Genomic DNA, 288,358 nt, shown 5'->3' on the forward strand with positions numbered 1-288,358 from the left:
TTAGTGATCAAGACTCTAACCTGGAAGACCAGTTCATTACATTATGATTTCTATTGACTATTTTGTCCTATTTAGACTGTTAGATTATGGACATTTAGCAGATATTTTTTAGTGGGTAATTCAGGGCTCACTGGTTGGCTTTTTGCTGGAAGTTGACAGCTAACCCTAAAGCTTGCTTTCAGCCATTTGCAGTGTGCAGTAATCGCCTTATTTGTGTTTGTACCAACCATGGAATAAATGGGTTGACAGCAAAGAGTGGCGAACAGGAAACCAGAGGAGTAACAGGAGCAAGTGTATTTTGGCTAAGGGATGTTGAGCAGCCTCCTGGATCTTACTGATCCAGTTAAACTTCTAACTCTCTGTTGCTTTTTCTGATACTTTTAATATCCAGATTTTAATGTATTTAGCCTGAGGGCTATGGTTGATATAATTAAGAGTATTTCTGTTAATTAACTCTAAAAGGAAAAAGAAGTTATTTTACAGGTGTATGACAGCAGGTTTCATTATATAGGAGTCTTGATAGTTAATGTTTTCAGCCTGTTGACTGATGATGAATTGTTCTAAAGTTCAAAAGTTTCACATATTTCTTTTATCTAATTGTTATATATGAAATTTAAGGAAAATAAATTGAGTTTATCCCCTGAAAATAAATTCATTTAAATATTTAAAGAAAATACCAATGATAAATTATTTACTTAGAAAGCTGATAAGATTAGTGAATATAGTGGTCTAAAAACATAAAAAAACAAATATATAAAATAGTTGAAATAGCTGAATCTATAAACAAAATTAAAATTTAATGGAGCTTATTAGCAAATATAAGTTAATTGAATCATTAACAAAACCAATGTGTATGAAGTTCCAAAACTTTTATCTTAAAGTAATAATTAAACCAAATAAAAGTTTTATTTAAATATTAAAAATTGAGCTACACACATTGTTAGTTATGCTAATAAATGATTTATCTAGTCATTAAATTTTAATGATTAATCTTACTTAGTCTTTATATTTGAATTATTACATTTTTGGAAAGTAGATAAAATCAACATAAGTTAAATTTTATAGATGACAGCTTATCTTTAGCTTGTTTTTTTAATTTTTAAAAATTTTAGTCACTGGTATATAATACTATTAATGACAGTCTTGCACTAATAAATATTCTTTTCTTTTACTTAGGCGCTGAGATTTTCTTAATTATCTTTATTTAAACACCTTGGTTACAAATATGATTGTAGTTGGGTTTCAGTCATGTAAAGAACACTCCCCCTTCACTGGTGCAACATTCCCACCACCAATGTCCCAACTTTCTCTCCTCCTCACCTCACCCTCACCTGTACTCTAGACAAGCTTTCCACTTCCCTCATTCATTCACATTGTTATGATAGTTATCAGTGTAGTTATTTATCTAACTGCACTCACCACTCTTTGTGGTGAGCTTTGTTGTGAGCTGGACGCTGTCCATTTTAGGTCAGTGGCGTGCAAGGCAAATTCCCGACTGCTGCGCCACCACTCTCTGCCCCAAAGTTTTAGATTTTAAAGCAAGTTTAGGCTCGCATAAAGTAGAGTATTTATGTATGTACCTATCCTTTTATATCCACAGTATCAATGTCTAAACCAGAGAAGTACATAGGTCACAACCAATGAATCTATGCCACACCATTATCACCCAAAATCCCCAAATTAATAATTTATGTCTATTTTGAATTTGCTGTGGGTTTTAGAAAATACTTAAACTGTGGACCTACTATTGAAGTATTATGTAGAATGCCTACACTAATTAAAAATATCTTTTGATCTGGACCAGAAAAATAGCACAGGAGGTAAGGCACTTGTATTTGATCACTTCTGTCAATCCTATTTTGATGCCCAGCACCACATATAATCACATAATCAGATTGGAATTAACTCCTGAACTCAGATCCAGGAATATTCCTTGAGCACTGTAAACTAAATCAGATATTTGAATCAAAGTTTATATTTAATTGTGTCAAATCTTTTTCAATTGCTGAGTTGATTTTAATATTGTCTAGATATATCAGAATATCCAGGTAAAGCCCCAATGTCAGTATCTTTTCTTTAGTTCTGACTTACCCTACCAAGAGAAATTTAGTTCTCTTCTCTTTTAAGGAATTCAGAAATTGTTTCTGCTGTTATTATTCTGAGTGGGCATAAAATGGTAAGTGTGCTAAGTGTTTCTCATTTTTTCAAAAATATTGTCAATCTTATAACTATAAAAATAAATGCAAATGGTAATTGATTGAGCCACAAACACTCTTAAAAGCTAATTAGAACTGACCTAAGCATCCTCACAGCTCATCCTAGTTTTTCAGCTTTGCATGTATATGTGAATATGACCAAAAAATGATTGCTAAAACAATTTTAAATATTGCTGAAACAGAAAACTTGGACTATCTAAACCTGGACAATGTTTTGTGTTTGTTTCCACAGAGCATATATCATCACAGATTATATGGGCATCCGAAATGAAAGTTTCATGAAATTAGCCGCAGTAGGGACATGGATGGGGGATTTTGTCACTGCATGGATGGTAAGAGCCTTTGATTTTTCTCTTTAAAACATTGCTATAGAGGGCATGTTTATATTTTTAGATATGTTTATAGTAGACATGGTTCTACTTTTCTGGTTTTTTAGGGAAGTGTCGACAACTCCAGATTTTATTCTGTGATTGTTCTAAAAGTCTGATTATGTTTGTAATTTTTTCAAAATCAACTATTGCCTCCTACATAATTTGATCAAATTTAACATTTAATGTGCTATTCCAATAAATAATTTTAGTTCTACATAAATAGGACTGATTGAAAATATACTATCACCAAATGAGGTGACATCACAATCTATTTATGCTTTCAGTTTTTCAGTATACTAATGGAGTACCCAGAGTTCCTTTCTACTTACTTATGTGATAGGAAATATTGACCTTTATCACAATAGATAGAAATTCAAAGAAAACACATTACTATCTTGAAATGCTACAAAAGGAGGATTTTCAGAACAGATTATTTAATTGTCATTTCTATTCACTGATTAGGAAGTAAGTTTTTGTATATTTAAATGTCAATATTGTGTGCAACAATAATATTGAAAATAATAGTTTCGTTATAATGTGAGTCTAAAGTAGCTTTGTCTATAGAACTATCGTTATAAAATTAATATCAATAATGCAGTCACTATCATGGAAAGAGGTGACTATTTAATTGCCAATAAAAATGTGCTTTATTATGTGTTTTTGAAATGGTGGACTTTACTTTTAGGAAACAATTCACAACATTTCCTTGGTTTTAGGCACTATAGGCAAGTGTGAATATGATTCATAAGCAAGACTGATAGTAAGCAGTTTGACAAATACTTTGATTTTTTCACTATTGAGCTTCAAACTTTGTAAAGTTAAATTTTTTAGATATCTTGACTTTTGCTGGTTCAGTTGTCCATTGTGCAGTAGGCAAATAAATTGGGTAACAGTTGCTACATTTGGGTCAAATATTTTTACATGATATCAAGATCATACACAATGACCAAGTAGGATTCATATCAGAGATACAAATGTTTTAATATATGCAAGTCAATAAATATAATATACCATATCAATAAGAGGGAATATAAAATCATATGATGATAGCAATAGATGCTGAAAAAGCATTTGACAAGAACCTGGATCTAGTCATGATATAAATTTTCAACAAGAGGGTAATGGAAGGAATATACCTCAATATAGTCAAAGCCATTAATCACAAGCCCATGGCAAACATTATACTCAATGGGAAACATCGAAAGCCCTTCCTTCTAAGATCTGGCACAAAGCAAAATTTCCTACTATCAGCACTTTAATATATATACTGGAACTACTTGCCATAGGAAATAGGCAAGGACAAGATAATCAAGAGCATTCAGATAAAAAAAGAAAGGAGCCAAGTTCTTACTGTTTGCAGATGACACGATAACATGTGTAGAACATTCCAAAGGCTTGATAAAAAGCTTCTAGAAGAAATACATTTGTGTAGTAAAGTGGCAGGCTAAAAATTTCTGTGTAAAAATCTATGGCTTTTCTATATACAAATAAAGAAAGAGAAGGAAAGGAATAGACTGATTTTTTGGGGTGGGCCACACCCGGTGATGCTCAGGAGTTACTCCTGACTATGCACTCAGAAATCACTTGTGGCTTGGGAGAATATATGGGATGGCAGGGGATCAAAACGCAGTCTGTCCCAGGTTAGCATATGCAAAGCAAATGCCCTACTGCTTGCACCACCGCTCTGGCCCCATAGACTTAAATTTAATCAAGAACAACTTTGTAACCATGGTGTTTAAACCATAGGGGGAAAATTTTTTTTTCAAATGTGCCTCAGAAATTCAAGTACCTTGAGAATCTACATAACTAACGAGTTGAAAGACTTATACCAGGAAAATTAGGAAACACCGCTTTAAGAGGAAAGAAAGAAATGCAAACACATAACTTGCTCATGGATTAGGAGGATTAACATATTAAAATGGCAATAATTTCTGAGCACTGGGGAGGTTTATTTCAATCCCTATAAGGATACCTATATTTTTTCATGCATATCCAAAAATGAAACATCACTGACTAATCAAATGCAAACAAAGATAAACAAATGGAATGGCATTAAACTAAGAAGCTTCTATACCTGAAGGAAAGGCTGACTAGGATCCAAAGATTCCCCTCAAAATGGAAGAAACTATTTACCAAATATTCATCTGGAAGAATTTAATATCCAAAGTATACAAGGTGGGCCCGGAGAGATAGCACAGCGGCATTTGCCTTGCAAGCAGCCGATCCAGGACCTCAGGTGGTTGGTTCGAATCCTGATGTCCCATGTGGCCCCCCGTGCCTGTCAGGAGCTATTTCTGAGCAGACAGCCAGGAGTAACCCCTGAGCACCGCTGAGTGTGGCCCAAAAAACCAAAGTATACAAGGCACTTGTAGAATTTTTTTGATTAGAAAGATATAGTGCATCTTTATTAAGTTGGTAATAAACTATTACACATATTTTTATGTAATTTTATCTTTTAAAATATATTAAGGCCATTCACAGGAATTTGCTTAAATATCATAAAGTATATAGATTATGCTATTTTTATCTGTCATTACTTTCCTTTTTTAATTTTTTTTTTTTTTTGTGGTTTTGGGTCACACCCAGCAGTGCTCAGGGGTTATTCCTGGCTCCATGCTCAGAAATTGCTCCTGGCAGGCACCGGGGACCATATGGGACTCCGGGAATCGAACTGATGACCTTTTGCATGAAAGGCAAGCGCTTTACCTCCATGCTATCTCTCTGGCCCCTTTTTTTAATTTTTTTATTGTAAGAATTTATTCAAGAGACAAAATTGATTAACATAATGAGGTAAACTAATATAACATAACATAATATAGTAACATAACATAACATAACATATAATATAATTAACATAATATAATAATACATGTAAGTCCAAGAAATATATGATTAAAACACAATTATTTTTCATACTAGCTTACATATCTTTCACAGTACTATTTTAGGTACAAATTAACATTGAATCAGGGGAATACCCATCACCAAATATGTCCTCCCTCCATCCCAGTTCCCTTTCTACAACCCATATAACCCACCATCACCCCCCGGGCTGCTAGAGTAGGTGGACTCCTCTTTCTCTGACTTACTATTAGTGATCATATATCTGCTTGGTCCTGGAACCCTTCCTTGTTTCCCCCTCTAACAGGCAGAGCTAGATAAATCAAGGTATGTGGTTTTGTTTGAAGGAAAGAAAAGCAATAGATTGGGGTACAAAATAAGAGAAAAAAAATAAGTCAAATATGCTGAAAATGGGCGGAGTCCCTCTAGAGGCTTCCAACCTCAGTTTGAGAGAGGATGTGAAAAAGGTAATTGAAACACCACAACAATACAGAAAGAAATAACAAATTAAATAACCAGTGAGCACTACAGCAATAAAGACAAGCACCACACAATAGTCTCGCTTCTGAAATCAAATCATGCTCGAGTGCAAAAAGAAAAAGATAAGATAAAATAAAATAAAATAATATTGGAGACATCAACTTCAATCTCTACATCAAAATAAAGACGTCAAAAAATCGATCTATCAATAAATATGTGGAAAAATGATTGTTTTGTGCTTTTATTTTTCTTTTCTTTTTCCCCCTGCATAGGCACAGTAACTATTGGGGATATTATAGAGGGAATTCCCTTGGCTGAGGAGATACAGGGTTTCTCCATCCCTGAAGTATACTGTCATGGGATTAACTATACACTCCTTGCATGATCATTTACTCTCCCCTTGTTGCTTTCGTGGTGTATGGAAGAGTTCTGCTTTGTCTTGGATGGTAAAATCAGACCTCTGTATCTAAAGATATTGGTGGCTGTGCAGCTCAAGGAATGGAGCTTATGAAGTCTTTCTTTGTGGTTCTAGTAGTTATGCTTCTTCAGTGTCGTTTTAATCCATCTTCTGTAGTTGGTGGTCTTGGTCATTATGTTGCTCCTAGGATGGAGACTGGGATAAAGTCTTTTGTTATGTTTCTGGAAGACCCGTTCAGTTGCGGTTGTCTCAGTCAGACCTCTGGAATTGGATATCTTGTTTGTTGAACAGATCGTAGACCAAAAGCTAGGCTAGGGCACTTGTAGAATTTAACAATAAAAGGTATATAATCAAAAAATGAGGAGAATACATGAGCTGATATTTCAAAAGAAATCCAGCTGGTCAAAGGACACATGAAAAAAATGCTTGAGGTAATTAATTAGCAAGGAAAACAAATAAAATCAACAATGAGATATCATCTCACATCACAGGGACTGGCACACATCAAAAAGACAACAAATTATTCCTCCAATGTTGGGAGAAAGGGATTCTCATTTACTACTAGTGGGAATGTTGACTTGTCTAGTCCTTTTAGAAAACAATGTGGATAATCCTCAAAAAAAGCTAGAAATTGAGCATTCTGTGTTCCTATGTTCATTGTAGCACTATTCACAATAGCCAGAATCTGATAACAACCCAAGTGCCTGAGAATGGATGAGTGTATAAAAATCCTCACAAAGGATATCTAAGAAGCTGATAGTAAAATGAAGTCATGAAATTTGCTTATCAGTGGATGGATTAGGAGAGCATTATGCTGCACCAAAATGAGTCAGAGTGAGCAGGATAGTCATCAAACAATATTCACAGAATAATCACATTCATTTGTCGGATATTAAAATAAAAGATAGTATGGAATAAATATGCAGAGACGAGGGTCAGAAGGACCAGTCCTTGGCAGGAAGCTTGCGGCAAATAGTGAGGTGTGCAGTTAGGGCAGAGAAAGGACCATTATATTAATGACAGTTGGAAATGACATACTGAACAAGACCTGAGTGCTGAAAGGAGATAAAGTGATAGATATTACGTATACCCCTTTGGTAACAATATTGTATATTTCTGTGTCAGAAGAGGGGAAGGAAGACAGAGAGGAGAAAGAGAGAAGAGAGAGAGAGGGGGAGGGAGAGAGGAGAGAGAGAGAGACAGAGAGAGAGACAGAGAGAGACAGAGACAGAGAGAGAGAGAGACAGAGACAGAGAGAAGAAATTTATCTGCCCAGAGTCAGGCATGGGACAGTGCAGAAAGAAAACTGGGGACATTTGTGGCAGGGAATTTGCACTGGTGAAGGGTGTTGTTGAGTATATTGACTAAAACTCAATCATGAACAACTTTTTAATTTTGTGAGATTTTTTTTGTTTGTTTGGTGGGAGGCTGGACTCTAATCTTGGAAATATTTTTCCTTTTTGTATATACCTCCTTCTCTAATTATCATTCTTAACAGAAGTAAATGGAATATGGTTCATAAGTAATGCGGGATTTAGGTAGATTATTTGTAAGTTGTCAGTGAAGTAAAGAAGACAGTTCTGATGATGAACTTTTATTATAATAAAGCATCCTCGGGCCCGGAGAGATAGCACAGCGGCGTTTGCCTTGCAAGCAGCCGATCCAGGACCAAAGGTGGTTGGTTCGAATCCCGGTGTCCCATATGGTCCCCCGTGCCTGCCAGGAGCTATTTCTGAGCAGAGAGCCAGGAGTAACCCCTGAGCACAGCTGGGTGTGGCCCAAAAACCAAAAATAAAATAAAATAAAATAAAAAAATAAAGCATCCTCTACCATAACTTTGTATACTGTCTTTATGTCCTCTTCACTGTTTTCTTTGAGGTGTAGAAGCTTCTCAGTTTAATGTAGTCCCATTTATTTATCGTTGTTTTCACTTGCTTGGAAGTGGTATTTCATCTCTGAAACTTCAGTGTCATGGAGTGTTTTGCCTGTATTTTACTCTGTGTAACTTATGGCTTCAGACCTGATAACAAGGTTATAAATATATTTTGATTTGACCTGAATTTGATTTTAAAGAGAGCTTGGAATTGATCTTTTTGCATTTATTTGACCATTTTCCCCAAAACCACTTGTTGAAAACGTTCTTCACTCCACTTTGTATTTCTTGCCTCTAGATCAAAGACTAATTGATTTTATATGTGAGAGTCAGTCTCAGAATCTGCAAGTTTATTCATTCCATTGGCCTGAAGGGTTTGTCTTTATTTCAGTACAATGCTGTTTTAATGAATACTGCTTTTATAGTACAATTTAAAGTTGTGGAAAGTGATGGCTTCCATCTTTCCCCCAAGGATTGCTTTAGCTACTCATGAATGTTTATTATTCTAAATGCATTCAAGAGTATTTGGTCCACATCTTTGAAAAATGTCTTGAGTATTCTTATAAGAATCTAATTCCCTTTGAGAAGCATGATTTGACAATTTTTTGGATGCTACCTGTCATTATTTACTCAAAGAAAAGCATAATGCAATGTCCAATGTCATGATTTTTTTTAAATTAATTTAAACAAAACACTGAGAATGGTCTAATTTTTGACAGCAAATTTGTAGTGTGAGTGGTTAATCAGGCTTAAACAATTGTCAAGCTATGCTAAAGTCATTTGTTGAAAACAAAGCAAATATCAGTCTCACTTTTGATAGCAATATTTCCACCCTGCAAACAGTAAGGCCATAATTTTAATTAGGTTTTTCCTTTTTTATGCACAAGAGTTGGTTTCAGCTATGAAGCTGATAGCTTCTCCATGCCTATGAATTGATTCTTTAAATATACTTACTATTCTCCCTACCCATAGCTTTGAAAGTTAAAATGCTGGCAAATATATTATTAATTACTTTTAACTTATTAAAATTGTTAACAGGATGAAATAAATGGGATATATCTTGAAGTAATAAAAATAACTTAAAGGGGGCCGGAGAGATAGCATAGCGGTAGGGCATTTTCCTTACATGTGGCTGACCCGGGAGGGACCAGGTTGCTTCCCAGCATCCCATATGATCCCCTAGCCTGCCAGGGACGATTTATGAGTGCAGAAGCCAGGAGTGACTTCTTTGTCCACTGGATGTGGCCCAGAAACCAATCAATTAATCAATAAATCTATAAATAAATAAATACATAAATAAATAAAGTTAAAAAATAACTTAAAAATAATCCAAGCTTTCAGATGCCTAGTAGGAAGGAAATGAAAGAAAGCACAATAAAAATATAAAGTCATTTAGGATAATGTTCATCTCTTCCCAGATTTTCAGTTTCAAATCAGAGAGTTGATAAAGATACAAAAACCTTGGCCAGAGGAAAACTGAAAGATAAGGGGCAGATTCTAAATTAGGATTCTGTGAAAAAAACAAGACATTTCCTGAAGGTGTTCTAGAATGAAAGCAAATAGAAAGTATATGCATTCAGACATTACTTATATTCATATATTCTTACATTTATTTATTTATTTATAAAAAAACGTGGTAGTTCATGGGTTAAGGCAATTGCCTTGCATGTGGCTTACAATATGTTAATCCTTAGTATTATATAGAATCACCCCCAAAAAACATCAGGAAAAAATCCCTACGCCCCTTTGAGTATGGCCCTCGATTAAAAATAAATAATGCAAATTTAAATATATACATTTTATTTTATTCGATACATTTGATCTTTGTAATATATTTATTGAGCTAACTTGGTTTACAGTATGTAATCCTTATATATTATAGGTTAAATATGTAAAAACAAAAAATACAGATTAAGATATATAGTTTTGTAAAATTCTTTATGCATATATTTTTTCTTTTTAAGTTATATTTCGTGTTGTTCTTTTGGGTTTTTTGGGGGGGGGGGGTTTGGGAGGGGTTGGATCACACCCGGCTGTGCTCAGGGGTTATTCTGCTCTATACTCAGAAATCGCTCCTGGCAGGCTCAGGGGACCATATGGGATGCCAGGATTCTAACCACCATCCTTCTGCATGCAAGGCAAACATTTAACCTCCATGCTATGTCTCCGGCCCAATATTTTTTTTTCTTTTAAATATATATAAATCTTTAACAGGCATTCTACTTCTCTCATTCTTTTTTTTTTCCCTCTCATTCTTTAACATTGTCATGCTAGTTGTTAGTGTAGTTATTTCCCTAATGGCATTCACCACTCTTTGTGGTGAGCTTCAAATTGTGAGCAAGCCCTTCCAGCCCTTAACTCTATTGTCTCTGGGCCTTTTTACAGTAATGTCCTTAATTGTACATAGAACCCATAAATAAGTGAGACTATTTTGTGTCTACCTCTCTCCCTCTGATTTATTTGACTCAACATATAGATTCCAGACACATCCACATATAGGAAAATTACATGACTTAATTTCTCTTGATGGCTGCATAATATTTCATTGTGCATATTTCAGTAAGGTAACTGTTTACAAGCATTTAATTTTTTATACTTTAGATCTACAATGTTATTATCCATGCTTACCTCTAAAAATTATATATGTGTATATATATTCCTCCAACTTAGTTCAATGAGCAAGTCTTTTAGTTCACTCTTCTCTCCTATTTATTATCTCAGATTCTAAGATTTTCCTTTCCATCAGTCATCATACCTTTCCTTGCTTAATATAGTTATATATTTTTCAGACAGGAATGAGATTATTCCATGGTTGTCTCTCTGACTTTTCGTTTAATATATTCTGATTCCAGTTCTATCCATATTGTAGTAAAACAAAAATACATATTTTCTAAAGCTGAATTGTAATCCTTTGTGTAGATATGACACATCTTAATTTGTCTATGCATCTAACACTGATTAGGCATTTAGGTTATTTTCAGGACTTATTTTCTTAAGTTGAGAATATATGTGTTGAGAATATACAGCTTTTTGAGTTAATCATTTACACTCTTTGGATAGATACCTATCTATCCAGTGAAAATACTGTCTCATGTAGTGATTTGTTCGTAATATTTTTGAGAAGGGTACATTGTATTTTCTATTGAGTCTTGACCAATTTCATGAACAAGTATTAGTATTAATATACTTGACCAATTCATAAACAAGATTATTCATTAACTATAAAATGATAAAATGGTTGGCAAGTGTACAAAATAATCCATCTATAAAGCTAGTTTAAGTGAGAATTTATTTATTATTTTAAAACTATATTATGTTTTATTTTCTAAAAACATGGCTATTAAATGATTCTGGCCCTTATACTATCATAGAAATTACTTTAAATATCCTGATTTATTTTATTGATTCTAATCAAATTATGATAGTTGTCATAGTAACAAAAATAAAGCAGTAAATTTATAAAGCACTTATGCCAAAGCTTCTTCCAAATGTCTTAAATAAACTGTTTTAGACACAATTATAATGGGAATTTAAATATTTTACTTTCTGTCCATCAAAATGCTTCATATATTATTTTCTATTTGTTTGCAGTCTGTCACTTTACTGGATTATTTTTTCAAAAGCTTTTTTGGTCAAAATTTTTGATGTTGCTTTGTATATCTAGTTATCTGTACCAAAGTGATTATTTAGCATCTTGTCTACAATTTGTATTCATTGAATTTTTTGCCTAATTGCTAAAGATAATACTGTGTTGAGAAATATTGGTGAGAATGACACCTTTGTTTTATTCCTGATTAGAGAAAAGTCTTCTACATTTTTTTGCCATAGATTATGATATATGCAATGGGTTTGTGATCTTAACAATTATTAAATGTAGAGGTAAATTATTTCTTGCATTTTTTAGAGTTTTTTTTTATATTATACATGGATGATGAATATTACAAATGCTTTGTCTTTTGGAGGGATACATCCAGTGACGCTCAGGGGTTACTCCTGGCTATGTGCTCAGAAATTGCTCCTGACTTGAGGGACCATAAGAAACACCTGGGGATCGAACCTTGGTCTGTCCTAGGCCAGCCACATGCAAGGCATATGCCCTGTCATTGCACCACTGCTCTGGCAACTTGTCTTTATATTTACATATGGACATATGGTTTAGATATTTCCTTTTATTTATCTGGTATACTACATTAATTGATTTTCCTCTATTAAACCAAATTTGCATCTCTTCCATTAATTGGTGATGACATAGAACCCTTTATTGTCTTGTTGAATTTGATTAACTGGAGTTTTGTTAATATTTGTGTCTATGTTCATCAGGGATGTTAGACTGCAATTATCTTTTTTTAATTAAACTGAATTAAATTACAATTTAGTTTTTTGATTTTTTGGGCACACCTGGAAGCACTTAGGGGTTACTCCTGGCTCTGTGTTCAGAAATCTCTCCTGGCAGGCACAGGGGCCCATGTGGGATGTTGAGAATCAAATCAGATCTGTCTTGGGTAGACTGTGTACAAAGCAAATGCTCTACCACTGTGCTATTGCTCTGGCTCCTTCAATTATCTTTTTTTTTTAATTTTTATTTTGATCATAGTGGTTTACATAGTGTTGACAATAATATTTTAGGTACATATTTACATAAAATCAGGGGGGATTCCCATCACCAAATTGTCCTCCCTACACCTCCGTTTCTGTCCTACCTCCCATTTCCTCTTCCCTCACCCCAGGGCGGCTAGAATATGTGGTCCCCTCTGTATCTAACCCACAACTTAGTAGTCTTTCACCTGTTTGGTCTTGATGCCTCCCTTAGTTCCCCCTCTAACTGGAGGCAGGACTAACTAGTTCAAGTTGCGTGGTTTTGTTTGAAAAAGAGAAAAATATCTTTTTATATTTAAATTTTTAACTAAGATTCCATTATTTACAAAATAATTTTAATAGAGTTTCAGGCATACCATATTCTAACAAAAATTCCATCACCAGTGTAAATTTAGCTCTACCAGTGTCCCAAGTTCTCTCCCAATTCCCATTCTGCCTCTTTGACAAACACAAATGTGTTTATTAATATTATTATTGTTATTATATTATTATAACTTGAGTCTCCTCTGTACAATAATGTTAGCTCTGTAAACCTGCAGTTATCTTTTATTTTGTTTTGGTTTGGTTTGGGGGCTACACTCAGTGACACTCAGGGGTTACTCCTGGCTATGTACTCAGTAATTGTTCGTGGCTTGGGGGTCCATATGGGACACCAGGGGATGAAACTCTGGTCTGTCCTGGGTCAGTTGCGTGCAAGGCAAACACCCTACAGCTGCGCCAAGCTCCGGCCCCTGCAGTTGCCTTTTGAAGGATTTCTCCATTTGCTTTCGGTGTCAATATGAGATGGCCATTGTAGAAATTATTTAGAAGAATCTATTTTCTTCAACTCTTTGGAAAAACTTGAGAAGGATTGGAATTAATTCTGCTATGAAGGTTTTTAATAGCTTGCCAATGAGTCTATCTGAGTCTGGCTTTTCATTTTAGGTAGGAATTTGTTTGTTCATTTTGAGCCATACTTGGCAGTGTGCAGGAATTTCTCCTGGCACTACACTTTGGATAAATCTTGGTAGATCATAGAGATCAACCATATGGATCCTATGATTGTACTTGAATTGACCATGTGCAAGGCAAGTGCCTTATTAGGAGTACAAAAGGCCCCACGCTTTTATCACTATTTTAATGTTCATGTCAGTAATTGGTCTTTTCAGAATTTCCACTTTCTCTGAAAGTGTTGGGAAAATTCTAAAAACCATTTATTTCTTCTAAATTCTCCAATTTAGTTGAATAAAGTGTTTATATATTATATATATATAATATATATTATAAATATATATATATATATAAATATATAATATATATTATAAAGTTCTCTTGTGTTATATTTATTTATAGCAGCAATTATTAGAAAGCTTTTCCTTTCCTTTATGATGTGATTTATTAGTTTCATATTCTATTGATGTTAATTTACCTGAGATTTTGTTAACATTATTTATTATTTTAAGAAAATCTCTTTGGAGGTAAGAGATATAGTATAGTGGGTAAGGCCTTTTGTGTGGCCAGCCCCAGTTCAATCTATGGCACCTTATTTGATTTCCTGAGATCTTCAATATCAATAGTTAGTGAGTGAGGTGGCATCCTAAAACCCTAACAAGTCTTTTGCAGAAGTTATATAAAATCTTTGATATGGACTTCAGAGAGAAAATGTTGATAATGTTCCAGGAATTCAGAGAAACATTGGAATGACAGCTAATAAAACACAAGTGAATATAAGTAAAGAAATGAGAAAACTTCAAGCAATGAAAAGAAATAAAAAACTAGTTAGGTGAAATGAAAAACTCATTGTAAGGTTTTACCATCAGAATAAGTTACTGAGGACAGAATAAGTGAGCTCAAAGATGAGAAGCATAACAACTTCAGACAACTGCTGATGCATATAATCTTTTTTTAACTAAATTATTTAAACACCGTGATTACAAACACAATTGTAGTTGGCTTTCAGTCATAACAAGAACACCCCCACCCTTCACCCGAACAACCTTCCCATCACCAAGCCCCCATCTCTTTCCTCCCCGTTCCCTGCCTGTATTAGAGACAGGCTTTCTACATCTTTCACTCGCTGACATTGTTATGATAGTTCTCACGAGATGTATAAAATCTTAAAATAAATGAAAGACTGACAAGATAAATTTGGGATGAATTCAAGAGGAACAACATAAGAGTCATTGGGATCTCAAAGAGCTAGGAAAATAACCCCTGTGAAAAAGCGACCATCAAAGTTATCACTATAGAGAAGTTATCAGAATTGAAGACCATCTGCAGCCATGTCCTAGAAATCTAAAGTGTATCATAGAAAGAAGTGTATCATAGAAAGAAGTGTATCATATAAAGAAGAAAACCATAGAGATAGAAAGTTGAAAGCATCAAGAGCAAAGAACAAAATTAAATACAATAGAGTATCCTTAAAGAATTTAGCAGATTTACCAAGGAAACCCTCTAAGACTGAAGATATAGATAAGTATTTATATATATAGATATGTAAGACAGGGATATGGTAAACTAGCTCAAAAAATAAATGTCTCACAAAGAATACCTGTCCAGAATATCATTCTGATTTGAAGAAATGATAAACAACTTTATGAAAAAATAATACGTCAAGAAGTTCTTAGCCTTAAAACCAACTTTAAAAGAAGAACTGAAGGGACTGGAGCGATGCACAAGTAAGCAGGGATTTTGCCTTGGATATGGCCAACCTGGGTTTGATTTCCAGCATCACATTATGGTCTCTCAAATCTGTCAAGAGTAGTTTCTGAGCACAGAGCAAGAGTAAACAATGAGTTCTCCTGCATGTGGCCAAACAAGAAAAAAAAGAGAAAAAATTATGAGGAACTAAAACAGTTACATTTAAACAAGAGAAAAAAGGCCAAATATAACAAAGTTCTACAGAATGATAGCACAAAACTTCATGATAATAATCTTTCTCAAATGGTCTAAATCCATCAATTAAGAGACACAGAATTGCAAAATAGATTAAAAACTGGAAGTCAACATTCTTCTGCCTGCATGAAATACATTTGAGTAGTCAAAGCAAACACAGACTAAAAGTTAAAGGTTGAAAGATGGTCCTTCAAGCAAACAACTCTCTGAAAGTCTATAAAAGATAACAAAGACTTCAGTCTCACAAAGGTCATAAAAATCAGAGAGGGTCATTTGTTATTTATCAAAGAATTCATACATCAAAAAAATTACACCTCTAAGTATAGGTACACCCAATGAGGAAGCTGTAAAATACTTAAAACAACTGCCTACAGACTTCAAAGAGTCCATCAAAAGCTAAACAATAATAGTAGAATAATAATAAATAATAAAAAAAATAATAAAAATTCTATCAACTGTTCTTTTGGGACATGATTTACTAAAAATAAAAATAATGAAAAACAGAGAAATATCTTTAACACTGAAAATGTGTTACTGAAGTGGGTCAGAGAGGAAAGCAAAAGATTTCTATAAACAGGCTGAAGTGATAGCACAGCGAGTAGGAATTTTGCCTTTTACGCTGTCGACTGGAGTTTGATTCCCTGGTATCCCATATGGTCCCCCGAGCCTGACAAGAGTGAGAGTGATTTCTGAGCATAACACCAGAAATAAACCCATATCACCACTAGGTGTGACCCAGAAATGAGAGAGAGAGAGAGAGAGAGAGAGAGAGAGAGAGAGAGAGAGAGAGAGAGAGAAAGAAAGAAAGAAAGAAAGAAAGAAAGAAAGAAAGAAAGAAAGAAAGAAAGAAAGAAAGAAAGAAAGAAAGAAAGAAAGAAAGAAAGAAAGAAAGAAAGAAAGAGAGAGATACCTATAAACAATTGAGAATGAGAACACAAGCTTCCAGTATTTGTGGAACACAGCCAAATTAGCATTAAGAGGGTAGTTGATAGTTCTGTAAGCATTCATCAGGAAGGAAATGAGGATCCACATAAATAACCTGATTGCACAGATTGAGAAATTGGAAAATGATAGCAAAAGAATCCCAACATAGGCATAAGGAAGAAAATATAAAATGTAGAACAGAAATCAATGAAATGGAATCCCAATAAACAATGCAAAAGTTCAATGATCTTGTTCTTTGGAAAAAATAATTAATATTGATTAACCACTAGCAAGATTCAATAAGAAGAACCCTATTAATCGTGGTTGAGTTTCAGGCATACAATTATTTTTTGCATCAAGTTTCCACTTCCAGCATCCTTCTGCCACTGGCACATTTTTTAGCTGGTTTCAGTCTGGGTCTTGTTTTTTTTAGTATTGTTGGCTATGTGGTTTTAGTTATATACATACTATACCTCTATTCTGCTGATGTGTTCAAGGCCACTGATTTTTATTCCTGTTATCTTCCAGTACACCTCTTCCTACATTTCTAAAATGTTTTCCTGTATGCCAGGTCCATGATGATTTAGGTATCTTCCCTTTTATACCTTGCATTCTCTAAGAATGTTATTCTGTGACAGATAAATGAAATTATCTTGTGTTTTTCCTCTAACTTACTTAGCATGATGTCTTTCATTTCTACATAGTTGTAGCAATTTGAAAATGATCTATGTGCATCAAAGGAGAATGTGTATTAATAAATTTGAGAGTTGCAGATTCTATATTTGTCAATTTTTCATGTTTCTCCAACTATTCGCTTAAGTCTCTGCTTCCTTACACATTTTCTGTCTGGGTTATCTATTCAGTGATGAAAGGGGAGGAGGTATTACAGTATCTGACTTCATTCTATTGCCATAAATATATATTTTCAGATCTGTTAGCAGTTGAATTATAAATATTGCTAACTCTTCATTTGAAGCTATTTTTGGCTTTCATGGGAGTCAGTCCTTTTGATAAATTTATCCCTTGAGCAGTACAAAATGACTTTCTATATTTTCTATTACTTTGTTTAGATTGGTTGATATTTATCTTGATAAAAATATGACTGTTTGGATATGGAGAGCATTATGTTGTGTTAAATGATTTGCAGGGAGAAGGGTAGACAAAGATTGATATTACTTATTTGTGGGATATAAAAAACAGATAGTATGGTAATAATATCAAAGACAATAGAGATCATGGCAGTGAAGGGTATACTCTTAAACAGTAGTTGAAAATGCTCACTTTGTTTAAGAATTGGATGCTGAAATATGAGAAAGTGATAGGCATAATATCCTTCAGTAACAAATATGCACACCCAGTGTATAAAAGGAGGGGAAGGGAGTGAGGGTAAGAGAGAAGAGCAGAAGAATGAAGAGGAGGAAGATTAGAAGGAGGAGGAGGAAGAAGAAAAAGAAGGAAGAAAAAGAAGAAGAAAAGAAAAGAAGAAGAAAAGAAGGAAGAAGAAGAAAAGAAGAAGAAGAAAGAAGAAGAAAGAAGAAGAGGAAGAAGAAGGAAGAAGAGGAAGAAGAAGAAGGAAGAAGAAGAGGAAGAAGAAGAAGAAGAAGAAGAAGAAGAAGAAGAAGAAGAAGAAGAAGAAGAAGAAGAAGAAGAAGAAGAAAAGAAGAAGAAGAAGAAATCACAATTGTTATATAGGTAGCCATGGTGGGGGTTTAAAGGGATACTGGGATCATTGGTTGTGGAGATTGTGCAGTGTGTAAGTCATTCACTTTGCATGTAGCTGACTAGAATTCAATCCCTGGAGTCAGGTTCCCTGAGACCAACAGGAGTGATTCCAGAATGCATAACTAGAACACCACCGGATGTGGCCCCGAAATAAACAAATTCCTTTCCCTTCTTGCTTATAGAATTTCATTGGATAAATTTTTTTGTGATATTTTGTTTCTTGTTTTCTGATCTTGATATCTTGTGATTTATCTGCAGGTCACTGATCAACTTTTTGATTTACCTTTTTCTACTATGGATTTTCCATTTTATTTTAATTTTATTTCAGTGAATTAGTTCATTTTTAAATCAGTAGTTTTTGAAGCTCAGTGCTTGATGATTTATCTTGACTTCTCTATGTTTTTTTTTCTTTTTTCTTGTTTGGTTTTTGGGTCACATCCGGCACTGCTCAGGGGTTCCTCCTGGCTCCATGCTCAGAAATCACACCTGGCAGGTACGGGAGACCATATGGGATGCCAGGATTTGAACCAATGACCTTCTGCATAAAAGACAAACTCCTTACCTTCATGCAATCTCTCCGGTCCTGACTTTCTATGTTGAGGCGATTGATTTATACAAATATATATATTGAAACTATAGTACAGAGACTAGGGCATTTGCCTTGCAGGTGGCTGATCCAGATTTGAACTCAGGAACCCCATAGGTCTCTCTGAAGCCTCTGTCAATGATCCCTGAGTGCAGTACCAAGAACAAGCCTGAGCACTGCCAGGTGTGGCTCCAAACTTAAAAGTTAGTAAAATCTCATATTTTATGCTTGTAGGGGACTAAGAGTGGGTTTTTATATCTAGAGGATCAGATCAGTGATTTTATTTGCCATTTACAATATCAAACTCTTAATTGTATTTCTATTAATATTTGTGTACAGCATTGCCTTGTAAGAGTTTCCTTTTAGGATTAATCCAACCTAAGATTCCAGCTCTAATTGCTGTGAATAGGTGTTAGCTAGAGCAAACACCATGGACTCAGAGAGGAAAGTGAGATTATGTGAAGTGTAAGAGACTATGATTGGGTAAGCAACAAAATATGCAGACTAGGGGTTATCATTTTCCAAGCAGTAAGGGGGATAAGAAAACAGCTGCCTGTTTAGGAATATGGGCTTGGGGTAGGCTAACGGCTAATGGATATCTGCTTTTTCTAAACTCCAAGAGCTTCTGGGAATGTTATTATAACCATATTACAAAAATATACTTTATTTTCCTCCACTAGTAGTCACAAAGCTATATTATTGTATATTCTGTATAATCCACTTATATAGTAATAATCATTTGTTCCAAATAGAGTGATTATGTATATTAAATTATTTATTTTAAGCAAAAAAACAAATACAAGTAAATTTCATCCATGAAGCATTGTGCACCTCCATTTTATATTTTAGCCACTCCTAAGGAAAAGCATTCCAGAGATGGTGTAAATATTTTTCTGCTGGTTTCTTGCTCAGGAAAACCAGTAGTAGTTCTCATTTTTTTTTCATTTGTTCTAAATTGTCACTCAATGTGATGCAAATCAAACCACATCGTGTTTATTTTCGATCTTTTAAGCATACTATTTGAAACATTGCAAATGTTGGCTAGGAAGTTACTTTCTGATTGCATATATTTCTGGATTTTGATGAGATTCATGTGTCTTTTTTTTTAAGTGCTCCCATATTCAGGAACTTGTCCAATTTTTCTAGTTAATAATAAAATATCCTGTAACTCATTTTAAGTCAGTAGCAATCCAGCAATAAGGAGCGATATATCATAAAATCAGTATAGGCTATCATTGGAGATAATAAGCAGGTGCATTAATATTCATGTTTTATTAAATCCTGGTTGTGCTTCTGAAAAGCTGAGATGCATTTCCAGCTTAATGCTTACTGGTGGATGCGTGCCAGTAATTTCAAATACTTTGTAGCAATCATTTAAGGTATCACTAGGTAATTGTGAATATTTCTCCAAGGTTTCAATTTAACTTAATTGTAAACTCAGATAATGGTCCTCAGTGCTGTGATGCAAAATTTTTTCTTGTTCCTTAGATGTTTTTCCACCAGAGCTGCAACTTCTATTGTGTAAGCTCATGTTGACACCATCCACCTTCACTATACGTGATGAGGAATGACATGTCGAGTGAATAGGGGACAAGTTAAAAGAGAATTTCTTTTACATTTGAAAATACACAACAGGGATTTAGGTACTTGGTTTCTATGTAGCTGACACTGATCACATGATCAGTGTCTATGTAGCTGACACATGATCCCTCCAAGCACTCCTGGGAGCAACACTTGAACATCCATGTAGAAGTAGTCTCTGAGCAATGCTGGATGTGACCCAAACACACATAAAACAAAAGAAAGAAAAATTACATTCATTTTATTAAATAGTCTTACTGAAGTGTATTTCAAACCTTTTTGATGTAGAGTGACTGAATACTAAAGATTAAAAACTACTACTATGCCATTGTAGATGCAAAGTAACAACAAAACAGACCTATAGATAAGACTGGACACTCTCCAAATCCAGACACATTCCAAAATCCAGAAGCATTCTGTGCTCACTTTACAAGTTGTATAATTTGTGATGAAAGTTGCATGTATAATGAATGATTAATTTGTTGATACACATTTTACTTAAGAAGTTTTATGATTTTAAATTTTACATTTTTAGCCATCTTTTAAAAATAAATTGAAGCATACAATGTTTCAGCACCAAACATACCTCCCATGTTAATTTTTCTCCACAGATATTCTGAGTCTATCCACGTCACCATTCCTCCTGACTTGCCTTAGCTTGTCATTAGAATAGGCACTTTTTTTTGTTTTGTTTTTGGGCCACACCCAGCGGCACTCAAGGATTACTCCTGGCCCTGTGCTCAGAAATTTCTCTTGGCAAATTCAGAGGACCATATGGGATGCTGTAAATCGAGCACAGGTTCATCTTGGGTTGGATGCAAAGCATCCAAAGCATGCAAAGCAAACACCCTACCACTGTGCTCTCTCTCCAGCAACTGAAGTTTTCAATTCTATTGAGTCTATACTTTGGTTTGATAGCTATCCCAATTTCTCACATCACCAGTATAACAGAATTCCTGGCTTCTGTTCTTCAACTACTTTCCTTTTTATCTTCTTTCCTGCCTTGATTTATTTCATTCTATACCTTCAGCTCTAAGGTTAAGGATAATCTAGGCATCCCATTTTTGCTACATTACATTTCCTCATTTATTTACTCAGTATACCACAGATAAATATTCTTGCCATTTGTCTTCCTTCTGTTGGCTTAATTCATTCAAAGTGACACCTTCTAGATTAAAACAGGTTGTAGGAAATGAGTATGTGGTATTTTACATAAGTTACCCAATATTCATTTAACAAAAGATTGATACTTGGTATGGCATCCTTGTTTCAGGCCCTTACACCTGGAGTTGATCTCTTACATTGTTGTATTTCATAGATGTTTTATTTTGCTTTCTTCAATATGTTTTGATCAATATTTTTATTTCTCTTTGTCTTCCTTTTTGATCTTTTGTTTATTTAACAGCATATTGCTCAGTTTCTAAATGTTGGGGCTTATTAAAATTTATTTTTATAACCATATCTTTTTGAAATGTGATGAGAAGATACTTGATATGATTTGTATTTTCATGAGTATATACATACTCAAATGTTTCTCAGTACTTGCTTTATACTGAAAAAATCTCCATGTATAATGAAGAAAAAAGCACATTCAACTATTTAGTGGAGGATACATAAATGTATATTACTTTCAGTTTTTTAATATTTCATCTAGAATTTTTGTTTAAATATTATTTAGCTACTGATCCCTTATGTTTAGAGGACAGTGCAGAAAAGAAGCATCCTTGATATATATAGCAGATTTACTGCAAGACACCTTCTAAGTCTAAAGGCAGTGGTAGGGTATAGTGAATAAAATCATGAATTAAATACCTCACCAAGAAAATCTTCACACAACCAGATGTTTATTCAGGTTTGAAGAAAATATATACCGCTTCATAAATAAACAAAAGCTCAAGAAAATTTAAAGACACAATGCAAAGCTTAAAAAAAACTAAAGTGTCTATTTTAAGGTAAGACATCCCACAAATACACTAAACTTCTATAAAAAGATGGCATAAAAACCCATGACAATAATCTCAATGTTTTTAGACTAAATACTCAAGTTAAGAGTAGCAGAGTGAAAAATAGATCAGATAACTGAATTAATATTTTCTGCCTGCAAGAAACAAATATGAATATCCAAAGCAAACACAGATCAAAGTTTAAGGTTGTAGGACAATTCTTCAAGAAATCAGCCCTCTTAAAAAGGCTGGGGTGGTCATATAAATTAGCATATCACATAGATTTCAGGATTAAAAAGGTTATGCGTCAGGATTAAAAAGGTTAAAGATCTCTGATTATCTGGATTCACAGTAAGACAGTAACGGTAGTTAAAATTACAAGTTGGTTGTATTAAATGCAAAATGTCTGAGCTGTCATTGGGCATATATACATGTACACATAAAGTTAAATGTACTTGATAAATGTGTATACAGGGTCATTCCAAGGCTTTGACTAAGTACCTTATAAAGTGAGCTTTGAGGTGTGCACGTTGCTAGCATTTAGACAAAGTTGTAAACTGTACCTAAACCTGTTGTTTAATTGTTTCATTCACAACAGTTACAATAACTCTAGGGAGAAGGGGAGAATGCTAACTTTTAGCTTCAGGGAACTATTTTACTGCTTTTCTACATCATTGCCTTTACATCTAAATTTTTAATCTGCGAGTTTTATGGAAAATCAGAAAGAATCTGTATGAAGAAAAATGAGATAAGATCCAAAATGAAGAGGTGACTGGAAAACACCAGCCTTATCTTAGGACTTTGTTAATGGAGTGACCTGGTGCTCTCGCCTGCTATAAATTGAGCTCATACTTGAGTTTCTTCCAACTGTTACTGAGCTACTCATGGTTCCTAGAAGGCTGCTGAGGCTCATTTGCTCACCAGATTTCCCCTGCTCAGTCGTCCCAAGGGGTTTCCTGGACAAGGAGTGGAAGACTTGACCCCCAAGGGCAGCCCAAGCTCCCCAGCCCAGACTTCGGCCCTCCAGCTGTCACTCCCTGACCTGCTCTTCCAGGGGCACTGGGCTATTGTGGGAGCGGAAGTCACGTGACCAAGGACGTGCAGGCCCCGCCCTCAACATGGCGGCACCCAGTGTGTGGTTCCAGGACCCACCTGGACCCACTGCAGGACTGTTGCCTCATGGCATCTTCGGGCTTGGGGTTGCGTGGGCAACCTCGCTTGTACTGGTTGAGGATCGGTCAGCTGGGGCTCTCGACTGCTGGACTTCTCGACTGCCGCCTTCGCTTCTCACATCCATTCTCTCCTGACATCTTCAACTTCCGGCAGCATCAGCATTCCTACTAGAAGTGCACAGGACCCTGCCTGGGCCTAGTCTGGGTGCCCGGGGACGGAGCTTTCTACCTGGTGGTTTCCAGTGGGGAAAGGCAACGGAAAAAGCAAAAGAAGAGCAACTTCAGTTAGATCCTTTGGTGCCAGGGTCACATGAGGATCCTGGAATTAACAAACCATGCAACGTAAAGCATTGAAGAATAACGTATGAGTTAAAAGATAATGGAAAGTTATTTAAGAATAATGTAGAAGCACTTACTCAGGTCCTCACATCCGCCCCTGGCCAAGACTGAGGTTGCAGTTTTGCTGTAGTTTTTTTACTCTGGAAAATGACAATAATTTATTGATTCAGTCAATATGTAATTCTGACTTTTTACTTTCAAGTGGTCTAGCCTGTATATATTGAAGAGATCAGATAACTGTGTTAGGAAGACCCTGATGGTGCTATTTAATTTCTTTGGAAACTATACAAGAATCAGTACTTAGAATCATCAAAGTCAAGAAAGTCTCAAGTACAAAAGAATTCTTTAATTAAAAAATATGTTTTGAAACAAACAAAAAAAAAAAGGTTATGCAAGACAGAGTGGGTCATTTCTTAATAATCAAAGGGATTATGTACATGAAAAAGAAATCACATTCCTAAACATATATGCACCCAATGAGGAGCCAGCAAAAATACTTGAAATAACTGGTAGTAAATATATAGAAAGTTTGTAGTACACAGCAACACAACAATAGTGGAAGACTTCAACAGTAACTCTGGTCATCTCTTGACGGAACAACTGGGCTAAATCTTAAAATTGTATACTGGCTCTGAGGATGAAATGGAAGAGAGTGGCTGAGTTTATATATATATTAAATATATATATATTTGTGTGTATGTATATATATATTTGTGTGTATGTATATATACATACATATATATGGCTTTTATGCTCACAAAACTAGATACACATTCTTCTCCAATGCACATAAAACATTCTTCAAGATAGACCACATGCTGGACAATAAAACTTATTCAGTAAAATTAAGATGATAGAAATTGTATCTACTACCTTCTCTGACCATATGCATTAAATATAGAAATGAATCATTATTAGAAATGGAGAAATAGGGGCCGGGCGGTGGCGCTAAAGGTAATGTGCCTGCCTTGACTGCGCTAGCCTCGGACGGACCGCGGTTCGATCCCCCGGCATCCCATATGGTCCCCCAAGCCAGGAGCGACTTCTGAGCGCATAGCCAGGAGTAACCCCTGAGCGTCACCGGGTGTGGCCCAAAAACCAAAAAAAAAAAAAAAAAGAAATGGAGAAATAACTTTAACACATGAAAATTAAAATGTCTCACTACTGAATAACCAGTGAGTGGTTCACAAATGAAAACAAAGAGGATATCAAAATATTCTTAGAAATAAATGAGAATGAAGATAGCAATTATCAGAAGTTGTGGACTGCAACAAAAAGTGATATTAAAAAGAATATTATTTCACAGCATTTATTAAAAAAGAAGAGGCCTACATAAGTAACTTAATGGCACAGCTTAAGAAACTGGAAAATGATCAACTAAACATGCTGAATATAGTCAGGTGAGGAATATAATAAAACTCAGAGCATAAAGTAATGAGCTGGACACCCAGAAAGCAATCCAATGTATCAATAAAATCAAATGCTGACTCTTTGAAAAAATAAACAAGATTGAAAACCTTTAGCAAGACTCACAATAAAAGGGGCAGAATCAGAATAATAAAAAGAATCATAAATAAATAGAATCATAAATGAAAAGGGGGATATTATACAGATACTATGGAAATACAAAGCTGTCAAAAAAAAATACAAAGCTGTAATCTTTATACCATAAAATAAGAGAACTTGGAAGAAATGGATAGATACTTGGATTCCTATAACATCCCAAGGTTGAATCAAGATGATTTGGAATACTTATACAGACCTAATGCAATTGGGGAAATTAAAATGGTAATTAAATGGCTTCCCCAAAACTAAAGCCAAGGCTCAGAGAGACTCACTAGTGGATTGTTTAAAACCTTTCAAGATGTCAGACTGATAATCCCTTTCAGGCTATTCCAGGAAATTAAAAAATCAGAAGCATTACCAAACAGTTACTATGAAACCAATATCACCCTGATATCAAAAGCAGATAGAAATAACATGTACAAAAAGAACTGACCATTTTTACATACAAATAATTAAATATAAAAAGTGATATTAAAAATATCACAATGTAATCAAATTCGCAATGCAATAAAAAATAAAGTACTTTGGAGCAAACTTAACTAACGAAGTGATAGATGTACAAAGAAAACTACAAACACTACTTTAAAAAATAAGAGGACACAGGAAAATGGAAACATACCCTGCTCATTGATTTGTATGATTAACAAAATTAAAATGGTAACACTTTGCAAATCATTCCACTGATTTAATGCAATGGCCATAAAAATACCCATGCCATTTTTCAAAGAATTGGATTAAACATTTCTGAAATTTGTATGGAACAATAATGTTCATGAGTAGCTAAAGCAATTATTGGGGAAAAGAAGGTGGGAGGAATAGGTAATGTACTATAAAGCAGTATTCATTAAAACAGCATTATATTGGAATAAGGAAAGACCCTCAGATCAATGGAGTACTTGAATATTCTGAGACAGATTGCAAGGTATATGGTAATTATTGCACTTTTACCAAAGGTGCAAGAAATACAAAGTGTAAAAAGGAAAGCCTCTTCAACAACTGCTTTTGGGAAAACTAGTGAACTACATACAATAAAAGCAAACTCAGACCTCTATTTAATGCCTTGCACAAATGTCAAAGCAAAATGTATTAAAGAGGGCAGGAGTGGTGGCACAAACTTTAGGCGTTTGCCTGGCCTGTGGTTAACCTAGGACGGTCCATGGTTCGATACCCCAATATCCCATATGGTCCCCCAAGCTAGGAGTGATTTCTGAATGCATAGCCAAGAGTAACCCCTGAGCATCACTGGGTGTGGTCCTCCCCCAAAATGTATTAAAGACCTGAAGCTATAAGACACATATAACTAAAACAATAAGGTGCATAGTGTAAAATGTATGCAGAACACTTCATGACATTGAAGTAAAGGCATCTCAAAGAGGAAACACCACTGGCCAAGCAAGTAGAAACAAAAATAAATTAGACAGGATTAAACTGAGAAGCTTCTGTACCTTAGAGGAAATGGTGACTAGAATACAAAGTCTATCCACAGAGTGGGAGAAACTACTCAAGCAATTACAGTCTGATAAGGAATGATTATCTAACATATAGAAGGTACTGCTAGAACTCTAGGAGAAAAAAGACATCTAACACCATCAAAAAATGGGAGTGAAGAGTATGAACAGACATTTTTCTGAGGAAAACTAAAGATGGGCCAGATAAAAGGAAAAAAAATGCTCCAATCACTAATTATCAGAGAGATGCAAACCAAAACAATGAGCTATTACCTCATACCACAGGGAAAGAGAGAGAGAGAAAAAAAAGAGAGAGAGAGAACAAATAATGTTTTCATGAATGTGAGAAGAAAGGTACTCTCATTTACTGCTCAAAAAACTAGAAATTGAACAACAATATGAATCAGAAATATCACTTGTGATTTTAAAAACACAATATAGAAAAAAATCTCTTTACTCCTATGTTCATCACACCACTCTCTATAATAGCAGAAGCTGGTAACAACCTGAGTGCCTGATGAGACATTAGAATGCTAAAGAAACTGTGGCACAATCTACACAATAGAATACTATTGAACTGTTAGAAAAAGAAGTCATGAAATTTACTTATACATGAATGGATATGGAGATTATTATGCTGAGCGAAGTGGAGTCAGAGGGGTAGACATAAAATAATCTCATTTTTTTTCTGGGAATATAAAACAGATTATATGGTCATAATATCTAGAAACAATAGAGATAAGGGCCAGGGAGGGTCCTTTCATGGTAGAAAACTTGCCACATATATAGGATTTTGTACAGAGGGTAGAGAAGGGACCATTATGACAATGAGTTGATATCGGACAATATTTATCCAATTATCTCTAGACAATAATTAAGTGTTGTATGAAGATAAAGTGATATTCATGGTATTCCTTCATTAACAATAGTGAAAACCACAGTGTCTAAGAGGAAAAAGGAAGAGATGACAGATAGATAGATAGATAGACAGACAGACAGACAGACAGACAGACAGACAGACAGACAGATAGATAGATAGATAGATAGATAGATATGTAGGTTGTAAAATAGGTATGTGTGTAGGTAAATAAAGAGATAAAGTGAAAGAGATAGAGTAAAATGCCTGTAACAGAAGCAGATAGGAGAGTTGGAGAGAAATGCAGGACATCAGTGGTGAGAAATGTTGGGTGAAGGGTGGTGTATATTGTAAGACTGACATTCAATGATGAGTAGCTGTGTAATCGCAGTGTTTAAATAAATGGAAACAAAAACAAAAAATACACCCACAAGGATTGTCACTCAAGACTTTAAACCAATTGAGAAACTTAAAACAAAATGAAGTAACTAAAAATGGGATGAAGAGATGAACAGACACTTTCTTTAAAGAAGAGATACAGATAGTCATGAAAAGAAATACATGAAAATGTTCTTTAGGGCCCGGCGAGGTGGCGCTTAGAGGTAAGGTGTCATCCTTGCAAGCGCTAGCCAAGGAAGGACCACGGTTCGATCCCCCAGCGTCCCATATGGTCCCCCCAAGCCAGGGGCAATTTCTGAGCGCTTAGCCAGGAGTAACCCCCTGAGCATCAACGGGTGTGGCCCGAAAAACCAAAAAAAAAAAAAAAAGAAAAAGAAAGAAAAGAAAAAAAATGTTCTTTTATCATTGTAATTAGAAAAATTAGATTAAAAATACCAATTATGTGTCACCACTTCAGTGAGTTAGTGTCACACATAATACAGAAATAAGGAGCTCTTTTCCAATTAAAGCAGAAATGTTGCCTGTTCAGTCTCTTACGGAAACAAACATAGAACTTTAAAAAATTACAACTAAGAATTGAATTTCTGGGCGGGCGGTGGCGCTAAAGGTAAGGTGCCTGCCTTGCCTGCGCTAGCCTTGGACGGACCGCGGTTCGATCCCCCGGTGTCCATATGGTCCCCCGAGCAGGAGCAACTTTCTGAGCACATAGCAGGAGTAACCCCTGAGCATTACTGGGTTGTGGCCCAAAAACCAAAAAAAAAAAAAAAAAAAAAAGAATTGAATTTCTTCTATTCTATGTAAAAATTTCCAGTTTTCAATTATATCTCAACAACCCCCAAATCACTATTTTGAAAATATATTTGTTCTCCTATGTTTATTGTAGCATTGTTCAAAGTATCCCAAATATATATGCAAACAACCCAAGTTGATTCCTAACAGTAGACCACACTCGCAGTGGTCCTCAAACTATGGCCCCGCGGGCCACATATTGTATTTGTATCTGTTTTGTTTCTTCATTGCAAAATAAGATATATGCAGTGTTCATAAGAATTCGTTCATAAGTTTTGTTTTTACTATAGTCAGACCCTCCAATGGTCTGAGGGACAGTGAACTGGCCCCCTGTTTAAAAAGTTTGAGGACCCCTGAGTCTTGGAAAACACAAAACAGAAAACAATACCAATCAGACATGAAGCTATTAGTGCACTTTAATTGTCCCAGAACCTTGAGGGCACAGGTAGTATACAACCTACATTTGGAAACACTGTGGGTTGGAGGTGGGTTTAGGTTTTCTGTTCACAATTTGAGCTTCCTGCTTGTGCCAAGGGAAGGAGTAAAGATTTTCTCTAAGATTTTCCAGATAGGGACCCAAGGAAAAGAGAGTTGTATGAACTAATAGCTGTCAGTGTTCAAATATCAAGAAATGGAGTATACCTTAATACAATTAAGAGAATCTTGGGGCCGGGCAGTGGCGCTAAAGGTAAGGTGCCTGCCTTGCCTGCGCTGGCTTTGGACGGACCGCAGTTCAATCCCCCGGTGTCCCATATGGTCCCCCGAGCCAGGAGCAACTTCTGAGCACATAGCCAGGAGTAACCCCTGAGCATTACTGGGTGTGGCCCAAAAATCAAAAAAAAAATAAAACAAAAACAAGAGAATCTTGACCAGACTTTTGTATGTATGGTCAATAAGTTTTTATGAATTTTACTTGAAGAAAACAAAAAGATTTAATAACTAAAAGAAATATTGGATTCTTGCTCACCATTCTTTTCCAGTTTCAGGGCTAAGACTTCTTGGTTTGTGACTAAAAACTCAGAAGTTATATATTATTCGTTCATATTATTTGTGATGATAAATAGTTTTCCTGCTTTGCCTTCTATATGTGTACTTATTTTGATGTAGGTTTTAAAATTTAATGTATCCTGAGCCATAATTCTTTGAGCAAAAAACTCCTCAGATGAAAAATCTATTTATACAAAATACTTAAACTTTCTAACATCCTATTATTTCTGCGAGTAAACTGCCTTAGGGGATTTTTAGTAACTTAATATAAATACCATAGTTTACAAAGTTATTCATGATACAGCTGTTTCTGGCATGCGATTTTACAATATTCCCACCTCCAGTGTAACATTCATTACACCATTTCATCACACCATTTTCCAATTTCTTACTCACCCAAAAGCCTGCTCTCTTGGCCCAAACAAAGTAATTTATTTTATATTGCTTGTATCGCTTCTTGGTCTTTTGGCTAAGATCAAGTGTAGTATTTTATATTGCTTGTTGTAACTAAATGGTAATGGAATTATCAAAATAACTTCACTAAAAGAAAATTTGTGAAAATTGTACCTCACTATGGAGTCAGTAAGTCTCTTAAGGTTTATTAAGCTTTTTACTGCTGGCTAAGCAATATTTCTTGGTTGTTTTGGTTTGTTAAGCCTAGGTGAAATGTATGCTACTGTCCCATTTACTTTGGTGTACTCCAACATGAGTTTCAATATTGAGTAATTTGGAGTTAGCTTTATACTCCAGGAACTTTAGGATCTGCGGAGAAGAGACAATAAGTTGACATGGTATTGTCTGTGGTAGATGGATGTGGTTGCTGAAATTTCCAAAAGTACAGGGCAGGAGATACTGCCAACAATACTCCAAGAAGACAATAGAGTTTTTAGCCCCAAATGGGTAAGCCTGGATTTTTTCTCAGTTTGTGTCTCTGCAGAATGAATGAAGCAGTGAAGCTGGGTTGTTGGCTTATCAGCAGCTATGGAGAGTAGTTATGGGTGTGTGTGCTGGATTTTAGCAATGCAGGAGATGTCCCACCCACTCCTGCCTGCTCCCCAAAGTCTTCAGAATGTCACAATATAGTTCTTAGTATGAAAATGACAGACAATAAATGCCCACCAGGAATTCTACTGATTAAAATATTTCAAGAATATTTAATATGTGCTCATCTACACTAAATCTATGGGAGAGAAAATTTGAGAAGTAAAGATCAATTAGAAACTACATAAGCATTATTTGACACAATCAACAATATCAAGTGAGAAAAATAAAATATGAAAAGCTATAGGCATACATTTATGCATATCCAATGAAATAAGCATTTTAATAATTGTTTAACTTATAGAAATTAAAAATATTAAGGCTTTTTAAAAGAGTTATATACAATGAAATTACTTAAATCTTTTTGAATTTTGAAAATATGAAGATATACTTGAGTATATATATATACACACATATAGATGTATGTATGTATATATATATATGTATATTGGTTTTGGGGCCACATCCGGTATTTCTCAAGGATTACTCCTGGCTACATGCTCAGTAATCGCTCCTGGCTTGGGGGACCATATGGGACACCAGGAATCTAACAGAGGTCAGTCCTGGGTCAGTGGCATGCAAGGCAAGTGCCCTATTGCTGAACTACCGCTCCAGCCTTAAAAAAAAACTTTTTTCTGGAACTCACCAGTTGTGATCAGAACTAGTTCCTGGCTCTGTGTTCAAGGATCACAAGTAGGAAAAATTGGAAGACCATATGAGATTCTGGGGATTAAAGTTTAGTGGCAGGCTCCACAGCAGTGGTGCGCATGTCAAGGTGGATTTAATCACAACAAACCAGCAGTGCTCAGAGCCACATCATCCTGAATAGCAAGACCTGTGAATACACATCAACAGGGGCAAGATGACCTTCTCCTAAAGGACAGAGCCAGAGTAGCACTATACTATGCTCCACTCTGCAGCCCCAAATTTCTCCTAGTCAATTAACCACATCACAACATGTGGAAAATAGCACACTGTAAGCGTGACAATGGGATACACTGCAGGTTTAGAGAATGAAGATGGCAAACTTGATGGCACGAAAAGTGGGAACCACCTATTTAGCCTCTCATATGAGGATTTTAGAGAAGAAATGTGGAGAATTTTTATAGAACTCAAAGAAAATATGGAACGAACTGAACAATCGATAAGTAAGAATCAAGAGCATATGAAAGTAGAAATGGAAAACTGCAAATTAAAATAACAGGACTTAAAAAAATTGGTAGGTGAAATGAAAACCTCATTAGAAAGCCTCTCCAAAAGATTGATAGTGGCTTAAAACAGATTCAGTAAGGTGGAAGAGGAGATGCATCCTCAAGACTTGCCAGGAGTGATCCTTGAGTGCAGAGCCATTAGTAAGCTCTGAGCACTGATAACTCTGTAGTGCCAAAACCAAGAAAAATCATATGGAGATATAAGGTACTAAAGAGTAAATATGTTAATAGAAATTATGATATAAGGAGTGCCATGAGGTGACAAATTAGAAGATAGAGGGAAGATCAGTTAGAGTGTCCTGGTGAGACAATTGGGAGTTTGAAGGGGGAAAGGGAGATCTTTTTTTAAATTAAAAAAAAAGAAAATAGAGGGAAAAAAGTACAAATAAACTTTGAAAATGTTCATTGTAGGTGGCAAATAAAATTTGAAAAATAGTAGACATTAACTAGTTTGGTTCTAAAAGTATTAATTTGAATGAAATAAAAACCTGTTGTAATTGAGATTTGCTATGGAAAATGTGTCAGAAAAATAAAAATCAATTATTTAAACAGTATTGCATGTACATATATATATGGTTTCCAGAACATTATAAATATAATAAATTCATAATTATTGCACCCTTGAATCCAGAAGTCATTATATTTAATTAAAAGCATATTAAAATAAAATTTTATCAAATACACCGTACTATACTATAGTCTATACATAAATATCAATAGTTTATAATTAGAAAAATAAAATTGATATTGCATGCCATTAGCTAATTAACATCATACAAAGCAAAATAGCATTAATAGTAATACAGCAAAGTTGTCTAATATGTTACTAACTCCAAATCCTACTAATATGTTTGTTACTGAGGGAGAGATACCCTGTCTAATAATAAAGAAGGAAGGAGAGAAAAGAAAGAAAGAGAGAGAGAAAGAAAAGAAAGAAATATAAATAAAAGAAAGAGAAAGAAAAAATAAAGAAGAAAGTAAAAGAAAGAAGAAAGAGGAAGAAAGCAAGAACAAAAAAAGAAAGAGAAAGAAAGAAAAGAGAAGAAAGAAAGAAAGAAAAAGAAGAAGAAAGAAAGAAAGAAAGAAAGAAAGAAAGAAAGAAAGAAAGAAGAAAAGAAAGAAAGAAAGAAGAAAGAAAAGAAAGAGAAATAAAGATAAGAAAGAAAGAAAGAAAGAAGAAAGAAAGAGAAGAAAGAAAGAAAAAGAAAAAGAAACAATGTTTAATTAGAACTCAGCCTAGGCAGGTGGACTCAAGTACTGGTGCTCAACATTTTATTAAGTGTGTGATCCTGTTATTTAACCCATTTTCTCATATTTTATTGGTTTACTGTGAGAAAAATAATGACTTAACTTATAAAGCATTTTTGATTTGGTTTGGGGGGTTCACTTTACTACACTTAGGATTTGCTCCTGGATTTTTCCCCTGGGATCACGTCTGGCAAGGCTCAGGGAACTAGTAAAGGCTGTCCAGGATCAAGCCTAGTCAGCTGCATGCATGGCAAACTCCCTGCCCTGTCTACCATCACTCAGCCCCATCAACTTTTACATGTTCATGACAGCTAAAAATTACATTAGAGCTTACATTAATCCATAAAACAATAAATCCATGAAATAAATCCATAAAGATAAATGTTTTAATACTGTTGTCACTGTATTTCATATAGTGATTGTTATCACAACATATAAAATTATGATTTCAGTATATATATGTGTTTTTAATAATTTACTGATTTTTAACCTTCAATACAAAAGTACTACTTGAGATAGTAAAATAACTGCCTTAAAATGGCTTTTTTTATTGATAAGAGAACCAGAAAATGTATAATAACAATTGGAGTGTGTCCATATATCTAGCACAGTGGAAAGATGAAAAATAATGACGGTCAAAGAGTTAAATATGTCTCAGTGTACAAAGACTTGTAATTTTAAGTTCTAAATCTTCCTGTGGAGGACACATCCACAAATTTGTACTGAACTTATTGCAAAACAAACTTTTACTCACTTTCATTTCTCTATTTACTTTATGGATATTTTTTTTTTTTTTACCAAAGCCTGTCCTTGACCAACATCACAAATAAATTTTATTTCTCTAATGCAAAAACATAATTGGGATTTTCTTTATTGAAGGCATTCCTTTAATTACTATCTTTGCTCTTTTCAAATTAGCTGCAAGTAACCTGAACATGAAACTATATATATATATATATTGCTGAGAAAAATTAATTAAATCTTTTAAAATACTATGAAGAATAAAATGTTTCGTTGAGTATTTAAATGAGGCTCTTTAACATTTTATTAGATATGGAGATTTTATAATATTGCTAAGCCTTCCTTAATTTTCCAAGGACCATTTCCATCTCCTATCATTTATTTTTAAGCAAATATCCTTATTCTGATTATTTTGACTACTTGACATTTCTTACTATGTTCCTTTATTATTATATTTCATACTTAGGACTGTTTTTGTCTTTCTCAATTTTTCAAAAATTGCTAAGGTGGTTTAAAATATACATATGGGCAATCGAGGGAATCTCATAGAATTTCTCCCTATATAAATCAAGAGAAATGTATAAATTATTCTTTTCAAAAATGTTACTTTTTAAAGGTGTATGAATTTCAAAAATAATGTGTGAATAATTCTATATTAAAGCTTATACAAAGTAAGATTTACATTAAAGAGGAACTCTTACATATATAAATTTAGTAAGAATAAAAAGAGAGTTAAGAAAACTCTATGGAAGGAGTATGGAAAGGCCTATGGAATTTAAAAAAACTATATATTATTGTGAGAAAGGAAACGTTAACTTTTATGTTAGGATGCATTATACTCTATATTTTATTTAAGGTTCTACATTAATAACTGAGAATCTAAAATAAAACCTTATCATGTAAAAATGTATCTGATCAAATATGTAACATTTAATGTGAAATATTAATTCAAATTATAAATGGATCCATCTAATAGTAGGTTGAGAGTAAACAATCCTTTATGCAGTAGAGGAAAAATCACATGCACCATGAGTGAGTGCTTTATTCAATGCCAAATATTTTGCCTTTTGGAGGAGTTCCTTTAATGTTTCTTGCAAAACTGGTTTCAATACTGTGAATTCCCTAAACAATTGTCTGTCACTGAAGCTCTGTTTTGTTGTTTCATATCTGCTGGATAATCTAGCTGAATAAAGCATTTTGAATTTTTGTACTATATGACTCCATTTTCCTCTCCTGGCTTGTGGAGTCTCATGCGATAGATTTGTTCTGAATCATGTAGGATTTTGTTTGTATATAAGTTTATGTTTTGATCTTGCTGCTTTCAATATTCTATATCTTTTGATTTTTGTAATTTTGAGCAGAGTGTGTCTTAGAGTTTTCCTACTTTTTTCCATTTTTACTGGGACCCTTTGGTCCTCTTGGATCTCAGCACTCTATGTACATATATGAGTCAATCCTAGAAAATTATTATCTGAGTTTTAACTGTTTTTCATAAAATGATCCTTTTTATATAATTCTTATATTGTTCCTTTGAACTCATCTCAGAATTATTTGGTGATTGGCCTTTAATTTACAGACTTTGTCCCACCTTCTGATATTTTATATTGTTTACTCCATATCATATTAGAACAAGTCTATTTTTCCCCCACTTCTGTTATTCTGCTACCTTGAGCTTCTATTGATATTTTTAAATATTTTATTAAAACACCTTGATTACAAATATGATTGTGGTTGGGTTTCAGTCATATAAAGAACACCCTCCATCACCAGTGCAACATTCCCAACACCAGTGTCTTGAACCTCCCTCCTCCCCACCCCACCCCTGCCTGTACTCTAGACAGGCTTTCTATTTCCCTCATACATTCTCATTGTTAGGGTAGTTCACAATGTAATGTCATTTATGATTCTCTATATTTCTGCTTGTAGTCTTCTCACTTCAGCTCTCACATTTTGTTCTTTTCTAACTAATTGGGACTATTTGAGTTCATTCAACGTCCTCATCACAATGGTATAACTAAAGTCATTACCAGGATTTACTAAGCAGATTGGTGCTTGGTGAGCCTTCTACATTATTGCTTTTGTGATACTTTATTTGTCTACACAGGATTTCCTATGTTCCTCCTAAAATCAACATGAATCTTTCTTTGTAGTTAGCAACCTGGGATTCTCTGAGTAACTAGAATGGAAATTTTCGTTTTCTTTTGCTGCCTGTCTTTGCTTAGTTATAGGAAGTACAATTGGGAGCAGAGTGAAATATCAGGAGTTGAAATAGCAGAGGTTGATAGAGAGGCTGGAACTTAATCTCACCCAGTAGAATGTGGTAACAATCAGAATTTCCTTAAACTTTAAGTTTCAAAAAAAAATGTGACACCAAAATTGTTATGCATGAAGCTTATGAAGGAATAGTAAATAAAATTACAGTATTTAGAGTAACAGTAACTATTGCTTTAAGGGAAGTTATGATATGCACAAGGGTATACTCTTTATGTTCAAGAGTGTATTTGATTAACATTTCTAAAAATGCTATAAATAATTGGGGGCAGAGAAATTGTTTAAGGAAATTATTTATGTAGATGACCTAGGTTCTATCCTTGGGAAAGTCTCTTAAGCATTATCAGGTGCAATTTTGGAGACCCCTGGGCATTTGGAGGTCCCTGAAATCCCTGGTGTTCTATAGAGCACCCTTCAAGAAATATTTTTCAATAACTTGCATTGAATTTCTGGTCTGGGTTTATCACTGGGATGGGACCCTAAGCATTATGAAATAAATTTCAATAATAAATAATTGTGATATATCAATGTCAGTTTGACTTGCCTTTTCCTAATTATAACTAATGATAAACAATTATCTATATGTTTATTAGCCATAACTATGCATCTTATAGAAAAATGTCTGTTCATCGCTCCATCCCATTTATAATGAAGTTGTTCGTTTTGTTATTGCTGAAGCTTGAGAGTGCTTTATATATTTTAAATATTCGTTCTCGATGTATTAAGTGCAAAAGTTTTCTCTCATTCTTTATGCTGGCTTTTAATTTTAGCTCTTGTTTCTTTTGCCATGTAAAAATTTAAAACGTATGTATTTATAAGTAAATATAATTAAGTATTCATTTTTAATATTTAGCAGTAGAATGAAATCATTTAAAATATCCTTAAAATTTATTATCTCGGAAAGGTCTACAAGCAATTATGTTTTATTTTCTATCCCCAAAATACTAAATAACTGATTCAAAAGAATAAATACCAATGTTCATTTTGGTTTTTGTTACAATAGTCAGAATATGGAATCAATTCAATATCTAATCAGATTAACAAATATGTAGTATACATAAACAAAAGCATATTATATTAATTTAAAGTTTTAATAAAAATTAAAGTATACAATTCATTGCAATTTAGATGAAAATAGCAGATATGATCTTAAGTCAAGTAAGTTAGAGAGAGAAAGACAATACCAAATTACCACCTTCTGGTATATGAATGCTTATATAGAGATATAATGTAAGAGAGTGATTTCAAATGATGACAAACACTTGGTTCTAGACTATGGGATGGAAATATTAAATAAGGAGGAATATGGATACTGGGAATGAGGAGTTCAATTGGAAATATTATAAGACTGGGGCTTAAGCAATAGCACAGAAGGTAGAGCATTCTCATGTGGTTGACCTGGGTTTCATCCTTGGCATCCCATATGGTCCCCTGAGCTTGCCAGGAGTGATTTCTGAGTAAAGAGTCAGGAGTAATGCATGTACGCTGCCAGGTGTAGTCCAAAAATTAAAAGAAAAAACCCTAAAATAAATAAATAACATAAAGTTGGCTTGTTTTGGACAATTTCAGGGAGTAAAGTGAAGTTATTTTATACATCAAAACCATAAAGTATAACATTATTATAAATTTGTGATCCAAAACTATAATAATTAAAAAGGAAACAGGGTGCTGCATGGGACCTTGGTGGGCAGATATTGACACAATAGAGGTTATGGCATTTGGATATTTTTAAATATATAATGTTGTTCATTGTAATCATGATATCTAAATAAAAAACAATTTAAAAAGTAAAATATATACCTGCTTTAAAATAATTTTGTAAGTGGTTAATTGTAGAACAATGACTTTACATGGTCTTTGAAGAATTGCCAATTCTTTACATGTGAAGAAATATGTAAAACACTTTTTGAAGAAAGGGTAAAATGATTAATGCTTTGGAAGAGGTAAAACTAATAAGAATGAATATTATATAGAACCATTCTTGTACTATATCTCTCATTGAAGGAAACATGGGAGAAAGGAAGGTGATATTATTGTAAAATATCTTGTATCTCCAAGTCCAGGTGAACGAGCTTGAATCAGGGTCGTACAAGAATAATCCACCAACTCTGAGGGTGAAATACTAATAGTTTGGCAGTCTTCAAATATGAAATTATACTAGTCTTATAGTTAGAGAACCTGCTGCCTGTAGGAACTACTATTTTTATTGAGTACAGAGACCACCCTTGGGTGGGGCAGTAAACCCACCCAGGTTTACAAGTAATATAATCTTTGCTTTGGGCTAAATCCAAGTTGTAAACAAGCATACAAAGAAACCAAGGATGATCTTTGTCTTGGGTAAAATAAGGTGTAACCCAACAATTGCCCCTTTTTGCTCCAAAAATTGTGCGGTACTGGGGTCAGATCAATAGCACAGCAATAGCACAACTGCCTTGCACGCAGCTGACTCAGGATGGACCTGGATTTGATCCCCGGTGTCCCATATGATTCCCCAAGCCAGGAGCGATTTCTGAACACGTAGCCAGAAGTAACCCCTGAGCATCACCAGGGGTGGCCCAAAAACCAAAAATTAATTGTGGGGTACATAAGCTATGTTCTCTGCTATAGACAGGAGCCCCTGATTAGAATTTACAAAAATGGTTGTTTTACATAGGCACAATAAAATTTGGCTGTAATAACATCAAAGTTTAAACTGTATATGTAATTCTCAAAACAGTTAACCCTTATCATATCTTTGTCTTATACATGTCACAACTCTTTATCATAGACTTCTCTGAACATAAATGTTAGAAACTTTCTGCAGATACACTTAATTTGAAAATTCTTAAAAATTCTTACATCAAGCACTGTAATATAAGTCTAGAACATCCGAATTCCTTTCCATAAACTTCCCTAAACAAAAATCACCAGAGCATTTCCACAGATATATACACAGTTTGAAAATCAGTTTGCTAAAACATTCTTATAATGAGCCCAGTTAATAAGAGTCTATAGTATTCAAGTTCCTTTTCCATCTACTTCTGTAATAAAGAGATAAAAATAATATTTTGTAGACATAATTTGAGAATAAATTGCTACAAGCTATGCACAATCAAACATCATAGCAATTGGGACATATTTACTAGGGTAGTTGAGAACTTTGAAAATTCTAACAACATTATTCATTTCTCCGGAATTGTACAAATATTAAAGCACTAAAGTTGGAAGCACAATTTTCTGTTTGCAATGGGGCATAAAACAAAACAATAAGATCCATACAGATAAAAAACATTTTTAGCCAGAAATACAGTGTATGATGCTAATAGGGTCAAGAGATTTGTTTCGGAGAAAGTTGCAAGAGATTCTGAAAGTAGCTTCTTCGTTAGATTTTACTGGTCTCGGTTCCTCCATCTTCATCTTCACTTTCTTTGTTGGCTTCTGGGGTCATCTCAATAAACTGCTGCAGGTTGGAGGGCTGTGGTCCTGGAAAAGTACCTCCAGTAGAGGAAAGATGGTAGGTATCAGAATCTGGAAAACTTCCTAGAGTCTTCAACTCTTTCCCCTTCACTGCCAGCTTCTATTTCACCAGAAGGAGTCTCTACCACCATAGGTGGTGGGCCAGCTGAGTGAGGTCGGGGGGATGTATCAACAAAACCTATGTAGATTGGGGACATATCTGCTACCTTTCACTGGCATTATGCCAGTGTTACATTAGCAGCTTTTGGTTTCATTTCTCCTTTCATAACATCAAACTCCACAATCTCCCATCACCAATGCTTCACAGAAACTTCCTGAGATTGTTTCTCTTAATAGCTGTCTAGAGAACAAAAGCATCTTCTTTGGTGTCATTTCTGTTGATAAATCCATAACCTTTCTAGACATTGAACCATTTGACAGTGCCCAGGACTTGGAATGCTAGTACTGGCCCTGTGTACCTGACTCAGTGCACAGGATGTGGGAGTATCTCTGGTTGAGCCGTTTTCAGACTCTGAGTCTTCAGAGATTTTAGCTGGCTCATCTTTCTTGGGAGATAAAGGTCTTTCTGGTGTAGTGCCAGTAGTCAATAATAAATTATCAGCCCTGGGAAGGTCTTTACAATGAGAACTCATCACCACTGAGAAGGCATTCTTCCCCTCTTCTGGTATGTGTGCAGGAAAATTTCTAGGGAGCCTGGCACGTACAGTCCATATTGAATTGCAAGTAGGTGGATCAGAGCAACATGAGCCATTCAGAACAGGAGCCAGGTTCACCAATGTTCCAGTAAAAGGCAAGGCACATTCAGTCCAGCTAGAGGGGTCCATCAGAGTGATAATACACCAAAGGGTCAAATCACTCACCATTGTTGCAGTCTTCTTGGGTCCATGGGTCCTAGGTCACTGTTCAGGTGCCAATTGCAAAATCACTTCACAAGCTGTATCTTTAAGCCCAGGTGAACGAATTTGAATCAGGGTGAAGCATGAAATAATCCAGACCAGGCTCAGCATAAACATGAATATTCTGGCACTCTTCTACCTAGTACAGAGAGTCTGCTGCTTTCTAGAACTACCATTTTTATTGGGTACGGAGAACACCCCTTGGTGGGGCAGTAAATCCACCCAGGTTTGCAAATAAGACAGTTTTTGTTTTGGGGTAAATCCAAGTTATAAACAAACATACAAAGAAACCAGGGATGATCTTTGTCTTGGGTAAAATAAGATGTATTATGACTAATCACATAAGTAAAAGTTATGAATATTTTAGAAAACTTTTAGATTTAAGTTTCTAATTTGGATGAACGTATAAAATGATTTTTTATTTATTAATTAATTTTCCAATGGAGGGACTGTTTGCATACTGAATATGCATATATGTATAAAACATTTGACTTATACAATAAAATACTAATCAGTTGTAGGGAAAGCAATTCAATGTGCTACATAGGTATATCTGGATTATATCATTATGAGTTAAGTAAGAATGAGAGCCACATATATAAAAATATCTTTCATATGAAGAAATCTTATATATATGTATATATATATATAACTCATGGAAATAACTTATTCTCAAACAGATTTCCCAAACTTATTTTCTAACAGAAACTGAAAATTGGTCTTCAGTGGAAAGTATTCCATTCTTCTGGATGGAGATAGAATTGTATGTGTGGGGGGAGGATATGGGGAACACTGAGAAGATGTGGAAATGAAACAGACACTCAGGTGGAGGGTATGGTGCTACATACAATGTTATAAATATGAAATTACAATTAGCAGTACTGTAAATCATGGTGCCTAGGATAAAATAAAACTTCAAATAAAAATAAAACCTCAAATAATGTTTAAAAATGTCATCACTTTTGACTATGTTACTGTATTATTTGTTTTGTCGATAATGATGTGTTAATTTATGATTTTATTGCTCATAAATACATGAAAAATCACCCTCAAGATTTGATTTAAGAATTATTTTAGGTATGCACATTCACTACAAACAATTAAATGCATTACAGAAATTTTAACTATAAGAAATTGAATAATATTTTTATCTTTGCATGTTCTAAGTATAAAATATATAATTTTTATTCACAATAAAATGTAACATATACATATTAAAACATAGGGGTAAGCTTTTTGAAGGAGATATAAATAACTTTTTTTACTTCAGGTAACTGATATGATGCTTCAGGACAAACCCTATCCTGATTGGGGGAAATCTGCAAGAGCTTTCTGGAAGAAAGGAAACGTTAGGATCATTTTATTCTGGTAAGAGATTGTTTCATATACTGATTTATGCCTTGCCCTTTTCACTAAAGTAGTTAAGCTAGATTTAATTATACATCTATCTATCTATCTATCTATCTATCTATCTATCTATCTATCTATCTATCTATCTACCTATCATCATCATCATCTTCATTAGAAATAAAATTATTAAAATAGTATTCTGGCTATTTTTTAGTTAATTTCTGCATGAATAATGTTGCCACTACAGATTTAAGAAAATGTTTTGCTAGTATAGTGTGACATATAATACTCTACCAGAGATAATTTGATTTTGACTCAGTAAAAAAAAAAAGCTATAAATTTCATCAGTCAATCTGATATAAAAATGTTACAAATTGGGGCCGGAGCAGTGGCACAAACGGTAGGGCATTTGCCTTGCTACGCACTAACCTAGGACTGACTGCGGTTTGATACCCCTGTGTCCCATATGGTACCCAAGCCAGGAGTGATTTTTTGAGTGCATAGCCAGGAGTAACTCCTCAGTATCACTGGGTGTGACCCCCCATACAAAAAATGTTATAAATGAATAGTACATTTCAAATATATTTGACAAGATATGATTTTCCTCTGAAGAAGTTACACAGAAAGAATACCTCTTTACATATCACATCTGGCTCACTGGTATTTCTTCTTTGTTTTGCTTCATTTTCACTTCCAGCACGAATATTGCAATTAAAAAGTAGCCCATGTCTTATAAAATTATAGAATTTTATATTCATTTTGTATTTTAAGTTTAACCTTAATTTAACCAAGTTAAATATCAAGTTACATAATCAAGTTACAACAGAAAAAAATTGTTTGAACCTAGAGTTAGACAGAAATTTTGGAACCTAGATACACACCTAACATACATACATAAACACGCACACATATTTGTTTCTTTGTTTGGGGGGCCACACCCAGTAACACTCAGGGGTTAGTTCTGGATTGGATAACCATATGGGATACAGGGGATTAAACCCACATCTGTCCTGGGTCAGCCATTTGCAAGGCGAACACCCTACCACTGTGCTATTGCTCCAGCCCCCAATACATATAATTTTAATGAGTATGCAAAATTTATATATAGTAATAGTAAAAATAATATATACTTGGTGATAATCTACTGATAAATTATGTCCTGTTAACTCTTTTGAAATATCAAAATTAATCTGTTTAATTTTATTTAAATTTAGGGGACTTATTTTTGTATCACAATAATAGTAACACAAATCATAGTAATAGTACCTTAGGGAACATATATGTTATTTAAGCTATCTTTATACTTTAACACTTTCATTAAATGCTAGAGTTATATGGCATTTTTAACTTAATTCATAGCAGGTAAATTAAAATATATTTTTCAATAATCTATAAAAGAATATGATTTTCTAGAAGTTTATTCATTTCTTGTATCTGAGTAAAGTCCCGTTTATATGAAGATTTTTTTAACCAACAAATTTTTTAGTTTGTAAGGTGCCTAAATATCTTATCCAGGTAATAAATTTTGAAAATAATTATCAACAATGGTTAATGAAGGTCTATTTTGCTCTAGGCACTGTGCTAACTAATTAAAATATTTAATACTCATACATATATGAATTAAAATACTGAAAGGTCTGTAAGACAGATGTTATTATAAGTTGATGCTCAAGTACTTATATATATATTATTTAAACACCTTGATTACATATATGATTGTGTTTGAGTTTCTGTCATGTAAAGAATACCACCCATCACCAGTGCAACATTCCCATCACCAATATTCCAAATTACTACCTCCTCCCCACACAACCCCCGCCTGTACTCTAGACAGGCTTTCTATAACCCTCATACATTCTTATTATTAGGATAGATCTAAATGTAGTTATTTCTCTAACTAAACTCATCACTCTTTGTGGTGAGCTTCCTGAGGTGAGCTGTAACTTCCAGCTTTTCTTTCTTTTGTGTCTGAAAATTATTATTGCAAGAATATATTTCATTTTTCTTAAAACCCATAGGTGAGTGAGACCATTCTGCATTTCTCTCTCTCTCTCTCTAACTTATTTCACTCAGCATAATAGATTCCATGTACATCCATGTATAGGAAAATTTCATGACTTCATCTCTCCTGATAGCTGCATAATATTCCATTGTGTATATGTACCACAATTTCTTTAGCCATTCATCTGTTGAAGGGCATCTTGGTTGTTTCCAGAGTCTTGCTATGGTAAATAGTGTTGCAATGAATATAGGTGTAAGGAAGGGATTTTTGTATTGTATTTTTGTGTTCCTAGGGTATATTCCTAGGAGTGGTATAGCTGGATCGTATGGGAGCTTGATTTCCAGTTTTTAGAGGAATCTCCATATCGCTTTCCATAAAGGTTGAAGTAGATGGCATTCCCACCAGCAGTGGATAAGAGTTCCTTTCTCTCCATATTCCTGCCAGAACTGTTTGTTCTCATTCTTTGTGATGTGTGCCAATCTCTGTGGCATGAGGTGGTACCTGATAGTTGTTTTTATTTGCATCTCCCTGATGATTAGTGATGTGGAACATTTTTTCATGTGTCTTTTGGTCATTTGTATTTCTTCTTTGTCAAAGTGTCTGTTTATTTCTTCTCCCCATTTTTTGATGGATTAGATGTTTTTTTCTTGTAAAGTTCTGTCGGTGCCTTGTATATTTTGAAGATTAGCCCCTTATCTGATGGGTATTGGGTGAATAGTTTCTCCCACTCAGTGGGTGGCTCTTGTATCCTGCTCAAGTACTTTTAGCATTTATTCTATGCTATTTATTTGTTCTAATAATTTTGACATTTATAATTTAAAAGGAAATATTTTCTAATTTTAAAAGCAGAATACATCTCATTTTAAAATGTATTGTTTATGATGTTAAATTTACTTTAATGAGTATAAATGTTTTAAGACTACTATGTTACTATGCCTATATACTCCTCGCAAAAGTACTACTGCCCTTCATCATGATCTTTGGGCCGTTTTACTTATCTTTTGCCCTTTTAGATGACCTCAGTTCAGTAGACACAATCAAATATTTGTTTTATTAAGCTTTTGTTTTGCTTTTTTAAATATCATATATTTATTAGGTTGACTGATATTTCTCTTTTTTACTTGGCTTATTTTATTAGCTTAGTCTGGCACCCCTTAGTTCTAACCAGAGTGTAGCAAAAATAAAAATCATATATTGTTTTGTTTATATACCACATTTTTTATAAGTTCATTTTTTAGATACTTTATTTGATTTCAGATCTTGCCAGTATAATCTTTTGAATTGTTTATTTTGTTTGTTTGCTTTTGGTTTTTGTCTATTACTCCTGGCAGTGATCAAGAGACCATAGGGAATTGTGTTGTTTGAACTCAGATCTATCATATGCAAGTGAAATAGTCTAAACATGGTATTATTGGTTCAGTCCCAGATATTATACAAAAGGTTTTAAATGAAATCAAAATTAGTTAAGTAATTTGTAAAAGCCACTGAAAAATATGTATTTATTTTGATTGTGAGGAAAAAGAATGAGAAATTAGTGTGAAAAAATTAGTGATAGAAAAATATTTTGAAAAGAAAACTTTTCATAAATTCCTTGTGGAATTTATTTATAGTTAAGATATACAGCATTTTAATTATACAATTATAATCTTGTACTAGTGTAGAAATTTATCTTCTGCTTAAGCCTATTCTACTCATATATGACTATAAATTATTTATTTTATATTTTGACAAATTATTAAAATGATCTGTGATATATATTTCTAGATTGTATAAATGGGTTCTATTTCTTTCTGTAATTGTCCAAACAAAAGTCTTCTATCGCACTTAGGCTTTATGTCTGTGACAAGACTAAATTGTTGCTATCTTTTTTTTTTTTAAATATGGAACGCTTCATGAATTTTCATGTCATCCTTGCGCAGGGGCCATGCTAATCTTCTCTGTATCGTTCCAATTTTAGTATATGTGCTGCAAAAGTGAGCACAAATTGTTTCTATCTTTAAAAATTCTATAGTAAATACAAAAGAGTATTCCTGGAACTTTCTGGAAACTATACCTATAGAATCAGTACCTTAAAGTTAAATACGACCTTAAGGATAGGCTATAATATAATCATGAATACTTCTAATTAAAAATATTCAAATATATTATTTATTTTTTTGCTAGATATAAATGTTATAGTATGGAATAAAAATGATTGATATTGCTCTATTGTGTTTTCAGATCATGTATAATATTTTTATTTTATTTATTTAATTATATAGTGACCAAAAGATCTTTACTAACATGAGTAATCAAAAGTTATTGAGGAAAAAAAAGAAGTTCTTTCAGTTTAATCAAGCTTGATTAATTAGAACAAAAATAACTTTCTTTATATTTGCATCCATTATACCTAACTTGTTTAAAGTTCTGTTTTATGCATAAAACATGGTTCAGCATAATGCCTTTCACATGGTACATTCTCAGTAAATGTCCTTGAAAGAATGAATTCATTCCCTAAAATTACCATGCCAAGATAAGAAAGAAATATGTGAGCAAGAATTTAAAATATTTATAGGTAATTTATAACTCACTTAAATGTAAACCGTTTAAATTTTTCATTTTATCTACTTTATTTTCTTTTAATTTTCTTTATTTAAATTTTTATTGATCGAAATTATCTGACTTGTAATATGGTTAATAGGGGTTTTTCATGTGCCATATAGAATTCCAATAGGTATTTTAATTAAATATTGTATTTATGCCTGAGATATATATTTCTTCACCATATATTTATGCCTGACTGATAATCAGATCATAGTGCTTTCTAGATTTAATTTTGCTGATTTAAAAGTAACCTGATTTTATATCAAGACATTTTTTCTTTAATTGAATCACTATAATCAGAGTTAAGAAAGTTGTTGATAATACAGTTTTAGTCATGTATGTTCCAGTATATATAATTTCACCAATATACTGTCCCACCAACAATGAACACAGTTTTTTTCATATCCCAATCCTAACCTTCTTCTATAGCAGAAACCTCTCTTTTTTTGCCTTTCTTTCTATATTGAGCAAAAACCTAACTAACATCGCTGAAACATTTGGTCTGTGTATGTATGTTCATTAAGATTACTATGTATTGATCTGTTGTTCCCTTGATCAAGTGTCTATCCTTGTTGAAACAGACATTTCTGGGGCTGGAGAGATAGCACAGTGACGTTTGCCTTACAAGCAACCTGACCCAGGACCCAAGGTGGTTGGTTCGAATCCCGGCATCCCATATGGTCCCCCCCCCACCCGTGCCTGCCAGGAGCTATTTCTGAACAGATAGCCAGGAATAACCCCTGAGCACCGCCAGGTGCGACCCCAAAACAAAACAAAACAAAAAAAGAAACAGACATTTCTCCAAGTAAGACCAACAGATGGCCAAGAGGACATGAAATAATGCTCATCATCATCACCATTATGAAAATCAAAATCAAAATGACATAAGATATCATCTTACACCAGAGAGAATAGCACATATTAAAAATTCTGGGAACAATCTGTGTTGCAGTAATGTGTTGAAAAGAGAACTCTCTTTCACTGCTAATGTGAATGTTTTTGGTCAAATTTTATGGAAAATTTCCAAAATCATTCTATCATTCTTTACTATGTGAGGACACAGTAAGAAACTCCATGTTCTCTGGTTAATTTACCAGAAAAAGTGAGCTTTACAACACATTAAATCTGCACAAGCCTTAATCATGAATTTTCCAGTCTCTACAATCTGCTCTGTGTAATTTCATCAGTGATATTTTGTTATGGAAACACAAGCAGATCAAGAAAATATGTTCAGCACAAATAATAATTTAAAGCATTTAGAGTTTGAGTTACAAATCTAATGTATTATTTTGAAATATTTTCAGCTCATAAATGATGCAACGGTAATACAAAAAGTTGATCTCTTTTTTCCATTTTCCTCATTAATATTTTATGAAAAGTTTTTGACATTCTTTCTTATTCTATAACTAACTAATGCAGCACAAAAAATTTCCTTATTTTGATAAATTAAACTACTGCGAGATTATGTGCAAGAATGTCCTTTCTACAAAGAAATACATGTTTTATGGCATTTAATAAAGTTTTGTTTAGAAATGAGTAAATGTATCAATGATCTTCCTAAATCAATAATATTATATGTAACTACATTCCAGCTATCAAAATCAATTAGTCAACAAAACACTTTAACTTACACCTCTTATTTAATGCTCAGAGTTTCATCAATAGTATTCTTTCTTGCTAAGGGGAAAAAAAAGAAAAGACAAATTTTTATAACACAGAAAGTTTATATGTTTACATGAATTCCAATTTTTAGTAATCTGTTTTATATTTAGCAGTCATGATTCAACATTTTAATGAAAAGTATTTTAGATATATTTTAGGAGTCGTGAATAATTTCTACATTTGTTGATTTTTTACACAAAATATTTATGATTTTCTTGGATTTTGGGTATTGAGACATCTGAACAATGAGTACTGAAGCATTTTTTTTTCCTTTTTTTCTTGATTACTACAGACACTTGTTAATAATTATTAAGGCATTTCTCTCTTTGCTTTATTGGAAGGTACTGTGGAAAGAGAGAGAGAGAGAATAAGAAAGGGAGATAGTATGCATTCAGGAGAGAAATCAGGTTTTCCAAAGGTGGAAAGAGCCAGCAACCCAGCAGTAAGTGAAAAAGTCTGGATATTTGACACTTCTTTTGGTACTGGTGGAGTGTTTCACCTTCTTTTTCTCATTCATTTCCCAAATCGATGATGAGAACCTCTAGAAGGATTCTGCCCATTTTCGGGGTATTAGACTCTTACCCCCAGTTTATTTATTTTCTCTTTTTCAGGCAAAACCACGCAACTTGAACTAGCTAGCCCTGCCCCCACTTAGAGGGGGAAATAAGGGAGGCATCAAGACCAAACTGATGCAAGACTACTAAGTAGTAGGTTAGATACAGAGGGGACCACATATTCTAGACTCCCTGGGGGTGAGGGAAGAGGAAATCGGAGGTAGGACAAAAACGGAGGAGTAGGGAGGACAATTTAGGGATGGGAATCCCCCCTGATTTTATGTAAATATATACCTAAAATATTATTGTCAACAATATGTAAGCCAATATGACCAAAATAAAAATTATATTATTAAAAAAAAAAAAGTCCACATCTCAGGAGAGGAAATGTCGGTATATGTATGTAGGCACCATGTGCACGGTCCCAAGAAGCACATGTAAAACGTTTTGCATTCCTTTTTTTTTTGGGGGGGGGGACACAACTGGTGACACTCAGGGGTTACTCCTGGCTATAAGCAGAAGTTGCTCCTGGCTTGGGGGACCATATGGGACGCTGGGGGATTGAACTCCAGACCGTCCTAGGTTAGCTGTGCAAGGCAAACACCTTTCTGCTTTCGCCACTGCTTCAGCCCCTTGCATTTCTTTCTTTCTTTTTTAAATATCCTTATTTAAGCACCATAATGACAAACATGTTTGAAGATGGATTTCAGTAATAAAAAGGACACCCCCCTTCACCCTTGCAACATTCCCATTACCAATGTCCCCATTTCCCTCCTTCCCACCCCCTGATGTATTCCAGACAGGCATTCCACTTCTCTCACTCATTAACATTGTCATGATAGTATCAGTGTAGTTATTTCTCTAACTGCACTCATCACTATTTGTGGTGAGATTCATATCATGAGCTTGTTCTTCCAGCCCTCATCTTTATTGTCTGTGGTTATTATTAAAATAATGTCTTTTATATTTCTTTAATCCCATAGATAAGTGAGACTATTCTGTATGTATCTCTCTCCCTCTGAATTATTTCACTCAGCATAATAATTTCCATGTATAGGAAAATTTATGGCTTCATCTCTCCTGACGGTTGCATAATATTCCATTGTGTATATGTACAAAGTTTCTTTAGCTATTCATCTGTTGAAGGGCATCTGGTTGTTTTCAGATTCTGGCTATTGTAAATAGCGCTGCAATGAATATAGATTTGCAGAAGGCATTTATGTATTTTTTTGTGTTCCTAGGGTATATCCTTAGGAATGATATACCTGGATCATATGGGAGATCAATTTCCAGTTTAATGAGGAATCTCCATATTGTTTTTCATAAAGGCTAGACAGCATTCCCACCAGCAGTGAATGAGGGTTCCTTTCTCTCCAAATCTGATTGTTCTTGTTCTTTGTGATGTGTGCTCATCTCTGTGGTGTGAGATGGTACTCATTGTTGTTGTTGTTGTTGTTGTTGTTGTTTGCATCTCCCTGATGATTAGTGAAGTGGAGCATTTTCTTATGTGTCTTTGGACCATTTGTATTTCTCCTTTGAGAAAATATCTTTTCACTTCTCATTTTTTGATGGAGTTAGAGGTTTTTTTTCTTGTTAAGTTCTGTCAGTATTTATATGTCTTAGATATTAGCCCCTTGTCTGATGGGCATTGGGTGAATAGTTTCTTTCATTCTGTGAGTGGCCTTTGTATTCTAGTCACTATTTCCTTGAGGTACAGAAACTTACAACAATAAGAACTAACTAAGTTACAGGGTATAGGTGTCAGGAAATATCTACAGTTCTTAAAATCATTGAGTTACAGAACAAGTGAATTACATAAGGGATTTACCAGAGTAAACACCAAGAACTTATTTTTCTCAAAATACCAAGAATTTATTGACCATAAAACTGAACTCAAATCCAGAAATAGAAAAGCCACAGTATTGAACCAATATTTAATAAGCTAAGACAGAGCTAATGATTTTTAAATTATTCTAAGACCCATGAGAGATAAAACCTTGCAGTTTAAATTTTTGTTTAAGATTATATTAGCAATACTTGACTTTTCCTCATTTTATTATCAGGTTTTAAATACTATGAGTTGAGACAAGAACATAGTGTTCTTTTGTTTTAGTATTCTTAGGGTTCACTAATTATTTAATAAATATTTGCTCAGTTGGTGAAGTTAGAATGAGTAAAATCTTTTATGGGAATCAAAATTAGAACCTTATAATAATTTAGTAGAGCATTTCTTTGGAAAGAAATACTCTGCGGAGGGTTAGTTTGATTATGTAGCCAAAACTTTGTCCTTAAATTTCGCTTTTCTTTTTGAGGGTCTTATTTGCATACTAATAGCCTGGGCCAAGAATGGTAATAAATGTCTTTCTTTATTTCTCTTTTTCAATAATAGTTAATAAAGTTTAAAAAACTCAGTGCATTACAACAAACAATGAAAAGAAAGATTTTTTTTTCAAAATGTTTTTTAACATCATTTATACAGTCTTTGCATAGGTCTGTGATTCTCTTTAGTTTTTTTTCAACACAGACTTCTGAACAATTTTAGGTTTTAAGTTGCACATCTTTTATTTTAACTTATCTATCTAACCTTATTTATCTCATATCTTATTGCTATGTTTGTTTTTATGTGGTTTGAGCCATCACGTTTTCTCTTTAATTGATTCCTTTTCAACAACTCTTATATAAGGTTCCCATGATTTATCATGTTTCAATTCTATATTGACTACTGTGATTGATTTAGGAATTATCCAGAACCTCTAAGTTTTGCTCTATATAAAAATATTATATATTAATCACAACGGAACCCCAAACTACATAGAAATGACTTCTGATCTCTTTATATATAATTTTCAACCATATTTGTTACCATTTTAAATCTTACTTTGCCATTGAAGACTCTTATAATACCAATCCAGAATTACTATTATTTCTTGAATGCATTCTATGTGAAAAGAATTGGAAACTTCACAGCTATATCTCCACACGCACTGCATTTAATCCACACCATCCATCTACAAAGGCAATGTTTTAAAGTTTAAAACAATTCATTCTCTATGTTTTAAAGATAAAAATCAATGACTTTGAGAGACTGCTTATCTTGTTCACAGCAAATTTGGAAGTCAAGTCTGCAAAATTGATTTCAGACCCTCCATAATACTTTCCTTTATTTTATATAGCTTCTCTCATTTAAATAATTTATTTATATTTCTTGTGAAACCATATATGTTAGTAAAAGGCATAAACTTCAGAATCACTTTTAGAGCCAGTGAAGAACTTGTCTTTAATATTTTATTGATTAGGTTCTGTGATTTACAATACTATTAAATATTTTTTCTCATGTACATAATTCCAACACCACACACATCATCTGTGTACCTCCTGCCCACCATCAAAAACCCCAAATACTTTTTTCTAACCTTATCCACAACTCAGTCGTGTGTATTCATTCTCAAATTGTGCTACTTTTGGTAGCTGTTGCTATCTTGCTGTGTGTCTTTCTGCTGCACATATGGGAGAGATCATTAGAATTTAGAAGACTTAACACTTTTAGAAATTAGTCTTATTTTTGGCATATGTATATATACCTGTGCATACAGACAGTGAATGCCAGAAACACTCAGTGGTTCTCAGAGCTTACTCCTGACTCTCCGCTCATGAATAATTCTTGGTGCTTAGGGTTTTGGAAATCAAACCCAGATCAGCTGCATTAGAGGGTAAAGCACTACCAGCTGTTCTATCTCTCTGGCCCCAATGTTTTAACATATTGTCATAAATAACTTATCTAAAACTATGATTTATGTGTTTTTTCATTACTATATATAGGAAGAACATTATGTTAATGTCATGAAACAGTTTTAATTACATATACTCATTTTTGCATCACTCTACAATTCTGGTTTTGTAACATATTTACACTAAGCTCTGAATGTTTAAAAAAGATAGGAAGAGCTACAGATAGTACAGTGTGTAGGGCATTTGCCTAGCATGCGGCCTACCAGGATCAGATCCCTGACATCCCATATGATCTTCTGAGCCTGACAGGAGTGGTTTCTGAGTGCCGAGCCAGGAGTAATTCCTGAGTTCCCTGGTATGGCTCCAAAACAAAAATAAACAAACCAAAACACAAAACAAAAACAAAAACTTGAAAGAAAATAATATGTACTCACTATGAGAAACAGTTTTGTAATATGGTAGAACTGCCACAATATTTATGGCTCTGGAAATATAGAACAATAAGTAGGTGTTTATCTTATATCAATGCAACCTGGCAATGATGCCTGAAGTCCTGCTAGAAGTGATTCCTGAAAAGGAGGGGTTTGGCTATCAAATAAAAACAAATAGTAAATATTTAGGCATAATTTCTACTAGTGTTTATTAAGAAGTTTTTCTTATTGAACCCATTTCAAAATCTGTTTAGCTTTCTGGATAAAATTTAGAGGAAAACAGTAGAAAAAAAGGTCTTTGGAGGAATCCTTAAAATGCATAGCCAGAATGAATTATTTTATTCTAAATAAGAAATAAGAACATTCTCATTGATTTTATTTTATCCTGAAATAGAGATTTTTTTTACTCAATTTGGCAAAATCAATGAACAGATATGCATATTATAGAACTTAATAGATACAACATTATATGTATTGTCACTAATATGTCTATATTTATATAATTATATATATTATATACAATGTCATTTGCTATATTATATAATGCATGTATACTAAAGCATGCATTATATATGTATATATATATATATATGCATTGTCTTAGACTGAATATATTTTCCTGGTAATTCGTATGTTTAATTCATAACCTCCAAGTAGCTAAAAATACCTTCGAATTTAAAGACAGGGTAATTTAAATAATAAATTTAAAATGAGTCTAAAATTATACTTAGAATGGGTCTTAATGTAATATGACTGATGTTCTTACTAAAAGAGGAAATTAAGACACAGCTGTATATAGAAGGAAGGCTATATGAAGATGTAGCGAGAAGGAAAACAAAAGAGAATAGCCTGAAGAAACCCATTCTTCAGATACCCTAATCTATAGTTCTACCTTCTGTATTGAGATTTAAATAATTTATTGTCTATTGTTCCAGCTATGTACGAATTGTTTGAAAGTTTAGCATACTTGTGCAAATATAATATAAATATAATACAAATCAGACAGTTTATTACAAACCCCAAGCAATTGATTTTTTAAAAATAAACTCCACAAACAAGTGAGTATTGTAAAATTTACACAGGCAATTTTTAGAACTTGGGTGGCTTCGGCTAATTACATGTTATGCCTAATCTCCCACATATTCAATATTTGCATTAGAGAGTCAGCAGGAGTTGATTTGCAGAAACATGACCCTGGGGCCCTTTATTATGTGCAGTCTTGAAAGAAGATTCAATCATGTACAAAAGCAAGAAATGGATTATTAGATTTGAGAAGTTCTTGCAAGTTAGAATAAAATGGGTTTTGAAGTTAGCTAGAAATTCAATTTACTGAGACAGCTTTTCCTGCCTAATCATGTGTAAAAGCAGTGTTGACATTACTGAAAACAAACCTCACACTTATTTCTATATTTGAACAGTAATATTATTTTATGCACATTGCATTTCCAGTATGCTTGACAATAAACACGAGACTTTTTTCAAGTATTATCCTTTTTTTTTTTTTTTTTTTGGTCTTCCAGTAGCATCATTTGATCTGGTCACTCAGCTTTCGCTCTGATATGACTTTCCCTGAATCACAATGTAGTTTGTTTACTTACATGTTGATCTCTTCAAAGACAGCCACTAAGCCATTCAAACTTCTGTTCTCAGAGCTAAGAAGTGTTCTTGATACACAGCAGGTGTCGAGTGTTTGTGGAACTTTCTTTGCTTTCCTGAAGATAATGTTTTACAGATGAAATACCTTACATTTAAAGTTGAGTTGACATATACAATAAGGAAGATAAAATAAAACTTGGAAGAGGGCATAGAATGGAGAATGACAGTTTTTCGTTTCTGGAAAGTCAGAAGCTGGATCTTCTTAAATGTCACATTTTTAATGGAGATAAAATGTCATGAGCCTTCTAACAAGATATAAATATGCATGATATAAACTTATTTTCATCTTAAAAGTCCACTATTGCTGAAAAGAAACTGCCTATTGCTGCAAAGAGACCAATTAATTAGACATTATAATATTTAGACATTATAATCTTCCTTAATTGAGGCCATAGTAGCTTTGATACTAGAAGAATCAATGAAATAGACAGATACCAATTGATCCTAGATTCAATTGGGAAGGAAAAAAATAGAATTTTCTGGTGCTATGGATATTTATATTTTTGAAAAATATTTGTTATTGTATGTTGACAACAATTTTGATATTAAATGTATATCAAAAAAAGATAAGGGACCAAATAATAGTGCAGATGTTAGGGCATTTGCCTAGCATATAGATAATCCAGATTTGATCCCCAGAATGCCATATAGTCCTTTATCTATACTTGCCAGAAACGTTTTCTGAGTGGAGAGCTCAGAAACAAATAAAAACAAAGCAAACAAAAAGTAAACAAAAAAAAAAAAGCAGACAAGTTTCTGACAAGGACTGTAGTTTGTATTTTTGTTTGATTATATAGATAAAGAAAACAAATACATTGAATGCTCATGATGATATTTTTGGTAAATCAAATAAAAAGGTTGTGACTCAAAGATTTTGCTTTGAAATGTGTGATCATTGAAATTCTTGTGAATAGTTAGAGAATTAAATGGCAATAATTATACTAGGAAGGCACATCAGGAGAAGAGTTGGTTAATACAAGCATCTTGAGATGGAAACATTCCGGGTATATTCCAAGAATAGAAAGGAAGCAGTTTAATTTGGAGGAAATGTAAAGATGTGGTTTAATTGTGATTTACTACATAAAATTGGTAAATGACAAGACATAGGATGGAGCTTTTAGGATTGTGTTGTGGTTGTGCTGTAGATAAAATACTGTAAAATATCAGCCAGTTAAAAGAATTACTCTATTACTACATAAAATAATTTTAAAAGTTATTATTAAAATATTAAAAAGAGTGATTTGGTTAAGACATGAAAAAAGTGGTCTCAGTACACAGATGGGAATACATTCACAGATTTAGAATAAACTTTAGGAATAATATTCATGTCTCAAATGCATCTTTTATTTTTTAGCTAGAGGATGGGATTCTAATGAAATATTTAGAGATATAAAAGAGGGCTATACAGGATTTTTCATTGTATAAGGGTATATTAAATACTTAGATATGATGTCAAATAGGAAGATTGCATTAGAAAAATAGGACATAATTTTTAGATTTTCATTGGTTTTAGTAATAAACTGGAATGTTAAATTCAGATCATTATTTAACTCTTTACATATACTATTAAATCATTTGTTCAAGTTAATTTACCTTAGTCAAATCAATACTAAATCACACTCCAAATTTATACTTTGTATTTATGAGGTAATAGAGTCTCTTAGGCTGAGATATGGTCACAGTTTCTAGAATGTGGTTCAGAAAATATGTGGTTATGGAAATCCCTGAGAGGAAAGAACACACACACAGTAGAGGAGTCTTGAACAACTGACTCTCAACACTTCCACTCTCATTACAACAGCTACACTGGTGCAATAGTAAAGGTATTGGAATATATGTGAGGAAATCATCACTAATAGTATTATAAATCATTGAAACTCAATCAAAACAATAAAAATAATTAAAGGAGGAGCAAAAGAGATTGAACAGCAGTAGGGTGTTTGCTTTGCAAGCTGCCAACCCAGTACGAATGGTGGTTCGAATCCCAGCATCCCATATAGTCCCCTATGCCTGTCAGGAGCAATTTCTGAGCACAGAACCAGGAATGACCCTTGAGCACCGCTGGTTGTGGCCCCCAAACCAAAAAAATTTTTTAAAAAATTAAAGAAAAAATATATTAATACTCAGGCCAACAGGGATCTAAAGTTCCAATGTCTGTACCATCAAACTCTAAGAACAATGGGGGAAACAAAGGAACTCAGCTGCCTTGACAGATGAATACTGGAAAGCCCCCAAATTCATCAAATTTCTCAAGCCTTGTTAAGGACAACCTCAAATTAACATTTTAATAAATGGTAATTGAAAGTTAACAACCACTAAGAGAGAAATTTAGTTAACTCAAAGAAGTATTGATTTATAATATGAAATAATCTATACAAATTGAACTGAAGGTGCTAAAAAAACAACAGTAACAATTTTTTGAATCAAATAACCACAAGATCAATAAACTTAAAGACAAAATAAAAGTCATCTTCAATCATCAAGTGGCAAAAGCAAAGAAAACTAAAAGAGATAGAAAAGAATTGATGTACTTTATAGAATTTAAGATATTTTTAAAAAAATGGGCCCGGAGAGATAGCACAGCAGCATTTGCCTTGCAAGCAGCCGATCCAGGACCTAAGGTGGTTGGTTCAAATCCCGGTGTCCCATATGGTCCCCCATGCCTGCCAGGAGCTATTTCTGAGCAGACAGCCAGGAATAACCCCTGAGCACCGCTGGGTGTGGCCCAAAAACCAAAAAAAAAAAAAAGATATTTTAAAAATGAATAATAATTTTGTTATAATATTGATAAAAATGATAGAACAACCTCAGAATCATAGCTATTCCTTTAGAAAGGAAAAGTAGAGAGGAAACAAAACTAGTTACAGAAATATGTTAAAAATGGCTGAATCTTAAAACAGAGGAGGGAGCAGTACTAATTCCCAGTAAAAAGGTAAAAGTAGGGGCAGGAACAAGGGTGCAAGCAGTAGGGTGTCTGCCTTGCAAGCAGATGGATGGACCTAGGATGGACCACAGTTCTATCCCTCTGCATCCATATGGTTCCCCAAGCCAGGAGTGATCTTTGAACGCATAGCCAAGAGTAACCCCTGAGCGTCACCGGGTGTAGCCCAAAAAACCAACCCCCTTAAAAAAAAGAGTAAAAGAGTGCTAAATTTATGCAATGGGGGCGGGGTGGAGAAGGGTCAAATAAGCAACACAAGGTGAAGGAATGTCCAAACTAGTACAGGAAGGAAATAATAAAATTGGAGCAGAATAAATAATACAGAAATCTAAAAAGCAATACTAAAAGCAAATGAAAGAACCAATAAGTTACACATATCTTTGGCTCATCTTACAAATTAGTCACTCAGTTTTGCTGAGTTTATCCTGCCAGTGGATTTTAGAAGTTATAGAACAACTTTACACATTTAAATTGCAATAACTAGAAAATATGGGCTGACTGTTAGAATAATGGCATCTCCACAAGGAGGAGGAAACAGAAGACCCAAACAGGCTAATAGTAAGCAAGGAAACTGAGACAATAAATAAGAATCTTTCCAAATACATCTTTAATCCAATTACATACATTGGTGTTCTATGAAAACTTCCGAAAAATGTTACTAGCACTACTCCTGACACTCTTCAAAAATCCTGAAGAAATATGGTGGCGAGGTGGCGCTAGAGGTAAGGTGTCTGCCTTGCAAGCGCTAGCCAAGGATCAGAACCACGGTTTGATCCCCTGGCGTCCCATATGGTCCCCCCAAACCAGGGGCTATTTCTGAGCGCTTAGCCAGGAGTAACCCCTGAGCATCAAACAGGCATGGCCAGAAAAACCAAAAAAAAAAAAAAATTGAAGAAATATTTATTGTTTCTGTTTCCATGAAACCAAGATTATACTAATTCCCAAAGCAAATAGAGACACCCCTAGAAAAGAAAATTTTAGATGTTTCCCTAATAAATAGCAATATAAACATATTCTAAAAACTCTTAGCAAAACAAAACTCAGCAATGTACCAATCAATAAACTTCACCACATTGTCTGCCCAAGTGACATAGACTTATCTACCCCTAGAAAGAGAAGCAAAACTAAGAGCAAAACTAACAGCTCTACCTGCCTCACAGCTAATCACATTGGGGCCGGCATGGCAAGTTTCCTGCCCTACAGCAACCCTGGAGGTTGAACACACAGACCCAGCTACAACTGCTGCCACACTAATGGCCCAGCTTCAGTGCCTATTTACTAATCTGTACAGAGATTCCTCACCACCCAAAACTTCAGGTATACTGACTTTGTGGCTAAAACATCTCCAGGAAGTCTGTTTTATCTTTTTTTGTTTTTGTTTAGTTCTGTTTTGTTTGTGTTTTGGGCCACAGCCAGTGACACGCTCAAGGGGTACTCCTGGCTCTACGCTCAGAAGCCACTCTTGGCAGACTCGGAGGATCATATGGGAATGAACCAGGATCCGTCCCAGTCATCCATGTGCAAAGCAAATACCCTACTGCTGTGCTATCACTCCGGTCCTTCCAGGAACTCTTTGGAACCTGGGAGTGTCTTTTCCTCTCCTTCCACTTTCATACTCCTCTCTCTATACTTCTCAAAGTCCCTGAACCACCACTGTCAACATATGAGCTTTCTGGCACAGTTCCACAGATTTTCAAAGTCTCACAATTTTAATACTTATTTCCCAGTAGGAATGCACGAAATTAGATGTAAAAATATCAGAGAAGCCATATGCACTCAACGAATGGAATCCACAACAGAATACTCAACTAGCAATAAAGAGCTTAGCAAACCTGCAGACAATGACATAATGACCCCATTGTGAGAAATGACAATTTTCAAAAAAATTTTAATGAATTTTTTTAATGATGTCATTTCCATTTAGTTGTTCCAATCAATAATAAGTAAATTATTCATGTATGTCAAGAAGTAGGCTTCAGGGAGTTTGGGAAACTAGTGACAGTGGTAAAAGGAATGTTACACTGGTAGTGAGGTTGGTGTTGGAATATTTAATATCAAAAATAACTGTGCTATGTATAATTTTGAAAACTAAAGTGCTTATAATAAAGTAATTTAATTTGAATATCAAAACAAAAATAAATTTATATTTATATATATTAAAATATAAAATATATAAGTAGTTAAGGAATGCTGATATGGTTCAGTGTATGCAAATCAAATAGTAATATACCACATATATAAAAGGAAATAAAAATAATATGACCATATCAATGCAGATAAAGTTTCTATAATATCCAACATTTATTCATGATAGAAAACTCTCAACAAAATAGGAGTTGAAGGAACTCTAAAAATAAACTCACAGTCAACAACCTTCTTAAAGTTGAAAACATGAAAGCATTTCCTCTGAGATTTTGCAGAAGGCAAAGATTTTTGTTGTCTTCACTTTTATTTCATATGATACTAGAAGTCCTAAAATATCTTGTCAAAAAAGAAAGTGAAAGAGAAAAAGTCAAACTATCACTCTCTGCATATGACATGATAGTATACATAGAAGTCTCAAAAGAGGACACTAAATGACTCTAGAAACAAAAAAGCAAAACATTAGAGCAGCCAGCTCCAAACTCAACAGCAACATCCATCATATTCCTATGTTGAATAATTAAATAGAAGAGACAAAGATCAGGGTCTACTTTATTCAAAGTAGTGAATATTCAAAGGCAACAAATACCTATAAATTAATGTAAAAGAAGAATTATTCAATTCACGTAATTAGCTGCAACATGGGTAAAATGAAGGATATCATGTTAAAGAAATAAGTCAGGAGAGGGATAAAGCATAGTCGGATCTCACTTTTCTGTGATATACAGAGAAAAACAGGATGACATAATGTAAGATATGACTGGGGATATGTATCCTTAACCCTAGAATATGAAATAGAAATGGACATGGAAGGAAAGATATTTAGGGGAAAATAGTAAGAGGCTTACAGGGAAGGGGCCAGGGCAATATCATGGTATATAGATATGGTATATGAATATACTTCAATATAAATCCAACTAAGGTACAAGATTCAAACTATAACAACTTAGAATGTGACAATAAAAAGTCAGTCTGGTGCATGTAAGAGAACCTGGGTATATTTTCATTATCAACTAACCCTGGTGGTAGAATTAGTATTGGAACACTGTAAGCCTGAAACTCAACTCTGAATATCTTTGTAGCCTCGGGTGCTTTAATAGAAAATAATTAATTTTTAAAATAATTTTCCTCATTTCTATGACTATGATAAAAGTTTAGTTTTGTTTTTCAGTTCCTTTTTATTTATTTCTTTATTTCTAAATATCTTTTTTAAGGCACCATGGTTACAAATATGTTTTGTAATTGGGTTTCAGTCATAAAACGTACACCTCCTTCACCACTGCAACCTTCCCATTCACAAATGTCTCTCCTCCCCAATCTTGCCTGTCCTTAAGACAGGCATTCAATTTCCCTCACTCACTCCCATTGTCATGATAGTTGTTAGTGTAGTTATTTCTCTAACTGCACTCACTACTCTTTGTGGTAAGCTTCATGTCGTGGGCTGGTCCTTACAGCCCTCATCTCTATTGTCTCTGGGTATTATTAAAATACTGTCTTTTATTTTTCTTAAATCCCACAGATGAGTGATACTATTCTGTGTCTATCTATCTCCCTCTGACTTATTTCACACGGTAGAATAGTTTCCATGTCCATCACGTATAGGAAAATTCCATGACTTTATTTTTCCTGACAGCTGCATAGTGTCCTTTGCATTGTGTCAAAGTACCAGTTTCTTTGGTTATTCATTTGTTCTCAGACATATGGGTAATTTCCAGATTCTGATCATTGCGTATTTTGCAACGCAGGATCTTCTTAATTTGATATAGTCGTGCTTGTGTATTTTTAATTATTACTTTCTGGTGTCACTGTCAGTTGTGATCAGAGCCACAGTAATATCTTTGCAAAAATATGTAGAAAAGGACTATTAGGTTGGGACCAGAGTGATAGCACAGCGGTAGGTCGTTTGTCTCGCACACAGCTGACTCAGGACAGACCTGTGTTGGAACCTCGCATCCCATATGGTTCCCCAAGCCAGGAGCCATTCCTGAGTGTATAGCCAGAAGGAATCCCTGAGCATCACCGGGTGTGGCCCAAAACAAAACAAAACAAAACAAAAAATGAACTATTAGGAAATGAGATATTTGTATCATTTAAGGGTCAACAATTCAGAAAGTTATATCTGAGTAATACTGAAAGATATTTTCATCATTAAAATCTAAGAGGTTTTATACTTTCTTTTTGAAAAAAAATTTTAATTCCTTAAATAAATGAACTTTAACACTTTAATTTAAATATTTATTAATTAAAGAAACTATTGTGTTGGAACCTCAGAAAGTACTGCTGAGATTATATGGTATAGTAAAAGATTATTACCACATGAGTCCACCCCCACCCCCACTGTACCCCAGCCCTACTGAGCATATTCACCATTGAGTTGCCTGGCAGTGTACTGAACCATCTGGTCCACTTGGCAAAGTATCTCCAGGAGTGTCCTTATGCATTGTTAAGAGATTTATGTCTCACTGAGCTTCCAAGTAAGAGCATTTTATTTAGGAAATTAGATAGTAGAATGGAGAAACATAGCTTATATTTTTAAATTAACTTATGTTTATAAATTACCCTATATTTTTAGATTTGAAAGGTCCACTTAAACTAATGTATTACATATCTACTGAAACATAAGCAATGCTTTATATAAATCCATATGTGTATTTTAAAGGATTTATGAATATGCATGTAGAGCAATTGCTTTTAATTATTCTATATTAGACTAGACATTGAAATATTTTTATTTGGTCAGGAACTACAGTATCAAATAAGTTACTATATCAAGATTCATAAACTCTCTGAGCTGAATCACATCAAATTAAGATTAATTAGCTATAGTTTATCTCATTAGACTTATATGCAAAGAAGAAGTTTTTATTTAACTCCACCATCTTTTGGTCTTTCTGATCTTCAATAATATTTATATTTTCTTTTGAGTAGTATAAATAAGATTTTCCCCTTCAGCTCTCCATTGAAGAACTGAAACATTTACATATTTTTATTTGATAACTACATTTACCATACAAGGCAAATCAGGAAGTTACCAGATATTGACATATCTACAAAATATATTCTTTTAAAAGATAGCCAGCTTTTACATTGAAAAGTATATTTTTGTTGCTTTTCCCCTAGTTTTTATAACTTAGTTTGCTGCACACAATCTTTTAGAAATTGAGTGTCATCATTTAGATGTGCCATTTTCTCCCACTAGAGAAAATTTAATCGAGAGCAATATATTTTGAAGCAGTTCTAAAAACACACTTTTCCCCCCCTTTAATCTATACACAAACTAAATTAGCATTCGGGTCAGTGAATGGAAGGCATTTAAGGAATCAATCATTTTGGGTTAAGGGGTAGGCACCCAGCAAGCTTACTAATGGAATGGAAATAATGCCTGGAACCTCTCCAGGTAGTAACAGTCTCAATGGAGCAATTAATTATGTATGAAGAATGTTTTCTGAGAAGTTCAAACACATCAACTGGAGGTTTATATATTTTCCTTGTTTAAGTTTTTCAACACATTCTAGTGAGTTGATGATGGTCTAAAAACATCTCGGAGCTCTGCATGTACTGTACAAAGTTTTGACTGACAGTCGCTGAGAAACTGTGGTTATTTATAATCATACCAAGAAGTACAGGCAGAGAAGGGAGAATGAGAGTGTGATATTAGTATTCAGTACCAAACACCGCCTCATTAATAAATTTAGCACTATTTGGAGTATGTCAGGCAATTTTCAGCCCACTTAATGAAAAGTGTCAGCATTAGCAAATCTCTTATTTTGACTCAAAAAGAGGCATTTAGCATTTCAAGTTACAAATCACTTTTGTTATTGCTGTAATATGCATCTTCAGATCTTTACTTCTTTTCAGTGACAAAGAGAAGCCTACACTGTAGTCACTAGCTGCACTTTATGCCAGTAGTGAATAATGGTGTTAATATAGAATTACTGATTAAATCAACTATAAAATGTTTTCAGGCAAAAATATCAACAGGAGTAGGAGGCAACATTTTATCTATATGTACTTTATTTATTTTAATTAGAAAGAGTGTAAAGTTATTTAATAGAGAAATGCAGTGTATTTCATTCTTCAAATGTATGTTCCTTCACAGAGAAAATTTGCTCATTTATTCTCAACCGAAGTCTGCTTGAAAATGAATTTACAAGCAAATAGAATCCATACAATGGCAAAACATCTAGGGGTCGATATATTGGGAGGTTTCTTAGTATCACGGTTGTTGAGGTAAATGTCTTAATATTATCCTCTTACATATAATCTCTTCCTGTGAAGCAGTGTGTTACTGGAACAAAAGCTAATATTCCAGAGTGAATGGCAGCTCTGATGAAGGCACTGAAAAGAACAAGCATTCATTTTTGAAATAGACTTATAACATCATTAAAGAAAGAGATTGGAACATCATTTAATTTAACTGAATATAAAATTAAAACAGTTTTTCAAAAATAGAAACCTGAAATCCGAAAGAAGAGTTCAAATGGTGGCTACTGACAAATCTGTCATGACCAATTTATGACCAGTGGGAGCTCTGTGTTCTGAAACCTTTCAGAATACTGGTGTTTAAGGTCTAGGAGGCCATAAATTGAATTCTTTTATTAGACTGAAAGAAATCTGAAGTGTAGCTATATATAAGATGATGGATTCAGCACCCCCAAGCCTGGGTATTAAATCTGGTCTTAAATCCTCTGTGTTAGCAATATGAGAACAAATGTAGATTGACCACTCTCTTATGTCACAGAGGAAATATTTCACAGCTCATTCATTTTTATTTTAAGTATATTTGTATTTTTGGTTTTGGGGCCACACAAAAAGTTACTCCTGACTCTGCTCAGAAATCTCTCCTGGCAGGCTTAGTGGGCAATATGGGATGCTAGGGATAAAATCCAGGTCCATTCCAGGTTGGCTGCCTGCAAGACAAATGTCCTACCGCTATGCTATCACTCCAGCTTCATTTTTTGTAACATATTAATATTTAATTTTCAAGACAGACTAATTTGGTTCTATTCTTGAAGAAAAAAATTAAGACCAACATAATTAAAACATATTTTGCTTCAAATAAGAAACACTTTAAAAGATACTTCTAGGGTGTTGAAAATTTCTCACCCAAAAAAGAACAGATTACATTTGAAGATGTTAGCATAAATAGTGAAAATCATTCTTATAGTGACTCTTGGCAATTTTAATTAGAAAGTTGAATTTTTTTTAATTTTTTATTTTTAATTATGAGAACAATGATGCAAAGAAAGAGGATAAGGTAAAGTTACAGGGGAAAGACAATCACCCATATTCAGAATTCTCAGAAGAAATCCCCTTGCTGATGCCTAAATTTTGAACTTACAGTCAAAGAATATTAAGAAAAATAAAACAGAACCCATGTACAATTACTTTGTCCACAAGTTCCCAGATTGTAGTACATTATAACATTTCTTAGCAGTACACAAACCAATCTAAAGCCATGAAATTTATGTGACTCCTTAAACATTGAAGGCATAGTATTTTTTATATTTTCATGCACATGCATATTAGTTTGAGTTAACATCAAAAGTTTAAGTGGTTTTATTTTTAAGGTTTAGAGTCAAAGGAGCACAGTAAAAATGGTGTTAGAGTGGCAAATGTTGTTTGCATAGGCCCACCAAAATATGGGGGACATGAAAAAAAAAAGCCTTGGCCAAAATACAAGGAGACCTTACCCCTGAAGTTTCCTGGCATAAGACCAACTCTAGGTTCCAGGCAAGCTAGTTGTTCAATCCAAGTTATTGTCTGTAGTGTCAATACAGTTTTATTTTTCACATAGTCTTTATTGTTGGCATCAGGTTTCTGTATTAAAGATCCTGGAATCTGCATATCTTATATTAAAGCCAGGCTGGTGTGGAGCATCCTCTAGTTTCACCTCACAATTAAAGGGCAATGTAGAAAGCCCTGTCCAGTAAGTAGGTCATTGTTGCTGTTGTTAAGTTTTCTCAGTGTTAAGGGAAGTCTATTTTGAGGAGGTCCATGTCAGAGCAGCAGTAGGGTCTTCCCTGGTAGAGGATTGCTTTCAGGTGATGTTATAGACAACCTTGGATGTTTCATAGATGGCTTCCCAAATCAGGGGTGAATGGAGAATGCCCATTCTTATGAGGCCTGTGCCAGGTCATTATGTCAATGTTCAGGGTGTAAGGTCCCATTGCACTACAAGATTTGTGTGTTCCCATCTCTATTAGATAAGAACTTATTTGGATGTATAGTATTTTCCCATTTAAATGTGCCTATGCAAACAAGAAATAGAGCCAATTGGCGTTATTGGTGCATATGGGGGCATAAGAATATGTCCAACAATACCCGTGACTTGGTTCAAACATAAGCATTAAACTGAGGAACTCTTTTACCAAATTCCCTATTGAACAGTTCACAAAGAGAAGATTAAAAAAATGGGGAAAATCGTCACTGTATAAGAAAATATTTAGAAAGAGCTATAGCTGTCAAAGAAAACACACATAAAATGTTAAAAAGACATACATGTCCATTTTATGCCTTTTGAAATAGTTGGGGGTGTTGATTCCAGTGCACCATTTTGGACTGTGATTTTGACTCTGCAGAACTGAAGTTAAAAAGGTTAAATGTGGAGTAATGATGGTAGGGGCTGAAAGAGTTAAAGTGAAAAATGAGCTTTTGTAGGGGTGTGAGAAAGGGCAGAGTACAAAATGGACGTTCTGCATACACAAAAACATAATTCAAAGATTATTATTATATACTATTAATGTACATTGTGCATTTTGAACATATAGACTGATAAGAAATTTACCAGTGACTGCTTTAGTGCAACCAAGCAACACTGAGCACCCACAAGTTAAGCCTAGGATAACTTTCAAGCTCCTCCAAGGGACCCACCTTGCTGGCTTGCCCAGGCACGTCGCCCAGGGGAAGCCCTGAAGATCTGGAGCAAGGCGGTAGATGGGTACTGGGGTCACCCAAGTCTCGCACACCCCCAGGCTTGGTTAAGAAGGCCTTTGGCATGGCGGAGGCCTGCCGAACCCCATGTTGGAAGAGACTCCCAGCTCCCAGGAAGGAAAGAGGTGCTTCAAGAGCTGGGAGGCCAGAGGATCAAAGCCCCCACCCAAACCCTCCATAAGGAGCCAGGTGGGGAATGGGGGAAAGCCTAGGGTAACCTTCGAGCTCCAAGGGACCCACCTCGCTGGCTTGCCCAGGCATGTGGCCCAGGGGAAGCCCTGGAGATCTGGAGCAAGATGGTAGAGGGGTGCTGGAGTCACCCAAGTCCCGCAACCACCCTAGGTCTGGTTAAGAAGGCCTTTGGCATGGCGGAGGCCTGACAAACCCCATGCTAGAAGAGACTCCCAGCTTCCAGGAAGGAAAGAGGTGCTTCAAGAGCTGGGAGGCCGGAAGAGACTCCCAGCTCCCAGGAAGGAAAGAGATGCTTCAAGAGCTGGGAGGCCGGAAGTTCAAAGCCCCCACCCAAACCCTCCCTAAGGAGCCAGGTGGGAAAGCCTAGGGTAACCTTCAAGCTCCAAGGGATCCACCTCGCTGGCTTTCCCAGGCATGTGGCCCAAGGGAGGCCTTGGAGATCCTGAGAAAACTCCATTTTAAGTAGAATTTTTAAACTATTTTTTACAAAGTTAGACCACAGAATATTTGGAAATACGAAATAATCATACTGTTAGGTGACAATGAATCTACCAAATCCTGAAATGTTAGTAGTGCCTTGTATCCTACGTGGTGGAAGAAATGACATTCATTCTTAGTAAGCCAAGCACAAATTTCTAGGTAACACATATAATAGAACATCTAGCATTAGCTTCTCAAATTCTACAGGCTCATATAACTCTCAGAAATGTTTACTCTTCATGTGATTATCCTCAGTTTTCTGTCTAATTTTTATTTACTCATAACAGCCTACCACCTCTCTAAGGTCACAGTCACTAGAGAGAATGTACTTACAGCTCTACTTTGGCCTAAAGACTTTTCTCACTTTTTTTACACTATTAAAAATGCTGCATTTTTAATATACAAACTATTCCCCACCCTTTGTTTGTTTGGGGCCACACCTGGTTGTGTTCAGGCCACGTTCCTGACTGCACTCAAGGATCACTCCAGGCGATTTTCAAGGGACCGTATGTAGTACCAGGAACTGAACTAAAGTTAACTGTGAACCAGGCAAGCACCCTACCCAATGTAACATCTCTAGCTCTAAAAGCCCAGTTTTAACGAAGTGCTCCTGATCTCCATTAAATAATCAGGATTTCTATTTTTTACTTTTGCATTCTTTTTTATTTGCTTTGTTTTGGCCACTCCTGGCAGTGCTCAGGGATTACTCCTAGCTCAGGGACTATATGGGATGCTGGGGGAACAAAGTATTGAGTTATATGCAGTGCTAAATATTCATCTTCATTTTGATGAATTTCCAGGCTTACCAGCTTAAAATTTGTCCTCCTGTGATCTTTGCAGTACTCACTCAACACCACTAATTTAAGGTGAAAAGCAGCTGTCCAATCAAAACACAGAGACTAGAAACTAAAACTTAAGTGTGTCAAGAGCTAGAATATGGATGCAAATGAGGACCAGGCCAGATGTGTCTTAAACATTTTGTTACCGAGCTTGCATATTTTATTTTTGAAAATAATAGAGAAGATGGATTAAGATTGGAGAAAGTTAGAGTTATACGAAGTTCCTCAAATTGAAAAGCACAGAGGCAGATATGCTGCACTTCGGATGTAGGTTGTAATGAACTACTTTTTCCACAAATAAATCATAGTAGACCCTAGAGACTGGAAAATGTGGTTACTTGATTGGGTTTATTGTGTTGGCTAGATGCATTTATTAGGTACTTTATGTTATCTTCCTAGTACCAATAAAATAACATACAAATGAATATGACAATGTTAGCCACAATTTATACTTATAAAATTTGGTCATAGAGAGATTGGCTATTTTTGATGCTCTGTTCTAGTAAATGGATGAGCCAAAGTTGTGTCCTATATTTATGCATAGAAACCACTGTGTCAACCTGAGCCCCTACAAAGTTCTTGATTAGTTACACAAATTTTCTGATAGATTCTTCATAATATATCATTAAAAGTTTGTTATAATAGAAACTTGAAAACAATACAGCTGATTTCCAGATGACTGGGAAATTTGTCTAATATTTTAAAATAACTAAATGTCCAAGTCAAGATTTAAAGAATGAGTAACCATATTATTTGTTTTTTGTTCAATGTGAAAACTCCCTCTTTTCATATCTCAAAAGTTTTCAAAAATTAAATAAGAATTGGCTTCTATAAAGGATTAATGTTAAATAGTATTAATATTTGGTAATGGTGATTAGAGTGATTCTATGTAACTGTTATATAATATTTATTCAACAATAGAGTTTTACAATCAGTTTTTTTTAAGTATTTACCTCAAGAATTATAAATCTTGATATTCACTGCAATGGGCAATTTATTTCTGTGCAAAATAATTCAATGATTATATTCTGGCATAAGTTTGGAAAAATAGTTCCATGGTAAGAAACATTCCATTGTATATGGCAGAACCAAGATCCATTCGTGACACCACATTGGTTTCCTGAGCCATGCCACAAGTGTAGTGTAATCAGGAATAAGCACTGTACACTGCCAGGTGTACACCCCAGGTAGATTATAAAACTATGAAGATAAATGATTTATGTGTTTTATAGAATTTCTGTATAGCAGAATTCAGATTCAAATATGTATTTGCCCAAAATTCCAACCTGTTGGGGACTGTGACTTGTTTGAGGCCATTTTGCTGTTCTTTCTGCCATGATCCAGCCTTTCACCTAAAGGCTACATGCAGTCTTGCTGTAAGTTCTTGGGCCAAAGAGAAAGGAATGTGCAGCTGCAGGATATAATTAACTCTAGCCCGGAGGAGAGCAACACTGTCCGGTACCGTTATCAGAAACTAGGCCTCACTCCTTAAGACCACATTTCGGAGTGAACTAGGCTATTATCAATAAATGTATGCTACATTGTCTGTTCAAGATCACTGAGGCAAGCACATCTTGCACCAGCTCCTGATGGTCAAGCAATTAGGAATGCAGCTAGAAGGACACTAGAAATTTCCATGGAAACAGCACGTTCATCATAGCTTGAAGGTCATCCAGCCCCCCTAGCCCACTGCCCACTTCCTTATTTAGAGAATGCTTCACTTTCTTTGTTCCTTAAAGCCTGAAATATATCCTTGCCTTGTATGGGCCTTCGCGCCAAAAGTATGACTGACATCACTTTTGTACTGCCCCCTTCTCCTTCATTATATAAGAAGGAGCTGTAGCCCAATAAAGGTACCTTTGAGCAGTGAGACGCTGCCTTGGGTCTTTATTATTAACCTCTTTCAGATTTTTTACAGGTGTGGTTGCTCTTCTACTCAGCAAAATAGGAGTGCGGTTGTCTGAGAAGCCTTTCCAGCTAATTCCTGCTGGCCGGGTCCCCCCTGGGGGGGCTTCAGGACCCCGCACCAACCAATCTCTTTCAATCTAAAATATCAAAATACAATTTGAAAGTACAAACTAATTTAAAATGTCTGATCTTTATTACACCTAAGTTCTGGAAGTCAGGTATAATAAGTAGAAATTTTTTTTTCTAGATTTTTTTGGAGGTCACACCCGTCACTGCTCAGGGGTTACTCCTGGCTCTGTGCTCAGAAATTGGTCCTGACAGGTATGGGTGAACATATGGGATGCTGGGATTCGAACCAACATCTGTCCTGGATCGGCTGCATGTAAGGCAAATGCCTTACCACTGTGTTATCTCTCTGGCCACTCTTATGCTATTTTTAATTTTTTTAAAGCACCACGATTTGCAAAGATTTCCATAGTTGGATTTTAGACATACTATGATTCAGTACCTATCCTACTACCAGTGTTGTCCTCCCTCCCCAAGGGTCCTAGCCTCTCTCATCTCTCTCCCATATCCCCAGATCAATACCTCGACAGGTACATTTTAAGTTCCATTGTTGAAGTTTGGATTTCTTGTTCTCAGTATTCTTTACTTTCTTTTTGTTATTTAACTCTAATATTCGTTTATACCACCAATGTGCTCCATCTACTTTACCTCTGCTTTCCATGGCATTGTGTATATTTCTTCTTTCATCCTTGATTTCTTTCTTTCTCTTTCTTTTTCCTCTTTATGGCCAAAGGTAATTAGGCATTACCCCTTTAAACATTGCATTCCATAATCTTTTTATTCTATATATCTGAGATCTACATTATATATATAATTTTATTTAAGGGAGATCATCCTGTGTTGGTCCTTCTGGTTTACTTCATTCAACATGTTATCTTCAAGATGACTCTATATTGTGAACTGCATGATTCCTTCATTACACCTGCATAGTATTTTATTTTGTAGATACATCACATCTTCACGATCCAGTTATTTATTGTGAACACACAGATTAAAAATAATTTTATATTAAATATCTGATCTATTTTTACACATGTACTTGATGATTTACAATTTTAAAACCTAATCTTGCTAATGCTTACAAGTAGTGTTAATATATAAATATGCCATATTAAAAAGTTCAATTAAATTTATAAATGTATATGGGAGTGTGGTATTAAGTATATTCTATCACTGATAATATGACTCCTAAAGAAATTCAGTGTCCTTTTTCTGATTGAGCTATAATTTGAAAAGTTAAAGCCAAACAAATCTTTAATTTGTCTACCAACACCTCCAAACGGAGTGGTCAGGATTTCTTTTGCAAGAGACAATCCTGCCCAACGTCATGAATCATATTATATAGTGAAGATTCCAGCTTTTTGATGATCTTAAAAATGATTAGCTTTTTTCTAGGGTACCTTCCTACTGCTCCCTTTCCTTTCCAGATAGGCTACCTGGCATGGCCAAGTAGCTTAGTGCTGTGTTCATAAAAATAGGGTTGAGAAAGCCTAACATGTGGTCCTTACAAAATGGCCTCCTTGCTCAGAATCTAAGAGAAGCCCGGCATGTGACCTTTACAAAATGGTTTCCCTCCTTTTTTCAGAACCCAGGACCCCACAATCCCTCCTCTTCTTATGGACCTGAGTTTATCCTTGACTTGCCTTGAGGTTCCTCTTCTCTGTCTCTGATTATGGGCACATACTGGGACTAGCAACTGCACCTATGAGTGCCTGAATAAAGTGGAAGATGAAATTAATTATGCAAGGACCTATTGAGAGCATCACAAAAAGAATAAACAGTGGAAGCCAGGGAAGTTATTCAGGGTGACTGAATAAAACAGTGTTCATGCTGGGAGGCAGAATTTTTCCACCCCTGCTGCAAACTGGCCTTCACCTGCTGCAGCATTCCTCATGTGAAACCTTTGAGACATACATAGTCCATCCTGTTTTTAAGAACCTTAAATCCAAACTCTTTATGTTCAGCAGGTTCATTTCTGTTAAGGAGTCCAGAGAGTGCTCTAGACAGGACTCTTTACGTTTTTACATGTGCCAGCACTTGAATGGATCTAGGAGCAAATTCTTGGAGAAAAACAATTAAAAACAAGTCAAGAACTCCATATAAATGTGTTATATCAGCTTTTCTTTAAACTTTCCAATCTATACATTTTACTTGACTTATATTTTTCTCCTGATTTAGATTCAAATTAAAAGAGAAAGACTGGTTCAAAGTTGAAAGATTATTTTGTTTAATTAAGTGGAATGTAAATATTTTAGACTTTGGGGTATTAAAATTAAATCCAGACGATTTTTTTTTTTTTTTTTTTTTGGTTTTTGGGTCACACCCGGCAGTGCTCAGGGGTTACTCCTGGCTTTCTGCTCAGAAATAGCTCCTGGCAGGCACGGGGGACCATATGGGACACCGGGATTCGAACCAACCACCTTTGGTCCTGGATAGGCTGCTTGCAAGGCAAACGCCGCTGTGCTATCTCTCCGGGCCCATAAATCCAGACGATTTTTATGTAAAGAAAAAAGCAGCAAAGTTTAATATAGCTATGAACTTTTACTCCACATTTTTTTTCAGATCATTTATTTTGTTTGTTTTGGGGCCACATCTACAGAGGTCAGGATTTACTCTTAGCCTTTGGCAATTAAGAGTCACTTCTGAATGTGTTATGAAGACCATATGTGGTGTCTGGTATTGAGTAGTATAATGAATATTATACTCCACTCTCTAAAATTTGAATGAAATCATTTTAATACACACAACGTAATACATAGATTTTCATGTTTTTATAAATTTGCAGATATAATTGGTAAATATTCAAGAAATTGTGATATAAAGATATATAAAAAGCTCACTTTTCCCTTGTCAGGTAGTAAACAGAAGTAGATATTATTAAGTATCCCCTGTATACTTCATTGTAGGACTGAAATCTGTACATTATTGTTTCTGCAGGCACACATACTTAGTCATGAAGGAGGTAGCCTGTGCGAGATGAGAAATAGTTGTGAGATATTACTACCTTCCTACCAAGAGATTAAAAGTATAATATTGGTTATAATTGTATAGTCATTATCAATTTAAATTAATATCAGATAATACTTTTTAAGAATATTTTTAAAAAAGAAGTGTTTTCATGTAAGCTAGGCAAAAGGACTACATTTTTTTACTTATTGCCTGTGTTATATAACAATTCTTTATTTACTATATGTTTTCTATGACACTATAACTTTTCTTAAGTGTTTAACAAAAAATAGTTTTATTTACGATCTAATACTTTAAGTAGGCTGGTTTTAGAAATTATCATGTTTATTTGGAAAGATCAATATGTGGCACAAAAACGTTCATTTCTTTTCCATATATAAAATTAATTATGTTAAGTACTTTCTAGAAGATCTTAAAAAATTTCTGACATTACTCAAGAAAACATGAAACTTATTCTTTATTAATTTAACTATTTCTAAAATAAATGGCACCTTTACTGTAAGTTATTAAAATAAAGAGAAGGTTTTCTAGAAACAATATTCTATTGATGGACCTGTGATTTATAATGATGTATCACTTTGAAAGTATTTGTCTTGTTATAGTTCAATAGAAAATGTAATATAAAACATGCAATATAGGAATCAGGCTGATATTATCATGAGAAGAGCATTTGCTTGCATGGAGCTGGCCGATGTTTGATCCTTGGCACTCCGTTTTCTCCCAAGGACCATCAGGAAAATTTTCTGATTGCACAACACTGAGCATTTCTGGGTAGGCCCTTTTTGCAAAATCAGAAATCTGATGGTATATAAGTTATTAATATAAAATATACATATTTATCTACAACATAAAAATAGTGTGATGAACTAGATTTTAGTTTACAATATAACTAGTTCATAATTTAATTCAGTGAACTAATAAATTAATTGGTCCTTTGAGATCCTGGAATATAATATAAACTATTTTTGCATTACATTCTTTGAAAATTTAATTCAGGCACAAGAGTTTACAATATTGATATTTTTGAGTCATGTTTATTTGATTTGGGGCTGTAGCTGGTAATACTTGGAAGCTACTCTTAGTTCATTTTTCAAGGGTCATTTTCAGTAGTGCTCCAAGGAACAATGATATTCTGGGTATAGAACACTTGCCTTCCAGGTATAAATCCTGTGCTCTAAAGTCTCTAAAATGTTGCTTTTTATTTTTGCATGTATTTAAAGAGTTTTCAGTAAAGCTATGTTATCATTGATTATATATTATATTAGAAAACATACCTATAATAAATTTAATTATTATAAAATTTACACTTAATAGTGATTAGAAAATATTTTTTTTGGATAGATACATGTATTCATTTTAAAGTTTCTATCATATACATGAAACATCTTATGAGGCCCAACTTGGTATTTGGGGCACCGTCATGGGGAGCTGCTAAACAGCAAACCTGAGCCTCCAAAAGGCCAATCACATGTTTCATTCCTTTAAGTCATCTCCACAACCTCACCGTCTTGATTTTATTGTAACTATTAGCTGAAATTTAGACTATGGTATTTGCGTTCTTCAGTGAGTCAAATGGGAATATTTTTGTTATTACCTTAAAAACAACCACCAGCAGCGTTATTGCCCTGATCTAAACTCTGATTTCTGAGAGGGTGAGCATATATCTGGGGTGAGTGGTGAAGTATAAGAAAATTAGACTATTCAGAGATCTCTTAAACAGTAATATTGTGATAAAGAAATATAAGGGAAAACATGCAAGGAGAAGCAATGAAAGGAGAGACAAATATTTCACCTAGTCTTTACCAGGAAGTGAATAAATTCACAGATAAATCTTATTATTTAAATAATTATTATATATTTGTGACAGAAAACCAGACACAAAAATTAATAAAGATATTTTATAGATAACATATAACCACAGGAATGAGAAAAATAGAGGTAGTTTTATGCATAGAAACGATATGTTCTAAATGCCATATGAATAGTAATGTTCATGGAAATAAATAATACTACTAATAAAAATATGCCAAATTTTATTACAATTTTAATCTTTATATAAACATATTCACACTTGCACACATGAGGTATCTATAGACAGATTAGATTGTCCCCAAATTGAGACAGACAGAAAAATAAAAATCTTAATATATGATCCCCAAATTTGTGTTGTGGAACTAGTATATGACAAAAAATGCGAAACAATACAAGCAGAAGAAAATTATCAGCAGCTATACAAGATTCCTTGTTGAGAAATAAAATTAGATATGATGACATAGTATTTTAAGTAGTTCTTGACTGAGAATTAAAGAAGTGTTTTTCTGGGTATTAAACCAAACACTGTGTGACAAAAATATAGCAAGAGAAAGCTGAGAACAGTAATGCAAAAATGATATGCAGTAAAGAATTTGGCAGCAGGAAATGCAACATAAAAATGGAACCAAATGAGGGCCAGAGTGATAGCACAGCAGTAGGGCATTTGCCTTGAAAGCTGCCAACCCCGGATAAACCTGGGTTTGATCCTGGCATCCCATATGGTCCCCTGAGCCTGCCAGAAGTGGTTTCTGAGCACAGAGCCAGGAGTTACATACATACTCTTGAACACTTGTGGGAGTGGCTCAAAAACAAACCAAAGCAAAAAAAAAAAAAAGAGGCCAAATGACACAAAATGGACTGAAATATAGAATATTTAGGAATAGATATTTCTGTTTGTATTTCTCTCTACAACACCATCTGATGAAGTGATATGGACCATTTAAGCGTAAACCAGGCTATCCTGGTTTATGTTTTATTTGCCCTGCACAGCATATATGAAAATTAAAAGCCCACATTATCTTTAGTGGACAAACAAAAAAGGACAGTGGCTATATAACAGTGTGAGTAATGGTTTGAAAATAAGTGAATGCATTCTAAATTAAATGAACTCTTCAATAAAATTTTTGCACTCATCTAGTTGTACTGTTATCAAATTTTTTTAATTTCAAAACATCTCATCATCCAAAGAAAGCTCTGAACCCATTAAATAATTGTTCTTCATTTCTTCTTACTTGAAGCGCTTGGTAGCTACCAATGTCTGGTCATTTTAATATTTATCTCTTATATTTTAATACTTACATTAATAATATAATATTAATATTATGTAATATTTCTCTTTTCTGGATATTTTATATAAGTGAAATTTTACTATGTGTAGTTTGGCTTATTGAATTTAACTTTATTTGGTTTTGGAACCATATATGATGCTGTTAGGATCACCCAGAGATAATCAAAGAACTTTTGCAGTCCCATAGATCAAACCTGACTCCTATGACTGTAACTCAATCATGAACAACTTTATCTATGAAAAAAAAAAAGCCTGTAGTATTAACAACCTTGTAACCATGGTTCTTAAATAAAATATTTTAAATAAAGAAAAAGTACAGTAGCAAGCACATTTATGAAAATTACTGTATTTCCAATGAAGTCAGTAATACAGTAGCAGAAAGTTAGTTAGCTGTTAGTTAGCTGTCCATTCTGTAAAATTGGTATATTCCTATAGAAGTGACAACATCCAATAAAAGTAGTTGTCCAGAAATTCAAAGCTGATCATATGACTTTTAGGGGCATATACTCAGATGCCAGATTACTGGAAGAAGAAGAAGAAGATATGGATAGGGATGAGGTGATCACATTTGCTTCCAGAAGCCCTGGTAATATAAGCCCCTAACTGGTTTGATCAGAATAGTGTCCCTGATGGGTCAGCGATGAGGTAGGTACAGGCGGGAAAACGATGACTGTGGGTGATGGAAGCAGCAAGCGAGGCTTCAGCAGGGTGGAGGTTTGTCAACTTTCTGCTTCCTGAGTCAGTTTACCCCTGGTCTTTCACGGCTCATTTTAAATCTCATTCAAGTAAAGCGTGAGTCTGTAGAGTTAGCCCCAGCTGTTATGTGATAACAGATTTCCAAAAAGATTGTAACAATTATATGTTTGCATGTAGGCATGTTTTTATATTTTTAAGCTACTCCATAGTGGTGCTCAGGAATAGCAGAAACATCAGACAATAATACATGGCCCAGCAGTACAGACATGAAGTTCAATGCTAGCTCTGGTAATAAGATGTTAGCTGCTACCAGTATCAAACACACCAATGCTTAGGGAACTGTAGAGCACAAGTAATCAAACTCAAATTCTAGCCTATATAAAGCATCCATTTCAGTTTGGTTGCTGCAATTTAAAGTCTCAGACTTCTGTTTACACTATGCTTTATTCTTATTAACATTGGGCATTTAAATAATTTTTAATTTTGTAAAACCAGTAAGTGTGTAAATTTATTTATTGGGATTTAAAATTTATTCCCCTTAATACCAATGACAATGAGAACATTTTCATGCTAAGATGAATATTTTGCTATTTTTCAGATTTGTTAAGTTAACTAACAATGATCATTATCCTGGGATATAAAATGATATTTGAGGGGAGGATTGTAAGCAGTTCTCAAAAGGATTGATATCACTTCTTATGTGATGATTTCATTAGTTTCATGTAAGGGCCTGAGGTTTCCTGGTGCTTAAACCTAGCAGTGTTTATGATACCAGAAGTGTTGATACCAGGACTTTTAGGACTGTACCCAGAAATGCTGGGAGGACCATGTGAACCTATAAATAGAAACCAGGTAGGCACATTATAGGCATTGCCCTAATTGCAAAATGAATAATTTATAGTCAATTAATAAAATTATTTAAAATTAATTAATATTACTGAAAAAAGAATTTTATGGACATCAAATAGCTAAGTTTTGCTCTTATTTATCATTTCACTTCCAAGATATCATGTTCTTTTTATTTTAACACCATTATGACCATTTAAAACTTTTTTCTATATTCTAAAATCTATAATCATAAATACATTTAACTCTGTTTTTACCTATAAAAATTGAATAGGGTCTTTTATTCCATAACAATTAATGATAGAAAAGTTACTCTCATATCTTTTAATTCCCCCTCGTAGGCACCTTTGGCAATCATTTTGTACTTGCTATCTTAATTTTGATTATTCAGTTTCTTATTTTATGTTATGGGTGCATATTTCTCTCTGCTCTTCTTTCTTCGCCTTTCAAACATCTACTAATTGTATTGTTTTTACATTGTTGAGGGTAATTGTACATTCTGTCGCTGGAAACATAATTGCCTCCCTGGTTTTGTTTATTGATTCAATTCAACATTGTAAACCCATTAATGATTTTTTAATATATGTTATATTGTTCAATTCAATTCACTGAATAAACAACTCAGATGAATTAATGAAGTTCATACAATTAAGGTGGAAACATTACATCTGTTCAAGTAGAAGTACATGTATCCACTATCAAGGTCAGATAGATAATCTTTTCATACGCAATTGGATACCTTTCTTCTTTTCATATGAGTTATAGCACTACTTTGAGCCTATTTGGAATATCATTGCACTGGAGAGTTCTCTACTAAGACTAATCTGCTTGCTTCTTTCTGTGCACTTAAGTCCAAACTGAATACCTCCCTCTAAAATTCATCAAAAATTATTTTCCTCAGGTTTTCATTGTTATTATGTGTTTGTTTTCTTTCATATATCATTAAAGCATAGGATGGATTAGAGGGGTTATAAAAATACTAGTTTGTAAAAAATTTTATTGAGACTATTGTGAATTCCAAGTCCCTCATAGTTGAATTTCAGTCATATAGTGAATTAGGGCCATTCCCACCACCAGTGTTGACCTCCCTCCACCAGAGTTCCGGCATGCATCCTATACCTGTACCCTTAGTCCCATGGTCTACCATACAAGTGCATTTTTAGTCATTAAAACAGCAAGGTATTGGAGTAAAGTCAGACGCTCAGATCATGGGATAGACATAAAGATTCTGAATAGGCCTATAAAAGTAAAAATTGCTTTTCCCTAAAGAGAGGGAATTTTCAAAAACCTAAAAAGACATAGCACTATATTCTATGTAAAAAAGACATTAATTCATTTTATTCACAAATTATACTCAATGTCATATGCTGGGAAGTCTGTCCTAATCTTAGAGAAGATCCTTTAATGATTATTGTAAATCTGGTTTCAAGATTGTGTTTCCAACAAAATTTTTAAGGCTAATGTGTTTTTCTGACTAAATGAAAAATTTTAAATTAATTGTAATGGAAGCACCGTGAGATACACAGAATGTTTTTTCATTATGACTTATAATTCAATGATTAATTTCATTAAACTTTTTACTGTTTTCCACCACTGCCTTTAGGCACAGATAGTTTTCTTGGTAAATCTGTTATAAATTTTAAGGAGACTCCTTTGTATGTGATTTATTATTTCCATTATTTATTTATTATTTATTATTTCATTTTGCTGCTTTCAGTATTCTATATGTATGTTTTTCAAAATTGTGATTACAATAAATCTTGGAGAAATTTTTTAATCTCTTCTTACTAGTAGCTTTTTTCATCCAGGTTATAGGTATGTGTATTTTCTAGTCAGAGAACATCTCAGCCATGATATCTTGGCTGATGCTTCTTCTTAGGGGGAGTATTCCAGGCCTACTAGGATGCTAATTTTTCTTACTGCTGTTCTTGAATTCATCCCAAAATTCTCCTGTCAAGTGTTCATTTATCTTAAGAATGTTTTTCATCTTCTTTTGTTTTCTAGAGATTTTATGTAGCTTATCTTTGAGTTCACTGACTTTTATTCTTAGTAGCCATTATTGCTGTGAGTTTTTTCATTTTTAGTGAATTTTTCATTTTTGCATATCAAATTTCCAGTTAGGTCATTTCTGTCCAAAATTTTCTCATTTTTTTTTCTTATTCCCTCTTTAGTTTTATTGGCTGTCTCTCCCATGATCTCTTTGAATTCTTTGAACATCATCAACATTTCCTCTCTGAAGTCCTTATCAGAAATGCTAAATAGCTGGTTGATACTAGCTGGGTCTTCAGAATTACTACATTTGCTCTCTCAATGTGATGGGTTTCTGTGTTGCTTTTCCATTATGACCTTTGTAATCTTGAGGTATTTATTATGTATTGCATTGTGGCTAATTGACTGGAAGAAATGCAGAGCCAAGGAAGGAAATAGAACGCACTGATCTGAATGCTAAACTGTTGCTTCTGAATCACGGAAGACCCCACTGCAGTTCTTTCTGATTTTCAGTTCCTTGGAACTGTGTGCCTGGGCAGAGCTTATCTGTTATGCTGGAAGACCTTTTTTCCTTGTCTTGAGGCTTCCATTTCCCTCAGTACACACTGACTTGGATGAAAAAAAGATCACAAAGAGGAACCCCTTGTTTTTCTGTCTGCCTCAGTTTATTGAGACTGGGTAGAGATTATGGAGCCTATTCCACAATGCATATTTCCCTATCAATAGAAACATAGATTTATTTTCAATTATAGATAATTTGTGATTTTGAATAATTAATTATATCAGATGTCATGAGTTAAGCATTTATTTTCTGTCTCTGGCTTGAACTATTTTCAATAAGCAATCATTTTGGAATCCAAAGAAACCTGTTTCTACTGCCATATTAATTGCATATTAATTAATGGTATCATCGTAAATGATCACAAACTTGTTATCTTTTATTATCATACATTATCATTTATTATCACACATTTCTGTGCTTATTGTTTTGCCTCGTCTTAGAGCTTTACTCTTAGTAAAACTCTGTGATAACTCTAGCTGCGCTCATAGGGGACCATATGGATTATTATTATTATTATTATTATTATTATTATTATTATATTACTAGTCAGTTATGTGCAAGCCAAGTAGCCTAACTGTTTTACAATCTCCCCAGCCCTAGGTGTTGTAGTTTGGCAAGATGTTGCTAGTATCTATTCAAATATAAGTAGTCAGCTAGCTACATTTTAATTTGAAACGACTTCTTTTTCCAAGCTCCTTTCTATTGCAAGCATAATTTATTCTTTGTAATTAAAGGCTACAGTTTCCATTTTCTTGCTATCTACCAGGGTTTATTCCAGCTCTTTACATTCTTGTCCTAAAAGCTCTTTAATCTAATCGTTAGAGAATCTCTCATACTTTAAAGGTTTCTAAGTATCCTTATTGCTATCAGTTATTCTTAACTGCTTGGTTCATTATATTAAGCATACCCAGATAGTTTTCCATGACCTATATGATGGCCACGAAAGACTGTACTTTGGCCAACTGATTGGTAATATTCATTAAATATGAAAAATACACTTTGACATCAAGATGATTTAATCACAAGAGTAATGTCATATAATATTCATATAAAATGCCCAGACTCAATAGAGAAAGTTTATACAAGGGCATAAATCTTTGGGCATAATATTAGACTTTTATCTACTTCAAGGATCATCATGGAAGATCTGAAATAGGCATCTGTAAGTTTCTGAAGCTCTTTTAATTATCCCATAATCTATTTTTAAACCTATTTTGATCCAACTTCATTTTATTTCAAATTAAATATCTATATTTACTTTCAAATATATGTATATATATAATATATATATAATTACTCTATGTATGACCATATCAGTCACACACTAATTAAATACTGTATTTTCTACTTATTCTGCATCTGATCTTAATTTCCTCCAGGACTATTTGCTGCAAAACAATAATTTTGAAAGACATTGGACTAATGAAGGCAAACTCAACTTTAAAATAGCTAATTATTTCTATATGAAATCAAATATTCTTTGGTGATATTTAAGGTCATCAGCAATATAGTTTTCCTTACAAATACCCAATCTAATTTCTATCCTACAATATACCACTATTCTTTATTGTAATTCATTGTCTTTATCAAATTTTTCTAGTTGCCTTGCAATGGGGTATCATAATCCTTGTTATGATGATTTGTATCAGATGATCCTGTGTCTGAATATTATTTTCTATCTCTCAAGGTGCTGAATTATACAAGCTTACTTTAAGATTTTTCTTTCTCATATATGACAGCATTATCTCTCTAGTTCTATTATGATTATTTACTCTGATAATATTATAAATACTCAAGAACTGATATATTTCTCTTTTAATTTTATATTGACATATAGTTGGTCATTAAATAATGCATATCAACGTATTTTTCTCTTCCTCTTCTTTTGGAAATACATTTTATAATAAGCTGAAGTAGCTGCTTTTTGTACACAAAATATATCAAAAGAATTCAGTATTAAGTAGCTTTGCCTGGGAAGGGAAAGGTTTATAGCAGCTAAAGTACTTGCTTCACACTTATCCAGAGAGTTTACAATCGTGGCAACACATATGGTCCACATAACAATGCCATAATAAGTAAGCCCTGGGCACCATCACTGTGAACTCTCCCAAGAAATATAAAAAATACCTTTTTCTAAGATATTTAATAAAATATGTCATATATAGATATAAAACATTAATATATCAACTAAATACATTTTAAATAAATAATATTAACTAAATAGCAACTAAAGATTACAACTTATTTTATGTTGAATCAATCTTATAATCATTTAGATTGATAATGTAGATACTTGTGGAAGAGCACTAAATATTATGTTGATGTGAAAATATCTAAAACAATATACATATGAAATTTCTCATAGTTTTCACTATATTTTCATATATTGAACAAAAAGTATTTTACAGTGCTCTATTTCAATATTCTGTAACATCTCTTAGCATTTGGAGGTTTTGCTGACAATGTGCTCTGGAAATTAATCTTTCTTTAATAATATTGGCTTTAACAACATTCTTCTGCACCATAGTGTTTCATATAATTCATACATTATAAATCTCCATCATTCTCTTAATACTTAATAAATACAGGTGATCATTAAGATTCTGAAATTGATTTTCCATGTTTTTTTCATTTTTGTTTTTTACATAAATTACACTCTTTTGTGATTTTCTGTCTTAATCAAATGCCGGACCTCACTTTTCCTTAACTCTGATGCATATGTCCAGATTGCTATTCATTTCTCTATACATCTACATTATATATATCCATGTATACATATATATATATGCACACATTGCATGTACACATATACATATATGTATCCTTACATTTTTTTAAATTAATTCATGTATTTAGAAAATACTTCATATTTTACTTATACTTTCTTCCTTATTTTTTATTTTATTAAATGACGTGTGATTCTTATAAACACACCATCAGTAAGTAACCTTTGAAAATAGGTTCCCAGTTCCATTCTAATAACTTCATTCTAAGCGACTATTATTACACCTTCATTTCAACATGTATCTCACATAATTAACATCTTGAAACTGAAATTTTCAATAATTACTTTATTTAAGCAACGAATTAATCACGAAATTGTTCATGATTGCTTTTCTGTTCTCGAATGTGTTTTGTACCATTGCTAATGAAAAGGTACCATATACATTTGTACCTTTTACCGTGTACCACTTTATCCCCATTCAACATCCAGTTCTTGTCCAGAGTGATCATTTCCAATCAATTTCTTTCCTTTTCATTATACTCTACAGTGTTCTCCACAACTTTCATTTAAACCATTGCATTTCATCATGCAATTAATTATTCTAAATACAACACATGTGATATCATTCTATAGTTATCCTTCTTCTGGCTTACTTCATTGAACATAATATCTTTCCATTTCATGTTGCAGCAAAGTACATAAATATATCATTCCTTTACAGCTATTTAATATGCAATTGAATAGATACCAGAACTTTATGATCCACTTGACTGTTGTTGGACATCTAGTTTTATGTATTGCACTGAGGACTTGAGGACAGCAATGACTTGACTAGCAGTATGCATACATCCTTTTGGACGAATATTTTTCTCCTGGGAATAGGTACCCAAAAGCTAGATTTCAGGGTCATATGGCAGATCTATTCTTAGTTTACTGAGAACCCTCCATACTGTGTTCCATAAGGATTGGGCCAGCTAAGCATCCTCACCAGCAGTAAATGAGAGTTACTTTCTCACCACATCCACACTAACACAGATTGTTCCTTATATTTTTGATATGTACCATCCTCACTGGTTTAAGAAAATATCTCATTGATATCTTCTTTTGGATTTTCCTAATGATAAGTGATAATAACCATTTTTCATGTGCCCTTTGACTATATGTTGGTCTTCCTCAGAGAATTGTTTGTTCATTTCTTCTCCCCAGTTTTTTATTTGGTTTTGAGGTTTTGTGGGATTAACCTTTGTGAATACTTTTTATATCCTAGATATATTTTCTCCCACTCAGCTATTTAATAATATTAGCCCATATTTCATTTGCTATTCAGAACATTTTAGTTTAGTGTAGTATTATTTATTTAGATTTTATTCTATAGTCCTGGCTATAGGTATTCTGTTATTAAAGATTCCTTGAGTTATAAGTCTGAAAATGTTCCTCCTATAATGTTTCCTCAATAAATTTTATGGATTCAAGTTTAATCGCAAATTCTTTGAACAATTATTGATTGACTTTGTGGAAGGAGTGAAATAAGTATCGATCTTTAATTCCTTACACTTGATTATTCAATTGCTCCACCACCACTTGTTGATGAGACTGTTTTTTATTCCATTTTAAATTTTTGGCTCTTTTGTCAAAGATTAATTGACCATATGTTTGGGAGTTTGTTACTGGACATTCTATTCTGAATCATTGGTCTGAAAGTCTGTCTTTGTTGCAATAACATGCTGTTTTGATCACTATGAGTTTGTATTAGACCTTCAAATTAGGTAATAAGATATCTCAGAGTTATTTTTTAAATGTATATTCAGCTATCCTAGGTCTTTTAGGGTTCCATGCAAACTTTATCATTTGCTTGTTCTAATTCCTTGAAAAATGCCCGAATTTGAATAAGATTGCATTTAATCTATACAATAGTTATGCTACAAGGTCATTTTGATAATATTTCCTCCAATCCATGAGCATGGAATGTTTCTCCATTTCCTTGGTTCTTCTTCCATTCATTTTATAAGTGTTTTGAATATTTTGTATTTAGATAGATCACCTATCTTATTAGTTCTATTCCTAGGTACTTGGTAGTTTGGAACACTGTTTTAAATGGGATAGAATCTTTGATCTCTTTCTCCTCTGAGTCACTGTTTATTATCAAGAAATGCAACTGTTTTTTTGTGTATTCTTTGGCCTCTTTGCTCTGTTAGTTTGTTATTTTTTAAATTTTTGTGAACTCTTTAGGAAATCCAATATATTTCATCATGTCTTTTGAAAATCATCATGTTTTTTTTTTTCAATTTGAATTTCTTTGATTTTCTTTTTTGCCTGATTGCTATTGTTAGGACTTCTAATACTGTATAGAATAAAAGTGGAGACAATAGACATTCTTGCCTAGTGCCTGACCTCAATACCAATGCTTTCAGTTTTTCACTATTAAGAATAATGTTAGCAATGGGCTTTATGTAGATATATGTTTCTATTAGTTGAACAAAACACTTAATTGAAAATTATTGCAATTGAAATAATTGTTCTTTTATTTCCATTTGCACAGAATCACACAATATCTTATAATGCTGCAAAACATATGGGGAAAACTCTGTTTCTTATATCTTATAGCAAGGAAGGAACCGCAGATACGGCATTATCAAGGCAATATATAGATTGCAAAGTGTTTGTAATAGGAGTCAGATGAGGAGAAAGAATATATGGTTGGTATTCAGAACTATTATTATGTGAAATTCATTAGGCTATGGTTATATTTGTAAGTCTAATGATGATCTAACTCTATAGAAAAAAATGGAATACTTTTGCATATATAATGTCTACTACCTTTAGTGAAATAATATGCATGTAATGACAACTAAACCTTAGCAGTCTATCAGACCTCATCAATGGGTAAAACATTTGATACCGCACAGATAGCATATATTCCCCAATGATATTTCTTAATGAGTGTCTTGTTTCTTTTAGGACGGTTCTTTTTACTCTGACATCTGTGGTTGTACTTGTCATTACAACTGATTGGATCAGCTGGGACAAGCTGAATAGGGGGTTTTTGCCTAGCGATGAAGTTTCCAGAGCATTCCTAGCTTCTTTCATCTTGGTGTTTGACCTCCTTATTGTAATGCAGGTAAGTGCCTGTTTCTCATTTCACAGAAGCTTTACATTGCTTTGTTCTTACTAAAACGCTATAAAGTTAAAGGCTTTTTTAAACTACAAAAGTGCAGTTTACAGTTGCCATTAATAATGATTTATCTGATTATACTTTCAGCAAGTTCACTGGGAGTAAAAGCCAAGTGGGTTTTCTTAAAAGGAGCAGAAAAAATTAATTATATGAACATTGTAAGTGACTTCTTAGAAACCACATAACATGGTGTTATCTGCCCAAGGATGAGGGAAATAAGCGAAACAAAAGGGAATGGAAAGTTGCAGAGATGAATAGGATGGAAAGTCACCATTAAGTTATAAGAAATTACCAAAGCAACTCAATGTTTTATTGAAGTTAAAATAAAACAATCTAAACTGCCATTTTTGTGATTATGGAAATTATCATTACCAGCATTCACAAGAGATCATTCCATTTTCATGTAAACAACATTTCCATACTGTTTAGCGATAGATTGTATAATAGCATCATACTAATCACTGCTACTCATGTAATCTTCTGCTGTGAATGCTTTGTTATCTTAGGACTGTTCTTAGGACTGAATGTGGAAAAAAGAGACATTAACTATTTCTTGGCACTTTCTCTTGTTCATATTTTAGTGTCCACGCATTTTGTGGGCATTTTATTTTTGCTTTCACGGGGTAAAAATTGTAAGCTACCAAAGCTGTGGAAATGTAAACTCTTTATGTATCAAATTTCAGAGATAGTAAATTATTTTTCTTATTTCCAATGGAAAGTAAAAATTTAAAAAAAATTAATTTTTAGCGCCTAACAGAGTAATATTCTTGGTTGTTAGCTCTTATGTTATTTAATTTTTAGAATAATTATCATTTTACTGAAAGATAATTAAAACACATTATTACCTTTAAAAATTGTTTGAGGATTAGGGAGATAATTAAAAATGCTAGTGTGCCTGTGATTTTTACAGATGCTTCTTTGCAGAAGTTCAGTCATATGGTTCCTTGACTACCTCTGATGTAGAACCTCAAAGATTATTTGAAGATTTAAAATTAGATGTTTGTCTCAAATTCATGTTATTTCAGTTTTATTTACTATGGAATAGTCTAACCTCCCAGATAAATCCCTGGAGTTTGATTATCAAAGCATTGCAAGGATACAAATCTGTCCCTCACTTCTCTTAGGAAGGCAGTTTTTCAATTCTCTAGATCATATGGACAAAAATGACCCACAAGCACAACCTCAGTGGGAGATTTTAGCTGTGAAGAATAATTTTAGATTCCTGGGGAGAATTGCAGAAACTCTGTGTCCGACCAAACTTTATAGAGGTGACAGTCATCCACACACAAAAAAAATGTAATATTGGTCATCAAGAGCCAAAAATAAAGACAAATAAGAGAAGTTACTTCTGTTCTCTTAGCCTAATTCTGAATCATTTAGATAGATCTGTTGGTTTATCTATTCAAAATTCCATGTAATCCCATTTTTCCTGTTTCACTACCACCACTTTAAACTTGACTTTGTATTAATATAAAGTAATATGCTATGAAACCTGAGCTTCTAGACGTCCTCTTGTACTCACGCTTGAAATAGTTCACCCTTAAAACATTGCAAACTGAAATGCCCTGTTATACATTCTAACTAAAATATTGCCAATGACTCTTGAATAAGACAGCAAGAATCTCTAAATTCCAAGAACTCTGCTTATTGCCTTTGATGACTTAACAAGTGTGTGACAAGGCCCTCCTCCATGGAACGCTTATTCACTGATATTTAGGAGCCTCTTTTTCCTCCTCATATGTATCTCTCTTGTTCTCTACTTGTCTAGATCAAACCATTGAAAAGCATTTCAAGTTCCCTTCATTAAATACATAATTACTTTCTCCTTGATCCACCTACATCACTATTTTTTTTTTTACATAACAGCAAATTAATACCTTACATTTACCTTCTGACAATCAGGAACCATGGCTTTAAATTATGTATTGCTGAAGCTTCCTTAGTTTAGTGGATTATATGGACAACAGTCAACTCAATACAATGTCCTATGAGGAAATCTTATCTCAATCTGCTTAACTCTTATAAACATGTCATTTGATTTTTTTAAACTTCTTTAATTGATGCCTACATCAATTTCATTTCATCAGTTTCATTTCTTCTGGAAAGAAAAGAGATTGAAGATAGAATAGTCCATAATAGTTTGTACTTGTAACCTTGGTTTAAATTAAATTATAAATTTAAATTTAAAACAAGTTGAGACCTTGGTCTCAACAATACCAGGACTCTCTCTTTAGCACAGACGTAACAAACCCTGACACACCCATGCTGGACCTGGTTTCCAACTTTTTCCCTCCAAGATGATTTTGTAGTTACACAATCATTTTTTAATTTACTAGGATAAATTTGAGCAGGAGAGACAATTTAGGAACAATTTTTTTTAGAAGAAATGTTTATGCTAAGTCAACTTGTTTGATAATTTTTCTGCTAGGAACACTTGTCTAAGGAGAAATGTTCTTATAGAGTATATAATCTTTGTAACTTTTTAAATTTACTCTAAATGTAATTGTGATATAAAAAATTAGAAGATAGGACATGTAACTTTATTTGCAACAAAACAACTTCTGTGCCTTTATCAGATAGAGGGAAAAAATAGAGAACAAAGAGAATAAGAGGAGAAGGAAAAGAGGAAAAAGAGAACCAAAATTATTTTCAGCATTTATATATGGGTGGGGATGGAAACAGTGAGCTTGAGGATAGGAAACCTTTTCTCTGTTTTTAATATTATATCTTGTGTTTGTTTCTCCTGAATACTTTACATAGTAGAAATTAGTTATGGGCAGAGGTATAATTCAACAACTCTTTAGTTTCCAAAGTGCATCAAAGAAGTAGGCATTATTTTCTCATGTATTGGAAGCTTGAGTATAAAAATACCATATTTTAATATAGCAAAGTAAATATTATGCATATAAAACATGTTAGTTAGTACTTCAAGTTTATGAAAGAAGTCTAGAGGAGAAGCTGTTAAAAGTAAGAGAATCGGGCCGGGAAGGTGGCGCTAGAGGTAAGGTGTCTGCCTTGCAAGCGCTAGCGTAGGACGGACTACGGTTCGATCCCCCGGCATCCCATATGGTCCCCCCAAGCCAGGAGCGACTTCTGAGCACATAGCCAGGAGTAGCCCCTGAGCATCAAACAGGTGTGACCCAAAAACCAAAAAAAAAAAAAAATGTAAGAGAATCTCAAGGATCATAATTTGGTAAATTTCACATTATTTTAGCACTTCATTTTCTTAAAATATATATGCTGTTGTTTTTTATTTTGGGGCTCCACAGAGTTGTGCTCAGGGGTAGTTCCTGGCTTTTCATTCAGAAATTACTCCTGGCAGGCTTGGGTAAAATTGAGAATGCCAGGGATCAAACCAAGTTTGGCTCCATACAAGACAGATGCCCTACCCACTGTACTATCATTTTGGCTCTGAATTTATTCACTTTTCTACCAATGTGTGTATAAGTTTTCTGAATCATTTGAGTTTCTTGAAGATAAAAATTATTTTTTACTCCTATAACTCGATAATATTATGTACATTTTAGTTTTACCAAAAGTATTCTACTGCACAAAAGTAAATAGATGAACATAACATTATTTCAGAAAAGTTGAAGAATATATTTTCACAGAAATGAAAAATTTACCAACAGCATGAGAATAAACTACCAATAATATTAGGTTAGATCATTTCTACTGACGTGTGATGTTATAATAACTCAATAGCAAAATTAAATTTAGAATAAAATCTCAGTTAATGATAAAACTATTCATGGTCTTATTATATATAATATATAAATAATATGCATTATTCTCAAAAGTAAGTAGACTGATTTAAAAAGTGAACAGAAATCTGGTAAAACTGTTATTAGAGTCTTCTGATATTGATTAAATTAAACTTTTGGAGGAAATTATTTTTTAACTAGAATCAATCATGTTAAAACATAGGGCAGAACAACAAGTATGAACTTTATAGACATGATTTTTGGACAAGTTGTCATATAATTTAAGAATAGATTATTCTTACTGGTTTTATTTACATGCTACTTGAAACCAAAGATTATTTAAATATATGACAAAGTTTTTACATATTCAATTGTTTTGCAAATATTTAATGAGACTTCCTTCAAAGTATTTTAAAAGCCTCTTATTTTTTTAAACTTTTTTTAAATTAGGCATCATAATTTACAAATTGTTGACAAGGTATAAAAAGTTTCAACTCCATTGCCTTCTTCATCATGGACCCTTTCTGTCCACCAATGATCTAGGTTCCTCCTGTTAACTTAATAGACACATTTTTCAATTTAATTGTTGTAGTCTGGGTCTCATGCTGGCTTTAGTGGTTTAGATTTATCCAGAAATCTCAGCTCTACACTATAGACATGTCCATGGCCCCCAATCCTTGCTGTTTTGTTACCTCCAAACTGAGATGGCCTCTTTATTTTTTTATAAATCATCTTTATTTAAACACGGTGATTACAAATATAGTTGTAGTTATATGATTATAGTCATGTAAAGAACACCCCCTTCACCAGTGCAGGATTCCCACCACCAATTTCCCGGATCTACCTACTCCCCACCCCACCCACACCTGTACTTGAGACAGGCTTTCTTTTTCCCTCATTCATTCACATTGTTATGATAGTTTTCAGTGTAGTTATTTCTCTAACTGCACTTATCATTCTATGTGGTGAGCTTCATGTCATGAGCCGCACCTACATGGGAAGATGGGGGAAAATAAGGGTTGGGACTGAGGCAGTACAATATTAGAAATGAGATTTGTAGGGCAGTATCAAAGTCACAATACAAGATGGATGTTATGGATATATAAAATATATGCATACAATACTATCAATAGGAAAACAAGGAGAAAAAATTCCAGTGACTGTCCCAACATAAACCAGTGCTAGAACGGCCCGCCTCCTCCCAAAGCGCATTCCTATTAGTGTAGGGAGAGGTAGGGGGGAAGCCTGAGGACCACTAAGAGTCCACCTGAACCCACTACTGGCCATCTGAGCTGGCAGCCAGGGAAGGCTGGAGTCATGGTAAAAAGACAAGGACGACTGAGGGCCTGCCAAGCCTCCCAGCACTCTCCAGGCCAGGGAGAAGGGCTCTGGTATGGGGCCTACCCAAACCCCATACCTGGCAAAAGCTGGTCTCCAGAATCAAGGAGGAAACTGGAAGCCAGACGTCTGCCCGCCCTCCTCCCCATGCACCTCCCCCCTGGAGTACTGAGGGAGGGGGAAAGCCTGAAGACCACTAAGAGTCTAACTGAACCCACTTCTGGCCATCTGAGCTGGCACTCAGGGAAGGCCTGGAGTCAGGGGAAAAAGACAAGAATGGCTGGGGGCCTGCCAAGCTTCCCAGCACTCCCCAGGCCAGGGATAAAGGCTCCTGTATGGGGCCTCCCCAAACCCCATACCTGGCAAGAGCTGGTCATCCAACCGGAAGCCAGATGTCTGACCGCCCTCCTCCCCATGCACCTCCCCCCTGGAGTACAGTAAAATAAGGGTTGATTTAGATTTCAAGTGATAGAACAAGGGCTTATTATTTAGTAATGCCCAGAATCATCCACAAATGTATATTGTCTTTGTAGTGTGCCGTAAGGTTGAATTGAACAATTTTCTTTGCTGTTTCCAGTTTCTTTCTTTATTCAAGAGAATAAGGGAAGAGAGCCCCAATAAATTTAATAATTTTTAGACTGGTCTTTTCAAATAGAAGACAAATTCACCACATTAAGCTATATCAATGCACTATGAAGGCTTTAAACACTATGGGGGACTCTCTGTATGCCAGAGACTATTTCTGGGCATGTATGTATGGTATCAGAAATATTTGGCAGAAAGTAATAGGTAAACTAGAAACATTGGGGATTATACAAAAACAGAACAAAAAATATCCAAGCCAACAGAAAGTATTGCACTGAGATTCAATCACAGGACCTGGAGTGGCAAATCCATTCACGTGCAAAAACTAGTAGTAGTCTGGTTAGCATCTGCTGTAGAGCACAATTTTGAAACAGGAGGCAACTTCTAGGAGGGATTAATGTGAGCAGGAGAAATAATTTGTTTGTGAATCATGTGGGAAGACTATAGCTTGGAAAAAAATTTAGATTTAGTTAGGCATGTAGAAAATAGAATCATTCGATTTTATCCCAATTTAAATACGTTAGTCCCTGAAGGACTTTTATAAAGAAAGCTAAAAAATGATTTTAAAAACTGAGTATATATTGATCATACACTGTTGCACATAAGCAGAACTATTTTTCAAAGCCACATAGAAGTAAATATATCTCTCCTCAGAGGTCCCTCCTCAGAAGCAGCAGAACAAAATCCAAACTTGGCAAAGAGCCACAGTAGACAAAAGAATGATAAGAGGCAAAGAGCCGCATTCATTTTCATTTTGGCTGGGAGTTGCATGTGGCTCAAGAGCCGCGTGTTTGCCACCCCTGATATAGAGGTAAAAGGATTTTTGTATTAATACTGTATCTTTCAGCTTTGCTTAACAGTATTTCTCAGAGCTTTTTTCCATTTTGTATTTTTTAAAATCTAAAGCATTGTTATATACAAAGTTAATCAGAGTTAAGTTTTAAACATACAATATTTCAGTCCCAGTTCCACCACTAGTGTTCATCTCATACCTCCCGAGAACTGCCCAGACTGCCATCATAACAGGCTTGGGGATCATACGGGATGTCAGGACTTGAACCTACGTTCTTCTGCATTAAAAGCAAATGCCTTACCTCCATGCTATCTCTCCGGTCCTGAAGCAAGTCGGCAGTGCTCAAGAGTTACTCCTAGCTCTACACTCAGAAATTGCTCCTGGACCCTTCTCTGTCTTTCCTGAACTCTGGAAGCTCTCCTCAGAGCCCTGGGAAGTGAACCCCAAAGAAACTACATTCGGGAGCTACCCAGCGAGCCAGTGAGTGAGTGAGAAATGGCTGCAGGTGGGGGTTTCCAGGCAGAGTGCTGACTGCTCTACCTGCAGAATCTCCACCGGGCTGTGCTTCTTCTGAGGAACTGAGCACCGGAAGGGAGCCCTGTCCTACCCTTCTCTGTCTTTCCTGAACTCTGGAAGCTCTCCTCAGAGCCCTGGGAAGTGAACCCCAAAGAAACTACATTCGGGAGCTACCCAGCGAGCCAGTGAGTGAGTGAGAAAAGGCTGCAGGTGGGGGTTTCCAGGCAGAGTGCTGACTGCTCTACCTGCAGAATCTCCACCGGGCTGTGCTTCTTCTGAGGAACTGAGCACCGGAAGGGAGCCCTGTCCTACCCTTCTCTGTCTTTCCTGAACTCTGGAAGCTCTCCTCAGAGCCCTGGGAAGCTAACTCCAAAGAAACTACATTCGGGAAGAGATAACAATGCTATCTGGGCAAAAGCCGGCTCCCTGTGTGTGACACCAGGCGGGGAAAATCCGCGAAAGTACACCAGCCCAGTGGGGCTCAACTGTGAAAGACTGTGAGTGTGACCTGTCTATGTCTGTCTACTGTCCTCTTGCGTGAAACTCTTGCGAGTGGGGCAAAAAGAGGCTCAGAGGAGCACGACCGCTCCGCTTCGCTACGCGGCCGTGCACTCTTTCTAAAGGAAAGAACTCCATTGCAACAAGAAGGAAAAATCACACTAAGAACGGCGCTATATCACAGAAGCAAACATTTCTCTCTGGACTGTCTTCTCTGTTGCATGCTCGGGCCTAAGATTTGACCCAGTGTGAGGCTTCATCCACGGAGGACTCCCCTCCCTTAGAGGCAAGTCAGCCCATCCAGAAAGGGAGGAGCCAGAGGAGTGTGCTGCCTACATCATATAGACAATGAATACCACCACAACACGTAGAAAAACCCACAATACAAGTGTGACAATGGGGAAACAACGCAGGCCAGCATCAGACATAGAGAATGAAGATGACAATTCTGAGGACCAGATAATGACTGAACAACTAATCAACCTCTCAGATAAGGACTTTAGACTAGCAATATGGAAGGTGCTCAACAGACTCCAAGAAACGATGGATCGAGTTGAACAGAACACTAATAAGAACCAAGAAAATATGAAGGCAGAAATGACAAAACTCCAAACTGAAATAACATGTCAACTAACAGGACTGAAAAAGTCAGTAAACGAAGTGAATGACAAAATGGATAAGCTCTGGGACAGGGTATCAGAAGCTGAGAATAGACTTGGTGCTGTGGAAGATGAGATACATAACAATTCCATACAGCAGGAGAGATTGGACAAAAAACTTAAAGCAAATGAGCAGACAATGGAAAAATTAGTCAAAGAATGGGAACAGACGAAAATAGAAGTCTATGATAAGATCAACAGAAACAACTTAAGAATCATTGGAGTCCCAGAGACCCAGGAAGAAAATTTCCAGGAAGAATCAATGGTCAAGAACATCATTAAAGAGAAACTTCCAGAGCTAAAGAATATATGTGATCAAATCCTGCATGCCCGAAGAGTACCAACCAAAAGAGACCCCAGAAAAACCACCCCAAGACACATCCTAGTCACAATGACAAATCCCACAGATAGAGACAGAATTCTGAAAACAGCAAGATCAAAAGGGGAAATCATGTTCAAGCAAGCTTCCCTGAGATTTACAGCAGACCTGTCACCAGAAACACTCAATGCCAGAAAGCAGTGGTGGGATATTGTGACAAGACTGAATGAAATGAATGCTTCACCCAGAATACTATACCCAGCAAAACTCACTTTCCGGTTTGATGGAAGAATACATGGTTTCACAGACAAAAAACAGCTCAGAAACTTCACAGACACAAAACCAGTCTTAAGAGAAAAACTGAAAGACCTAATCTAAGACAAGACTACCCAAAAGACACACCAAATTTTGAAATAAAGATGGCGTTAAATCCCAGGACAATTCTTTCTCTCAACGTCAATGGACTAAATGCACCAGTTAAGAGACACAGAGTGGCTAAATGGATCAAAAAACTCAATCCAACCTTCTGCTGCCTACAAGAAACGCACCTGAATAGTCAGAACAAACATAGACTCAAAATAAAAGGCTGGAGAAAAATTATCCAAGCAAACAACACCCATAAAAAAGCTGGAGTGGCCATACTAATATCAGATAATGCAAACTTTATACTCAGGAAGGTTGTAAGGGACAAAGATGGACATTTTATATTAATCAAGGGGTACGTAGAGCAGGAAGAATTCACTCTCCTAAACATATATGCACCGAATGAGGGGCCAGCAAAATATTTAATACAACTGTTGACAAATCTGAAAAATAATATCAACAACAACACAATAATTGTGGGGGACCTTAACACGGCTTTGTCAACACTGGACAGGTCAACCAGACTGAAACCCAACAAGAATATACTAGACCTGAGGAGAGAAATGGAAGAAAGAGGCCTAGTGGATATATATAGGACACTCCATCCCCAGAAACCTGGATACACATTCTTCTCCAATGTACATGGGACATTCTCCAGGATAGACTACATGCTGGCACATAAAACATACCTCCATAAGATCAAGAGGATAGAAATTTTGCAGACTACCTTCGCTGACCACAAGGCTCTGAAATTATTTGTGAATTCCAAAGGGACTCAGAAGAAACACTTTAACACCTGGAAGTTAAACAGCCTCATGCTCAATAACCAGTGGGTCCGAGATGAAATCAAGGAGGAAATAAAAAGGTTCCTGGAAACAAATGACAATAAAGACACAAACTCTCAGAACTTATGGGACACAGCAAAAGCAGTACTGAGAGGAAAATTTATAGCTTTGCAAGCACACATCAGGAAGGAAGAAGGAGCTTACCTGAGTAGCTTAATGACACAGCTAATAGAACTAGAAAATGCTCAACAAAAGGACCCAAGAATAGGAAGACAGAAGGAAATAACAAAGCTGAGAGCAGAAATCAACGAAGTGGAAACTCAAAAAACAATCCGAAAGATCAACGAAAGCAAAAGTTGGTTCTTTGAAAAAATAAACAAGATTGATAGACCACTGGCAAACCTAACAAAGAAAGAGAGAGAGAAACTTGATAACTCGTATCAGGAATGAAAAAGGAGAGATCACTACTGATATGACAGAGATTCAAAGGGTAATCAGAAACTACTTTGAAAAACTCTACGCCACTAAAAATGAGAACCTGGAAGAAATGGATAAATTCTTGGACTCTTATAATCTTCCACGGTTGAAGGAAGAGGATGTAGCATATCTAAACACCCCCATCACCATTGATGAAATTAAAACAGTAATCAAATGTCTGCCGAAAAACAAAAGCCCAGGTCCAGATGGATTCACTAATGAATTCTATCAAACTTTCCAAGAGGAACTACTGCCAATCTTGGCAAGACTCTTTCATGAAATTGAACAAACAGAAACACTCCCAAATAGCTTTTATGAAGCCAACATCACCTTGATACCTAAACCAGACAGAGACGCTACCAAAAAAGAAAATTACAGACCAATATCACTGATGAATGCAGATGCAAAGATCCTCAACAAAATCCTGGCAAATAGGATTCAATGCCTCGTTAAGAAGATCATCCACTACGATCAAGTAGGTTTCATCCCAGGAATGCAAGGCTGGTTTAACATCCGTAAATCTATCAACATAATACACAACATCAATAACAAGAAAAATAAAAACCACATGATCATATCAATAGATGCAGAGAAAGCATTTGATAAGGTCCAACACCCATTCTTGATCAAAACTCTCAGCAAGATGGGAATGGAGGGAACCTTTCTCAATATAGTGAAGGCCATCTACCACAAGCCAGTGGCAAATATTATCCTCAATGGAGAAAAACTGAAAGCCTTCCCTCTAAATTCTGGCACAAGACAAGGCTGTCCTCTCTCACCACTCCTATTCAACATAGCACTGGAAGTACTTGCTATAGCGATTAGGCAAGAAAAGGATATCAAGGGAATCCAGATAGGAAAGGAAGAAGTCAAGCTCTCACTGTTTGCAGATGACATGATACTCTACTTAGAAAACCCTAAAGACTCTATCAAAAAGCTTCTAGAAACAATAGACTCATATAGCAAGGTGGCAGGCTACAAAATTAACACACAAAAATCAATGGCCTTTCTATATACCAATAGTAATAAGGATGAAATGGACATTAAGAAAACAACCCCATTCACAATAGTGCCACACAAACTCAAATATCTTGGAATCAACTTGACTAAATATGTGAAGGACCTATACAAAGAAAACTATAAAACTCTGCTCCAAGAAATAAGAGAGGACACACGGAAATGGAAACGCATACCCTGCTCATGGATTGGCAGGATTAACATCATCAAAATGTCAATACTCCCCAAGGCATTATACAGATTTAATGCCATCCCTCTAAAGATACCCATGACATTCTTCAAAGAAGTGGATCAGACACTTTTGAAATTCATTTGGAACAATAAACACCCTCGAATAGCTAAAGCAATCATTGGGAAAAAGAATATGGGAGGAATTACTTTTCCCAACTTTAAACTGTACTACAAAGCAACAGTTATCAAAACAGCATGGTATTGGAATAAGGATAGGTCCTCAGATCAGTGGAATAGGCTTGAATACTCAGAAAATGTTCCCCAGAGATACAACCATCTAATTTTTGATAAAGGAGCAGGAAATCCTAAATGGAGCAGGGAAAGCCTCTTCAACAAGTGGTGTTGGCACAATTGGATAGCCACTTGCAAAAAATTAAACTTAGACCCCCAGCTAACATCATGTACAAAGGTAAAATCCAAATGGATTAAAGACCTCGATATCAGCCCCAAAACCATAAGATATATAGAACAGCACATAGGCAAAACACTCCAGGACATTACAGGCATCTTCAAGGAGGAAACTGCACTCTCCAAGCAAGTGAAAGCAGAGATTAACAGATGGGAATATATTAAGCTGAGAAGCTTCTGCACCTCAAAGGAAATAGTGCCCAGGATACAAGAGCCACCCACTGAATGGGAGAAACTATTCACCCAATACCCATCAGATAAGGGGCTAATCTCCAAAATATACAAGGCACTGACAGAACTCTACAAGAAAAAAACATCTAACCCCATCAAAAAATGGGGAGAAGAAATGAACAGACACTTTGACAAAGAAGAAATACACATGGCCAAAAGACACATGAAAAAATGTTCCACATCACTAATCATCAGGGAGATGCAAATCAAAACAACGATGAGATACCACCTCACACCCCAGAGAATGGCACATATCACAAAGAATGAGAATAAACAGTGTTGGCGGGGATGTGGAGAGAAAGGAACTCTTATCCACTGCTGGTGGGAATGCTGTCTAGTTCAACCTTTATGGAAAGCGATATGGAGATTCCTCCAAAAACTGGAAATCGAGCTCCCATACGATCCAGCTATACCACTCCTAGGAATATACCCTAGGAACACAAAAATACAATACAAAAACCCCCTTCCTTACACCTATATTCATTGCAGCTCTATTTACCATAGCAAGACTCTGGAAACAACCAAGATGCCCTTCAACAGACGAATGGCTAAAGAAACTGTGGTACATATACACAATGGAATATTATGCAGCTGTCAGGAGAGATGAAGTCATGAATTTTTCCTATACATGGATGTACATGGAATCTATTATGCTGAGTGAAATAAGTCAGAGAGAGAGAGAAAAACGCAGAATGGTCTCACTCATCTATGGGTTTTAAGAAAAATGAAAGACACCCTTGTAATAATAATTTTCAGACACAAAAGAGAAAAGAGTTGGAAGTTCCAGCTCACCTCAGGAAGCTCACCACAAATAGTGATGAGTTTAGTTAGAGAAATAACTACATTTTGAACTGTCCTAATATTGAGAATGTACGAGGGAAATGTAGAGCCTGTTTAGGGTACAGACAGGGGTTGGGTGGGGAGGAGGGAGATTTGGGACTTGGGTGATGGGAATGTTGCACTGGTGATGGGTGGTGTTCCTTTTATGACTGAAACCCAAACACAATCATGTATGTAATCAAGGTGTTTAAATAAAAAAAAATATGCAATAAAAAATAAAAAAATAAAAAAAATAAAAAAAAGAAGTAAATATATGTATATATATATTTATATGTGTATATATATATATTTATCATCTTCAATGTGAAGTTTCCAGTGGGTGTTTTTTGTTTACAGGTGCTATTTAATTTACTACTATCTCATCATCACCCTAAAAGAATGTCAAGAATGTCCTAACACTGAATATTTATGTATGAGTCATGGCTAACTGTCCTGTTTTTTAGTTTTCACTTTTCATTAAATAATCAATGTATGCTTTTTAAGGAGTGAAATAGTAATATATGAAAAGCTTTTTATTTTTATCAAACCTTTAATTTTTCTGAAGCACATTTAAAATTAAGAGCATAACTATAGTTTAACATTTTATGAAAATTTAAAATCTTCCTAATCAGGTGGGCCAATAATTTAAATTTGAATGTCTGGGATTATGAAACCTTTGTTAGTTTCTCTATTAAGTTTTTAAGCATTTCGCATGGTTGGTAGGTCCATGTTTCAAAGAAATAGTTTTTTTGAAGCATTAAATATTCAATCACTGTATCTAACTATTCAATAGACAGAAAGAACTTGGGCGTAAATGTATTGTCAAATTTAATTTACAGAAAAACCTTTGAAAAGCCAACAATAAAATAAAAGTTTTTAAGATTCAGTGACAAAGTTAGGAAACTAGTAAGAAAAGAAATTTTTTTGTTTTGTTTTTGTTTGTTTTGGGGTCACACCCAGCAGTGCTCAGGGATTACTCCTGGCTTTGCACTCAGAAATTACTCCTGGCAGGCACAGAGGACCATATGTGATGCCAGGATTCGAACCACCGTCCATCCTGGATCGGCTGAATGCAAGGCAAACACCCTACCACTGTGCTATCTCTTCGGCACCTAGAAAAAAATTTTTCTAAGCAAAAAGAAATTGTGGAAACCAGTACAATAATTTCAAATCATGTAAAATATTAATTTAAAACTAGCTCTTAAAATAAGTAGCAAAGAATTACTATTTTATTGAAAAAATACTCTCTCAGACTAAGAATTTTAGAATAGGAATAATCACTGGAATCATTTGATTTCTTTGAAAATTTTTTTTACAACTGATGTCCCTTTGGAAGATATTTTTAAAGTTGCTTGAGGCCATAGAATTAGTCAGTGGCTCGGCCCAGCCTGTAGTGTGTATCATCCAAATCCTAACCCATTACTATGACAAGTATTTACAGAATCACCTGTGGCCTCCCTTGAATGTAATGGAATTACACATGGGGTCATAGATCCCACTAGAGATATATTGCTAAAAACAACATGTGCATTAAATTTGGTTAGGATTCAAAAATATCTTAATCTAATTTAACTAATATATTTTATAAAGTAGACTCATAAGGACCCAGACTTAATTTTCATCTTTGGGCTCTGTCTTAAATATCTCTATTTAATATCTTACGCTTACTTTAAACAAAATTACACACTACAGAATAAGTGTAGATATTTAAACACAATATATCAAAAACTTGTTAGTATCCAAAATATTTCAAGAATTCATAAAATTGAATAGCTGAAATGAATAAATAAAGGATACAACTGAAAAACTAAGATATGATAAGAATAAATTATTCTGCAAAAAAGACATACAGATGCCCCGGAGAAATGAGATGTTTATTTTCTGTTGATAGGGAATTATAAAAAACAATAAGATGCCATCCCATGCATGTAAACATATATTATTATTGAGAAGACAAAATCCAACAAATATTGGTGGAGATGTGAAGAAAGATATTTTTGTACACTATTCATAGGAATATAAGTTGGTGGGGTTATTATAAATATTTCTCAAAATACTAAGAATGGAAATCCACATGGGATCGAACTACATCAAATCAAAAAATTTACACAGCAAAATAAACAGCTGAAGAAAAAAAATGTTAAGCTAGAAATTGGAAAAGATACAAAGGGACAGTGTTGGAGGCAATTTGGTTGTGGATGTGGTTACACTAAAATTGTATATTTAAAACAAATATGAATAATACTGTAAGCCATATTATCAGAATAAAAATATTTATACACATCAAACATCTGATAAAGTTTAATATGTAGCTATAAAATGAACAAACAAGCAATCCAGTTCAACATCTAGTATTAAAGAAATTCCATTCAAAATCACAATGAGCTATCACACTATTCTAGTGATACTGGGCTATACCAAAGTTTAGGAAAAAAGATATGGAAAAAAAAAGAATTACTGTGAAGTACCCTCCTAATTAGCCAGGAGGGAACATGGTAAGTAGATTCCTTAGAAAAATTTAGAAAATAAAGAATAAACAATATGATCTAACAATAGCACCCTAAGTATTTCTCTAAACAATATAAAAATATAAACTAATTCAAAAAGATAGTTGTGTCCATATATTTATAACATCACGTTTCACAATAGTCAAAACATGGAGTCAATCTAAATCCCCACTTATGAAGAGGTTGTAATCAATAGATTAGAGGGGACAAGTGAATTTATAGCTTTCTGGACAAAATTGGTAAAATTATAGGCTTTTTACTATTTACTTATTTAGTAAGAAAGTGGGAGGCAATTGATAAATTATTTTATTTACTTGTGGACTATAAAGCAAATAAGACAAAAAATTGTAACTCCTAAACTAGTGAAAACTATGGTGGTGCTGGAAGGAATGATAAAGTGGTGAGAGATTTTTCAGGAGTAGAAAAGACTAAAATTGTGGTAGTCGTAAGATTTTTATATATATAAAGGCATGAAGCTATTTCTAGTATTGTTAACCAATAATAGAATAATAAAAGAAACTCCATATTATTCAGATAGCCCATTTCTGAAATCTTATCTAAATCTTATATGACTGCCCTGATGTGTGTGCATTCTATTATATGTCACAGAATTGTTTATGTAGCCAAGAATTGTCAAAAATGTAATTTTTTCATGCACAGATAAATGAAAATAAAACATACAAATAAAATATTAATTACCAATAAAATAATATATATAGTAGTTGTATATTTTTAAACTATATTATAAAGAGCAAGATGAACAGTGCAGTACTTTCATTGTGCAGAGCCAGCCTGGATTCAGTCCTGGCAGCATATATGGTCCCCCAAAATACGAGAAATGATTTTTTTTAATGATTCTTGAGAACAGGGCCAGAAGTAAGCCCTGACCGCTACAGGATGTAACCCAAACCAAAAATCAGTCAATAAAAAAACATGAAAAAATGTCTAACACTGTCACATTATAAATTAATATTTCACTTAAAAAGATAATAAGGGAGGTTAGAGTGATCACACATTGATTAGTATGTTTGCCTTACAGTCCTGTGACCTAGGTTAGAGCTCCAGCATCTCAAATGGTCCCTTAGCCTGACAAGAGTTTTTTTTTTTTTTCATTTATTTTGTTATATGTTTTGGGGCCACAACCGACGACGCTCAGGGATTACTCCTGGCTCTGTGCTCAGAAACCGATCCTGGCTCAGGGGACCAGATAGAATGGAAAGCCGGGGATCGAACCCAGGTCTATCCTAGGCAGCCGCCTGCAAGGCAAACACCCTACTGCTGTGCTATTGCTCTGGCCCCTCAAGAGCGATTTCTGAGCCCAGAGTCAGAAGTGACCCCTGAGCCCCACCGGATGCCCCCCCATAAAAAAAACAGAGAGAGAGAGAGAGAGAGAGAGAGAGAGAGAGAGAGAGAGAGAGAGAGAGAGAGAGAGAGAGAGAGAGAGAGAGAGAGAGAGAGAGAGAGAGAGAGAGAGAGAGAGAGAGAGAGAGAGAGAGAGAGAGAGAGAGAGAGAGAGAGAGAGAGAAAGAGAATAAGGGATACAGGATAGTGCAATTAGGAAGCTTGCTTTATTTTGGCACTACCTGATCCCCACAAGCACCATCACTCATGGCCCTCTGAGTTCACAACACAATGTTCCTAGCTCAGGTTTTACCAAATCAACAATGGAGGGACAGAACTACAATCTCTAGAACAAAGGAATGACTAGGTTGGCAAAGAATTATCGAGGAGTAGTTGGTAAACACACACACACACAAACACACACGCATGCACGCACGCATGCACGCACATATCATACATCAAAGGGACAACAAACTCCGCAAGATGTGTTTTTTATGTTTTTTATTTATTTTAGGGTTCTGCTCATATTCAATATTGTTCAAGAACTACCCCAGGCACATTCCACGCACGGGGCTTGTTAACAACAGTGTTCAGAGGACTATATGGTGCTGGGGATCAAACATGAGCTACTTTCTGCATAGCTTGCATCTCCATCTGAGTCATGTCTCTAGGCCATAATTTAGGGGACCCTCTCAAGTAGTGCTCAGGGAACTTTGGACCCATTCCTGGAGATACTTGGTCGACCAAATTTGAGGATTAACATAAAATGTGAGTTGATGTGCTCCTCCCTGTACTCTGATATAAGCTAAGAAAATTCTGATAACAGTCATCATAAAGAGGTTTTGAGAATGGCAGATCCCTTTAAATTGAATTTTGCCTGGGGTCAGAGAGATAGCTCAGCTATAGGGCATTTGCCTTGCATGCAGCTAATCCAGGACTAACAATGGTGGTTCAAATCCTGGTATCCCATATGGTCCCCCAAGCCTGCCAGGAGCGACTTCTGAGCACAGAGCCAGGAATTATCCCTCAGCGCCAATGGGTGTGACCCAATAAATAAATAAATAAATAAATACATAAATTGAATATTGCCTTAACTCAGAATATCATGGTTACTAGAACAGATATGTGCCACCCCTTAAGAATAGAGTAAAGGAGGATTGAAATTACTGTTTCTCATCAAGAGAAATATCAGATAATCACTAATGAAAGAAAATAAATATGAACAATAGAACTCTAGTTAGAATATTTTGGTGGCAATTTTAGTATAATGGTAGAGGAATCTTGGCACTTTGGTACAATACAAACAAAATAAAATCTGGCCATTATGTAGCAGCATTGCAAGTCGAATATGATATCATCAGTATAATTATAAACTACAATTGAGGAAATTACATTTGTAAAAACTTGATGAATCAATTGTAAAAAGAATACTTTCTATTTATAATTAGTAAGGAAGCAATACCAAGTAAAATAAAAATTTTAAATATTGTAAATTTAAATTAATTAATAACCTGTGATTCACTCTTAATTTATAAAAATAAAACCCAGTTTTTAATTTTTCAATGGCTCTATACTAATAAATTAATTATTATTAAGTATCTTGACATAGAATAGTGAAAAGGTTCAGCATATGTTATATATGAAATATATACATACATATAATAAAATATTTAAAGTTGTAGTGCATTTTGATGTAGATATAAAAATGATAGAATTTAATACTAATGGGAGAACTTAAAAAGGCAACTTCATGAAATGAGACTTTGTAAATAGAAAAATCTCTAGCCATGTTACCTAACAAGATTTTTTGATTAGAATAAAATGAGTTGAAACTCTCTATATGACAAACCTTATTATGGAAAAGAGTAACTTTATTTACCTGCTTTCAGTGTGATCACCATGGGTTAGTTCTATCTGCATTTCCATGGTTAGTTTTGAACATTCTCTGCTTCCCTCTAGTATTCTCTAGAGAACCAGAGATAGCAGAGCTGATAAGATTCTTACCTGGAATAAGGCCCTATCTGGTCCCTAGCATGCTTACTGGTCCTCTGAGCACTATCCAGTGTAATTCTTGAGTCCAGAACCAGGAATAATCCATGAGCAGAGACAAGTATGGCTTCTAATCCCCCGCAAAATTTTTTTAAAAAATGTCTAGAAAGTGACAGTGTCTTTTCTAATATTGACACGAGATAAATATCACAATGAATAATGTAATACAGGTTTATCATTATTGATTCCCATAGATCTAGAGTGTTTATACACCCTATTTATGACAAAATTCCAGAAAACTTCATTTTACAATTCATGTGCCATTTATCATCTTAAATTATCAATGTCTGTTTGTTTTTGAAACTTTAAAAATTATTCTCATCTCTGGATAGTAACTTCACTGTGAGACCTGAAAGAATAGTTTGTTACCATTGAATTTGAGAGAAAGGAGTGATTATAAACATAGTTACACTTGTTTTATTTATTTTCTGATGTATACCATTAAAAAGACCTTGCAAATTTAATTAGTATAAAACTTCAGCTCCATGATGCACAATAATCTATAGAGACAGTTTATTGCCAACTATCCAGGAAGGTCATAAAAATACATCTGACACCAACAGTGACTGAAAACGGCCAGTGTTGTAGGTTGAATAATGACTCCCCAAAGACATCTATATCTTCAACCCTTGAATTTGCAATTTTATTAAACTAGATTGCAATTGCAAATTAAAGTTACACTGGAAATAACAGTGCTAACCAGCTGACATTAAAAGAGGATCCATAACTTACACCTTGCATCAAAATCAATTTAAAGTGTATTAAAGAACTTGAGATTAGATCTGAATCTAGGGAGTTCATTGAGGAAAGCATAGGAAGAACATCCCAAGATTTAGACCTTACAGAAATCTTCATGGCAGGATGCCAATGCCAAGGGGTATATAGCATCAAATCTGAATAAATGGGACTACATTAAACTGAAAAGTTTCTGTATGACAAAAGAAACACAGGCTAAATTAGAAGACAGTTAACTGAATGGGAGAAAATTTCTTGCACTCAACACATCAGATAAAGGTCTGACCTTTAGGATATTCACAAAATACACAAAAATAAAAAACTAAAAAATTGAGAAGAGGAAATGAATCGACACTTCTGTAAGGAATACCAACAACTGGCCAACAGGCACAATAAAAAATTCTCATCACTTATCATTAAAGGAATCCAAATCCTTTAATAATAACAAAACAATAACAATAAGAAAACATCATATACCAGTGAGGATAGCATTTATCAAAAATACTGGGGGAAAATCTGTGTTGGCAGAGAGATGTGGTGAGAAAGGGACTCTAATCCACTACTGGTAGAAACGCTGCCTATGAAAAACAGTATGAGTGTTCTCAGTAAACTCAAAATTGAGGTGCCATTTGACCCAGTAATCTGGGTCATCTATCCCTAGGACAGTAAAACACTGATCAAAAAGAATGTATGCAAACTGCTATTCATTGCAGCCCTCAGTACAATAGCTAAGATTTGGAATTAACCTGACAATCCCACAACAGACAAGTGAATCATGTAGAGGTGTGTGTGTGTGTGTGTGTGTGTGTGTGTGTAATGTACTACTACATAAGAAAGCCAGAAGAAGGATAAATACAAATGATATCACTTATATATGATATTTAGAAATATACCTGCATGAAGAAATGTAATGTTTTGAATGGGAATTGTCTCATAAATGTTTGACCCCATAGAGAAAGAAAGAAATTGAGTGGAGGAGAAACACTAATATGAAAGAATGAGGGATGGGAGCCAGGGGCGAATCATCTCAGGTACTTTGGTGGAGATTAAAAAATGACCAAAAAAATGACAGAACTGGGGCCGGAACGATGGCATCTGCATTGCACACTAGCCTTGTACGGACCATTGTTCAATCCCCAGGTGTCCCATATGGCCCCCCAAGCCAGGTGCGATGCCTGAGCACATAGCCAGGAGTAACCCTTGAGTGTCACAGGGTGTGGCCCAAAAACAAACAAACAAACAAAAAATGACAGAACTAAATATCCAAATATCCAAGTCAAAGTAAACAACAATGTACTCAAGAGACCCAAGCTCTAACAATATAAACTTTAAATGGTCCTGATATACTGACAGGATGGAGGGCAAAAGAAGGTGGTGTGTGATACATTCTAGGAACATTGATGGAAGGGGGTTGACATTGTTGGTGGGACTGGCACTGATTCTTTGACACCAAACTATGAAGGACTTTGATATCACAATGGTTTCAATAAGCTAAAATAAAATAAAATAAAAATAAAATAAAATAGGTTACTATACTGGATTACATTCAAGGGTCCAATGTAATCTCAAGTATTTTTTTTTAAAAATATGGAAGTCTGGGGGCCGGAGAGATAGCATGGAGGTAAGGCGTTTGCCTTTCATGCAGGAGGTCATCGGTTCGAATCCCGGCGCCCCATATGGTCCCCTGTGCCTGCCAGGAGCAATTTCTGAGCCTGGAGCCAGGAATAACCCCTGAGCACTGCCAGGTGTGACCCAAAAACCAAAAAAAAAAAAAAATATGGAAGTCTGGACCAGAGTGGTGGCACAAGCGGTAAGGCATCTCTCTGCCTTGCATGCACTAACATAGGATGGATTGCAATTCGATTCCCTGGAATTCCATATGGTCCACCAAGTCAGGAGTTATTTCTGAACGCAGAGCCAGGAGTAACCTCTGATCATCACCAGGTGTGTCCCCAAACCTAATAATAATAATAATAATAATAATAATAATAATAATAATAATAATAATAATAAAAGAATGGAGTATTAAAAAACTCAAATAGATAGCAATGTAGTAAGAACTTGATCTGAAATTGATTCCTTTGAACAATGGCTAAGTATGAAAGAGATCTCGAGGACAGAAAAGCGCAAGATGACATCTAAATCTCCATGAGATATGAAGAGCCCTCCTGACACCTTGATTTTTATGCAATAAAACAAATTTTGAATATTTGCTTCAAAAACTAGAAAATAGTGTTATAATGAACTGATGCAGATTATTTCTTATAGCAGCAATCAGAAACACCTGAACTTCATATCTTACACCGAGTATTGATCTTTTCAGTCCCAATATCAAAAATATTTTCTCTTAAACTTTTGTTTCAGATTAATCTTTAGTTATTATAATATTAAAATTGCTATGAACATAAAAGTTATAGAATGATACTATTTATTAAAGTTTGAGTTTTTCTTATACATTTTAACTGTTGAAGTACAAAAAGTTGATATCTAACATTAATAAATATGCATAAAATTATGATTATTTTAGAATAAAATAAGTAGGTAGAGAAGTCAGAATTGTAAGATAATCATAAGTTGACTTGCTAAGTTGAAAGGGATGTATGTATAATGATTTCTAATATGCTTATCCAAATTTCTTAAAAGATATTGCATTGTCACTTCACAATACTTGTAGGAAGATTAACTTTCCCTTTCTTAGAAGAAGCTTGCATTATTATAAATAGTTTCCAGTTTGGCAAAAGACTGTGTATTTCATTTTTATATTATTTAATTGTATGCCCAATAATCCTTTCAAGGTGTTTAATGTTTTAGCAAAATAACTCATGACACATATAAATACTATATAAATAAATACCATATAACATATATGATACAATACAATACAAAATATATCACAGATTCTGAAATAGCATAGTTATAAACTGCCTTCAGTTCTGCAATGAAACCCAAATATCTACCCAAAGTTTGTCACACGAAGATGATTAGAATTCTCTTTTCTTAATTTTCTGTTAAAAAAGTTTTTCCGTTACTAGAAAAGCTACTAAAAGCTAAAGAAGCTAAAAAACTACTAACGAAGCTAAAAGCTACTAGAAGCTACTAAAAGTTAAAGTTACTAGAAAAGCTTTATTTTTGAGCTCTTGATTTTCACAATTGATGATAAGGAGATGCTTTTAAAATATACATTGGCTGTATATTTGTGAATTTATTGTTGATATTTTTGGTTCAACTTTTACTAAGATGCCAAATATTCTCCTTGTTCTTTAAAATATTTAAAATATTACATCAGGGTTGGGATGTGTCTCATTGGTGTAATACATGCATCACATGTCTGAAGTACTGTGTTTAATCACATCTCCCCAGAACACACAATATTTATGTAAATAGTGTTGCTGATGTAAATAGTGCTTTTACTTATAGTTATAAAAGTTGTTATTTATTTTGTTTTTTTGTGGATCTTTTAAGTACTATCATATTTAGACTCAATTTATGGATGCTAGAAGTCCATAATCAGGCAGACAAAATTATCTTTGTCTATGATTTCTCACTTTGGTTGGTCAAAGAGTTCCTCTTCTTATATGAGTTCAAAACTAAGCCATTAAAAAATGGGATTGTAAACCTCATAATATTGATCAATAAAATTTGAAAATAAAATAAAATAAAATAAAATAAAAAATGAGCAATTCTAATTTCAAAAGTAAAGTTAAAGTAAAGCTCACACTTAGAGCTTCACTGTACCTTAAATACCTTTTACAGCCCTATTTTCAGATCCAATCAAGTTCTTAAATTCTGAAGATTAGGATTTTACCATAACAGTCCATAAAAATCATAATGTTGATATTAGAAGTGATGATGGTGAAAAAGATTGTGATGGCAATGCTACCTGAAAAGAGTTGAGTGTATAGAAATTTATTCAGGTCCTTTGTAAGGTTTCCTTCGCTTGTTTCTCCCATTCCTTTTTATCCAATTCTACTTCCTTTATGAGGAAGTAGAGCCAAGTAGTACTTGGAAAGTATTGATATGCCTGATCATATTGTGAAAATTTGAATCTGTCCAAAAATCACCTGGTATTTGTCTGTGAAATTTGGGTGGGGTGTGTATATGTGAATGCTTTTTCCAGTCCAATTCCTGAATGATATTTAGAAAACGAAATAAAAAGTGATATGGATTTTTGGAAACTATATATTAGAAAGTTTGAATGTAATTTATATTTAAAATTTCTCACTTTAGTTCACAGTAAAAATGTATGGCTGTTTCAGTATGCTGCTGATGAAATCATTAATAGTTTTCCTTTGGAAATTTTGTCTTTTAGGTTAAATTATAGCCACTATTTTTTTAAAAGAAAATTGGCAAACTACACAGTATGTCCAAATGCCAACAACTATAATGCTCATAGACCAGAAATAATAAGTGGAGAAAATAGAGATGTTTAATTTGAAGGATAGATTTATGGATGAAAGCTTGAGGCATCTTCCACTGTCAAATAGTACATTAGCCAGAGGCTATACAAAAATATTATGCTAAAATCAAGGCCTTCCATTGTTTATTCATTGGAAATTTTCCATTATAACGTGTCTGTGAAATCATTTCTCTATTTTGATCTTTTTGTGACTTCTTTAGAATAACTTAAGTGTCTATGTCATCATTCAATTAAGCTTTCTTTGATGTCCTTGCCTCTCTTCACTCCCACATTCTCCCAATGGCTATCCAAATAAATTATATCCTGTTTCTGAAAAAATGCTGCAGGTTCACATATTTTACAGGTTATAAATTTGAGTTTCACAAGTTCTCTTCTGCTGGAGTCCAGTTTCTAAAACCTGAGCCATCAGTTGAGTTCAAGTCAAGACATATTCCTTAGAAATCTATTTTATATACTGCCTCTAGAACCTCACTAGAGTGACCTTATCTGACAGATAAGTCACTGTAATGTTCAATGAAGCATTTATATGTGTTGTAGGGCTATTAAAAATAAAATATTTTATATTATATTATATTGTATTATATTATATTATATTAATTATATTATATTATTAAATATAATCAATATCATAAAGCCAAGAATTAATGACAATTAAATGTGAAAATGCTCATAAAATTTGAAAATTAGAGAGCAGATCACAGCTAATTCCAATTTTGGCAGTTATTAAATAGTGAATAAATTTATAATGCACCCATAGACAAAAACTATGTTTAAGAGGAAAAGGAAAAGAAAAATAATTAGGGGTCTGAGTGATAGCACAGCAGTAGGGCATTTGCCTAGCACACCACTGACCTGAAACAGACCTGGGTTCAATTCCATGTGATCCCATGAGCCTGCCAGGAGTGATTTGTAAATGCAGAGCCAGAAGTAACGCCTGAAAGCTGCTGGGTATGGACCAAAAACCAAAAAAACAAACAAAACAAAACAAAAAAAGAATTAAACTTGACTGTGATACATACAACAGAAACAGAATTGTGTCTAAATAAAATGCATAATTTTTGGTAAGATAATAGAGTAGAAAATATTTATACTTTTATTTAAGTTTTGATTAGTGTTATGAAATATATTTATTGAAAGACATGATCATTTTTAATTGCTTAGGTGTCATTATACTATTAATAAAGATGCTGCATGTTTTGCATAACAAGGGAATTTCATTTTAAGTATTGAATGTTTTAAATATATATCAAGTTACATATTTAGTACATGTTATTTTTATATATCATGGTAGCCATTAGAGGATTATTTTTACTTCCACTATATAGCATACATATTTTTTCTATTGCCAAAGCAATTTGAAGTGTGAGTTTCTGTTTGCCTAGCAGTAAATTCCTCAAATACATTTCATTTGGAGTCAGTCCTTTGAGATACTGATATGCAATTCAAGTTTCACCTCAACAAGAAGCCCAATTCCCAAGATCAGGAGCTTGCAAATTTTAATCTAATGCCTTCACACTTCCAGAGCTGGTTACTGAGATGCTATACAATTTCCATTAAAAAAATGCATTCTTAACATTATACAGAGTGAGTAAAACATCCAGACCTGGCCTGAAATCTTAGATAGATTACAAATGTTTTTATTCTGTATAGCAGATTGCTCTTAAAATTTATAATTCCAACATACTTATTATTTATATTCTCAAGTACTAACAAAATTTTGTAGTTTTCTTTTGGTAAAATTATTTTCCAGAGACCAGAGTGAGAATACTATGGTTAGGACACTTGTCTTGCTTGCAGCCAATCTGGACCCATCACATGTTACCTGAATGAATTCTGCCAAAAACTCGTCCTCAAAACCTCCAGGTGTGGCACAAAAACAAGCAAAAAAAAGTTTCATATTCGAGATCAAACCTTATAAAGACAAAGTTATAAAAACAAATCACAAACACGATATCATTAACTATATCATTGTGTAACTACTGACATTTATTTTAGGTCATTTCATTTCTAGTTATCCACATATGAGAATGGGGTACATGTTTGTGTGTTAGTGTCTGAGTGTACAGTTTTAAGTAATATCAGAATAAAGTACTTGCAACTTTAAAATACGGTTAACTTTAAAATAAAAAAGATTTTAGGGGAGCCGTAGGGCATTAGCCTTGCACGCGGCCAATTCAGGACAGACCTTGGTTCTATCCCCAACATCTCATATGGTTCTCCAAGCCAGGAGTGATTTTCGATTGCATAGCCAGAAGTAACTCCTGAGCATCACCAAGTGTGACCAAAATAAAAAACAAACAAAAAAAGATTATATATAGAAGTTATATCTATTCCATTGCAACCGTTATCAAGTGACTTGGGATGTCTTAATGCATTAAAAGTTTCTTATCATGTTACATGTGTATTATAACTGATAAGTGAAAGAGTATTATTAATATTTCTAAGATGTTAAAAACATTATATAAACTTCCCAGATATATTTTATACCTCTGGCCTCTGTGAGATTATTCAATTACTAAGTTTTATGCTTTAGCTAAATGTAGATTATATTATAGTAAAAAATGTCATGTGTTTATTTGAATTTTATTTTATTGAAACCACTGTGATTTACAAAGTTTTTCATAGTTGGATTTTAGACATACAATGAGCCAGGGCCAATCCCATTATCATTGTTGATGACCTCTCTCCACCAATGTTCTCAGAGTGCATACTATGCCACCACTCTTTGTCCCCTGGCCTACCAGTATAAAAGACAGTATAACTCACGTTAAGTTTAGATTAGTTAGAGTTGATTTGGTCATTTGATTCTATTTTTGATTTTGACTTGGATATTTAGTTCTGTCCTTTTTTAATCTCCACCCAATGCACTTGAGACCACTTGGTCCCTGGATCCAATACTTTCTTATTTTTTCCTCCTTGTTAAATTTATAGAAACATGCAGAAATATGAGGTAAACACGGTAATGTATGTCCCAAGGTTCTTTAAAAAAAAAAGGCAGGGGCCCCTATCTAAAAGAAAAAAGGGGGTGGCAGTTTTCTGCACAGGTACAGCAAAAGTTTGGGAGATTAGAAAGAAAAAAAATCTTTGGCCTAAAAACAGAGGGTCCCTACCAATGAAGCATCCTGCTGCAACTACAGGCTCAGGCATAATAAGTTGTCTAACCACAAAGTCTGTGTTCATGGTTTCAGGAAAAGTACTCCAACTCAAGTTGTCACAGACAGGCTTAAGTATTTAGAGATCTTGGTTTTTGTACAGATCCCATGTTGAAATTCGAAGTCAGGGTGTCATAAATTGTCAGTGTCATGTATTTAATACCTGCTTATTAAAGGTCAATAATATGTCATACTCAACATAAAATGTTGTGGGAAAATGCTACATCCCTTTGAAACCTAATATCTGGTAGCAAATACATGCTTTAATATGTGAGTCATACAAATAAATCTCAAGGACTAGGGAGATTGTTTAAAGTGATAGAACGCATGCCTTTCAATAGGTCTTGAAGTCAATTCCTGGCATCATATAATCTATTCCAACATCACCTGCCATTAGGTGACCTCTGATAACTTCTGCATTGGTCTTTTCTACCAATAAAGGGTAATAAAAGAATAAATTCACAAGTAGAAGTTGTGCCGATATTTGTTATAAAGTTCTAAGAAGTTTTGAAACAAGGTGGGATACTGGCCAATCAAGTAGGTGAAGAATGGAACAAAACAAATTTTGTTAAAGTATGTCTGAGTTTCAACTCTGTTTGTCTTAAAAGAAAATTACTAATTCTGAAATATCATTTTTAAATTTATAAAATTATATTTAGTTCACTAGAGTTTTTAAGGAGTATAAAAAGGATGATGCACACTTACTAAAAAGTGACATTTCTTTACATTGCTTATTTAATAGCAATTTTTTTCTTAATGCCAATTAACTTCTTAGTCTTATAGTCATTATTTCAAAACAAGTACCATATATTGTATTATTGTTATTATTTATTATATTTAGAATGGTATATTAATATATATTATATGTATGGACACAGTTATTGCACTGCGTCATAATCAAATTGTCCAGAAATATACTAATAATACTTCTACAATCATTCCACACTTTCTCCCTCATTGCTTGAGAAACATAGAATTTGTCAACATTTAAGTCTGTTTCTTCCTTTGTTTTAAGATATTTGCAAATTTTTGTGACAATAGTCATCAAGTACTTCAATTATAAAAACCTAGAAAAAAAGATGATAGAGCCAAGTAGCAAACTACAAAATCAATGCACAAAATATGACTTTTATTTTGATTGCACAAATAATTTATATATATATATAAGTTGTTTATATATATATATATATATATATATATATATATATATATATATATATATATATACAACTTAATTACTGAGCTTCCACCAGATCCAGCAATTCCATTTCATGACATCTACTCCAAGGGCCCAATTCTAGTCAGAAAAGACATTTACACTCCCACGTTTGTTGAAGTACATTTCACAATATCCAAAATATAGAAACAACCCAAATATTGAAAAACATACAACGTTATTGTGGTACATATACAATGGAGTGCTACTTGGGTATGAAATAAAAGTTATGATATATAGTTTTCTGCTACATGGATTGTTCTGGAGATTAGCATTATAATGAGTGAATTAATTCATTCAGAGAGGAATAGATACAGAATTACATCTCCTCTGTGGGCCATAAAAATAATAAGGGGATAACTAATGGCTAAAGGCAACAGAATTTGAGAACTATACAGAAATGAAATTTCCATAGTAACAGGTTGGTGAAAGGTGTGATGTATTGTATGCAGGAAATATAATAATTAGCAGGAATGTAAACAACGTTTTGTAAAATAAAGAACAACTTAGTGTCCAAAACATCAATACCTAGTACTCAGTTTACACAGTAGATTAAACCTATATTAAAATTTTTAAGTCACCATTGAAAATAATAGAAAAATCTCAGGATGTTCTTGAATTAAAATAATTACTTATATACAACACATTATATGGATTTAATGCAACTCTTATCAAAGTTTCAATAAATAGATGTAGAGAGAGCTTTAAGATTATTCTTATAACATTTAGTCTATTTTTCATGCACTTTTTTACAACAGTAAATCTCACAAGCATTGAATCATTTATACATTAGTTACAGTTATCTTTAGCTATTAAACTAATTTTCAGTGTAACTTTGAATTAATAACTCAAAACTAATTTTTATAACAAAATAAAGCAATGATACTCTCTAAGAAGTCTGCCATGGCAAGAATTGGGTTCTGCCAATATAAATCATATTAAAAACTAACCTCAATGTCAGAATAAAAGGAGAAAGAAAAGGATAGTTATCAACTCTGAATTTCTTAGAGGCTATCACAATCCTAATTTGAATTTACTGCAAGAGATCCCAGATAGCCAAATAGCTAAAAAGAACAAAATAATACTAATACTAATAAGAGGAATGGTATGAGATCATGAAACAGTTTTAAAGTAAGCAGTAAAACTACAACACAGACATCTAGTTTTCTCAACTATTTTGTTGTATCAGCCCCTTATAGCAGAACCAGATCAAATCGGTTGTCAAATCTAAAGGCCACAGCACCATTTTTAATACTCTTTTGATTTGGCTTTGATTTCTCTTCTCTCTTTTTTTATTCTGCTAAAGGTTACCCTACTTTACCACATCTCAATTTTCAGGAAAATGCAAGGAAGTTAGCCTTCTTTTGTGTCAGCAGATAGATCCAAGTTATTTGCATATAGACAGCAAGAGCAGGCATGACCTTGGTTATACTTATCTCAACTTTCTTCTTCAATAACCGTGTTCCTCAGTTCTAAACAATTGCTAAACTAATCTAACAGCACAGATTATTTTTCAAGGCTAGCCTCAAGGATTTGCATATCTAACTTCAACTTAAGTTAAAATCAATGCAGTTTATTCATGTAAAATAGACTAAGTAATCAGCCTTTAAAAAGTCCTGTTTTTGCATTTACTGTGTAACAATCTCCACTAAAATTATATTTGGATGGAAAGATTTTGAAATAGACTAATTTTTTAATTTAATTTTTAGCCACCATGGTTTACAAAACTGGGTGATAGGGTTACATGCATAAAACATTACAGCATGGTATCCTCCATCTGTGTCCACTTCCAACATTGTTCCATTATCCTCTTACATTCCCTAGACTCCATGGGAGATTCCTATAATCCATTTTCATGTTCTTCTGTCTTTGGTCTTTTATTCTCATGCTAGGTTATAGCTAATGTCCTACAGATGAGAGATTATTCTGTTCTTTTTTTATCCTTCTGGTTAATTTTAATATGCACAACACTCTCCAAGTCTATCCATGAGGCAGGAAATTATACGATTTAATATTTTCTTATATCCAAGTAGTATTCCATTGTACATACATACCATATTTTGTTTACCCAGTCATCTGTTCTTGGATGACAGAGATGTTGTTTGAGTTGTTGATTTATCTCCAGATTTTGGCTATTATAAATAGTCCTACAATAAACATGAAAATGTCTTTTCTAAATAGAGTTTTGGATATTTTGGGTAGATTCCAAGAAACAAGAGTGCTTATTCTTATGAGAGCAATTCCTTGTTTTGTTGAGAAGTTTTATGTTGGTTTTCAGAATAGTGGTTTGTAGGCATTGAAATGGATTGTGAGGTCAAAAACATGTCCTGCATCATGCAGATTTAGTAAACTTTGAATACTTTCTGAATAAATTGTCCAGCATTTTACTATATACTATTGTCCAAAATTATACAATGAGCCTAGCACTGACCAGAGCATCAAACTGAGTTGAAATATTATGATTGGACACTTTTGGATCACACAGTGGTAGGCAGGGTCTCGCTGTACAAGCTTGAGGTTGCAAATCCCATAACTATTAATGCTCCCCTGTATAGAGCATGGTTGAGATAGCTCTGCTGATTGTGAATCCTGGGGTCGCACTACAGACAGATATGTACAAGCACCATAAAAAAATGTGTGACTCTGAAAAAGCAAAACAACAGAAAAGAAAGAAAGAAGAAAGGAAGGAAGGAAAATAGGAAGGAAGGAAGGGAGAAAGAGAGAAAAAAAATAAAGAATAAAAAGAAAAAGAGGAAAGAAGAAAAAGAAAAAAGAAGAGAGAAAAAATAAGAGAAAAAGAAAGAAAAGAAACAAAAAGGAAAGGAAGAAAGATAGGAAAGAAAGAAAGAAAGAAAGAAAGAAAGAAAGAAAGAAAGAAAGAAAGAAAGAAAGAAAGAAAGAAAGAAAGAAAGAAAGAAAGAAAGAAAGAAAGAAAGAAAGAAAAGAAGAAAGGAAGGAAGGAAAAAGAGAAAGAAAGAGAGAAAGAAGGAAGGAAGGGAGAAAGAAAGAAAGAAAGAAAGAAAGAAAGAAAGAAAGAAAGAAAGAAAGAAAGAAAGAAAGAAAGAAAGAAAGAAAGAAAGAAAGAAAGAAAGAAAGAAAGAAAGAAAGAAAGAAGGAAAGAAGGCAAAAGAGAAAGAAAGAGAGAAAGAAGGAAGGAAGAAAGGAAGAAAAAGAAAGAAAGAAGAAAGAAAGAAAGAAAGAAAGAGGGAAAGAAAGAAAGAAAGAAAGAAAGAAAGAAAGAAAAAGAGAAAGAAAGAAAGAAGAAAGAAAAAATGAATGAAAGAGGGAAGGAAGGAAAAAGAAAGAAGGAAGGAAGGAAGAAAGGAAGGAAGGAAGAAAGGAAGGAAGGAAGGAAGAGAAAGAAAGAAAGAAAGAAAGAAAGAAAGAAAGAAAGAAAGAAAGAAAGAAAGAAAGAAAGAAAGAAAGAAAGAAAGAAAGAAAGAAAGAAAGAAAGAAAGAAAGAAAGAAGAGAGAAAGAAAGAAAGAAAGAAGAGAGAAAGAAAGAAAGAAAGAAGAGAGAAAGAAAGAAAGAAGAGAGAAAGAAAGAAAGAAAGAAAGAAAGAAAGAAAGAACGAGAGAGAAAGAAACAAAGAACTAGAGAGAAAGAAAGAAGAGAGAGAAAGACAGAAAGAAAGAAGAAAGAAAGAAAGAAAGAAAGAAAGAAAGAAGAGAGAAAGAAAGAAAGAAAGAAGAGAGAAAGAAAGAAAGAAAAAGAGAGAGAAAGAAGAGAAAGAAAGAAAGAAGAGAAAGAAAGAAAGAAAGAAAGAAAGAAAGAAAGAAAGAAAGAAAGAAAGAAAGAAAGAAAGAAAGAAAGAAAGAAAGAAAGAAAGAAAGAAAGAAAGAAAGAAAGGAGAGAGAAAGAAAGGAGGGAGAAAGAAAGAAAGAGAAAGAAAGAAAGAAAGAAAGAAAGAAAGAAAGAAAGAAAGAAAGAAAGAAAGAAAGAAAGAAAGAAAGAAAGAAAGAAAGAAAGAAAGGAGAGAGAAAGAAAGGAGGGAGAAAGAAAGAAAGAAAGAAAGAAAGAAAGAAAGATAGATAGAAAGAGAAAGAAAGAGAAAGAAGAAAGAAAGAAAGAAAGAAAGAAAGAAAGAAAGAAAGAAAGAAAGAAAGAAAGAAAGAAAGAAAGAAAGAAAGAAAGAAAGAAAGAAAGAAAGAAAGAAAGAAAGAAAGAAAGAAAGAAAGAAAGAAAGAAAGAAAGAAAGAGGATGCACAATCATTATAGGCTAGTGTTCAGCACCTGGTAAATATACTGTGCCTATGCAAAAAAAAATAGCATAAATTAAAATTTTTCTAATTGTTATTGCTTGTTTTTTCTGTTTTCTTTACCTCCCCCCCCCCATGCTTTGATTCAGCTTTATTTCAGGACCGTGGTTAATATTTAGTTGTTTTTATTGCTGTGGTGCTTTTCAGGTTTTTTGTTTGGTTTGGTTTTGGTTTTTTGGGGGTTTGCTTTTTTTATTTTATTTTTATGTTTTCCTTCCTTTTTCACTTTCTTGTCTTAAACTGATATTTATAGTCTTTAGAAGGGCTCCTCCCATTTTTTTGCTTGATTGAATTCTTGCCCGTTTTTCCTTTTCTTTTCTTTCTTTCTTTTTTTTTTTTTTGGTTTTGGGCCACACCTGGCGATGCTCAGGGGTTACTCCTGGCTTTCTGCTCAGAAATAGTTCCTGGCAGGCACGGGGACCATATGGGACCCCAGGATTCGAACCAACCACCTTTGGTCCTGGATCGACTGCTTGCAAGGCAAACGCCGCTGTGCTATCTCTCCGGGCCCTTCTTTTCTTTTTCTTAGCTTCAAACAGAACCACATAACTTGATCCATCTTGTTCTGCCTCTCAAATTGAGGTGGAAATAATGGAGGGCACCAAGACCAAACAGTCATCTGAACATGGAGTAGAAATAAAAAATTATCAGACTTAAACACCAAATCCAAATCCAACTAACAGAATCGATACCCGATCTACAATAGGCTAGACACAGAAGGGACCACTTATACTAGCAGCCCCGGGGGGGGGGGAGGGGGGGGCAAAGGAGGGGCAATATGGGATGCATGCTGGGAACAGGAGGAGGGAGGACAACATTGGTAGTGAGAATGCCCTGATTCAATGTCACTATGTACCTAAAATATTACTGTGAATGATTTGTAATCCACTTTGGTAAAAAAAATTATTAATAATATATATACATGTATCACAGGAAATAAGATGACAATTAGAAACAGTGCAATTTTATTGGAAATATTTATTTCATTTCTAGTGAAATCAAATACCCTTTAAAATTATTTTTAGACAGGATCATTCTGGTGGTGCCCAGAGTCGAACAAGACTATAGCTGATTTTATTGAGATGTATCAGGGTTTGAATTTGTGAGCCTTGTATATGCTAGTCGTATAATCTGTCACTTGTGCCATTTTCTGCTCCTGACAAAAGCAGCTATCATAAGCTTAAAGAACTATGCAGTTTATTTTACTAGTTTTCTCCCTTTTTTTTTTTTTTTTTTTTTTTGGTTTTTCGGGCCACACCTGTTTGATGCTCAGAGGTTATTCCTGGCTACGAGCTCAGAAATTGCCCCTGGCTTGGGGGGACCATATGGGACACCGGGGGATCGAACAACCGTGGTCATTTCCTTGGCTAGCGCTTGCAAGTCAGACACCTTACCTCTAGCGCCACCTCGCCAGCCCCTAAAGTTTTCTCTTTTAATAAATGAAGAAACTGAGATTTATAAAATTGGACAATTTTAAATATTACTTTATTTCCTTAAAGTTATGTTAACTCGCTAAAAATACTTCCACTAGCTGGATTTATCTTTAAATTAAATATCTTTACTTTTATTGGTTGTTTAATGTTTGAAACTTTGAACTGTGATTTACAAAGTTTTTTTACAATACTGTTTTTAACATATTCAGTGTTCCAACATCAATCCCACCACCAGCGTGGTCTTCACACTATCATTGTCCACAGTTGCCAACATTCCACCAAGCCTAATCCTTTAACTACAAACTAAGTTGCTTTACATTACTTGTTACAACATATATATATATCATATATATCATCTGTTTTCATGCATGCATGTATATCATATATATAAAAAGGTTTCACTAAAGTTATTGTCTAAGAATGTTTTGAGCTGTTTAGTATTAGTTGAGTCTTCTGTGTTGCTATTTTCGCTCTATGAGCTCAGTGGCCTCCTACCCAAATTTCCTCTCTCAATTGTTGTGCTTGTATTGTACCATCTGTGCCGTGAAATTTGAGCCTCATGCTCCAGAAGCTGTGGAAATGGAATGACTCAGCAGCTTGATGTCTCTTAATTAGAGATTAATCATAGAGCGAGGTCATTTATAATCTGGAGGAAGTCAGATGTGGGTGGGGTGCCAGGCTTTCCTATAGGAAGGGTACATGGCCACCCCCGCTCGGTGAAGTCACCAGATATCTCAGCCAGAAGACTGGGCCTATCTGGAATGACTCAATTGCTACATATCGCTTTATTTAAAAAATCATTAATTTGAATAATTTAAACATAGTTCTTCCCTGAGAAATGACGCTTCTATTATGGGTATTCACTGCTCCCCTTTTATTATGTTCTTGAAATGATTGCTTTGGATAAATGTTTTGTAGTATATTTAACTTATAAATAACATGCTGCTTTAGTAATACCACTGGCAATATCCTTCAAAACATTGAGTCTAGGGCCGGAGAGATAGCATGGAGATAAGGTGTTTTGCCTTGCAGTCAGAAGGATGGTGGTTTGAATCCCGGCATATATGGTCCCCGAGCCTGCCAGGAGCTATATCTGAGTGTAGAGCCAGGAGTAACCCTTGAACGCTGCCGGTGTGACCCAAAAACAAAACAAAACAAAACATTGAATCTAAATTAATATACCTGCACATTTATTAGTTCCTACATAATGATACCAATTCTATCATACATAAAACAAATAAAAGTGGTGATCTTTCTTCCTTCTTTAAAATATAATTTTATATTATATTTATATTTCTTATATATTATATTAATATATATTTATATATTATATTTATATATTCAGGGAATATATAATCTCTTTTTCAAAGTGTTTTGCCACATAACTCACAAGAAGTCTTTAAATTTCCAACCGATTTTCATTTTCTTCTTCCTTTCCTCAGTAAGAGAAATATCCAGAACAAATATTTGTCTTATTGATTCTTGTACACATTGTGATTGTTGAGACTTGAAGCAAAAGGACATGCTGAGGCCTTTGTATTGCAAATTGTGTCACTTCAACATCTATCACTGAGTTGTTCTTTTTGTGTCAAATGCAGCTTGACCCATTCCCTCTAGGAAACAACATGAATCAGCAAAATGACTTCAGAGTATAGTGCGTAGTCTGTAAATTGACAATCTGTGTAGATTTTAACTTAGGACTTTTTCTAACACAGAAGAAAATAAGTCACGCTAAGAGTTAAATCTTCAGTTCAGTGAAGCAGGATAGTGCTGTATCTTTCCAAATGATACTATTAAGTAAGCAAATTGTTGAAAATAATACCCCCTCTGAGGGATACCAAACAAAAGGAATATTTTCTAAGCCAATGAACTGATATTAATTTTTCTAATAAATATACTGATTTGGCACTGGTTTATAAAACTAGTTTGTCAATTCTCATGATCATTTTTTATCCAAAATGTATTTTCTTTTCTTAAACATACACATATTGAATATTAGTTAAAAGCAGTATGTTGTGTGCTGAAGCTTTCCGTTAAATAATTCTTATGTATACTATAAAATAACATTTTATTTCATTAAATGTAGTCTTTAGATCAAAATTTTAATTTTTTCACAGATATTTGATTCCCTAAATATTTGAATCATAAAGATTAATTATGTATTTTTATTTGCAAAAGTAACAACATTTTTTGTTTTGTTTTGCCTTTTTTTTTTTTTTTTGGTTTTTGGGCCACACCCAGTGAAACTCAGGGCTTACTCCTGGCTATGCGCTCAGAAGCCACTCCTGACTTGGGGGACCACATGGGATGCCGGGGGATCGAACCGTGGTCCGTCCAAGGCTAGCACAGGCAAGGCAGGCACTTTACCTCTAGCGCCACCGCCCGGCCCCAGCTTTGTGTGTGTGTGTGTGTGTGTGTGTGTGTTTTACATTTTTATTTTTACAACATTTTTATTTTTTACAACTATTTTTATTGAGACCATTGTGAATTACAACTTTTTCACAATTATATTTCAGGCATATAGTGACAGTGAAGTAGGGACATTTTCTCCACCAGTGATGACCCCCTGCTACCATAGTTCCCAACATGTATTCCATACCTCCACCTTTAGTCCCCTGGACTACTAGTGTAACAGGTCTATTTTGTGTTTACTTTGTTATAGTTTGGGTCTCTTGATTCTTTTGTTGTTAAATCAAATATTTTTAAAAATTTGGAATTAATCCCATAAAGCAATACCCAAAGCACTTTAATTATTTTATTCATAGGAGGGTTTAATTAAAAATATTATTGTAGTTTAGGCAATATGGTTCTAATAGTGTTAATGTTTATGGCTTTGATTCACAAACTTCTGTACCTTCATAAATATAAAAGTGCCAAGGACTCCACTACTGTCCTTTTCTTTTTAAATTATTTCTTTTAAAATCTTTTCTCTTAAAAGTTTTTGAACCCATTGTGATTTACAAAGTTCTTTTTAGTTGAGTTTCAGACATGCAGTGCCTCAGGGCAATCCCACCATGACTGTGAACCTTCACCAATGTTGCCAGAGTGCATCCCCTGCCAACACATCCTGCCCCTGAGCCTGCCAGCATTACAGGTCAATTTTAAGTTTTGATTGTTAAAATTTGGGTCTCATGATTTCATTATTATTGACCCTGGTTTTTTTTTTTTTTTTTGGTTTGGGGGCCACACCCGGCGGTGCTCAGGGGTTACTCCTGGCTGTCTGCTCAGAAATAGCTCCTGGGAGGCATGGGGGACCATATGGGACACTGGGATTTGAATCAACCACCTTTGGTCCTGGATCAGCTGCTTGCAAGGCAAACACCTCTGTGCTATCTCTCTGGGCCTGACCCTGGTTTTTTTTTTTAACACCATCAGATTACCTTAGACACCTTAACCCTTGTTCCCCATCCTTTCAAATTTGTGCTTATCCTCCTCCAATGAATTTCTCTCCTTCTTTCCATACTCTGGGGCCTAAAATGTTCTCAACAACTCCCATTGAAACTATTGCATTTCATTGTGCAATCATTCTAAATATCACATATAAGTGATATTATTCTGTATTTATACTTCTACTACTGGATTACTTAACTTAATATAAAAACTTCTAGTTCCATCCACGTTGCAGCTATTTACATGATTGCATCATTCCCTAAAGTTAAGAAGTGTTCCATTGTATATATGTACCACATCTTCCTGATCCATTTGTCTGTTTTAAACTTCAAGGTTGATTCCAAATTTTAGTTATTGTACTGTGTGTTGCAATGAATAGCAGTGTGCATATATTCTTTTGGATCACTGTTTTCTTGTCCTAGAGATAGATACCCATTAACTGGATTGCTGGCTGTTTGATTCTTAGTTTATTGAGAACTCTCCATACTCCTTTCCATAGGGGTTGGACCAGCAGCATTTCCACCAGCAATGGATGTGTTCCTTTCTCACCACATCCCTACCAACACAGATTATTCCCAGTATTTCTATGTTCCATCCTCACTGGTATAAAATGATACCTTATTGTTGTCTTGATTGAGATTCCCTAATGATAACTGATAATGAGCATTTTTCCATGTGCCTATTAGCCATCCTTGAGAATGGTCTTCCTTGAGAAATGTCTGTTTATTTCTACTCCATATTTTTGTGGCTTTTTAGGTTTTGTGAGATTAACCTTTGAGAGTACTTTGCATATCCTAGATATTCAACCTTAAATCAATGTGTTGAGCGCAAATACTTTCTCCCACTCAGTTAGCTGTCTTTTATTTTTATCTCATATATATTTTGCCTAACAGAAGCTTTTTAGTTTTATTTAGTACTTTTTATTCAAATTTAATTCTAAACTTTATTCTATATTCTTTGCATTGGCATCCTATAATTTAAGATTCCTTTGAGGTCTAACTCTTGGCGTGTTCAGCATATGTTTGCTCAATGAACTTTATGGATTCAGCTCTTATTTCAAGGCTTTTGATACACTTTGAGTTGGCTTTTATAAAAGGTATGAGATATAGATCAATCTTTAATTTTTACATGTGATTATCCAATTGTTACAATGCCATTTGTTGAAAATACTGTATTCTGTTTTATGTTCTCATTTCCTATGTTAAAGATTAATTGACCATATACTTGGGGGTTGTCAGTGGATATTTTATTCTGAAACATTGGTCTGAAAATCTTTCTCTTTTTCAATATTATATTGTTTTGATCACTATGGCATTTAAGTTAAATAATGAGATGCCTCTCAGTTTCTTGTTTTTCAGTGTGGATTTGGCTATCCGAGGTTTTTAGGGTTCCACACAAAATTTATAATTTCTTGGACAGGAGAGATAGCATGGAGGTAAGGTATTTGCCTTGCAAGCAAAAGGATGATGGTTCAAATCCCAGCATCCCATATCCCGAGTCTTCCAGGAGTGATTTCTAAGCATAGAGCCAGAAGTAACCCCTTAGCGCTGCTGGGCATGATCCAAAACCAAACAAAATAATTAATTATAATTTCTTATCCTAAGTCCTTGGAGAATGTTGTCTGAATTGGAATAGGAATTGCATTGAATCTAGTAGTTTATAAGATTTATAAGTTTATAGTAGTTTATGAGATGGTCATTTTGATAACATTAATTTTTTCCAATCCATGAACATGGAATGTTTCTCCATTTCCTTAGTCTTCTTCAATTTCTTTCTCAAGTATTTTGAGAATATTTTGAGAATTTTGAGAATTGGTGTAGGTCCTTCATCTTTCTTGTTAGGCCAATTCCTAGGTACTTGGTGGTTATGGACATGATTTTAAATGGAATATACTCTTTGAGAGCTGTCTTCTCTGAGTCATTAATTCGAATAAAGTAATACTACTATCTTTTGTGTATTGACTTTGTAGCTGGACACTGCTTAATTGGTTTATTGTTTCTTGAGCTTTATAGTGGACTCTACAATATTCAATGCATATCATGTTATCTGCAAATAGAGATATTTTGAATTTCTCTTTTTCAATTTGTATTCTTTTAATTTCCTTTTCTTGCATGATTGCTATTGCAAGAAATTTGAAAACTATGTTGAATAAGTGTGGAGAATATAAACATCCTTGCCTTGTGTCTGATCTCAGTGAAAATACTTTCAGTTCTACAAATAATAATATTGGCTATGGAATTTTTACAGATAAAATTACTATCTTGAAAAAGGTTTCTTTCACAACTATTTTTTAATCATGAATCGGTGTTATATCTTGTTTAATGCTTTCTCTACATTGGTTAATATGATTATATGATTTTTACCTTTTAATCATTTGTTATATGTTGTTGATTTATTTATGTATATTAAACTATCTTTGCATCTCAAGGATTAAACTCACTTATTCATGATGTATAATATTTTTGATGTTCTGCTGGATTCAGTTTGCTAAGAATTTGCTAATAATTTTTTCATTAATATTCATCAGTGAAATTGGTCTGTAGTTTTCTTTCTTAGTAGTATCACTCTGTCAGCATCAGAAATGAGGGTAATGTTATTTTCATAGAAGATAATATAGAGGATTTCTGTCTCTTCATTCTTTTGGAAGAGTATATGAATCAATGTAGTAATTTTTCCCTGAATGCTTGATAAAACTCATCCATAAATCCATCATGTCCTGGACTTTTATTTTGGGCAAATTATTAATTATTCTTTCAATTTTCTTATTTGTGATTGGCCTGTTTAAGCTATCTAATTATCTTCACTAACTTTTGGGAGATTATGTATTTTGGAAATCTGTCCATTTTTAATAGGTGCTGTAGTTTAACAGTACAGTTATTGATAATAAGCTGTCATGATGCTTTTTATTTCTGAGGGTTCCGTTGTAATTTCTCCCCTTTTATGTAAAATCCAATTTATTTTGAGTTCTTTCTCTTTTGTGTGTATGAGTTTGCCAATGCTTTATCTAGTTTATTCTTTCAAAATACCAGCTCCTCGTCTCACTGATTCTTTGTATTATATTCTTGGTTTTTATGTCATTGATTTCTTCTCTACTTTTTTTATTATTTCTCTTATTCTGATTTTATTTGGGTTTCTTTGTTGTTGGTTTTCCAGATATTTAAGGTATTTCTTGTAGTTCAGTCCCAAGGTATTAGTTTCTCCTCATCCTTTTTTCTAATCATTCTCTCTCCTTGTGATGTTGTGGTCTGATGGGATGCTGGATATAATTCTTACGTTTGTGAATTTTTTAAATTTAGACACATATCCTAAAATGTGATTTATCCTATAGCATGTTCATTGTGTGCTTGAGAATGCAGCTTTTTGAGGCTGAAAGGTCTTGTATAAATTCATTAGTCCCAGCTCTTGCAGTTACACATTTAGGACTTTTATGTCCTTCCTAATGTTCTGCCTACTGGATCAATCCAGAAGGCGAGAGTGACATCTTGAAATTTCCAACTACTATCATGTTTTTGTCCACATCTTTCTCTAGGTTTGTGAGCAAAACCTTTCTTACTTTGCTGACTCTACATTTGATACTAGTATGTTGATCAGAGTTAGCACTTCGTGATCTTTATTTCCATAATCAATAAGTTGTGTCCATCCTTGTCTCCAATTACTTTCTTGTAGTTGAATGCAATTTGATCTAATATAAGTATGGCTGTACCCACTTTTTGTTTTGTCTTGTTTTCCAGTAGCTTGTATAACTATTTTCCAAATGAGAAAAAGATATTTTTAAATTGTATTTATTGTTTAATAATTTCTTTATTTAAGCACAAAGATTACAAATAAATTTCACTTCTGATACAGAAATTTTGAGTTCTGTAAGAAAATATTACTGTAGGCTTATATATTTTTAATAAATTCATTAAAAAATTAGACCAAGTTATTCATTTATCAAAATATCAAAATCCAAGCCAGCTATACTAATTGGTATGTCACTTAAAGTTCTTCAATAACTCTTCCCAAGTAATTTCTGAAAACTAAACTATTTTGATGGTGATGTTCCTGCTTTCTATACAATGTTGGCATTGTATAAAAGTGCTGAAATTGCATTTTGTAGCAATCACCCTAAATAAAGCCCATTTTGGCATTCAGGTGAGAAAAGAATCTGAAGAACAATTTTTTCACGCTTTCATACTTTTCATGATTTTTCCATTTTTTCCTCTTTAAAACTCATGTGTGCATGCTAACTAAAATTTAGAGACATAACATGTCACTGAAAAAAAAGCATTTTAATATTGAAAATACAGTTTACTGTGATTAAACTATAAAATGAGTAAGGATGAAATTTTGTTTTTTCAATTATTTTGAAAATTCTGTGCAGAACCAATCATCATCATTCAGAAAATCATGTAATTAGAATTATACTGACCGGGAGGATATTTGCAACTCTTTTATTAGGTTTAAAAATAATAAAATCAGCAGACCCAAAATAACTGGATATATGGTGTTATTCTTCAGTATTAAAGGCTGAGGTAACTAATATTTCAAACATGATTCTACAATAATTAAATGATGAAAATATTTTAAATAAATTTTTACAAGAAAAAGATACCAAGACCATCCTAATAGGAAAGGAAAAATTCAAGCTCTTACTGTTTCCAGATGACATGATATTATATTTATAAAATCCTAAAGACTCTACCCCAAAGCTTCTAGAAATAATAGTTTCTTGTAGCAAATGGACAGACTACAAAATTAACATGCAAAAGTCAATGGCCTCTTATACACAAATAAGGATAGAAGAAGAAATAATATTTATAAATATCTCATTCACAACAGTACCACAGAAGCACAAATACTTTGGTGTCAACTTATCTAAAGAGGTGAGGAACCTATACAAAGAAAATTACAAAAACACTACTTTAAGAAATAAAAGAGGACAATATAAATGGATATTTTTGTCCTGTTCTTGGGTTAGAAGGATTAGCATCATTAAAATAGCAATAATCTCAAAGCGTTGTACATATTTAATGCAATCCCTCTAAGGATACCCATTACATTCTTCAAAGAAGTGGATCTATCACTCATGACATTTATTGGAAAAATAATCGCCCAAAATAGCTAAATCAACCGTTGACAAAGAAGATTTGAGGCATCACTTTTCACAACTTAAAATTGTACTCCAAAGCAACAGTAAATAAAACAGAGGTACTGGACAGAACCTCAGATCAATGGAACAGACTTCAATATTCAGAGAATGACCATCAGATATACAATACATTATTCTTTGATAAAGGGGCAAGAAACACAAAATAGAGCAAGAAAAGTCTCTTCAATAAGTGGCATTGGGACAACGATTCAAGCCACATGCCAAAAAGTGAACTTATATCTCTATCACCATGCACAAAGGTCAAATGAAAATGGATTAAAGACCTTGATATCAGACCTGAAACTATATAAGGAATATAGAAGAAAACTTAGGCAAATCACTGCATGACATTGAGACTAAAGACATCCTCAAGGAGGAAACAGCACTCTTCAAACAAGTGGAAGCAGAGATAAACAAGTGGGATTACATTAAATTAAGAAGCTTCTCACTTCAAAGGAAACAGTGACTAGAATCCACAGGCCATTCACAGCATGAGAGAAACTATTCTCTCAATACTCATCAGATAACTGGCTAATATCTAAGATGTACAAGGTACTGATTGACAGAATTTAACAAGATAAAACCATCTGACCCATCATAAAATGGGGAGAAGAAATAAACAGACATTTCCTCAAAGAAGAAATACAGATGGCCAAAAGACACATGAAAAACGCTCCACATCACAAGTCATCAGGAAGAATCAAATAAAAATATTACTGTGCAAATAAAAAATTCTACTTATATGGAGTGTATTCAATTTATATTATGTGTTTTTACTTAAAAATACATCAAATGCCTGCATAATTATAATTCTGAGAAGCATAGTTCCATGGTAGGATTTAACATAATTTATTTCATGCTTTATCTGTTATAATCTGCTTACATCTTTCACCATAAAAATAATATATTCAATTAATTTTATGATAATGATTTTTTACATTTGAATTATTTCCTGAACACTATGTTCAAATATAGAATTATTATAGTAACATGAATCCATGAGAATATTAAAACATGACTATAGGGTCCGGAGCAGGGACGTAAGCGGTAGGGCATCTGCCTTGTCAGCTCTAGCCTAAGACGGACCACTGTTTGATTCTCCAGCATCCCCTATTGTCCCCAAGCCAGGAACTATTTCTGAACACATAGCCAGGAGTAACCCCTGAGCGTCACCCAGTGTGGCAGAAAAATCAAAAAAATTAAAAAATAAGAGTTCGATCGGTAGCGGGAGCGGAGAGCGGACCCCCGAGAGAGAAGCCCCTGAGCAGCCCTACCACCGCCGCCGCCGTCGCCGGCCTAATTGTTACCATCACACCCCGGGAAGGAGGAGCCGTAGCTGCCGCAGCCGGCCCCTTGGAGTCACCATCACCGCCAGCATGAGCAGCGAGGCCGAGACCCAGCAGCCGCCCGCCGCCCCCTCCGCCGCCGCCCCCGCCCTCAGCAACGCCGCCGCCGTCGCCGCCGCCGCCAACGACTCCACCAAGCCCGGAGGCGGCGCGGGCAGCGGCGGCGCGGGCAGCGGCGGCCCGGGCGGCCTCACATCGGCGGCGCCCGCCGGCGGGGACAAGAAGGTCATCGCAACGAAGGTTTTGGGAACAGTCAAATGGTTCAATGTAAGGAACGGATATGGCTTCATCAACAGGAATGACACCAAGGAAGATGTATTTGTACACCAGACTGCCATAAAGAAGAATAACCCCAGGAAGTACCTTCGCAGTGTAGGAGATGGAGAGACTGTGGAGTTTGATGTTGTTGAAGGAGAAAAGGGTGCGGAGGCAGCAAATGTTACAGGCCCTGGTGGAGTTCCAGTGCAAGGCAGTAAATATGCAGCAGACCGTAACCATTATAGACGCTATCCACGTCGCAGGGGTCCTCCACGCAATTACCAGCAGAATTACCAGAATAGTGAGAGTGGGGAAAAGAATGAGGGATCAGAGAGTGCTCCCGAAGGCCAGGCCCAACAACGCCGGCCCTACCGCAGGCGACGATTCCCACCTTACTACATGAGGAGACCCTATGGGCGTCGACCACAGTATTCCAACCCTCCTGTACAGGGAGAAGTGATGGAGGGTGCTGACAACCAGGGTGCAGGAGAACAAGGTAGACCAGTGAGGCAGAATCTGTATCGAGGTTATAGACCACGATTCCGCAGGGGCCCTCCTCGCCAAAGACAACCTAGAGAGGATGGCAATGAAGAAGACAAAGAAAATCAAGGAGATGAGACCCAAGGTCAGCAGCCACCTCAACGTCGGTACCGTCGTAACTTCAATTACCGACGCAGACGCCCAGAAAACCCTAAACCACAAGATGGCAAAGAGACAAAAGCAGCCGATCCACCAGCTGAGAATTCGTCCGCTCCTGAGGCTGAGCAGGGCGGGGCTGAGTAAATGCCGGCTTACCATCTTTACCATCATCCGGTTTAGTCATCCAACAAGAAGAAATGAATATGAAATTCCAGCAATAAGAAATGAACAAAAGATTGGAGCTGAAGACCTAAGTGCTTGCTTTTTGCCCACTGACCAGATAACCAGAACTATCTGCATTATCTATGCAGCATGGGGTTTTTATTATTTTTTACCTAAAGACGTCTCTTTTTGGTAATGACAAACGTGTTTTTAGAAAAATAAAAAAAAAAAGAAGCCTGGTTTTTCTCAATACACCTTTAAAGGTTTTTAAATTGTTTCATATCTGGTCAAGTTGAGATTTTTAAGAACCTCATTTTTAATTTGTAATAAAAAGTTTACAACTTGATTTTTTCAAAAAAAATAAAAGTCAACAAACTGCAAGCACCTGTTAATAAAGGTCTTAAATAAAAAAAATTAAAAAATAAAATATGACTATATATTCATATTTAAAATTAACATATCATTAAGTTAAAATGATTAAAAATTAATGCTATCTGCTATTTGATAGTCAACCTCCAAACTATAAATTGACAAAGAAGCTACTTTAAATGTGAAAATGTTATTTTTGATGTGCAAAGTAGTTTTTATTACATACCGAATTTTCCTTTTTATTGATTTTATGTTCATTATATCTACATTTAATTGAATTACTTTGATAGTGTGAAAACACATTTTTTATAAAACAGTTGAATCTCATAGAAAGCAACAAATTTATACCAAATATAAAAAGTAGATTTAATTTTGTAGAATCGTAATATCTCTGTCCTTTTCTCTTTAATATGCTATGGAAACTTAATTTGTATTAAATGTCCTGTGAAAATAATTAGAAAGATCTATATGCTTATGCTTGTACCATCATCTGAAATCCCATTTCATGAATGCAAATAAGATAGCAATGTTTTCTTATTAATTATAGAGGCACGGGAGAAAATGATATACACATAACTGCTTTCAGTAATGAATCGCTAAATGATTATCTAACTTATTCCAGCCATTTACTAAAGCTACCACCTTCAATGTCAAGGATAAAACATATTAGCTCTGGCTAGAAAAGCAATAAAAATATTGATGTAAATACTAACTGAAGAGACTGCTTGGCTAATGTTATTTCAAGTGGCAATCAATCTAAATAATGATAAGAGTAAGAAGTCAATATATAGCCTCAACTATGAACTTGTGGATCTTGAGATTTTAATTACTGTTTTTGTTTTTTATTTTTGTTCCTTTAAAGGCATTAGGCAGGGTTGGGTTCAAATCATTGTCCTCAAGAACTACTCCTGGGAAGGCTTTAAGGAGCCATATACAATGTCAGGGACTGATCCAGGGATAGAATGATATAAGTCAAGTACTTTAACCTCTATACTTTCTTTGTTATTGAATCTATTTTATCTATAATACTTTTACATATCCTAAGTAATGTTTAACTTTTTAAAGTTTTTTATGAAAATAAGTTTGTTAATTGTTTCAGTTTAAAGTAGAATAAAGATATTTTAATAATTCACAAACATTTAGGGGGTTTGGGCCAGGCCCGGTGATGTGCAGGGGTTACTCTTGGCAATGTGCTCAGAAATCGCCCCTGGCTTGGGGGACCATATGGGACACCTGGGATCAAACCAAGGTCCGATCTAGGTTAGCAGATGCCCTACAGCTTGTGCCAACGCCCCAGACCCAATTCATATACTTTTGTGAATTATTTTCAGTGATGTTGATTTGGTAGTGGTGCGTAAATGATTATTGTTTCAGTTCCATACATAATTTATCTTGAGAAAAATAAGATCTAATTCAAAATAGTATAAGACTTATGAGTTTGTGTAAGATGATGGATATATATTATACAAAACCTAAACTCAGATAAACCAAAGCTACTCTTCAGTAAAAGTTCACTGGCTTGTGTTCAAATCAACAGCTCCACAAGATACAGAAAAGATGAATTATTTACATGGCTCAGTCCTATTAATACAGGATAGCAATAAACTACAATTTTTTCATAAACTCTAGTCATGTGAATGTAGAAGAAATTGAATCCATGGTAGTTTCCTAGGGAATCTCTTTTACACCTCTATAATAATGCTTTATCTCGTAAATACCTTTAACCTAACTTCATCTTCAGAAGATATATTTTGGGAGGTAGGAATTTGTATTTGTATCTCCGGTAAGCAATGAACTTGTTTAACTTGTGGCATTTTACTAAGTACTTTGTAAATATTTTCGGTAATTAAATGGTTGTATTGTTTTGCTTCCTGCTGTGTACTTAAAATTTTGATAAACACTGATGAAGATAATAAGAAAAATAGTCCCCAGAACTGTATAATCAGCATATAAATATGTTGTTAATGAACACTGAAAATAATTTATTATGAAGCAATTAAAAAAGAGACTTTGTTACTGTCACTGAGGGAAATAGCTAAGAAGAGTTGCAAGTGACAAAACTGCAACTGACAAAACTGCGACATTGTGCATCAAGAAGAGTGTGAGAATGGGACTAGAGTGGTGGTGCAAGCTATAAGATGTCTGCCTTGCCCGGGCTAACCTAGGACAGACTGCAGTTCAATCAGCAGCGTCCCAAGCCAGGAGCAATTTCTGAGCGCATAGCCAGGTGTAAACCCTGTGTGTCACTGGGTGAGGCCCAAAAACCAAAAAATAAATTATAAAAGAGTCTAAAAAGAGCATAGTTATATAAGTTAAACCACAAGCACAAAGGTCTATTTTCATAATTATTTGCTGATGTCTGACTCTTCAAATTGATCACAAGCTCCAAGAACTAGGAGTTCACTCGGGATTTTGTAAACTAGTTAATTGTATATTTTTTTTCTCAATATCCCAGCTTTCACACAAACTGGTTATTCCCATTCTATGTTATCAATTTAAATGCCACCTTTTAAAATATATTCTTGGAGTGTTCTCTTTATTTTAATGTTCAGACACTTGAATATTTTATATTACTAATAGCAGCTTTCATTTTCTTTATTTTACTAATGCACTGATTTTGGTTTACTTGAGTAATGAAAGGTCTTTAAAATACATTTTATTTATATTTATACTACATGATTATAAAACTCTGTTGGAATATATTTTTGTCACTGTGTCATCCAACGTACTGCCACAACACCTGCTAACTTCCACTAAAGAGTAGTTATCCTTATATGTCTTCTATAGCCCATTAAATATAATTTATATAATTATAATTTATACCAACTATAAATTCTTTCTTTATCGCCAGTCATTTTCTAAAAATATATTTTGTGTCTTTATGTCATAAATATGGAATCTGTAACTTGGTTCCATGGTTTACATGCTGTATGGCCAACCTTAGAAGGGAGACACACAACACTTACTAAGTATAGAATTCTTTAATAAAAAAAAAAAAAAAAGAATTCTTTAATAAGTAGAGCACAATGACAAAGAAAAATAAAAAGATGTGAGAATCTTAAAGAGATTAGCTGTTATCAAGGGTGGCAAAACTATTAAATTAGAATTACTAGTAATAAAAGCGAAACCTACAATTATGAAAATCAGATATATGGGAATAGAGATTAAAAACATTTCTACATAAATCAGTAATTCTTTAGGGGCTCAACAAAGGAGATTATACTATGACTGAGTTTTTGGGTTTTTTTTTTTTTGGTTTTTGGGCCACACCTGGCGGTGCTCAGGGGATACTCCTGGCTGTCTGCTCAGAAATAGCTCCTGGCAGGCACGGGGGACCATATGGGACACCGGGATTCGAACCAACCACCTTTGGTCCTGGATTGGCTGCTTGCAAGGCAAACGCCGCTGTGCTATCTCTCCGGGCCCATGACTGAGTTTTTGTGCCACAAAATTGACAGTGCGAAAAATGCCATGTACTGAACCAGACTTAAAAAATAAAAATCTCTCTATATTATTAATATATTAAATAGAAAATATACTTTGCATTGTTGAGATTCAGCTGTACAATTGAAAATATTTTAAAACATATGAATAAGAGAATATATATTGAATATGTTTATGTTAAAATATTTAAACATTCTTTATTCATATTATTCTCAAAGAAAAGTTTTGAATAAGTTATACATGTTTGCTAAGTAAATTATTTATACGTATTGAAAGGGAAAATACATAAAGAGTTTTTATGTTTATATATGGTTTTTAAAACATAGATTTTTTTATTTTATTAAAAACAGTGATTTACAAATTTATTCATAGTGGGCATTTAGCATACAATCTTCCAGCCCCCATTTTGCCTCCAGTGTTAACTTTCTTCTATCAATGTCCCATTTCTACCATTGGGACAAATATTTACCCTTTCACCTCTAGCCTCATATCTCCATAGGCCCTTAAGTTTGAATGTTACAGTTTGCATCTCATGATTTCAGTGTTGACTCTGTGGTTTAGATATTTAGCTCTGTCATTAAATAACACCACTGATGTATCTGAATTCCCTAGCCACTTGCCACTTGTGACTTCTTATTTGTCTCATCACCATTCTCTACTCTATTTCTATCTTTATCTTCCCTATATAATGCGAGTTCTCACTTTTAAAACATTGAATTTCCTTATCCAATTTTGCGTAATACCACAAGTAAGTGATATCTTATGTCTAACCTTCTTTTTTCTGGCTTATTTCATTTAACATAATATCTTCCAGCTCTATCCATGTTACAGTCAACTACATGATTATAATTATTCCTTATACCTCTGTAGTATTCCATTGTATGTATATATATATTTTTCATATTCTACTACTTGTCATTGGACATCAATGTTGACTCCAAATCTTAGCTATTGTATTGAGTGCTATAATAAGTAATAGTATGCATATATTCTTTTGAACAAATGTTTTTCTGTCCTGGATGTAGATGCCCCAAATTGTAAGTGCTGGTCATGTGGCAGTTCAATTTTAAATTTACTGAGATTCCATATTATTCTCCATAGAACTTGAACCAGACAACATTCCCATCAGCAGTAGATCTGAGTTTGTTTTTTAACCACATTTTCCCCAGCACTGATATTTATTGTATTTCAATGCTACGAATTGGTGACTCACTGTTGTCTTGACTGGAATTTATTTAACAATAAGTGATGTTCAGTGCATTTTGTGTTCCAGTTGGTTTCCTGTTGGTTATCCTTAAAGAAATCCTTGTTTAATTTTTCTCCCCAATTTTTAATGTGGTTTGAAGATTTTTGTTGTTGTTCTTGTTGTAGTTGTTGTTGATCTCTGTGAGTACTTCATATATCCTGGATATAAATTCTTTATCTGAAATGCTGACTTGCCCCGTTCAATCTTATTTTAGGACTGTTTCTTTTGATGCTCAGAAACTTTTAAATTTGATGTAGTATATTTTATTATTGATTAATCAGGTTTGACAGTACATTGTAGCTTGGAAGACAACTTTGAGATCCAGACAACTTTGAGGTTCTTATTATGTCTTTATCAGTGTATTTTATAGATTCTGGTCTGATTAGATAGAGTGAGGAAACCTTTCTCAACATAATTAAAGCTATCTCTAAAAACTATGAACAATATTATTTTTGGTGAAAAACTGAAATCAATCCCACGAGATCATGTACATAGCAAGAATGTCCACCATCTCCACTCTTATTAGAAGTCCTAGAAACAGCAATCAGGCAAGAAAAGACAATCAAATAGATTTCAAATAGGAACAGAAAAATATAATTTCTATCTGCAGTTGACATAATTTTGTTCTTAGAAGACCCAAGTAGTCCACAAAGAGTTTCTAAAAACAATAAAACAATACAGCAAAATGACCAACTTCAAAGCAAATACTCAAAAACTGGTCACATTTTATATTCAAATAAGAAATTAGAGAAGAAAGATATCAAAGTGTCTATACCATTCAAAGTAGTGTCCAAAAATATCAACTACCAATGAGTCAACTTAATAAGATAGGTGAAAGTTTATAGCATGGAAATTTCAACACACTGAAAAAAGAAACAGAAGATTTTAGGAAATGGAAAAATATTCCACGCGTGTGAGTTAAAGGAATCAACATTGTCAACATGAACATCTTACCATTTTTGTTATATAAATTTCATACAATTCCAATTCAAATTCAGATGATATTTTTCAAAGAATTAGAACAGTACATAACAAAGATTGTATAGAATCATAAGAGACTCTGAATATCCAAAACCATATTAAAAATAAGAAACTAGTATGTATCTTATTATGTAACAAAAATAAAATCTTCTTGGGGCCAGAAGCAATAGCACAGTGGGTTGAGCATTAGTTTTTCAAGTGGCCAACACAGGTTAGATCCCCATTATCACATAATGTTCCTAAGCCTTCCAGGAGTGATTTCTGAGTGCACAGCCAGGAGTAAACCCTGATTTCTTGGTGTGCTATTCCCCTACTCAAAAAAATTGATATAAAACAACATGACATTAGAATAATGATAGATTCTCTGACCAATGGGTCAGAATAGAATGACTGTTTGATAAAAAGCAACAGCAAACACTTATGTTATTGGAATAAAAATACACTCTCCAGTCTGTTAGAAAAGGATATTCAAGGACAAGTCCTCACATGCTGATAGGCTAAACTTTGACAAAGGAGCTGAGAACATAAAAAGAAGTAAAGGTAGCCTCTTAAAAAAGAGTGCTGACAAACTAGATAACAAAGTATAATAAATTAAAACACAATCCATATCCACACTCTACATAAAAAAGTAGATACTTTTTAAAAAGTAGTCACTGAGATAAAGATTTATAATTTTTAATAAACAGATTTATAATTTTTCATGATTTAGTTCAGTCATACAATATTAAAGCACTATTGTCCACTTCCTTCCACCATTTTCCCCAACTTAACTTCTACCCTAGTCTCCCTCTGTAACTAACACTTTTCCTTTTGCTTTTCTCCTTTTAGGAACTGTGATTTGAAATACTGTTATAGAAAGGGTATAATCACTTTATCTCCTTTAAGTATCCAGTTCTTGTATAGAGTGATAACTTCATACTCTCATTGCCATCATGGTCCCTCCTCTAACTTAACAGCCCTCCCCACATTATGACAGCCAACGTACTTCTGTATGCAAGGCAAATGCCCTACCTCCATGCTATTTCTCTGGCCCCATAGTTTTACATAAGCTAGTTGGTGCTTTGTTTTTTTTTTTGTTTTGTTTTTGTTTTTGGTTTTGGTTTTTTGAGCCACACCCGGTTGATGTTCAGTGGTTACTCCTGGCTAAGCACTCAGAAATTGCCCCTGGCTTGGGGGGACCATATGGGACGTCGGGGGATCAAAACGCAGTCCTTCCTTGGCAAATGCTTGCAAGGCAGACACCTTACCTCTAGCGCCACCTCGCCAGCCCCTAGTTGGTGCTTTCTTAACCTTATTACCTATCATTTCATGAGCAAAAGCAAACCTAGCACATATATTTACATATGATTTGCAGTAGTTTAAATTTTGACAAAATATGTTCATAGTGAATGGTAATTTACTTAGTCAGAATATAAAATATTGTCTATTTTATAAATATTGCTAAATGTTTTTTTTTCAAAACTTTATCATATTGAAAGCACAGTGAACTTAGTCAGTGTTTTGTTTCTTCAGAAAAGCACTCACTTTGACATATAGAATTATAGAATATTTAACTATTAAACTATTATTTATTTAACTATTACTGTCAGATCCAAATGGATAGTATCATGAGTTATCATTATGTTAATATTTGTTTATAATGGTAATATGTAATTTATGTCATTAATAATATAATTTTCTTTCTTCTTCATAGGGTTTTCAGTAAGCAGAATGCAATGTAGTATAGCTTAGGAACTACTTACTGGTTACATTTTACTTAATCTCTTCTCCACCTGCAATTATTTTCAATAATCTGACCTCATTAGCACTCATTGTTTGAAATTATAAAATAATTCGTTATTGAAGTCCTTTTTAAAAGATATGTTTGGCACAGAGTAGGTATTGAATCATTCTTGAATGAGTTAAATTAGCATGATGTTTTCCTATGGATAGAAAGTATGTCAGTGGGGAATTAGATAAAAGATATAGATTTCATATTCACACTTTTTGTTTTGGATATATATCTAGTCCATAGGATTCAGTCACCTCAGGCTTTCTAAATGGATTGTGTCAGTATAAAAGACAGAAAAAACCTACATGTAGGGGCCGGTGAGGTGGCACTAGAGGTAAGGTGTCTGCCTTGCAAACGCTAGCCAAGAAAGGACCACGGTTCGAACCCCCGGCGTTCCATATGGTCCCCCCAAGCCAGGGACAATTTCTCAGCACTTAGCCAGGAGTAACCCCTGAGCATCAAATGGGTGTGTCCCCCCAAAAAAACAAATAAACATACATGTACATAAGCTTTTTTAACCCTGGCTTGTAATGTGTTTTTCAAAAGGACCCTATGATGACAAATATCACTTCTGTTGGTAAACAAAGAAAATGCTTATTTTAGACTTTTCTTGATTCCTGACCTTTGGATAAATAATAGAATCAGAAAAATTTTAAGTTACTGAAGGTATAATTCTCAAACAACAGTATATATTTTATTTTTTTCTTTCCTCATCATGCCTCTGTATATCTTGTTTCCCTAGTTTTTCTCTTTTACTTGAGGGCTGATCATTTTTCACTAGTGCTCTAAAGATGAAAACTCCTTACCTAAAACATTACCTATAAAATAAAATCACCTATATTGACTTTAAAAAGTGTAAGTTATAAGGAGTAGGAATGTACAAAAGATAATAATATGAAACTTCTGATACAGCATATATATTCCCAAGTGAATCATTATGCTCAGTTGGAGTATACCAGTTTTTAACATTAGTCATTGAAGAAGCAATTTTCAATGAAATATTAAAAAGAAAAGTCAGATCTCTTTTTGACCAAATTGTATCTCTTCCACACTAGTAAGCAAATTTATCTGAAACTAATATAAACTTGGTCACTCGAGTTACTGCCTCTATACTATGAAAATAAATTACTGGTAAACAAAGAAACAGTATAGTTTAGATTTTTTTTCTTGGTCATTGACCTCTGGACTGAAATTTTAACCCACAAATACCAATTAGGCTTTAGCCCATATATATACAAGTGATCTTAGCAAAAGGGCTGAGAAGCAATAGCCCTATATATAAAACAACTTTTTTTACGATTCAAAATCTTGAAAAGATAAACAAACCCTACATGGCCAAATTTTACAATTAATTTTTAGGTTCTCTTCTTATCAAGTTTCAACTTCATTCAACATATTTAATCATTTCTTTCATTTTGATCACTATTTTTTTTCAACAAGGTTTCTAGGATGCACTTTCTGCCTATCTTGTTATGTAAGCATTAACTTCCTTCCCTCCCTCCCTCCCTCCCTCCCTCCCTCCCTCCCTCCCTCCCTCCCTCCCTCCCTCCCTCCCTCCTCCTCCTCCTTCCTTCCTTCCTTCCTTCCTTCCTTCCTTCCTTCCTTCCTTCCTTCCTTCCTTCCTTCCTTCCTTCCTTCCTTCCTTCCTTCCTTCCTTCCTTCCTTCCTTCCTTCCATCAAAACCAGAATCACACTCTGTATTTTAAGTCAACCATGTGGGCTTGACGGTTTGTTCTCAAGCCCTACAATGTGATGCAGATGGAGCCCTATGCTGCTGAGGATACTCAAAATTTAGGAACCACCAGGAGCACCTTGAACCTGAACTAAGTACTTCAGTGTGCAAGGCAAATGTTGAAGTTCTTAGAAATCTCTTCACATCTATTCTGTTTTCTTTACTGACTTAACACCATCCTAGCTTTTAAATATCAGTATGCTTCAGTGCTATCTTTGGCTTTTATATCATAGTATCTAGACTCCTTGTCAAGGTGGTTATTATAGAACTTTGAAACTTCAGATCAATCAATAAAAACAACTTTCATATCTAACTAATTAGGTGTTCTCTTCTCTAGAGCTTTTCAACTACCTACAGAACACTTCCACTTCTATTTTGATTTAAAAAAAATCTATCATCCATGCCTAACCCACTTACCTCTATTTGCTTAATTCCTCAGGAGAATATACAATTATTTGAAATATTTCTATTTGCTGATTAACTTCTCTATCTTCCCACTGAATATATTCCACTGGATATGTATGCTTCAACAGGTATTCCAGGTTGAGGAACATTTATCCTGAAAGTTAACACATTAAAAGAAATCTTGAGATGTTTCATAACAACCACTCATCACATATTTAGATAAAATTTATACCTAGATTGTTAGTTAAATAAATATCTAATAATAAATCATCTTTCTCCACTTATCTCCACTAATGTTATCTCCACAGAGGAAAATGGCTTCAATATTAAAACATAGATATTACAAGTATGATCTATCCTGGTAATATGTGACTACATTTTATATTTCATCAGATAAATTAGACATTCAGACAATTGAATGTGACTGTTATACTGGCAGCATCCATGAAGCCAGAAAAGATATTTGATCAGTGACATTTTGTACCAAATGTGCACAGAATCAATGTATTATTGAACAGTAGCCAGTGTCTGAAAGAGAAAATGGCACTATTTTGTCTAATAATTTCCACTCATTTTCACCTTTTGTTTATTAGGAGAAATGAGTTGTCAGGTATTCTCATTTTTTAAAAAGTCAATGTATTATCTTGTTAATATTAATTCTTCTAAGTGCTAAATGCATCAACCTTTGCTTAATAACTACTGAAGGCTTTACCTAAAAGAACTTATTGAAATAATAATGAAATCTAAAATACATTTATTCTTTGTGCTAGTTTTAATTATAAAGAACTCCTAGTCAAGTGTTTGTCTATCCACAAATGAGTCTTTAAAAGGTCAAGCACTATTTCCTTGTGCCTGGTAAGCTATATCATCCCAGTGATCTATATTGATTTGCCATTATTCTTAGATTTCACATGATACATTTCTATTAGTGCAAATCTGGGACTTTAATTTTACTCTTTATCACATCAGTCTAACAAAGAAGGACATCAGTAAGAGAGCAACTTACATTTCATCAGACACCCTTCTACATTGGTAAAAACATAAATTAAACTGTCAAGGTGTAATACAATATAATAAAGAATTTTTTAAAGGCAGAGTATAGTGTCTTTCCAGGCCTTCATGGTCAGGTCAGTAACAAACTCTGAACCAATAAGATAGTATAGAATTTTAGACACTTTAGTTTCATGAACGTAAAACCAGTATAAATTCCCAGCACTAAATAAATAAGTCCCCCTATATACTTCAAGATTTTACGTCTGATAATAACCTCTGAGTAACACCAGGTACAGCCCCCAAAATCCCCAATATTTTTGATCTAAGAAGGAAATTAAAAGTTGCACTTACTTTATACATTTTTTTCTGGGCTTGATATATTTTTATTTAATAAAAACCATTACTTATTGATAATACATAAACCCATGGATATAGGTTGGTTTCAGAATTTTTAAGAAAACACATGTGGGGGCCGGAGAGGTGGCACTAGAGGTAAGGTGCCTGCCTTGCAAGTGCTAGCCAAGTAAGGACCGCGGTTCGATCCCCCGGCGTCCCATATGGTCCCCCCAAGCCAGGGGCGATTTCTGAGCTCTTAGCCATAAGTAACCCCTGAGCATCAAATGGGTGTGTTCCAAAAAACAACAACAAAAAAACAAACAAGCAAAAAAAAGAAAATACATGTGATCTTTTCAAGTGAGAGCAATTTTGAAAGAGAAATTATATTAAGCAAAGCAACACTGCAAAATAAACCTTTCAGACAGTTAAAATTTAGACAGCAACTATTTTGAGAGTATATTGGTATCACAGAAAGAGTTACATTCTGTGAGCACTTTCAGGATTTACAGTTTGATTTAGATTTATTTCAGTGAAAAGTGAGATCTAACATCTCAACTACTAGTTGACAAGAGTCTGTTTAAACCAAGAACAAGATTTTTCCTCCAAGATTTTAAATATTTTAAATAGCTTTCTTTTATGGACACCGGGGAGAAAATTTCAAAGATTATAGAATTCATTTACACTTGAGGAGATAAAACAAGGGTGAATATTAAATGAAGAACATAACATATGACATACACAAAAGGCTCTTTGTCAAGGGACATCTATGAAGTAAATTTCTGCTGTGTCTGTATCTTCATATTTACTTCAGAACATCTCTCATGGATAAAAGACTTTTTTATCCTCAGTCTCTTAGTTTTAATTTTTATTATTAATACAGTTTAGATAACATGGTTGAAATAGTATTTACATTTTAGATATATTGTACATAGTTGTTTCATTGTCGCCAAGGTGCTTACAACCATATACCACTCTTATTATTATCGAATTATAGTTTAGTATGTATGGTTAATGATAGTACTGATATTTGCAATTTCAATGTACTTTTTAATAGTTTTAATAGTTACTTCACCAGATAACCATTTAAGTCCATAAAATTCCCCACCAATACTTTATGTCACCTCCAGATTTCTTCATCCTTCCTCCACCAACGAACCCCACCAAAATATTGAGGAGTAAATCTGACAACTATTCTTACCTTAACAACAACCCCATACATATACATAACTTTTTCACAATCTTATGTTTGTTTACACTCTTTCCTATTTTCTAAATTAGTTGGATGTTTCTGATCTTTAGATTTATGGTTTAGCTATTCGGGTAGTTTGAATTATCAAAAAACTATGTATCATTTTTGCTAATCTAGCAAAATCTCTTATTTAACATCTGTTCAGTTTCTACTTTCTTTAAGTTTTCCTTTTTTACCTTCTTTGATCATCTTTGACAAATAGTTAATCTTTGAACAACTCTGTATGATTCTAGTATATATCATTTATAGAAAATGGTAAACAAAACATTTTTCATTAAAACTCTCAGGCTGGTATGTCATAGTACACAAAAACTAGCTCTACTAGTCTTATCCCTGTTTATCTAAATTTTTATCATGTCTATAATATGCAAAAGTAATTGCTGCATATATTTTATTTTTGGAGCACTCCCTTTCTGTTAACAAAGGGTTTGATTTTTTAGTCCATGCTATTTCAGATATGAGAATATAGCACTAAATAAAATAGAAAAATGTCCTATAATCTCCCTTGAATTTACATTCTAATATGGGGGAAAAAGCCATTACTTAAAAAATATGGCAAAACAGGGCCTGGTAAATCGGGTCCTGGGGAGAGGGTGAGGGAAAAAAATCCCTCCCCTATGCATACACAAACGACAGAGGCAGGAATTGCACTCTGAAGATTCCACATGCCAGGATTTCTGGGTGTCTTCTACTGGTATATTGGGGGCTCTGGCAGGACAGCTAGCCATAGGCCCCTGGGATGACCACTTAGTCCAGGGGACTGAGATCCCTCCACGCCAGACTAGTCTGCAGGGCTGGGCCTGGGTAAATTGGGCCCAGGGGGGAGAGTTGGGGAAACAAACTCCTGTCTTATGCATGCTGGACCCCATTCAGGGGTTCTTTTCTTACTACTATTCATTTTCAAAGCACGGGGGCTTTTTAACTTCACCCAAAAATGTTCTTATATCTTTTTTTTTTTTTTTTGGTTTTTGGGCCACACCTGTTTGACGCTCAGGGGTTACTCCTGGCTATGTGCTCAGAAATTGCCCCTGGCTTGGGGGGGACCATATGTGACACTGGGGGATTGAACCACGGTCCGTCCTATGCTAGCGCTTGCAAGGCAGACACCTTACCTCTAGCGCCACCTTTCTGGCCCCCTGTATTTAGGCCAAGGTTATTCCTTCCCATGCCCTTCATATTTTGGTGGGTTTATGCAAACAACAATTGCCACTCTAACACTGTTTTTACTGTGCTCCTTTGACTCTAATCCTTAAAGAAAAAAAAAAAAACCACTTAAAATTTGAGGTTAACTTAAACTAATATGCATGTACATGGAAATGTAAAAAATACTATGCCTCTAATGTTTAAGGAGTTATGTAAGTTTTATGGCTTTAGATTGCCTTGTGTGCTGTTAAGAAATATTATAATGTGTTACAATCTGGGGACTTGAGGGACAAAGTAATTGTACATGGATTCTGTTTTATTTATCTTAATGTTCTTTGGCTGAAAGTTCAAAGTTAATGTTCTTATATCTTGATTGTTTCTAGGAAAAAAATGGAATGCTCTAGATTTGGAGGATAACATTCAAATAGGTCTCTAAAATCAATGTTTATGTAGACGTGACTTCCTATACAGTGGTCCTCTCTGACTGCCAAGCCTAATCCATAAACAATTCAGCTATACAAAGTATTTAGCCTCTCTGATATATTGCCCCTCCCCCACACCAGAGCCCCTTCTACTCCCTCATCTCCCAATCCGGATCCGGATTAGTTATCTTCCCCTTAATTAACCCTCTTTACCCTCAGTTCTTAACTTGTTAGGCACCAAGACCGACCTCCTGCCCCCAACACATTCTGCCCCTTCACACACCCCTATGAAGCTCATTATTACTCCTTAATTCTCTCACCCCCAACCATCAGTACCCCACATTTACTCTTTTTAACTTCAGTACCACACAGTCCTAATCACAGACCAAAGTCGTGCATTGGATTTAACAACCCCCAACTATTTCAAAAGATATAAAATGGACACATATATCTTTTGAATATTTTATGTGTATTTTCTTTGACAGCTATAACTCTTACTAAGTATCCTTTTTTTTAAATTTTTATTTTGATCATAGTAGCTTACATATCTTTCACATTAGTTTTTTAGGTACATATTAACATTGAATCAGGGGAATACCCACCACCAAATTTGTCCTCCCCCCTTCCCTGTTCCCTTTCTGCAACCCATATCACCCACCATTACCCCCCCCCCCCGCTGCTTGAGTAGGTGGTCCCCTCTTTGTCTAGCTTACTATCAGTGATCATACATCTGGTTGGTCCTGGTGCCCTCCCTTGTTTTTCCCTCTATTTGAGAGGCTAAGCTAGATAAGTCGAGTTATGTGTATTTGTTTGAGGAACAGAAAAGCAATAGAATGGGGTAAAGATTAAGCAAAAAAAAATTTTAAAAAATAATAAAAATATGCTGAAAATGGAAGGAGTTCTTCTAGTGGTTATGAGCCTCAGTTTGAGAGAGGACTTGAAAAATGTGATTGAAACACCATAACAATACAAAAATAAATGTCAAATTAAATATCCAGTGAGCCCTACAGCAATTAAGAGAAGCACCAAACAATAGTCTCGGTTCTGAATTCAAATCATGCCAGAGTGCAAAAAGAAAGAGAAAGATAAGATAAAATAATATAAAATAAAAAGGAGACATCAACTTCAATATCTACACCAAAATAAGGAAGTCAAAAAAAAAAACAATCAATCAATAAATATATATATGTGGAAAAATTATTATTTTGTGCTTTTTTTTCCCTTTTTTTTTCCCACTGCATAGGCACAGTAACTATTGGGGATATTATAGAGGGAATTCCCTTGGCCTAGGAGATACAGGGTTTCTCCATCCCTGAGGTATACTGTCATGGGATTAACTCTAAACTCCTTGCATGATCATTTACTCTCCCCTCGGTGCTTTTGTGGTGTATGGAAGACTTCTGCTTTGTCATGGATGGTAAAATCAGTCCTCTGTACCTAGAGATCTTGGTGACTGTGCAGCTCAAGGAATGGAGCTAATGATGAAGGCTTTCTTTGTGGTTCTATCAGTTCTGCTTCTTCAGTGTCGTTTTAATTCATCTTCTGTAGTTGGTGTTCTTGGTCATTATGTTGCTCCTAGGATGGAGCCAGGGACAGTATCCTTTTACAGTGACGATTCTACCAACTTTTTATCTTTTCTTCTTTTTGTGAACTGTTCAATAAGGAATTTTGGTGAAAGAGACCCTCTGTTTAATGCTTATGATTGAACCATGTCATGGGGATTGTTGGACTTGTTATTATGGCCCCCATATGCACTGATAACGTCACATGGCATTGTTCCTTTTTTGCATAGGCACATTAAAATGGGAAAATACTATACATATAAATAAGTTCTTATCTAATAGAGATTGGAACACACGAATCTTGTAGTGCAATGGGACCTTACACCCTGAACATTGATCTAATGACCAGGCAAAGGCCTCAGAAGAATGGGCAGCCTCCATTCACCCCTGAACCAGGGAATCTATCTACAAAACATCTAAGGTTTTATATATCAACACTGGAAGCAATCTTCTACCAGGGAAGACCCTATGGCTTCTCTGACATTGACTTGCTCAAAAGAGACTTCCTTTAACACTAAGAAAACTTGACAACAACAATGACCTGCTTACAGGACAGGGCTCTCTGCATTGCCCTTTAACTGTGAGGTGAAATGAGAGGATGCTCCGCACCATTCTGACTGCAATGTAGGATATGCAGATTTCAGGATTTTTAATACAGAAACATGATACCAACAACAGAGACTGTGTGAAAAATAAAAGTATAATGGCACTACAGACAATGACTTGGATCAGACAAACTAGTTTGCCGGGAGCCTAGAGTTGGTCTTATGCCAGGAAACTTCAGGGGTAGGGTCTCTGTATTTAGGCCAAGGCTTTTCCTTTCCATGTCCCTCATGTTTTGGTGGGACTATGCAAACAATAATTGCCACTCTAACTCCGTTTTTACTGTGATCCTTTGTCTCTAATCTTTAATAAAAACAACCCACTTAAACTTTTGAAGTTAAAAAACTAATATGCATGTGCATGGAAATGTAAAAAAGTACTTTGCTTTCAATGTTTAAGGAGTTACATAAGTTTTATGACTTTAGATTGCTTTGTGTTGCTAAGAAATATTTTGTATTACAATCTGGGGACTTGTGGGACAAAGTAATTGTACATGGTTTCTGTTTTATTTTTCTTAATGTTCTTTGGCTGTAAGTCCAAAGTTCAGATATCAGCAAGGGGATTTCTGAGAATTCTGTTTATGGGTGATTTCCTTCCACTGTAACTTTACCTTGCCCTTTTTCTTTGCATCTTTGTTCTCATAATTAAAAATAAAAAATTTAAAAAAATGGCAAAACATGGGCTGCAGTGGTGGTACAGCAGTAGGGAGTTTGACTTGCATGCAGCTGACCTAGGACAGACCATGCATGGTTCCATCACCCTCGTGTCCCATATGGTCCCCCAAACCAGGAGTGATTTCTGATTGCATAGCCAGGAGTAACCCCTGAGCATCACCAGGTGTGGCCCTCCAAAATATGGCAAAACAGACTATATATTAAGATTCCAAATAATTTATTTAGTCAAGTCAATCCCAGAAAATTTGCAAATTAGAAGTATAAGAATTTCTGAAAGAATTCAGCACTTAAATGTGTGTGTGTGTGTGTGTGTGTGTGTGTGTGTGTGTGTGTGTGTGTATAGGGTCATATCCAGCAGTGAGTAAAAGTGAAACATAGCTATGCTCAGAGCACAATACGAGATGGTGAGTATAAAGCCAATATTGCAGCAAAAATGGCTTCATGCAAGGAAAGAATCATAGATCTCTGAACTCACCAAAATATTTAATAAGAAACAAAATCATCACCCATAACAAGAATACAATTTTCTGGCTACTCCTGCTCACTGTTATCTAAAATTCTGTTGCTAGGACACTGTAAATCATAGAACAGTCATGGACACGTTATAAGCTAGGAATAGTTTGCAATATGCTAGTTTTCTGCTATTGATGGGTCAGAAATTTTGTCTAAAATATCAAATTAAAGAGATATTAACTAACAGAAAAAAGTGACTCTCTAAAGTAGACATTTAAAATCATGCAAAATTTAATAATATAATTTCTACATCAGGAAATATATTTTTGTTAACAGTTAAAAGTCCACTGTCAGCCATATCTAAACTTTTATGAATACTTATTAGTAAAATCCAATATAATTTATGTCATATTTTCTTCAAAAACCAAGTGTCTAGTCTTTGGCCATCCAAATGCAGCTCTTTTCCTAGTACAGTGGCTTTAATTTTTCTACAGTAAAGTAATCTGTGTTATTACATTTCTATTCACTAATGCTTCTCTAAATAGAAATAGTTCTCTTTATTTGGTTCAGAAAATTGGATGCCAACAGGGAATTCAAAGACATTTGGGGTTCAAGATTGAATTCCTCTGCACTGAAGTAAGCTCTTTTCACTGGCCTCAAGGCGGGCATCTCAATGAGATAATGTGGAGAAGTGATAAATCCAGGATATCGCAAGATCATCTTGCCTAAGTATTAGACACTCGCCTGAAATTTTGTCCAATTGTGTCAATAAATAACAGGCTCACTACTGGACAAAATTACATTTAGATACAAAATACATACCTAAATGAAACTTGATGTCAGGAGCCAAATGTGATATGGCTTATCTCTGTAAGCAGAGATAAGCCATAGTACATAAGAAATAAGATTAGATATATGCCATGATACTGCCAATTTATTTTCTCTATTGAAAACTTTCCCACCTTAATGAAAATTAATTAATTCTCATGCTGGAAGCAAGATATAAAGTTTGGTGTTTGTTGACCTCTGTAAGCTGAGGAGCACTGAAATAATGTGTCTGAGATAATGTGCTTAAATATTTCTCACATCACTGAAACCTAAATATTATAGTCCTCTTCAGCTATTCTAAAATTTAGAAGCAGAGAGAGTAAGAAGACTTTAATTACTACTAACGACAGATAACATTTCCCAATATATTAAATAAGTGAACATTTCAAAATATAATCACAGGACTCACAATTCTCTATCCCTGTCTTGGAAGCCAAAGATATCTTACCATATCAATCTCCTTATTCAGCATTTTCATCGATGTTCAAATATTTACTTTACATTTATGCAGAAATAATTCTCTGACTCTTACAGAAATTGTATATAATCTATGAAAAAACAACCAATAATGTATGCATACTATGCCAAGAGAATTTCAGTATTTACCACTTACCCAAATCTTCCTGTTGATTAGAAGCCAGCCTGGGATCATTGCTTAGTAAAGAGAGTTATATTTTTTCTTCTTACTCAAATTGTCAGATGAGCGAGAGAAAGAGTGATATAGAGAAAAAGAGAAAGAAAAAAATAGAGAGTTCTGGGACTGGAAGTGTAATTTTAACCCTGTCTTTTGACAAGAGACGACAAGATGATGGCTAATGGCAGTGTTTGTTTCTCAATTAGAACAAAAACAAGAGGCCAACAGGTAAAAATTATTTTAGGGAGAAATTGTATAATCTTTCTCAGCATGTTTCAAAGTATATCAGAACAGAAATTTTATATTTGGGATGACTAGTTTGTACAGCTGTAAAATTTTGTTACAAGCTCAGAGGAAATTTTTCTTATCTTTACAGTAGATTACAGTAAACATTTGGAGAGATTGTTATGTATATGAGTATAAACATAGAGACAATGTTAGACTTTGTTATCCAAAACAATGATAGAAAATTTTAAGTGTTTAATGGGTTATAACCCAAATATTCACATACACTCATGCCTTCTAGTAACCTAAATTACAAAGGAAGCAAAATTGCCCCTGTCTTTTCATACTCCTCATGAGGCACTTGATGTATTTCTGAGTGAGTTCCCATTGATTGCAGCATTGCTCACGCTGTCCTATAGAAGAACTTTTCTGACAAAAGTCAGAAACCTCACAGGAACTGCAGTGGATAAGGTCAGAACAAACAACCTTCATCTTTCTTCACCTGGACATTGAAGCATCATTTTGAGTTAATTTGAAGGCAGAACTATCATCTTCCTCTGCTTCATTCTCAGGACAAATGTGACCTCAAAGTCTTGCTATGAATTTAGCCATGCCTCTTGGTTCTCTCTCTCTCTCTTTCTCTCTCTCTCTCCTTTATCTCTTATATTCTGTCTTTTACCACTTACAAGAATTATCTTCTGCATGCAAGAAGCCCATGAAGCCAGTGAAGCTGTTATATTTAACTTTAATTTATAAGATGAGACTAAAAATTAGGGAATTTTAGGATATCATCAAATCTCCTATGTCTACCTCCTTTAAATATATGTCATAATTATCATCAATCTCAAATACCCATCTTTATTTAAATTAGTTTAAGATGTCCATAATAGTAGTGTTACTATTAGTTATTAGTATTATTCATGTGTTGTTATTAGTATTGAATTATTAGTATATACTATACACCCAAGAAGGGCTATAATTTTTACTGACTTAATAAATTATCTTAGAAAATAGTCAAAGAATAATTAAAGGACAGTAAAAAAAAAACTTACAGGTAAACAATTCATTTAAAAAATCACCATATTTATATCAAATGACACAGACTTTAAATGTATAAAGGACAAAGGGACATTAATAGTTGCTTCCTAATGAAGAAATCAATTCATCAAAAAGAACTCACTCTCCTAAGTTTATATGTCCCCACTGATAGACTTTCAAATAATTTAAAATTGCTTCCAATAGACATGAAAGAAGGCAATGACAGTAATACAATAATTTCAAGAGACTTAAACATTCCTCTCTCAATCTGGGTCAATCATCTAGACATAAAAATCAGTAAGGAAACAATGGCTATTAAGGAAGAAATAAAATACCAGGGAATAGCAGACATATATGAGGCCTTTCATTCCCAGAAAGTTGATAAACTGTTATATTTCAGCCTACTGGTCCATTTCCCAAGATACATCTGAAAGTTAAAAAATAATATCAACTATACTCTAGGTCCTCAAACTATGGCCTGCGTGCCACATATTGTATTTGTATCTGTTTTGTTTCTTCATTGCAAAATAAGATATATGCAGTGTGCATAAGTTTTGTTTTTGCTATAGACAGACCCTCAAATGGTATGAGGGACAGTGAACTGGCCCCCTGTTTAAAAAGTTTGAGGACCCCTGCTAGATCATGACACTTTGAAAATAAGATCAACCATAAATAGAAATTGTAGAAAACTCAAACACTTCGAGATAAAACAACTCACAACTGAACAACCAGTGTATCAAAGAATAAGCCAATGGGGCTAACAAGAAGGTAACTGGAGACATTGGTGGAGACATTGTCAAAGAGATTCATGTTGTAAACCTGAAACTCAGTCATGTAAGTCTGTAAATTCACTGTGATTCAATAAAATGGCTATGTTTTTAATAAAGAAGGAATAGATAGGATTTGTGGAAGGACTGGATAGTGCATTGGGATAGGGAGTTTGCCTTCAATATGACAAACTTGGGTTTGATCCCCTGTATGCCATATGGTGTCCTAAGCACTGCCAGGAAAAGTTCCTGAGTGCAGTCAAAAATAATCCCTGAGGAGCCAGAAAGATAACACAGAGAGCTTGCCATTTACCTTGCATGCAACCAATCTGGGCTTGATCCCTAGCATATGGTATATGAGCCCAAAACCTACTAAGAGTAATTTCTGAGCACAGAGCCAGACATAACATCAGAGTACTGCCAGGAGTTGCCTCAAAACAAAACAAAACAAAACAAAACAAAAAATAAAGAATAACCCTGGAACATCACTGGGTATGTCCCTAAATTCAAGAAAGACAAGTACATGAGTTTCTAGAACATGTAAGATCAACAAAAACAATGTTAAAGTGAAATTTTTAGTAATAAATGCATTTATTTGGAAGCATGAAAAGTCCCGAATAAATATACATTAACACAACATAAATATCTACAAAAAAAAAAAGAAAAGAAACCTAAATCTAGTAGAAGGAAGGACATTAAAAGAAAAATATAGAGCAGATATTAATGAAATTTAATCCAAAATATACAATTCAAATACAAATTCTCAATAAAACAGAGTGCATTCTTTGAAAGAATAAACAAGATGGCATGGCTCACAAAAAAAATATAATTCTTGTAAAAATGATCATAAATGAAAGGAAATTTTTTACCATAGATAGCACAGAAATTCGAAGGAACACCTTTATGCAATGAAACTTGAGGAGCCTTATATAGAACAACTGAAAAAGCACATGTAATATAATAAAGTGGAGATGCTTAGATAACCTTTGACCCTAGAACTTAGAGAGACAAATGACAGAGAAGAAAATAAAGTCAGGAAGGAAGGAAGAAAATGACAAAGGAAGAAAATGAAAGAACAGGGGTCAGATTTGCATTATATTGGTGATGTAGAAGAGTGATATAATTATAAATCTAAATCTCAGGCTCACCAACACTGAAAACATGCGATCTAAACTGCAAACACTACACTTTGTAATGTGTCATTGTGACAGGCTGGCATGAGAGAAATGCGAGAGTGGAGGGTGATGGAGCTTTGGAAACTGGTGGTGGGATGAATTAAGGGGGAAACAAATGCAGAGTACCATGACCAAACAGTTATATGAACATTTAGTGGGGAAAAAAAAAAACTATCAGACTCAAACACCAAACCCAAAGTCAATGTCAACAGAATCAATACCCAATCTACAACAAGCTATACACAGAGAGGAGCAGTTAACACTAGCAAGAGAGAAAGATATGGGATGCATGCTAAAAATAGGGGTGGAGGAAGGACAACACTGGTGGTGGGAATGGCCCTGATTTATTGTCACATTGTACCTTAAATAATACTGTTACTGTGAAAGATTTGTAATTCACTTTGGTCACAATAAAAATTATTAAAAATATGATATGTTTATAATATGAAAACTAAATTTTATTAATTTTATACATAACAGTTTTTTAAATGAAAAAACTTAGAGAAATCAATAAATGTTGGAGCACTTGTAATCTTTCATTGTTGTCAAGAGGAAACATATCAACTGAACAAGTCAATGATTATCAAGAAATTTGAGATACTAATAAAAATCTCCTTAAAATCAAAACCGTAGGTTCAGAAGGGTTTAGTAGTAAGTTCTTCCAAACTTTTGAAGAAGGTCTATTTCCAATCTTTTTTAGCCTCTTTAAGAAACTCGAAGAAACTAGAATTCTCGGAAAGAATTTCATGAATCAAACATTATTCTGTTATCAAAAGTAGACAGAGACGTCTAAAATAAGAAAAATATACATTTATAAAGCTAATGAGCATAGAATCAATGATTCTTAACAAAATATTAGAAAATCAAGAGGCTGGAGCTGTGGCGCAAGCAGTAAGGCATCTGCCTTGCATGCGCTAGATTAGGACAGACTATGGTTCAATATCTTAGCATCCCATATGGTCCCCTAAACCAGGTAGGATTTCTGAGCGCATAGTCAGGAGTAACCTTTGCTTATCACTGGGTGTGGCCCTAAAAACGAAAAATAAGTATTAGAAAATCAAATCCAGTAATACATTAAAAATAGCATATATCAATACCAATTAAGATTCATCACTGAGCTGCAAAAATGTATTAATATATGCAAGTTCATCAAAAAAGACACTACATGAATAAAAAGAAAAATGAAAAATTATGTCTATATCAATAGATGCATAGAAAGAATCAGAAACAAAAACTCAGTAAAATAGATATTAAATGATTCTGGTTTTACATATGGGTATCCAATGTTCCTAATATTATTGTTGAATATGTTTTCCTTTCTTTATTTCATACACCTAAATATTTGTCAAAGATTAACTATTTATCTATCTGAGATTTTAGCTCTGGGCTCCTGCTTCTGGTTTATTAGACCAACTCTTGCTTCTATTCCATTATCACACCATTTTGCTATAGCTGTGTAGTATAATTTAAAATCTCAAAAGCTATACTTTCTATCTTCTTTTTTCTCAGAATGAATTTGACTAGTTGGGGAGTTAAAAATTCCATTCAAATTTTAATAGTTCTAAGTACTTGAAAAATGTCATTGGAATTTTGATGAGGATTATGTAGAACCTCTGTATGCTTTAAGTAGGTGTGATTTTGATCATATCAATTATTTTAATACATTAATTTAATTCTTTTAATACATGAATATGGCCTGTTTTCCAATTTCTGGTATCGTCTTCAATGTATTTCATAAGTTACTTATAATTTTAATGTATTACATTGCCCTTGTAAAACTGAGCTCTGGGTAGCCAATATTTAAATAACTATTTTAAATTGAACTGTCTTTTTATTTCTCTTCTTCTCGATTGATATAGAAATGCAATATATTTTTATGTATTGATTGTGTGGTTTGTTGATTTTGTTATTATGCTGTATTGTTTCTAAGGATTTTGTGGATATTTTAGAGTCTTTTATATAAATTATTGTGCAATCTGTACATAATATCTTAATTGTTTCAGATTTGGATGATCTTGATTTTCCTTTCATGCCCAATTTTTATAGCAAATATTTTCAAAACTACGTTAATAAAATGATGGGAAAGCAGATATTGTCCCTCAGTACTTGAAAAAAAATAGATGTGGAAAGAACTTTCTCAACATTTCACTATTTACTATAGTAAGCCCATAGCATAGCAAACATCATTCTCAATGGTGTTAATCTGAAAGCCATCATTCTAAAACAGACTACAAAACAAGGTTTCCCATTCTCACCACTGGGAGATAAAGAAGTAAAACTATCATTATTGACAGATGACATACTATATATAATGAAGCCTAAAGACACTAGAAAATAGCTCCTAGAAATAATAGACTTGTAGCAGTAAAGTTGCAGGCTACAAAAATCAATGCAATGGATATTTAGGACTAAAACTGATAACTTTGGGGCACCTCAGGAAGGAGGCTAGGCAAGTCACTCACCCTGTTGAAACCTTGGCAGCTCCATTCACAGATCCAGTTTATAACAGCTGCCAAGCCAGTTATTCAGATTCACAGCTTTCCACTAATCTCTGCAGAGACTCCTTGCCACCAACAACTCTAGGTATGCTGGTTTTGTGGCTGACATCTCCATGGTCTGTTTGGAGACAGGATGAATGGTAACCCTCCCTCCAATATTGGTCTTTCCAGTATTTCCTGAAACCAGGCTCAGGATCTGGAGCCTATCACCATGTCTACACAAGCGATTTTTTTATGTTATATTTTAAAAAATGACAAAGTATTTTCCCTACCCCCATGACAAAGTATTTTATAAATTTGTCTTTTCTTTTGGTTTTTGGGCCATACCCTTTTGACGCTCAGGGGTTACTCCTGGCTATGAGCTCAGAAATCGCTCCTGGCTTGGGGGACCATATGGGACGCCGGCGGATCGAACCACGGTCAGTCCTACACTAGCGCTTGCAAGGCAGACACCTTACCTCTAGCGCCTATTTTATAAATTTTTTAAGATTCAATGCACACTGGAGCTAGAGTGATTACACAATGGGTAGGGCATTTGCTTTGCACACAAAAGATCTGTATTTAATCCCAACATCCCATATGGTCCCCCAGCCTGCCAAGAATGATTTCTGATCACAGAGCCAGGATAATGTCTGAGCACTGCTGAGTGTGGCCCCAAAACAAAAACAAACAAACTAAAAGAGAAAGCAATGAAAAGAAATGTATGGGTTTTCAGTATGCAAATAGTGAACCAGAAGAGAGGGAATATTGTTTTTAAGAATTATACTCACAACTGTGCCTTCGAAAATCAACTATTGTGAACCAGCTTAACAAATGATGTGAAGTTCTTTTATATAGAGAAAGCTATTAATTACTAGTAAAAGAAATTTAAGAGTATATGACATAATGGCAGTACATTTCTGCTTAGAATTGGAAATATTAGTATTGTGAAAATGACAAACTTGCCTAAAAGGCTTAACAAATTCAATGAGGTCCCTATTAAAAAATCTGATGGTATTTTTAGGACATGTATCAAACACTCTTGAATGTTATATAGTATAAAACCCTATAAAATGTTATATAGAGTAATAAAACTTAATAAAACAAAAATAAATATATAAAATAATTTATATGGAATGATAGATAATAAGCCCCATCCTAAATTTTAAATTATATTATACAGTTTTAGTATAAAACCAATATGATATTGTAATAGGACAGACTTTTAGGTCAATGTAATAGAAATAAAACTCCAAGGATAAATACACAGGTTACTGGACAAAGGAGCTAATAGAATGCAATGTAGGAGCCAAAGCGGTGATGCTAGAGGTAAGGCATTTGCCTTGCAAGTGCTATCTTAGGATAAACCACAGTTTGATACCCCCTGGCGTCCCATATGGTCCCCCCAAGCCAGGAGCGATTTCTGAGCGCATAGCCAGGAATAACCCTTGAGCATCAATGGGTGTGGCCCCAAAACAAAAACAAGCAAAAAGGATGCAATGTAAAGTCTTCAAATAATATTCGAAAAACTGATCATCCCCCAAAATTAACTCAGACACTTTCCCAACACCAGGCACAATAGTCAAGTAAAAATGGATTAAAAACCTCAATATTACACCTGAATCCATAATTCATACTGAGGAAAGATAGACAAAAATTCATGACATTAAGTATACTGACATCTCTAGTGATGTAATGCCATTTGCCAAGCAAATAAAACTAAGTAAATGGAACTGAGAAATGTCTGTCCTTGCCAAAGAAATAAGAAGCATAATGAAGAACTCCCACAGACTGGGAAAACACTCCCTCCACTCATCTGACACAGAGCTAACATCCACTATTAGCAAAGAACTAGAAGACATGTATAAGAAATAAAAAACAACCAACCCCATCAAAATTTTTGGAAAAATATAGACAGAAACTTCCTCAAATAAATCACATAGATGAACAAATGATATATAAAATTATTTTCTGCATCACTGATCATCAGAAAAATACAAATCAAAACAATAAGATAGTGTCTCATTTCTGTGAGATTGGCACATATCACAAAGCATATAAACCACTAGTGTTGACATGGACGGTGAAGAATAAGGAGATTTTATTCATTACAAGTGTAAATAGTAACCAGTTCATCTTTTTTATAAAACGATAGGTATACTTCCCAATAAGCTAGAAATAGAACTTCGATATGGTTTAGCAATTTCACATTTTTGCAGTTTCCAGATGGTCCAAACACTACTCATAAAAGACATTGCCCTCCTATCCTCATTGCAGCACTGTTCACTCTAACCCAAATCTGGACAAAACCTAAATGTTCATGAACACGTGACTGGATGAAGTAACTATGGTACAAATACACAGTTTATTACTACTTGGCTATAAGAAAATATTGAATCATGTAACTTACTGCTAGATGAATGGTGAGTAAATTTAATCATAAGAGAGGTAAACACAACATGCTCATTGTCATATGTGGGATAGAAAGATACAGTAAGTGAAGGACAAAAGTTTAAAGGTAATAGAAATTGGGCAGCTCAGAGGACAAGACCTGTACCAACTGTATTGCTAAGCTCATTTACACATTCAAACACACACACACACACACACACACACACACACATACACACTCACTTCACTCAGACTAGAATAATTTAGATATGCCAATAAGCTTAATCTTGAGATTGGGAAGAAATGTGAATATTCAGATTTTAAAGACATCACAGACTGGGAGACAAAGTGCAAACCAGAAAAGTAGTTACCTGAGCCAGTAAATTAGTATTTATGTTATAGCAAAGGGATGCTAAATGCAAAATAGAATATATTGTTTACAATTCTGAGAGAATGGAATCAGACATAAATTTGAGAACCAAATATATTAAATATAAAATATAATATGAACAAGTGATCTAAGAAATTCATATATTGAAACTGTTTTATTCATCATTTCTTTTTAATAATGCTACCACAAACTACTTCTTTTCCAAAGTACCTCTCCTGGTTCCTTCTTTTTTGGAAAACAACAAATTTTTATAGTTTAATTTTTTAATCTGTTATAGTCTAAATTTTATAAACTTCCTTTTTATATACAAGTATATATGTTGATTTGGTTTAGGTGACTTATGTATGGTGGGAGGACAGAAGCAGAAGATCTGAGAAAGAAATCTACCATTTATTTTCTTTCTCCCTATCTCTGCCACCATGGGGGCAGATGGGTAGAGGGAGGATGGATAAAGTCTGTCAGATCAGACACCAAATCCTGCCAACCTCACTAACTAGTTGTCAAGTAGCATCTGAGGTCCACTTGTTCTGCACCAATGGGTAGTTAACCTCCACCACCCAAGGGAAACTTCTCTCTAAGGACCAAGGACTAAGCCTGGATCAATGAATTGCCCTTTGCAGAAATGGAAAGTCAGTCCTATATCTTATCCAGCCTTTCTGAACCTTGCATTCCTTCACAGAAAAGAATTTCTGGAGGGGATGAACAGTGAATCAAGCCTAATTTTATTCTGAGGTATTGAGGAAGAGGAGGGAGAGAAAAATAAAGAGAAAGAGAGGCCAGAGCAGTAGTGGCACAAGCGTTTGGTGTTTGCTTTGCTATGTGCTAGCTTAGGACTGTCCGCAGTTCAATCACTCGGCGTCCCATATGGTCCCCCAAGCCAGGAGGGATTTCTGAGTGCATAGCCAGGAGAGAGAGAGAGAGAGAGAGAGAGAGAGAGAGAGAGAGAGAGAGAGAGAGAGAGAGAGAGAGAAAGAGAGAGAGAGAAACTATATAGCCTTTATGCTTTGTGCTGTTTATTCATAGCAAGAAGATACTTGATTATTGGCTTTTATTATCAATCATAACTTTTCATAGAAAATATTGTATCAGTTATAATTCAACAAAAGATAAAATTTAATTTGAATTATTTTCTGCAAGGGTATTTAAGTAACATAGGGAAAAAAAGGTAGTACCAGTGGGAAAAAGAGTTAAATATAGTTTAATAAAATGCAAGAATTTACAATAATTTACATTGTACATTTTCTTCTCTCTTTTATTTTTTTTTTTGTTTTGGGGCCACACTCAGTGACACAGGAATTACTCTTGGCTATGCTCTCAGAAATTGCTCCTTGCTTGGGAGACCATATGGTGTGCTGGGTATCGAACCAAAGTCTATCCTGGGTCAGCTTCATGCAAGGCAAACGTCATACTGCTGCACTATCGCTCCAGCCTCTCTACTTATATTTTATATCAATATGTTGAGGATTTAAATTCATCTAGTGCATTTAATTTTAATTACCAATATCTGTTTGCTGCTGATATCTAAAAATAACAAGAAGATAATAATGACTTCAACAAGATAAACCAAAAGAAAGGAGTGATATTACATTACTTATTTTCTTCTTGTATATTTATTAATTATGATTCAAATGACCCATAGATCAATAAATTATGATATTAGATATTAAAAGCTATCCTGGTTACCACCATTCACAGATTCTCCTTGCCACCAATGCTTTAAAGTTATTTTCATAACAAATGAAATGGTCTTTTTTATAACAAAAGAAATGCAGATAAAAAGAAACAGATATGAAAATTCTTAAATAGTTCAAGCTCTTAATTTTAGCATATGTTTATCAGCTACCTATGTAGTTATGAAAGAAAATTTTAACATTTCCATACTGAAAAATATTAGAAATATTAAATTATTTTTATTTCCAATATATTTTAATGTTCGCTAAATAACAGTGTAGTAATTGTGTCTTAATAAAAGATTGAAATATGAATATTCATACATATTCATATAATTGATGCCTATGCATAAATTGCATCAAATACTCCTTTATATTTATCATTATTTAAATGTGAGTTATAAATTTTTAATGGTGCTTCTACCCAAAACCCAAGAGCAGCTTATAAACTAAAAAATATCTTCATTTGCATCTAACGAGAGAGAGGATTCTGCTTCTCTCTTGTTTTTTTCTTGACAGCAGAAAATAACTAATGACAATTTGGGAATAAATCTATTACTTATCATGTGCACTTGCATTTCTGAATCTTCACATTGTGTTCATATTAATGTAGATTCTAATGGTCTTTAGAACATTTACATTTACAGTTGTTGGTAAATGTCATTAATAAAAATTCCTTAATATGAATCCTACAACTTGGTTAACTGAATCAGCTCTTTGTCTTCACAAGATATACATTTACAATATTTATATATATATTTTTTTTTTGGTTTTTGGGTCACACCTGGCAGTGCTCAGGGGTTATTCCTGGCTCCAGGCTCAGAAATTGCTCCTGGCAGGCACAGGGGACCATATGGGGCGCCGGGATTCGAACCGATGACCTCCTGCATGAAAGGCAAACGCCTTACCTCCATGCTATCTCTCCGGCCCCAATATTTATATTTTTAAAAGTAGAGGAAACATTGAACATGTATTGACAAACTATAAATTACTTCCTTTAAAAATTTAAGGTAGAGTCTAAAAATAAAAAAAACATATAGGTGCAAATCAATGCTATATTGATTTCTTATTACCACATTAAAAAGAAAATCTGAGAATATAACTCATGTCTTAATATTGATTTTCAAACATGCTACCTCCTAATAACTACCACAAAATAAAATTGATCTGTCTAACATCTGGTCACATTGACATGATTTTAAGATAGGTGTTTATGAAAAAATAAAGTCAACTTTCAGTATTTTAGAAACCAAACAAGTCAGAAATAACCACCTTTTATATTTTTCTTGACAGGACTGGGAATTTCCGCATTTCATGGGAGATGTTGATGTAAATCTCCCTGGGTTACACACTTCACACATGCAGTTCAAGATTCCTTTCTTCCAGAAGATCTTTAAAGAGGAATATCGTATTCACATCACAGGTATGTTATGACTTTCAACAAGATTGACTTCCAAATTAGATTCAAGTTGACTACTAAAACAAATGTTAACATTTTAGAAGCAAACATAACTAAAATGTTATTTTATTTATCACTTTAGGCAACAGAATGTGGCCAGTGGGAGTCCTCTGGGTCTTTTATGTAGGAAGAAGTGGGAAGGAGAGTAGTGGTAGCCTCAATAGGAATCTTCCATCTTCTCTCTATCCACCTCTGTTACCCTAGGCACCTGGAAGACTTAGGACTATGAAAATCTGTTATGAACCCTTGCACCGTGTGGGAAATAAGCCATCCATCCAATTTCTTAGGGAACCATGGACTCAGGCAGGAGTGAGGAATTGCCTTTTTTTTTAATTTTTATTTTGACCAAAGTGGATTAAAATCTTTCACAGTAATATTTTAGTTACATAGCAACATTTAATCAGGGGCATTCCCAACACCAATGTTGTCCTCCCTCTACCACTGTTCCCAGCATGCACTCCATATCCTCTTTCTTTACCCCACAGAAAGAGAAGTCAGTTCTAGACCTTACCCAGGCTTTTTAGATCTGGTGCTTGGCAAATATGCAGTGAAGTAAAAATGGTTTTATTGAGAGAATATGAAGAATGGGTGTGGAGAGAGAGAGAGACAGAGAAAAAGAGGAGAGTGGAGAGAGACAGAGAGAGAGAGAGAGAGAGAGAGAGAGAGAGGAGAGGGAAGAAGGGAGGGAGGGAGGGAAGAAGGGAGAAAGAGAGGGAGGGAGGGAGGGAGGGAGGGAGGGAGGGAGGGAGGGAGGGAGGGAGGGAGGGAGGGAGGGAGGGAGGGAGGGAGGGAGAAGCCTTTGTGAACTTGACCTGAAATTTTGCACCTCAATGATATTGTGTGTAGACTTCTGGATTTCTTTGACTTATGTCAAAGGCCTTCAGGCCTTCAGGTTGGTTCAGGTTTCAGAGGCTGTTATTCCCTTAAACACACATTTCTAGGGCTCCACTATCTTCTAGCTTGTTCCAGTTCCAACTCATTAAAAAACACTGACTTAAAAATTCCTGGTGTTTTGTTCTATTTTTAATAGTTGTTTTTTAACTATCTCACCTTCAACATTCATCAAGCAGATAGAAGTAAAAAGAATGGGCAACATACTAAGAGGGCCTTCTTATTTCTCCACCACCAAGATGTAAGAAAGGAAAATATTACCTTGTCTCACCTTCCATTGCCAATGACTGCTTGGAAAGCCCCATTTTTAAAGAGACAGAAGGTGGTTTCCCAGAGTCAGTGCTGGTGTCAAGTCTAGAGTTTCATATAGGATTATCAGAAAAAGAGGGCATATTATTGATATGGGTAGTTAGTAATCTTTGTCATCCCTTATACACCACTACATCTTGCATTTTTCACTGAGTAGCTTGCTCTTTCACCATGCTTAGTATATTATTGTAAAACCAATCCTATTTCTTATTTTTTTAATGCAAAAACAAAAGTCGAGGTATCCTTGACCTCCATTCAGGCCACTTATCTTCTAGGAGTTATACCACTCATCATTTGGTTAAAAATTACTTTGGTGGCAGAGCTCTAGTCTATCTCAGTTGCTTCTCATCAACTTATTTAATTTTTAGATATGACCTCCTTTTGAAAACACTCCAATGTGAGCATTAAAAATCCCTTCATGACATTTCAGTAATTCTCATTCAAATAAAAGAAAAATCAAACAAACAAACAAAGGAAAACAACAGGCTTCCTGGAGTGACATTTTACAAATAGATAAGTAAATGATAATAAAAGAGATTTTCTCTCAAGCTGTTGAAATGCTGTTTATATGTATATGTGTCTGTTTTAAAGACAATGGCCTAGGATCCCACATCTTCTATAATAAAATCCCTGAAGAAATCTGTGCTTACACTATCCCCTGTGGTGTCGAATAAAAATAGCCTGAACACAGAAAATGTTGAACATCTGAGTAACTGTAAAAAAAAAAAAATCTTCACTTCCCAACTTGAAGACAGTTATGAGCCAACCTTCCTAAATTGGAGAATGAGCTCATGAATAGGGAAGCTGCAGCAGGTTTCTTTCCTATTCAAAATGAATGAGGCCCATTTATTAAATTCACTGGATAAATCAATCAATTTGAGTTCAGGTCACATAGTATGTTTTCAGAGTCCCTGCTTAATCTCTGCAGCATGTTATATTCTTAAACTTCTAAAACAGCTATCAAACACAGTATCATCATATCCCTTTGGGTGGGCTTTTGCCTGAACCATCTGTTCTTGCTATCAGTTCTTGTCCTAAGCCATCAAGGCACTAATATTGTCTCTATTGGTCAGAATCCCTGTTTAAAAATGTATTGCTTGAGAGAAAAATACCCAGTTTTAGACAAAGATAAAAATTATTTGGAGAATATTTTAAACCAATGTTTAAAAAATAGAATAAAATCAAGCTGTTAGCAGTATTTAATTTTGGCATATTAAGCATGACCTCATTATATATACTGTCATTTATAAAATGGTAGGTCCACATGTTCAGTGCCCAATGATTAAATAACTTAAGTGCTCTATTTATTACTATGAAACAAATTACAACTAAAAATTTAAAACAAATTTTTAAACAAAATATCTTGTGCTTTGGAAGGGGTTCATACATGAGAAGTTCCTAAATTTCTGTGTAAGCTTAAAAATAAAGGCTCCTATCTCCCACCTAAAACCTTTGCTGCACCAAATATTATTCCAATTATTTTAAAACAAGATAATACTACAGTGCTTCAATTTTTAAATAGAGATTTCATATAAATGAAGTCAATCAGATTTATAGAAATACATTGTAATGTGTTATATAAAGTAATACACAATACAGTAAGTGTTACAGTAAGTACTATAATACAGTATAAAGTTGGCCAAACTACTCTGATTATAGCATCTTGGGAGATTTTTATAAATATTTAGATTGTAGGAACCATTCAATGGCTCTAATCCTGTAAGTCTGGGAAAAGGTAAAAGAACAGGCTTTGGAAAATCTTCTCCAGTTGAATGTTGATTTTGTTTGGTTTTTTTTTTTTGGGGGGGGGCACACTTGGTGATGCTCAGAGGTTACTCCTAGCTATGCACTCAGAAATCTCTCCTGGATTGTGGGGCCATATGGGAAGCCGGGGATCAAACTCAGGTCTGTCCTTGGTCAGCGTATCCAAGGCAAATGCCCCACCACTGTGCTATGGCTCTGGCCCCTAAATGTTAATTATTAACGAGTGTTCCTTTCTTATTGAAAAGCCAAAGGTGAAGAAATATTGTCTTTAGGGAACCTAGATTTGTATAGAAGACTTTTGAGAATTTTGAAATTTAAATTAAAAGTAAATCAGGGTATATGAATTTTGGGGGTAAATCTTATTTGTGTTAGAATGTTTATATGCCTCACAATATCTATGATAAAAATATTTTTCTAGGGCTAGAGCAATAGTAAAGTTCTTAGAGCATTTGCCTTGTATATAGCCAACCTAGATTCAATCTTTGGTGTCTTATATGGTCCCCTAAGCATTGCCAGGAAGAAATCTTGAGTGCAGAGCCAGGAGTATTCCCCTGAGTAATGCTGGGTGTTTTGTAAAAATAAGAACAAAATGTTTTTCTAGGAAAGCATTTCATATTTATTTAATTATTATTGTAAGAGTGAATTAGGGCAATACCCACCACTAATGTTGACTTCTGCCTCTGTTCCTAGCATGCATTCCATACATCCATATCCCTCTGGTCTGCTAGTATAACAGCCCCCTTTGGTGTATAGCTTTTGTAGTTTGGGTCTCTTGATTTTATTTCATTGATTTTGGGTTGGGTATTTAGGTCTGACCCTTTTTTTCCCACTAAATGAGACTGCTTTCCCCTGGTACCATCCACATTTTTTTCTTGGAGATTTTCTTACATCTTTCCCCTCTGGAGAAGCATGTGGCCTATGTTATTTCTTGAATATATAATTCTTTCTCTTGCTGGCTCTATGTATTTCTTCTTTCTTATCACTTTAATTCTCTCATTTGCTTTATCCATTCATCTGTCCATATATTTTTCTGATAAAGCTATTTATTTCACATAAATTATTTTTGGTGAATGAGGAGGACATAATTGGAGCATGTGGAATAGCTGAAAAAAACATGCAAATGTTAGAACTAATTTTACTTTTTTGTAACGAACAATTCCAGCTTGAGTCCATTATTCTCCAAGAACTGGAATGATGGAGACTAGCTCTATTTTAATGTATACTACATGGACTCTAGGACAGTCTGATGACTGTTAAGTATCCACACTGTGAAATTATTCACCGACAACATTACGAAACCAACCTTCCCAAACATTTGTTCAGGCGACTGAGGTGAGTTAAAAAGGAAGGCAGTCTTGAGGCTAATATTTCCTTTACTTCCCACATAACTGAAGTCAGCTGTATCTTCTATATACAAGACAACATAGTCAGAAGACATACAATGTAATTGATGAGTCAGATCAATAGAAATAAATCAATTATAATTTGCAATTTAACTAGATAATCTTTTGAAGGGACCCACTGATAACATAATAGGTAAGTCAACCTAAACAAAGCACAAAAAAATATAATGTTTGAATGATCCAGAGACCTACTTTTTTGGTAGGATCCATTTCTCCTACTGAAAAAAAAAAACAGATAAGCATCAATTTGGCAAAAAATAAATTTATAAATGACATGTATACCTTCTTAATAAAACAGTATGGAGAAGGAAGGAAGGAAGGAAGGAAGGAAGGAAGGAAGGAAGGAAGGAAGGAAGGAAGGAAGGAAGGAAGGAAGGAAGGAAGGAAGGAAGGAAGAAGGAAGGATGGAAGGAAGGAAGGAAAGAAAGGAAAGGAATGAAGGAAGGAAGAAAGGAAGGAAGGAAGGAAGGAAGAAAAGGAAGGAAAGGAAAGGAAGGAAGGAAGGAAGGAAGAAAAGGAAGGAAAGGAAAGGAAGGAAGGAAGGAAGGAAGGAAGAAAAGGAAGGAAGGAAGGAAGGAAGGAAAGGAAAGAAAGAAAGGAAGGGAAAGGAAGAAAGGAAGGAAGGAAGATGGAAGGAAGGAAAGGTAGGAAGGAAAGAAGGAAGGAAGGAAAAGAAGGAATGAAGGATGGAAGGAAGGAAAGAAGGATGGAAGGAAGGAGGGGAAGGAAGGAAGGAAGGAAAGAAGGATGGAAGGAAGAAAGGAAGGAAGGAAGGAAGGAAAGGAAGGAAGAAAGAGGGAAGGGAGGAAGGAAGGAAAGAAGGAAGGAAGGAAGGAAGATGGAAGGAAGGAAAGGAAGGAAGGAAGATGGAAGGAAGGAAAGGAAGGAAGGAAAGAAGGAAGGAAGATGGAAGGAAGGAAAGGAAGGAAGGAAAGAAGGAAGGAAGGAAGGAAAGGAGAAAGGAAAGAAGGAAGAAAGGAAGGAAAGAAGGAAGGAAGGAAGGAAGGAAGGAAGGAAGGAAGGAAGGAAGGAAAGGAGAAAGGAAAGAAGGAAGGAAGAATAGAAGGAAGTAAGGAAGGGATCAGTAGTATCCAGTCTTCTGTGAATAATTTTTATTTGACTTTATAAGAAAACTACTTAACTATTTCTAGTGAAACTTAGGTAAAATTTCTAGAATAAGGATACTATATATTATATTTTAATATACTCAGTAGTTAGGAGTCTACACATTTCCAAGTGCACTGTAAGTGGAGTGCTGACTTGTTCAATAACTCCAAATTGTTTCTTTTTTAGGGAGGTCTCAACATGCCAAAACATTTTATCATCTCTGAGGTTATCAAGCATAAAAATTTCCATATGTATCAATGTTCTTAAAATATCGAGTGTATTACCATGACCAGGAGCATTTGTTTAAAAGTTGTATCAGTTTCATATTTAGAATTGGATGCTAATGTTAAAAAATAAAGCCTGAAAACTGCACTTCTGTCATGCTCTGTGGGTGTCTATCATGGAAGCTGTCAGAGGACCACTCTTCTCTTGGAGGACTATTGCTGCTGAGAAACAGTTTCTGTAGTCAGAATAATTGTGATTTTGGCTTTGCTTTATTTTCATATGCAAGTGTTAAAATCAAAAGTCAAGTGGAAGCTTGCAAATTCAGTTGAAATGGGTGGTAAGGTGAGAACTATATGGTGGAGTCCCTAGTAGGAGTTAGAAAATTCAGAGCTGAGGCCAAAAAGAGGTATTGCAATTACAAAAATTAGATAGATATGAACACAGAAGGAGCTGACAACATGTGTAGGAAATTATACTCTGGAAACAGGATGGCTCAGTCTTTTGTTTTATCTGCTAATGTTTATTCTGCACCAGAAGTAATTGGGCAAGGAATATCAGGGTCACTCTAGGTTAAATGCTGCCTTGACTAACATTTCTCTGTGATTTAGAAAATAGGTATCATGCTAAAGCATTATAATATATAAACAGTTTGATATAGTGGGTTTACTTTGCTGACAAACTCCTTAACATTTTAGAAATGATGGGGACTCTAATATTGTTTATTTCATTGGATTATTTTGAAATTAATTCATATGTTCAAGACATTTTAAATGTATTAAAACATACACTCAATAAACTTCACTATTTTTACATAAAGCTCTTCCTTTGTCCATCTATATGTTTTCTATTTATTTCAAAAATACATTAAGTAACCTGAGAAAGGGTTCTCTTGCAAACTTTCTATTTATGCTACCCTTATGAGTTCCTAACAAGAAAAATTTTAAGTTGGGACCGAAGCAGTGGGGCAAGTGGTAAGGCGTCTGTCTTGCCCATGCTAGCCTAGGACAGACCAACGTTTAATCCCCCAGCGTCCTATATGGTCCTCCAAGCCAGGACCGATTTCTGAGTGCATAGCCAAGAGTAACCCCTGAGCGTCACCAGATGTAGCCTTTCAAAACAAAACACACAAAAAAAAAAAAAGAAAAGAAAAATTTTAAGAAAGGAAAGGAATTTCTTTCCCAATGAAATGCTTCATATATGCAGGTTATTTGACACTGATGAGTTTTTACTGACATTTAAAATGTATGTAGTTTGTATTTGAGTATTTTTAATCATGATTCCAAGCTAGTTTTATTCCTCCTTGTCAAAAATAACTTGAATTGTTGCATCTGTGGACTCCCCTTGACAGATGGTTTGCTGCAGTGTGTAAAAGCTTTAATTTTATAAACTGGGTGTCAGTTTATAAAGTAAATCATCTCTAAGAGTGTGGTAAATTTTTCTGGAAATTTTTCCTTCAGTAATAAAGGAGATAAATAGTGTTTATGCCACAATAGTGCTCTTATCCCAAATCCTTTGTCCTTATCCTAAAAGTAAAAGCCTAATGCAAGTGCATGACAATCTTTTCTGCCCTCGTCCTTTTTTCCCTATCTAGTAAGTGAAAAGGAGGAATCAAATTGTGATATACTGATGCAGGAAAGAAAGAGCCTCTCAATTCAGTCTCATAAGCTCCTCTGAGTCCTATTAATGCCACTCCCAATGGAAACTCTGCCATCTGTCATCCAAGCCAGACAAAGGAAGTGTCTCATTGGTGACCATCATCTGAGTAAATTAGGAGGTTGGGGGAAAGGCCAGAAGGAAGGCCTGTGCATCTAGGAGGAGAGAATTCACACTGTTGGTACAATGATGCCCATGGGAACCCTTTTGGCAAAAATGGAAAATGTAGCAGTAAACAAGCCCCCAAGCATCTGTGTTCTATTTTAGTTTTCTGTGCATTTTAAGGGCACAGGTGCTTTCCAATGGAGAGATTGTTGAAAATATGAATAAAACCCTTTTGTTTCTATTTCTCTAGTTGTATAATTTATGGCCAACGAGTTTCAAGTGATTGTTTTTTTAAGATCTCCTGTGTCAATTTGATCATGGAAAATGCCAGGGAGGACAGGCCAGTCATCCATCCAGCAGAATATTTTGTCTCATAAAATTAGCAAGGGACTTGTTATGCATCTTGTTCACAATAGGAAGTTCATGAGGACATCTTGCTATTTTCTCAGCTGTGGATTTATCTAAAACTTTCCTTAAGTAGTTTCCAATTTTAATGCATTTATGCAGCTCCAGGAATTTTGTTCATTTCTACATGAAATAGAAATTTCTTCAATTTGTCCATAATATATCTTTTTCAAGATCAGAGTTGCTGTGCCCATCGTCTGTCAATCTTTCACATTCAAATGTGGGATCCTTATATATTTTTATATGTGATGATTTTGGAATAATCCCAAGAATTCAAAAATTTAAGAATTGTTCTCACAGCCAGAACAAAAGACAAAATATATGAAAAATTATAATCTTTGAGACATAAAAATTTTGCTTTTCCAATGTTGCATATTATACTCTTATGAGTATTCTGAAGTTTAACAAATCATTGTGAAACATCTATTTATTTGATTTGAAAATATAGAACTTCTCTTCTGGTATTTTTCTGCATGCAATATCTTTGATTTTATCTACTACTTACAGATGTTTTCTGAGATAATATGAATCTAATGATAACGGAATCTTTGTAACACACAAAAAAAGTCAATAAAGTTACAACCTAATGGTCATCAAATTGAATACAACAGCATGGTCTTTTCTTTCTTTCTTTGATTATTTAATTTAATTTGATCTTTTCTTTTTCTTTAATTAGCACAATTTTACCTCTACTCAGTTAATTTTCTTAAGTAATAGTCTCCAATTTAGGATGTTACAATGACGAGAGTACTATTAAAACCTATATTAATTTTATTTTAATTAAAAAATACTATGCTAACTCAAAGACATCTTTATAGTTAATTAATTCTGGGTACAAATCACAACTGCCAACACCAAGAGAGTATTCTCAGCTAAGTACTTGACGGTCATTGTTTGTGATACTCAAAAGGCTATGAAGAGAGGAATCTAATTTAGTGTGCTTTCTGTATGCAAACAAGCATCAGCCATTCATACTATCTCTTAAGCCTTAATTTTTGCTTTAATTGTTTTTTGGAGTCACACACAACTACCTGGTAGTATATGTCTTCTAAACACTATCTTCTATTTATTCATTCAGAACCAATATATCTTTGTTAAGATTTAGCCTAGTTGACTGATCAAGAAAAGCAGGCAGGTGTTATTGTAGTCTGCAACTATTAATGTGTTGCTACTGATGACTTTCTTCAAGTTTATCAATCATTGTTTTAAGTATTTTGTGGCCCATAATTTGGTGCATTTACATATATGTATATATATATTATATATGTATACATAAGTGAGTTTATTGGTGTACATACCGCTTGATTTATATCTGTCTCATAACCTTTTTCAATCTAAATTCTGTGTTGCCTGATATGAGTATGGCCACTCCAGTTTTTTAAGGGAGTTATTTCCTTGAATGTTTGTTCTCTAGCCTTTGACTTTCATTGTATTTTTGCTCTGTTCAGGTTTGTTTTTCTAGGCAGAAATACCTTGAATTAAGTTTTAAATCCATTATTTCCAGTCTATGTCTCTTAATTGGTGCATTTTGTCCATTGTCTGTGAGAGAGATGATAGTCATGGGATTAGGTGTCATCGTTTTTAGGAATTTGGTGTGTTTGTTGGGTCTGCCTTGTATTAAAGTAGATCCTTCAGTACTTCTTTAAGGATGGTTTTGAATCTGTAAAATTTCTGAGCTGTTGTTTATCTGTGAAGATGTATATTTTTCCTTCAAATTTTAATGTAAGCCTTGTTGGGTGAAGTATTCTTGGCAAAGTATTCATTTCATTGAATTTTGTCACTATATCCCAATCACTATATTCACCCTTTGAGGGCTGTTTTTGATAAATTTGTTGTAAATCTTATGGATGCTTTTTTGGCATGCAATCTCCCTTTTATTTTTTTTTTATCTTGCTGCCTTCAGTATTCTGTCTCTATTTGTATAATTCATCATTGTGACTAAGATGTACTGTGGGTGCTTTTCTTTGGATTTCTTTTAGCTGGTCTCTTCAGGCATTCAGAATTTGGTTGCATGCACTCTTTATCTCTGGGAACTTCTTTGTAATAATGCTCTTGACTAGTGATTTCTTTCTTTCTTTTCTTTTCTTTTCTTTTTTTTTGGGGGGGAGGGTGTGTCACACCCAGCAGCGCTCAGGGCTTACTACACTCAGAAATTGCTCCTGGCAATAGCAATACCATATAAGATGCCTGGATTTGAACCACCATCCTTCTGCATGCAAGGCAAATACCCTACCTCCATGCTATCTCTCTAGCCCCTTTATCTTTTCTTTTATTTGGGGGGGGGTGATTTTCTTCTTAGGTGTCTGGGATTCCAATGATTCTTTTTTTTTCTTTTTGGGCCACACGCAGTGATGTTTAGGGTTACTCCTGGTTATATGCTCAGAAATCGCTCCTGGTTTTGGGAACCATATGGGAAGTGTTGGGGGATCAAACTGAGGTCCATCCTGGGTTAGCATGTGCAAGGCAAACGCCCTACTGCTGTATTATTGCTCTAGCCCTCCACAGATTCCTATGTTACTTCTGTTGAATTTATCCCAGATTTCTATTTTTATCATTTACTTTCTTTGAGGATTTTATTCATTGCCTGGTAATTTATTTTAAGACTCTTTTCCAACCTCTTCTGTTGTATTGAGTTGTTATGCAACTGATCTTCCAGCTCAATATTTTGTCCTCAGCAGCTATTACTCTTCTGGTGAGGCCTTCCAGTGAGTTTTTTATTTCACCTACCAAGTTTTTCAGCTGTATTTTTTCAGTTTAAAATTTTCTCATTTATGTTTTCATATTTCCTTGAATTTTGGTTGTGTTTTGTTTCATTCCTTTCATGGTTTCTTTGAGTTCTTTGAGAATCTTCTATATTTCTTCTTGAAATTCCTTATTTGAGAGACTGTGTAGGTGGTTTGTACTTGTCAGATTATCAGAGCTACCTAACAACTTCAGTCTCCAAAAATGGCAGAGGTCTACATTGTTTCTCCATTGTCATGCTTACTATGTGGGGCTTTGTACATGCTGTTTGGAGTTCATTGACTAGAAGTACACAGCTCTGGAGCTAAGTGGCCCTGTCCTCAAGATGGAGTCCTGGGTGCTGGGGAAGCTGAGGCTTTACCATGATCTTCTCCTTCAGGCTGTGACAGAGACAGTGAGCCATTTAAGAAAGGAAATTAAAAAATAATTTATGAACTCCAATGTTCTCATAATACAGTATATAATAAGTTTGATGTAAATACAGTTTTGTTGTATACTCTGCTTCTCAGATGTACAATCTGTCTTTTATTTTGTGTTATTCATATAAAACTTTTTTTTGCTTTAATGAAGATATTTTGTTGTCTACCATGAAACATTCATTAGGTAATGTTTATTCCGATGACTTATCAGAGAGACCTTAAATCAACTCCCTCAATTTGGACAAAAACTGAGGTTGAATTGTTCTTTATTTTGTTTACTTGTTGGCTCTTATCCAAGAACAAATAGAAATTATTATTTCTTCTCCATTTTCCATTGCTTCAAGTTTTATATGAATGAATAATGCCAGTGAGGGAAAGAGAGGTGCTAGCTACATCCATAGGAAAAATAAGAAAATATGATATCAAGAGAGATTCTTCATCCTGTTTTCTTTCCTCTGCACTCTCTTACCTCCAAATGTTAAGTCCAGGAGAAGGATGCGCCGTTCAAAGACACCAAGACCACAGTCTCATGCAAAAGCAGGGGATTTATTTTCTTACAAGCATATGCAGGGGCTGCGCTAGAATCCAGCATAAGCCTGAAACTGCCAGCCCTGAGCCATGAGCTTAGTAGCTGTATATAGTATTTCAAACAATAGAAAGTTACAGTAGATTGACTTGCTTTAGGAAGTACATGACATCTGGCATTTGCTCAATCACATTTTTGCAAGGTGCAGGTGCAAGCTACAGGGTTAACACAATCAGGTTAAAACCGTGTAGGAACAGAAAGAAAGTTAAACTGTAACTGGGTCTACAAGTTCCCAGAATTGTGAAAGGGGGTAGGTGATCAGGGAAGTCAGGAAACTCAGGGAAACTTTTCCTTTACACAAACATATCCTCTTTGTTATTGGTCAATGGGGTGAACAACTGATATCTCTCTTCTTTAGTATCAATTTTTTGCATAAATAGCTTTTGCTCGGTGCCAATTCTACATTAATCTGTAGAAAAATTACAAAATGATAAGTATTTTAACATGAAAAATATTCGAATCCATAAAATATATTTATAGACAGTTACAAGTGGGCCCTCTTAGATAGCAGGTCCTATTATACACACAATGATGTAACTGTTAAGTAATAATTGCATGCTGTTTTATTCAAAATGAGATATATGGCCAATTTTACATGCTTTTCTCTATTATACACTATATTAAATGAAATGGAGTTGAAGAGTGAAATCATTGGAACAATGCTCTCTTACATTTCTGGCAAACAATATAGTTCAAAGAAATTTGATATGTAACTTTCTAGCCTCACAATATTCCTTGCATAAAATTGTGTTGCTATTATTCTACATTTCACAAAATGGAAACATGGATTTATACAGTGAATAAACAGAAGGATGAAAAAAAGAAAGGAAAATAGGCACAGAATGAGAAGATATCTAGTTCAGTTTCCTCAATAAAGTTAAAATATTCAGTACATAAAGTGGTTGGCACCTAGATAGATGTATTACAGGATTACAGTATTTTAGTGTTAAAATAAGATCTGTTGATATACAGCCTGCTGATTTGTCACTCTGATGATCTCTGTAACAAATCAGTAAAAATGTTTTAGAGCAAGATAATGAAATAGGTGTACATTTACTTCTATTTTATTTTGGATTTTTCTTTCCTGCATATATTAACACTGACTAATGTCTTCCTAGAATCAAAAAGCATTTTTCTCTAAATTACATGAGCGCTCTTTTCCTCTAATAAGTCTGTGAGGCTGCTGATGCCAGTTTCATGATGTACAAATAGCCTAGTAACAGAAAGCCCTTTTTGGTGTTTCCCTAATTAAGTATCTTCATTAAAAAGTACCTATGTATGGTGTTCTTTAATACTAAGGACTTTGTGGGTCATGAAAGATGATAATCCATTGTCAAAGTCCAGTGATATCCTACTCTATCCAATTAGTCTTACTATTATAACAAAGAAGTTTACAACTAGAGATTAAAAAAAATGTATTCCTTACAATAAATAAAAACTCAAATATTTCTCAGAATTTGTCTTTATATAATTACTTTATTTAAGCAGCGTGGTTACAAAAATTGCTCATGATTGACTTTCTGTCATAGAATGCACAATCCTTTCCCAGTTCATACTTTCCAATGCTCCTGTTACCTTCTCATAAGCCCAGTCCCCCACAGAGGCAGGCATTCTCTCTCTCTCTCTCTCTCTCTCTCTCTCTCTCTCTCTCATTCTCTCTCTTTCTCTCACTCTGTCTCTCTCTGTTTCTTACTGATTCTCTATATCAATTTTGCCATTATAGTTTGCAATATTGTTAATAAAGATATACCATGCATATCACTTTGTGGCCATTCAGCACACAGTATTTGTAAAGAGTAATCAGCTATAAATATTATGATAGTGGACCCTTCTTTACTCTAACTGCAGTCACCTCTCTTTGTGGCATGATTCATAACATGGAAGACTCCTCTTCTTTTCCTTCATCTCTATTGTCTTTGGATATTATTAACACACTATCTTTTATTTTCCTTATATATCACAAATGATTGAAATTATTTTAGCTATCCTTTCCTTTGATTCATTTCATTCAGAATAATAGTCTCCATATCTATCCATGTATAAGTAAATTTCATGATTTCATTTTTCCTAACAGCTGTATAGTATTATGTAGATTTACCATGATTTCTTTTTTAATAATATATTTATTTAAACACTATTATTTCAAACATGGTTACAGTTGGGTTTCATTCATAAAAAGAACAGCCCCCTTTACCAGTGCAACATTCCCATCATTAATGCCCCCATCTACCACCCCCGCCTATATTCTAGACAGGCTTTCTACTTCCCTCACTCATTGACATTGATATGATAGTTCTCAATGTAGTTATTTCTCTAACTGCACTCACCACTCTTTGTGGTAAGCTTCATATCATGAGCTGCTCTTTCCGGCCCTTATATCTGAGAAATATTTTAACAATGTATTTTATTTTTCTTAGAACCCATAGATAAATGGGACTATTCTGTGTGAGTCTCTCTCTGACTTAATTCACACAGCATAATAAATTTCATGTACATCTATGTTTAGGAAAATTTCATGACATCATCTCTCCTGATGGCTGCATAATATTCCATTGTGTATATGTACCACAGTTTCTTTAGCCATTCATCTGTTGAAGGGCATCTTGGTTGTTTCCAGAGTCTAGCTATTGTAAATAGCACTGCAAAGAATATAGCTATGAGGAAGGGCTTTTTATATTGCTTTTTTTTGTATTCCTGAGGTATATCCTTAGGAGTGGTATAGCTGGATCATATGGGAGCTCAATTTCAAGTTTTTTAAGGAATCTCCATATTGTTTTCCATATCCCTGCCAGCACTGATTGTTCTTGTTCTTTGTGATGTGTGCCAGTCTTTGTGGCATGATATGGAAATTTATTGTTGTTTTGATTTACATCTCCCTGGTGATTAGAGATGTGGAGCATTTTTATGTGCCTTTAGGCCATTTGCATTTTTATGTGCTTTTAGGCCATTTGTATTTCTTCTTTGAGAACTTGTCTATTCATTCCTTCTCCCCATTTCTGATGGTGTTAGATTTTTCTCTTGTAAAATTCTGTCTGTATCCTGTATATCTTTTATATTAGCACCTTATCTGATGGGTATTGGGTGAATAGTTTCTATTATTTTGTGGGTGGCTTTTGAATCCTAGACATGTAGAAGTTCTTCCCATAGAGATTAGAGAAGGAAAAAATACTAAGGGGATCCATATAGAAAAGGAAGTAGTCAAGCTCTCATTGTTTGAAGACGACATGATACTATATTTAGAAAACCCTACTACTCTATGGAAAAGCTTCTTGAAATAATAGATTCATATAGCAAAGTGGCAGACTACAAAATTATCATGCAAAGGCCAATGGCCATCTTATACACCAATAATGATAGAGAACAAATGGACATTAAAAACACAATCCCATTCACATTAGTTTCACACAAACTCAGATATCTTGGAGTCAACTTAAGTAAAGATGTGAAGGACCTATACAAAGAAAACTATAAAAACCTGCTTCAGGAAATCAAATAGGACACAGGAAATGGAAACACTTACCCTACTCATAGATAGGTAGGATTAATATCATTAAAATGGCAATAATCCCCAAAGCATTGTACAGATTTAATGCAATCCCTCTATGGATACCCATGACATTCTTTAAAAAAGTTGATCAAACACTCCTGAAATTCATTGAACAATAAAAACCCTCAAATAATTCGAGCAACACTTGGGAAAAGAAATATGGGAGGTATTACTTTCCCCAACTTTAAACTTTATAACAAAGCTATAGTCATTCATATAGCATGATATTGGAATAAAGACAGACCCTCAGATTAAATAGACTATTCAGAGAATGCCCTCCAGACATACACTCAACTAATCTCCGATAAAGGGGCAATAAATGCAAAATGTAGCAAGGAAAGCCTCTTCAACAAGTGGTGTTGGGACAACTGGTCAGCCACTTACAAACAAACAAAAAAAAAACTCAAATCTTCATCTAACACCCTGAACAAAGGTCAAGTGCAAATGGATTAAAGACCTTGATATCAGACCTGAAACCATAAGGTATATAGAACAATATGTTGATAAAACACTCCAAGACACTGAGACTAAAGACATCTTCAAGGAGAAAACAGCACTCTCCAAATAAATTGAGGCAGAGATAAACAGATTGGACTATATTAAGCTGAGAAGTTTCTGCACCTCAAAGGATACCTAGGATACCTACCATGGTTTATTTAGCCACTAATATATTATCAGAAAATAGATTAGTTTCCAGATTATGACTACTGTATATAGTGCTGAGATAAACATAGGAATGCAGAGGACTTTTCTGCATAATGTTTTTGAGTTCCTAAATTATATCCCTAGGAGTTGTATCACCACATCATAAGGAAGCCGAATTTTAGTTTTTTGTGAAATATCCAAATTGTTTTCCAAAAGGCTGGAGCAACCTATATTCAGAAGAGCAGTGAATGAGAGTCCATTCTCCCCTCACCCACACCAACAATGGTTTTCTTGTTCTTTGTTATGTATGACAATCTCAGTAGCATGAGATGATACGTCATTGCTTCTTATTTGTATCTCCCTGATGATTAGTGATGTGGAACATTTTTTCATGTGCCTGTTGACCATCTGCATTTCTTCTTTAAGGAAATGTCTGTTCATTTTCTCCTCCATTTTTTGATGTGGTTTGCTTTTTTATTAAGTTCTATTATTATCTTGTATATCTTGGATATTAGACCTTCATCATATAGATTTTTGGATTTATAGTTCCTCCCATTCCATCCATGACCTTTGTATATTAATCACTGTTTCTTTTGAGGTTCAGAAGCATCTCAGTTTGATGGAGTCCGAATTGTATATCTATGCTTCCAATAGTTTGTACAGTGGTGTTTCCTCCTTGCAGATACATTTAGTCTCAAAGTCATGAATAATTTTTCCTATGTTTTCTTTTATATACCTTATAGCTTCAGGTCTGATATCAAGGTCTTTAATCCATTTTGATCTGACCTTTGTGCATGGTGGTAGATAGAGTTCAGAGTTCACTTTTAGTGCATGTGGTTGACCAGTTTTACCAACAACTCTTGTTAAAAAGGCTTTCTATACTCCATTTTGCATATTTTGCCCCTTTACAAAGATTAATTGATGTTTGTCTTAAGTTCATTTTCTGAATACTCAAATCTATTCCATTGATCTGAGACTGTATTCCAGCACTATGATGTTTATGATCATTGTGATCTAATACAATTTAAATTTGGGAAAATTGAAGACTACCATCTTCATTTTTCTAAGTGTTGCTTTAGTAATTACTGGGTATTTAGGAGTGTTTGATCCATTTAGTTTATGAATGTCATGAGTATCCTTAGAGCAAATGCACTAAACCTGTACAATGCTTTGGGGATTATTTCCATTTTAATAACATTAATCCTCCCAATCCAGGAGTGGGATATATGCCTTCATTTCCTTAAGTCCTCTTCTCATTCCTCTGTTTCTCATGGCTTCTGCCAACCTTGCCCTAAGCTGGGGTTCCTGCTGCTTTTGTGTGTCTCTGTTTATTTTAAATCTCTTTTCCAATGTCTTCTTTTGTACAGAGGTGTTGTTATGCAGTTTGTTTTCCAGCTCATTGATTCTGGCCTCAGCATCTGTTCTCTGCTAAGGCCTTCCAATGAGTTTTATTTTGCCTATCAATTATTCAGTCCTGTTATTTCTGTTTGATGTTTTCTTATTTCTACTCTTATATCTTCTTGAGTCTTATTTTCTGTTTTTATAGTTTGTTCCATAGTTTCTTTTAGCTCTTTCTACATACTCAACATTTCCTCTCTAACTTCCTTATCAGAGAGACTATATAAATGGCTGGTATAGTTGGATCTTCAGAACTACAATCTTCATTCACTAAGCATGGTGGGATTCTTTATTGTTTCCCCATTGTGATCTTTGTAGTGTGGGGGTATTTTTTATATTTTGTGCTGGGTCTCGTTGACTAGATGAATTGAGTGGCCACAAAGTAAAGTAGGTGGGCTCACCTTGCTTGAGCACTGTGGAATCCTGGTCCTGACAACTTCTTTTAAAAATAAAAACTAAAAAAATAATGCCTCAACATACTACAGAAAATCTCTTTATAAAAAAAGATTTAATTTGCAATACTGTTAGTGATATGGTTTCATGTATATATTTGCAAAACCAATGACTTCTCGCCTATTCCCATGAAAACCATTCCCCATCATGCTATACTTGATTCTATAGACAAGTTTTTTTTTTTACTCTGTTGCCTTTGGCTATTTGTTAAGTGAATCTATAAACTTTCTTATCATGAATCTGCCATTCAGCTTTGCAATATTTCCAATTCTATTTCTTCTTTGTCCCCTTAGCCCCTCTTTTCCACAGAACTAATGTGTTTATAAGTAAAATCTGTAGTATAATAAAAACATAAACTAAAATTTTCCAAACAATTCTGCTTTACTATCTTTTCAAGAATAAAATAAATTGCTCTATCCTTTAAATAAGTTTTGCAGAAATTAGTCCTCAATTTGTTTTTCATGTTCTCAGCATTTTTATTTTTTATTTTTTTTATAATTCACTTTTTTATTGGATGAGGCAATTAAAGGGACTTTACAATTCAATAAACTTTTCTCAAAAGATTTCTCAGCTTTTTTAGCATTTATTATTTGTAACACTGTTTGACAACTCTTCTATATAATTTGCTGTTTATCTTGCAGTATTTTTTTTTTTCTTTTTGGTTTTTGGGCCACACCCGGTGACGCTCAGGGGTTACTCCTGGCTATGCGCTCAGAAGTCGCTCCTGGCTTGGGGGACCATATGGGACGCCGGGGGATTGAACCATGGTCCGTCTTAGGGTAGCGCAGGTAAGGCAGGCACCTTACCTTTAGCGCCACCGCCCGGCCCCTATCTTGCAGTATTTCTGTCTGAGTTCCCCAACAGGATGATGATTTCTTCCCAGAAAGACAAGCATTCATAGCATCCACTAAATGTCTTACACAAAGTCTATCATGAGCAGTATATATGCTTAACAATGAAATTTATCTCTGTTTTTTGTTTACAACTCTCTGCTTGAATTTTTTTTAATTTGCTTTGGGTGATTCTTAATGTACATTTTGGAGATTAATAAGGGGAAAATGGCTCAAACTTAACAGACCCAGATGTCATAAATATTTTATGATAAAATATTTCTAATATTACTGCTTTATTGCATAAATATAAAAGTCTTTCATGTAAGAAATCTCCTACAACTATTATTTCTATATAACTGAATGTTTTCAAGTACAAGAGTAATAATTTCTCTTAAAATGGTTTATAAATTATAATATTTATAAATTATCCTCATAGCATTTATATTATGTACCAACACTGTATTTGGATTATATTTTCTCATGAAATGGGAATAGTTTGATAAGTATTATTATATTCTGCATATAAAGAAAATTGTAGAGAATTTAAACACCTAGCTCAAGATCATAGTGTGTTTTTTTGAAACCAAGCTTAAACCTTTGTTCCTTTTGTGTAAAAGAAGTTTGAAAATATAAAATTATGATGATCAAATATTTTACTAAATCATCAAGATATTATTTTGTATGTTTATATATTGTTAAAATACATATGTATTAAAATATAAATTTAGTTTAGTATACTTAGCCATGAACTTTTTTCCTGTCAAACAATTTTATCACCATGTGAAATTGTTACTAATTAATGGTCAATAATATATTATTTAATACAAATAAAATAGTTTTAACATAGGCTAGAAAAATAGTATAGTGAGTAATAAACTTGTCTTCTATAGAGCTGATAGAATTTGATCCACAGTTCTTCAAATGTTCATCTGAGCCTGACCATGAACACAGCTAGGTGTGTGGCTCCCAAAACAAATAATAATAAAATGATAATATTTACATACTATGTGTTAGTTATAAATATTTTAGAATATTTTATATATTTATTTTCTACAAAAATTATTAGTGGAAAGTTACTATGTTAGTATGATATGCTTGATATTGTGGAATTTAGTACACCTTGAAAATTTTTTACATTCTTCCCATTTATATGTAAAGCTATTAAAGTGAATAGATCCCCAAAAGTGTCTTATTCATATAAATATTTAATACTACAATGAATTTATGATATTTATAATCACACAAAATGATGTCTTCTAAAGAAGTCTATTTATTAGCTTCAGTTATATTTGTTTGTATGACAAATATGTTCTTCAATCACAATTGGTGCAATTATTTTTGAAGTCTTGAAATGTATAGTTAAGTGTTATTGATCTGAATCACATAACTAATGGTTTAATCAACAAGTACCTACAAAAAGCAATATAAATTAAATTGACATGCTGCCATGCTTGCATTACCAATTTGTTTCTGGCCCACATATAATTATAAAACTGTAAGGAGATGTTCAATCATATACTGAACTTCTGTAGAAATTTTATTGGGACTTTGTTTTAAACATTAATTAAAATATATTTGAGAATAATTTATATGAAAACAAATTTGTGTATTGTCATCGTATCTATACTATAGCATAAGAAAACTTTATCCAATTAGTGTAGCTACTATAAATGACAGCAGCTGGGATTGATTGCTATATTTTCAATATGCCTAGATTTTATTTAGTAAATTCCTTTGCTAATTTACTTAATTGCAACACTGAATTCTTAAAATATTGTTTGTAACAGATCTAAGACATTAACAATTTATACTAGTATAACATCTTCATTTATGAAGAAAAGCTTAATATATTTTATAGCTTTATATAATTTTGACTAATATAGTATTTCTCTTTAATGCAGGTAAATGGTTTAACTATGGAATTATCTTTCTCGTCTTGATTTTGGATCTTAATATGTGGAAGAACCAGATATTTTATAAGCCTCATGAATATGGACAGTATATTGGCCCAGGGCAGAAGATATATACCGTAAAGGACTCAGAGAGCTTAAAGGATTTGAACAGGACCAAACTATCCTGGGAATGGAGGTCCAATCACACTAATCCCCAGACGAACAAAACATACGTTGAAGGGGACATGTTCTTACACAGCAGATTCATTGGGGCGAGCTTGGACGTCAAGTGTCTGGCTTTCGTTCCAAGTTTGATAGCTTTTGTATGGTTTGGATTCTTTATTTGGTTCTTTGGACGGTTTTTGAAAAATGAACAAGGTATGGAGAATCAAGACAATACATATACTCGTATGAAAAGAAAATCCCCATCGGAACATAGCAAAGACATGGGTATCACTCGAGAAAACACGCAAGCCTCAGTGGAAGACCCGCTGAACGATCCTGCTTTGGTCTGCATCAGGTCTGACTTTAATGAGATTGTCTACAAATCTTCCCACTTAACGTCGGAAAACTTGAGCTCACACTTGAATGAATCTACCAGCGCCATTGAAACTGATCCTGATCCATCCACTTCTAAGAAAAGTTCCCCTACGAACTAGAGTCCCTCACTTTCTTGAAGATAGCACACAAAGTAACTTGGAGTATAATTTAAAGTTAGTCTTTCTTTTTTGTATATGTAAGGTTTACGTAGTGTTAGGTAAAGACATAAAAAACAATGCCACAAAGGTGCTCAACACGCTTTTTCTAGGACTCATTGTTTTCTATTTGTATTATGATACATGTGCCTACTGTATATCTAACAGTCCTCTAGAAATTGCTTTTCACAATTGCGCAAGCTATTTATTGACTTGACAGCATAGGTGAGCTTATGTCCTGCATATCTAATGTTCAACCATAGTGGTGCCTTGAGACATTCAACTGTTTTTAACTGTACCTGAAATGAAATGTGGAATAGTTTTTGTATCCAATTATTTTGATCTTCACTTAATGTCTGAGCAGGAAACAGATAGAGTCAAGAAATGGCTCAGGAAGTATTTCTTAGCTTGTTATGCAGCAGCAGATTTAGTGATTTGTACAGCTGAACTGCAGACTCATTATGATTACCTTGACTTTTATTGGCTGTCTGCCAAATCCAAATACAGATGCAACATGCAGTAAAAAGAGAATGATAGTCCTACATGGGTCACTACTTGTGAAAAGTGACTTTCTCCTACCAGTAAATGCAGTCAGATGATAATACTTACTCATGTTTGCCTAATTAAGAGACACTGCTAATTGATGGAAAACCCTGCCATTCACCTCTGGGACAAAGGTGAAGAGGAGCAGGGGAATAAACTAACAAATTTGCTAGCATTTACACAAAGCCCAAGAAAAATGAAGGAACTGAAATTTCTATCATGTCAAAGTTGCACAGCCTACCATCTATAATATTTGTACATCATTCTGTAAACATGGCTTGGAGCAGTGAAAATTGAAAATGTATTATAACTCTGGGCAAGAAAACTCTTCTAAAAACTAATGCAGCAGAACTTTGTGAGGTAGAAAAAGATGTGCATGAAAAAGCCTGTTTAGTGGTTTGTTATGTGTGTGCATTTGTTTTTAATTTTAAAGAGTTAACACCTCAAATTAATAAATAAATATTATAAATCAGCAAGTTTGTCGTGCAGTTATTCATTTATTAAAGGCATGCCTCTAATTCTGTCTTAGATTGAGTCAAGAGCCCATTTGAAATTTTTGGTCCTTTATTAAAACTCAATACCAAAAAAATTAAAAATTAAAACATTTCAAACTTTTTTTTACTTTTAATTCATAAACTTTGGTTACATCCTTTTAAGGATGTTAGGTTATATCACACTTAGGAACAATTTATTTTCCTGTCATATATAGACATTACTGTATTTTGTCTTTATGATTTTTAATGTTCTTCATTTTATTCTCTCTGCTTACATGTTGAAACATGCATACATTTATCTTTCACTTGATATCCAGCTTTAATAAATATATTTCTACATTATTTACTAAGTCATTGAAACTATATACCTGCTCTTTTCCTTACTTTTAATAGCTGTGAATGATGCTACTTTGAATCAACAGTATGCCTGACAATGAAATGCAAATATCAAGTTCATACAGTAACCAAGAGTAACCAGGCTACCCATGATATTTAATGACACTATCTATCACTACATTTAAACAGAATATAATTTTTGATTCATGGGCAAAAATAACCCCCCACATTTGTATTTATTCTAGAAGTTGATGGCTTATATAATAAATAAGGCAGTTGATTTAGAAAGTGTGTGTTTATTATTGGTGCATTTCTTGTGAAAATATCTGAGCCTTTAAATGGATTTTCTAACAGCCATGTTTAGAGTACTTCAATTTGATAATTTAATTAACAGATGTGTAGTAATCAAATCAAATATTAGAGTACCATATTTATACAATTTTGTTGATTGCCTAGAGAAACTGGTTATCAATTCATATAAAGTAGATATTTAAATGTTCATGACTTTTAAAATGAATAGCATCTAGGGATAGAAGATTACCAGCCAAACAAACTTTGAAGACTTTCAATACTCAAGTGTATTTACTAAACTTAACATTTTTATCTACACCTAGATTTCTTTTCTTCTTTTGTTTTTGTTTTGTTTTGGGGTCACACCGAGCAGCGCTCAGGGGTTACTTCTGGTCTGTGCTCAGAAATTGCTCCTGCCGGCATGGGGGACCATATGGTATGCCGGGATTTGAATCACTATTGGTCCTGGGTCAGCCACTTGCAAGGCAAATGCCCTACCATTGTGCTATCTCTCGGCCTTTCTTTTCTTCTTTTGGGTGATTTGTTGCAGATCCCACCTGCACTATACTTAACACAGGTTACAAGTAAAGTTAAAGTAAAAATTTCATTTATGTATGTTTACTTTTTTATTCTGAATTATATTTCAGTAGATTACAACTCTAAAACTTGTTCCAATATGGGCTATTTTGAATAATTTTTATGATGCATAGAAAACATAGAAAATGAGGAGCATTGTATAGTTAAAAATTTGATACCTGGATATTAAACAACTCACTACTGAGCAACCGGTGCTTTGACTAAATCAAAGTGCAGATAAAAAAAATTCCTGGAAATAAATGATAATGAGGACTCAAATTATCAGAATTTATGAGAGACAGTTAAAGTGGTATTAAGAAGAAAATGTATAACTTTGCAAGTACTCATCAGAAAGGAAGAAGGAAGAAGGAGCCAACATAAATAACTTAATGACACAGTTTATAAAATTGAGAAGTGAACAACAAAATGAACTAAAAATAGGTAGATAGAAGGAAGTAATAAAACTGAAAGTCTAAATTAATAAACAAAAAATCATAAAAATCAATGAAAGCAAGAGTTGGTTCTTTGAAAGAAAAACAAACACAATTGATAAACTAGTAGCAAAACTCACAAAGGATAGAGAGAAACTTAATAAACCAGATTAGAAATGAAAAGGGGGAGGTCACTACAGATACTGCAGAAATTCAAAGGTTACTCAGAGACTACTCTGAGAAACTCTATGCCATGACACATGAGAACCTGGAATAAATGGATAAATTCTTAGACTTTTTATAATCTCCCAAGGTTGAGCCAAGATGATCTGACATATTTTGACAGACCTATCACGATTGAGGAAATTAAAATGGTAATCAAAAGTTTTCCTCCCCCCCCAAAATAAAGTCCAGGTCAAGATAAATTCACTAATGAATTATTACAAACCTTTCATGAAGACCTTCTATCAATCATTTTGGGGCTCTTCCAGGAAAATGAGGAAATATAAATACTCCCAAATAATTTTTATGAAGCTAAAGTCACCTTGATACAAAAAGACAGGCAAAGATGCCACAAAAAGAGAACTATGAATCAGTATCCTGATGAATACAGATGCAAAAATTCTCAACATCCTAGCAAATAGGATTTAAGAAGGTCAGATACCAAGTAGTGTTGGGGATCAATTCTGGGCCAGCCTCTTGTAAGCTAGGATCAAGTTTCTTCCCAAATGTCTGAAAGCCATAGAACATGTCACAATACTCTACATTTTTTTCAAAGCTGAAATCTAAACATTCCATCTTAACAGGAGGCTTTTCCAAAGCCTCCTTAAAATTGGGCAGCAAAACCTCATACATAGCACAAAGTGATCACATATCAGAGGAGACAATTGATGACTCTCTCACCAAACTTCTCAAGTCCCCTAAGAGTCTCTTCTTGAAGTTGGATATTTCCTGTCTGCAGCAAATGAGAAAGCAGTCTCAACTTTTATTTTTGATTCAGTGTTCCAGAGTGGGATTGGGGGGTGGTGATATTTAAACAGAACAGAAAACTGCATATATAGCCTCAGGAAAGAATTTATGTTTATGACCAAATACCCAAACGACAGGGAAAAATTTACATTTCATAAAGATTTTTGATTCTTCCAGGGGTCTAAACTCGTGGCCCGTGAGTTGTTGCGGCCTCCGTACAACATTTTGTGGCCCGCAGTAAGCAAATAATTGTGAATACTGAGATATTTGAAGGCCGGCCGCGGGCCACAAACTGTTGTACGGAGGGCCGCAACAACTCTCGGGCCACGAGTTTGAGTATAATTATGTACAAAGAGTGTCTTCTGACTGATTTGGTGAATGACGATACATTAGGTTTTATACCTCTTTGTCTCCATGTTTGTGAGATCTTTTTATGTGATTGCTTATAATGAGCCATTTTAGCAGTACCCAAAAAGCTATAGAGTAAACATTCCAATAATATATAGGAGAATTGCCAACTATTATGAAAAACTTGATGACAAAATCCAAGATTTTAATTTGATTTGAAGATTATTTTATTGTATCTTCTATTTTATGTATCTTTATATGATCACTTAAATAGGCACTTGAATTTTTTCAAAGGGGCACCTTAATTGTTATAGTGAATTATGATCATTTAAATGTGAAAAAAGAATGCCATACACCATAACCAAGTAGGTTTCATTCCAGAGATGCAAGAATGGTTTAACATACATAAGTCAATCAATATAATATATCATATAAACAAAAGGATAAATAAAAACTATATGATCATAGCAATAGATGCAGAGAAAGCATTTGATAAGGTTCAACCTTATCAAATAAAAACCCTCAATGAGATGAAATGGAAGAAAATAGAGATGAGGTGGGAAAAATCAGCCCATGATATGAAGATTACCACAAAGAAAGATGAGTGAAATTAGAGAAATAATTGTACCAACAACTACAATAAGGATGAGAGAGAAAAACAGAATTCTTGTCTCAAAGATAGACAGGGGGTAGGGGAGGAAGGTTATGGGTAATATTGTTGGCAGGAAAGTTACACTGGTAAAGGGTGATGTAAATTTGATGACTGAAACCCAACTATAAACATTTTTGTAACCAAGATACTATATGAATAAATTATTATTTAATAAAAAGAAAATGAGGAGCCTAAAATGATTAATATCACTCACCACAGATTGTAAAGAAATCATAACAAATGTGATATATTAATTATAATAATAATTAAGGACTATAAGTAGATTCCAACTATTCTGTAATTATAGCATTTCTTTCCAGGTAGTACAGAATATGAACTAATATGATAAAATCTTAGATAATTATATTTTATAGTAAGTTGTTAGCAGATTAAATACACAATAAAATAAGCATCATGAATCTATGCATGATAATATATGCCTAGATATATCTCATTAACACATATCCATAATGCTACATAAATACAGTTCCCTCTTCTCTATATGGTAGCTACTTGTTTCATCAATCTTTTTGCATCTCTATAGTCACAAATGAATCTAATTATATTCTTCTAGCTAATTATTTCTTCTCCTTTTGTCCTTAAGAGTTTTTCAAGTACAATATTTTGGGCCCGGAGAGATTGCACAGCAGTGTTTGCCTCGCAAGCAGCCGATCCAAGACCAAAGGTGGTTGGTTCGAATCCCGGTGTCCCATATGATCCCCCATGCCTGCCAGGAGCTATTTCTGAGCAGACAGCCAGGAGTAGCCCCTGAGCATCGCTGGGTGTGGCCCAAAAACAAAAAAAAAATCAAGTACAATATTTTTGTACAGTGTTATATTTCACAAGTGTGTTGATACAATTAAAATGTTATCTAATACACCTAGATTTAAAATTAAGTCAACAGCACTGTAGATTTTACTCCTGGATTACAGTACTATAAACAAGTTGTTATGCCATTTGTGTGTTCTATAAACCAACAACAGTCCAATAAGAAGCATGAGAAATATAATAATAATGAATTAATCTGAGCACTTTTTATAAATAATAAATCATGATTAAATTATCAAAAAATCTATCAATATATCTGCACTTTGAGCCAATGAAATAGTACAGAGGATAAGACCCTTACTTACTTTGGAAGAGACAACCCTAGTTCAATTTCTTATACCACATTTGGTTCCTGAACACTGTTAAAGTGATCCCTGAGTATAGAGCTAGGAGTACTTTCTGAATACCACAGGGTATGATCCAAAACAAAACAAACAACAGATAGACATAAGAAACTCACTATTGCTCTTTATTCATTTATTTACTCTGTGCTTATTAAGTTTTTTGTTTTGTTTTGTTTCATTATAGGGACCATACAGCAATGTTTCAGGTATCTTGAAGTATTCAAAAGCTGAAATCAGGAATTCATATATACTAACCATATGTTGTAGCATTTGAACCATCTCACTAGCTTCTACACTGATTAATTTAAATCAATTTTAGGTTTTCCAAATCTAACCTAGATATTGCATTCTCACTGACTTTTCTTCCTTATTTATGCTTTGTTTTCAGATCTAAATTCTATACTATCAGCCAATACTGTCTTTAAGAGGGAAATGAAGTCAATTATTTTTGTGACAAGTTATCTGAAAATTTTCTCTCTTTTTTAAAATCTTCAATTTAAACATGCTTCCTTACATAGAGTTGTGATTAATGGACATCGCCATATATAAAACAACAAAAATATATATTTTGTGCCAAACCCAGCTGTACTCCAAACTTACTCCTGGCTCTGCTCTCAGATATGACTGGGGACCATATGTGATGCTGAGAATTAATACCAGGTTGGCCATGTGCAAGGCAAATGCCCGACCTGCTGTACAACTCCTTTGGATCTATTCCTAAAAAGTTTTTGTACTAACCATTTATATTGGACTAGAATTGTACAATGATGTGAAAACGAACAGGAAAATTTGGGAGTAATATTTGTGGATCAGAAGTACTCTTGTTTAAATTAATGTAAAATTAATGTAAAAATAAGTAGATCAGTACTTATATTTGACAGAGTTTAGGTAGATGGTGGATAGTAAATAAATTTTGCACCAAGTAAGTTTTGCGAAAAAATAGACAATTTTTGTTTATATTCCAAAACTTATTTGCTTTAGAGTTTAAAAGAAAAAAGGAAAACATAGGTCAAAGAATTTAAACATATAGCTACCATGAATACAGTAACTTCTATCTGTTAGGAAGGAAATTCTAGCAAATACATTCAACATAGATGAAGATTATGCAAAGGATTTATTGTTTAGTAGGATAGCAGGTTAGTTGCATACTTAAATATTTTTGGACTCCTGTTCTTTCTTCCTGCCTTGAGAAGGATTGTGAGATCTGGCAAAAGAAAATTGTAATAACTACAATTCTCCATCAAGGAGAATCCACCCCTGGGGTTCATAGGGCACTCTTGAGCTAAGGGTCCCTTACATTCTACTAGGAGCCATCTGGGTAAGCAGCTGATTGCTGCCCATCCATATATTCATGTTTCTGTTTGAATCTGGTCTCTGATTTCTTTCCCGTTGTGTTCTGGTGTGCATCAACAAATGCCTGTTATTAAGACTGGCAAGCCGTAACATTCAGGTAAGAAGAATTAATTCCTGTCTTTGCCAAGTATTTGAGATCTCTTTGAATACCAGGAATTTGGAATCCCTTGAAGAGACCCTCTCAGGTGCACTGCACATAGCCATGACTACTGGGAGAGTGTTATTCAGAGATTTTTTTGAAACTTCAAGGCTTTCAGGGTATGAAAGCAAATTACTGTTGTTATTTGGTTCCTTGCTCTATTTCAGGTTTGTTAAATTGTTTTGCTCACCTGTCTGGAAAGAAACAACTTCCTTTATTTCAGGGCCAAAAGGGAGGACAGTCATCAAAACCTCCCACTGTTTTAAAAGCAAGAGATGATGACCTGTTTCAGATGATGGTTTGTTTCAGAAAAGAAGGCCCAGGGCAGAGAAGCAGACATTAGCCAGTTCATCCTGAAGATATCTGTGAATTAGAGACATAGTTTGTGTATAGTGTGGGATCAGTCAGGGTACAGCATATCTGAGTATCTGCTACTGGGCTTCATAGGTCATATTTGGAGAACTAGAAATAAAAGTAGGCCACCTTGACCAAGTCTTTTACATTGTCACTTAGATTAATTTAGTCGAGCCTTGGTCCTCTGCCCTCATGGATAAAGACTTTCCTAACAATGTAAGTTCCATTTCTTTCCTCTCCCATCCGGAAATTCATGTAATTATTAAAAAGTCAGCTACTGATAAAAGACTAAAAAACTGAGGGGATCAATTTAAAACTCAAGCTTAGTAAGCTAAACTCTCATACAAAGAGCAGCTTTAACTCTAACGGTTTTTAGGAATGAAAAATTGGGTGGAAAATGTTGCAAATTACTGTGATTAGCTTTTTCAGACTATCTTGTTAATTAGTCGGCCCAATTGGAAGGTGATGCCCTAGAGTTGGTTTTGAGAAGTGAGGCAGCTGATTGCTAGGAGAGGGAGAAAGAGGAGCTGCATTGGTAGCCAATATTCTGAGAAAGAGCAGAGGTAGATCCCATTCCTGGTAAGAGTAAAGGATGGAAATCATCTCTCCACGGACACATCTTGTCTTTTGAGCCCCATTTCCCAGGACCCACAAAGGGAGGACATAGTAGGCTCTCATTTTCCACCCCACTCTCTTGCCTTTGTTTCGTGTACCCTTCACTATGAACTGGTTTTTGTGATGTATGCTTACACGCTGTCGGGGTCATTGGCTGAGAACTATAGCTTAAGAGAAAGGGCAAGAGGACTCCAGAGCTACAGTTTGTACAGAAGAACAAGTTCTCAGAAGGGCTTTGTGAGCTCATAGTAGGGTTGCAGTCAGGTGTCTTCAGCTGGCTTGCATAGAGTCAAGAAGCCAGCCAGAACTCAGCTAGTGTAGGTCTGTTTTACTTAGAAAGTTCATCAAAGAAGATGTAGAAAACTTTTCTGACCAAATGTAATGATATTTCATTGTGAATATTCAAAAGCCATTAGATGTATACAATATATATACGCATAACTGATTTAATGTTCTTATTCAATGAGGTCTTGGGAGTCTTTAATAAGTGTCATAGTGTACAATTTTGCTATGCTAGTTATAAGAATATCGAGCAATTTGTTTCCAAATTAACAGAGGAAATTTTCAAGTTTCCCTTAATAGAGAGAGGCACAGTGTGGGCTTCTAGGCTGCCAACTTGGGAAGCTAGTGCCCCCTGCGGGGAGGCAATTTCAGAAAGGCACAAAAATAGCTAGAGACCATAGCTTAGAGTGGCCATATCATGAGCTCTGAGCTGGGTGCAAATATTGTCAGTGGTGGTCCAATCTGTGGAACTGCTGAAATACAAGACAAAGAAAGGAGAGGAAGGTTTAGAAAAATAAAAAGTGTAGATGTGTGTTTTATGCAAAAAAGATAACAAATGAAGTTATGAATATTGGAGAAAAAGAAGGGACTCTGTAAAAGTGAAATCAGTTGGTTGCAATTTTAAATGAAGGAAAGTTATAGGACAGAGTGTATGAGAATGCCAGAGAGTTGTGTTCTAAGAAAATGGTATGGTCAAACTCGATGTTTATAAGTATATCTTTAAATGTTTATAAAGTATATCTTCAAATTTGTTCTAATTAAATTATATTAAGCTGCTCTTTAAATTATATCTGCAAAGTTGTTCTAATACATTTTGGTGAAGTCAATGGTTGTAAGATGACACTCACCTATCAACCCCAAAGGTTTCCTCCAACCTCCTTCCTTAGACCTTCTCCTTTGTTATGTTAAAGCCCACTGAATAGGTACTTTTGTCTAACTGTCAACCACCCCCTTCTGGTGGATGAATATTGAGAGAATAAAGAAAAGTGTATTTTGGCTTGGTGCTCAGAGACACCATAAGGAAAAAGTCAAGAGAAGCCACTTGTAAAATAGCCACTGGCTCCTTGACTTTCCTGACTGACTTGGTGTATCTATCACCACATGGGGGTAGGAGCTAGGCTTTTGGTTTGTATTTTTGAAGGGGATTTGGGGGGAAAAGTTAACATGTATAATATCCATTTGCCACAATTCATTAGTCTGTAACTCTTGGGAGTTGGCCCCAGCTATATTGCTATTTTTTATTTAAGGGCACACAAGTAGTACATGTATTGATTTTTTGGCTTGCCTTCAGATATGATAGATGGTATGCAAACAACAGGTGTTTGTATGTAGTGCTGAATGTTCTTCTGCAAGTGACTTAAATTTTAGTATGGCCAGACAATCAGCAGTTTCATTCTCTTTAGCCATTGACCACTCTGGAAGGCCAGAATGAGCTCTTATTTAATTTATAAAAATAGGCTCAGAAAGTTTTTGTAGTGTGCTTGCAGTTGCTGCAGAAAATCTTGAACAATCTGATTTATGAGCATTTAAAGAGGCAGTTACTATGCCTGTAAATAATCCTACCACATAAGCTGAACTGCTTACTATGTTGCATGGCTCTGAAACAAGCAAGAGTAAGTAATTTAAAGTAGCAAGTTCCACTTGTTGAATAGACTTTTAAAAACATTTTTTCTTATTAATATATTCATTTAAGCACCATATTACAAACATGTTTGTAGTTGGGTTTCAGTCATAAAAATATATACCTCCTCACCAGTGCAACCATCCCATCACCAATGCCCCACTTCTACTGCCTCCTCTACCCCTGGGTTGGGTCGTTCATGGCCACAGCAGAGCAGAGGCAGTTCAAAATGGCTTCTGTGCAAAAGTGCACAGCAACTATCAGGTTCCACCTTTCATGGAAGGGACATTTCACCACTGTTGATGTGCTGTCAGGAACTATTCTGGGTGGAGTGGTTCACAGCTGTAGCAGAGGAGAAGTCGTTCCTTGTTGAACAGTCTTTTAATTACTATGTACTGAAGTGGTCAGTGAAGGAACAGTGACACCGCCTTTTCCTAATGACAACCTGTCAATGTAAACACAGGGGTGTCAGGCAGGGGAGGAGAGAACAGTAAAGGGTATCACAAACTACATCCTCTTAAATAAGTTCTAGATTATTCCATAAGGAAAATGGGAGGACATTTTCCTGAAAAAAAATCAGATAAGGCTCACTGAAGGTACTCAATGAGAGGTATTACACATTCTATTTCCTTTTTAGGAATTGGCAACACTATTATTTCAGAATCAAAACATAACAGTGAAACTATTCTGAGTCTTGCTTTGACGATAAGAGCAGCAATCATTTCCCAAAAAAATGCACAAATGTGTGAGGTTGTTTGTTGTGTAAATAAACCCATTCTAGAGGCCCAGACAGTTGAGCAATATCATCCAAAGGAGAATAAGGGGTTACAAAAGTTAAAATCCATACTTTCTCTCCTGGCAAGATATACTATTTGAGCCAGTTTATTAAAAAATATAATTCCTTTTGGGATTTTTGAGTTAAAATCCTGAGATTATTTAAGTCCAGATTTCCTTTCAAAGTACTAAATAAATTATTGACTTCTGAGTTTGGAATTACAAAAATGGTCAATCCAATTTATATCACCTAAAAGTTCTTGAAATTAATTGAGTCCTTAGATTTATGTGAAAAATGAAAATCTTCTGTGGACACACTGAAGTACACTTTAGTACTAATCCCAAGTATTGAAATGATGGCAAAGTCTGGATTTTCTGTGGATATTGTTAAATAAGCACCTGCAATCAGCTAACAACAAACTCATCAATACATTGCATTTCTTGGTGAGTCAGAGACGACAGTAAAATACCATCCGTGTAATGCACCAAATATACTGGTGGAAACTTTGATAAGTGGAATATAAAACTGCATCAACAAAATATTGACAGATGGTGGCTGAATTCACCATGCCCTGTGGCAAACTTGCCCATTGAAATCACTGCATTCCTATTGAAGGAACTGAAAAGACCAGGCACTTTCTGTCTTTAGAAATGCTATAAAAAACTGTCTGTAAATCAATTACTATCAATGGCCAGTCTTTTTGAATGGGTATTGGTGAAGGTAAGTCATTCTGTAACTTCCTCATTAAAAATCATTTGAGTGTTTCTAGTTCTTAAATCAGTTAAAAGTCTCTTTAATTTAAAACGTATTTTTTTAATTACCAACATGGATAAATTCCAATTAGAAAAGGTTTCAATGTGTCCCAGTATCAGCTGCCCATAGATTAAGTTTCTAAACACCTCTAATTTTGTACTGGGGCTTATGAAGAATCCAGATTGGAACATTGGTTTTCCATCCAATAGGAATTGGTTCTGGAAGTCTTAGCCCAGTGACCCCAATTAAAAAGATGAAACCTCTGAATTAATATAGTGGCAGGTGTTTGGGCAAGTGATGTGATTTCCTGCTCCCCATTGCTTATGCAAATTACATCCACATAGGTTCAAAGAAACAGGAGCTACATTTAGTAAGAAAACATCCTATTGATTCTTTGGTCCTACGCACTTCAAATACCTAGTATTCTGCAAATTGAATCTGGAGGCAAGTCATTTCTATAACTTCTAAATGTTCTTCATTTATTCTAGAGCCTAATTTTGAGATCAATTTATTAAAGAAATCACAGATATTTCAGCAACAGAGTCAAATATTCCTTCAAAATTCCTGCTCTGAATTTCAAGAGTTAACATTGAATTTTCCTCTTTAAGCTTAGGAGTAAAAGCTATTAATGCATCAAAAGAATCCTCCGGGTAAGTACTTCTGATGCCTCCTTCCTTGATTCATTCTGATTTTCTAGGTATAATATAAGGAAATAATAGAATTTTATCTACTTTCCCCTTTCTTAAAAGTCCATACCGTGGGTACTGAGTCAAGAACTATTACTTACGTGGTCAGAAAATATTATCCCCAGATGAATTACTATTTCTTTAAGTGTTAAATTGTTTCTTCTTAAAATAATCTCTAAATTTCCTGGAGGCAATGGACCTATTATGCCAGACCTAATATTGTAGGGGCATTGAGCCAGTATGATAGTTAAATCTTCAGGGCAGGGGTTGTCCAAACTGCAGCTTCCTGAAGTGGCAGGCTTAAATGATCTTAAGCTGTGGATTTCTGTTGGTCTGGGCTGTGAAGCTGAATTATTGATGAAAAAAATGTCCTAACATTGAGGAGTCAGGGAATGCCCCTTACCCAGTTTCCCAAGACAGATGGATTAAGTCCTAATCTTGAGGGAGCATATCCTTGAGCCAGTACAAAAAGAAGTTATGATCTTCATTTTTTTCTTAAATGTTCCATATTGCCACACTTAGAACATCAACCCAACTTGTGAGTTTCATTTTGAATCCCACTCAATTTTTTTAACTGTCAAACTATTTATTGAATCACTGTACACAATACCTATAAACAACTTAAGAACCCAAGAACAAATTTCTGAATATAGAAAGTGTCTTATACAATACACATTTAAATACTAGTTTGTTATATATGTTTAAATCATGCCATTTGTTGCTACATAAATGGAACTAGATTGTATTTCACTGAACAAGTAACCGTATTTTATTAAAGTTGTACAAGGGGCCAGCAAGGTGGTGCTAGAGGTAAGGAATCTGCCTTGCAAGTGCTAGCCTAGGATGGACCAAGGTTCGATCCCCCAGCGTCCCATATGGTCCCCTCCCACTCAATTTTTAAGGGAGATAGTAAGGAACTAAAGGGCAGTCTCTTTAAGGTAAGGTGAAATCCCTTACCGCACTTTAGGCAAAGTCCAGGTAATTTCCTTTGGCAAAAGTCATTGATTTGATTAACTGGATTATTTTGCCTGTGTATAGCATATATTGTTAAAGATGTGGCTACTGAGGGCACAATTGTGAGTAATAAGGAATAATTGTAAGTTCCAACAGGGAGCAGAGGGGATAATTGTAGGTTCTGGCATTTCTAGAAGCATGTAGAAATCTCATCACAACTTTCTCTCTTATAGCCTGAAAATATTCCTTTGCATTGTCACATGCTAAGGTTTTTGTCAGGAGTTTTTGAAGTACTTTAACTTTTGTCTCTTAATCACTTCCATTAATTTACCTAGAAAATCTGCATGTGGCTCTGTAGCTCCCCGAATAATCTTAGTATTACTACGCTGGTATTCAGTTTCAGAGTCAACTTTTTTCCAAGCCTTCAAAACAAGTTCCCTGACCATTTTCAAAACAACACAGGTAAACCTGCCTGCTTATTTACTTTTGTGAATTCCTCTTCTTCAGCATTTAATAAAACAACATGATTTTTGCGACCATCTTTCCAGAGTGATTTAGGCATTTTTTTCCTTTTTTTTTTTTTTTTTTTTTTTGGTTTTTGGGCCACACCCGGCGGTGCTCAGGGGTTACTCCTGGCTGTCTGCTCAGAAATAGCTCCTGGCAGGCACGGGGGACCATATGGGACACCGGGATTCGAACCAACCACCTTTGGTCCTGGATCGGCTGCTTGCAAGGCAAAAGCCGCTGTGCTATCTCTCCGGGCCCATTTTTTTCCTTTCTTAATTGGTGTAGCCACATTTTTCACTGTAAATACTGAGAATTATTTAGACAAATATTTGCAACAGCTTTGAAATCTTGTTGAGTCCAATTTGCCCTTTTTTTTTTATTTCAGGTATTTGAATCCAATTCAAACACTTGGATTCCAGGTGTTGAAATCTAAGGAATTCAACACAAAACTGAGAAGAGGACCATACTCAGAGCATGCTTTCTTAACCTGACTGAGATAATCCATATTTAAACCATCATAGATTAAGACTCAATTGTTTTCCTTATGAGGGAAATTTGTTTCTGATTCTGTATCAGCACCTATTCCTTTAAGAACTGGCCATCATGGTTGGGTATTTTCCTGATGGGGAGAATTTGTTTCTGAGTCTCTATTAGTGCCAATCTTTTTAAGAACCAGTCACGGCAAATTGTTTTCCTGCTGGGGAAAGTTTAATTCTGATTCTGTATTTATGACAATCTCTATAATAACTATCCATTATAAGGAAGAAGATCTGTTCCATACTCTCTAAAGAGCTGTGGTGGAGGATGGTGTTGGGTGATAGTCATACAGATTCAGCTGATTGGGCTACATTACTTTCGCTTGAGAACCAACATTTTCAGGCAAAATATATAGTGGCTCCTCTGGCCTAGAGCCAGTAGGTAAAGACAAACTAAATTATCTGATGAAGCAACTAGAATCAGTGGTCCTCAAACTTTTTAAACAGGGGGCCAGTTCACTGTCCCTCAGACCATTGAAGGACCGGACTATAGTGAAAATAAAAACTATGAACAAACTCCTATGCACACTGCATATATCTTATTTTGAAGTGAAGAAACAAAACGGAAACAAATACAATATGTGGCCTGCGGGCCTTGTTTGAAGACCCCTGATACTAGATGATCTTCTGGCCTATTGCCAGTAGAGGGTGATGGAATTCCAGCCTCAGAATTTTTGGTTTGACCATGTTTGTTGACTGGAAAAAATCCATATAAATTTTGCTTTTTATTTCGTTCAGAAACAATTGAAAGCACTTCAGATGTATATTTAATCTTAAAACCCAAATGTATTCTAACATCTGCATCAATGTTTCTAAATATATTCCCTATGTTCGGTCAAGTGGTTCTTAGAATACCAATTTCTTAGAGAACATACAGCCTCAAAACTCAGTCAATCCCCTAGAGTTGTAAACTATTTTTTTTGGCATTCACAAACAACTGCATGTTAAAGAAAATAACCTTAAAAGTAGATGTATTATTAGTCTCCATTTATGGAAACTATACATAAAAACAATTTAAAATATCACTCCTTAATTTAAAGTGGAATTTAAAACTCTACTGTTAAACCACAAAATGCAAAGATCAATAGGGAAACTAAGGAGTTCAACTGCAATCACCAATAGGGAGAGAAAACCTAGGCAAATTCTGAACAAAGAGAAGAAGAAGAATTTCCAAATTACAGGAATATCAGAGGGGGGAACAGGAAGGACCAAGTGGTGGGAGAGATAATTCGTAGAGAACTACTCCACACTCTGGAAGAAGGTAGATGTGCAACTTCAAACCAAAAGAATATCAAACAAAATAGGCTTGAACATAACAACATCAAGATACATAGTAATCAAAATGACAAAAATAGTGATAAATAGCTGTTTTAAAGCTGTTAGGATAAGATCTTAAACTATAAAAGAAAAACATAAGAATCACACCAGATTTCACATATGAAAGAGTTCAAGAAAAGCATAGATAATATGTTCAAGTTACTGAATTAAAATGTCCAAGTCTGCTTCCCAGAAAAACTCTGATTTATATGGAATGGAGAGAGAAAAACATTCTAAAACAAAAAATAACTGGCAACATTCACTATAATCAAGCTGGTTCTAAATTAAAACTATGTACATAAACCAAATAAACAATTGTAGAAAGCAGACCCAACACAGTAAATGGCAAAACTGCCCCTTTTAACATTAGTTTCATGAATTTCAGTAGACTAATCTCCCCCCATCTAAAGGAACAGAATGGCAAGATGGATCAAGTAACACGGCCAAGGGGGGGGAAGGGGGAAGCCCATCTATTTGCTACTACAGGAAACCAATCTGAAATTTCAGGATAGATACAGGCTCAGAATGAAAGGATTTAACAAATTAACAATGCATTGGAAAGGAAACAAACAACAAATAGTATTAGTATTAGAACAAGTTGCATTTAAACTCAAGAAATTAGAGACAGAATTGACATTATTTGTTGATCAGGGGAACAATAGACCAAGAAGTACTACCTCTAATCAACAAATACCTAGTGTAGGTATTAGTCTTAGTATTAGAACAAATTGCATTTAAAGTCAAGAAATTAGAGATTTAGGATTGACACTGTTTATTGATCAGGGAAACAATAGACCAAGAAGTACTAATTCTAATCAACAAATACCTAGTGTTAGGTTAGAAAAGATTATAAGATTTTGCGCTTACAAATTTAGAGAAACACATGAATAGAAGCACTACATACTCCATTGGATAGATCCATTAAACAGAATATAAGTAAGGTTATAAAAGACCTAAATACAAAATGAGAACATCTGAGATTATATATATATATATATATATATATATATATATATATATATATATATATATACATATCTTTTTATCCTCAGGGGAAAAAACCACAACTGAATAGACAGTCTACACTAGTGCACACAGAAAATTCCTTAAGATAGATGACATTTTAGGACACAAGACTAACATACAAAAATATCCACAAATATAAGAATCATATCAATAAAAATATTAGATCATAATACCTCAGAATTAGAGATTAATTGTAAAATTAAGTTGATGAGAAACTCTAACATTTGGAGACTAAATAACATGCTGCGTAATAACAGCTGGTCAAAGAGGAAATCAATGAAGAAATAAAAATATTCTTTGAGCCTAATGATAATAAAGAAACAAGTTAACAATGTCTATGGGATACAACAGAAGCGATAATTAGGAGGAAATTAATAATGAATCAGGCCTACATTAGGAAAGAAGAAAAATACAAAGTTAACCAGCCAGAACAGAAACCAAATACTAGAAGAAGAAAAGAGGTAAAAATTAGGACAGATCAATTATATAGAAAATAAGAAAACAATACAAAGAATCAATAAAACCAGACACTTGTTTTCCAAAAGAATAAACAAGATAGAAAAAACATTTGTAATAAATCAGAAGGAAAATGAAAGAGAAAAATTACACCAGAACACCAAAAATCCAACACATCATGAGAGATTACTATGAATAATTTACTCTTCTAAGCGAAAGAATCTAGAAGAAATCGACAGATTTCTAGAAATGTATAATTTCAAAACTGAATAAAGAGCCTAAGCATTCCAACCATAAGCCAAATAATTAAAACAATAACGAATAACAAAAATAGATTTTCAGACCAGTGGATCAGAATAGATTTCTAATGACAAGCCCCCAAATATATGGTCAACTAATTTTTGGCAAAGATGCCAAAAACAGTAAATGGCATGTAGTCTCTGCAACAAATGGTGTTGGTACAGTTGGATAATCGCATTTAAGAAATTAAAGATTGATCCATAACTCACACTTTACACAAAAGTCAATTCAACGTGAATCAGAGATCTTGAATTCAGACCCCAATCTTTAAAGTACCTTGAGGAAATCATAGGAAGAATACTCTTAAGTCTTAGACCTCAAATAGTCTTCAACGATCTGATGCCAGTGGGAAAGGCTACAAAATAAAATCTGAAGAAACTGGACTACATCCAACTACAAACTTTCAGTATGGCCAAAGAAACATGGGTTGAAACTAACAAGGCAAAAAGACACATGGGTTGAAACTAACAACTGAGTGGGGGTTGGGGGGGATATTTGCACTCAGTGCATCAGATAAAAAAGCTAATAACTATGATAAAGAACACAGAAAGATAAACCCCTTAAAAATCTAAAACAACAACAAAATAAACTAACCCAGATCTCTCTGCACTGCAAGGCCACCAGCCGGTGGAGGAAGGAACGGCTTAGGCACCCTTGGCTGCCATTGTTGGGCAATTGCTCTTCCGGATCATGGCGCTGCCTCTATGGAAGGGGCTGGTGGGCATCGGCCTCTTTGCTCTGGCCCACGCTGCCTTCTCCGCTGCACAGCATTGTTCTTATATGAGATTAACAGAAAAGGAAGATGAATCACTGCCAATAGATATACTTCTTCAGACACTTCTGGCCTTTGCAGTGACCTGTTATGGTACGGTTCAGATGGCAGGGGAATTTAAAGACATGGGTGCCACTTCTGAGCTCAAAAGTAAGACATTTGACACGTTAAGGAATCACCCCTCCTTTTACGTATTTAATCACCGCGGGAGAGTACTATTCCGGTCTTCAGATCCAGTGAACTCTTCAAAGCAAGATGCGCTGTTGTCCCGTACATCGTTGAAGTTAAGGAAATTTGAATCACTGAGCCGTTAGGATTCTGACAGATTACGGTATCAGGACAGGACACGGAGCTGGACTATTGAAATTTGGGGTATAAAACTTCCCCCATCAGTATTTATAATGAAAATACATAACTAATTTAAACAACAACAACAACAACAACAAGTCCAGGGCCCTTGTTTGTGCACCGTCAATCCAATCATTAACACAATGTCAGTTATCTGTGAAAGGGATCTGTCACTGTTTTGAACATATTTTTTTGAAAATGGACTTTCATGACTATTTTCTTAGGTCTTTTGCACTTGTTTTTAGGATCATTTTGGGACTATGACTACTAAATTTGGCAGCATGAATGACAGTGACATGGTCATCAGCTTTGAACTGCAAATGGACTTGTCCAATCATACCAAAATGGTGACTTACTTGGTTTTTCTTATCCCAACACCCAACTCTTTCACCAAAGTGGTTCAGGCCTTGTTTCCACAGATCCTTGTCAGTTTTTTAATTATTCATGACCTTTCACCCTACCCTGACAACATAGCCTTTCTCACGTTGACTGTCTTGTTTTTATCGCTTATGAGGTTCTGTGTGCAGTGAGCAATTTTTGCATCAGCGATTCTTTGTCATAACAAATGTATTTAACGAACTCAACTTGTTATAAAGCCTCCTGAGCTTTCTCCGTTTCCATGTAAACTATTCCTTAAATGATTATTTAGTATAACAAATAGTTGGAGATAGACCAGAAGGACTATGATGATTTAATTATCCTGCCTTATATAAAAGAATAATAATCACTTTGAAAACCGGATTACTTGCCAGTAGCCAGTTCAACTTATTCAGAGTTCATTCTTTTATTGCATAATAAACTAATGAATTACTAAAAAAAATAAAGGACACTTTTCATTCAAAGGTAAACCTCAAAGGAGTTGAGCCAAGTATGTTAATATTTGGTATTTTAAATATTTGGATCTGATAGCTTTTAAACACTGAAAGTCATGTAGAGGCTGGAGTCTCAGCGTGGATGGTGTTGGCCTTGCACGCTGTCAACCTGGTTTCCATCCCTGGCATCAAATCCTGGTCTCTCGAGCCCGCCAAAAATTAACTTTTGAGTATAAAGCCATGAGTAAGTCCTGAGCATTACTAGATGTGGTCTCAAACTATTAAAAAAAAAAGTCACTTAAAAATGAGTTTGTAGCTGCTGATTTATATGTAGCCGATTTAAAGTTCCATTTTTGTTTTATGTTGCAGAAGGTGAGGATGACCACAGCAGAAAATGTTTAAATATGCTCATTTTAGTTTAAGAAATCCAGCTGGCTCTCTGATATACAGGCAGCTAAGGTTTATTCGTAGAGGACATTGCTTTTATTGAATTGTGGGGTGTGAAAATACTGCTTTTGTTGAATGTGTAGGTGTCAAGGCAATAGTTATGCAGATATGCAAAGAAAAAGAATCATAAGATATCCTGACACTTGATACTATTTCCCCCTTAAATGCATTTCTTGGTTTTCATCCTGTCTGAGAAGGTGTGGTCCAGAGGTATGAATTATTTGGCTGTTGGGATTTTTATTGTTTTTCTTTCTTTCCTTGTTTTTCTTTATCTTTCTTTTTTTTCTTCCTTCTGTGTTTTTCTCTTTCCTTCCTTCTCTTTCTCTTTCTTTTGTTCCTTCTTTCTTTCCTTTACTCTTTTTTCTTTCTTTTTTCTTTTTCTCTTCCTTTCCTTCCATCTTTCTTTTTTCATCTTTCTTTTTCTTTTTCCTTTCTTCTTTCCTTTCTCCCTTCTTTTTCTTTCTTCTTTCTCTTTTTCTTTCTTTATATTTCTTTCCTTTTTCTTTCTTTTCTTCTTTCTTCTTTTCTTTCTTTATCTCATTCTTTTTCTTTCTCTTTATTTTCTTTTTCATTCTTTTTTCTTTACTTCCTTCCTTTCTTCCTCTCTTTCTCTATCTTTATTTCTTTTAACTTCTTTCTTTTTTCTATTTCTTTCTTTCTCCTTTTTCCTTCCTTCCTTCCTTCCTTTCTTTTTTAAACCAATCCAGTCTGTATGTAACATGGACTTTTCTGAGGGTAAGAAAATTGCTGATTGTCTAAAATAATTTATGATATGAATTAAAATGTGAAGTTGAGGGGAAAGAGTGGTGAGAATAAAATCTAATGATATGCAAGAAACATGTTCCTTACATCAACCTGTTGACTTCACTATGTCTTGATTTGCATGAGTGTCTTGTTTTCTGCACTCCGGAGCCATGAATCTTCTGTCACTAGCTCTATTGAGGTAGAATTGTTCTACTTACAATTTACCCAAACAATTTCAGCATATTTTATCACCCCCCAAAACCAGGGGTGGGGAAGGGGGAAAGGGGATGTGGCTCAAGTGGCAGCTCACATGCTTTGCATACCACATGCATCCCTATAGCACCTTTACAACAACAGTGACCCTCCCATCATTATTTATACTCTACAAAACCTCACACCAATCAGCAGTAACCTCTCATTCTTTCCCCCCCAATGCCTCCCAACCTAGGGTACCCACTAATTTTTCTCTCTCTTCATAGGGTTGCCTGTTCTTTTCAGTTATTGTAAATGAATTGGTATACTGTCTGGCATTCAGGTAACTGGCTGCCCAAATAATAATTTTGTTCAGTGTGGACTGAGAACTCAGTTTGAGAACTCTTTCTTGGTTGCTGTACATGGAAGGGGTTTCTACAGTCTGGTCTGCTGATCTTAAAATCGGGCTTTCATAATATCCTACTAGATTATCTTGCCAAGTCTCTAGAGTGAATGTTAAACTCAATGCCTGCTCAGTCAGGAAAATCCTGCTAACAGCAATGTCAAATAATTTGGCAGATAAATGATAGTACCTTTTAGGTATGTCTAACTTTGCTAGCAGTGTTAATACCTCAGACCAGGTGGGCTTCATAGTACCTTTTAAAATTTCCTCCAGTGCATTTCTGCTGTCTTTTTTGAAGTTTGTACTATAGGACTAATGGTAATGTGGGTGCATTGTAATAATGCTAAATGGATTAAAGACAGACTTTTATTTATAATACTGAGACAGTCTCAAACTATTTTGGGCAGTCCCAAAACAATATAATGTGAGCTAGGAAATTAAGCCTGCAGTTGTTCGTAATTTGTTTATGTGAAATTTAGGAATATGTGCTATTGAAGGTTCAAATGATTCAATAGGACTAATTTTTTGTTATTTCTTAAACAAGGAAGCTTCAGAAAATGCAGAATGGTAAACTGGAGCGTGAGATATTTCAATGCCATAATTGTGGCTTATTTCTGAGTGGCATGACAGCACCTTCTCAGTTGTATGTGGCCTGTTTCCATTACATTCTGAGAAATGTTTGTTGTAAGCCTCTATGCCTGTAACACCAAGCTAGACATATTCTTATGGATATGTTTTCTCTCTTTAAATGAGTTTGCCTCATCCAATAAATAAATGATTGTCTTAAAATAAAATAGTCATCAAAATGGATAGAGGAAATGAACATATACCTCTTTAAGGAAGATCAAGAGGTGGCCAACAGACACATGAAAAAGTGCTCAACATCTTTTAATATTACAAAAATTCAAATCATATATCTTCTTACAATAGTGAAGATGGCGTACTCCAAAAATTCAAAGAACAAATAGTGTTGGTGCATATGTAGTGAAAAAAAAATTCTCATTCACTACTAATAGGGATGTTCTCTTTTCTAACCCTTATGAAAAACATAATAAAGTGTTTTTAATAAAGTCAGAATTGAGCTGCCATATAACCTAATAATTCCACTTTGGGGTATTTATTCCCAGAAAAAGAAAAGATTCCTTTAATTGGGAGTTTGCACACCTCTATTCATTGCAGCACTCAATACAATAGCTAAGAGTTAGAAAATTCAGATATTAAGGTTGGGAAAATCTACGGCTGCCCAGTGGTTCCAGATTATGAGAAACTGTGAGAGTTGGCTATGCGTGTTTTTCCACTGTGCTGTCTCCTGAACCTCTTGTGATTGGGCCACAAAGGGCCCAGAAAAATAGCTCTCCCAGAGGTTCATCCAAGGGCTGAAATGCCAAGGAACTGTGTTCGAGCATGAAAACCGGCTAGCCGCAATATTATGCAGAAAGGCAGGTCTCCTGTTTGTGACGTGAGGCTGGGAAAATCTACGGCTGCCCAGTGGTTCCTGACAATGAGAAACTGTGAGTGTTGCCCGTGTGTGTTTTTCCACTGTCCTGTCTCCTGACCTCTTGGGAGTGGGCCGAAAAGGGCCCAGAAAAATAGCTCTCCCAGAGGCTCCAGAAGAGCATGGCCACTCTGCTTCACTTCGAGGCTGTGCACTCTTTCTAACCAATGAACCCCACCCAACATGCAGAAAAAATCACACTATAAGAGTGACAATGGGGAAACCATGCAGGCAAACACCATGCACAGAGAATGAAAATGATAGCTAGGATGACCCTAAAAAGTACAACCATCTGATTAACCTCTCAGATAAGGAGTTTAGAATAGAAATATAGAAGATGTTTATAGAACTTAAAGAAAGCATAACTCGATCTGAACAGAACACAAGTAGAGAAATCAGAAATCTCCAAACTGAAATAACAGATCTGAAAACACGGTAACTCAACTGAAAAACTCAGTGGATGGCTTCTCCAGCAGGGTAAAAGCAGCTGAGGAAAGAATCGGCATGCTGGAAGATGAGATGCAGAAAAACTCAACACAGCAGAAGAAATTGGAAAAGAAACTTAAGACAAACAAACAGGCAATGGAAAAAGTACTCAAGGAATGTGAACAGATGAAAATAGAAGTCTTTGATAAACTCAACAGAAACAACGTAAGATTCATTGGAGTTCCAGAAGCCCAGGTAGGAGATCTCCAGGAAGAATCAACTGTCAAAGACATCATCAAAGAGATACTCTCAGAGTTAAAGACTATATGCAATCAAATCCTGCATGCCTGAAGAATACCAGCTAAAAAGACCCGAAGAAAAACACCCCAAGACACATCCTCATTACCATGAAAAAATCCCACAGATAGAGATAGAATACTGGAAGCAGCAAGAACAGAAAGGAAAATTACATTCAAAGGAGCATCCCTAAGACTTACAGCAGACATAACACAAGAAAATCTCAAGGCCAGAAGACAGTGGTGGGATATTGTGACAAGACTGAATGAAATGAATGCCTCACTGAGAATACTGCACCCAGCCTGACTCACGTTCAGGTTTGAAGGAAAGATACATAGCTTCATGGATAAACAACAGCTCAGAAACTTCACAGATGAAAAAACCAGCCTTAAAGGAAAAACTGAAAACTTATCTACAAAGATGACATTAAATCCTATGACAATCATCTCCCTCAATGTCAATGGACTAAATTCACCACTTAAAAGACACAGAGTGGCAAAATGGGTCAAAAAGATGAATCCAACCTTCTGCTGCCTACAAGAAACACACCTGAATAGTCAGAACAAACATAGACTCAAAATCAAAGGCTGGAGGAAAATCATCCAAGCAAACAACACCCTTAAAAAAGCTGGGGTGGCCATATTAATATCTGATAACACCAACTTTATACTAAAAAAAGTGGTAAGGGACAAAGATGGACACTATGTACTACTCAAGTGATATGTGCGACAGGAAGAAATCGGACTATTAAACATATATGCACCCAATGAAAGACCAGCAAATTATCTAATACAATTATTGACAAATCTGAAAGAAGAAATCAATAATAACACAATAAATGTGGGAGACCTCAACACGGCCCTGTCAACACTTGATAGGTCAACCAGACTGAAATCCAACAAAAACATACTAGCCCTGAAAAGAGTAATGGAAGTATATATATAGGACACTCCACCCAGAATCTATGGGACACAGAAAAGTGGTCCGGAGAGGAAAATCATAGCTTTACCAGCACACATAAGGAAGGAAGAAAGGGCATACCAGAATAACTTAATGACACAGCTTAGAAAATTAGAAAATGACCAACAAAAGGAACCAAAAATAGGGAGACAAGGAAATAACAAAGCTGAAAGCAGAAGGTTATAAGTGTCCAAGAATTTTTCCATTTCTTCTAGGTTCTCATGTTTAGTAGCATAAAGTTTCTCAAAGTAGTCTCTGATTACCCTTTGGATCTCTGCAATATCTGTCGTGATCTCCCCCTTTTCATTTCTAATACGGGTTATCAGATTTCTCACTCTCTCTTTGTGAGTTTTGCCAATGGTCTATCAATAGTGTTTATTTTTTCAAAGAACCAACTTCTGCTTTCATTGACTTTTCAGATTGTTTTCTGGTTTTCCACTTCATTGAGTTCTGCTTTCAGATTTGTTATTTCCTTCTGGTTTCTTTTGTTGATCATTTTCTAATTTTTTGAGCTGCGTCATTAAGTTATTCAGGTATGCCCCTTCTTCCTTCCTGATGTGTGCTTGTTGAGCTATAAATTTTCCTCTCAGGACCACTTTTGCTGTGTGCCATAGATTCTGGCAGTTTGTGTCTTCATTATCATTTGTTTCCAGAAAGTTTTGATTTCCTCTTTGATTTTATCTCGGACCCACTGGTTGTTCAGTAGCAGGCTGTTTAATTTCCAATTGTTAAAGTTTTTCTTCTGCGTGGCTTTGTAGTTCACATCTGATTTCAGAGCCTGTGGTAAGCAAAGGTAGCCTGCAAGATTTCTATCCTCTTGATTTTATGGAGGTATGTTTTATGTGTCAGCATGTAGTCTATCCTGGAGAATGACCCATGTACATTGAAGAATGTGTATCCAGGTTTTTTGGGAAGGAGTGTCCTATTTATATCTACTAGTCCTCTTTCTTCCATTACTCTTCTCAGGGCTAGTATATTTTTTTTGGGTTTCAGTCTGGTTGACCTATCAAGTGTTGATAGGGCAGTGTTGAGGTCTCCCACAATTATTGTATTATTATTGATTTCTTTCAGATTTGTCAGTAATTGTATTAGATAAATTGCTGGTCTCTCATTGGGTGCATATATGTTTAATAGTCTGATTTCTTCCTGTTGCACATATCCCTTGAGTAGTACATAGTGTCCATCTTTGTCCCTTACCACTTTTTTGAGTATAAAGTTGGTGTCATCAGATATTAATATAGCCACCCCAGCTTTTTTAAGGGTGTTGTTTGCTTGGATGATTTTCCTCCAGCCTTTGATTTTGAGTCTATGTTTGTTCTGACTATTCAGGTGTGTTTCTTGTAGGCAGCAGAAGGTTGGATTCATCTTTTTGACCCATTTTGCCACTCTGTGTCTTTTAATTGGTGAATTTAGTCCATTGACTTTGAGGGAGATGATTGTCATAGGATTTAATGTCATCTTTGTAGATAAGTTTGCTGTTTCTTGGTCTCTCTTGTCTTAGAGTAGACCTGCCAGTTTTTCCTTTAAGGCTGGTTTATCATCTGTGAATTTTCTGAGCTATTGTTTATCCATGAAGCTATGTATTCTTCCTTCAAAACTGAACATGAGTGGGCTGGGTGCAGTATTCTTGGAGAGGCATTCATTTCATTCAGTCTTGTCACAATATCCCACCACTGTCTGTCTTCTGGCCTTGAGAGTTTCTTGTGACATGTCTGCTGTAAGTCTTAGGGATGCTCCTTTGAATGTAATTTTCCTTTCTGTTCTTGCTGCTTCCAGTATTCTATCTCTATCTGTGGGATTTTTCATGGTAACGAAGATGTGTCTTGGGGTGTTTTTCTTTGGGTCTTTTTAGCTGGTACTCTTCAGGCATGCAGGATTTGATTGCATATAGTCTTTAAGTCTGAGAGTGTCTCTTTGATGATGTCTTTGACAGTTGATTCTTCCTGGAGATCTCCTACCTGGGCCTCTGGAACTCCAATGAATCTTATGTTGTTTCTGTTGAGTTTATCAAAGACTTCTATTTTCATCTGTTCGCATTACTTGAGTACATTTTCCATTGCCTGTTTGTTTGTCTTAAGTTTCTTTTCCAATTTCTTCTGCTGTGTTGAGTTTTTCTGCATCACATCTTCCAGTACTCTGATTCTCTCCTCAGCTGCTGAGACCCTGCTGCGAGGCCATCTATTGATATTTTCAGTTGATCTACTGTGTTTTTCAGATCTGTTATTTCAGTTTGGAGTTTTCTGATTTCTGTCTTTGTGTTCTGTTCAGATCGATCTATGCTTTCTTTGAGTTTTTCAAACATCTTTCATATTGCTATTTTAAGTTCCTTATCTGAGAGCTTAATCAGGTGGTTGGAATTTATTAGGTCATCCAAGCTTTCGTCTTCATTCTCTGTGCATGGTGTTTGCCTGTGAGGTTTCCCCATTGTCACACTTGTAGTCTGGTTTTTCCTGCTTGTTGTGATGGGGTTCGTTGGTTAGAAAGAGTGCGTGGCCTCTTCTGCTGCCTCTAGTTGACAGTTTTTTTGGGGTGCACTCCCTAGGCCTCTGAGGAGCCCTTCAGGGATTCAGAAACACAGGCAGATGCAATGAGGTTTAAAACTTCTAGGATTCCTAAGGGAGTCTCAGAAAAACAATAATATAAAAATGACTATGTAGAAGAGCTAACATTTTTTTTTTTTTTTTTTTTTTTTTTTTTGGTTTTTGGGCCACACCCGGTGACGCTCAGGGGTTACTCCTGGCTATGCGCTCAGAAGTCGCTCCTGGCTTGGGGGACCATATGGGACGCCGGGGGATCGAACCGCGGTCCGTCTCCTAGGCTAGCGCAGGTAAGGCAGGCACCTTACCTCGAGCGCCACCGCCCGGCCCCCCAGGGCTAACATTTTTATACTACATTCTTATACTAACATTTTTATACTACAAAATTATAGTAAAGTGACAATGTGGATTGGAATAAAGACAGACTCTCAGATCCATAAATGAGAGCTGAGAGCACAGAAACAAATCCTTTATGTAATCTTTGACAAAGGAGAATTAAATGGAACAAAAAAATATTTAACAAATAGTGTTAAAAATTTGCCTGGTTTCTTTTAGGAAAAAAAAAGCCTCAAATCCCTTTCTTTTTTTTTCTCATACCATGTACAAAAGTCAATTCAAAATATTTAGAGACCTCAGTATAAGAACAAATTTATAAAATATAATTGAGGAAAACAGGCAAAACACTTTATGACAGTGAATATATCTAGTTGTATCTTAAATGATTGCAAACTCACTGGCCACAGAAATTGTGAAAAAGATAAAGGACTGGGAGTATATCAAATGAGAACATTCTAAACTGAAAATGAAACAAGTATCAGAATAATATGATACCCCACATACTAGAAGAAAATATGTTTCCATTGCTAATCTGACTAAAGGCTAGCATCCAAGATACAGAAAGCACATGTATAATTTATAAGAAAAAAAGTCAACCCTATCTAAAAATGGGTGGAAACAATGAAAAGATAATCAAGAAAAATCATTTAGTGTCACATGTCCTTCTTCTTTTGATTCTCTTCACTAAGTAAGATTGATACTTTTCATATTCATTCACACGAAAGCAAATTGCATAAATATGTGTTCGAGGTAAAGAGATATAGTAATTAAATACACATTCATCAAAATAAAAAATCAATATAAGCTTAGAACTAGTCTCAATAGAACTGAGTTGGTGATGGCGTGGAGTTGGCTGGGGAGACGGAATTCAGATCATGTTAGAAGGAGGAAGTGAGCAGTTTGATGGAGTGTGGTGTTGGAATATTGTACCCATAATACCCTACCAATAATAGTATTTTAAATCACAATTCTTAAAATTTTAAACAAAAAATATGGCTTAGTTCATATGATAAATATATGAAAGGCTTTCAAATGTTTATATAAATCTTGAATAGGAGACAACTCTGCAAATGGACCAAGATACAGAGCAAAAAACTTGGAAACCCCTATTAATTTTGGAATGTTTTTTGTTTCTGATTTTAGGGCCACACCCAGCAGTGTTCAGAGGTTACTCCTCCTGGCGCTGAGCTCAGAAACCACTCCTGGCAGGCTCAAGGAACCATATGGAATGCCGGGAATCGAACTATGGTCTGTCTGTCCTGGGTCCATTGAGCGCAAGGCAAACGCCCTACCTCTGTGCTATCACTTCGGCCCCTGGAATATGAGTCGTGAAAAAAATAAGGCTAAATAGAGGTTTTGTCATTGCCCAGTAAACAAAGAAAGCAAATATTCTTAAATTTCTGAAGCAAAACATGCCACCTTCAGCAAAAATTTCTAAAATTATACTGAAAAAAATATTTTAGGACCCAGATAGATATTACAGTGGTTAAGGGCACTTGTCTTTTAAGCCAGTGTTTTTCAACCACTGTGCTGTGGCACACTAGTGTGTCGTGAGATATTTTCTGGTGTGCCATGGGAAAAATTCCAATTTCATCCGTAACATGAATCATAACATTTTATCTGCATGATCAGTCTACTTGTGAACTGAAGCTCATGTTACAGACTATAGAAACTAAAGACAGAAAGAGACTGAAAATTATTGATGAAGAGCTACATGTGTGTTGTGTGTGTTGTGTGTGTCTTTCTTCGATTCCTGTCAGAATTTCAGCTTTGTGTTCGGCCAAACAGGCCCAGGTTTCGCACTGAGTAAGCAAACAGAAATAGGAACAATTATAAAATTATTTCATAATAAAGTAATTATAAAATAATTTATTTGTGTTTATTTGATTCCTATTAAAGAATTGCTTTAGGCAGAGTTAAATTTTTTTTAACATTTTTTAATGGTGGTGTGCCTCATAACTTTTTTTATTTTTTTCATGAAAAAAGAGTGCCTTTGCACAAAAGGTAGAAAAACATTGTTTTAAGCAGTGGATGCAGTATCAATCCCAGGCGCCTCAGGAGTGATGGGTGAAAAGCTCAAGTATTCCCTGAGTACAGCCCGGTGTGATTCAAAAATAAAATAAACAAAACAAAACAAACAAACAAAAAAACCAAAAGAACAGTTGCTGATGTATTATTAGGGTTTGATAGATGTGGAGCAAGAAAAACCTGGTGAAAAGGCAATATTTGGAAAACTTGCTAGTCACCTGAAAAAAGACATATGAGCTCAGATCCTTATCTCACATATACACAAAAGCTAATTTAAACTGAATTAAAAACATTGATATAATATTTGGATCCATAATGTTAATTATAAAAAATAAAGACAGACCACTTTATGACATTGAATCTAGATACATCATTAATAATACAGTTAAATTGGCCAACCAAACAAATAGATAAACAAAAAAAACTATATGATATGAAGAAACTTCAGCACATGTATTGAAATGATTATATTAAAAGACACCACAGGGAATTGGTAGGATAGTGCAGTGGTAAGGCAATTAATCGCCTTGCATGCGGATGACCCAGGATGGACCTGGGTTTGATCCACAGTGTCCCATATAGACTCCCAAGCCAGGAGCGATTTCTGAGTGCATAGCCAGGAGTAACCCCTGAGCATAACCAGGTGTGGCCCCAAAACCAAAAAAATAGAAAATAAATAAAAAATTTAAAAGGACACCACAAAGACTGGGAGACTTAAAATTTACCGATAAAAAAAGCAACCTTGGGCCCGGAGAGAGCACAGTGGTGTTTGCCTTGCAAGCAGCCAATCCAGGACCAAAGGTGGTTGGTTCGAATCCCAGTGTCCCATATGGTCCCCCGTGTCTGTCAGGAGCTATTTCTGAGTAGACAGCCAGGAGTAACCCCTGAGCACCGCCGAGTGTGACCCTAAAACAAAAAACAAAACAAAACAAAACAAAACAAAAAAAGCAACCTTGGGCCGGAGAGATAGTGCAGCAGTAGGCATTTGTCTTGCACGCAACTGACCCAGGACGGACAGTGGTTCGATTCCCTGGCGTCTCTTATGTCCCCCAAGCCAGGAGCAATTTCTGAGCGCATAGCGAGGAGTAACCCCTGAGCGTCACCAGGTGTGACCCAAAAACCAAAAGAAAAAAAAAACCTTATCAAATCATAGGGAGAAAATAATAAGACACTTCCACAAAGAAGTGACCAATAGCAAAAATATTCTCCATCACTAATAAGGGAAACACAAACCAACACAATGGTGAGAAGTTATTACATGGAAATAGAAGTTTGCACACATAAAAACCAAAAACAATTAATACTTATGTGAATGTAGGGTAAAGGAATTAATTCGGTCTTGGTGGGAAGACGCATTGGCCTGCTCTGTTTTGAATATAATATGGACACCTCAAAAATACTGAAAACTGAGCTTCCATTTTGGAATGCTTCCATTCCATATAACAATTCCAATTCTTGGCATCTATTCCAAGAGCCTCCAAATACTATTTTGAAAAGAGAATTTTCTCCTATCCACAATTGTTAAAGTCTGGGAACAATCCAAGTGCCCAAGCACAGAATATTGCGTAAAGAAACTATGAAATTACACACAAAATACAAGAATATACACAAAAATATACACATACATATACACAAAATATATAAAATGAAAAATTACTCCCCTAAAATGATGAAATTTGGACTGAAACAATAGGACAGCAGGTGGGGCACTATCCTTGCCTGTGTTTGGCCTGGATTCAATTTGCAACACTACATATGGTCCACTACTAGAAAAAAATAGCAGTTTATTTTTTTAATTTTTAAGTTCTTATTTTTATTTTTAGGTAAATTCAGAGGCCAATTCTTAGTATAAAAATCTCAGTGTATGGAAGTGATAATAATTAATGATAAACTAGAATAAGTAAGATGAGTTGGAAGCTTATAAAAGAAACCAGAATTACCAGCTAGAAAAATAGCACGTTCTAAAAAATGTTTTGTCTCTTATAATCCAGAGAGATTTTTTTTAACACAATAACTTAATTAAAGTAGTACAAACAATCTGTCAACCTGTTCTTCTCTACCATCTTCAATAAGCTTTGGAAATATCCAGTGGAAACTAAATATCACAATTTTTGAAAACTGCTGCTCTGCAGAGAAAATTTTAGATAAGTGCAGGAAAAATATTTCTTTCTTGTAATGAGAATGATTTTTAAAAGGTCACATTAATTTAGGAATATTCTATCAGTTGTATTCTTGCATCTAAGGACATGGTTATCTTGAGGCCAAAAATCAAAATATAGATGAGTAAGAAAAGAACAAAGGTAGCAAACACACAGACACAGTTATTATTTTACTGCTAATAATGTAACCCTTGTAGAACACGTGATAGCTCATGACAGGAGGGCATTCATCATCTATGCTTTTTCATAAGGTCTTTTATAATGGCTGATTTTCATAATAGACAGAAATTTATTACTGGTGGTTATATGTCTTCTTCAGTATCTTTTCCAGTGTGGTGTTCCAAAGATAAAGCAATCAGTACTATTTTAAGAATTCAAATATGTTATTGAATTATCTTCAGAGGTACACTAGAGAGATCCAATTAATGCATGCTGAGTTTTCTCTTCCAAGCAATATGCTATGGAATTTGTTAGTTTTAATTACTTTTGCTAAGCAAATTTACATACCAAAATAGTAACCACAGGAACAAGAGTACAAGAGAAAAGGCATTTGCCTTGCACACAGCTGTCTCAGATTTAATCCTTGTCACCCCAGTTTTCCCAGCTTCCCCTGAAGAGTTCTGAGCACAGAACCAGTAGTAAGCCACTGAGCTCCTACAGGTGTGGCTCCCCAACACTTTAGAAAACCCTATAACGAACTAAAAACTGGCATATATTTTGTCTTTCAAAAATTGTAAATATAAATGCACATGCATATAGTCTCATGTGCTCAAAGTGGTAAGATGATAGTTGGAGCGTTGAACATGAGATATATCTTTTATTTTGGCCACACCCAGTGGTGCTCAGGGATTACTCCTGGCTCTTCATTCAGAAAGCACTCCTGGAAGGGTTGGGGGAACCATATGAAATGCTGGGGATTGAACCCGGGTCTGAGCCGGGTCAGCCACATTCAAGGCAAACACCTTATCACTGTGCTATCGCTCCTGCCCCTGAACATGAGATATTTTATAGGAAATACAATTATAGGGACTCTATGAATGTTCAATGGTCACAGTGCCTGCTTTCCTTTTATTAGACCATGAGTTCATTCCCAGGTTCCATTTGCTGAGCATGTGGTCATGCTGCTAAGCATGTAGTCGGTAGCTCTGTTTCAGATATCTGGCAAAATGATGGAGTTTGAAATATATATTGTGCATCACAAATAGGGGTGTTAGAGAAACACTGCGAAGGTCTGAGACCCCATAGCTAGAACCACAACTAAATGTGTGAACCTAACTAAGCACTGCAATGTGATCAGAGAAAAGTTATGTAATCATAATTGAGCAATGCAGCCAAGAGTGCAGGAATCAGACATTACGATCAAATATGCATATGACCTTAATAACATCAATAATGAATGGAAGGGACATTACACAAAGAGTCATAAATAAAATATAAAGGGGCGATATGGGACGCATGCTGAGAACAAGGATGGAGGGAGGACAACATTGGTGGTGGGAATGGTCCTGATTCAATATCACAATGAACCTAAAATACTACTGTGAATGATTTGTAGTCCACTTTGGTCAAAATAAAAATTATTAATAAAAATACATTTTGGGTTATTGTGAATAGTAGTACTACTATGAATAGCACTTGTATAAAAAATGTTTGTTTGGGAAAAAATATTCCTTAATGTGTTGCCCCTTAAACATACCTGGTTGATGGTACAAATGGTTCAATGGCTGGAGAAAAATCTTTTAAATTCTCTATCTTAAAAAAACAACACCTTTAATAAATACATATTTAACATATAGGCGCATAAAGTAACATAGATAAAGGCAATGTGTGTGCTGTAAAACCTTATATATTATATAGTTTTCCTTTTTCTAACTAATCTAAATTTTTCTTGTCCAATTAATTAATAATGCAGTGACATATTCATTAGATACTGTAATTCTGTAATACTGTAATTCTGCTATAAATCCCAGAAAGAAAAATGGTCAGCCCTCTGTGCATTTGAGAAATTTGTCAAATTTTTCTCACCAATTATTAATTTTTTCACTGTGACCACTATTGGAAATTGGTTCCTTTAATTATGAATGTTATTTTTCACTGCTAAGGTGATACCTTAGGAAAAAATAATTCTTGGGGATTTGTTGGGGAAAGGACCCATCTTGACAATTTCAGGGCTTACTACATAACTTTTAATTTGATATCCTTCCTGGTGAGGTGAGGGGAGGGGTCATATACTCTAGTACTGGGTATCAAACCCAGGACAACCATTTGCAAGTGACTTATCCATAGAACTATCAAGAATGTTCCACTTTTGAGTACCCAAAATAAAAATAATTCTTGTATTACTGTAGTGAATATACTGTGGATATCTAATGCTATATTTTTAAAAAGTTAGTTGTATAGCCAGATTAAGTGAGGAAAATCAAACCAATATATATAATTTAAAAAATTAGGGGCTGGCGAGGTGGCGCTAGAGGTAAGGTTGCAACTGCTAGTCAAGGAAGGACCACGGTTCAATCCCCCGGCATTCCATATGGTCCCCCCAAGCCAGGGGCAATTTCTGAGCACTTAGCCAGGAGTAACCCCAAAGCATCAAATGAGTGTGGCCCGAAAAACCAAAAAAAAAATGATTGAAATAAATATTATTTTTACTACATTTTATTGGCCCATAAATAAAATTTTATTTATATTTCTTTTTACTATACTTTTATTGGCTCATATTTTACAAGATATAAAAGACAAGCAAATAAAAACAAATTGAAAATTTTTAACATCCAAATGTTATCCTGATATACAGTTTTTAAATTTAAGTATTTACATAGAAAGTTCTTTTTTCTCAAAACCATTCCTTTACAGTTTGTAATAAATGATTGCAATACATATTGCAGTAAATATTATAATATATGACTTTCACTTATAAGCATTTTTAGGACCAATGCCATGATCTTAGGGTGAAAAGGAGAAGCCCTATGTTGAGTGAGTGACTTCTGGCATCAGAGATCCAGATATAAACCCAAAACATAGCTGTCAGCACAGGGCAAAGAAGAAGAGTAAATAATGAATTCTATGTACAGCTGTCCCTTGTAAGGAGATTCCAGGGAGCAAATGAAATCATACCCATTGTGAAAAGATAACCTAGGAAAAGTGAACACAATCATCCTTCACATAAAAATAGTACTGGGAACAACGATTAAAAAAAAAAAAGAAATCAATTTAGCTGTGTAGGCAAAGGGTGATGAAAGTCCAGAATATTCTTCAACTTAATCTGACCTTTTAAATCTACCCAACAAATATTTAGTATAAAAATTACTTTGATCTGGAGATAAAGAGATACTTTAGCAAGTTGGGTGCTTGTCTGGTAGAGTGGATAACTTGGCTTTTATTCCCTGCGCTGCTGGTGGTATATTGAACAATATTATGAGTGATCCTGAAACACACAATTAAGTATAAACCTTGAGTATTACTTAGTGTGGTTCTCCTAAAATAATTACTATATTTATATATAAGGATGTGAAAAAAAGATATTTAAACAGAGAATTATAATACTTATAGAGACTCTACAAGCAAAGTGAAATAATTTTTAAAAACAGAAATAAAGAAACATTACTCGTAGCAAGTCTCAGAAGAAGTAACTTAAAAATAGTTAAGGAGACAGACTGAAAGTTGGTAGAGAACTTGGACACTGGAAAATGAAAGTTGACGCTGGTGATAGGATTGGTGCTGGGGCATCATATGCCTGACATTCAATTATGAATAACATTGCAAAAATATAATGCCTTAACAAAACACATTTAAAGATTTTTAGTTAAAGCAGATCCAAATAGAATGACATTGAGTCACATTATAATCAAATTGGAAAGAGCCTTAAAGCAGTATAAGAAAAAGGACACACAAGGGGTGACATATTCACAGAAAACTCCTCCAGTGAAACTCTATAAGAAAGAAGTTAATGGAATGACATATAAAAAGTATTGAAAGAAATGAGCCTTAAATAAAGAATTTTCTATCCAACAGGGTTTTCGATAAGAGTTGAAGGCTATATAAAACCATTATCAGAATTATAGCAACCGAGGAAATTTCTAGAACCTATACTAACATAGACATACATATTTAATGTCTTAAAATAAAAGCAAAAATTTCTAGAACCTATACAAACATATACATATTTAATGTCTTAAAATAAAAGCAAAGATTGAAAACAGTGCGTTGTCTCTGGGCCTGCCAGAGGGCCTGTAATCCTTCTGGGCTCAGCATCTTGTCCTCCAATTTTAACAGGAACCACAAGACAGTGAAGTAGGCCCATGAAATATATTTTCTGCAAACCTCACACCTTCAAGCACCTCTGGAAAACCTTTGGGATGTACTATGGACTCTGCCAATTCTAAGACTACCCCCTTTTAAATCATGTATCCAACAAATTCTGCCTATTCTGAATTACACTGAGTCCTATTTTCTTCACTCCACCCTTTTGGCAGCTAGAGGGTAGATATTGTCCTGTTATAACCACATCTTTAATTAGATCTCTGTAGTTATCACCCACAAAAACAGAACTATGAAAGATTCAAAAAATTTTGCTCATAGGCACAAGAGGACAAAAGCCCAAGGTTGTCCTCAAGCACATAAAAGACACCATTTGCAGAGGAACTCAGAGCAATAACTTCTTAAACATAGAAGAATTAAAGAAAGCTTTGGAAGAAAATTTTAATTAGCTCAAAAAATAAAAAAAACTTAAGCAAATCATCTAAGAATACATTGAAATTAAATTGGAAATAAAGTACATAATAGCAAGTCATGGCAACAGAATTAATGATGCCAAAGACTGTCAGTTATACAAAGACAAAAACACAAGGTAGCACTACAAAAGGAAAAGCAATACAAGAAAAGCTATAAATAAAATATAATTTTAATGAGTAATTGCAAAAGAACCAATCTTTGAAATGGAGCGGAATGAGAAAGGGGACGAAAGAATAGTGGAAGAGATAATAGTTGAAAATATCTCCAGTCATTGGACTGTTACTTGTGCAGGGCTTCAGGCTTTAAAACGTTCAAATAATATATAAAATAGATCCAAATAGGGAAACACCAATATACATTGTAATCAAAATACCAACAACCACATCTACATTCACAGAATAAATACAGGATCAGGATGAAAGGAAGCAAAACAATCACACAAGCCAATAGCAGGAAAAAATAAATGCAGGGGCAGTGATATTTATTGCATATAAAATAGCTTTCAATCTAAAAATATTTTTAGAGATAGGATTGAACATTATTTATAATTACAGAAACAATAGATCTGAAAGTGCTAGTTCTTATCAACATACAAGTGCCTAATGGAGAAGCAGAAAAGTATATAAAGTTTCTACTTGCAGATCTAAAGAAAAACATTTAATAGAGACACAAGTCAATCAAAGTGGATCAAATACTTGAGATATACCAAAATTCATAAAATATATTAATATATTGAGAAAAAGTTGGGCAGTATGTTTCAAGTTTCAGATCTCAAAATTTTCCAATGATAGATTTCTATTGGCAAAAGCAACAAAACAAAAATAAGCCCATGGTATTATAACAAATTAAAGATTTTTTATGGTAAAAGAAATACAGGCTAAAAGATTTGAACTGAAGATGAAATATTCACACAATATGTCAAACAAAAGATTAAAAGTCAATATAAAGTACTCAGAAAAATAAATAACAGAAAAAACAAAAACCCTATCAAATATAAATGAAAGACATGACTGCAAAAGGCAGATGATGGCTAATAGGCACATGAACAGGTGTTCATTATCACTTATCATCAGGAAAATACAAATGATGAAAAGGAGATAACAGGTCACATAAATAAGAATAATTAATATCAATCATAAGGTGGTAAAAAATATCTGTGTTGATGGAGATGTGGTGAAAAAAAGAGTCTCTCATCCACTGTTGTAGGAAATGTTGTCTATTTATTCTGCTATGGAAAACATTATGTTAGTTATTCAGTAAGTAAAATAAAGTTGTCATATATCCAGCATTTCCACTTCTTGATATCTGCCCCCAGGCCACAAAAACAATCATCTGAAAGGACAAAAGTAAACCATTATTCTCTGAAGACAATATAATAGCTATGGTATGAAATCAGTCAAGTGCCCTGTGACAGAGGAGTGGATATTAAATATGTGGAATATATACACAAGGAATACTATATAGCTGCAAGGGATAATAAAATCAGGGAATTCACGTTCACTTGAATGGAACTGAAGAATGACATATTAAGTAAAGTATACCAGAAGAACTTCACTTACAACAGGACAAGAAAATGCAAAGCATTGAAAAGGAGCTACCTTATTTATTATGACTCTATATTATAGATCTAAGGACATAGAACTAGGGAAATTGAGAGAGAAGTAAGAAGTGAATGAGAAATTACATGGGCAGAGGTCAGGGATCTTGAGTACATTGGTGGTTTAGAGGTGTGCAATATGTAAATTCTAAAAAACAATAATAATAAATGATAAGACCTAAGCTATAATAATCAAACTTAAAAATGGCCATGAAGGACTTATTTTTAACCATATGATTTATAAAATTGAATATATTCACAAAATTCTAATCCTGTTTCAAGTTATAGACGAGAATATAGCTCCAAAAATTAGAATCAAATGATATTAGAAACTGAACTTTTCGGGGCCGGGCGGTGGCGCTAAAGGTAAGGTGCCTGCCTTGCCTGCGCTAGCCTTGGACTGACCGCGGTTCGATCTCCCGGTGTCCCATATGGTCCCCCAAGCCAGGAGCAACTTCTGAGCACATAGCCAGGAGTAACCCCTGAGCATTACCGGGTGTGGCCCAAAAATCAAAAAAAAAAAAAAGAAACTGAACTTTTCATTCCATGTCAACGCATTCTTCATACAATAATTTTTCTAAATGCCAAATGACTTAATTCTCCCGTAAAATGGCTCAAACTGGCTTTATAGATCAGGATAAAAAAAAATTTAAAAATTGTATGCAATTTCAATGAAAACAGATGTTCTTGCTTTATCCATTTAAAATTTAATATCATGCAAACAATGAAAACTGAAAGCATATAGCAAATAAAACAAAAAGATAACTCAAAATTAGTAAGAAACCTTGAAATTGGGCCAGAATTTATCAAATATATTAAAGTAAAAAAATGTTCAGGTTATCACAAATATTTTTATAATTTGACTTCAGAGGAAAAGATAAATAAACAAAAAACATCAAATGAGACTAAAATCAAAAAGTTTATACAGAAAAAGAAATTAAGGGCCAGAGTAGTAGCACAGTGGTAAGGTGTTTGCCTTGCATGCAGCTCACCCAGGACAGATGTGATTCCGACATCCAATATGGTCCCTGAGTCAGGAGCAATTTCTGAGTGCAGAACCAGAAATTACCCCTAAGCGATCTCGATTGTGGCCCCCACCCCTAAAAACAAAAGAAATTCGGGATAAAAGAATAAAATACCTCTTTGAAGAGGGAAAGAATTACCAAACAACACAATAAAGGACAAATATCCAAGATATACAATATAGTCACAAACTTCAACAATAAAAATGTAATAGCCACATCAAAAACTGTGGTGAGAGATAAACAAACATTTATCCCAGGAAAATATACAGATGGGAAATAGGCATTGGAAAAATTATTCAACGCACTTGGTTATCAAGGAAATGCACATTAAAGAAGCAATGAGATATCTCATGCCAGTATAAATGGCATACCAAAAAAGACAAGAAATATACAGTTAGTGAGTATGAGGTGAAAATGAATCCTCATTTATTGTTGATAGATGATAGATAAATATTTATTTTATCTATTAATTTTCTACTAAATATTTCAACTTCTACGTAAAGGAATTAAAATATTTTTCATAAAATTAAGAACAAAGAGCCAAACTGCTAGAGAATTTGCCTTGCATACGACACACCATTTCAGTTCCTGGCATATGGTCCCCTGTCCCCAACAGGAGTGATTTCTCAGTGCAGAGCCAGGGGTAAACCCTAAGCATCAACATTAAGAACAAAACTTCCATATCACTGTGATTCCATTGGTATTTATCTCCCAAACATACCTCAAAAATTGAAATAATATGTGGCTAATTATATTCAATGTAGCACTCAAAATAATAGGACCAATATGAAGACAACTAAATGTAAAATTAAAAACATATTTCACAACTTTTATATTCCTTTATGTCTATTTTATACATTTTCTATATTATATATTTATACTTTATAATCAGGATTATATGCTTTGGTACTAATATTGCCATTAACACAAACCATTATAAAAATTTAATAGTATTCGCTAAATTTAATAATAAAATAAAAATAATACTTTAATAATAAAATGAAAGGAATAGTAACATTTTAATAGCATATGAATACATGTTAAACACTTTCAACAGTATATAACAAACATGTTTGTGTAAAGTGTCTTCTATTGAAGTAACTTGTCAAAATAGATACTCATGCCTTGCACAGTAATGAGCACACTGACATGAGATTAAAAAGAACATTCTCCAAAGTTATATCTCATTTATTCTTCCAATGTTCATCTCTGACCTGATGATATTATATACTATAATGAATATCAGAAATAAATTTTCATGGTAAATGATATTTAACTTTTAAATACACGGTCACAATATTTTTCACATGTGTGAGATCTGGAATAAAAATCTCACAAAACAGCATTATTGTTTGAGAAAATGTATTGAAAAGCTAGATTTCAGGATACCTCTGTGTCCAGTCACTGGGTCAGAGACCGAGTTCTAACAGTTCCTAGAAAGTAAAACTCACCAGGAAAGCCTTGTGGATTAGGACTTTTGTTAGAAGGGAAATGATTATTTTTTACTTTTTCAATTTTCTTATTTGTGATTGGCTTGCTCAGACTTTCTATTTTCTCATTGTTCGATTTCTCTAGATATATATATATATATATATATATATATATATATATATATATATATGTATAAGCATCTGTCCACTTCTAGATTATCCAGTTTAACAGAGTAGAGTTGTTTCTAGTAAGTTCTCGTGATATCTCAGATTTATGGGTATTCTACTGAATTTCTCCCTTTCATTTCTGTTTCTTTTTGAGTACTGTCTTTGTTTCCTAGAAGTCAAGATGATGGTTTGTCTATCTTATTTATTCTTTGGAAGAACCAGCTCCTGGTTTTATTGTTTTGTTTTATTTTGTATTTTTGTTTTTATTTCTTTTTGGAATTTCTCTTCACTGTTACTTGTTTTGTCAGTATGATTTAGCTGTTTTGTATATATTTAAGTGCATAGGCACAGAACTAATTAAATGTCACTTTTTTAAATTTCTATACTTTTTAATATAATCCTTAAAATATCTAATTTGTCAATTCATTATTGATTTTTAATTTTGTAGAATTTTAGAAGATAGATCTATTATATTCACCATTCAGAGTAAAAATATCAATTTTTCTCCCATATGTAGGATAAAAAATAGCATAATAAAGGAACAACAAATAGCCATGCTCATTGGAATGAAATATTTTTTCTATAAAACTGAATTTATAGCAAAGTACTGGTTGGAAGGAGTCCGTGTGTTACTGGTATAGGGAAATAGGTTCTTTGGTGATGAGTATATGTAGTATTAGAATAATATATGAAAAAAAGTGTGATTAACTGTGTTGTAAATCCCAATACCTCAATGAAAATTGGTTAAAATGAATGAATAAAAATACTAACTGGCTGCGTCATAATAAGGGCCTATTAAAGCTTATATTCAAACTATGAACTTTAATGTATACGAATGTGTTTTTATTTGTTTGTTTGTTTTTGATTTTTGGTTTTGGGGTCACACACAGCAGCACTCAGGGGTTACTCAAAAATTGCTCCTGCCAGGCTCAGGGGACTACCTGGGATGCCGGGAATCAAACCGAGGTCTATCTGGGTTAGCTGCATGCAAGTCAAACACTCTACTTCTATGTTATTGCTCCGGCCCCAAAGTATACAAATATTTGAAATATATTATTCAACAACTTTGGGAATCTCAGGAAAAAATTATATGGTAACAAAATAAATAAATTGTGATATAATCTTACAAAACAATATCTCTCAATGGGTTGATGAGGAAAAGTTCTTACAAATGCAATACTAGTGATGAATGAAGTCTATAAGAATAAAATGAAAATTAATTTTGCATAACAATTTAATCCCACAGAGTTATAGATTTAATGATTCTGTCTGGTTTATGTACACTGGAATTGAACGATTAACTAAGAAATGTGAATGTGTAAGCCCATTTTTCCTTCTCTGTTGATGTTTACAGAAATTTACAGATAAATTCCATAAAAAGGTTAGTATGAACAACATATTAAATTGTATTAGATTGGAGAGAGAGCACAATTTGAACTCAGTTAAACTTAGTGATGGTAACATAAAAATGTTATTGGGCTGGTGAGATAGCACAGCAAATCGGGTGTTTGCCTTGCATGAGGCTGAACAGTGTCTGATCCCCAAAATTCTGTGTGATTCCCCTTAGATCATCAGGACTAATTACTAAGCATAGAACTGAGAGTAAGCCCTAACAGCACTGCTGGGGGGTAGCCCCAAAATAAAATTAAAAAATTATGAAAATGTTTACAGATATGTATATTCACTGGCTAGTATATATATAAACATCTTTGCTGCATTGACTAAGGTCCTAAATGAATACGATACCAGTAACAAAAGCACATTTAGTACACATTTAGGTCATATTTTTAATGTAATTTTTCTAGAAATATTCTAATTTATTTACATATTCCTTAAGGTAAATTATTATTCTCTACTCCTTCAACGCAGGCTCTATATAGATGGTGAATTTCTTCCAAGGAGTACCTAAAGGGATGTGTCAACTGTAATTTGGTATAGTGAACAATATTCTGTGCAATCAAAAGGGCATAAGGTAAATGTTAAGAAAATCTACACTTTTTAAAAATACTATTTGTTAATCAATAGTATCAGACTAGTGTGAAGTGTTTATGCAGGAGAAATGAAGAATGGGGTATGAGTTTCTGCTCCTGCTATACTTTTCTGTAAATAGAAAATTGCTCTTAAAATAAGTATATTAGGGAAAAATTTGAGTTATGTGATTCACAGTTGAAGACATGTTCAGGGAAGTACAGTACTATGAAAAGTTATCTTTGTAAAAATTTTACAGAGATCTAGATAGTGTAACCCACTAAACCCAGGTCACATGTAGCCAATTAAAAAACATTTTACCTGCTTTTATTAAATTAACATAAAATTCATTAAGCGACTCATGATTGACTGTGCCTTTTAAGCTCCTAAATGACTAACTTTTCATTTGCAACATCGATATGCTTTAAGGGAATTGTGCTAAGTAAGGTTTATGACAGAGGGCAAGAGAGATATTGTAGTAGGCAGTGTGCTCACTTCACCAGCAGCTGATCTGCATTTGATGCCTGGTTTGTGCGCACTTTTAAGATTAATCACTGAGCATAGATTGAACAGTGATCCCTGAGCTCTTCTACGTGTGATTCCGCCGTTAAAAATTTGAAAAGGCATATTAACAAGAGGGAAAATTTCACATATAGAAACAAGCTCTTGTCTATTAGGGATAGGAACTCATACATTTTACAATACAGAGGCACCTCCCACCTTGAACATATGTCATGTGGTCACAACTTAGACTCCTAAGAAGAAATAAAAAATGATAAGACTTAAACATCAAATCCAAAGACAACTACAACAGAATTGATACCCAATCTACAACAAGCTAGATACAGGGGTCCACTTATACTAGCAGCCCGAGGGGCAAAAGAGGGGTATATGGGATGCATGCTGAGAACAAGGGTGGAGAGAGGACAGCATTGGTGGTGGGAATACCCCTGATTCAATGTTTCTATGTGCCTAAAATATTACTGTGAAAGATTTGTAATCCAATAAAAATTAGCAAAAACAAAAAAATATTTGAAAAGATATGTATCAGAGAAATGCAAATATTGTATAATTTCACACACACACACACACACACACACACACATATATATGAAAAAAAACTCAAGGAAACAGAAATAAGATTTATTTTTGTCAGGTACAAGAGATAAATGAATTCCAAAGGAAAGTATAAAGGTCATAAAAAGGTATAATTCTCCAATTGAAAGATGAATACATTGAATAAATTCTAGGGATGTAATACACATCATGGTGACTATAGCACCCAATACTGTCTGTATATTTGAAAGCTGTTGACACACTAATTTGTAAGTTCTCACTACCAAAATAAATGTACTATATCAAATGTATGGATAGTATTGATTCTGACTAATTGGAAACAGGACTAATTTAAGTGGAATGACGTGTCAAATATTTATTAATATTATGTGGTTTAAAACACTGTAATAATTTAAAATAAATATGATGTATTCTTTCTTACTAGGATATTGATATACACATGTAAAAAAGAAGTAGATAAAAGGCAAGCTGTGTAAAAATGTCAGACTAAAAATGTAAATAAATAGGTAGCTCTGAAGAAAATCCTCTGAAACTATGTACTGCAAAGCTTGAAATATCCCTATATCAGACACAGTAAGCTGCAGGCCTCTAGGATATCTAAATCCTTTATTAGAATTTGCAGTTGCTTCCAGAACTTTGCCTAAAGGAACAGCATGCTTCCCAACAATAGGGAACTTGGAAGTTACTGATTCAGAAAGCTACTGGTCTAGCTAAAACTAAAACTCAACTAAAACTCACCAAAATGATTTATCAGATTTATGTTCCAATATCAAGTGCATTGCATATTTCTAATCTAATAACAGATGTTTGATGATATATTAAATGGTAATATACTTTATTCACTTGACATATAAATAAGCCTTTCCACCCAGTTGAGAACTAATAGTAAAATATGCCATCAAGTATTAAAGTGATTGATGTTATAACTAATTTATTGTGTTAATGTTCTACAACATATGTTTATGTATACATAAAACTACTATATGTAGGCCTCAAATTTTATATTATTATGTCAATTATATAGTTTACATTTCCTTTTAACTCTTTTACTTAAACAATTGTGATTAACAACGTTACTCATAGTTAAATTTTATTTATTTATTTATTTGTTTGTCTGTTTTCTTTTTGGAACACACCTCGTAATGCTCAGGGGTTACTCCTGGCTATGTGCTTAGTAATCACTCCTGGCTTGGGGGAACATATGGGACTCCGGGGATTGAACTATGGTTCATCCTAGGTCAGCATCTGCAAAGCAAACGTCCTGCCACTTGCACCACCACTCCAGCCCCTCATAGTTAAGTTTTAGATATAAAATGTTTCAGGACTGTTTCCATCACCAGTGCCAACCTTTCACCACTAACATTCTTGAGTACATCTCATGCCACCACTCATTGCCCCAGCTGCCAGCATAACAGGTCTGTTTTTAAGTTTGGTTGTTAAAGTGTGCATCTCATGATCACATGATCACATGTTTACTCTGGCTGGGATATTTAGTTCTGTCTTCTCTTAAATTACCAATGCATCTGAGACTCCTTAGCCTCTTCCTCTATCCTTTCATATTTGTGTTTCTTCTTCTCTACTCAATTTTTTCCTTCTCACTATACTCTGGCACCTAGAGTGTTCTCAACAATCCCATTTAAGTCATTGCAATTCTTCATGTAGTTATTCTAAATACCGCATGTAAGTGATATACTGTGTTTATCTGTTTCCTTGTGGTTCACTTCATTTAATATAATATCTTCCAGTTTCATCCACGTTGTAGTAAATTTCATGATTGCATCATTTTTACACTATGCGGTATTCTATTTATACATGTATCACATCTATATGATCCACTCATATGTTGTTGGACATATAGTTTGATTTGAAGTCTTAGCTATTCTACTGAATGCCGTGATGAATAGCAGTGTGTGTCTATTGTTTTGGATGAATATTTTTCTGTCTTGGGGATAGATACTTGAAAGAGTCTGAGTCTTATGGCAGATTGATTGATTGATTCCTGTGAAAAACAACATGGAATTGGACCAGGCAGTATTCATACTAACAATGAATGAGGGTTCCCTCTTCATCATAACCCTGCCAGAACAAATTGTTCCAAATATTTTTTATGTGACATCCCCATTGGTGTAAAGCGACATCTCATTGTTGTCTTGATTTTGATATTCATAATGATAAATACTGATGAGCATTTTTATGTGCTCTTGGCTATCTGTTGGTCTTCAAAAATATGTCTGTTATTTACTCTCCCTATTTTTAATGAGGTTTTTAGATTATATGGGGTTAATCTTTGTGAGTACTTTGTATATCCTAAATATCAATCCTTTATCTAAAATGTTGAGTAAAAATAGTTTTAGCCCATGTTTCTTTTGCTGTCTAAAATCCTTTTGATTGAAAACTTTCTCTTCTATCATTATTTGTATAAAAGAATGCAGCTGATTTTTGTGTACTGACTTTGTACCTGAACACCTTGCTGTATTAGTTTTATGTTTTTAGAAACTCTTTTGCAGACTCTATAGCGTGGTTAGAATATAACATCCTGTCATCTGCAAATATAATGACATTTATTCAGATTTGATTATGAAGTCCTTGCCATTGGCATCATATTGTTAAAATCTCTTTTAAGGTCTAAGTCTTGGATTTGTTTGTTTGTTTGACCTCAATGTACCTTAGAAGTTCAGGTATAACCGCAAGGTTCACTTTGAATTGACTTTTGTATAGGGTGTGAGATATGGATCCAGCTTTAACTTTTTTTACATGTGCTTTTTCAGTTTTCCAAACACCATTCGTTGAGGAGGCTGAATTTATTCCATTTTATTATTTGGCTCCTTTGTCAAAGATTAATTGAACATATACTTGGGAGGTTGCCACTGGATATTCTATTCTAACCAGTTGGCCTGAAAGTCTATCTTTGTTCCAATATCAAGCTGTTTTGATGACTATGGTTTTCTAGTTAGGTAATGAGATGACTCCCAGCTTCTTTTTCAGCATGGTTTGAATATCCTGGGTCTTTTATGGTTCCACACAAGCTTCATAATTAACTGTACTGTTTGTAAAGAATTTGTGTTTGGAAATTAGAAGTTTTCAAAATTCTGTCCATTTCTCCTAGGTTTTCTAGCAAAACAGAGTACAGTAAATCATAACAAGCTCCCATGATGTATTGAAGTTTGATATAACTCCCCTTAATTTCTGATCTGATTTATATAAGCAATATTTTTCCTTGTGAGTATTTCTGATGTTTTTTTCTATCATGTTTGTATTTTCAAAAAAAGCTCCAGGTTTTATTGATTCTTTGTATTGTTTTCTTGGTATTTATATCATTGAATTTTTTTACTCTGGTCTTTATTTTGTTCTACTTATTTTAGGGTTGTTTTGTTATTGATGTTCCAGATATTGAAGGTGTGTTTTTACATTGTTGTTCTTATTTTTTCTTCTTGATTTACTTGTTATTGTATATTTTAAAATAATTATTTAGATACCATGATTACAAGTTGTTTATGATTGAGTTTCTGTCTTACAATGTTAACTAAACTTCACCCATGAACATTTCCAACTGGATATTCATATGTAGGGATTTTTGTTATGGTAATTTGTTCTTTTTTTTTAGTAATGTGCATGTGTTGTGGGATCTGTCTTGCTTTAAAATAGATTCTTCAATTCTTCTTTCCCTACCCCTCCCTTTTTTAAAGTTTTGTGTTATGTCTGTAAACTTTCTGAGCTGTCGTTTATCCAGAAATGAGTGTATCTTCTTTCAAATCTGAATAAAAGTTGACTAAGTGAAATATTTGTAGTGAGGCATTCATTTTCTTGGTCTGTTTACACTATATTCTACAACTGTCTTGGCCTGAACAGTTGCTTGTGATACATCTGCTGTAAATCTTGAGGAATGTTTCCTGCTTTCAGTATTCTATCTCTATGTGTGGTTTTCATCACTGTGATTAGTATTACCCTTGTGCCATTTTTCCTTTTTTGAGTGTCTTTTAGATGGTAATATTCAGCAGTTAAGTATGTGAGTTCATGCATTTTTCAATTCTAGAAGCTTCTCAGAAATGATGTCTTGACTGCAGCTTCTTCACAGGGGTTTTCTTCTGCCTCTATATGTCCCTAATCATTCTTAGGTTGATCCTGATGTATTTATCCCAATGGTCTTTTGTCATCTATTTGGATCTTTTGAGGATATTTTCCATGTTCATTTATTTTAAGACTCTTTTCAGTTTCTTCTATTTATTGTATGAAGATGTTATGCTGTTTCTCTTCTAGCTCACAGACTCTGTACTTAGCAGCTGTTATTTTAGTGCCATCTGTTTTGATATCCAGTCCATCTGCCATCTCTCCCAAATCCATTTGGAAGTCATTCCAAGTTATATCTAGTATTTCCAGGCAGATAGACCTAGAACTTTTTTTCTCTCAGAGAATATACATTCTCAAAACTCAAATAACCAAACCAATTAATATTATGACAATTTTCTTATTATATTTATATAATCTCATATGTTTAGTAAATAACCTGTAAAGCAGATATATTTGTAGCCACCTCTTGTATAATCAATTCCATGAATCACTTTATTAAATAACAGGAAACCTGAAACTTCATCATCCAACCTCCTAAGTGCAAAGATCAATGGAGAAACTATGGAGAACATTTGCAATAAAGGATGTGGAGAGAAACCTAGGCAAATCTTCGAGTCCAGAAAAATGCTTGAGCCTTGTAGATGAGAATCTAAAATAAACACTAAATGTTTTAGCAACAAAAATCAAGGAGGTACTAGCCTGTGAAATTAGCAATGTATAGAGGAGCAATTCAACAAAACAATGTAGAACACTTTCAGAAGGTGAGAGAATTCATACAGAATGGAATTTAATGAACTAAAGAACATGTTAGCAAGTCATAGTAGTGGAATTACATGGGTGGAGAACTGTATAGATGAACTTAAAGAAAAATTACAAGCAATCATTGATAAAGAAGTCTAAAGACAAAGGAAAAACAAAACTATGGAAGAAAATGTAAAGTACTAAATGAACAAAGACAAGAGAAATAATACCCAATACCAGAAAGGGAAGATTAATGCTAAGAGGAAAATCAAGTAGTATTAAATAACTAATTAGTAGAGAAAATCCCCAATCTCCAGGAAAAGACCCTGTAAAAATATGAGGCAAAAGTGTGCCAAACAAAATAGACCCTACAAAATAACACCAAAATATATAATAATCCAAATGAAGAAAAAAAAAAAAGAGATGGACTCGTTAAAGCAGTAAAGTACAAGAAAAAACGTAAGCATAAAAGAAAGAATATAAGAATCAAATCAGTTCCAGGCAAAAAAAAAAAAAAGCATGGAATGATATATACAAATAAATGAAAGAAAAAATTTTAATATAGATTCCACTAAACTGAAAACTTCTCACATATATTCGAAGGAGAGATACAAATATTCTCAGACAAAAAAAAACTTGCAAATTCATGCTAATCAAAGGGATTCTAAAGCAACTGCTCAAAGTACAATTGTATAAATCAAATACCCAATTGTATGTGCCACAATCCTATGCACAACAGACATTTCTTTCAACAGTTTCCTCAAATGTCAATGAACTAATTTATTTCATCAAAAGGCACAGAGTAGTAGCTTGGCTCAGAAAACAAAACCCAACCATTCGCTACTTGCAGGAAACACATTTAAAATGTCAGGATAGACTGACTCAGAAAAAAAGGATGAAAATAAATATACAAGCATCTAGAAAACAAAAGTAGCCGAGAGCCATAATATATCAGACCAAATTCTATTCAACATCAAGAAAGTAATTAGGACAAGGATAGACACTAATTTTTGATCAAGAGAAGAATAGACCAAGAAGTACTCACTCTGATCAGCATATAGATACCAAATGTAGAATCATTGAAGTTCGTTATGCTTTTGCTCAGATGTCTAGAGGAACACATTGGTGGAAATATGATAGTAGTGGGGGATTGCAACACGCCACTCTCACCACTGAATAGATCCAGTAGTTAGAGCATTTGCAAGGATATAAGAGCCCTGCCTGAGATGTTAGAAGAGCTAGGACTAATGATCCTCAAGGCAGTAGTGGGATAGAGTGACAAGACTCAATAAATTGTTTCACCAAGAGTACTTTACCCAGTCTAACTTCCATTCAGTATTAAAAAAAGGATGCACAGCTTCAGAGAAAAGTAACTACACAGATACATTACAGCCTCAAACCAACTTTAAAAGACGAGCTGAAATGTCTACTTTAAGACAAGACAAACCAACACCAAACTTCTACAATACAATGACAATAAATTCCATGACAATCATGCCTTTCAATGTCAATGGACTAAATGCGCCAGTAAAGAAAGAGTGACAAACTGGATCCTAAAGTTGAATACCATGTTTTGCTGCCAGAATAGTCAGAGCAAAAATAGATTCGAAGGCTTGAGCATAATCATTCAAACAAACAACTCACTTAAAGAAGCTCATGTTGCCATACTAATAACAGAAGATACAGAATTTAAACTTAAAGTTGCTAAAGGGACAGATATAAAGATTTTTAAATAATTAATGGATATGTACAACAGGAAGAAATTATAGTCCTAAACATATATGTACTCAATGAGAGATCAGCAAAATATTTAAACCGATTTCTGGGGGCCGGTGAGGTGGCACTAGATTCTAGCGGCTAGAGGTAAGGTGTCTGCCTTGCAAGCACTAGCCAAGGAAGGACCGCAGTTCAGTTCGATCCCCGGCGTCCCATATGGTCCCCCCAAGCCAGGGGCAATTTCTGAGCGCTTAGCCAGAAGTAAACCCTGAGCATAAAACGGGTGTGGCCCGAAAAAAAAAAAACAATTGCTGGTAGATTTGAAAGAAGACATCAACAGCACCCAGTTATAGTGGGAGACCAACACTGCCCTACCACTACTTTATTGGTTAACAAATTTAAAACCCAACAAGAATATAATGGCTCTTATGGGAGAAATGAAAAAGTATGGCTTTGTAGATATATCTAGGGCTCTCCATCCCCAGAAAACTGGATATACATTCTTCTGCTAGGAACAACAACAATAAAAATATTATACTTGGCACTTGGCACTGCTATGTTCATTGCGGCACTATTTATTTACAATAACAAGAACTTGGAAACAACTAGTTGCTCTACAACAGATAAGTTGCTCAAGAAACTGTGGGATATCTATATACTTACTGGAATACTACACAGTTGTTAGGTAAAATAAAGTCATGAAATTTGCCTATGCATTGCTGGGTATGGAGATTATTATATTGAGTAAAATGAGTCAGAAGGATAGACAGTATATTCTCACTCATCTGTGGGTTACTAGAAAAATAAAAGACAGTCTGGTAATAATATTCAGAGACAATAGAGATGAAGTCTGGATGAATCAGCACATGATATGAAGTTATGACAAAGAGTGAGTGAAGTTAGAACACTAAGTGCACTGACAACTACAATGACAATGATAGTGAGAGAGATAAGTAGAATGCCTGTCCCCAAAACAGACAAAGGGTATGGAGGGGAGAAATGGGGAACATTGGTTGCTAGAATTTTACACTGGTGTAGGGTAGTGTAAATCCAATGAGTAAATTCTAACCATGAACATTTCTGTAACAAAAGGTGCTTAAATAAAAAAAAATCATTAAAGAAAAAAATTGAGCTGCTATGTGGCCCAGAAATGCCCCCTTTGGGTATATATTCCCAAGACAGTAAAATATTCATCAAAATGTATGCACATTGCTATTCATTGCAGCAGGCTGTACTCTAGCTTAGATTTGCAATCAATTTAGATTCCAACAATAGACAGGTGGATTATGAAGATGTGGTACATCTATAAAATAGAGTATAGAAAGGGGAAGAAAAGAAATTGAGTGGGGGAAGAGAAAAAATATGAAAGAATGGGGGCCTGGGCCCAAGTGGTCTCAGGTGCATTGGTGGTGTTAAAAAGGAACTAAATATTTTTTGTTTGTTTGTTTTGTTTTTTGGGTCACACCCAGCAGCACTCAGGGGTTACTCCAGGATCTATGTTCAGAAATCACTCCTGGAAGGCTCTGAGGACCATATGGGATGCCGGGGTTTGAACCACCATCCTTCTGTATGCAAGGAAAACACTCTGCCTCTATGCTATCTCTCCAGCCAAGAACTAAATATCTTAACTAAAGTTATAATAATAAAATCAAGAAACCCCAACTTTAACAATCTAAACTTAAAATGGGCCTATTATATTAGCAAGCTGGGGGACAGTGGGTAGTGTTACTGGATGCACTTGGGAACATTGTTGGAGGTAGGTCAACACTGGTAGTACATTATATATCTGAAACCCTATTATGAAGAGCTTTATAAATCACAATGCCTGCAATAAAAAATACAACTATAACTTATATTGAGCTTCTTAACATATACTAGGATTTCTAAAATTATTCATTTATTTAAAATAAACTGTAACTGGTGACTCATTCTGTAAATTATGACTTCTATCACCATCAAAATTTTTTGTATATGATGATGATAATACCTAACACATAATTTAGATTAAAAGAAATTATCTTCTATCTAGAAATGATTAAAATCAACCCTATTCTGATATTATTTTCAATCCTTATTTTACAGATAAGTATAAATTTAGTCATATGAGTTGACATGATGTGTGCAAGGTTTCACACCTTTGAGGATGGAGCTGGAATTTATTCCTAGCAGGCTGAGTGTATAATCTGACATTCAATATTCTCTGCCTCTTTCCAGAATAAGAAAAGTCTACAATTAACACCTTTTGTCAAGACAAGAGCCAATTCCATTGTCAAATCTGCAGCACAGTTCCTTGAGGAGTGAAACCACCGTACGGAGGAAGCCACCTGCTGGAACCACTGGCCTGTCAGTGTTCAGTGTTCAAGGAAATCCCCATTTCAATTTGCTTTCTGTAGCCTAGGGTTAATTCATTATTTTAACCTGGAACTGAAACCTATAACTGTATCTCTCTACCTGCATACTGCAGGACTGTAAATGCAGCTCAATGCCTCACATATAGCAGGGAGAAGAAGCAGCACAACCCATGAGCAAAGATTATATGGTGGAAGTTGTTATACAAATACTGTCACTCTAGAGGGTTTGACCTCACAGATGAGCCACACATCTAATTCCCTTCATACAGAATCAGGACTCATTATATGCGGAGAGCCTTGCCTCTGGTTACTATCACAATCTGCCCTCCTATTCAATCTGTCACTGAGAGTGTCACTTTCCAATTATCACATTGTTTAATTTAAAAGCCTCATTAGATTCCAAGGGGGGAAAAATTGGTCTAAAGAAAGAAATGAGATTGTTTAATGGCTTTAAAAAAATAAGTGAACATTTTTTCTTTTAACAATAAGCAAAAATTTCTTTACATAATTTACAGTGGAGAAATTACTTAAACTATTTGTGTTTAGGTTCTTTACTTAAATCAGTACAATAATAATAGCTAAATTGGTTGTCTATAAAGATTAATAAATTAATGCATATTTAATGTGGCTATTAAGATTATTATGAATGAGGACTAGAAAACACGAAACATAGTAGTGATAAGCAACAAACTGCTAATGATACATGTAATAACTACATCAATTTTTTCCAGTTATTTAGAGAGTAATTAAATCTTTTCTGAGACCAGCCTCCAACTGGATTTTTATATTTAAATACAGATATGCCAGCTGATATATACTCCAGAACCACAAAGATTTCATAATTATAATTTTATAATTATTGTATTTACGACTTTGCACAGATCTTCCTGTTATATTGATAACTAACAGAATTTTTATATATAGGGCTGGAGAAGGTAGTATAGCAGGTAAGACACTTACCTTGCATGCAGCAATTGTGTATTTGGTCACTGGCACCCTATATTTTCCCCTGAAACTTTCTTGGAGTGATCTCTAAGCATAGAGATAGTTAAGTGTGTCCCTAACATTCTGTATAAACACTGTTAAGTAGTCTTAAATTCTAACTAATTGCATGTTTTTCTATTCAATTCCTTATGAAAGATTTTATTAGTATTTAAAGAACATCATCAGAAATCAAGCTCCAAAGATGGCTACTTAATTTTGAATGTATTAGGAAAATTTAAGCTCTTAAAATATGTAATCAGCCTAAGGAATATTAGAAACTTAAATCTATGTTTAATTTAAAAAAATGATGATCAAGAAAGATAACTTTTTATGGTCATTTTAGTATATTACCCTGACCCAGACAGCACATACATATGGACCCAGCAAGAGCCTCTTGGTGATTGTTCTGTATCACTCCAGCAGAATTTTATGACCTACCAAAACAGTTTACTGTCCTTTCTCTCACAGCCTCAGAATCACTTCCCTTATGTCTTTATTGCTAAATGCTAATCAGGTATCTCATGCAGGATCGCACTGATTTTGTACCTTCTTGCAAGTCAGATTTGAGCATTGTGTAGCGTTCATCCTAAAACTTGATTTTATAACTATCTCATTGCAAGGTACTAGATAAAGGAAAATGTAGACTACATCTAACTTCAATTAGAAGCTAGGGTGTTCACTAAATAATTTTCAGGCTTTCTATTGTCAATATCATTTTTTTTGAGTGATAGCTGGACCTAAATTAACCCAGAAGCTCATTCTGAATGTAGGAGTTGTCTGAGATTTTAATTTTCTCAGAAACAATCATTCTAAATAGTCCACATCCTATCTCTTCAGTGTTTCTGCAGCAGCATTCTGGCTAGTTGCATCCTAGTTCAGCATAGTTCCCCCTTAGAACTTCATTTTAAAAATTTGTCCTCTGGGCCCGGAGAAATAGCACAGCGGCTTTTGCCTTGCAAGCAGCCGATCCAGGACCAAAGGTGGTTGGTTCGAATCCCGGTGTCCCATATGGTCCCCCGTGCCTGCCAGGAGCTATTTCTGAGCAGACAGCCAGGAGTAACCCCTGAGCACCGCCGGGTGTGGCCCAAAAACCAAAAAAAAAAATTTTTTTTTGTCCTCTACCTGACATCTCTCTGTATCTTCTAACATATTTCACCTGGTAATATATTCACAAGTACCGTTTTTTTTCTCATTAAATTGTCTGGATTTCCTTCAAAGTATACTATTATTAACGTGGTAGTGTTAGAAACATTGCATATATCATTTTATTTCTACCTGACCAATAATTGTCCTAATCAGATCTTATTTGTATTTTTTAGACTTACAGAAATTCATGGATTATTCTCATTCTTGTATGTATTAGCAAATCCAGTAGTAGCAGTGTTTTGTGCATGTTTAGGGGTGAAAAAGAGTCACAGCCATTGCTTGAACCAATACTCTGAATGGCATACAATACACTGGTTAATACTTTCTGAGTTAGCAGAGTCATGAATCAAACTGGCAATTAGAACCCATAGGCTGCATATTAACCGTAACATTTCATTGTCTCGTCCCATCTTTGGATGGATGGAATTAGTGATTAACAGGATTTTAAATTAAATCCCTTAAAACCCTAAAGCTCATGCTCATCTGTAAGACTGAGCTAACTGTATTCTCCTCATAGTGTTGTTACAAATAGAAAGCCAGATAAATCTATAGAGCAATTTTGTTTGTTTTCCCCCATGTTGTCATTTCTTTCTTCTCTCTAAAATTCCTTGCTCTCTTTGCTCTAGTCACTGGCCTAGTCCTAGCTTTTCTCAAACATATCTCATATATGTTGAATTTTCTTATCAACAGTGTGTTGCTTAGTACTAATGCATGAGTTTGGCATGCTCTTCCAGTATTACACATACAGCTCGAATTACCATCGAGCTTTGTTCAGATTCCCCCTTCTAAAAAAAATTAAATGTAATTTTATTTTTTAAAATGGTGGTATTACTTTCATTTTCTACCCATCTTATTCTTTTTATATCACCTATAATATATAATAAAATGTTTTTTATTATAGTTTATTTTATTTTATTTTATTCATTTTATACATGTTTATTGCCTGCTATTGTAGCAGGATCATAAATTCCAATAAGGCAAAGAGTATTTTTCTGTTTTGTTCAAAAATTTAGCCCAACTACCAACTCTGTTGACTTACTTAAAAAGTCAATAAATAATGTTGAACACATAAAGTTTCTTTTCCTTTCTCTCACTTTATTGTTTTAGCCTGTACACTCTTCAAACCATTTCTTCATAATTTTACTAAAGAAAACTCTGTAAATACCACTTCATCTCCAGCACAAAACTATAACCCCCAGTTACACATTCTTCCTTGACATGAAGCACAATATATCAATATTCTAAGATTATGAACACTTGACTGTGTTTTTCAGAGATGATAATGTTCATGAAGATGGAAACTATTTTGTTTACTGTTTCCAGAACACACTTTGGTGCTTGTAACAATAAGTTGCAAATTTAGTAGATGATTAATGATAAAGTAAAAGAAAGATAAATTTTTTTCTACTTCAGATAGAAAAATAGAAGGCTAAAGACTACATAAATTCCCTATATGAGAACTCTATTGGCCACTTAAGTTTATAGCAAGTTAACCTACTACAATGGCTAATTTTATTCATTTAAGTGATTGAATGTATTTATGGCAAGATATCCTCAAAATTTGGTCACACATTGCTGTGTATTTTTATGATGGTATCTTTGAATGCAATTAAAATTTCAGTAATTGAATAAAAATTGCTTATTGTAAATCAAAGTTCCTTCCCTAATGTGGGTAAGCATCTCCAATCAGTTGAAGATATCAAAAGGACAAAATGATTAATAATAATAAAATAATAATAAAAGATAATTTTACTATCTTCAAGATTGGTTTTTTGTTTTTTTCTTGTCTTTGGGCTGAAATATGAATTCTTCCTGGCCCTGAGCATGGTGGCATTAGGATAGAAGGGCAGCATTAGCAATCTTAGTTTTCATTCCTCTGAATACAGACTAAAACTTTACCATCATTCATATTGTACCTCCAGATTATAGACTACAGATATCATATCACATGAAACTCTATAGTAGTATGAATCAATGTTCGATAATAAGTCTCTTGTATTTTGTTTATATTTCTCTTGACAACCTTGACTAGCACTTTGCTTTGCCTTTACAACACATCAGATAACTGTAAAACCAGCTGTATTTTTGTTGGTGATGGTTTTCTGTGTGTGAAGTTACAACTTTTTAATGTAGCCAGATCAAACAAGGGCCTATGTCTTCTGTCTTTCAAACATTTGAACTGGAATGATTTGGTTTATAACTGTTAGTAGGGTTCCTGAATGGTCCCTTAAAGATCTGCCCTCCTCATGTATGATTCTTCTTAGAGAACCTGTCATTTGTTCCTGAAAACTCCTGAATAAACTCCTCTGACCATCTCAAGGACTCCATTTAAATGTATGGCATAGTAGTACAGGCAGATAGGTAACTACTCAACTAATTACTAACTAATTGTTTAGCTTTAATTCTTAGTCATACAACTCTGGAGTTATATGGCTTTTTACTGCTCAACTCTGTCAATTAAAACTACAAGTATCTATTTTCCTTGAACATAAATATCCATAAGCATAAATTTCTATATAAAGTTGTATTTGGTGGCATATGAAATGCAAAATGAATTTTGTCACTTACAAAACAAAGAAGACAAAAGCAATATACATGTAACTACATAACTCAACTTTACCAGCACAAATATGAATGCACAACAATTTTTAAACCAAATCTGTTGAGATCTCAGGTACCTGAGAGAGAAATAAAAACCTTTTGGAAGGTTATGGATGGCTAAATTTACTGTCAGCTTGACTGTGTTTTATGACTCCCAACTAGGTAATCAAACATCATTTCTGGGTGTGTTTGTGAGCATATTTTTTGGAAGACATTAATACTGAACTGGTAGACTGAGCAAAGAATATCACTTTTAATAATGTGGGCTGATGGTGGGGATGATTACCCCTTATTTATCCTTGAAAAACTGAAAAGAATACAAAGCAGAGGAAAAGTGCATGTGTTTGCTCTTTTCCTGATCTCAAACATTGATGTTTCTTGTTCTTAGTCTAGACTTGAATCAGTACCTTCAATAATCTATTCTGGTTTTCTCTCTTGTAGAAACAGTAAACAGAATCTCTTTGTCCCATTCTCCTAAAAACTAAATCTCGCTGTCTCTCTCTAAATGTCTCTAAGTCTCTGTCATTCTCTCCCTCAGACACTGACTTTGTCTAGGGAACAGTGATTAATACGCTTTAAAACATTGTTACTGAAAAGGAAATCATTTTTACTGTGGTATAAAATTTAATTTACTATATGACTCAGCACACACAATCGTAATTATTTTTTATATAGCCTTCATGCACCTTGATTAAGAGTTTCAACTTTCCTCTTTTTAACCCTTTGGTTGTGTCTTCCTTTTTAATTTTATTAAAGTTTAGAATTCAGGGGTCTCAAACTCGCGGCCCACAGTCCGCAAACGGCCCTCCGTACAACATTTTGTGGCCCTGCCCTAGAGCAATCCTTTTTTGTTTTGTTTTGTTTTAGTTGTTTGGGTCACACCCCCCCAATGTTCAAGGCTTACTACTGACTTTGCACTCAAGGATCACCCCGACTTTGCCTCCTGCGGCCCGCCCGCAGGTAAATTCAGTTTGAGAACCCTGGTTTAGATAATATTGTTCAAATAATATTAATGGTGCTGCGGCCAGAGTGATAGTGCAATGAGAAAGGCACTTGTCTTGCTTATGGCTGATCAGTGGTTTGATCCTCTGTATCCCATATGATACTGCGAGCACTGCCAAGCATGGAGAACAAAGAATAACCCCTGAGCATCACTAGGTGTGATCCAAAAATAACAAAAATACTCATGTTTATGGTATTGATGTATAAAATTACTGTACAACCCACCACCGCAATTTCCATCCCAATTCCATCTCTTGTTTAATCAGCATTTTCCCTTTATTCTACCAGACTATGTTAATAGATGTTTTTACAGGTAGGCATAATGCCACACTCTTTGTTTAATATTCCTTCAGTCTGATACAATAGAATTCTTATACTTCAGTCATTAAATACAATGCACACCACACTCCAATTGCTCCTAAATACCATATTCGTATTTTGCTATGCCTCTCAAACCTTTTAATAAACAACAAACCTTATTATCTTTCTTTAAAAAAGCATTCGAAGAGAAAGATTTTTTTAAGTGTCACCACTTTCTTAAATAAAACTCACATCACTTTAACCAAAGATAACTAAATATTTTAGATACTTTGGTGCTGCAGATGGAAAGGAGGCATAGCGTCCTTATCATATCATAGACCTTGCCTTGGATGTTGCTTACCACAGCACAATCATATTTGAACATTCTAAGACTGTTCTGGAAGAGAGGGCTTCTGATGAATGTTTGCACTCCAGTTCATGTTCAGTGAAAAAAAAACAGCAGTTAGTGTAATTAACAAGTATGTTTTTCAGCGAGAAAAGTTACACCTGGACATGTTCAAAAGTTGATGAACATTTGCTGAGGCAAATACTTTTTGAGAAACTGTAAAGCTAATGATCTTGCACTGACAGTATAACCTACAGTTTATTGCCAATAGAACACCAAGTGTAAACACTTAATGGAAGAAAACAAGTTAAAATAATGAATCTTCTTGTGACCCCTGTCCAGTTATTCTCTGGGTGCTTTTGAGGTCATAAAAACAATGCTTTCTAATTTTCTGGAACATTTTAATAAATTCTATGATCTAACAATATAAATGGTAAACCTTCATCAGTTAGTAGTAGACAATAACTGCTCCTAATCCTCCAAATTCTTATCCTTTATAGGGGATACTTATGTGAATAAGTAGAAATAATCCAGAATTGTGAGATGGGTTACTTACTTGGTGAAATAAGTAGAATAATTTTTTATTCTGTGGGGTCTGGACACAGTTGTATATTTAAAGATCTGAAGTCATGTTGAAATAGATGAATGCACAATACCATATTTTCTGGCATGTAAGACAACCCCTAATTTTAAACTTCCTCTCTGACTCTGGCCAATCTGAGCAGGCTTTTGACAGTGTAAATTCGGGTCCAGAACATTGTCTAATTTGCATGCATCAAAAGCCTGCTTGGATTGGCTGAGTTAAAGACGCGGTCCGAGCAGCCTTGCAGTGATTGGTGCAGGATCAAGTTGGAAAATGCGTTTTGTGGAAATATCCAGACGATTTTCATTTAGTGGCATATCGAAACGTTTTACGGGATATAGTCGGCGTATAAGACGACTCCCGATTTTCAGCTGACTTTTTTTGTTTCAAAAGTCATCTTATACACGGGAAAATACGGTATATATTTTCATTATTTGAGGTTCCAAATTCAAACATCTTTACTAACATACATAATAACATAATAAATAAATTATATAAAATATATTGGTTATAAATTTTGGTCTCCAACTTCAAATAAGCTAAATTACTCTGAAATTCCAATTTTTTGTCTTTTTTTTAAAATGATTTTTATTTTGACAAAAGTGGATTATAAATCTTCATAGCAATATTTTAGGTACATAGTGACATTGAATCAGGGGCATTCTCACCACCAATGTTGTCCTCCCTCCACCCCTGTTCCCAGCATGCATCCCATATCCACCTCTTTTGACTCCTGGTATCAGTGGTCCCTTCTGTGTCTAGCTTGTTGTAGATTGGGTGTTAATTCTGTTGTCGTTGGCTTTGGATTTGGTACCTAAGTCTGATCATTTTTTATTTCTACTCAATGTTTATATGACTGTTTGGTCTTGGTATCCTCTGTTATTTCCCCCTTAATTTGTCAGGCAAAATAAGATGATTCAAGTAATGTGGTTCTGTTTGAAGGAAAGAATAAAGGAGGGGGGAATTAAACAAACAAACAAAAAAACCCAACAATAACAACTAAAAATTAATTGTGCTTTTTTTTCTTTTTTGGAACAAAAATTTGAGTGTTGAAATTCACTCTACCTGTTGAACAAAAGCTGACAAATTTGGAATAAATTCAAACAAAGATGACCTCAGAAGAGCTATTCAGCTCCAGCAGAGTAAGTAGCAACATAGGGAAGTCTTGCTGCTTTTGAACCCTAAGAGCTTGTAGACCCGACACTTGTAACTGATTCTTAGATCACTCACTGTTTTTCCTTTCCTCCACTCACCTTTTTTTGAGTTGTAAAAACCCACCTGAGCTTGATTAGGAACCCTTCTAGGTTTAATTAATATAAGGATCCGTAACTATGTCAACCCTGCTCCTGAGGTGAATTACCTTTGTACTGTTAACTTTGGCTAATAAAAGATAGCAGGAGGTACAGGGGGAGCTGGCTCAGTTCAATCCAAGAGGTTGCTCAACTCCTTGGCCCTAAGGCTCTTTCTCCGATAAATCTGTTTCTCCTACAATGCTGCTCTTATCCATTTCACAGCTGGAAGGAATACAATGAATTGCAGGAAGCTACTTTAAGAGCTCACTTGTTGCTTCCTGTTTTCAAAGACTACTTTTGCAAGCTACCCTACCTTTTGTGGGCTCCGAAGTATTGCATTTCTCTAAATCTATGTATCCCTTAAAGCAGGTCTGTATTATATTGGTTGGTCTATGTAATTTATATAGAATTTTGCATTTTGGGTACCAGAGGATTAGTAAATGCTCAGATCATAATTAATGAAACCATGACAGGTACAATCTCAATACAATCCCATCTTAATGGTATTACATGTGGCTTTAACTAAGCATCTATATATTTAATCATTGACTAATGAACTAAAGTGGCATGTAACTGTATTGGGCTTGTAAACCACTTACTCGAGTAACCATGAATTCAACACTTACATAAAGAACACTTCTAGATACCGTTGAATAATCTGAGACAATTAATGACTTTCAAGTGGTAATACCAGACCCACCTCTCATCATCACATCATAATAGGCACCTTTATGTTTTACTGCTAAAGTTTAGGTCTCATGATATCATTGCTGTTGACTTTGGTTTGGATATTTAATTCTGTTTTTTCTTAACATGGTCAAAGCACTTGATCCATATTTGCCCTGTTCTCAGATATTCATCTAACTTTCTCCTCTTCCACTCATTTTCTTTCCTTTTCATGAGACGATGGGGCAAACTTCACAAGCACCCACATTTAAATCATTAAATTTCTTCCTGAAGTTGTTATAAATACTGCTGAACACATATACGATATTATCCTGTAGTTATCTTTTCTTGCTTACTTCATTTTATGTAATATCTTCCAATTAATTCATGTGCATCAATTTGCATTATCTCCTCATTTCTTAAAACTATGTAGTATTCCATTGTATATATGTAGCACATATTTTATGATCTACTTATCTATTGTTGAACATCTAGGTTGATTACAACTCTTTGCTATTGTACTGAGTGTTGCGATAAATGGTGATGTGAAAACTTTCCTTTTGATGGATGTTTTTCTTTCCTGGGGATAGATCCTAAGAATTTTAATTGATGGATCACATGACAATTTAATTTTCAGTTTAATGTTTTCCATAGAGATTGGACCAAACAACATTCCCAATGGTAGTAGATGAGAGTTCCTTTTTACACTACTTCTGCACCAATACAGATTGCTTTCAATATTGTTTTTAATTGTCTTCATTACTGGTGTAAGATAAGATGTTATTGTCACTTCATTTGATTTATTTAACTATAATAGACGATAAGCATTTTATTCATGTGCCTATTTGTCATGTATTAATCTTCCTCAGAAAAGTGTCTGGGGTTCCAGCACTAAAAGAAGAACAATTGCTGTGATGCAAAAAAATAGCACTAGCAGTAGAAGTTTTCTTGCAGACTCAGAAAAGTTCTTTTTTGGGGCCAGAGAGATAGCATAGCAGTAGGGCGTTTGCTTTGCACACAGCTGATCCTGGACAGTCGGACAGTGGTTTGAATCCCGGTATCCCATATGGTCTCCTGTGCGTACCACAGAAGGTTTTTTGAGCACAAAGGCAGGAGTAACCCTTGAACACCACCGGGTGTGACCCCCCCCCAATCCTCCCCAAAAGAGTACTTTTTACCCCAGTTCAGTTTTTGCCTTGTGAGAAAATCTTCCTATGAGACAAAAAGATGGCACTGGTGGTGGTGGGTTTCCTTGTGTACTCAGAGTGATGAGGGCTTTAAAACCCAGGTCAGTTCCTTCACCAACAGAAGAGAATGATTGTGACAGAAAAAGATAGCCATGGTGGCTATGGTTTCCTTGTAGACTTAAGAGAGCCCCCCTTTTTTAACCATGTCAGTTCCTATGCTTCAGAAACATGGTAGCTACTCCACTTTATAGCTGCATATTTCTTCTAGTTTATGAGCCCCAACACCACATAAGAAATAACCACCACACTTCACAGGTCACAATGGGAAAGCCACAGAGAACCCCACTGATGTAAAGAATAAAGATGATGTACTGAAGTCTCAATTAGTATCACCACCCACCAGTATTTGCTTCTCTGATAAGGACATTAGAGAAGTAATGTTGATGATGTTCAAAGAACTCATAAAAGAAAACATGGAAAGAACAATCAATAAGACTTAAGATCATCTGAGAGTAGAATTGAGAACGTTTCAAACAGATATAAAAGTACTGAAAAACTTGGTAAGTAAAATAAAAACTCACTGGAAGGCCTCATCTTCATAGTAATAACTACTGAGAACAGAATCAGTGAGCTGAAAAGTGACTTTCATAATACTTCTCTACAAAGAATATATTGGAAAGTAGCCTTAAAATAAACAAATAGAATTGGAAAAAATCCTCAAAATAAGTGAACAGAGGACAATATAACTTTGAGATAAATTCAACAGAAACAACATAATAAACTTTGGGTCCAAAATAGCCAAGAAGAAAACCCCTATAAAGAAGCAGCAGTCAAAAACATCATTGCTGAGAAGCTCCCAGGGCTGCAGAGTGCTACACTCACATCCAGGGTGCCTTCAAAGAGTAACAGTTAAAAGAGACCCAGATAAAAGCAACTCACAACGATGAAAACCACAGATAGTTAAAATATTGAATGCAGCAAGGTAAAAAAAAAGTGAAATTGCATGAAAAGAAGTATTCCTTAAAATTTTACAGCAGATTTATCACAAGCAAAATTCCTGGCCCAAAATCTCTGGTGAGAAATAGTGAATAAAACCCAATGCTATTAATGTCTCCCCAGGAATAATTCACTAAGCTAAATTTTAATTCTGGGTTTAAGCAAGGATATACAACTTTATGTATGAACAACAATTCTGAAACTATACAGAATAAAAACCAAGCTTAAAATAATAGAAGGTTCTATTTTAAGATTAGACAGACTCCACAAATAGACCAAACATCTTTAGAAATACAAAATCAACAATTTGCACTCTAAATGTCAACTTACTAAATCCACCAATTAAGAGACACAAAATGCTTGGTGCCAGAGCAGGAGCACAGTGGGTAGGGCATTTGCCTTGCATGCAGCCTGCAGCAGTTCTGTCCCCTGCATCTCATAAGTCCTCCGAGACAGCCAAAAGCAAATATTTCTGAGCAGAGAGCCAGGAGTAACCCCTAAGCACTGCTGGGTATGGCCCAAAACAAAAAAACAACAACAAAGAACAAATCAAGAGACAAAATATATCAAAAAAATTAATACAAACTTTTGATGCCTGCAAGAAACACTTTGAATAGTCAGAATAAAAAAAACTGTTTCAAAATCAAAGGTTGGAATATAATCTTTCAAGCAAACAACTCCATTAAAAAGTTTGGTGTGGTCATACTAATATCAGAGGACACAGACATTCTTGCATTAATATAACCTCACAACAATTAACCAAGAGAATCTGGAAAACTGAACAAACCTGTCACTATTGAAGAAATTGATGGTAATCAAAAAGCTTCCAAAAACAAAAGCCTAGGCCCAGAAGAATATTTTTTAAACTTTTAAAGAGGACCCTAACCTTTAGGACTTCAGGGTCTTCCAGAAAATTGAAGAAATAAAAACACTCCCAAAGTTTCTAAAAAGTGAAAATCATCCAGATCCCAAATGCAGAGAGTGGCAACAGAGAGAGAGAGAGAGAGAGAGAGAGAGAGAGAGAGAGAGAGAGAGAGAAAGAGAGAGAGAGAGCTGATATCCTTGATGAAAAAAGAGATAAAGCTCCTCAACATAATACAAATAGAATCCAAAAATTAAGACTGTCATAAACCATGACTAAGAATTCAGCCTAGAATGCAAGGATGGTTTAACATTCTCAAATTAACTAATTATTATTAATAAAAGAAAAAATAAAATTTATATTTCACATCAATAAAACCATAAAAAAATAACAAACTTAATGGGGCCAGCGAGGTGACGCTAGAGGTAAGGTGTCTGCCTTGCAAGTACTAGCCAAGGAAAGATTGCAACCGCGGTTCGATCCCCCCGCGTCCCATATGGTCCCCCCAAGCCAGGGGCAATTTCTGAGCGCTTAGCCAAGAGTAACCCCTGAGCATCAAATGGGTGTGGCCCAAAAAAAAAAAAACAAAAACTAACAAACTTAAGCCCCATTCATGATAAAAACTCAAAAGGATGGGGATTGAAGGAACTTTACTCAATATTGTCAAAGCCCATGGAAAACATGAAACTCTATTGGAGAAACTAAAAGCATTTTCTCTAAGATCTGGTACAAAACCAGTTTGCCCCTTTCACCACTGTTATACAATACAGTACTAGATGCATTTGCCATAGAAATTAGGCAATAAAAATATATCAATGGCATCCAGAAAGGAAAGGAAATAGTGGAGCTCTCATTGTTTGCAGATAACATATTATATTTAGAAAAAAATTAAAGATTCAACAAAGTGTTCTATAAAAATAGTGGTATAGTAAAGTGGCTGTATATGAAATCAGTATGCAAGATTCCATGGCTTTTTATATAGAAATAGTGAAAGAGAAGAAAGAGATATTTTAAAAATCCCATTCACAATTGTGCCTCAGAAAATCAAGTATTTTAGTCAACTTAAGTAAATAGAGGAAAGAACTATGCAAAAAAAAAAAAAGACAAAACTCTGCTTTGAAAATAAAAGATAAAAAAGGAAATCTAAGCACATGCCCTGTTCATGAATTGGAAGTAGGAACACTATTAAATATTAATATTTTCCAAAGAATTATATAGATTAAATGCAATTTCTATAAGTATATCCATGAAATATTTCAAAGAAATAATTGCAATTATTAATAATTGTTAGTTAAATTTATTTGGAATAGCAAACTTCCATGAAGAGCTAAAGAAATCCCTGGGAAAATGAAGTTAGGAGCCATCACTTTCTCCAATTTCAAACTATAATATTAAGCAGTCATTGTTAAAAACAGCATCTTACTGGAATAAAAACAGGATCTCAGATCAATGGAATAGACTTGACTATTCTGAGACTGACCCTCATGTTTATGGGCAATTAATATCTGATAAAAGGACAAAAAATACTTAGTGAGCAGGACAAACCTCTTCAACATGTATTAGAAAAACTGTTAGCTACAAATAAAAAAGTGAACTTATATCTTCCTTTAATGCCATGCACAGATGTCAAAACAAAATAGATTAAAGACCTTGGTATTAAAGCCCTGGCACCATAAGATACATAGAGGAAAATGTAAGCAAAACATCCATGACATTGAAGCTAAAGACTTCCTCAAGGATGAAACACCCTGGTCAAGCAAGTGGAAGTAAAGATAAACAACTGGGACTGTCTTAAACTAAGGAGCCTTTGCACGTCAAAGTCACTAAGATAAAAAGATTCCCCATGGAAGGAGAGAAACTATTCACATAACATCTATTTGATAAGCAGTTAATATCTCTAATATAGAAGGCATGGGGACGTTGTTAAGGAACAATGGAGACATTGGTGGCAGAAAATATTCACTGGTAAAAGGTACTATATACACTGTATGACTGAAACTAAATCACGAATAATTTGTGAAAAATTCTCATATATATAATGAACAACCTTGTAACCACAATGTTTAAATTTAGCAATTAATTTAAGAAAGGTGTCTGGTCATTTCCTTTCCCCATTTTTGATGGGCTTTTTAGATTTGGGTGAGGGGGTAATCTTTGCGAGTATTCTGATATCCTAGATATTAACCTTTTATGTGTTGTGTTGCATGTTAAAATTTTTTCAACTTAGCAGGTGTTTGGTTTTAGCCGGTGTTTATTTTGCAACACAGACGCTTACATTTCAGTGTTTGTTCAGATTTAATTCTGTAATGTTTACAATTGCTTCATATTACTGAAGACTCCTTTAAGATTTAGGTCTTGGAGTGTGCTGCCTGTTTTCCTCAATATACTTTGTAGATTCAGATCTGATTTAAAGGTTTGATCATTCTGATGTGACTTTTGTATAAGGTGTGAGTTATGGATTTAATTTCTTATACATGGTTATACAATTTCCCCAACACCAATTGTTGAACAGTGTTCTTTATTACATTTCATGTTCTCAGACTTTCCCCAAATTTATTTCGCCCTATACTTGGTGGTTTGTGCTTGTATATTTTATTCTGATCCGTTGGTCTGAAAGTCTATCTTTGTTCCAATATCATGCTGTTATGATCACTGTCTTTGTAGTACAGCCTCTAAGTTAGGTAATTTGATGCTTTCCAGTCTCTTGCTTTTAGCATGATTTTGCATATCTGGGATATTTTATGGGTTCTACATAAAAAATATAACTGGCTGTTTTAAGTCATTGATGAATATTTTCTTTATTAAAAATAGATATTGCATTGAATATACATAGTACTTAGGGTAAGATGGTCATTTTGATAACAAAACATTGATTCTTCTGACCCATGAGCATGGAATGTTCTATATTTCCTTACATTTTATATAATTTTTTAAAATGTTTTGAAGTTTTCATGATGTAGGTTTCTCTTTTTTGCTAAATTGATTCAAATAAACTTGTTTTATACACTAATTTAAATGAGATAAATACATTGATCTTTTTTCTACTGACTTATTTGTATTATAGAATCAAACTGATTTTTGTGTATTGATTATGTAGCAGCCACTTTTCTATAATGGTTTATTATTTCTAGGAGCATTTTTGTGGATTCTTTAGGGATTTTTTTTAAAAAAGGGATATCATTATATCATATACAAAAAGAAATAGTTTGACTTCCTCTTTTTCATTTTGGATTCTTTTTATTTCTTTCTCTTGCTTGGTATTCTTTTAGAAAACTAGCTCCTGATTTCAGTGATTCTCTGTACCTTTTGATGGGAGAATTTAGTCCATTGACATTCAAGAAAACTATTGTCAAAGAGCAATTGAGCAATTTTCTGTGCCCAGTTGTGCCTTCCATAATTGGCTATTTGGTTTATGTACATGTTCTTTCAATAGTTGAATTCGAGCCATTTTGGTTGTAGTGAATGCCACCAGTTCTTTGTGTTTGAGAAAGTTTACATATCCCTCCTTCCCATATAAAGGAGATGTTTGAAACTTATTTAGTTCAGTAATTTGAATATGTTATTAAATTCTTTTCTTGCCTTCATATGGGAGATCTCGTGTGATTTTTATATTCTTTCCTTTATACTTAAGATTTTTCTTATCCATTATTGCTTTAAGAAGTCCATCTTGGCCTTTGGTTTATGCCTTTTTGATTATTTAGTGTTGTTCTCTTTGGGTAAATTTTGCTTGGTACTTTTTTCTCCTCTTGTATTTGTGCAGTTGCCTCTTTTGAGAGAGAAGAGGAAGGTCTCTGCAATTATCTCCCACTATCTGTCATTTCCTTTACCCTAACCTTCTGGTATTCCTATAATTTGGAGATCCTTTTGTTTGGTCTTTGTTCCTTAAGTACCTCCATTCTTTTGTTTCTCTTTTCTTTTTCAATTTCTTATCACTACTGAATTGTAATTTGTCTTCAAGTTTGACTCTCATGGTCACCCTTGTGCAATTCTCTATTAAGCCTTGCTAAAATATTCTTTATGTCTTTCAATTTCATTTGTATATATTCTCTCATCTTCTGAAAAAGATTTTATTGAGTTTGTTGAATTTCTCACCTATATATTCCTTAATATTACTGGTTAGTACTTTCTTAATTTCTGTTGCCAATGCATTGATCTACTTAGTTTCCCTATTGTTGTTTAAATTTTGTAGATTTTAATAGAGGAGCTTTAGGTTCCTCATTACTTTGAGGAATTATTTTGCTGAAATGTTGACTAACAATACACATCTGCTTTTCAGGTGATTTTCATAACCATGCAGGATTATTTTACTATTAAAAAACCTGTTAACTAATTACTTTGTTAGGTTGACTGAGATTAGAGGCTGCATAATGTCTGAGACATAGAAGTACTATGGCTCACCTACCCAGAAATAGGAGATATCTACATTGGAATGTCTTCACACTGACAACTAGTGTCCATGCAATTTTTGATGGATGGCAGACAGATGTCATCTGAACTGGTAAATTTCAGGCTCAGGGGTATGTGAGTAAGATGGTGCCATAGCTAAGGGATTTGGGTCCAAAATTGATAGGCCAGAAAGTGTAATTGCAGCTCCAGGATGGTACACCCAACCCTCACCTTGAAGTACCTGGGGTCAGAAGGCAAACAAATATCAAAACTAATGACTTTCTGCCAGAGTCATAGGATGCGTTGGTTGCACAGGTAAGATATCTGGGGGTTCATATTGGTAGTCTGAAGTAAAGGAAATCAAACTTTTTAATAAAATTGACAGGAGATTTAAAGAGACAATAAGGGTTTAAAGAGCTTAAGTTGCATGTCTTGGACAATGTTTAGCTCCCTGTCACTCTATATGGTCCCAAAGGACTTTCAGAAATGATTCCTGAACATAACCAGAAGTGAGCCCTGAGTATCATCATGGGTAACCCATAAACAAAGTAAACAAAAGAAAGTACATCTAAAGTAAGCATATTTCAAAGAGAAAAAAGAATTAAACAAAGACCCTCAAAAAGGCACATAACTAGCCTACTTGGAGGATATCAATGATCAAGGGAGGGAGACAGAGTAAGAAGAGGAGAAATGGACGGAATTTAGGAAAGTGGTGGCATTTCAGCAGAGGTAGCAAAGTCACAGGGCTGTATATATCATTATTGTGTCTCTGATACACATAGGGATCTTAATAGCTTTAACTTATATTTTAGTTATCTGAAATGCAGTTTGATATTCCTAACAAGCTTACAGATAACACAAATTTTTTCTGGTTCACACACCAAGTTTTTTAACTTGTGTGAATGCCCAACACTCAGGTGTGCTTTGGGGCTTGCTCTTATCTCTATGCACAGGGATTACTCTTGAGCTGTTAGGGAAATATAAGACTCCAGAGATAAAACTAAGATCATCTGTATGCATGGGCATGCATGTCACATTCTGTACTATCTCTCTGGCCTGACAGATCAATTTTAAATGAAGAGAGAGGAGGCCCTGGAGAATTCATCAAGGAGCAACAGTTTCTATAAAATCAGTATGTATAAAAGCAACAGCACTTATAAAAGTCAAGAAAGCAAATCTCTTCAACTATATTCAAAAGGTCATGATAATTTGAATGAGAATAATCATGTAGAAGCCAACAAAAATGTTACATTTTAAAATTTATTTTAAAAAACTGAAATGATTATTTTTTTGTTTGTTCTTTTGGGTCATTCCCAGTGGTGCTCAGAAGTTAGTCCTGGCTGTGCACTCAGATATCACCCCTTCCAAGCAGGGGGGGGGGGCATATGGTATGCCAGAGATTGAACCTGGGTCTGTCCTGGGTAGGCTGCATGCAAGGCAAACACCCTACTGCTGTGCTATTGCTCAGCCCCCCCCTTAAATGATTCTTAATAAATTAATTTTTATCTGAGAATTGGAACAAAGGTTTGTTCCTAGAAAAACTCAAGGGTGAGATATAAATTTAAAGCAGAAGTGGTGTGGATGGTCCTTTATGACCTTAATACAAGTTTTGACCACTAAGCAAAAGTAGAAAGGAGACGGCCAAGCACCCGATCTAGATATACAGTATAATTCTGAGTCTTCTCAGGAGATGCTTCAGAAATTTTCAGCATAAAATTTTTAGCCCCGAGTTCTATCCTTGACACCACATGATCCTCATTCTGGGAATGACCTATAAGAAATGCACTGAAGTATTGCATAAGTACAAAGAGATGTGAATGACCCCCAAACAAAAACATAAGAAAAATTTCTATTAACCAAATTTAATTATTCTTACTGTAAGAATTCTCAGAGTTTAAAATATGTAAATCTGTGTATTGGTGGCTGAAGTGATCATTAAAATTGACAAGATAGAGGGCATTAGTGACCTTAATTAAAATAGGTTTGCTAAGATGGTAAGAATTAAAAGCTGCATAGAGTTCTCTTGATAAATACTAAGATGAAATGGAGTTGAAACTGAGATCTACAACTTTTCACTTCTGCTATAAAGAAGGAAAAAGTGAGATGCTGCTGGAAGAACAATAGTAAGATAAGAAGAATTTTTATAATTGGAATTTTTACTATGCGATGTATAGTAATAGGAATATTTAGCAGAGAAAGATAATTGCTGGGACTGGGCATTGGCTGAGGGTGAGGCTCAGCAACAGAGCACTTGCTTTGCATTTATGAAGCTTCGGGTTTGATTGTTGGCATCACAAACCTATTTAAATTAAATAGAAGGGGGAAGGAAAGGATGAGAGACCACCTGTGTTTAATTTAGACACAGATGAAGAATCTTGGTGGTTTTTGTGTTTTTTTTTGCTTGTTTGTTTGTTTTTTGTTTTTTGGGTCACACCTGGTGATGCTCAGGGGATACTCCTGGCTCAGAAATCACTCCTGGGAGGCACGGGGGACCATATGGAATGCCAGGATTCAAAGCACTGTTGGTCGTAGCTCAGCTGCTTGCAAGACAAATTCCCTACCATTGTGTTATCTTTCTGGCCTCATTTGTTTATATTTTTAAATGAAAGTGAAAGGATGGTTTACCAGTTAAGTGGAGCGAAAGATTCAAGATATTATATGACATGGAAGATTTGAGAAAAACTACACCATGGAATCATTGTCTGATTGGTGGGCCACATGATAAGTTTCGGTTTTAAAAGTAGGAGACAACATGATTTTGTCTTTTAATTTCAAGCGTAAATATAAATTCTGTAAATGTAGACAGAAAATTACAGAAAACTTCCACACAAATATGATGTAAGGAGAGAAATAAAATGGGAGTATATAAAAGGATTAAGTGATATAAAATGGGCTAAACATTTAAGAAGGAATGAGAAGACACAGAAAAATTGAAAGTCTAAAGCTGATCACTATAATTCTCTGTAAATGAATTTAAAGAATTTTTAAAACTTAGATAACAAAAGGAATGTCTTATTAATAAGATATTATAATCAGGGTATTTAAATTCATATTATGAAGACATTACACTTATTTTCACTAACATGTCTTAGACTTTCCTTTACTAGGATTTAGTGCTAAAATATACTTAAAATTATACTACTGTGCTAGAGGTTAAGACACAGGGATTAAAACTAGGTGGAAAAAATTCTCAGTCAGTGAAGTTTGATGACTAGTTACCATATTTATGAAATAGGTACCTTTGGAAAGCCAAATGTTAAAAGAGAGTAACATACTAAGATATAATTAGGATATGGAAAACTCTAAAAAGAAGAATGTTGCAGAATGTCACCTAGAGTTTTAAAATTTACAGAAACATATAAAGTAGCCTAGAATTATAGCAAAGAATAAGACAATATATTTATAGCATAGGATGGCTTCTAGGGAAGAATTTCTTAAGGGAAACCTAAATTCAACCAATGTAAGTAAAACAAGAGCACAGTCAGTGAAGGAAATTAACATACAAGGAACTAATATTTTGTTCAAAACTGTCTATGACTATGGAAAAGAGTAAAGCAAGATAGGATTGGAAATGTAGATAGATCACAGTAATTGAGAACAAAGAGCAAGTTTTAAGAGTCTTATAAATAGTACAGCAAACAGGGTCCTTACATTGCACATTGTAAATCCAGATTGAATCCCCTCATTGGTCCCTAAAACTTCACAAGGGAAGGGAGGGACTATCCCTAAGCATGGCCAGGTATGTCCTCACCCAAAAAAGAGAATTTTGAGAAGTTTAGAAAACTATTTTCAAAAATCAGGTATATTTATAGATTTTCTTATAAAATAAAAATTACCAAATTTTTGTGAATAAATTCCTTAAAAATTATTTTTCAAAAATATACTGATAAGTTACTCTGAGAAAAATTTTAAATAAAAGTTATGTTTTTTCCTTTAATTTATTTCTTTATTCATTTTTGTTTAATATACATATTGGTTGGGTTCAGTCCTCCCAAGTGGTGCTCAGAATTTCTACTCACTTGGGTCAGCAGTTCAAAACAAGGTTTCATGATGCTAAAATGAATTCTTTCTATTCTCTTCAGGAGTTGGTTAAGCCTGGAGAGGCTTATCCCATGTACATACATAAAAAATAAAGAGTTAACTTACATATGCACAAACAGGCTTTCACTAAGAGTTATTTAAGAGGATATTTCATTCAAAATATGGTTTTCGAATGACTTAAACTTAACCAAAACAGAAAACATATGACTTAAAAATAACTCGCCATTTAAAAATTTAAAAATGTGTGTGCTTATAGTGTCTAACACTAATTTTGAAGTCATCCCAAAGTACTTAACGAAATAGTGTTCTCTCAGATGTATAATCTATAATTTTATTTAAATTACTCTGAATAGGATTTTTGTATAGATTGGTCTTGCAATATTTTTCTAGTTAGGAAAGTGATATATTAAAATTCCCTTTGGTGTCGCTTCTTAGCATATTTTATATGCTAATGACTTCATTAATATATTTGGACTCAGAACTGATTACTGTGCATAATAGAGCATTCTCAAGCTGAGCACCAACACAACCACTCTTCCACCTGAAAACCTAGCAGATATGTGTCACAGCTACTATGTTCTGACAGAGAAAACAGTCCAGTTTCTCCACCAAATCCCAAAAGAAAATAATGGGCACTGATACTTCCAAGGTAGCTCAGTTCTGTCTGATAGTTCCATGGCATCCCCAGATTTCTGCAGGAACTACAGCAACCCAACCTACCAAATATAATTTAGATTCATATATCCTGGAATGCCATCTCAATATTTTTAATAGTTAGCCCAGTGGTGTCACAGGAAATCTGATGGGAAAGTTACATGTTAATCTACTAAGTGCAGTGAGCCTAAATATGTAACAAGAAGGCTCAACTAGCTCATGAAATCCTTAGACCCCAACTTTAGTAACATCATGGAGATGCATAACAATCAATTAAAATTAACCCTTGTTGATCAATGTTTAGACCATTCCATTTGCCTTTGTGTTGTAACAAACAATAAGTAGTAAATTTGTCTCTGTATGAATGCAGGCTACCTATGGTGGTGGATGGGAAATTGAGGGTACTGGGGATGGGATTTTTCTTTAAATATTTAATGTCTAAAATGACTATATTATGAATAACTTGGCAAATTTAGTGGTATCGTTAAATTGGACAAATCAGACCATTCTGTTAACCTATATTTTGCTGTTAGATTATTTATTATTTAGGGCTTTTAGCACTAAAGTCTTGCCTGAGATAGAATAAACAGAAGTTAAGGGAAATTTTAAAGGTTCTTTGATAGAAGTTAAGTTCAACTTTTAATAAGGTAAAAGTTAATCCTGGTGCCACAAGCATTATGGGTACATCTCTCAAGGCAACTAGCAGTACCCCTCAGGTAATTCCAACACCCCAGGACCCTAATAGCACTGACAAGAATCACTGGAAGTCCACCCTGGGCAACCTAAGCAATGCTTGGGAAAGTTCCCCCAAATAATGTCTTCGTTCCTCACCAGGTAAATTGTCCACCATAATTTTTATGTATCTTTTAATTTTCTACATTTTTATCACTTTCTTAAAGGGTATTTTATATAAATAGAAAAAAATTGCAATTTTAACCTAGCTGACTGTTTTTTTTTCCCTATGTTGTTATCAGTGAGAGTTCAGACACCTTACAGATACAGCTGCCTTGAATGAATTAGAGGGTTTTTTTCTGTTTCTCCATATTGCTGAAATAAATTATAATAAATAGTGGGTTAAAATATTTATGAGATGAAGCCTCCTGACATAGGAAATTCTATCTTTATTTCTCTTCATGCTTGTCAGCAGGAAAGGACCTCCTCTTCACTGTTCTAAAGGTTAGGCATGATCCATGAACAAGCCCATATAGTACCCTTGATGAATCTGGTTGTCCCCCATGACCAAAAGTCAACTGATCACCTTGACCATAAACCTAATTAACATTAACTAGTATATTTTATTTTTGTAAATGGTTTTGCTGATCACAGTTTCTGCGTCTCCTTACTCATGGTCCTGCTTGGGTGTGATTTTTGCATTTATAAACATTGCTGACTGTTCTTTGAGACACTAGTCCACTCGTAATCCCAGGCTGTTTATAAATACTCCTAATTTGTCCTCTCTTATAATACTAATCACCTTACAGTTCTGATGTATAGAAGTCTACCATGGATTTTACTAGATTAGAACAAAGATTTATAGGATTACATTCCTTTCAGACGCTCCAATGAAGACTCTTTCTATGGTTTTCAATTTGGGGAAGACACATACACTTTTTATTTATTTTTGTTGTTATTGTTACTATCAGATCTTTTTAATAAAATGAAATGGTTATTTGCACAAATTAATTTTTAAAATAAATTTAATGGACTCACCATAAGATATGCTGCAAGTTACAAATTTGTTCATGATTAAGTTTCAGTAATATAAGGTCCAACATTTACCATTCTGCAGTGCACATTTCCTGCCACTAATGTCTCCAGTTACTCTCCTAACCTCCCCAATACTTTCCTTCGCCTACCTCTATGGTTAATATTTTTCTTCTCTCTTGCTTTTTACACTTCCTTTTCTCCTGTTAGACACTGTGGTTTACAATATTGTTACCTAAGGGATTTCATATATATCACTTTACTTTCTTTCAGCAAGCTGTTCTTGTCTAGAATGATCTTTTTCTATGTCAAAGAGGTCTCTTCTCTTCCCTAAGGGCATGACCCTGTTTTGTTCTGACAAACTTCCTATAATGGATTAGTCCTCCTTAGCTCTCATCTCTACTGTTCTGAATATTATTACCATATTATAATATTTTTATATTGAGTAGTCATTTTATATCTCTCCTTGACTAGTTTCATTTATTAAATACTTTCAATATCCATCCATGTATAAGCAAATTTTATAATTTAATTTTTCCCACAGCTGCAAAGTATTTCATTGTGTATATGAACTATTATTGATTTATCCAGTCATCTAAACTCATGTTTTTGGGTTGTTTCCAGATTTTGGGTTGAAATAGTGCTGCAATGAACATAAGAGTACAGAAAGCTTTTCTGCATTTTATTTTGGGGCCCCTATGAATATTCTCAGGGGCAGTAATTCTGGCTTATGGGAGCTTGATTTCTAGTTGTTTTTTTATATAAAAATCCTTTCACTAGTGCAACATTCCCATCACCAATATCCCAAGTGTCCTTCCTCCCCATGCCACACCGGCCTGCATTCTAGACAGGCTTTCTACTTCCCTCATTCAGTCACATTTTGTTATGATAATTCTCAGTGTAATTATTTCTGTGACTGCACCCATCAATCTCTGTGGTGAGCTTCATGTTGGGAGCTAGACCCTCAAGTCCCCCTTTATTTTGTCTCTGAGAATCATTACACAAATGTTTTTCATATTTCTTAAAATCCATAGATGAGTGAGATCATTCTGTGTTTATCTCTCTCCCTCTGACTTATTTCACTCAGCATAATGGATGTATATGGAATCTATTATGCTGATATCTAGTTTTTTGAGGAATACCCTATATTTTCTAAAATGTCTTGACCAGTTGACATTCCCACTAGCAGTGAATGTGAGAAAATTCCATTTTATTCCTATGTTTGTTACAGCACAATTTACAATAACCAGAATGTGAAAACAACTGAAGTACTTGAAAACAGATGAGTGACTTCAAAAACTAGTACATCTCACAGTGGAATACAATGCAGCTGATAGAAAAAATAAAGTCATGAAATATGCCTTAATGGATATGGAAAGTACTTTCCTAAAAGAAATGAATCAGAGGTGTAGGAATAGCCATATGTAATCTCACTCATTTGTAGGATAAAATAAAAAATATAGTAAGGTAAGAATATCCAGAGACAAAAGGGCTAAGGGCTAAGGGGATCAGTCCTTAGTAGAAGATTGTCACAAATAGTGGAGCAGTGCAGTTAAGGTAAAGAGAAGACTACCATGACAATAATAGTTGGAACTTTTCACTCAGCACAGTAACTGGGTGTTAAATAGAGATAAAGTGATATAAACTGACCCCTTATTTATCAATAGTGCAAACTACAGCATCTAAAAGGAAATAAAGGAATAGAGAGAGAAACAAAAAGAGGAATAAAACACCTGCATCAGGCAGGTAGGGAAAAGGTCGGAGAAAAACTAGCCAATGGTGACTGGAATTGTTCAGAGGTGAATGGTGGTATACACACTAACACTAGAACTCAATTGTGATTAACTTTGTAATAACGATATTTAAATAAAAGGAAAAAAGAAAAATTAATACACAAACCACAGTGCCTAAGAAAAGCAAATAGAAATGTACAGAGGAAAGAGAGAGGGGAAAGCAAAACAGAAGAAAAATATCTAGCCATAGGTGGGGTTGGTTGCAGAGAAGCCAGGGACATATTTGGTAGGAAATGTTCTCTAGTGAAGGAATTGTTGTTGGACATTTTATTACTGGACTCAATCATGAACAACATTATGACTGTGTATCTTACTATGATGCAATTAAAACAATTATTTAAAATGGCATTGGTTTATTCTTTTAAAATATCTAATCATTGACTTTGATCCTTCTGAATCATCTTTGCATAGGGTATAGCTTTTTCTGATTTAAACTGGATTAAATCTTAATCCTAGGACTGGAAAAAATGATAACTTCTTTATACATCATTTTATGCCTCAAAATATTTCTTGCTTTTATGGTTTCCTAAAATTCATTGCCAAGCTCTTTCCATATATGACTGCCTTAGTTATATTCTGGTCAGTATTTTTTTTTATCACCTCACATTAGATTTGGTAGGAAGACCATAGATACCCATAAAATACCTAGCTCTTGCCTGTAGCCCATATATTAGGCAGCAGATTTCAAATCTGCTCTGAGATATGTGTGAAGTGGAATGGGACTAAAAGTGATAAAGTCATATTAAACTCTCATGCAATTCTAAAGGAAAGCAATTCTAAAGGCCCCATCAGTATTAGCCCAAATTGAAAAAAAGAACTTTAACCCTATGGGAAGGCAAATAACCTTGGGGTTAGACTAAGAAATAAGAGAAAAATGAATTACTTATCAATTCAAGAGTGAACATCCGTGATCTCTTTTGTTCTTTACCTCTCACTTGCTATTTATTAATGACAAATTGCCATGTCATTCTCCCATTTTTATAGCAACGAAAGAAAAGAAAAAGAAAAACCATTCTAGGTAAATGTCATGTTGACTTTTTTAAATCTCAAAGTGACAAATGGGAGAGTTCTCAAAAGTGAAACCAGAGTCAGGGGAGACCGTTAGTCAATGACCATGACTTCATATCAAAAGGAACACCATTTCATCTCACAGTCAGTCACAGCCCCTTGATCCATCATATTGAGTCTTTGAAATTACTACCTTCTTTTTCTCTAATTAGACCTTTGGAGATTTAAACAAATAATACAATCAATTTTCACTCAGAGTAGAAACTAGCTCTAAAACCTCAAAGTGCTTTACCTGACGAGATGTGCTCTTTATTCTTAATTTAAAAATCTACTCCTCGTTTTCAGTGCCTTCTCTGGCAAGGAATATAATACAGACATGAGCACTACTATTATGTAAGTAGTTTCTCCACAATATAGAAGACAAAATCATAATTCCTAAACACCCAAAAAATTGTATTCAAATGACTTCTAATTATTCTCATACTAATTACACTGAAAGAACAACTTTGCTTTCAAATCTAGCACTTAGCTATCTGACTTTGAACAAATCATTTTCATCTGCCTCAGTTTCTATTTCTTAAAAGACACAGAGAAAAGGGAGGGATGTTGAATCAATGCCTGTTCTGTACAACAATCCTACTTGTTCTGGTTATGAAGGCAAACAAAAATTGTACAATATTTATTGTTCAATAATATTTATCACATAAATATAGTAATTATCAAACTGATGCTGCAGTGTTATCTTTGATCATTGTTATTTAAAATGAAATTGCAAGGTGTATTGCAAAAGATTCAGTACTTCTGAGACGGAGCCTAGAAATAGATATTATAACACTTACTCATAGATGTGATTCAGAGCCACATGTGCAGAAACACCTAGAGCAGCATAAATATGGTGACCATTTTTCTCTTGTACTCTACTGGTAACTAGCATATTGACCTTGGCAACAGCTTTCAATGACTGGGATTTTAGTTTCATTACATGTGTACCTGAGGTTTAATGGCTCTTTCTTTAAAGAAGTTCATTATGAAATGTAAAGATTTTCTTTAAATAATTAGAGCACTCTATGGATTATTGTAAGTACATTTTTTTTCTTCCTAGAAAAAGGTTGCTTAATATAAATAATTCAAAATGAAAATGATGCCATTGGAAAATGTAGGTGAGAGAAAGGGAGTAAGAAAAATATGAATGACATACTTCTTTGGGAAGGTAAGAATGATGAGTGAGGGCCCGGAGAGATAGCACAGCGGCGTTTGCCTTGCAAGCAGCTGATCCAGGACCAAAGTTCCAGGACCGGGTTCGAATCCCGGTGTCCCATATGGTCCCCCGTGCCTGCCAGGAGCTATTTCTGAGCAGACAGCCAGGAGTAACCCCTGAGCAACGGCGGGTGTGACCCAAAAACCAAAAAAAAAAAAAAAAAAGAATGACGAGTGAAATAAAAAATGGAAGTTTGATTATTCTCAGAGTTTGATTATTTACTTGCTCCTAGCAATATTCATTTCCATTATATTCTGAATCACGACTATTATACCAGAGATCTGGGTAGAAGTCATTATATTGAATAAAGATTCATCTTTTTAAGTAAGGTAAATATAGCGATTATAAGCAGTATCAAAATCGCAGAAATTTTGCTTTAAAGTAATTATGGTCCTTTTTAAAAATAAAAAGCAGAAATAGCAATATATACACCAATGTACAACAATGGCTTCCAGCTCTGATTAAATCAGCTTCCCATTATTCAATTCTATAACAATGAGCAGAATTGAAATGGCTGTCATCCACACTACTTTTATAGAAGGAACATAAATGAAATCACAATCACACTAATTCTGTACTTTTACATGTGGAAACTATACCCTATTTTTTTTTTGTCTAATCACCACCACCTGGCTTTGCAGGTGACTAATAGCTTTCTTTCAGGAACTTAGCAAACCTTAACAATTATTGAGCACATTCAAGAATAGAAAGCTCTATGGGATTAAACTTGGCAGGAAAGGATAGTTAAAGATACATTCAGAGCACACTCGGTAACAACATAAAAAGCTCTGTAATAGATCTAACTATGTAAAGTTCGGAAACACTGTCAATTCCTGCTTGTAAACTCTTCAGGTTAAAGCCTGTGTTTCCTTATCTGAAAGGTCACAACTTAATTGAAATTTGTCCTGGGCCTATCCATCTCAATGGTTTTAAAAAATAAACTATATTTTTCTTACACTATATTATCTATAAAAATCAATAAAATACTAAATAAGAAGCAGGGTAAGATTATTATGCATAAGAAAAATTAAATGCTGGAAAGTTTTGGCAATCTATAAAACTAAGTAGCAAGTATTATAAAATATGTAGCACTAATAATCTATATTCAATAAATTGTGTGTTTTTGTTTTTACCAATAAATGCATAGTGATAAATCAGAGCTATCATTTCAAGCTGCCAATGATACCAGATAGGTGAATATTTTGGGCCTGAAATGAGTTTGAGGTCTCAGGTTGTTCACCATTTAGGGAAAAGCCATCACATGGGCACCTTGCTGTACCAGTCTAAATTGAACATCTGGCCAACTGCTCTAAACTCTCTGCTGTGGGGTTCTGAATTTACAAAGGTGATTTGTAAATCACCTCCAGAAGCTCACAGAAAGGATATTTTTACTTGCCCTTCATGTGGCACCAGAACCTGGGGTTGGAATTCTGTCTTCTTGAAGCAAATGTTAATTTGAGAGGAACTAATATGTCTAATGGATTCTAATCATATATATGTACATATATATGTACATATATATATGTACATATATATATATATATATATATATATATATCAACTTGAAGAGATGCCAAGGCACTGAATTAACTTAGGTAGTTCTGTCTCCAGGCTAGGAACTCAAAGACTTAATCTCTGCGTCCACCAGGATTAATTCAGAACCAAGAGTAACCTCTGAGGACCACCAACTGTGGCCCAAATACAACAACAAAAACAAAACAAAGCAAAACAAAATATTGAGACAATATAAAGAGCAGATAAAAGCTGGGTGTGAGGGCCTGGAGAGAGAGGTTAAACACTTGTGTTGCATAATGCCAAATTGAATTGATAGATAGCATCCATTATGGTCTTCTGATCATCATCTGTGTGGTCCAAAAACAAAATAAACAAAATTTTACAAAGTTGAATTTGAATCATGCTATGCTTACTGTTTGACACCTTATCAATATCACTTTAGATAATTGCACATCAATATGACTATATATTTAAAGTGAACCTAATAAGAACACTGCTATAATGTTAATAAAGTTAATTGACTTAGCAAAGTGGCATGTCTGGTAAGCAAACACTATATAATTAATTAATTTTAATCCCTCAACTGTTTCTCAAATATTATGAAAATGAGATGTATAAAAATTAGTTGTCTAATACATCAATTTATTTTTCTATAACTTGATTCTAATCAATTTTATATTTGGATTTCTTTTAACCAAGGTTGAATGAAGTTTCAGAGACGAATTTTGTATAAGAACAATTTTGGGGGAAGTTAGTGAGGGACTCAAAGGACTGAAGTTTATGCTTTTCGTGGGAGAATCCTGAGATTAATTCTTGCACCACTGAGTCTCCCAAGGTACGTCATAGTAATCTCCATGTGCTAAATGAGCATTGTTAGATGTGACAACTTCCCCTCTTCCTTTCTCCATATGCCTTCCTCCAAATAAAAACATATTTTGAAAATAAAATGTTTAATCTGCCCATAGTAATATGAGGATTTTTGAGAGGCCACTGTTTATTTTCTGTTTCTTCTGTGCATTTGTTATGAACTCAGATTCCCTTTTGAATAAATAGCATACCCAATTGATTTTCCTCATTGTCTATATTTTCTGCAGTGAAAATGCAATATAGCAGTTAAAAAGATTTCTTATGGCTACTGCTATGATGTTGGTTTAGTTAGGGTGATAAATTAAGAGTGGTGAATACAAGACCTCAATGGGATTTGTTCTACGTGCTTCACAGTAAATTGTTGCTTTGCTACTCAGCTATAATATTCTGTCTCACAAGAAAAGAACCCCAATAATCATCCTATATTGATTTTCACTGTGTAAGGCTAACCTTCAAACTTATAAAATGAGAGTAAGTTTGTACTCTCTTCCATGAACTCAGTAAAATTGAGAAAAAAATCAAAATAATTTCTTATTCTTCTTGATCAGACTGAGAAATACAATGTTCAAAAAAGGATGGTGCTAGCATCATCATGGAGAGAGAAGGGGATTCTCAGTCACTGCTGGTAGAAACGAAGACTAGTCCAGCCTTTTTTGAAAACAGTATATATGGATATGTCAAAAAACTAAACCTTGAGCTTCCATATTTTCCAGCAATACTACTCCTAAAGATACAGCATAAGAACCCTAAAACACCATGCAGAAAAGCCTTTGCATTCCTATGTTCATTGCAGCACTATTTACAGTAGTCAGAATCTGGAAACATCTCCCTTTTTCCCAGCCCCTGCCTGTATTCGAGACAGGCATTGGGCATTGGTGGTGGGAATGTTACACAGGTGAAGGAGGAGTGTTCTTTTTTATGACTGAAACCCAACTACAATCATGCTTAATAAAGATATTATTTTAAAAAATCTGGAAACAATCTAAGTCCCTAAACAACCAAGTCACATGTAATTTACTGGCTTTAGAAACTGTGGTACATCTACACAATGGAATACCATGTAGCTGTTGGGAAACATTAAAATTATGATATTTGTTTATACCTGGATGGATATGGAAAGCATTATCCTAAGTGAAATGAGTCAGAGGGAGAGGGATAGACACAGAATGCTGACACTCCTATAAATATATAGTAAGGAAATAATATCCAGAGAATAGACAAGGGCTAGGAGGACTATTCCATGGTAGGAAGCTTGCCACAAAGAGCAAGGGAGTGCAGTAAGAAAGAGAAGGGTCCACTATGATAATGATATTTAGAAGCAATCACTCTAACAAGAACTGGGTGCTGAAGGGGATAAAGTGATATGCATGATACCCCTTTATTAACAATAGTGCAAACTAATGTGTCTACAAAGGAGATAGAGAGACAAACAGAGAGAGAGGTAAAGATGGGGTTGGAGCAAAACTGGTGACATTGTGGCGAGAGAGGTACACTGATGATGTAATTTTTATGACAGAAACTTAAACATGAACGCTTTTGTAGACACAGTGCTTAAATAAAGTAATTATCAAGAAAAGATAATTCTTACAAGGGCTGGAGTAATAATACAGTGTTGAGGCACTTGTGTTTCATGTGAGTTTGCTCCCCACCACCACATATGGTCCCCTGATTTAAAGGAGTTTCTATTCCTAATTCTAGAGTCAGAGATAAAGCCCAGGTATGACCCAGATACCACCATATGTAATCCCAATACAACCTCCTTAAAAGATAATTCTCATGTGTATGACAATAATTTTATTCTGCATTTATCTACAATCTTCTAGAGTATATATAAGTCAGGACCCAAGAAAGTAAGAAGACTCCAGTGATGGTGTCAGTATGGAGAGCTTCTCTTTTTCATTCCATTTGGATCATTCTGAAGAACCAATAGAAGAAAACAAACTAGGATCAGAAGAATTATATCAAAAGAAATTTATGCTTCATCTGTTTTATAGAGATATTCAGAACTAACAAATATTTTATAATATTAAATAACCCAATGGTGATTTAACTCAGTGGAAGAATAGGTTTCTTGCATGTATAAAGACCTGATGTGATCTCTAGCAAATAAAAATATAATAAACTAACTTGTTTTTTCCTCAAAAAAACTTAAGATATAAATTTCATGACTATCTGTATTCTCCTAAGGACTATCATTATACAGATTAGAAAATTAAACAAAGGTTTCTAGAGCAAGTGATAAATAAGTGATAAAGGCAGATTTCTAATGGTAAGATTATTTCCCTTTTTTGAAATTAATTTTTGAACTTCAAACTCCTAGTTTCTATTTAGATAAATATGCTTATTAGTATTATTATTCATCTCCAAAACAGCCATATTTTTTCTTTTTATTTTGGGTGAGAAGACAAGGGATGTGAATACTTAGTGTATTAGCTCATGCATTACATCTGGATATGCTTAGGGGTCCCTTCTGATGGTGCTTGAATTACTATATGAGTGTTAGGCACCAGAGCAGATTCATCCATGTGCTATGTCTCCTGATTTATTTTTGAACTAACCATAGGAGCATTAACTGACCTTTTAGTGCCACTAGTCTACAAATGTATACTTAATTCTATAGAAAAGATCTCATCATTTTAGTTCAGTCTTTTAATGTGAACATTCTTTAATGCCTAGAATATATCTATTATCCTGACTCATCTATTTTCATAAGATCTATTATAGCCCCTGGAAAACTAAAACTAAAACCTAATGGAAATAAAGAATTATGATATACTTATAACAAAGCCTTTGTCATTAAAAGTAGAGAATTCTGAGTGAAATATAATTGTTGACATTCAGTTTCCCCTTCCGCCTGAAATTATGCTCAGAAAAATAAAAGCTTCTAGCTAAAATGTTATATACCACAGAACTAAAAAAAAAAAAAAGTTCTATGTAAAAGCTCTGAAAATGCTGATATTCAAGTAATTCTGCTTGGAGACCCATCCGAGAAAGAGAAACTTTCAATTCCTGTCTATTTATCTATGGTGTGTGACTGTATTGGCAGTGATCCCTGGGGTCTCACTGAGGGAAGCAGTCACAGAGCCTACAAGAAGATTATGTTGCCCAAAGGAATCCTTGGAACCTAATGAAGCAGTAGAAAAGTCCCAAGGGGATATAGCTGTGAGAACACATGAAACAGTCTTTGGGTTTCTTTGAAATTATTAGTATAACTATTGAAAAACCTGGGTGACTCTGTGAGTGAGTGCAAACTAAACTATCATACTAGCTAAGTTATTTATAATAGTAATATAAACAAGAAGTTATAAGTTATAATTTGTTTCTATATACATCCTGGAAATGCCTAGAAATTGGATATTAACTTCTACATCCTCTAGAGCACTATGAAAGGTAAAGGAATATAAGGCAAGACTTCGAATTGGCCAACAAATAGCCATGCCAAAATGATCAAAATTTTTTTAAATAGCAATGTAATTGATCTTATTGGAATATATAATAACTGCCCATAATCATTAATTATCAGTGCAATTCCATGGTTCTGTTATAAATACCTCTTTCTGTGTCCATTTATTCTTAGTACTATAGTCTATGTAGATCTAAAAACAAAATGTCATTGTATTCAAAAGATAACAAGTATTAGCCTAATTAAATCATTCTACTTTTTGTCAATTCATTATTAAATAAAACAACCCATTTAGTTTTGTTGCTTGATTAAGATGAAATAACAAAATCTTAAAGAGTTATACAGAAACACATACGCATACATACATATACATATGTATGTACATATAAAATCTGAACATGCCATGTTACAAGAGAGCCAAGCTGCCAGAGATGGACCCGCACTGCTGGGATCCCTGGGGCCTAGTAGGCAAGATTCTGACTTCAAGCCTTTCTTACTAGAAAAGCCCAGGGGCCTATGATAAGCCTCTAGGTCAAGAGAGAGTGAGAAAGACAGAGAAGGAGAGAGATCTGGGTTTGGGACCAGGGTAAAATCAAATTAAACACCAAGTAAGGGGGAAACAAGTTTTCAAATTAATGTGTAACCAGTTCAAGAGATGCAACAGAAATCAGGGAGAAAAGCTGTAGCCAGGAGTAGAAACAGTTTGATCAGAGTGGTCCAACTGCCTCTTCAAACTACCAGATTCTTCACATTTACTATTCACCTCTCTGGGGTGGGGACTGGGGGGACTTTTTATAGGCCCAGCAGGGGGCTGTTTATAGGCCCAGCCAGACAATAATAATTGAATACAATCTTTCTTAAAAAAATCTTTCTTAAAAAACCCCTTCTCACTCATCTATGGGTTTTAAGAAAAATGAAAGACATTCTTGCAATAATAAATTTCAGACACAAAAGAGAAAAGAGCTGGAAGTTCCAGCTCACCTCAGGAAGCTCACCACAAAGAGTGATGAGTTTAGTTAGAGAAATAACTACATGTTTAGGGTACAGGCGGGGGTTGGGTGGGGAGGAGGGAGATTTGGGACTTGGGTGATGGGAATGTTGCACTGGTGATGGGTGGTGTTCCTTTTATGACTGAAACCCAAACACAATCATGTATGTAATCAAGGTGTTTAAATAAAAAAAATTTTTTTATTTAAAAAAAAAATGAGGACCCCTTTTAATGCTGGTGCTGAACTTCTGCTGGAGCAACACGTAATATAGGACAATAATAAAACATAAACCTGTAATATTTATATATGACTTATGAGTAAAAAATTACTTTACACAGTTTACAAAATTATTTTAGCTTTTATGCATATGCTTAAACTTACAATTAGGGTATATAAATATAGCTTAGTGACTATTTGAAAATAAAAATTCCCATTTTCTGTATTAGCTCTTGAAGAGAGTGCTTACATTTGGATCTTGGAAATATTTTCATGGGATGTTCTTGTCATATTTTTTAAGGTATAAACTACTTTTAGCTTAAGTTAATGACGGACATTATTCTACTGATTATGGAATTTATAAATTGAAGAAGTCATAAAATGTTAACATTTTCAGAAAGGTTAGAGGAAAAGCTGTAGAGATCAGATGCTTGTTAGAGAAAATGACATTAGACTGTTTAAAGAGAAAAAGTGGGTAGTTCAGAATGCTCACGAAATGCTAATGTAAAATTCTAACATGTAAGGTGACACTGGTTCATTAGGTGCATTAACCAAAATACACGTCAAAGTAAGATCTAAATCGTGTTGACCCTTTTTCTACAGTTTCATAGAACAAATATTAGAATATTAAAATGAGGGTCAGGTCTTATAGGAGACATTAAATAATAGGGCTTGATATAAGGTAAAAGAAGTAGAGCATTTGAAAGCAAAATTAGTGAGTAAGAAGACAAGTTAAAATATCTGGACTTACTCAGATTTTGTCTCAGAGGATATTTAATTTGGAGACAAGAATTGATGAGAGTCTAAGTTCATCTAACACATTTCCTTAACCTCTAACGGTAGAAAATTGTGCTGTAAATAGATATATTCTAAGGCAGACCAGATTCTGTTCATTTTGAAGAACATTAAAGCATTTGATAAAAATTAAAAAAACATTTGATAGAAACCTCATAATTTTGTTTCTTTGTTTTGTTTTTGGGTCACACCCGGCAGCACTCAAGGGTTACTCTTGGCTCTACGCTCAGAAATCGCTCCAGCAGGCTCAGGGGACCATATGGGATGCTGGGATTCGAACCATTGTCCTTTTGCATGCAAGGCAAACCCCTTATCGCTGTGCTATCTCTCTGACCCCCAAAACTTCATAATTTTAAGACACATAAAATTTGTTTTTATTGGCAAATGTACTGTAATAAGTGTTTCTGTTACAACCACTAATTTTGCGTCTAATATTTGTGTATCCTGTCCAAAAAAGTGTAAAAATTAATTAGCTTTAGCCTAAAAATTGTGAAGATTAAGTAGGAAAATATCCATGTAAGTTTAGTATAAACACAAAATGTTTTTTGAGAAACTACATTAAATAAACTTGATTCTTGTGTCCTATACAAAGAAGCATGAATTCCAGCAGTAAAGAATAGAAAGATGGAAGAGGAGGAGCAGAAAGGAAAAAGAAGGAAGAAATAAATGAAGAGAAAAGAGAAAGAAAGCTAATTATTATGACATGATTTTCCTTTAAAAAAAAAACAGCCAGAGCAATAAGATAGCTGGTAGAGCTTCTATTTTGCATACCACTGAACTGAGTTCAACACCTGGCATCTTATATGGTTCCTGAGCCCAGCCCGAAGTATACCCTAACTTCAGAGTCAGAAGTAAGGCCTGAGTATTGCCCAAAACAAAAAGTGAATTAATAAATAATAAAAATGATAGATTTAGTATGTGGTACTTAAGTGTTGTATGCATAAATCCCTATCATTAACATTCCTGTAAATCATAATATTTCAAATAGAATTTAAAAAAAACACAGATTTAAATTTAGTTTAGTCAAATTGCTTTTAAGAAATAGACACAATATTATGAATTATAGGAACTAATAAATTTCTTATTTAGAATATCAAACTAAATAAAATATTAGGAAAATCTATTTATTTGCCTTAAGAATAGCTAAAAGTTGTCTATTTAATACTCAATAAAATAAAAGCCTACTTTTCTTTTCAACTCCTAACAATCATTTGCCTTCATTTCTTTTGTATTTTTCTCTTCTTAATATTTTGTCTTTTTATACAGAAGTAATATAACACATCATCATGAGTTTCAAATGTGGTGCATCATTAAAAAACAAAAAAGTGAAGTTTAGAAATTTTTAAAAGGAAAGAGAGTGGGGTTCAAAGTCTTGTATTCTTTTTATCACTATAATATGTCCTTCCAAGGAAATTAAGAATAATATCTATATAAATAAGTGAACAGGGTTAGAAATCTCTGAGACTAAAATTTTCAAGATTCCTTCTGCGCCTTTTAGCAATTGAATTTGCATATAAATAATTTGACATCAAATTATGAGTCATTTTGATTTATTCATCAAAGCAGGTCGCAAAGAGCCTCTGGTAAGCAATGTTTTATTTGACTAGTTCCAATATTTGTATTAATTAAAATTTAATTGAATAAGCAAGCTCAGTTTCAATTAGCTAATTTACTAACATAATAGAAAACATAGGGTAAAAAAAAAGCATGATTGTACAAGACAGTCAATATCAGTTAGGTTCTTCAAGAAATATAGATTATTGTTGGTGTTGAATGCAGTTTGAATTACCTTTTATACTTTGCCCCATTGTTCTCAATTTTTCACAACTGTATCCCTTTAGAATTTTTAGTTTCTAATTCTGTCAAGTCACTATAGAGCTTGTTTGCATTTAGTTCTTCTCCTTTCTTGTTTGTGATGTTTATTCCTTTCATTTGTAGCACTATTTTTTTCTTGCTTTTGTTTGGCTTTAACTATTCCCATTAATCATCTCTTGCTGCCATTTACCACCAATATCTTAGAGCTGTTGAAAAAAATATAAACTATTGGGTAACTGATCAAAATTTTGAACCTAGTTATCAATTTGCTGGGCCTATTCTGAGATTATCTCTGGGGTGCTTGTGTTGTAAAGGAGTTTAAAAAAAGATAGTTGTAAGGATTTCACAGGGACAGACTGCACTCAGAGAGGGTCAAATTAGGAGTCTTTGTAATGTGAGAGCCGAGGTACCACAAGTGAACTAGCATCCCAAGAAATCATGAGCTCAGAACAGTCAGGGATAAAGGCAAAAAATCACATCCTAGTCAGACAATGGGTACAATGGTTAAAGAGCTGCAGGAGGTGTGATCAGCAAAACAAATTACAGCAGCAAAATAAGCTATTTCAGCTGGTTTACTGCCATGGAGAACAACTGGCTTGCTGAAATGGGAAGGCAATCACAATGGGGGAGCACTAATTCCAGGAACTGGGCAATTTGTTTTGGGGCTGACCTGTTAATGGATTACTCCTGACCCTTCCAACAATGGAGAGAAGTACCATTTCTTTTTGACAGGCTATAAAAGAATACAGATGGAGTCCTTTATGTCAGAAGCCCTTATCTTATTCCCCACTCATTTTATGAACATGGAATCAAATAATTAATTTTCTCATGGCTTGCTTTGTTAAGGGGTTACATTGCTTCCTCAGCACTAAGACTTTTACTAAGTCAATGCAGTTTAGGGCAGAATTTGCAAAGTAGTTACGAAGACAAAGCATGTGATCAGCCCAAGGAGAACTAGGGCTAAGGGACCTATAGCTACAGATTTTAGTCAGCCATGAGGGCCATTTTAATAACAATTGGCCTCTACCCATATAATAAAGACATTTCGAATTCAAACATAACCAGCAGTCTGCCTCTGGCCCAGCTCAGAAAAATTAATAAACCTATGCATTGCAGAAAGCACTTCTATCTATCAGGCAGAGTTGAAAGGAGGAAGTTGGCCTTCTGTTGTGTATATAGGGTAGGGAATTGTATATTATTCTTGGTCACTTGGTCAGGGAAGGTAGGACATGGGTTGGTAGAATTGAATCTGCTAAAGGGTCTATTCAGAAGGGTTTCGAGTCTGTCATTGAATTGTGAACAACGTAGGGTTCATGATGCTTTCCTTTTCTGGAAAAACCCACCTGCCATGAGAAGTCCTTGACTGTTTTAGCTGATAGTACCCTATCTGACGGTTGATGGGGAAGGATATACACAAAACGAAGAGAGAGAGAGAGAGAGAGAGAGAGAGAGAGAGAGAGAGAGAGAGAGAGAGAGAAATAATAATGTCAGTCACAAATGGGACTGAAGAATTCCTTAAATGTTATGTAGTTAAATTAAGTTTTCTAGAACCAGGACAATGTAACAACTGGTTCTTCATAAATTCTTTTCAGAGGTTTTAGATCCACAGGCAGTAGCCTGTGTTCTTCCATCTTTAAGATAAAACATCTCCCATTGGGGGGGGGGAATAAATAAGATAAGGAACTTGCCCTGCATACAGAAGACAAAGTTCAATCCATGTGTTCGACCCTAAGCCAGCAGAAGTAAATCCTCAGCAAAAATGGATGTGTCCCAAAACAAACAAGCAAATAGACAAAAAAAAAACCTTCTGCCTTTTAGTTAGCATTTGGGTCTTTCCTAAGGCATAGCTATCAATTCTTTGAAAATATCCCATTTTTTGTCTTGAAATTTGGTTTGACACCCTGAGTCATTTACATTAGTATAGATTCACCCAGTTAACATGTTTGTAAGTTCAAATACTAGTATAGATAATGGCCTCTGGGCTTATAAAGACTTGCTCCAAAAGTAACTTATGAGGGAAAATTCCCCCACCCTCTAGCACAAGCTCCCCCACCTTTTATTTCTTTCTATAAATGCTTTATTTAAGCACTGTGGTTACATAAAATATTCATGGTTGGTTTTCAGTCACAGAATGTACACCATCCTTTGCCAGTGTAACTTTCCTCCACCAATGTCCGCACAGGCTTTAAACAGAACACACAAAATGATTAAGAGATTGAGAGGTTGCAGAGGTCTTATTTTTAGGGGATATTTATCTTTAAAAATAAATTAAGGGGCTGACAGTGGCTTGGGCCTTCCATACCCTGTTAGCTGGTATAAGCAAGTGTGATAAAGCCAGTTTGGGATCCCATTGACCTTCACAGACCACGCAGATGACAGTGTAAAATACCTTCCTAGTATTGTAGTTCTTAGTGATTTTCTTTATCCAAGCAATGTTGCTTTGATTGGAAAGGATGTATGGAATCACAACAAGGTGAAGTAAGAGTCTCCTTCCTTTTTTTTTTTTTTTGGTGTTTTGGTGAACAGATTTTATAGAAACAAGTGAAAAGCATTGTGAATTTTAGCCACCACCTCTGCAGAGGGTTGGGAAGTAATAGGCGAAACTTCCCAAGTATTATGTAAGAGGTAAACGTCTGCCTGCTAAATTGTACTCAAAGTTTCTAAAAGAGATAGAAGGAATTGCCAGTTTTCACTGGTTTCTTAAAGAATGTTGTTAAAAGGAGCCGGAGAGATATTATGGAGGTAAGACATTTGCCTTTTATGCAGAAGGACGGTGGTTCGAATTCTGGCATCCATTATGGTCCCCTGTGCCTGCCAGGGGCGTTTTCTGAGCATAGAGCCAGGAGTAACCCCTGAGTGCTGCCGGGTGTAACCCAAAAACAAAAAAAAAAAAAAAAAGAAAAAGAAAAGAAAAGAAAAAAGAAAAGAATGTTGTTAAAGTCTCCTTCAGGATCCATTTCATTCATTATTCCTGTCCCAAACTCTAGTTAGTTACTAGGAATCTTTAATATTGGGAACAGGTTAGAAAACACAAAACACTACACTGCTCAGACATCGACCTGCTCAAAAGAGACTTCCCTTAACACTGAGAAGACTTAACAACAACAACGACCTGCTTACAGGACAGGGCTCCCTGCATTGCCCTTTGATTGTGAGGTGAAAGGAGAGGACACTCCACATCCTAACTTCAATGTAGGATATGCAGATTCCAGGATCTTTAATACAGAAAAATGATACCAACAACAGAGACTGTGTGAAAAATAAAAGTGTGTTGGCACTACAGACAATGTCTTAAATTGGACGATCTAGCTTGCCTGGAGCCTAGAGTTGGTCTTGTGCCAGGAAACTTCAGGGGTCGGGTCTCTTTGTATTTAGGCCAAGGTTATTTCTTTCCATGTCCCTCATATTTTGGTGGGCCTATGCAAACAACAATTGCCACTCTAACACCATTTTTACTGTGCTCCTTTGACTCTAATCCTTAAAAAGCACTCACTTAAAATTTGAGGTTAACTTAAGCTAATATGCATGTATATGGAAATGTAAGAAAATACTATGCCTGTAATGTCTATGGAGTTACATAAGTTTTATGGCTTTGGATTGCCTTGTGTGCTGTTAAGAAATATTATAATGTGTTACAATCTGGGGACTTGAGGAACAAAGTAATTGTACATGGATTTTGTCTTAATGTTCTTTGGCTGAAATTTCAAAGTTAAGATATCAGCAAGGAGACTTCTGAGAATTATGTTATGGGTGATTGTCCTTCCACTGTAACTTTACCTTGTCCTCTTTCTTTGCATCCTTGTTCTCATAATTTAAAATAAAAATTAAAAAAAAAGAAAACACAAAACATGTCAAATGCCAACTTATTTACCAGATATGGAGACAGAGAGGAAACAAGTTAAATTTTCTTTCTTTTCAGTATATTTTTTTCTAATTTCTGGCGATTCTATATAGTTGCAGATATCTTTCCAACCTCTTCTCTCTAGATTTTAGCAGGTGATATATCTAATATGTACATATATATGCATATACAATATATAACATTAAAGGACATCAGATTGTTCACTAAGAAAAAAATGAGTATATATCCTATCATCATAAATGGCTTCCATGCAATCCAATGCCTGTTCTGGCCTTTCCACAGGGAAGAGCTCTTTGATTATCCAGCTCCTCCTTTGACATTTAGTTATTTGATCTGTTGATCAGAAAGCTCAGTGTTCACTATGCAGCCACTTCTACCCAGACTCTAGACTTAGATCAAGTTGGGGTTGGATTCTTTGGTTATTTCCCTTTACAAATGTTTTTTTTTTTCAGTCATTTTTGTAGATCCTGAATTTAAATTTTATGAAAGACAAGTTAACTGCCAGATAGTTTTCTTTCCATCTTTACTAGTGATCAAGTAAATAGTCATAGAGTTGGGTTATTTACTTTGATAAATATTTCCAGTAATACTGCATAAAAAGTAGAAATAAACAATTCCCTTTATCTAAAATGTAAGTTTAAATGGTTTTTCTGGTTTCAGGTTAAAAGTGAGAGCAGAATGGGTCATTTCATCATATGCCCTAAATTACAAGCCTCAGTACTATTTGTTTAACTTTTTCTAGTCCTATAGGTAGGGGTCTTATCAGTTGATTTTTTTTTTCTCTTTGGGTGACAGCCTTCTTTTGATCAATTATAATTCTTTTTTTAAATAGTTAATTAAGCAGCCATAATTTACAGAATTATTGATAATTGAGTTTTAAGCATATAATATTTCATAATCAATCCCTCTACCAATTTCAGCTTACTTCCAACAGTGTTTCCATACTCCCTTCTTCACCTCCCCTACATCACCTTCACATGCACATTTTATAGTTTTGAGGTTGTATTTGAAAATTCGTGTTTTCATTATTACTGAATCTGTGGTTTATTGCAATCCTTCCCCCAACTCCTGTTTCCCTGATCTCTTCTTTTAGTATGTAAAAGCCCACCTGGATTACAGGGACTTTCCCCATCCTGATGGTGGGGATCTGGATAATAAAGAAAAAGGGCAGAAGAAAAAGGAAGCATCGGCTTAGGCAGCACAGGTCAGGAGAGAATGAGCACATGGCAGAGACTGCTTATGGCAGAGGAAGGCCACGATGAATAAAGCGAGCTGACTCCAATGAATATCTTTTCTGACTGCTTGGTGTATTATTTCTCCATTGCTACCCTGCTTCAGCAGACCCATTCACCTGAAAAGCAAAGCTTAGAAACACAGGTTACAAACACAGTGCCTGAAGTGGTCTCACCCAACTCGTGGAGTTTTGTTTTTTTTATTTTTATTCTACAATTTGAACATATACTATACCAGTCTTTCAAATCACTAATAAACCTAAGGTCCTGATCTCTGTTCCCCCATTATATTCTTTTATGTGTTTCTCACCCCCTTCTCAATTTCTTTCCTTCTCTGATCTCTTCAATAAACGTACTTTGGGGTCAAGTGTGATCTAGACATCTCCCTCTTTATTATATTACAGTTCTTCCTTTAGTTTTTCACATACAACAGATAAGTGAGATCATGCCATGTTTTTCCTTCTGGCTATTTCACACAACATATCTTCCAATTACACCAAGATTGCAACAAATTTAATAGTTTAATCATTGTTGCAGCTACATGGTATTTCACTGTGTATATATAACACATCTTCATAATATATTTATCTGGTATTGAATAAGTAGGTTGATTCCATATCTTAGCTATTATGTTAATTCTTCAAGGACTAGTGGTGTGCATATGTCCTTTTAAATAAATGTTTTTCTGTCCTAGAGGTAGATTCTCAACAGTGGAACTGAGCAGTCATGTGGCATTTCAATTTAAAGTTCAATGGAACACTCCATACTTTTTTCAATGTGTGTTGAATAGACAACAGTTCCACCAGCAATGAATGAGTGTTTTTTTTTACCATTGGCCCAGAATTATTCCGCTATTTTTGAAATGTGGCATTCTCTCTGGTATAAGAAGATGTGTCTGTTCATTTGTCCACATTTTTAAGGTTTTGGTTTGTTATGTTATTGTTAATCTAAGTATTTTATTCATTCCCAATATTGACTATTGATTTGATGTGTTGACTACAAATGTTTTCCTATTCAGTTTCCTTTCTTTTATTTTAGACCCTGTTTTAATACACACAAATTCTTTAATTTGAGGTAGTCACATATGTTTTATTATTTGTTTGTTTAGTTGCATTTGCCAGTAGTATCGGGTCATGGAATATAGAGTCTGTATGTTGAATCAATCTTTCAGGTTCACACTATTTTTCCTTTGGTTTAAACACTGTGATTACAAAGTTGTTCATAATTGAGTTTCAGTTTTAAAGTGCACACCATCCTTCTCATATGACTATTTTTCACTACCAATGTCCCTAGTTTCTCTTCCACCCTCACCCCTCTCTTCCATTGGGGTAGGAATTTAACTATTCTCTCTCTCTCTCTCTCTCTCTCTTTCTCTCTCTCTCTCAATTCCTCTCTCTTCCTTTATTTTTCTTTTAGACACTGTGGTTTCCATTGTTGTTAAAGGAGGAGTACCATTATATCACATTATCTCCAAACATCACCCAGTTAATGTCCAGAGAGATAATTTCCAACTATCATTGTAATAGTGGTCCCTTTTCTATCATTACTGCACTGTTTAACTACTGTGACAAGCTTTCTAACATGGCCCTCCTGTCTACGTCTCTAGTTATTATCACATTATTGCTTATTTTTCTTCTATCCCCCAAATGACTGAGATTATTTTATGCCTACTCCTCTCCTTTCGATTCATTACACTTAACATACTACTCTCCATACTCATTCATATATAAACACATTTAATGACTTTATTTTTTCCTAACAGTTACATGGTCTTCATTCTGGAGTTGTACTATAGTTTCTTTGGCTAGTCATCTGTTCTTGGGCAAATGGATTGTTTACAGATTCTGTCTCATAGTGCTGCAATGAGAATGCAGAAAGCTTTACTCTATTAATTTTTTTGTGTTCCTAGGCTAGGAGTGGTATTGCTGAGTAATTTAGAAGCTAAATTTTGAGGGTTTTTTTTTTTTGAGGAATATCCATAGTGTTGTGCAAAAGGGCTTGACTAGTCAGCATTTCTACCAGCAGTGAATGAGAGTGCCTTTCTTACTACATGCACACCAGCACTGAGTGTTTTTGTTCTTTATGTGTTTGAGGCTCTGTGGTGTGAGATGATATCTCAGTGTTGTTTTGAACAGAATTTCCCTGATGATTAGTGACGTGGAGCCATTTAGTCATTTGTATTACTTCTTTGGGAAAATGTCTGTTCTCCCCATTATTGGATGGGGCTAGATTATTTTTTCTTTCTGAATTATTGTATATCTTAGATATTAATGGCTTTTGAAAATAACTTAGATGAACATTGGCTGAGCAGTTCATTCAATCTGTAAGTAATATTTGTATCCTAGTTTCCTTTGAAGTGCAGAAGTTTCTGTTTAATGTACTTGCATTTGTTTATTTTTGATCCCACTTTGTTGCCCAGTGGTGTTTCTTCCTTTAAATGACTTTGAATTTAATGTCATGAGTGTTCTGCCTATGTTTTTATGTACCTTACGTTTTCATGACTTTGATCCATTTTGATTTGACTGTTGTGCATGGAGTTAAATAGAAATCTGAGTTCACTTTTTTGCATGTAGCTGACATTTTCCCAGAACCAATTAATGGAAGGGCTTTCCTTGTTCTACTTTGCATTTTTTGTCCTTTTATCAATGATTAATTGATCATATACCTGTGGGTTCATTTTAGAATATTCAAGTCTATTGCATTGATCTAAAAGTCTGTCTTTATTCCAGTACTATATTGTTTTAATGAGTACTCCTATAGATCCTATAGATTACAGTTTAATTTTGGAGAAAGCAATTTCATTTTTTCCCCAGTAATTTCTTTAGATAGGGGCTGGAGAGATAGTATGGAGGTGAGGCATTTGTCTTGCATGCAGAAGGTCAGTAGTTCAAATCCCAGCATCCCATATGGTCCCCTGAGCCTGCCAGGAGTGATTTCTGAGTGTAGTGCCAGGAGTAGCCCCTGAGTGCTGCCGAATGTGAGCTGAAAACCAAAAACCAAAAAAAAAAAAAAAAAAAAAAAGAATTGCTTTAGATAGTCATGGAGGTTTGGAGGTTTATTGGTCGATGTGAATTTTAGGAGTGTTTGATCCACATCTTTGAAAAATGTCATGGGTATACTTGGCCTGCATAAATCTATACAATGTTTTTGGAAGTATTGCCATTTTATGACATTAATTCTACCAGTCCATGAGCAGGTTATGAGTTTCCATTTCCTTGTGCCCTATTTTATTTCTTGGAGCTGTATTTTGCAGTTTTTTAAATGTACATCTTTCACCTCTTTAGTTAAATTGACTCCAGATTTACTTGATTTTCTGAGGCACAATTAAGAATATACTTATTTTATTTTTCTTCTCTTATATAATTTATATATAGAAAAGCCATGGATTATAGACATACTTTCATATTAATTTTGTAGTTATTTTTGTATTAATTTTGTAGCCTGCCAGTTTACTAGACAAGTCTATAGTTTCCAGAAGCTTTTTTTTTAGACTCTTTGAGATTTCCTGGACACAGTGTCATGTCATCTACGAATATTGAGAGCTGACCTTCTTCCTTTCCTAACTGAATGACCTTGATATTGTGTTCTTGTTTAATTGCTATAACAAGTATTTCTCATACTATTTTAAATATAATTGGCAAGATGCGGCAAACTGTATTGTGCCAGATCTTAGAGAAAAGACTTTCAAATATTTTCCTTATTGAATAAAATGCTTGCAATGGGTTTGTGGTAAATAGCTCGGACAATATTGAGTATTCCAAGAATTTTCTTCTTATTGAGAGTTTTTATTATGAATGGTTGTTGTATCTTGGCCAATGCTTTCTCTACATCTATAGATATATATTTTTTCCTTTTATTGATATGGTTTATTATACTGATTGACCTACATTTGTTTAACCATCATTGTATCCTTGGAATGAATTCTACTTGATCATATTGCATAACATTCATTCTTTTTAAAATAACTTTATTTATACAATTTGATTACAAACATTATTGTAGTTGGATTTCTGTCAAATAAAGAACACCCTCCTTCACCAGTGCAACATTCCTATCACCAATGCCCCTAATCTCCCACCTCACTACCCACCACCCATAAATTCTTGATAAGTTGTTGTAATGCTATGTGGTAGTATTTTGTTAAGGAACCTTGCATCTGTGTTCATAAACGATATTGATCTATAATTTTCTTTTTTGTAGTGTATCTATTTGCTTTTGACATCAGGGTCATGTTTGGGACTGTGATATTTGGGACTGTTTCTTTTTCTGTAATTTCTTAAAAGAGTATGAAAAGCATTGGAAGTAGGTCCTCTCTGAAAGTTTGAAAGAATTCAATAGCAAATCCATCTGGGCTTGGCCTTTTGTTTTGTGGAAACCTTTGATAACCATTTCAAATTTGAGATTCACTTCTTTATGTTCTCTGCCTATATTTTTTCACTGTACTTTAAAGAGTCCAATTGTATCACCACTTCCTAATTCCACTTTGAGTTGACTTTTGTGTAATGTGTGAGATATGTATTGAGTTTTATACTTTTACATGTGCTGATCCATTTATTGTATCACTATTATCGAAGATAATTTTTATTCCATTTTAGAGTCTAAGTTGTGTTGTCAAAAATTAATAGTCCACAAATATGGTGTTTTATCCTTAGGTATTTTATTCTGACCCATTGATCAGAGACTATCTTTATTCAAGTCCATAAAATTTTGATAATTATAATTTTGTAGTACAGTTCCAAATTATGTAATAATATATTGCCCAATTTTTTTTATATTTCAATATGGCTATGGTTATTTTGAAAATCTTCTGATTCCAAAAAAATATATTACTGATATTTCTAGGTTCTAATTTTTTTTAATGGCCAGATAGGAGGAAAACTCAAACATTCACAGTTTAAAACATTCAACCCCTCTCAGAAATGTAAGTTTGAATACAATAGAGACAAAACCCAGTGTGAGGGTTCAATTACATACACACCCTCCTTCCACAAAATCTAAACTCTATTCAGAACCTAGAATTACAGACTCATCTGCCAAGAGTGAGTTTTAATGTTTGCCTCCAAAAATATGATTGGCATGCAGATGTCCACAGCTGGGATATTGAGCCTGTGAAAAGAAACATGGGGTTCTGAGATATATATAGGGTGCCTCTCCTGTATGTAATTTTCATGCTCCACACACATTCCTTGAAATACAATCCTAGATATTATCTGCATTTTGTCAATCCATGTCATCTGAGCTTCCAAACATTTAAGGGTGTTTCAATAGACAAATAAGCACCATTCAGAGAGTTTGAATTAGGAATCTTTAATACTAAAGCTGCAAGAAGTAAGCCTTGAGCAACACTGGATGTATCTCCTCAAAATAAAACAAATCAAAACAAATAAAGTATGTATCTCTCCTGTCCTTTGAACTTTTTAAAATAATAGTAGGGTAAGTGGTTGCTGGGAATGCTTACTATGCTTGAAGGATAGAAATCATAAATTACTGTTTTAGTTTTTGCTCACCACACTTAAATTTTAGGCAGGTAGACTGGGAATGGAGGAAGGCAGAATATATGTGTTAAGAAATAGTCTATGGGGCCCGGAGAGATAGCATAGCGGCGTTTGCCTCGCAAGCAGCCAATCCAGGACCAAAGGTGGTTGGTTCGAATCCCGGTGTCCCATATGGTCTCCGTGCCTGCCAGGAGCTATTTCTGAGCAGACAGCCAGGAGTGACCCATGAGCACTGCCGGGTGTGGCCCAAAAAATCCAAAAAAAAAAAAAGTGAAGAAATAGTCTATGATACTTGAATCAGCCAGAAGCATGGAGGACTTTGACTCAATGGACCAATGTAAGGGGTCAGAAGTCCATTGAGATACCGAATTTCAGACCCTGAACAGGAGGTTTTATGAGAAAAGAGAAGGCTGGATCCACTGGGAGGAGAGGCAGCAGCACTGGTGTAAAAACCAGATAAGAATATCCAAAGAAAACCAACTATGCATGGGTGTTCTCTTTGGCAATCACCCTAAATACAAATTGATGAAAAACTAGTTTGGAAAAGAGTATATAAACTAACTTGGACAAAGAAAACTGTGCAAGTATTGCCAAAAACATGTGTTGCCTGCACCTATTTGTCTTAGCACATGGCGTCCATGTTCATGTGGTGCCTGCTGAAAACATACTACCCCATCTGTCTCTCTCTCCACTATAGAGAAGACCATGCTCTTTCTTTGGTATGTATTTTACTTCCCTTTCTATCTCTTTATTTTATTTATTTATTTATTTATTATTTATTTATTTATAAAGTTTTATATTTTACTGTTCATTTTCTAATGAATTTTTTTATTGTTTTTTTGGGCCACACCCGTTTGACGCTCAGGGGTTACTCCTGGCTATGTGCTCAGAAATCACTCCTGGCTTGGGGAGACCATATGGGACGCGGGGGGATCGAACCATGGTCCGTCCTACACTAGCGCTTGCAAGGCAGACACCTTACCTCTAGCGCCACCATCATGGCCCCCCTAATGATTGTTTTAATGTGAAGAAAATCAATGCACTTCAGGCCTGAGTAAGTTTGGAACTGATTTTCCTTTCCTACAATGACCAATTTCTCTTCATGACACTTCAACACATCTGTTGATAGAGATAACCTCCACTGTGTAGAAGTGAAGTCAGACACTCAACTTAACAACTGCCTCCTGGGACTTGATGGGACATGAGTGTTTGTGCTGTGCAGAAGCTCAGCATAGATTTTCATCACTCCTATATATTTCACTTTCCTAAGTGACTGAAACGGAGAGAGAAAAAAGCTGAATTTCTCTTCTTGAGGATAATGCATTTTTCCTCCCCACTTCTCTATCATCTGGAGAACCTCCACAACACTATCCTACTTAGGTGCGCTTACCAGTGTTCGTTGGAGTAATAAATAGTTCTAAGGTTTCTAAAGAAAGAAGCCTTCCTTTAGGGTATGATTTACTTTACTAACATCATTGTTCTTTTTTTTTTTCCTTTTCATTCTGCCTGTATGCAAATCCTTTTGTAAGTTTTGATAAATGCAAAGTTTTGTTAAATGAACTCTCTTTAGATTCTGCTTAAATTACTATGGGGTTAATTCTTACTCACATTTTATCATAACAATGAAGAAAAGAGATTTATAGGAAATTAAGACAGACTTGCATGAGATCTTAAGTATATTCTGTGTCAGTCTGAAATTGAGGTGACACTTGGCTGAACTCTAGAGGTTTAGATACTGATATTTCATTAACATTTCCTGGTAGCTTTCAAAATGATACCCAGAACTTAGGCAGCCATCCAGGAATTCTGCTCTGGCTAATTTAAAATCTGCCAAAATCAATGGCCAATCTTTTAAAGTACTGTCCCTTCAACATTAGGATTTACAATATCTCAGCTTCTAATAAGGATGGGCTTCTAGTAATGATTTGGTTCAGTCCTGAAATTATTTACTAAGGACAACTAGAAAATATGGATCGAAGATAAAAATTGCCTTCTTAAAGATGTAGAGAGAAAACGCACAATCGGAAATACCACCCCAAGATTGATAATTTTCCCTAGTAGCTGATTTTCCTCCAGGCCATTTCCTGATCTTTAGGATGCAGCTAAAATCTAAAAAGAATTTTCACAACCTTAAATGGATAGTAAGTACAAAGATAAGGTTTCCCAAACCATTTGAATTTTGCTTTGTAACAAAAAATATTTCTCAAAATAAAGACTACTTTAAAAGAATACCAGCCTCTCTGTATTTATTTTCAAATCATCTAAGTCAACCCAAAATATCACCTTAAAATTGGATTAAAATTATTCGTGAATGTTGCTGCTTTCAAGTACTGATAGAAGCAAATAAAAATTATACTAGAAGACTGTAATTTAGTTCTATTTCTCAAATTATTTCTAAAAACATTTTTAAAACCCAAATCATACAGAGTCAATTATTTAGCTAAGTCCTTGAGAGAGAAAATAAAATGACTGAGAAAAATAGCAACATTTTGAAATTTTAGTATATCAGATTATCTCATCAGAAATCTTAGATTTTTACATAAATTATGTTATTTTAAAATGCATTTTATTGCAATGAAATAATGGAACATGTGATATAAGACTGATGTAGAAATGTTAACTCTAAAGCAAATCACACACAGTGAGTAAAAATAAAAATAGTGTGATTAGGGCACTGTTTCTAGGTTCTGCAAATAAACATTGAATGTTAACAATCTGAAATGAGGGCCGAAGAGACAGCACAATGGTTAGGGAGTTTGCCTTGTATGCGGCTGACCTGGGCCAACCTGGGGCGAACCTGGTTCGATTCTGGCACCCATATGGTTTTCCAACCTGTCAGGGGTGATTTCTGGATGTAGAGCCAGGAGCAACCCCTGAGCACCACTGGGTGTGGCTCAACAACCAATCAATGAATTATTCAATAAATAAATAAAAAATAAAATTAAAAAAATCAATCTGAAGCTAGATAGAACAGCATAGAATAGCTCCTTCCTTATAGCCTTTAGTGCACACCAGGTCTACCAATTCTTGACTTTAGACATTGAACCTCAAGTATTGTGTACAACAAATATCTGTGAAATATAAGTGACCCGTTACCTGTTACTAACTACAAACTAATACAAAAAATTAAATATTAAATGAATTAATATAAACAATACACAGCATACCTTGAGAAAAATATGGAGCTGAAATTTGACAATTGTACAGTAGGAATAACTGATATTTCAAAGGATTGGAACAAATTTCATAGATCAAGGGGAAATACATAGCAAAAGTTCATACTGTGTCTGAAGTTTGGATTCCAACTTTTCTAAGATCTTGACTGTGATGCTGAAAGCTTGGTTGGTTGTTGCTGTTGTTTTTAGATCACAGAAACATTTTTCAGAGTTAAGTTGAAGAAACTCATGAATCTTAATACAAACATTCATTTATTAAACAAACACTTACTGAACATTATTCTAAGTATTAAGGGTACAAGAGAAGAAGAAAAGCAATAACTGTACATAACAAGCAAATAAATGTCACATTGAGATGATTTTGAGGGGGACAAAATCAGGAAAGTGTGTAATCGCTAAAATTAAAGAAACCAGAAAAAGGGAATTTAATAAGGAAGGTGGGTTATGAGGCATACATTATTGTGAAAGGTGGCTCTGGCCTTTCTAGCTGCAATTCTACAAGTGACAAATGAGATTGACGGCAGTGAAGTTTTAACGTTTGGGAGGCAGGAAGAGATAACAGTGCACAATGATGATACATAAGGTTTACTAATATTTAGTTTATTTTCTCTTACATAAAATATATAAAAATATATATTACATATTCATATATTATATATATGTTTAAACTATAAAAATATATAAATATAATATAATTATATATTTATAAATAATATATAAATATATGTAAAAAGGATGGCTATCCCAAACTGACCATCATAAGTTCATTCAAGACTCAAAAGTGCCTTTCTTGGCCATGAAAGCCAAGCAAGTGATTCTGCATTATCTACCAGCACTCATTTGTTATATATCCCAATATATAATATATATATATCCTGCAACATATATATATATATATATATGTATATACATATATATTGCAGGATCTGGTGATACATCAGTTCTTCTAAAAAACAAAAAACAACTGAACCATTGTTGGGTGTAAGTTTTTGAGATGTTAAGTACTGGAGTTTTCACTTCAGAAAAGTGATAAATTATTGAAAAGCACTCAACATAATCATTTGACCCAGCTATTCCACTCCTAGGGATATACCCTAGTAACACAAGAATACGATACAAAAATCCCTTCCTCACACCTATATTTATTGCAGCACTATTCACAATAGCCAGACTCTGGAAACAACCAAGATGCCCTTCCACAGACGAATGGCTAAAGAAACTGTGGTACATATACACAATGGAATATTATGCAGCTGTCAGAAGAGATGAAGTCATGAAATTTTCCTATACATGGATGTACATGGAATATATCATGCTGATTGAAATAAGCCAGAGGGGGAGGGAGAGAGAGTGAGAGAGAGAGAGAGAAAGAGAGAGAGAATAGTCTCATTCATCTATGGGTTTTAAGAAAAATAAAAGTCATTTTTGCAACAATCCACAGAGACCATGAGAGGAGGGCTGGAACTTTCAGCTCACTTCATGAAGCTCACCACAAAGAGTGGTGAGTGCAGTTATAGAAATAACTACACAGAGAACTACCATAATCATGTGAATGAATGAGGGAACTGGAAAGCCTGTCTGGAGTACAGGTGGGGGTGTGGTGGGATGGAAGGAGATTTGGACATTGGTGGTGGGAATATTGCACTGGTGAAGGGGGATGTTCTTTACATGCCTGAAACCTAATTACAATCATATTTGTAATCAAGATGTTTAAATAAAGAAAAAATGTAAAAAATTATTATATTATAATAATAATAAATAATAATAAACAGCGTGCAACTCAAAAAACATAATCAAATCCATCCTCACAACACATACTTTTTCATAGATTTTAATGCACAGAACTCAGGAAAGGTAGTCACATATTACTTCAAAAAATGTTTCCAACATTTTAGGAGTCAAGTGAGCAAAGTGGCATTGGATATTTACATAATTATAAAGCATGGCCAGAATATAAATAAATCATTCTAGACCTTGTCTCCATGGAATGCCTTCCAATTCCCATCTAACTTTAAATTAATGTGAAGTAGAGAATGACTCCAAATTATAAACCAAATGCCATCTGTAATAATTACTGAGAACAAGTCAATAACCCAGCCCTTTTAAATTAGAGAGAAATTATATTTTTCAGGTATCCATGCTTATCATTTGATTAATATTTACAAACAAAAAGGAGTTTTCAAAGTTCTCTAATGAGGCATAAACACTTGTTTTTCTATTTGGATGTATAAAAGTTTAAAGAATAACATCAAGTAATTTTAAAAATAATTGTACAAAAATCTGGGGTAAAGCAGAATTTTGAGCTTGGTTCCATGCTCTGGCTGAGAGGACATTACTCATTTATTTCTAAATTCCTGGGGGTTTGAATTCAAGACATTTTGGAAAGTTTAACAAACTTCATCTAAATTGCTAATTTTTAAAAGCCTCTGTAAACTGGCATGATCAAAATTGCAAACCCACTCTTCTGTCAACCTCATAGAAATAGAAGATTCTTTCATCAGGATTTGATTTTTGATTTATTTAAAAGGACACACTCATTTTTCCTTCTGACCGTTCAATGTAACCATGTTTAAAGAATACCCAAAGAGATGGTTTTTAAAGGAAAAACAAAAGATATTCAATATTGTCTTGTCGAGCTATAATTAAAATAAATACCTTTTTCATTTCATGTATTCTCTTGAAGAGGGAAAACAAATGACTTTAGACTTCTGGTGAACATCTCTCTCTTCTAAGGTAAAAGGCAAGAGTCATCTATTTGAATTATGAAGATTGGACAACTGGTAAACATCTTAAAATGTATCTAGTTCTACTCTTTTTCTGTAATCTCAGGAGCAATATAGCTTGTCTATTAGACATAGTAAAAATAGTGTATCAATTTATACATAATTTTAAGTTTCTGGCTCAAAGCCTTTGTCAAAATTATATATTGAAGTTCCTAGGGATTCACTTTAAAACACAAAGAGGCAAACAACAGCACACAAAACATTACTACTTATTTGCTCCCTGCTTTGTTACATCTTTTGACATAAGAAATTGCCTCCAAGATACCTGATAAGTAGTTGGAATATAACCACTTAATAAATGCTAGTCATTATTATTAAGAAGTGTCTCTTAGTTGCTTGAAACCATTTAAAAACTTTTATATTCTACAATATTTCCAATATAAAGTTCTCCCAAATTTTAGTGTCTCATAAAGAAACACTAGTTTTTC

At 34.5% G+C, this 288,358-nt stretch overlaps 3 protein-coding genes, 1 non-coding gene and 1 pseudogene across 4 annotated transcripts; 4 read left to right on the forward strand and 1 right to left on the reverse strand.

Annotated features, from left to right (window-relative positions):
• Window positions 1-2,453: 2,453 nt before the first annotated feature.
• On the forward strand, window positions 2,454-183,674 carry TMEM117 (transmembrane protein 117). Its single transcript, XM_049783833.1, has 5 exons — window positions 2,454-2,548; window positions 42,116-42,213; window positions 86,157-86,316; window positions 161,422-161,551; window positions 181,974-183,674. The coding sequence occupies exons 1-5, from the start codon at window positions 2,471-2,473 to the stop codon at window positions 182,621-182,623; spliced, it is 1,116 nt and encodes a 371-aa protein (XP_049639790.1). The 5' UTR covers window positions 2,454-2,470; the 3' UTR covers window positions 182,624-183,674.
• LOC126023344 (uncharacterized) lies at window positions 30,431-30,553 on the forward strand (annotated as a pseudogene).
• Window positions 46,072-46,178, reverse strand: LOC126023444 (U6 spliceosomal RNA). Its single transcript, XR_007500567.1, has one exon. It is a non-coding gene; the product is annotated as a U6 spliceosomal RNA (small nuclear RNA).
• LOC126022807 (Y-box-binding protein 1) lies at window positions 129,975-131,515 on the forward strand. The gene has a single exon (XM_049783841.1). The coding sequence runs from the start codon at window positions 130,121-130,123 to the stop codon at window positions 131,129-131,131; it is 1,011 nt and encodes a 336-aa protein (XP_049639798.1). The 5' UTR covers window positions 129,975-130,120; the 3' UTR covers window positions 131,132-131,515.
• Window positions 183,675-200,835: 17,161 nt separating the features above from the next.
• On the forward strand, window positions 200,836-201,231 carry LOC126022831 (ER membrane protein complex subunit 5-like). The gene has a single exon (XM_049783867.1). It carries the CDS (start codon window positions 200,836-200,838, stop codon window positions 201,229-201,231), a length of 396 nt encoding a protein of 131 aa, XP_049639824.1.
• Window positions 201,232-288,358: the final 87,127 nt, after the last annotated feature.

This window comes from Suncus etruscus, chromosome 11, assembly GCF_024139225.1.
Source record: "Suncus etruscus isolate mSunEtr1 chromosome 11, mSunEtr1.pri.cur, whole genome shotgun sequence".
Taxonomy (NCBI): Eukaryota; Metazoa; Chordata; class Mammalia; order Eulipotyphla; family Soricidae; genus Suncus; species Suncus etruscus.

Bases quoted from the DNA above. Each gene is read 5' to 3' on its own strand.
- TMEM117 (XM_049783833.1), top strand. From the start codon at position 2,471: ATGGGCATCCGAAATGAAAGTTTCATGAAATTAGCCGCAGTAGGGACA. The intron at 2,549-42,115 runs GTAAGAGCCTTT...TTTTTACTTCAG, and splicing joins ATTTTGTCACTGCATGGATG to GTAACTGATATGATGCTTCA. The intron at 42,214-86,156 runs GTAAGAGATTGT...TGTTTCTTTTAG, and splicing joins GTTAGGATCATTTTATTCTG to GACGGTTCTTTTTACTCTGA.
- LOC126022807 (XM_049783841.1), top strand. From the start codon at position 130,121: ATGAGCAGCGAGGCCGAGACCCAGCAGCCGCCCGCCGCCCCCTCCGCC.
- LOC126022831 (XM_049783867.1), top strand. From the start codon at position 200,836: ATGGCGCTGCCTCTATGGAAGGGGCTGGTGGGCATCGGCCTCTTTGCT.